General features: G+C 38.2%; 1 protein-coding gene, 1 long non-coding RNA gene, 1 other non-coding gene and 1 pseudogene across 5 annotated transcripts; 2 read left to right on the top strand and 2 right to left on the bottom strand.

The window, feature by feature from the left end:
- Positions 1-261: 261 nt before the first annotated feature.
- Positions 262-104,557, bottom strand: ATP11B (ATPase phospholipid transporting 11B (putative)). 3 transcript variants are annotated; one of them, XM_045850957.1, is made up of 31 exons: positions 104,225-104,557; positions 81,590-81,706; positions 75,989-76,078; positions 74,272-74,352; positions 69,094-69,201; positions 68,777-68,905; positions 68,140-68,243; positions 61,203-61,250; positions 58,855-58,919; positions 56,273-56,354; positions 52,379-52,529; positions 50,991-51,188; positions 50,261-50,503; positions 49,536-49,711; positions 49,025-49,093; positions 47,672-47,745; positions 47,495-47,598; positions 45,120-45,301; positions 43,790-43,993; positions 38,442-38,595; positions 36,870-36,972; positions 35,454-35,599; positions 33,922-33,981; positions 32,222-32,349; positions 30,180-30,318; positions 22,576-22,641; positions 21,955-22,058; positions 21,351-21,516; positions 18,828-18,913; positions 7,760-7,893; positions 262-3,728 (listed from the first exon to the last, which is right to left on the bottom strand). In XM_045850957.1, exons 1-30 carry the CDS (start codon positions 104,249-104,251, stop codon positions 7,791-7,793), a joined length of 3,507 nt encoding a protein of 1,168 aa, XP_045706913.1. In that variant the 5' UTR covers positions 104,252-104,557; the 3' UTR covers positions 262-3,728; positions 7,760-7,790. The 3 variants fall into 3 exon arrangements, with proteins under 3 accessions (XP_045706913.1, XP_045706912.1, XP_045706914.1); XM_045850958.1 differs by lacking the exon at positions 262-3,728 and adding an exon at positions 15,706-15,831 and having other exon boundaries at positions 7,774-7,893; XM_045850956.1 differs by lacking the exon at positions 18,828-18,913 and having other exon boundaries at positions 104,225-104,556.
- On the bottom strand, positions 76,243-76,348 carry LOC123827599. The gene has a single exon (XR_006787260.1). It is a non-coding gene; the product is annotated as a U6 spliceosomal RNA (small nuclear RNA).
- A 160-nt stretch (positions 104,558-104,717) lies between the features above and the next one.
- On the top strand, positions 104,718-126,862 carry LOC123827262. The gene is made up of 3 exons (XR_006787204.1): positions 104,718-105,389; positions 109,663-109,765; positions 126,695-126,862. It is a non-coding gene; the product is annotated as an uncharacterized LOC123827262 (long non-coding RNA).
- Positions 126,863-130,583: 3,721 nt separating this feature from the next.
- LOC123827243 lies at positions 130,584-131,952 on the top strand (annotated as a pseudogene).
- Positions 131,953-243,793: the final 111,841 nt, after the last annotated feature.

The following is a 243,793-nucleotide window of genomic DNA, read 5'->3' as shown; positions in this document are numbered from 1 at the left end:
GTCCTAGCTGAAGCGTGTTGGTCTTTACAGGTGGTGCGTGTCCATCAGGCCCCTTCTCAGGAGTGGTACTGAAGATCTGTAAAACCTGGGTAACCAAAGAACTAGATTTCTGAAAGATGCAGTCAGTCAAAGACATAATGGTGTCCCTGTACTGTAATGGAGGGCAAATGCCGTTAAATCTAACTCAAAACAAATTTGGCCGTGCTGGTTGCAATGAGCAGAGAGGCTTAACATGCTTAAAGGACAGAAAAACACTTTTAATTACATAGGAAAATTTTTATTTGATAAATATAATTTCATAAACTTTAAAAAATTACTGAGAACTGTACAATAAGTATACTACATTTACTAAAAATGCATAAAATTTTTATAGGATTATATTAGACCGCCACAGTGTCTGAGGTCCAAAATTTGAAGCTAAGTGTTGCTATAGTATTTACAACTACTGATTCCTCATAAAAATCTAACAATTGCCATTATTACAAACATATCATTAATTATGATGCACTTTTTGTAGGAGTATCATTCAAGTTTTCTCACATAAACAGCACATTAATAATGTTCCATTTTTATGAAAATAGGTAACTCAATTCAGGACAGGAATAAAAACATCTCTAAAAGGGGATTAAAAATTAATACAACATGCTTTACATATCTCTTTGGTGTGTTAGTTTCATTGATACCTGTTTACATCGTACCCCAAATTGATCTTTACATGAAAGATACAAACATAAAAAATTTTCCCTTTCCTTCCAGACAGACCCCAATAACTTTCAGACTAGTGTATTTCAAAAACTTTTGGTCTTAAAAACTTTTTACTGGCCTTGACTCCTGTCTATCAGATAGGGGTCTCAAGTTTGTGACACACACCCAACAGCCCGATTTCACAATCTTATGCAGAAAAGACCCTGGTCTGAGGAGAGCTATTTCCAAACAGGGTGATGTGCCTGTTCCATCCTCTAACAAGGACAGGGCCAGAATTTGGGTCAGGCCTGGGAAGCCTTTGAACAGCATGGAAATGAAGATCCAAGGAGAAGGGTATTTAAAAGAAATTCAAACTAAATTCTCCCCCACAGCAAACCTGGATACTGTAGTTCTCCTGGCCCACACTCTGCTACCCTCCAGGCTGAGCCTCATGCCGAGCGAGGCAGGGTGCTGAGTCACAGAGTGCAGCTGACGGGCAATTCTGGAAACTGACCTGGTGCTTGCTGCTGTCTTCAGGGCTACAGCCTTAGACGAGGCAATGGCAAGCAAATGAGGAAAACAGATTCGAGACCTTTAATTAATTAGTAATAACACAGGTAGCATCTTACTCTGGTTTTGGCAGACGAGAGTAAGTTAATGATCAACATTGTATTTCCAAAGACTTTAAATATGCAAAGGGAAAATTTTGTTTTACAGTATGAGTATTAGCACTAGAAAACAATTGGAAGCTTACAGACAACACTGGTCCTTTCTTAAGGAAAAGAAAACCCTTTTCTTACAATTGCAAGATAATTTTCCTCTAAATGGAGTAGGTTTTGAACAGAGCAGGATGAGCATTGTCTGTGGAAGCATTTACCTTTTTAAAATAAGTTCTTAAACAATTTCAAACAGGAGTGCAGAAATTACATCCACCACACCCTGAGCACCATGCACGTTAGCTGACCCTGCCTTGCTGCAGGTGGTCGCAGAGTGCGGGGCGGCTGTGCAGTCCTTCCCTGGTGTCAGCAGTCAGTTTAGCTGATGGCAAGTACACACTGTAAGGTAGGCGCGATGCAGGCTTACTGAATGTCATTTTATCATGTGAACACTTCGTAAGATATTCTAAGAAAAGCAAATTCCATAATATCCTCCACTAAACTACTCCATTGAATATTTTTTGCAATATTTCCTCTTCTGGAACATGAATTGGTGAGTGTACCACACATTATACATTTTATTATATCCTTTTAACATATTTCCAGAATGACAGGATCTTTCTAAAGCAATTCTGGAATATCTAAGTTAAAGATGGGCTATTTATGAAAATTAGTATCAGGCTGAAATTCATAACCCAATATCCTTGCATTATAAAAAAAGACAAAGGTTATACTAGCAAGAAAAGAGTTTACCAGTGAAAAAAGGTGAAGTCTTATATTTATGAAATGAGAACGGGATGGAGGGTTGCACAAAAATCTACAAAAAGGAATTATATTCTCAATTGTATGGAAAACTCTGGCAAAACCTTATTTAACTATTTCCCTACAGTTTAAAATGTGTATGTACAGGGCTGGGTAGTAGTTCTTAAAACATATTACTTTTAATCAAAGCAAATGCCAAACAATGGATCTACATGATAAATTCAGGATGAAAATTAAGTATTCAAGTGTAGTGAGTTAATACTGAATATATTCTAATTAATCATTCTTAGCATTTTAATTTAGCACTGCCATTACCCCATACAATTTAGCATTTTAGACTTTGTTTCATTTACATTCTCTATACATATCTGAAATTACACCTTCCAGTGAAACACTGGGCAGATCTCACTTTACTGTGGTGGTCTGCTGTAACTTAGACAATGCACACCGACCTAAGAATGACAGGATTCATGCCTGAGATCCTCTATTCTAGAATCTAGCCAACTGAAAGGCAAAAGCAACTCTAAAGCCACAGAAAGAGGCTCTTCTTTTTTAATTAATTACCCTAATGTTTTGATTTGCAAAATTAAAAGTATTTGCAATATTTAAATACTGTCCAAACTTGTTTTTTTATTGATACAGTTGAACTTCACAACAATGTCATAAAAATACTATAAACAGAGCCTTCAGATAGAGGCAAATTTAAATATATTAACCAGCATGCAAAAGATCCGAAGATAAACACATTAAATAATAATATGCTACTAGTACCTAATTTACCCACTTTATATTCTGTCATAGAAATATTAGTAAACATCAATTTGAAATTTGGTGGACTGGATTTCTGATGTATGAATGAAAAAAGATACACCCTTTGATGTGTACAGTTAATTTTACTGGTTGTGTTCCAGTACATTAAGTTTGGTATTGGTGTATGTTTACTACCCATAGTGCAGTAAAGAACACAAACACATTCTCCTAATTTTCTCTATGAACTTAGAAAGCACTGACGAATTAACAACATGGGTCACTTAGGAAACAAAACTCCTTACTATTCACATTTACTTTTCCCATGAAAAGCTTCAAATATAACTCTAATAAAAAAATAGAGTTTTCAAGGCAAACTTTTCAGCATAATTTACAGAAGCAGATTTAAATAGAAGACTCAATAACTAAGCTAATACTCAAAAATACAATTAACTAGAAATTATTTCTCTTTTCTACCTTGATATTAAAATATGATGGCCTTAGCAAGAGGCTGAAATGCCATTAGGAGTCCCGTAAGCAAAGGGAATCCCAGAGAAAGTCAGAAAATGTCCCTTTATTCACAAATTTTAAACGTGGTCAGATTTAATTTAAAGGGGCTGAGAGTGGTTCATGCTAATGCTTTTTGTTTGTTTGCCGTTATAACTCTGAGCTGGTACGAACTACCGCAGAGATTTCAGAAAGTAATGCTGCAGAGCTAGTGTGGCCATTACCAGGATGAACACACTGCATTTTAGGCAAGGAGTTGAAAGGGCTCCCACAAAGCACTGACTGCTCTTTTAACAAGTAGATGAGTCCATTGTGGAGAGAGTCAAGATGCTCCTGTCGTTGGTATAGAAAGGATCCGATGCACTCCATGATCTAAAGTAACAATAAGAGAAAAGTTTGGCTCACCAAGACCTATGTTTTAATTGAGAAAAAGATATACTCTAAAACTTAGGATCAAAATGCAATTTGAGTATTAAAATAATCAGATTCATTTTTAAATGCTGAAAAGAAGTTCTTCATACTAGCACTGACTGACCAAACATTCCATTTATATTACACAAAAACTTGGGAAAAATAATGCTCTAGTCATCATATAAAAACAATAGCCAAAATTTAGATGTTCATTAGCATTAAAACATTTTCTATAGATAGCAGAGCATACAATGCTCTTAAAATCTTAATTCAATATAAAAATAAGTATGTTATTAAGAGTTATGCATATTCAATTTTCCTGAAAAGCAACTAGGCTGTATTACAGAAGCAAACAAACAAAAACCGCACTTACCAAAAGCTTTGGAATGGAATAGCAATATATTCATAATTTATTTCTTTTTAGCTATAAATTCTATTCTAAAGATTTTAGCATAATTAGCTTGAGTGTAGAGAATGGTTTATTCAGTAGGCATCAAAGACACCTGTAAGTCACTAGGGTTCTCATTTAATTATGAACAAATGATCCCCTACTGGTCTGGAAATATTAACTACTGTCTGAATGATAGAGCCCATAAGCAACTCATTACATACCACTTTATTTGAAGCTGTATTAATTTAAGCTTAAGTGACTCATGATCATAAATGGCCTGCCATGCTTGAAACGGTCTAACCTTCTTTACGGACAATATTAGTATTACCAAGTCAAAGGTGGCTTTTCTTAGAAGACTAAAAGAACTTAACAGTAACTATATTTTATGTAGATTTCTAGGGTTCCCATTTTCCTTAAACAAAGATGTTATTAGACACTAGCACTTAAAATGGTCCAAGTTCACTTCTATCAAACATCTGCGGTTTTCTAAGAGACTCTGTATATAGTTCATATTTAAATTGATTAAGTGAGCAGTCATAATGAGGTTTGGACCTAGACATTTTACAAAGTTGGCAGAGGAAAACTAACAAGCAACAACCATACCAATGGCGAACAGAATTTACTGGCTTCTAGGAAACCTTAAACAATATTCACCTTAGTTTAAGGAAGGGCTTCACTACCATCTCTCTAGTACTTAGAACTACACCTGGTACATAATAGGCACTCAGTATTTGTAAAATATATGAATAAAATGGAACTATGAACATTGCTTAGAGTAAGTATCTGTGCAAAAAAAGTCTAATCAGACATGTATGATAAAATGGAAGTACGAACACCCCAATTATCTGGAGTGAAGTTTCCACTCCCAAGCTGCCCACATGTTACACAAATTGTTCTCTCTCCAACCACTGCTTACACAGAAAAATCTCCTTAGGCAAGTCTCCCTTCATTCTTTATCTTTTCAAAGCACACACGTGCTTTCACATGTTCAGTATCGTATTTGACAGGACATTAAATACCTGAATTACATATCAACTATTAACTCCTTCCTATTTAGAAAATGGCTTTGATTTGGATAAAGTAGCTGTTGATAAACACTGGAAATCATTTATTGCTGAAGTACAGCCCTTTAGGGTACAACCTGGTATGTCCTTGATATAGCACCACAATGCTACCTTTGAAACCAAGCTTGCAATATGGCATATTCCTTTGACAATACCAATTAATAAAATGTAAGTACAATTTTTATGCCTGGACAGTAAAAGTTTAATCAGTAGAGAAATCTATCATATGAAAGCACTAATGATGCTCTCTTACGTTTAACATGTTAATGGAACAGGCCAGGGGCTTCTACATCTGGTAGCAGAGGGGCCAGCCATGCCCTACCTTGTTGGAAGAGAAATGGAGAATACATACAGGCTGCGCCCAAACCCCACAGGAATGCCAAATGTATTTCACGAATATAATTACATACAAAAACCACAAACAAAACTCTACATATCGAAGTAACTTCAGAGTTTAAATATGATGTTAATGGATCTATGGCGATTTTCATATCACCCTTTGAAAAGCACCAAGTGGTTTTGCATACTGGATGATTTTATTCACTAGAAAAAAATGAGCAGATCTCAAAGTACTTTTTAGATTATTCATTTGAAGAAAAAAGATAATGAAAGTAGTAACTGATAATTATAACCTTAGATTTTGGACCTAAACTGGAAAGATATTTATAGTCTGTCAAATAAGATATTAATTGGTTAAAGATTTTATTAGGAAAGTAAAAAATGAAGTCCTACAGAAAATGTGGTATAATTCTAAGTGAACATGAGTACAGATGACAATGGGCACCTGTGAGAAGACAGGCTGAAATAAACCCCATGACGTTCGGGGCAGGGGCACGAGGGATAACGCAGTGAAGGCATGGCTATGTTCCACTAGTGGAGACATACCACCTGACTCACTGACACCAAGAAAACAGGAGTGTACAGAAAGCAGAAAATACTTTCTGGTCATTTAAAATAAATTCTAGTTGTGTGTAACAGAGAAGATGTATACTGTCACTAAAGAGAACTTCCTGTTGAAGTAGAAATTTTAAAAATTCTGTGAATTTCTACAATACTTTTAAAATTCTAACTCCCACCTTAGTTTTGTGCAATGCAGCTATCATGGTTACATCAGGGCCTTCTGGAACTTCTTTTAAAAAACTTGTTGGCCTGGTACATGACAGAGCTGCTTTCTCATAATGCATTTTATAATATAATTGTGTAAGTCATAATATATAAGTCCCAATAAATTTAACTGCCCATAGTAATTCTTTTATGTAGAATAAAATTGCTACAAAATGGTATTACAACATTACAAAGATATTTCTGATTACGTTATGATCAATAAATGGGACTAAAACCACAGACATTAACATAAAAATGCTATTTACAAAGGCAACTATACCATAAAGACATGGCCATAACTCAAGGCAAAGTGGGAACTAACAAGTTCACCAGTAAAAGTTATCTGAATTTTATCATACGTGAGTGATATCACACTCAACATTTTTAAAACACAAAGCTAACCAAACACTAGAGCACTTTTTCCTCCACCCTTTATTTCCTGCTCACAGCACACTTTCCAGCCTGCTCCAAGGCACGGCACACACAGAAAGTGGTAGTGTTCCCACAGTAGCCGCGGACAATGGAAATCACTGTCTACCCTGCATCTGTGACCCTGCATGCCAGGGCCAGTACACTGCTGCTCTGGTTGTTAAGAATATATCATTTACCTAAAGAACATCAAAGTGTGAAGGTATTTCTACTCCTTAATATCTCCTAAATAATAATAACATCCCCTAAATAATGGGGAAATGTATGAAGAAATTAAAGTGGAATATACCCCAAAATTGTATTGTTTGTTAAGAACCACAAAAGCAAGCTCTGGTAAATCTTTCAAGAAATAGATTTGAGAGGGGACAAAAATGCAAAGATTCTAACAAATCATATTTAAAGAGCCTGTTCCAGCTTACCAATTTTTAATAAGACCATAAATACCTAGTAAAAACTTAAAAAACACAACTCATTTTAAAACCTCATTACAGAGATAAAAAGGGTAGGAGAGAAGCCTTTTGTGTTTAGAAATACTTCAAAGTCTCAAATGACTGACTAGAAAATACAGATGAAGAGGAAGAAAAGCAAAATCCTTTGATTTTACTATTATGTGTAGATTATTTTGTAAATACAAAAACCCCAAAATATATAGAAAATAAAACAGTAGTAGTATAGGTATAAAAGTTATATAAAAACCAAGTAAGAGTACCATATACATACTCCTATTCACCACATTTTAGAATGATTTTGAAGAAAATATTTTTGTTCATTAGATGACAAGTCTCTTCAAAAGTGCTTTCTTTCCTTTGTTAGTGAAAGAAACCCTCACCCAAAGCCACAAAGTGAAATCTATCATCAAAGAGTGCTAATACACAGCATACATCCTGCTTCAGTTGGTAAAACCAGCTGCTGATTTATTAGGTATCTAGAGATGCATGTTCGTCTGTTCCAGTTTATAGGACACTCATCATCTGCAGCAAAGGCTACTTAGAGAGATTTCACACCTGCTGACATGGGTCGGACTACATCTTCCTATTACTCGTTCCAGCATTCTTCCAACAGATGCGCACGCTGTCTCTCCTTCTGAGAAACAGCACATGGAGTCCAAGCACTTGATACTTGAATTTGTTTCAGTAAGCTGGAGAAAATGAAGCAGAAAAAATTAGTTATTTATAGATTTGAACTTCCAAAAAAGGATAAAAAAATTACAACAAGCGCTTTAAAACTAAAATATATATATATAAACCTGTTTGCTATAATATGGATATGTATGGTATGGAAGGCTTAATTTAAGAGTAATCTTACAAGAAATATTTAAATAGCACTGTGTCCTAAGTATGATGTTAAGTAAAATAATTATACAATAACAAGTAGCTGGATATTATTTAAATCTGCAAAGACTTTGGATTCTAATGTATTAATAATTTATTACGGTCAAAATGATTTACATCAACTACTCAGAAACCTAATGAACTCTAATTCCTGAGTTTTTGTGTAGGTGAAATGCTACTGCAATTTCAATGAAAAATGTCTACCTATCAAGTGTGAACTATTGGGTTGGCCAAAAAGCACATTTGGTTTTTTCCCCATAAGATGACTCCAGTAGTGCTTAGCTGCCTTTAACATCATTCAAAACAACTTTGTTAGACTATGTGGCAGCTCTCATATCAGCATGCATTTAAAATAAAAATTATCAAAATTAGCGGATATTTGTGAAGCCATTTTAATATTGAAGTTGGAAGAAGATATGTAACATTTTTAGCATATTATGCTTTATTATTTCAAGCGAGATAAAAAAGCAAAAAGAAAAAGATTTGTACAGTGTATATATAGAGAAAATGCTGTGACTGATCAAATGTGTTGAAAGTGGTTTGCAAAGTTTCATGCTACAGATTTCTCCTTGGACAATGCTCCATGGTTGGGTAGAGCCCTGAAGTGGGTAGTGATCGAATCAAGACATTAATTGAGAACAATCATCATACCATGTGGGAGATGGCCAGCCTACTCAAAATATCCAAATCAATAAAGGTATTGGCAAAAATGAAAAATGTGCCTTTTTGTTTTACGAAAACAAACAAACAAACAAACATATGAACTTTTTGGCCAACCCAATATTTTGAAGAGTGGGAAGTAACAACTTCAATCCTCAACAACTATAATAATAACAACAGTAATAGCAGCAAATACTTTATATAGTGTTACTACATATCAGGTTATAAGCACTACATATATTCCCTGCATAATTATCCTTGAAAAAAAGTGCATAATTTACTTTAAATTGTTGAGCAACTATTAAGTGCCAACCGTGCCCACAATCAGTTCATCTTATTTTTTAAAAAGTAACTTATGGTACAAGCATTAAAATCAATTAAATAAGTGACTAAGTAGTTAGTATTAAGATTTAAAAATGCATTAATTTCTCAAAGTATGCAAGATTTATATTGATCCAGGCATAAATAACTCAGCAAGATAACTTTAAGCCATAGTACTAATAATTTTAATCTTGTTCAATGAAGGCAAAAATGGTATGACACATACTTCAATGAATCCCAACCCTGGTTTTGGTAGTCAAGAGTACTCCTAAATTTTTCAAGGTTTGTCATTTAAGCAAACTAATTCTCATTCACCTTCCTTTACATACATAACATATGGCATAATAAATCTTTCAAAAGTATAAAGGAAGAACAACAAAAAATAGACCCATTAGATGGTTGCAATTCACCAAGGTTGGGAATCACCAGGTGTGTAGAGCAGGTGTGGCAACATGGGACATTTGTGGAGACACTCATGAAGGACAGAAGAGACAGACGTGGTGGCATGTAAACAACCTGGCATTCTGAACCTAATTAACTGGGGAGGTCCTGCCAAAGCCCTGCTCACAGTAATTCCACCTCATACCAAGCAGTGCAGGCCAACGGAGTTCCTGTTTGGCAGCTGCCCGACTGCACCAATGTCCTAGGATCTGGTCAGCACTGAGAACTAGCCAAATTTTACTTCTTTCTTTACAATACCTCTGGTTTAGGAATGTTTGTGATATGGTTTCTTAAACTGTATTTTGTGAGATGTTTATAGGCATGTTTCATGAAAAAAGTTCTGTAGCCAATTAAGTCTAGGAAACACTAGTTCAACAGAAGTCTAAACAGATTTTCTCAGTACAGGCCTGTCAGTAAGTCAGTAAGCATGGTCAGTCTCCAAGGGGAGAGCTAGACATAGCGCAATTCTCAAACAGTAACAGACCCCCACGTCCCAAGGGAGCGTTAATCAACATCAGGAGGAAATGTTCAGAGGAACAGTTTAGGAAATACTAGTTTAGGTTAACGGGATCTCATCAGTCTCCCAGTTTCCTCCTTGGGTCCCTGGGTTCCAGTTCCCTCCATCTCAAAATTTTATCACCCTCTGTAGGAAGCAGGACTTTACAGATCCCACCTGATACTCACACCACCTCTGGGAGTACACCACCTCAGGGAGGCCTCTAAGGCCCTATGTAAGCTGACCTGAGGCTGCCTTCTGTGCTCTGTGTCCCAGTGCTCCCCCCCTACAGTCTCTACAGTCAACTGGGCACTGTTGCCCGTGGGCACGTGTCAGGGCCTGTACCAATGAGGGTCAGAATGCTGGCCCTACACCCAGTTCAGTCTGAAAACCATCATCACCTCTACAACTACCAGTACTCTCTTTCTGGATTCTATTCCATGGCTTGTTTGCATCATTTAAATGACACAAACATGTAAAAATTCAACCTATATTTATTAAGCAAGGCACTGTGCTTAATAAAGGATGGGAGATAAACCAGGAACAAATAATAATGGCAGTTACAGTAATGAAAAGCTTCCTATGTATGTGCCAGTTCCTATGTAAGATGCTTCTCATGGATTATCTAATTTAAAAATTTTAACAACCTTTTAGGATAGGCACCATACTCAGATGCATCTTATATGGATGAGCCAACAGAGAAGTTAAAAACTTGTTCAAGGTTACCCAGCTGGAGCTTGAGTCTTGGTTTGTTTGATTCCAGAGCCCAAACACCTTACCCATGCCATTATACTGCCTTCTTATAATTACGGCACGTGGCAGACTACAAATATCAAAAAAGACGAGAGAAAGATCAAACCCAGCTGTTGTTGATAATGGTGGGAGGGCATAAAAGATTTGATCAAAAGATGGCATTTGAAATACATTTTGAAGACTGATGGGACTTCAACAGCTGAAGATGGCGAAGAAAGAACATTCAGGCTAAGTGAAAAGAGTAAGTAATAACTGCGCGTGGGCACAAAAGCATGATGTACATTCAGTACATTTAGCCTGAGATAAGAGAGGGTAGCTGTTACTCCTTCCCCCTTGCAAAGGGACCAGTGCAACAAGCATGACCCATGGGTCAGTGTTCGTCCAAAAACAGTTACTGACTCGAGAGGACATAAGTGTTTCCAGTCTCAGAATGTAAGATTAGAAAATTTTAAGGCAATTTAACAGCATACTTTTGTAACTATTGAATTTAAAAATAATTTTAAAACTGGGGCTTATTTTATAAATCTTTTAAATTTCATTTCCTAGTCATTAATTTTTATTGTGTTTTATAGAAGCACTGGTCTGTGATGGACTAGAAATTAAAAACAACAAAACAAGAAAACGGCTCACTGGTCCTATACCACATTTACCTGGGGGACACTGACCTGGACCAGAAAGTAGAGACAGCAAGGAGCTTGCTGGCTCTTGTTAGTGTAACAACATGTGCTCTGCCTGTACAACTAGTGCTTAGCCAACTGATGGGAATTCCCTGAAGATGCCATCCAAAGGTCAGTAGCTTTTGCGTATCCACCAACGTGCAGAACTCTGCTTAGGTATTGATCTTGCTTTGCATTCATCACTTTCACTTTAAAACCTAAGGACAGGTGTTAATACATGGGCAACCCAACAGGGTAAACATCTCAAAATATCAAAAGTAATAAAAAGAAATTACTTCCGTAGTTCATCTTCTGAACTAAGCAAACGTTTCTTTCTTCCCTAAAGAGCAAATAAATAAATAAATAAATAAATAAATAAATAAATACCCCTGCTGCTGTGAAAATGCTGAATTGTGTTTTTGCATAGCTATCTACAGAAGACACCATACTTTCTCCAGCAAACCAAGCTCTACCACTGTCCCATACACATCTCTGATCTCGTATTTGGGAGCCCAGCCAGAGCACACGTAGCCACAGTTGCCAGTATAACTGCGGATGGGAATGGGGTGGAACATTCACATCTCATTTCACTCAAAGCAAGGCAAAGTAAGGAGAGGGAATCAGCGTTTGTCTTTTTTTTCTTTTTAATTTTTTTCAAGTTGTAAATACTAAAAAAGAAAAAAGTAAACTATGGTAATAGAAGTGAGAGACCAGATCTGATAGCACAAAGAAGTAACTTAATTTATAAAAAAATTCTGACTCGTTTGTAACGACTCACGCTCTACCACACTTGCTTCCTGGGAACCACTGCGTCACTTAGAGCTACAAGGGTTGCCAAGCCCAACAACTGTGGAGAGTCAACATGACTATGTATGACCGAAAAAATGTTCATCTTTACAGAACCTGCCTTTTGCAATCAATTCTAGCGCACTGCTCTTATTTCCATTATCTTTATATCAATGATGATAAACATTTACAATTTTCTCCTATTAGAGACTTCTACAAAATATCTTCCTTAAATCTTCTAAATGTTAAAAAATGGTCACACATTTCTAAATCTTTCAATCACTCCTACTAAATCTTACCTATCAAATAAAAAATGTTTTTAAGTTTAGATAATAATTATTGAACTATTTACCATATTTGTTCTTTTGCCCTTAAAACTGTTTTACATACTTGATATTCAAAGTGAGCACCTGGTATAGCCTTAAAGGAGATGTTTGGAAAGAAGCCTTAAACTATAATCATGAAAAAAGAATGTTTGTTTAAAAAATAGTCATAAAAATACTACCAATTTGCAAAGTTGATTAAGAATAATGAAACCCCTAAAAGAAGTAGCAGCTGCATCTCACTATTCAGAATTGCAACAGGCAGCCACTAAATGACAGCAGTGAGGTAACTGCCCAAACTTCCCCAAGACCTTCTCTCCAAAGCTTGCCTCAAGCTCACATTCACTCCTCTAAATTTACTTCTCTCTCTTTCTCTCCAAGTAAAATAACTTTGAAAGGTAGTTAAAATGTAGATAAAATACACCCTGTCTCTGTGACCTAAATCTAACTATGAAAATAAGTGTGCAGTAATTATATGTTTTAGGTAAACTTATTTTAATAATTCAGCTTAGTCCTAGTTTCAAAATGACAGGCTCCTTTATTTCAATGAAGTGATTGCATAAACAACAATGTATGACAAGGAATTTTTTTTTTAGAGAGAGAGGAAAGGGAGGGAGAAAGAGAGGGAAATACTGATGTGAGAGAGAAACATCGATCAGTCCTCTCTTCTGTGCACCCTGACTGGGGACCAAACCCGCAACCCAGGCATGTGCCCCGACCGGGAACTGAACCAGAGACTCCTTACTTCCAGGGACAATGCCGAACTGAGTCACACCTGTCAGGGCTATATGACAAGGCATTTTAATGATAAAACCCCCTATATTAATGGAGAGGGGCAAAGCAGAATAGCACTAATTAACACACTAAGTCATGGTGCAGCTGATATTAAGAATTTAGTTTTTTAAGTATCAATCTTTTACAGCATGTCATAGGATAAGTATTTGGAATAATGTCAATATTAATTTTCTTTTATTTCAACCTCCTTTTATTTCAACCTCCAGATGAAAAAGCTGCTCAATATGTCAGCCCATATTTGAAAATAACACTAGTTTTATAAAGTGTCAGTCATATTTATATATTTACTCTAGTTCCTGCCATGGGTGGCATTTTTATTAATATTAGTCTTTTAAATGTTTGACTCTATTTGCTTAATACAGGCCATTAAGGTTTTCTGTCACTGCTTTGCTAAATGAAGCAGTATTTGTATCTTTATCACAGAAGAGGAAGGTGATTTGTAGTTGACTAAAACGGTTTAAAATGTATTCTATTTTTGGTAGCACCAGGTTTCAGGTCTGAGGCTTAAGCTCCTTGGTCCACAATGAGAAAAGGCCCTCGCATCCTTAACACCCTATTGCTATCTCTATGGTTGTCAGGTACAGCCTGAAAGAGGGCATTCAGAGACAGAATGCCGAGACAAAAAAGATGACAAAACAATAGAAGCCTAAGAGGTGAGAGCAGAGGGAGATGACTAGAAGATCCTAGCCCATGGCAACATTTAGTGCTTGGCAGAGCCTTCTGCCTGATTTGGCAAGGCTGACCAAGGTTTAAGTGTAGACACAAATGGAATTTCAAGACGGAAAAAAAAGGGGGATACTATATAACACTTATTTTTAAAAAGTCATTTTTATCTCAAAATATATGCCAAAAGCAAAATACAGGAAAAATATTCAAGGTGTATTTCATCCAACCAATTAAAATTCACTGATAAGTAGAAAAAAATCTTACAAATCAGGGTAATATCCCCAAAACAATTTTACTAAGATCATATTCCTAGTTTGAGAATTCTTCTGACTTCTTATTTATAGAAAGGGAAACCAAATGTCAGAGGATGAGAAAATTCACTTTGTAAAAGTAACCATTAACAAGGCCCCTATTATTTAATAGAAGCATTCTAAGAACCCAATTCTCAACTGTATTGCCTGTTTTTAATGGGTACATTAAAGCATAGGAATACTAAATCCATGTCTTGTAAAATATCCACTTGAACTTGCATTCCAAAACAAAATAAAAATTTGGAACTCTTTGGAATTTCTTTTCAACTAATAATAATAACTGAGAGTTGATTAATTATCTTCAACATTTTCCATTTAAAGCAATTCATTAAAGAAATGTAATTAAAAAAATCTTCCAGAATAATTCAGATTTTTTCATATAATTATACCTGTTCCATGGTCTGATTTATAGGAGTTAAGGTTTACAATCTACAAGTAGCTGTGGTTTAAAGTTTCACCATTTGCAGGGGTTTATCCCAGATGAGACAATAACACCTTCTTGACAAGTAATCACAGTTAAGGACTCATTTAAAGTTATTGACAAGTTGGCTATGCGACTTTAAGTGATAAAAAATATAATGAAACCAATTTTACCATAGGGTAATTGATATAAACAACAGTTAAGTTCCTATAGCATCTCAATGTTACAATGAAATGACACTGAGCAAAACGATGTTGTTCAAGGACATGCTGTACAGTATACAAAATGGTAAATAGGCTAAGTAAAAATGCATTAGTGGTTAAGAATTTTTATCCTCCATAATTACTACTAATCAAAATATTTTGCATCTTCCAATTAGATCTAGAAGTGGTTGTCAGGGTTTATTTCTTGAGAAGAGAATGAATCAAGTCCTCATCAAGTCACCCTTATTTATTACAAAGGTGTAACTATGCAAGTTTATGAAAAGAACTGGGAGTACAGTATCTGTCAAAGGAAACTACTCAGTACCAAGCCTAAATACTCATTATTTGATCATTCACCTAAGAGGTAGACTTAGATACGTAACTCACTGTCTAACTACATGAAGATGTGTAAAATGATACACAAACTACAACTTCAAGTGGGAAAACTGACTTCAGAAATAACAGAACCACCATGACATTTTCAAAGGGAGAAGTGACAAGGAGTAACTTCTTGAATATAAGACAACAGGTTGCGGGAGTACCTTACTAAGATTTTGAGATGAAGTATGACTCAACACTGTAACTCCAAAGGAAGATCAATGAAATACACAGGATGGACATATAAAACGTAAAGATCACAAAAAGGGAAACAAGAAAAACAACATGTGAGAAACAATGAAGGAATCAGTACAGTAAAAACTCAGACGTCAGGCCGGTTCTCCCACAGCATGCCCCAAACACGAGAACTTAGCGGATACATCCCCAGGAAGGTCCAGCGCAGTACTACCTAGTGCACGCAAGAACTGTCCTGCTGGCTGCAAGCCTCAGCTAGCAGGTGCCTACTGTCCTCCCCTCTGTGCTTGCTTTCAGCAAATTCATATGCTGAGCTGACTGAACCCTTATCTTCTTCCATCTGGAAGGACAGAAAAGCAACAAGTCTCGTATTACAGACAATACTCTCACTGTATATAGGGTTAGAATCAAAACAGTAAGTTGGGGTCCACAATCCGAGAGGCACAAATGAATGCTCGCACACCACTACATTCATTTACTGTCACAGAAGAGAGCTAACAGCAGCTTCTTAAGGGGCACACAGAAAAGCACACGGAACAAAGCCATGATTTTCCAGTGCACAAAGTCACATTGAAAATGGGTTTCCTTCAATAAAATTAAATTTCTTCTATTAAACAAATTCCTTGCCACCACCATTTAGGGTTCTCATTGCAGAAGTTTACCCCATTTTGGACTTCTCATGCTCCCTTCTCAGAAGACTTCTCTACTCAACTGGACTTCAGCGGAGTAGACAGGTCACATGGCCTTTCAAATGTTAACATGCAGGTGAAGGGGGCTTAACTTGATTTGACAAAATTAGCCAAACCTTTAATTTGTATATATTTTAGTGTTAACTAATTTGAACAAATTTCTATTCTTTACTTTTTCTGTATTTGTATTACAGATCTTGCAGGGGTGTCCAACCTTTTGGCGTCTCTGGCCACAATGGAAGAAGGGTTGTCTTGGGCCACACATTAAATACACACACACTAATGAAAACTGATAAGCAAAAAAAAAGGTTTTAAGTAAATTCATGATTTTGTGTTGGGCCACATTCATAGCCATCCTGGGCCACGTGTGGGCCTGCAGGCTGTGGGCTGGACACCCATGTAAGGAGTATGTGTCCACAGCCAAGCTAATTGTAACTGTTCTTGAATTACTTTTTAAAAAAAGTTCTCATTGAATAAAACAACAGAATTTTCCTTATTTCTCTGTATTTTCTCAGTCTTAGGACTAATAATTATTTCTATAAAAATACTATGGTGAATTTCTTACCTATATAAAAAATAAAGTAGTTGAATTCTTTGATTTTAAGAGTACAATAAGTTTATGTAAAGATAGTTTTTTTTTTTTTTTACAATAGCTTTGCCTATAATACTGGGGAGAGGAAAATATTTTATTCAAAAGAAAATTGCTAATAGTTTTGTGTTAATGGTTCTTAAGAGGTACTATCCTGAGTAAAGATCTGAAAGCTCTTTAAAATACTTGATATCTGCATAATTTTCCTCTCTGGAAATAATTAGGCTACCGTGGATAACACCCAGGAATACTGTTCAGTGCAGTTCAAAACCAAGATGCAGCATTCAGAATTCACAGGATGCTCCAGCAGGCAGATATATGCAGGCTATTGCTCATCATGCCCATCCAGTGGTCGCTCACTGCTCATCTAAGCAACTGTTATTTCTGCCTGGCCTTTGGTTGAGCACAGTATTTCTTCTTTTTGTTTTTCTCTGATGCTGATAGTAAGTAAGTAAATCACAGTACGTAAAATGATCATCTGACAGGTGAATAACCTGGAGGCTCAGAGAGGTGAACTGATTTGATAGAACACATAGGGAGCACTGCCAAGGGTGGCAACAGTATTCAGGCCCGTTGTTTCCCCAGGAGGGCTCTTCTTACTTTTTTAGAACATCTGATTGGAGACTGACTTGCAGCAAAGTCTACTTGACCAATACATTCTGCTATCACTGTGTTCTTTCACAGACGAATGTCAAGCTTACTATTTTTGTTACATCATTATGGGGCTTGAGATCTCTAGTTTATGATCTTACCTCATTCTTTTAGGGGCTTGATTTAAGCCAATATGATTTATAAAAATATGATTTAAAAAGTTATCTTCACTTGACAAAAGAGTTTGCCAGAGTGTTCTTTATATAATGAGCTCTCCTACTGCCTGTGAGTTAAATAATTACATGTTCAACAATGTGATGATTACCCACTCTTTTCAGAAAGGCACATACAGATAAAATATGATATATATATTCGGCTCAACCAAAGTGAAGTTTGTTTTGGTTTTAATTCCTGTTTTAAACATAAGTTTTAGTTGGCTACCACTTAAACACTCATTTGTATGTTCATCTACAATTATTACACCTTTGTAATTCAAAGTAGAATATTTCAAAATCTTGATGGTAATAAAATCAAAAGGTCTGGTAAAACTTTAGAACAGCTCAGAATTATGAACTCACAGAGTTATTTAATAAGAAGTTATTTAAGTGGTGCTTTGTCAAAGCTATTTATTTGGTCAAGTAAATGTAGAGATTAAAAACCTTGCAGATAAAAAAGAATTATGTGTGAATTAAGAATCCACAAAATACTGATAGAATGAGAAATTAAAGAGTGCCAGAACTAAAATATTTTAGTTATATTACTTTTTTTCTTCAAACCAAACTGGAGTCAAAATTAATATTATACAGTTTTGGTATCTTAGTATCAACAGTTTTAGGATTTAAGCTCTCCTTGTCTTCCATCAAAAGACATCTCTACACTACTGGGGGAGTTTTTTTGTGGTAAATGAGAGAATGGATCTGTCTGTGGAGATAAAGGGATATATAAGAGATATAAAATTTATGTTCAATTTATAGATGCACTAAACAGTAGCAAGGATATGAAATGCTTCAGCAGTCATTACAATGTACAAAGACAAATATGCACATGAATTTACAATACAGATTAAGGCAAAATAAAAAATGGGCAATTCTCATTTTCAAGTAACGGAAACTTAAAACTTTAGATTTTATGATGAATTTCAGTAGCTTAAATTAGTCAACATGCAGGAACATTCTTAAATATGAATACGACAAGCAGAAGCATAAGAATTATGCTACAAAAGGTAGTTAAGGTGGAAAATATATAACAAGGTATAGATGTCCTGTTTTTATGCTGAAGTTTCATCTCAATGAAGAAACGGATTTTTTATTTTTAGGTTTAAACATACATATTAATAAAGGTCAAATTAGAGACAGAGCTGTGCTAACCAAAAATGCTCCACTCTTAATTCATGCCTCTGCCCATCTTTTAAATAGTTTAATTGACCTTTAGCATGCAGAAGTTAACAAGGTTCTACTCCTACTCTACCTAAGTTTGCTCAGCTGATTCCTTGCCCTCGACAATGGCTGCAGTGCGATGAACTCGTCACTTAAAGCAACTGTGTTGGAGTACATCTATAAGTGGACAGAAAAGGGATGGGACACACAACAAGTCAGTGAGCTGTATTCATCACCTAAGAGACAGACACAGGACAAGCTTAGTAAAGACACATCTGTTCCTACAAGAGTAGGAAATCTTATACATGGTACATATACATGACCGACATTTGTAGGACTGCTGGCTTTCTTCACTCTTAACACCACATTGTTATTCAGGAGGAAAACAAGGTTCAAAATAAATGCTGATAACTCTTCTTTTGATATCATTTTTCTTGCTACTTTTGGTAAACAATGAAGTACCTAACAACTTTCTAATCATTTTTTCATCATTTGAACTCAGAGGTGAAAGTATAAGGCAGTGAAGGAATGATGTCACACATCGGATCTGAATGACCATATACTATCAAGGTGGGAAAAAAAAAAGAACAGAACAAGATTCCTGAGTGGAAATATAGACTTCCTCTGGATCAGACCACAGCAGAACACCTGTCAAGTCATTTAAAGTAAAATGGGGCAAAAAGGGAGATTATGTCAGCTTTCACACACAGACAAAATGATTGATTTTTAACCAATTTTAACCTATGGAAAAGAACTACAATATATATAAGTACTTTCAACCTTTTCTTGTCTAAGGGTCCCCTTAAGGTGTAAAACATTTCCTATAGATTCTTTAGAAGGAGGCTATCGAAAAGGTTATCAAGAAGTCTCTATGAAAACATATCATAATTTGCAAATGCACTGCTTATTATAGAATTTCTAAGGGTACATGTAAATAAATCCAATTATTTACTTTTATGAAGAGCAAAGCTTTCAAAGTGATGCATTAACATATTTTGGTGGAATGTAACTTTATATCGGCCAAGAAGGGGAGACCAACGTGTGTTCTTTATAAAGGTATAGAAAATGTATTAAAATAGTATTCTGTCATCGAAAATATTTATCTCTTAAGGTTAAAAAAGAGGTACACATTTCTGATATATATTTAAGAATTACATATTGAAGAATAGAAGTTTTCTCACACTGATATATATATATATACATAGACAGAGTAATCAGATTATGCAATTTTTTTAGCCTAACTTGAAGATCAGTATCACAGAGCAACATCCTACCATAATTACATTTTTACTAAGGACTTACTACATACAGGGCCAGGATTGGGTGTTTTATATTCATTATGTCTAAAAATCATGTAAGATAGTAATCATTCTGATTTTACAGAGGAGGAAATTGAGCCTTAGGAAAATTACTTGATTAAAGACATATATTTTATAAATTGTTAAAATAGTATCTGAATTAAGTTTGTCAGACTTCAGAGGCCTATGATGATTCAGTGGGGTTAAAATGTGTATCGGTTAGGACTGAGTTACCAAAGCAAATACAGGCTAAAGGAATGTTGACATGATCAACTGAAATTAAAATCAATGCATCATTTAGGAAGCCTAACTTAAATCACTACTTAGGTACCACAATTCTATTTGTAGAATATGTAACTAATTTTCCAAAATTTAAACAAAATTTGCTTGGCAGGTAAGGTATCAAACATGCGGGAAAAATTCTCAAACTCAGCATAAGTAAATGATAATAAACTCACTGCTTACTAGGGCATAAAAGTTAATTAGAATGTATTCTTGAGAATACATATCCAATGCTAAGACAGTTCAAGACAGATTAAGATAATACTTCTAGCTCATGTACAAGTCAACTATACAGAGAAAGTGCATTCAACTACATAGCTACCACTTCTTGAGCAAATAAGTGTTTGGGCTTATTTTATTCAATCCTCATTTCAAAGATAATGAAATAGGCATTTCCATCACAATTTTACCCAGGGAGGTTTTGAGAGAGACTTCATCAGAGAACTACCAAGTGGCAGGCATAACTTTCAGATTAGGGAACTGTCATATCAGGCCCGAAAGACCATATTCTTAAACACTATGCAACATATTGTTACTATTTTTTGTAGTTTAATACTTATTAATAAATATTTGGTCAGAGAATATATTTTGTAAAAATCCATTCTTTAAAAATTATTTAGGTTAAAGAACTTATTTTATACTTTTTTGTAAAACAATGTAACCTGAAAGAGTATTACTCAAATTCTAATGTTTCTAAAGACATGAATATATATCTTTATTACATATGTCTGATAGAATGCTGTGACAATATTATTTAAAAGTTATTTACTATTATTATCTGGTCATGACAGTTCTACCCTTAAAAATATATAATCTTTATATATTACCCAATGTAATATATAAAAATTATAATTTGTCAGGAGTCATACAATTAATAAAAATAACATAAAAATATCAGATACAACAATATTTAGACTGCAAAATGCTTAATACAGAAATATTGAATTTCCTATTTTCTAATATAAAAAATGATACTGACAGCTATTCACAGTTAAAATCCCTACGTAAAAGATTCTGTATATAAAAGTGGTTACCTGAGCCTTTTCAGTATTTGTAGGATGGAGCTGTCTGTCAAATACTTTCTTCACAATATCAAGAAACAGGCATGTTACAACCATGAGGATTATGGCAAACCAAACAGAACCACTTGATAGGAGCTGAAAAAACACAAAGTACATATTCTGGGAGCCCGAAAATGGCCTGCAAAGAAAGAAAGAAAGTGGGCTTAATAAAAGTAGAAATTGACAAGACAGTTTCTTAAATCAAGACATCATGTAAATCCATGATATCTGAAAGTTACAATTTTAATCTGGAATACAAATTTGGGATAATGCTCAAAATTTGAAATCAGTAGTTAATTGAATAATTAATAAAACAACATAGACTTTAATTGTTAAAAATAAAATTCAATTGCCCTGGCTGGGTAACTCAGCTGGTGGAGTGTCAACACGTTATGCCAAGGTTGCGGGTTCCATCGCTGTCAGGGCACATGCCAGAGTTAACCAAAGAATGTGACAGATCGTAAGGGAACGACAGATCCATGATTCTCTGTTTCTCCCCCTCACCTCACTCACCACACCTCCCTCCCTTCTTCTCTTTCTAAAATCAATTAAAAAAAATTACAGTGTAGTCACTCACCAGAGAATCCCTCCGTAAAACAAAGAAAATACAAAATAGAATATAATAGATCCCCAGGTAACAAAATGGTTGATCCAGGTCCAAAAATGAGTCTCCAAAGCCATCTAAAAAAATTAAAAACAAAAAACAAAAAACAAAAACAAAACCCTTGTAACAGAATGTCTTTAACCTCTAAGATGAAAATCACAAATGAATTAATTATAAGTGACTAATGTTCCTATGGCAAAGTCTCTAAGAAGATGAATATTAATGCAAGGATCATAGTAGAAAACTGAATAATTAAAGTTTATAATACTTTTCTTCTCTGAGGAAACAGCATTGAAATTTCATGACTACTTTATTCTCAACTCTATTGTCCAAAACAACTTGTACTGTCTTGTATTATATAAAGAGAAGCAAAATTTCAGAGATGATTACTGTGGAATTAACCTTTATTTAACCATAAAAATCATGGAGGTTTTTCAAATAATGAACTTAAGAATTTTGACAAAAATGAAAATAAAGAACAATCAGTGAAATTATGACAAAAAAGGAAAAGGGAAGGGATTTATCTATGACTAAAGAAATTTATGAATTATACAGACACAAAATTTATCCACGTGTCTAATTTCTGTATCATACCTTTACTGTAACTGTAATAACCATGACCGTGAAAACCAAGGTGCCAAATGTCCAGTTTCCAAACATCTAGACAGAAAGAACAAGCCATTATTACATTATGTGTCACCATGATGCTACGTAAGATATAAGGCAAAATGTAACTTTACTTTTAACTAAAAACCACTTGTACTACTTAAGCCAGTTGCATTTCAAATCCGTGACTAGATTAGTAAAGTCAGGGGAGTGTAAGAAGAAACAACATAAGCATTATCATGAGTAGTATTGTTATCCGTTGCGTATCATCAGACTGAAAACCCAATGTGGGTTTGGAATTGTGTGGCACAGACTGTTTTCACTTAGAATGATAGAGTAACTATTTTATTCCTGTCACACAGTAAAAATTATAACAAAACCCTGTTCGATCACAATTACTGAAATGGCCAAAAAGTTATTTATTTTTTTCCGTACATGGCTCTCATAGTGCTTAGCTGCCTTTAACGTCATTCAAAACAATTTGTTAGACTGTCTTGTGACAGCTGTTATCAGTGTGCACTTAAAATCATAGAAACTGGTGAATTTCTGTGCAGCCATTTTAATACTGAAGATGGAAGAAAATACACATTTTCAGCATATTATGCTTTATTATTTCAAGAAAGGTAAGAGCACAATTGAAACACACACACAAAAAAGGATTTGTGCAGTGTATGAAGAAAGTGCTATGCCTGATCAAATGTATCTAAAGTGTTTTGCAAAGTTTTTGGTACTAATGATATTTTGGCCAAATAATTCTTTGCTGTGGGGTTATCTTGTGCAACACCCCTGGATGTTAGAAGCATCCCTGGCCTCTACCCACTAGAAGCCAATAGCAGGAGATAGCTGACATACTCAAATATCCAAATCAATAACGTTATTGGTCAAAATGAAAAATGTCTTTTATTTTACAGACTTTTTGGTCAATCCAATATTTTCTGAAACTATTCCAACCAGAAGTTATAGTGGATAACTTGCCATTGTATTTCTGGACACAGCAAAGACAGAGCAGGAAAAACATTAACACACAAAACCAATACCTAAAGGAGAGATAATGGCTGACAGAAATACTCCTTAAAGGATTTCTTGTAAAAATGCTCCGCATGTTAGTCAGAAAACATTTCCCTGGACTTTACAGCAAAAACTTACACAGTTTATTAAAAATACAGAATCCCCAAAGAATGTCTGGATTCAAGTTCCACAAATAAGAGCACAACCAGAAGTTTATGTTAATTTAGTTTTAAAGTAGTCATATTCTTAACACATTGGTTTGAAAATTATTTAAAAGGCTGTTTTATTATCACAAATTTCCAACAGCATTTATGAGGGGGGAACCAAAAAACCCCCAGCATTTATTTATAAAACATTGTATACTGACTTACATTTTTAAACTTCAGTCACCTTGAAAGTACCCTCCATTTGATATAATACATCTATCAAGACTTTTTCCCACTGCTCAAAACAGTTTTGAACTCATTGATTTTGATGCCTTTTAATGCTTCTGCCATTTTTGTTTCACCTCTTCCATATTGGCAAAACACTTCCCTTTGGTGACTTTTTTATCCAGGGAATCATAAAAAAGTCACTCGGGGCGAGACTGGGTGAAAAGAAAGGGTGGAGCACGTGGATCAATTTTTTTTGCCAAAAACTGCTGAACACTCAGCACGGTGTGGGCAGGTGTGCTCATAAACCACCCTTCATGAAATACGCAATTGAGTCTTCAAACAAATTCGCTGAAGCTGAATGCAACCTCACAACACCAGCTAGTAGATAGATACAGATGGGATTCTAGGATATTCACCTAGCGGGAGAAGTCTGTACTATAGGGTGCCTGCCCTCCAGAAGATAATTCTGGTTTTCGGGGTGGCCCTTTGTATTTGACAAATCACTTAATTTCTCTGTATCTCACTTTTTTAATTTGTAAAATAGAGAAAAACCTTATAGGTTTTTATAAGAATTAGGGTATATAAAAAGGACAGTGTGCCTAATAACAATCAATAAACAACAGTTATCAATAACAAAATACCAATTAATATTCTTTTATTTCAGGGTATTTGAGGAGTCTGTCAAAAGAATGAAAAAGTCATATGGAATCCCTCCCTTTTCCTACTTTAGTCATCTCTAGAAATGAACTAGAAATACTGAAAATTGATGGGTCTCACTCGACTGAGCTCTTGGAGGAGTGCCAGTCTCTTCCTTCAGGGCCATGTGGGCAGATCTGAGATGCAGCGGGGAAAGCACCTGGATGTGGTAACACCTGCACACATGTCTATCCCTCAGTATCTGGTTTTACTGGACCGAGACTGGGGTTAGCTACGTGCAATCTTTCTCAGAAGTAGAGGTTAGTTAGGGCTCCCTCTTGCATTCAAAGCCCCACAGGGAGCTGTAGAAAACACATTCACGTGGACTTTTTTTTTTTTTGTAAATTTAGCAAGAGTAATGTATTCAACAGCAATTAATCAGCACCATCGTCTCTTTCCATTCTGACTTCCCTTTGAGTTAGTGGTGGGAGGGGCAGAGGGCATTTTGGAGAACTGGCTAAAGAGAAGTTGAGTTGGGCTTACTACATTGGCTTGGGTTAAGTGGGACCTATTTATGTAACTCATAGTTATTTCCATGTATGTGTAAGCTTGTATTTATAGTTTTGTATTTTTTTTCCTTAACAGAGGGCCTGCCAGAATGTGTAAGGTTTAGACTATACTAAACCCAGTTCTGCCCTTCCTCAAAAGAGACAGATGCTCAAAACAATTTCTAACATTATCTGCCTGTCTTCTCTATAACTTCTTCTAACTTAATTTGTTACTTAATTATTTAATTAAGCCAAACTTGTATTCCAAATTAAAAACCTTCATTGGTATATTCAATAAATAGTAACTGAGTATCTACTGGGTTGGCCAAAAAGTATATTCAGTTTTTTTCCCTAAAATAAAAGATACATTTTTCCTTTTCACCAATAACATACTGATTTGGACTATTTTGAGTATGTTGGCTATCTCCTGCTATTGGCTTCGAGCGGGTAGAGGCCAGGGTGCTGCTAAACATTTTCCAATGTGTAAGACAGCCTGGTCTTGCCTGCAAAGTTTCTTTTGAGAAATCAGCTGAGAGTCTTCTGAGAACTCCTTTGTAGGTAACTCTTTTCTTTTCTCTTGGTGCTTCAAAGATTCTTTAAAATGCCAAAGGTTAAAGATAATGTGTTTTGGTGTGGTCCAGTTTGGGTACAACTTGTTTGTTGTTCCCAATGCTTCCTGGACTTGTATGTCTATTTCCTTCACCAAATTAGGGAAGTTTTCTTTCACTACTTTTTCAAAGAAGTTTTCAATCTATTGGTCTTCCTCTTCTCTTTCTGGCATCCCTATGATTTGGATGTTGGTATGTTTGGTGGAGATTTCCCAGAGGCTCCTTACACTATCCTCACTTTTTTAAATTCCTTTTTCTTCTTGCTCTTCTGGTTGAATGCTTATTTCTTCTCTATGTTCCAAATTGTTGATTTGAATCCCAGCTTCATCTACGCCACTGTTAGTTCCCACTAGATTTTTCTTTATTTTACTTAGTGTAACCTTCATTTCTTCCTGGGTCTTTTTTATGTTGTTGCTGTACTCAATGAGTTCTTTGGATATCCTGATCACCAATGTTTTGAACCCTGCATCTGACAGGTTGGTTATCTGTTTCATTCAGTTCTTTCTCTGGATTTTTGTTCTGTTCTTTCATCTGGGCTGTAATTTCTTTGTCTCCTCAATCTTGCAGCCTCTCTGTGTTTGTTTCTGTGTGTTAGGTAGAGCTGCTTTGGCTACTGTCTTAGTAGAAAAGGAACCTGTAAATTGTGTGGGTCAGAGCTTTAGGTAATCACCAGGATTGGGGAACCTTCTTTACCGCTTTATGGTTCTTTCTTGGGGAAGGGCTTGGAGAGGGTACAATGCAGCAGCCTGGCTTCTGGAGGTGTGCCTGGTACTTGCTCTGTTTCCAGTTACTTCACTTATTCCCCCTGTATGACTGGCGCTCTTCCAGCTGTTGCCCAGAGGGGGTGGTTTTGCATATGTTCTAGGTCCTTGTAAGCCCTTTAAACAGAGTCTCCTGAAAACCCAGCAGTTTCTTCCACCGCCCAACCACCACTGGTTTTTACAGCCAGAAATTATGGGGATTTATCTTCTTGGCACTGGTATCTGCAGCTGTGCAGTATGGCCTGGGGCCGGACTGCTGGTTCTCGAGGTATCCCTCCCGATTTTTATCCATCACACATCAATGTGAGACCATCTGTTCTGCTGCCCCTGCCTTGCCATGCCACACTGCATCTCTGCGTCTCTGCCCCTCCTACCCTTCTGGATGAATGTGGCTTCTTTAAATCCTTGGCTGTCAGACTTCCATACAACTCAATTTTCTGATGGTTCTGGGTGTTATTTGTTTTGAGGTATAGTTATAACTCCCTCTGTGGTTCCATGAGGAGGTCAAGCATGTTTACCTACGCCTCCATCTTGACCAGAAATCTGTACAGATCCTTCTTTGTGTTTCAGTTTTGTTTTTACCTTTTTGGAAATAATAAAGAATACACTGAAAATGTTTCATATTTTCTTCCATATTCAATATTAAAATGGCTGCACAAAAATTTACCAATTTTGATGTGCTTTTATAAATGTACGCTGATAAGACAACTGTCACAATACAATCTAACAAATTGCTTTGAATGATGTTAAAGACAACTAAGCACGACGAGAGCCACTGCATGGAAATAACTAAATGAACTTTTGGACCACCCAATTTATATGCCAATTACTATTCTAGGACTTGAGATAAGTAAGATAAATAAGATAAAGTTGCTACCCTCCCTCATGGAGCTTATACCTAGTGGGGACAGATAACCAAACAGAGCTAGAAATATATACCTTGAGGTAGAGATTAGTGCTATGAAGAAAAATAAACATAGAGTAAACGTCCAGGAAGTGATAAAAGGTGAGAGAGATGGCATTATACAGGAGTGAGTAGAAAGGCCTTCTTAGGCCAGTGATGTTTCAGCAGATCTGAATGGATATGTCACTAATGATTTTGAGGAGATCCTTGTATATGTGATCATATTTTCATTTTTATAAGATCACGTGGGCTGCTGTGTAGAGAACAGACAGCAGGAAGGGGAACAACAGGAGCAGGAGCAACGAGGAGCTAGTTGTCATGATCCAGAAAAGAAATGATGACGATGATTGGAACTGTGTGGAGAAGGACAGAAGTGTAAACACTTAGGATATGTGTAACATCAGAACCAATGTAACTGCACATGGGCTGTGAGAAAAGGGAAATCAAGGATAACCACCAGGACTTCTGCCTGAGCAGTTGGGTAAAAGGTGGTAGCATTTATTAGAATAAGGAGAAATGGAAAGGAACCAGGTTTGCAAAAGACAAAAAAAACAAACCAACCCTGTTTTAGTTATATTAAATTTGAGATTCCTATGGGACTAAGTGGAGAAGGCAGTTACTTTTTTTTTAAGATTTTATTTATTTATTTTTAGAGAGGGAAGGGAGGGAGAAAGAGAGAGAGAGAGAAACATCAATGTGCGGTTGCTGGGGGCCGTGGCCTGCAACCCAGGCATGTGCCCTGACTGGGAATCAAACCTGCGACACTTTAGTTCGCAGCCCTCGCTCAATCCACTGAGCTACGCCAGCCAGGGTGAAGGCAGTTACTTATTTAAATCTGAGGATATAGGCAGCGATGTACATTTGGGAGTTTTCAGCATATAAGCAGTATTTAAACCATAAGAAGAGTGAGTCCACCATGTGTACAGATAAAGAAAAGATGACGTAGCACCGAGCCCTAGGCCACTGCTCCATTTGAAGCAGTGGTTCTCAAAGTGAGTGATTTTGCCTCCTGAGGCAAGTTTCTCAACCTCTTTGAGGTTAATTGTCAAACACACAAAAGTAACAGATGACATTTTCCACATCCATGGTTATTACAATTCAATAAGCTAATACATATAATACACCTGGCACAGAGAAAAAAAATCTATAAAAGGTAGTTATTATTTGGGAAGTGCTTAACCTTAATGCAACACAAACTAGATTCACACATCTTTTTGTCTAAATCAGGCTAAATAAGTCCTCTAAAGTGAAGTGGTAGTAATATATGTTCCTACACTACAGCCCAAAGCACAGGTGGCAAACACAAGGCCCATGGGCTGAATCCGGCCCTCCACCTTGTTTCATCCAGCCCAGCACCTTGTTTCGACCCAGCGGCAGTGCTGAGCTTCTGCTTCACTGTTAAGGAGTAGTTAAGTTATACAGTCCTAAAGTTACATTTGGCCCTTTGACGGCAACCTCGAGGCTGATGTGTCCCCTGGTGAAAATGAGTTTGACACCCCTGTCCTAAAGGGCTTGAATTGTGAGTGATTCAAGCTTCTTCTTTTTTTTTTTTTTAAGATTTTATTTATTTATTTTTAGAGTGGGAAGGGAGGGAGATAGAGAGAGAGAGAAACATCAATGTGCGGTTGCTAGGGGTTATAGCCTGCAACCCAGGCATGTACCCTGGCTGGGAATCGAACCTGCGACACTTTGGTTCGCAGCCCACGCTCAATCCACTGAGCTACGCCAGCCAGGGCTTGATTCAAGCTTCTTTATAATTGAGACCTATTTCCTTCACTGCACTTGCAGATTTCATTATTTTATTTGCTTATTTTCTGTACTCCTCACAAGACTCTAAGCTCGTTACTCTCATATATCCAAAACCTAGTATGGTGTTTCAAGAGAATGGTTGATCCTCAACGAATGTTTGCAGAGCAGATAAAACTTAATATCCACCTCTTTGTAAATCCTGTATGTCTGTGTCTCCAAATATATTTTGTAAAACTTAAGTACTGTCAATGGAGAAGGGACACTAAAGGTGACAAGCATTTCCAGTCCACCACAGGACTACTGCTGTCGCTTCCTGTCCTCCTATCTATATAAGCTTAGAAAAAGAGGCCAGTTCTGCCAAGAGTCTCTCAACAGTAGAACTCCAATTAGGACACGGTAACAATGTACTATGTCACACTCTTTCCCAATTTCATATTTCAGAAAGTGACCATTTTAAATGGTAACTTATAACACCCTCAAAATTGCTAGTGTGCATGTAGCACTTCCTAAGCATACCAAAAAATAATTCATTCAATTAAAGAGCAAAAAATAAAACATTAAATACTTATTTCTCATCTAAAAAAGGTAAATCACAGTATCTCTCCAACAGGATTATTGTGAGGATTAGGATATGGGGCACATACAGCACTCAGCACAAAAGTAAGCAGTAAACAAACAGTAGCTACTATTAAAACACAATCCTGACGTGAGCAGCACACAGAGGAATGAACATTCCCTTGTATTAATTCATTTCTGAAAAGCAAAAATTGCCTAGTACCTTGAGTTTCATTTCAATATTAAACTATATTGCCTTTTTGTTTTAATTTTGATTTGTATAAAATTTTATTAAGTAAAAGGTTTCAAACTTTATTATATTTTTTATTGTATTTTAATATCTCCAGTTTTATCATTTAAATTGAATTCTACTTTTTTTTATAATGGAAAGTTATCAAAAACCAAATTAAACTATTAACAAACAATTTAAAAAAAGGTACATATTTTACCTGGCCATTTCCAAGCAGAGATATATCATTCCCCATTAGAAAATAGGATCCAAAAAAGAAAATAAAGGCATGACTGAAACCCAGGATGGTCCAATAAAGAAAAGTTTTAATGCTTAGTTGACGGTTTTTACTAATGTCTCTGTAAAATCAAAAGAAAAAAAACAGAGGAACATATTATAATTCATAAATATTATTTACCTATTAAGAATTATTACAATTTTGTAATTAAAAACAAGATTTGATTTTTAAAATTTGAAAATATTGGCAGAAAGAGTAAACCCCACTTTACCAACTACTAGTTGGTCAAAAAGTTCATTTGTTTTTTCCATAAGATGGCTCCAGTAGAGCTTAGTTGTCTTTAACTTCATTCAAAACAATTTTGTTGAGTTGTATTGTGACAGCTGTCATACCAGTATATATTACAGAAAAGAAAATCACAATTGGTGAATTTTTGTGTAGCCATTTTAATATCAAAGTTGGAAGAAAATATGCAATGTTTTTGGTATAGTATGCTTTTTTTCATTTCAAAAAAGGTAAAAACGCAACTGAAATGCAAAACAAGATTTGTGCAGTGTGTGAAGGTGTTGTGGTTGACTGAATGTGTCAAAAGTTGTTTGCAAAGTTTCCAGATGGAGGTTTCCTACTGGACAATGATCTGTAGTTGGGTAGGCCCACTGAAGTTGGTAACGATCAAATCATGACATTAATTGAGAACAATCTTAAAATAAAAAAAAAAAAGAACAATATTTATACCACACAGGAGATAGCCAACATGCTCAAAATATCCAAATCAATAAAGTTATTGGTGAAAATGAAAACTGTATCTGTTATTTTATAGAAAAAAACTAAACAGACTTTTTGGCCAACCCATTACTATTTGTAATTAATCATACACCTGTGCAACAGCTTATAGTTCACAAAATACATTCACATTCATTTTCCCATTTGATAAAGAAATTTGATACAACATAATACTACAGTTTAATTGTAAAAACGTTGAATTATCTGTATTGTTATTCTGTTGTAAACATTCAGTTGCCGTCACGACTATTCTTACCATTTCTGGATAACTGAATACCTGTATGAGAATGGAGGTCACACGGATGTGGAAATCATAAGCTGGTCCCGAGGAACAGCTCCACATCCCTGTGATTACTTGGTTCTGTGGAACCAGGACTAACTCAGGGAATATGGATGAGAACTAATGCCCCCAGCCCTACCTTTTACACTGAATACTACTCATAAATTTGGCAATACTAGAAAACGAACTAATTTTTTAGGAACTCGGGAGACAACCAATCACTGAATAACTTACCATATTTTTCGGAATATAAAACGCACCCCCCCCGCCACCACTTGGGAGGAATAATGGTTGTTAATGCTGTTGTTGAGTTCTGTTTACATTTACATTGGTGAAATATTTGGCGAAATATTATGTTATTTATGTTATTAAATATTTTACCACATTTTGTGCTTCAAATTGTTTTTCCCTATTTTCTTCCTCTAAAGCCTAGATGTGTCTTATGGTCCAAAAATACGGTAATTTATGCACGTGAAATGGAATATTACTGGCTTGCAACAATAAATGCAAATTATACAATTGCCCAATACATTACTAGGATGAAAGCATTCATTCCTAAAAAAACTGGAAAAATTGTGTTCAACAATTACCTTATTTTTTGGACTGTAAGACACATTTTCCTCCTCAAATTTGGGAGAAATAATGATTGTTAACGCTGCTATTGAGTTCTGTTTACATTTACATTGGTGAAATATTATGTTATTTATATGTTATTAAATATTTCATTGCATTTTTTGCTTCAAATATTTTTTTCCTATTTTCCTCCTCTAAAACCTAGGATGGTCTTATGGCCCAAAAAATATGGTATAAACCATACAATAACTAAAGTACTTTCCCCAGTAAAGTATTAATCGCCAAGACACTATCTAATGTATTTTTAAGGTACTTTTAAAAACTGGTAACTATATATACTACTTGCATTCAGAAATGTTATGGACATCTACTACTGGAAAATGCTTACCGATAGAGGGTGGGCTTGTTCTGTAATACATGAGGGTCTATATGCTGTTCCAGTAGACTATATATCAGAATAGGTAGGGAAGTAAAACAAATGTTGTATAAAGTCAGGTACACGCTGTCATACAATGTCTAGAAAGAGAAATCAGTAGGAATTTTTAGATTTTAAACCATACAGTATTGTTATTATACTTAGGCATATAAAAACAAAGAAGCATATCAAAAATAAACATAAAAATTATTTAGTTTTTCAATTTATACCAAAATCTTTTTTAGTAATTCCAATCTGGTTCTGACATACATATAAACATATAATGCTTATAGATTAGTATTCTTTGTGGGAATTGGAATATTTTGTTATGTCAAATAATTCTGGAGTTATAGTAAATTGGACCTACATTTCAAGATTCTCCACAAGTTGGTCACTGTGATGTAATTTTACGCGTTTCTAGGGATGTGATGTAATTTTACATGTTTTTATTACTGGTCCTTTGATATGTACACATTCAGTTTTGCTTTCATGGTTTTGTCTTCACATCTAAGTGCTATACTTCCTTTAAAGCGTGATCTATGAAAGCTTAAACATTTATGATCACTTCCTTTAACAGTCACATGTGCTACTGTTAATACTAATTTGCTTAGTACTTTGCCATTGTTTCACATATTGATTTTATTGTTATTAATACTTTATCTTTAATGATACTGTGAACTCCTTGGAAACTTAATAAAAATAGGTAGTTTTCTTTGTTGTATGTTCTTATAGCATTCTTTATTTCATTCAGGTAAGCAAACATTGTTATTGGCAATCAACGCCTAAGCAGATACTTAGAATTTGGAGTTACAGGTTGTAAACTGGAGAAAACAGTAAGGACAAACAAACCAAGAAAAAAACCTAAGATAACTGAGCTCTTGTTATTTCAATAAATGTGAACAAACATCTTGATAAATTAGAAATGCATTGTGTGGTACATCCAGAGGGTGCTCTAGTCAGAAGCAGTAGGTCCAAGTACGGTCTAGTTATTAATTTAGCTATGAGATTTTGGGCAAGTTACCAAATCTCTGTGTCTTTCAATTTCCTTTTCTTATAAAGTAAGTCAGAGTAGATTGGGAATGAGAAGTATGTGACATGTATAGTTGAAGACCCACCAACATGTGCTTATTACAGCTACTGCTAATCAAGAACTGGGCCTAGAGCTAGAGCTTCAAACCCTTTCAATATAGCACTCCTGGTGGTACCTATAAAGCAGAGCTAGTGCCTGAGACTATGCTGTATGTCATCCCTGGACTCAATTGCTCAAGTTCCTTCCAAATCTAAAAATATTTTATGAGTCAAAAACACAAAACCAAAACCCAAAAACCAATCAGGTACTCTCCAAATAGTTTTCTGGCCTGGCTTCTTATGGATTTTATAGAAATATTATACACAAGTTGAAAAAATCACCAAAATTTTCTATTAAGCTATTAAGAGTTAATATCCATTTTTTAAAAAGTATCAAGAATTAAAATATAGTTTGATATTAATACTCACTTCAAACTAAAAATGAGAACAAATAAATATTATGAATGCTGTACTGATTAAATACACTAGACAAGTTTTATCTACTTATCAGCAAGACTATGAAAAATTCCCTCCAAGTATCTATCAAAGACTGAACACACATACTTTGTTCTAAAAGTATAAAACAAAAGCTTCTATTTACTTACTTGTTGAGAAAACAAACAGTAGAACTGATATAAAAATTGGGGTGTGATAAAGCATACATTCTGAAAAACAAGATTAAATGGAAATAAAAATTAAAAATGGCTAATGATCCAGAAACACAATCTCAGTTAATATGGAAGACAGATGATCTGCCCATAAGAACTTGTCCATATAAAATGGTAAAACAGAAATCCCATTTTATTAAAAAGTCTGAAAGTATCCTAAGTAGCATTGCAAATGTCAGAACAAAATACCATTGACTCATATCATTGCCAAGCAATACCATAATTTTGAATTTATGCTTTCTAATTATTATTCAATACTTTTCATATACAGTATAAGAAGTAAGTTTCACTTCAACTTTAGGACTAAAATAGCTTTAAAATGCTAAAAAATTTAAAACAATAAATGAAACCATCAAAACATCTTTTGATTTCAATACACTTATGACACAGCAAAGCTATAATAATAAGCTAGGAAAAAACCCTGCCACCATCATTTATTAGCAATATTCAATCTGCCTGTGTTTTTTCATTGGCTGGCAGCTACTAATTATAGGTGTATATATACAACAGAGGGCACAATGGTGTATTAAATGTCTTGGTACTCAGTGGCTCTTAACGTGAATTCCATAGAATCCCACCTTACCCAAAAGGGTCCAGAGACAGATCAGTAGTACTTCAACATAATTAGTTCCCCTATAACCCTATGTATTTTATTTTATGTATCTAAAAGCCCTATACTGAGTAATTTATACATCTCACTAGACTACCAAACATTCATTCACAGCACAAAAAAATTTAGAACCTCTGCCTGAAAACATCATATTGAAGTTAAATTAGAACGTGTTAGTGATTCACCGCTGGCCAAGGTGGCTCAGTTTATGGGAGCAATGTTCCATATACTGAAAGGCTGTGGGTTCAATTCCTGGTCAGGGCACATGCCTAGATTGTGGGTTTGGTCCCAGGTCAGGAGGCATATGAGAGGCAACAGATCAATGTTTCTCTCTTCTTTCTATACTGATGTTTCTCTCCCTCTCTCTCTCTCTCTCCCTCCCTTCCTTTCTCCCTAAAATCAATGGGCATGTTCTCAGGTGAGGATAGAAAAATTAAAAACAAAACAAAACATGAGTATTACTGGTTCAAAACAAAGTAACATCAAAGAAATAAAATTGATCAAGTTCTAATTTGCACAGAATAAAAATGTGTCCATCTTTTTTTTGTTTTGACAAATTTATGCACCTGTGTAACAACCATCTGAATCAAACTATGTAAGTTTTCTGTTACACAAAGTTCTCAATATATCCTTTCCAGTCAATTCTATAACCTGCACCCTTGACATTAGGCAACCACTGATTAGCTTTTTGTCAGTACAAATTAAATGCATGACTAGTAATCGAAGTATATTCCATAAACTGTTATTTTTACTTATGGAAACAATTTTTCAGAATAGCTTGTATGGTAATAACATTCTTTAAAGCCTCACATTACTGTCAATAATTAATTCTAAAATAGCTCCATGAAACTCAACTCACCTTATAAAAAAAATACTGTACAAGGGTAGCTATTCTAATATAATAAAAATGACCATGAACAAAAAGCAACTTGGAGAGAAATTTAAATCTAGCTATTGCATAGTCACTGTTTCTTGCAGCTTGTCTTCCTTCTTTACCCATGATTCCTGTAATAAAGGGGACAAAAAGGCAAATTCATTGATAACTGATTAGTATAATCTTCATGATATATCTGTGAATATATTAATTATAGCAGTTGAACCTGGACTTAGGATCACCATATCCTAATATACAGCAGATAGCAGGTTCCCAGAAGTTTGTTCTAAATCAAATATGTAATCTAATAGTCTAATACGAAGCTACAATATACTAAGCATGTAACATCAATTTTCAAAGGTTGAGAACATAATATAAAATACAAAAATAATATTGAAAGTCCAGAATGTAATAAGAACATCAATTACACTAAAAAGCTCGAAGTCCGAGCTAACAGATTTCTAATAGAGAGGATGCTACGAAACAGCTTTAACTTCACTGAACATGAAAATATTGAAATTGAGTAATTTGAGTCTAGCACAAATGAGCATGTTTGACTGCTTCAAAATTTTCATGTGTAACTCAAACAAAACGTGCTTTTAAAAGTATAATATCATCTGAAATAAGTACATAATTATATTCGATAAATACGAACATACATGCACATCTAATAAACACAGACAACAGTGATGGCCAGAGGGGGGTGGCTGTGGGGGTAGAGGTGGGTAAAGGGGAGAAAAATTGGGACATTTGTAATAGTGTCAACAATCATAATAAAGGAAAAAAGAAAACCCATACTTTTCTCTTTACTTCTGTATTTATATAATAAAATTATTGAGGAAGACAGATCAGAATATGGTTTAAATAGGAAATGACCAATAACTTAAATGTAAATAAAATACTAGTATTCTGAATCGCATAAAAATTCTGGACTAGAAAATCAGGATAAAGTTTATAAATTAGAAGTCTATTTGAAATTTTATATTTTATTACAGTCTGGTATAATTTTCTGTCTCTAAAATTGTGTTTAAAATGAGCTGCACGATCTTTAGATTGACAAACATCAATAACATTCAAAAACAAAGATTTAAAACCATGAGGGCAACTCTATGTAATTCAACAAATTTAGAGTTAAAATAAAGTTACTTTATTATTTAGAATTAGAAAAAAGTAAATTTACTAATGTGGTATTCATGTCCTTGAAAATCTGGAATTAAAATATTCTAAATAATCAATTAATTGTAACAGGCTCTGATGGGGATACACTGAGATATATTACCATGTTGCATTCAGTTTTTATTCATGTATTTGACATTGCACTTTAGTCTACAAAAGGAAAATTCAAGATCTCCAAATAATTATACCAATATTAAAGCTCAGGGAAAAAAGAAAATCAATCACCTATGCCAACATGAGCTTCTTGTATCATGCTTACATCATTAGCACCATCACCAACAGCCAATGTTATAGGTTTCTCAGGTGAGATTTTTATCAGTCTTATCACCTGAAACACATACAACTAATTAGTTAATGATGATAAAATTTCAGCTTTCTTAGATTTATATAAAGTCATTTATCCACAATGATTCTGCTAAAATAGAAAACAATTAAGTTTATATTAGACAATAATATGTTCTGGGGTTCAATTTTGGAGGGATGTCTCCACTAAGATGCCAGAAATGTCTTTAAGAAATGACGTTGGTGCCCTGGTTGATGTGGCTCAGTGGACTGAGTGCCAGCCTGTGAACCAAAGGGTCACCGGTTTGATTCCCAGTCAGGGCACATGCCTGGGTTGCAGGCCAGGTCCACAGTATAGGGTGCGCAAGAGGCCACCACACATTGATGTTCCTCTCCTCTCTTTCTCCATCTCTTTCCCTCTCTAAAAACGAATGAATAAAATCTTAAAAAAAAAAAAAAAAAGAAATGACGTTGGAAAAAAGTATTATCTTAGATTTTATTATGGGAAGCAAGAATCTTTAAATACAGCTTAAATTTGTAAAAAGCTTCATTATAATAATATAGGCATTGTCACAAAATTCCATGGAGCCAAGAAAAATTGAATGTCTGATTTATTAGACTTATATGTGGAAAAAAATCATGTTTAAATGTGCATTTCAAAGAATACTACTGTAAGGATACTGTTTATGAGGGTACAGCCTAAGACCTCAAATTATAAATTTGGAGTTACAAAAAAATATATGCATAGGCTTTCACTGGAATCATAGTTGAAATTTATGTATTTTTTGTATATAGCTTTATAACACAAATTAATTGGCTTTTCAACTTCCTACTAAAGTTCTATTTATTACTTACCAGCTGCTTTCCCCCTATTTTTTTTATACACATCTATATTTATTGATTCCAGAGAGAGAGAGAGACAGAGAGAGAGGGAAACATCAATGTGTGAGAAACATTGACTGGCTGCCCCCTGCACACACCTCAACTGGGGATCGAACCTGCAACTTAGATATGTGTGCCTTGACCGGGAATTGAACTTGCAAATCTTTCGGTGCACGGGAAGACATTCTAAACAACCAAGCCACAATGACTGGGCAAGTTAATAGCTATTTTTAACAAAGAGAATTAACACTTCACCAGAATGCAAGAATGAGCAGAGATCAATAGAATCACTTGAAGGTGCATGTGAACTGAAGTCTCATAGGCTCCCTCAATAGGTAAGTTACTAACTTGTGAAACTAATTATTATAGTTCAAATCTGTGTCTCAGGAAAATCACAAACTGCTAACCATCATAGTCGTTCTAGGTCATTATGAACAGCTGAAACTTTTATATTCACTCTGACAGTTCAAATGGTCTAATATACATGGTTAAAATTCCTAACATGAGAAATGACTAACTCCTAATAGGATTCACATACTGCATGCCACCAAATGGAACTAGTTAAGGCATTAACCTTAAAGAATACTTTTAGATCTATACATCCTTATGGAACTTTTAATAACATAAACATACCTTGGCTTTCTGCAGTGGTGCCATACGACAACACAATACAGCTGAACAATTTCTGCAAACATCCATAAATAGTTTTTCATGCTCCCTGAGTGCAAGAGATAGACTGGTCCCATCCACCACCAGCCCATGCTGAATCACATGATCCTCTGTAATTCTAAAACAGAAAATAATTATATCCTCTGTAAGACACTTTGAAGTCATATTATTCTTACTCAGTAAACAAAAGATTCTTACTGAAAGATGGACCATTCATCTACAGACTTTATTATTACAAAACTAATATAGGAATATTAGTTTTGTAATAAAAACTGAGTTGTATTATCTTGAAATTAAGATTAAGTAGAACTGAGAGTGACTGATATTATGAATAAAACATGATATTCAATTTTATAATGAACTGATAGTTAAGTAACTGTATTTTCTAAATATGAATTGTAACATATAATCTGAGTATATTCTCCCAAATTGTGAGTATAAAGTCTTATAAAAATAAAAACATTATTAGTTTCATTTAGTAAATCCTGATTTTTAAAAATTAAATAAAAAATATTCAGGAAAATTCATGACCTAAATTATGTGTAAGTAGGAAGCAAACAAACAAATCATAACTGTTCTTGATATTAATTCCTACAATGGACTGGGACTCGAGAGATTCTCTATGGTGAAACATGGATAACACTTCCCTTGTGCGCACATGCTAGTGAGTACTACTCAAAGCATGGGCTGATTACTGGCAGCTGGGAAAAACTATTTGTTGCTAGGAAAAGGTAAGAAGCTTGCATCAGTATGTAAATCAGCTACATTACTGAGCACACTATTTTGTTCCACTGTTTCTCCCCACTCTCCCTTCACAGTAAGATTTTTTTTTGATGAAAGAGCAGTGCACAAATTCACATTCTGCTGCGAGCTCCTTTATGGTGTCGAAGGCCAGCAGTCAAAGTAGCACCACACTAGATCCACCACAAGTGCAATGCACTGCAGTTCACCACTGGGTTTACAGTGCAGCACACACTGCTACTAGGAAATATCCCTACATTTCAATTTTATTTTCCCCCAGCTTTACTGAGATGGGACATATAACACATATAAGTTTAATTCACATTATTATGAAATAATTACCATAAGATTAGTTAACACCTCCGTCCCCTCATGCAATTACCTTTTTCTGTGTGGTGATAACATTTATGATCTCCTTACTTTCTTAACAACTTTCCGAAATATGACCCAGTACTGTTAATTACAGCCACTAGCTGTACATTAGATCCCCAGAACTTATTCATCTCCTGTATAATAAGCTGGAAGTCTGTACCCTTTGACCATCATTTCCCAATTTCCCCACATCCTAGCCCCTGGCATCTACCATTCTACTCTCTTTTTCTGTAAGTTTGGCTTTTTTAGATTCCACATACAAGTATTTATCTTTCTCTGACTTATTTCACTTAAGGTAATGCCCTCAAGATTCAATCATTTTGTCACAAAAGGCAAGATTTCCTTCTTTTTACGGCTGAATGTTTTTTTGTATACAGGGGTGGTCATAAGTAGGTTTACAATTCTGAGTACATAAAAAGTTTATTTTTGTATGTTTATTTATTATTAACCTACTTTTGTCGACCCTTGTATATACACATACCATACCTTCTTTACCTATTCACACATCAATGAACACTTAGGTTGTTTCTATTCTTGCCTATTGTGAATAACGATGCAATAAAACATGGGGGTACAGATGTCTTCAAGATAGTGATTTCATTTCCTATGGATATATGCCCAGAAGTGGGATTGCTGGCCCTGGCTGGTGTGGCTCAGTTGATTAAAGCACCCTTCTAAAAGCTCAGGGGTTTGATTCTTGGTCACAGCACATGCCTAAGTTGTGGGTTCAGACCCCACTTGGGAGGCAAACTATGGCTGCTTCTCACCCTCCCTTCCCCCATCTCTGAAATCAATGGGTATGTCCTCGGGTGAGAAGGAAAGGAAAAGGAAAGAAAAGAAAAGGAATTGCTGGATCATATGGTAGTTCTGTTTTTAATTTTTTGAGAAACCTTCATACTATTTTTCCACAGTGGCTGTATGTATTTCCATTTTTAAATGAGAAGTGAGAAAAGTATTAAATGAGCATTAATCTATAAAAACTAAACAATATATTGCTAGATTAGAGACTTGTAACATTAACAAAACTTTTGTAAGTTAAAATGTGTTTCACAGTATGCCTAATCACCATTGTGTTGCACTGCAACTAGATAGTAAACAATTCACTTTTACGATGTAAACTTCTAAAAAATGTATTTTCCTTTTTTTATTAATTCTCCAGTATATGAAATCAGCACCTGCAGTGACTCCCTACCGGGCAAACTTTACTTAGCAACTGGTTCTTTTTCCAGTATGTTCAGCCTAAGCACTCCCTGAGCAGAAGAGGGAGCAGGCAAGGGTGGGACACAGCAGACCAGTTTTTCTAACACAAAATTGGGGTTTTCTCTGGAAAGGCTTCATAAATTGGCATATTATCTCATAACCTATGGGATAATATTTATGAAATGTGGAAAAGCTCTTCACAGGTCTGGCACATAGTAGGTAGCATCTGCTCATCTCTGTAGTCTTATGTTTCAATACTTCCCATATCCTCTCCCATCTATTCCATTCTCTGGTCATAACCGCCACCAGTTCTTTGAGCCTCTTAGCTCTGGGAATCTGCATACAATTTGCTTCTTGGTGTTACTCTCTGACCAGTTAACAGTGTATTTCTTAGGAGGCAACATAGTCACAGGTGCTTCCACAGAACTGTGTCTAGGTTAACCTTCCCTCTCCTGTCCACCCACAAGTTTGTTCTTGCCTCGGTTACAATTCAGCTGTAATAAGTCTATCACAATATATTTACTTCTGTTTTTCCCATAATGTAAGTATTTTGAGAGTCAGCAATATATGAATAAATACCTTATAAGACTGTGTCTTCCAATGTCTAGATAGGAGATACCACAGCATTTGTGAAAAAATGAATACATAAACTAAAGCTTTCAAAGGTATAGAATTCTTTGTTCTATTCAAGGTTTTTTTTTAATTTTTATTTTTAAAATATATTTTATTGATTATGCTATTACAGTTGTCCCACTTCCCCCCTTCACCCTGCCCTCTACCCTGCCCACCCCCCTCTACCCTGCCCACCCCCTCCCACCCACATTCCCCGCCTTTAGTTCATGTCCATGTGTCATAAGTTCTTTAGCTTCTACATTTCCCATACTATTCTTGCCCTCTCCCTGTCTATTTTCTACCTACCATCTATGCTACTTATTCTCTGTACCTTTTCCCCCTCTCTCCTCCTCCCACTCCCCTGTTGCTAACCTCCTTCAAGATTTTTAGAATATATACTTCCTGAAAGTCTGAAATCAAAATCACATTGACTTATATGATTATCTCAGGAAATACACTCCACCAAAAAGATGGTATCTCTAAAATAAAATAAAAATCTCATATACCAAAACTAGGATTCATTTTAAAGTATAGTCTTCACTTTGTATCATAGCTTCTGTACAAAAAGGGAAATGAATAATATTCATGATCTTAAAAGGCTCACTGCAAGTATGACTTAAAGAATATATTCAAAACTACAAATAACAATTATCTTTAGGTAACTGTAATATATTACTAACCAGCATAATTTTCTTTATCATTTCCAGCATTTTTTAGATGGACATTACTTTTGTAGTCAGGAATATTTCAGTAGGAATACAGGGGTGTACAAACATAGGTTTACAATTGTGAGTACACAAAACAGTTTATTCTTGTATTATTATTTATTAATTATTACATCATTTTCTATGCAAACAACTGTAAACCTACTTTTGCCCACCCTTGTATACCTAGTCAATGATTCTGAAGAATTATTTTAAGTTCTCTTTGACATATGGGACTTAAATGTTTAGACAGTCACAGTGGTGTTCGAAATGCTCCCAACTGTAGTATAATTACCCAGATCAATCACCTTTTTGAACTCAAGCAAATAATCCTCTGAGAATAATACTGTCTATTTAAAACAACCCAGACTTTTTTCTTTAAGAAAACCCGAAGTTATCACCATATCAGTGTGTGTATTAACAAATGTAAATAAAGCACTGAATGTACACTGAAGCTGTGGCATTGCCATTTTGCATTTCTTTTTCTGCGCTAGTATCACAAGACTGAAAATGGCAGGAAACTGAAGAGACCTAAGTATCTGCATATAAGCAACCCTGAGTCTTATATGGTAGCACTCCTAAATTTATTGTGAAAAAATTAGACTGCATTAGATGGGGGCTCTGAAATAAAGTTGATCTGCATATTTAAAAGAAGATTTAGAAAAAAAAGAGAATGAATTTAGGGTACAAATATTTATGAAATTATCATTGAATAGTAAAGTGCAGAGTGATTTCCCAATTTGGTCATGTGAACTGGATGAGGAGCTGCACATATTTTGTATAAAAGGCCTGAAGTAAATATTTCAGTTTTAGGTTTTGTGGGCTGAGAGGCTAAACTGAGGATATTATATAGGTACTTACAACAATAAAGACAAAAAAATTTTTATTAAGTAAAAAAATGTAAAAATAATGAAGTATAATTTAAAAGCAGTACAAGTCTACTAATGAGAAGAATGAAAATCATTTTGAGGGGGGGAGTAACATTTTGCTTAAACTGGGGTTTAATGCTCCCCATCAAAATCAATTGCAAATGTCCATCTTGTAATGCTGATTTTGTAATGAAATTTTACATTTTAATACAACAGAACAATCTGCGATGAGATTTTATATTTCACTTTGAATGTCTTTTTAAACAGGTAGTATATTAAAGTGTAACTGAATAATACAATGCTCTGCATCTAATTTGATAAAAATAACAAATACTCCACTGTGCTTTAAAAGGCCATTTTTCTTGTTTGGAGCTGATAAGTAAATACCGATAACTAAAATATAGTAAATTGTCCTATGTGTGGTGCTCAAGACACTACAGGGTTGTAATTGTGTCACTGTGACTTGAAGTATATCAAACAACAGTGAGAAATGAAAAAAGTGCTTCATAAGGTCTCTGCTGTAACTACTCAACTGCTCTGCTTCAGAGCAAAAGCCTTCATTGATGACACATAAATAAATGAATGTGGCTGTGTTCCAGTAAAAGTTTCTTCACAGGCAAACTTTATTTATAGATAAAGACACTACAAAGAAAGAAAACTATAGGCCAATATCCCTGATGAATAAAATATGATAATTTTCACAACATGAAATAATGTAAAAATTATTTTGAGCTCATAGGCTATAAAAAATAGGCAGTGGACCATAGTTTGCTTATTTCTCAAAACTCAATGATTCACATAATTATATTCTTACCTTCTGGCAAGCTGTCTCAACTGTTCAGCACATTCGCTGTCTGATTTCTGGTTTATAAGTTCAAGGATATTCATGGTTCTGTGGAAATGTCCACACGATAAACTCACACTAACAGCTGTTTCATGTTTATCTCCAGTAAGTACCCAAACTTTGATACCAGCCATTCTCAATGCTTCAATAGTTTCTCGAACTTTATCTTGTAGTCTAAAAATAAAAGAAACAAAATTAGCAGTAAGAAATACTTTTCTGATTGTATTTTAAGTATAAATCAAACAGTATAAGTAAGGTAAATTCTAGACTTTTTGACCTAGGAATTGTTATAGTAACATTTAGTTCAGTACTATAACTGAAATTTTTTCCCATTAAGGAAGAAACAGAAATAACCAAATCAGTGATCATCTATGTAACATAAAAAAATTTCTAACCTCATATTTTAAGAGTATATTTTCAAAGATGACTTTTACAGAACCAAGTATATGATCTACATAAACTATTTTATAAGAAAGTCTTACATTTCAAATTATAAGATTTTTCTTTTTGATAAGGAAATCTCTTAGATCAGCAGTTCAAAAATTAGACTTGTGAATACCCATAGATCTAAGAGGCAGAGAAAATATAACAGAATTCATAGAATTCAATTTAATTCACATAACTTAACTCAAGAAATTAAAACATACATTGAGATTGATACTGGGAAAAAGGACAGGGAATAAATGAACCTCAAGGAATTCACAGGCTAATAGAGAAGAAAATCTTCAAACAAATAGTTTTAATATACCACCACAAGGACAACACAGATCTAGAAAATACAGAGACTTCACAGAAAGAGCCTTTTAAATCCTGTTAGAAGTAAGGAAAGGTCTTACTGGAGTGGAATAATATTTGAAATATACTTTATAACTAGTTATTCAAAAATGGGTAGCCTTGCCAAGGAACAAAGCCGTAAAATAGAATAGTTTTAACTTAGCTGTTGTTCAGAGAACTACAGTCAGTTTGGGACTACTGAAGTATAAAGTGGAAGGATGCAGTGGGGGACGGAGAGGCATGAGAACTAAGCAAGTGCTTAAAGTCTTTGTATGGCACACACTGAGGAGTATTCTAAAATTTCATCTACAGGCAAAATTATACATCTTTCATCTACTTCAGAGACTTGGCTAGAAGAAAAATTATACATACTCAACTGGAAGAAAAGGCTTTAAAACTCTTTTGATTTTTAAATATATTAAGTTATTACAGCATGTTAATAAGTGAAACTTATGTCAGAAATCAGAAACAGCTAAAAAAGCTCTTAGGAGAGAAAAATGATATTGCCCATTTCCCTGATACTTGCCTGTCTTCTACTGCTGTAGCTCCAAGTAATATCAGGTCTTTCTCTATGAACTGGAAGACATTAGCCAACTTCTCTTCCCGTTGCTGCAAGGCAGTCCTGGCTTCAAACAGGCGCCTGTCCATTACCTCATACTCTTTAGATGTCAACTGTCTATAGGCCATGCACAGAGTTCTTAGCCCTTTCTGAAACAGGAAAAGTAAAGACAAAAATTAAATGAAAACAACTAATATGGAATCAAGAAGTCACTGAAATAAAACTGAAGAACCCATTACTAAAAGTCAATTACAAATAATTTAAAAAGTACTATCATCTAATGATAGAAAATAAGTGTCACAAAGTCCTAGTGATAGGAGTTATGGAATATATATTATCATAAGTCTTTCAATTTCTGATGAGTTCTTAAAACGTTCTCAAAACAATTATGGTCATTGAATTGTAGAATATTAGAGAACAGATAGGATCACATGATTATCTTTTCTGTGGTTATTAAACCTGGAAATCCAGGGAGTCCCACAATGGTGCCTTCACAACTGTCAAGACCCAGGTTCTCCTTTCCTGTTTTAACCATTACAAATCCTCTCCACCTACTTCAAAATAACTTTTTAAGCAGAGGGAACCATAATTTCCTGAGGGTTTATGGTATGACATATTTGAAATAAAGAAGTCTGCAAAGTGGGCACTATCAAACAATACTTTCTAGAGCCACTGAATGATTTTAAATTGCACCACTACATCTTCACTGGTGAACTGGAATTACACAAAATTTAAAATTATATATTGGATTTTCTGATCCTACTGGGTTCAAGTTTTTATGGTGTTGATATGTGAAAGTTAGTATTTAAATCCAAAAGTCTATTTTAAAAGTTTCTTTTCTTGCTATATATTTTCCTTAGAAAAACCCAAATTAAATGTTCTAGTAACAGAACTTGGAAAGGGAGATTTTAAAGTATTATGTAATGTTATTTAGCACATTTCTAAAAAGTGGCATTCCTTGACTTACAAATGACCCACACCTATAAATTTTTTAACTGTTCCTCTTAAATAAAAGTTAAGGGACTATGAGGTTTATTAACATATGAACTTAATTAGTTCATTCTACACCAAACATTTACTGGGTGCCAACTGCATGCTGGCACTGTTCTGAATATTGGTATGACAGTCAGGTGGAACATGTCTTTGTTCCATGCATGTCACAGTGTGGCAGGTGAATCATGTCATCGACAATTAGGGGACCGTATTGCAAAATATGGGAAAAAAGAAATATTGGGAGTAATGGGAAAAAAGAAACCATAGGTGAAGGAAGAAGCTGAGCAGAGATGAGTACATGGCATACATACATTTACAGAAATGCAGCAATGAGAGATCGTGAGGTCCTAAGACTGAGAGCTGCTTAGTAATTTTCCTGTTCTACATAACTTGCATACTTTGTTTCTGAAAGATTCTCCTACATTCTTTCATTGAGACACATAATTCATATACCATAAAATTCATTCCTTTAAAAAGAATATTTCAGTAGTTTTCAGTGAATTCAAAGAGTTGTATAATTATCTTTAGTAATTAATTCCAGGACATTTTCATCATAGCCAAAGGAACCCCACATCCACTAGCAGACATTATCCCTTCTCCCCCTCCTCCCAACTCTGGCAACCACTATGAGTTTGCTTATTTCTATATTAATGGACTCTGTGGCCTTCTATGACTAGCTTCTTTCACTCAGTGTAATCTTTTCAAGGTTCATTCATATTGTAGGCTATATCAGTACTTTATTTCTTTCAATGGCCAAATAACAGTCCACTATATGAATATGACACACTGTTTAATCCATTCATCAGATAATGGACATTTGGGTGCTTCCATTCTTTTGCCATGCTGCTGAGGGGTAATGCTGCTGAGAACAGTTGTGTACAAGTTTTTGTATAGCTATATGTTGTCAATTCTCTCAGGTGTATACCTAGGAGTGGAATTGCTAGGTCACGTATTATACTCCATGTTGTGTGAGAAACTGCCAAACCATTTTCTAAAGTAGCTGTATCATTTAAATTCCCACCACCAATGTATGAGGGTTCCAGTGTCTCCACATCCTTGAATTCCTCTGTATTCTTTTAATAACTCTATCCACTTTTTTATATAGTAATGTGAGTGGTCCTTGCAGCTATAAGTGCCCTGAGTTTGTTCAAAGAGAAGACGCATTTTAGCAGGTTAATTTTTAACCAAATAGGGAGCCAAACATAATTCTATAATTTTTGAAAAATTAAAGCAAAAAAACTCCAAATCTCTCAAATACACATATATACACACACATATATACACACACATACATATATATGTATTTATGTACCTTTCAGAGTTTTTAAATCATAGAAATTTGCACTCACCAAAGCAAATTCATCTACATGAATTCTGGTTTTTTCTATTTCTCCACCTATACAGTTAGGGAGAATTGATGATTCAGCTCCTTTAGCAAATAAAAACTTCTCACCTAAAAAGAAAAATGAGTTATCAAGCTCTTAATATTAGATAAATAAAAATTCATAAAAATTTAGGTTGGTTACCTGAAGGTGCCTGTACAATTACACTCATTCTCCTACGATCTGAATCAAATTCCAGAATATGAAGCAGTTTGTACCTAATGAAAAAAAGATAAGATGAAACTTTACTTTTTTGAATAACATTAAGTAAATATTTAGAAAGAATCCCTACAAAAGATAAAAGTGGTTAATTTAGAACACAAAATTAACCTCAACTACATTTTCAAGATGGCTGGTTATAGAAATACAAGAAAGTAGTATTTACTGAGTACTTACCAAATGCCCTGTACTTTACTTTCCTATGCTCTTTAATACCCATGAGAACCAGAGGAGGTAGGTCTTACCTCGTTTTACAAATGAGGACTATTAAACTCAGACAGATCAAGTAATTTGCCTGAAGTCAAATAAACTTGTAAGTGACAGGGCAAGGACTGAAATCCAGATATGCCCAGTTCCACGTCTTTCTCACTAAGAAAGGTGGCTGATTCTCAACTCTTTCTTCTGCTCAGACACACCTGAGAAATACAGCACACTCACATGAGTAACAGAGGCTCACTACAGCAGTGATTCTGAACCTAGGACAGAATATGTCTACATGGGTAGGGAACAAATGCCTTTCTAAGGAGCTGTAAAAGAATCTGTGTGGATGGGTTAGGTGTGGATTGAAAAGTATCCTGGATGAATTTATACAACGATGTACATATACAATGCTGAAAAACACTGACTGGAATGATGGTTTATAAGCTGACAGAATGAGCTAGACAGGCTCCCACATGAAAGTAGCCAAAGAGTAAGCCCTACTTAGTTTGTAAAAGCATACTTTGAAAATGCACAGCTATAGTTGAGATGACTGAAATGGATAAAACCATGAAAGAAAGATCCAAATGTAGTAAGAATGGTCAAATTTATCATACAATGGAAACAAGATAGCTTTCTCTTAATGTTTAAAAGATAAAACAATAGAAAATGTAAGAAAGTTTTTCTTTATTAGCAAGAAACTTAGGAAACTCATTACCCAGGAGTGTGTAAAAATAAACATAAATTCAAGAACCATTAAGCTAAAATACAGATGAAAGATTCAGAACAGATACTGTTACCACTATGATGAGACATAATGTAATAACATCATTTTAGTGCTGGGTCAGTAAACTTTTTCTATAAAAGGCCAGACAATAAGTATTTTAGGTTCTGTATGACAAATGTGGTTGCTGTTGCATATTCTTCTTCTTCTTACAACCCTTGAAAAATGTAGTAATTTGTGGACTGTACAGAAACAGGCTGTAGAGCGGATATGGCCTGTGGGGCTCAATTTACCTGTATCTGTTCTATACTAAATGCTTGGTATATAGAAAATTACAATATAGAAAAAAAAATTACCGTTCCAGTTTTCCAAGTGTTTTAACTTCCATAGTTTCTTCAGAATTGCCAATAAATACAATGCCCATTCTAGGAATTAAAAGGAGAAAATATAAAAATTTAAGGAATTATTATTTTATATTTCACAATACATCATTCTAACTTAGCTTGAATAAAAATATTTAAAACATAAGTTTAAGATGTATTTTGAAATATTTCCTTTCAATATGGCATTATTTTTAAGAACCTGAAGGATCAGAGTAAGTCCAAAACAATACACACGCATATATTCTCACAACTTGTATTATTCATACTTGATAATAACCAGATTTTTTTAGAGATCACTTCAAAACATGACTCTATTGCAAGCTTAACAAAATTAATGACACATTTCAAATTCTCCTTAAAAATTTAAATTACAATTCTACCTTTATGTGTTTATGAATTTTGTCTGACAATTTAATATTCTAGTATTTTCACATTTTTACTTAAAAGGTATTTTTCTGCTGATCTGGAAATCAGACTAACCTACCTTGCAGCAGCTTCCACTAGAGCCTTTTCATCTGGTGAAGATGCATAGTATTCCAGCTGGGAGGGTGCAAGGTTGGACTGCCAGGGACCATCACCGATGCCATCAGTTTGAACATTACTAATTTGTACAGTGTGACAGAGACTGACTGCTTTAAAGAAGAGATCATGTTCTTTAATCTGCAGAAACATAATTAATATTCACACCATAAATACTATTCCCAAATAACATTTAGGAAACCAGAAACAGAAATCTAAAAAGTACGAATAAATAGTTAATAATTTGGTGACCTAAGATCTAAAATAACAATGCTACAATCTTGAATTGCCTAAGTAACCGCTGTCTGCTTCTGACTTTAAAGAGTGAAGTGTCACATTTGCTTATGACTCCCAATTTTTTAGGAGGCATAACCAAGTTGTAAGTTAAAGTGAAACCTCTTTTGTTGAAGAAGTGAGGTCTCAGAAAGTATTAAATAAATTTAAACTCTATTTTCCAGCAAAGTCTTCTTCACTTCAAGGCAGTAAGGACTTTCCTTAACTTACTTCCATTTAAATACCAACAGAACTGATACAAACACATATGAAGTGACAAGTTAAAATGGGTTCTCACTATAAATTCTCAGTATTAGTCAAAGGATATACATTTCAAATACATTATTTCTTGCTCCACTCATACAAAGACTACCATTTCCAATGACATTTCCTATTTATTAACTCAAACTTGCTTACCAGTTCAGTTTCACTTTCAGGACTGGCTCTAAAGGAAGAACTGGATGTAATATGGGGCAAGTTGTTCAGATGGGAAAAACTACTAAGATAACTTAAGCTGCCTTCTGCAGAGTCTGGTGTTGGTCCTTCGGATACAAGTCTGCCATTAATTTCTTGGTATTTTATGCCGTTAATTGAACATTCCCGAAACTGCATCTCATTTTCTGTCAGTGTGCCAGTTTTATCTGTAAACACATACTCCACCTAGAGACAGAAAACAAAAAAAACCCAAACCTTTGTGTTCATAGTCCTATGTTAAACAAAAACAGTAGGTCTCTATTTCCTTAAGTCTATTTCTTAAATTAGTAATACGAAAACAGTTAAGATAATGCCAATAAATGAATATTTATTAAATCCCAAATTGTAATATAACAATATTGGGGGGTCTGTAGGGAGGCAAAATGGGTATGTGTGTGAAAGAAATAGTGTGCGAGTTTTGTCTTTATGTTGCATAGTAAATAATTTCTAAAATGTGAAAATCTAGAAGGGATACTATATAGAAATAGGGTACCAGATAATGGAAGAAACAGCTTGAAAATTTAAAAATGGTAAACAAAATTAGGTATGGAGCAAAGTAGGGCTGTTTTTTGGTATAAGCCTTGTAGTATTTTCTTTTTTACTAGTTTTTTTGTACATGTATTGTTTTGATAAAAATAACAAATCAGACAAATAAATTAAAAGGATCATTTACCTGCCCAAGCTCTTCATTCAGATCTGAAGTATTGACTTGAGCTTTCTGATCCGATTCTTCATGATAGAGATCAAGATCCCAACCAATAAAAAATGATCCAAGAAATTTCTGCATTTCTACTGTCACGTATAATGAAATTGGAATGATGAAATTGTAGAGTACCAAAAAGGCAAGGAAGTCTGAAATAAATCTCAGAATCTAGAGGAAAAACATGATTGTTTGATAAGTGAAAATATGAGAGTATTTCCACCATTATATTGTAGAAAATTATCAGAAAGTTGCATGTCTAAACAAACCATTAACTATATTTTGAAGCAGAATAGCCTCATGAATTAAAATTCATCTTTTGAATTCTTTTTAACATATTACCTTGGTAGTTTTATTGTTCAATAGACTCTTAAACAAAGTAAAAGGGAATAAAAGTTAAACTCAAATCACTTAATTTCTTACTTTTCAGAAGCTAACAAAAAGCCTGGTGTGACCAAAACTGCTTTTGGCAAATTTTTAATTATAATCTCTGGAATATGCTTACCATTCTACTTCTACTCTTCAAAATTACAGATAACTAAAAATTGACTGTAATTTTTAAAAATTAAAAAATAGTTGCCAGGCTAGAACTGCTAGAATTTAAAATTCTTAGAATTCCAGGTCACACAGGAACAGCCTATTTCAATGGCACAACAAAACCAAATGTTAAAACCAAATGTTTCCCATTCTGGGAAAGTAACTGCAAATGTGATTATCTGCTGTGTGGTCTGAGATTCGAACCTGTATTTCAATATTTCTATTTTAATCTGAAGTGAAATTTGGAGAACTAGTTCCCAAAATTCTAGGTTAAATTCTGTTGGTAGCCCACATTTAATTAATTTAAAACTCTGCACAACATGATTTGTGTTATTACTTCATACCATCAATTGACTGACAGTAAGTAACATCCCTTGAATAATTCTGGCAGAATTGAAAATAAATCAACTTACTCTTTATTTCACTTATAGTACACAGGAATAAAAAACTAAATTTGTAATATTCAAGTGGAATGCCAATACAGATGATTTAAATTTTTATAATTTATTGTAACTATTCAAGTCACACCGCAGAAAATATAATTGCTTACATCCTAAAATGCAAAAAGCAAGCTAGTACAAACAAGCTGGTACTCTTCTTTTGCAATGTCCTTTAATTTCACTTACTTTGTTCCGTTTTATTTTCATTTACAGTTTACTTTCAATATTTTGTGTTGATTTCAGGTGTGCAATATTCCTTTGTCACCCTTCCATGGTAATGGTTTTTAGGAAGGTCACAGTGGTCACTCCTATCAGAAGTCACTACCAAAGAACTTGCTAGACAATAGTTTCCTTTACAGCAGAGTGAAGAACACCATAAAATACCTTACTACTATTTCTTTGATGTTCTGTTTTTTGGTTATACCAAGGTTCATCCCATTTTTCTTCAGCTTGCCATGTATATTTCAAGATAGTACTGATGATGGCTTCAGAAATAAGGATTATTAGATAAATTATCAAAAATGTATTCATTGACCTGAAATGAGAACAAGAGAATATAGAACATACCAATTATGTGTTACTATATACGGCTTGGAAAGTAATACTGACATTAAACAAGATATTAAAATATATGGTATTATAGCAGCTATTTAAAGGACAGTCTTTGTTTTTAAGAAATGACCACTCAATAGAATCTAATAACTAGCAATAAAATAACCAATACATAAGATTATAAGACTATGATAGCTATATTACTGTTCAAAATGCTAATAGTAACTGACAGTTTTTTGTGTGTGTGTAGGTAATTATTCTAAGATTTTTTATATTTTTAGGATTTAATAATTTTAAGTATAAAAATAACTAACATTTAGATAGCATTAAGATATATAAAACTTTTATCATGTCTATTAATTTGTTTGATCTTTATAAAAACTCTGTGAGGAAGAGATTACATCCTTCTCAATGAAAACTAAAGCCCAAAAATCATTCTGTAAATTTCCCCAAAATCACACAGGTTAGGAACTGATTACAGAATCCCTCTTCTTTTCACTGGGCTAGCTAAACATAACAATATTTCATTAGACAAGATTAATATTAGGTCTTTGTTTCTTTCACCAGCATTTTATAATTTTCATCATTCAGATCCTGTATTTTGTTAGATGTACATCTAGGTATTTTTTTGGCGAATGACTGCAAATAGTATTGTTTTTAATTTTGGTTTCTGTCATTGGTATTTCTAGGTAGAAATGTGTATATTTCTAATGTATTTCTAATATACACATTTAGTGCTGTGACAATTAAATTTTTTTTTTTAATCCTCACCTGAGGATATACTTATTGACTTTAGAGAGAAGGAAAGGGAGGGAGAAAGAGAGGGGGAGAAACAATCAGAGGTTGCCTTTTGTACTCATATGCGCCCTGACCAGGGACACACAACCCACCCATGTGCCCTGATCAGGAACTGAACCTGAGACCTTTTGTTTAAGGGACGACACTCCAACTGAGCCACACCAGCCAGGGCAATGACAATTAATTTTATGCACCAACTTGACTGAGCTGAGGGAGGCCCATACAGCTAGTGAAACACTATTTATGAGTATGTCTGTGAGGGTGTTTCTAGAACAGATTCATCTTTGATTCAGCAGACTTAACAAAGTAATACGTCCTCACCAAGGCAGGCAGGCATCATCCAATCCACTGAGGGACCAAATGGAACAAAAAAGGGGAGGTAGAGCAAATTCTCTCTCTCTCTTTCAACTGGGCCATCAGAGTTCCTGGTTCTCAGGGCTATGGACGCCAGGTTATACCTGGCCCCATGGTTTTCTGGCCTTTGACTCACACTCAATTATATCATCAGCTTTCCTTGGTTCTCTAGCTTGCATATGGCAGGTTGTTGGGCCTTATGGCCTACATAACCCTTTGAGCCAATTCCTATAATAATCTCCTCCTATATATAACCTATTGGTTCTGTTTAACTTTAGCTGCATCCTAGAAAATTTCATGAACTGTATTTTCACTGATTCTTAGATATTTTTAACAATTTTCTTTGAGATTTCCTCTTTTACCCATAGATTTAGAAGAGATCCAGTTACTCCATATCCTTGCCAATACTTAGAACTATTAGTCTTTTTAATTTTCAGCATTTCCAGTAAGTGTGTACTGGTATCTCTTTGCAGTTTTAGATTATATTTCTCTCATAACTAATGATGCTGAACATTTTTTATGTGCTTATTGGCCATTTGTATACTTTCTTTGTGATGTACCTGCTTCATCTTTTACACATTTTCTTCATTAGGCTGTTTTCTTTTTAGTAGATTTATAGAAGTTTTTACAAATCGTTATACATTTTGGGTACAATTCCTTTATCAGATGTTTTGTGGATATTGTCTCCCAGTTGATAGCTTGCTTGTTCTTTTCCTTAAATGAACAGTCTGATGAGCAAAAGTTTTAATTTCATGGATGTTTATAATTTTCTTTAATGGTTATTGCATTGTGCACCCTAAGAGACACTGACTTATCTCTAGATTATTAATGTATCTTCCTAAGTTTTCTTCTAAACTTCTATAGCATTAGCTTTTATGTTTAGATGATTTATCTTGAAAAAGATGTTTTTCTTTTCATCTAAACATCTAAAATGAAGCATCTAAAATTATGTTTGCATGATTCATTTTGGTATATGGTGTGAGGTAGAATCTGAGGTGTGTTATCCCCCCCCCATGGATATCCAATTGTTGTTATATTATTTGTTGAAAAGACCATCATTTTCCTCATTGAATTTACTTGATGTTTTGGTTGAAAATTAGTTGACCACATATAAATAGGTCTATTTCTCAACTTGTTATTTCATTCCATTGAGCTATCATTTTTGCTAATACTATACTATATGCACAATCAATGGAATAGAATTGAGAACCCAGAAATAAAACCATATGTATATGGGCAAATAATTTTTGATAAAGGAGCCAAAAACATACAATGGAGAAAAGAAAGCCTCTGCAACAGATGGTGCTGGGAAAACTGGAAAGCCACATGCAAAAAAATGAAACAAGACTACAGTGTGTCCCCATGTACAAAAATTAATTCAAAATGGATCCAAGACCAAAATATAAGATCTGAAACAATGAGTTACATGGAAGAATAAATAGTAACTAAACTTATAGGCCTTGACCTTAAAGAAGATTTTATGAATTTGACCCCAAAGGCAAGAGAAGTAAAGGCAAAAAGAAATGAATGGGACTATATCAAACTAAAAAGCTTCTGCGCAGCAAAAGAACTGCTAACAAAACAAAAAGACTATCAACCAAATGGGACAAGATACCTGCTCCAACAAGGGGTTAATATCCAAAATACGTACTTGGCTAAGCTCAGACACCAAACACGGTCTGCACTTCAACAGGCAGCAACAGAATACTCCATTCAGATCTTTCAGCTTGCTGATACATACTGTTGTGTTGCCGAGCCCCCTGGGGCCTCTCCTGCACACGTGCAGGTTTAATGGCCAAGCAAGGTTTTAGACATAATTTATGTGTAGGTTTCAGAGTTCACTTCCTTCTGTGGCCCCCTCCCCACATAATTTTCTCCAAACTGTCTGTAAAGAATCTGGCTCTCAGCCCTGGCTGGTGTAGCTCAGTGGATTGAGCGTGGGCTGCGAACCAAAGCATCGCAGGTTCGATTCCCAGTCAGGGCACATGCCTGGGTTGCAGGCCACGGCTCCCAGCAACTGCACATTGATGTTTCTCTCTCTCTCCCTCCCTTCCCTCTCTAAAAATCAATCAATCAATCAATCAATCAATAAAAAGAATCTGGCTCTCTGATGCCCTATACAGTACAGGAATTGGAGAGTGCCCTCAGGCAAAAAGCTACATTCTTACATTTTCCCCCTTGTTGATACCATCTTTCAAGAGCAGATTCTTTGCCAGTTTCTGTCTTTTTTGTTGCTGTTACTCTCCAGAGCTTTCAAACAGTTATTTTTAATAATATTTTGTCCAGGCTTTGTAATTGTTACCGGCAGGATGATTAACTGATCAAGTGATTCCATTATTGCTGGACAATATTTATTTTAAAGCCATAATTTAGTATCTGCTATATCCTAAACATTGTATAAAATGCTACATATATACAAAGATAGGAGAAACTACCCTTATCCTCAAGGATACCACTTTGTGTTGACGTGACATTATATATGTATCAAATATTTTTATACACAAAATATTTTATAGATAATAGGTACACCCATAGCTATATTTATGTGCAAATAAATGAAAATAGTTTTCTTACTTTTCTACTGCGGATCGTTTCTGTGACTTGCTCTTATAATTTAATGCCATCTTTGTTTCCATTCCAGTGTATACAGCAACACCTGCAAACAAAACAAAATAGTTTTTAAAATAATCTCCTAGCATGCTTCACAAGAGAAATGTACTCACCAGCATGAAAGCATCTAAGAAAATGCATGTTCTGACAGCTGTTACAATTAGGCTTTCCTTTTTTGGAATTTAAAAAGGCTTTCCAATTCCATTTTAAGGAACTCCAACTGCTCAAACTGCTGGATGAGGAAGGCCTCCTGGAGTTTCTGTTCCTGAGTTATAACTGAGATACGTGAATGAAAGGGATACTATCTGAGGTGCAACTGATGGAGCAGAAGGATTTGGAAAAAGAAAAATGGCAGGGAAGGCCATTACAGCTAGAGCAAACAGTGTTAACAAAGACAGACATGGAAAAGCACTTTCTGTTAAGTTGGGACAATAGACTGGGATCAGAGTGTGAAAAACCCTGAATGCCAGAATCTGGAGTCTGGACATAATTTCATTAGCACTGAAAGATACTATGGAAATCTATCAGAGTAAATAAAGTAAACACAAGGAAAGGGTCATCTGAAAAATCTGTGCACATGTGAACGACTCTTGAGATGAATCAGGACAGTAACAGTGGGACTAAAACTGGGGAGTGAATGAAATTAGGTAAGACCAGCCTTGTAAAAAACTTTGCCGGAATCAGATCTTGGTGTGAACATTAGCTCTGCCACTTACTAGTTCAGTGCCCTTGGGCAAGTTATTTAATCTCTCTAGTCTCAATTCCCCCACCTTTAAATGGGGGGGGGGGGACCCAAAAAGGAAACAAAAACCCTCAGAATTGTTGTGAGGTTTGTGTGACAAATTAGCAAAATGCCTAGAAACAGATAATCAATAAATGTTTATGCTCATTCGTAAGTAGTAAGATTTGAGAAACAGTGTAGGATTCATCATGCTCTCTTGATTAAGATTTGTCCTGGAATTTTTACCATTAGAATTATTCCTTAAAGGCAGAATTACAACTCAAATGCAAAGGGAACCAAAGTTATAGAAATCAGCCTGAATGATATAATAGAGAGAGGTGGTACTGAGGAAAAACAAGAGCAGACCCAACTAAAGTCATTCAAATACAAAACTTTTAAGAGCATGAGAAATTCTTACTGCTAGAGAAATGTGTTGAAATATAGCATTACATGACAGGGTTTAAAAGCATTGGCATTAGAGATTATTCTCTAGCTTCTACCATTTATTATGGTTTCCTCTTTTTAGATTGTGGTAAAATATATGTAGCATACAATTTACCATTTTAACCATTTAAAAATGTACAATTCAGTGGCACTGAGTATATTTGTAGTGTTTTGCAACTATCCTCACTACCCGACTTGACAACACTGTCATCAGCCCTAAAGAAAGCCCCACACTTATTGAGAAGCATTCCCCATTCCCTTCCACTACCCAGTCCATGAATCTACTTTCTGTCTCTTATGAGTTTGCCTATTCGGGGTCTTCAAATAAACGGGATCATACAATATGTGGCCTTTTGTGTCAGACTTCTTTCACTCAGCACAATGTTGTCAATGTTATCCGTGTTGTAGCATGAATCAGCAATTCATTTTTTTAAAGTAAATAATGTTCCACTATGTGGATATCCTACATTTTGTTTATATATTCATTAGTTTATGAACATGTGTGTAGTTTCTACCCTCTGACTATTGTAAATAGTGACATTATGAGCATTCCTGTACATGTCTTTGCTTCAACACCTTTTCAGTTCTTTTGGGTATATATCTAGGAGCAGAACCACTTGGTCACATGGTAATTCTACATTTAACTTATCGAGGAAATGCTGAATTGTTTTCTACAGCAGCTGCAACATTTACACTCCCATCAGCAATGTATGAGGATTTCAATTTCTCCACATCCTCAACCAACACTCATTTTCCATTTTTTAAAAAAGTATATGGATTTTTTAAATCAGAAAACCTAATTGTGAGAGATAAGATAGATGAAAGAACAGAATGCGGATGGACCTCAAAAGCTGTAAACATTCAGTAAATAACAAGCTGGTCAGTATAATTGATTTTTAATTAATTAATTAATAGATCTCCAATGCAAGAGCACTATGCATCCTTTTGGTCCACCTGATATACAGTCATATTGATAAGAATTTGTTGAATGAATGAATGAATGAGTCAGCAATTTTATCCATCCAATCTAAGAATAATCACAATGGAATTAATCATGGTTTACTATGCCATGACGCCAGACTACACTGATTCTCATCCACCATGAATGCCAGAATTATCTTCTTAGCACTCAGTTTCACAAGCATCAACAAAGAAAATACAAGAGCAAGGTTCTAGTCTATTACTCAGAAAAACAGGATTATTAACAAAAAATACAACCAAAATTATATTAACATGATTTTTATAAGAAAATTATCACAAGCAACATTTAACTAAGTAATAAGTTATCCAGTCAAAAGACCACAAATGCTGTACTTTTGAATATACTTCATATAAAGCATCAGCATGAATCTTTAATTAAACATTTTCAAAATATACAAACCAAAAATCTCTTTTGTGTTTTTTAATCTGGCTCCACGAAGCAAGAGACTCTCTGGTCCCAGAGGTCTAAGGGGGAAAAAAAGCATTAACTGTATTAAAATTTTAATTGAATTCTAAAATGTCATTTTCCACAGAAAGTACCTGAGTTATGGTTACAACACTACTTTTATACAAAAGCAAAATCTGAGCTATTATCTAGGTTGATCACAATATTAGTCACCAAAACAAAAACACCTGCTTTAGCATTTCAGTCACTTTAAGATCAGTGGCTCAGAAATAAATTATGCTGGTAAATAAACTCACAAAGCCACCAGACCGGTTCCAAAAATTTTAAACATAAAACACAACAAAATAAAAGGTTAAGCAATGATTTAAAAACATTTAACAGTAGAAATTGTGAGCAAAGTTAATAAATAGTTTTTAAAGGAAGTAGAGAATTAAATGCATTATTGACATAAATTGCAGTGTGATTTGTGTATAAATGCACAAGTTCTGCACAATTAAAATTACTCTGGATTATAAAACATGAGGTAGCGAGTGAGTTAGTTCTTGTCTAAGCACGACTGACACTACAGCTTGACTACTTGCATTGCATACTTCTTGGAGCATGGGTCTTCTTGCTGTTCAAATTTCTCTCCATAAAGGAGATATGAAATTAGAAGAAATAACTAGAAAGGAAATTGTACTTTTTTAGTGATAGCAAAATGATAAGATTCTGTAATGGATAACTTAAAAAGCCTTAAATTTTGTTGACGTCCCTCATCCTTTTCTGAAACATACCTATAAAGTCATCCAAATCAAACAGAATTGGGACCAATTCTGAAGATGTCTGCAAACCCAAACACTCTAAAAAAAAAATCCAACGAACCAGGAGGACCAGATATTTGGGACGTGGTTAACAAGTATGGTTTTAATAGCCAGTCATATTTGGAGCACACTACATGGATATTCCAAAATCAATTAACCAGGAGACACAAAATAGCTCTTTTTCACTTGGTGTTGACTCTTAACAATGAATAGAAAAACTCTGAGCTCACAGCAGTGTATACAACTGGGATATCTTGACAGAAAGCTTCAAATTTAAAGGTAATTCATCAGTACACTCTGGTTGCTTCAACAAAGAACATGGGTCATTTTTTTAACCATCCTAAGGGCTGAGGGAACATAATTGGTCTTTCCTTTTATTAGCCACAATATCTAATGCAATCCAGACTATACATCCACACATCTATCTCATTAAGTCATTACAGAAATCAAAATAAAAACCTAGTCACAGTTATTTAAGCAGGGGCCCTACACTTCAAAAGACTTTGTGACAGAGCTCATTAAAACATGCTGCTGTGTTAATGTTTGTAAAAAATGTGAATCAGTGCTGATACATGATATTTTTGGTGGCTTGTCTTGAGGAATTCATTTTTTTGAGGAATTCATTTAAAAAATACTGAACTTTTCATGTCAGTGATTTATTTCAAGCAGCCAATTTCATTAAACATGTCTCATAAAAAGGTAAAATGCTAATTTGATTTAGAAGTTCAAGGGATGATTCCAAGATTTATTTTAAATTTGGCTTCGTGGTCATGAATAACAATGTAATCTCACCCTGTTAGCAAATCTTTGAAATGACCCCAAGGCCTTTCATGTAGTAGCCAGAAATTAACCTGAATATTGAGGGAAAACAAACCAAAACAACCAGCCAAACAAAATAACCAATTAGAAGAGTAACTAAGAGGTTCTGAATTGGCCACTAAATACTCTAGTTTGTACTAAATGATTTTGAAATGAGTTAAGACTGAAACATTTATGGTTATTAAACATTATATAAAATGTTTTTTGTATTTTAGATTTTAAATGTGGTACATGAGGATTTGATTAAGAATATCTGCTTCCTTTTATGTTACTACCTGATATTATTAGAAAAAGAAATACAAATGCCCTGGTTGTGTGTAGCTCAGTGGATTAAGTGTGAGCTGCGAACCAAAGGGTCACTGGTTCCGTTTCCAGTCAGGGCACATGCCTGGGTCTTGGGCCAAGGCCTCCAGTGCGGAGTGTGTGAGAGATAACAACACACTGATAATTCTCTCCCTCTCTTTCTCCTTCCCTTCCCCTTTTTAAAAATAAAAATAAATTCTTTAAAAAATAAAAAAATACAAGTATACAAATAATCTTACTAACTTATTTTGATATTTCATTAAATTTGCTTCATCCTCACTTGCTGATGCTACAAATTACTAGAAGATAAAGTGCTAAGTGCTTTTAAAAGAACCTTTTCCATTATGTGCAGCTTGTTCATCTAATATACCTGCAACTTGATTTTTGTCTCTCCCACAAACAATGTGAATTTATTCTTACCTTACAATTTCTTCCATTTGTTGAGTTATTATCATTCGTCCCATGAATCTATCAAAGAATTCAGCATGTTACAAAACAAACAAACAAAAAACAATGACAAATTACTTATGACATCAACAGGTGGAAAACTTTAGATACTTTTGGCACTATTGTTATATGTGACACCAAATCAACCTTTTATATATATGAATGGTCCAATAATCATGTTAGAACTTATGAAATAGTCATTAAGCTTTAAAAATTGTAATATTCTTGCCACCCCACTACAGCTATGAATAAGGTAATAAATGAAAAAGTGTTTTCAAAATGGTGATTTAAATTATATTATTGCCTCAGCCAGCATGGCTCATTTGGTTGAGCGTGGCTTGTTGTCCTGCAAAGTGAAAGGCTGCTGGTTCAATTCCCAGTCAGGGTGCATGCTTGAGCTGCAGGCTGGTCCCCAGTTGTGGCACATGCGGGAGGCAACTTAATCGGCATTTCTCTCTCACACATGGATGTTTCTTTCTCCCTCTTTCTCCCTCTCTATCCCTTTCTCTAAAAATAAATAAATAAAATCTTAAAATGTTATATTACTATTATTAGTTTCATCATCATGAGAATTTGTAATTGCTACACAAAGATGTATACATTATTTAGCCATTAATGAGTGCTCACATATTTCGTCAGTTTACTAAATAAGATTCCTTCTTGTGATTAGAATCATTCATGTACTTATTCATGCATTCATTTGTCCAACAAATACTCACTGAATAACTACTACATGTGAGTTAAGTGGTGGCGACAGAGTAGTAAGCAAAAGCCTATCAGTGAACTCCACAGCTTCTAGAGTTATCAATGAAGTATCCTTTATCTGGGGTTTCAGTCCCAACTTCCACTACTGTAACAGCTCCATAGCACAAAGTCAATTTAAATGAACAATTACTTTCTACTACAGTGAGAAGTAAATTTTGAGTTGAAGCACATTCTAGCAGAGTATCCTGTTAATCACTTAACTAGGCAAGGCAGTATTAAGCATTCCCTATCAAATGTCCCCTATTTATTCCTTCTATTTCCAGGTCACAGATGCTTTGTCCCTTTGGCTTCATTGTTTCTTGCAAATCTCCTCACAGAAGAGCATTATATTGTTTTGTTTTTTAAAATCTCCACTTAATGGATTTTATGTAATCTTGTTTCTAATTTCAACTTCGGATTTGGATGTAAAGCACCAGTTCATGTAGAGTCTCTCTGGGCATCCTTCAGAGATGATGAAGACCACTCCTTTGATTTTCCTGAGCACGATTCCAACAAGAGAATTCCTGTTTTCCTTCATTTATCTGTCCTGTATCCCTGATTCTAAGGCATTCCTTGTTGGTTCATGCCAGTTCCATGCTGGATTAACTCATCTTGTACTTTCCTTGGCCCTTTCTCCAAAGTCACACTTTTATTTGTTTCTAAGCAAAAATAGTTTTATTATTCTTTTTGATATAAAATGATTCATATAAAGAAGATATTAACAGGGAAATAAATACTACCACAGGTAATCCCACTACTCAAATACAAACACTGCTATTATTTTGGAATACATTTTCCAGGCTTTTCCACGCACATATAGATAAACACGTATCTTTTAAAAAACAAAAGATAAGTCATACCATAAATAGTGTTGATAACATTCCGCCCCCTCCCCTTAACCTGTCCTGTCAAAAACACAGATCTATATCATTATTTTAAAAAAGATTTTATTTATTTATTTTTAGAGAGAGGGGAAGAGAAAAAGAGAGGAAGAGAAACATTGACTGGTTGCCTCTCCCACGCCCCCAACCAGGGACCTGGCCGGCATCCCAGGCATGTGCCCTGACCCACGGGCCCTTTGGTTTGGAGATGACACCCAACCCACTGAGCCACACCATTACTTTTCATAGCTGCACATAATACTGCATTTTGGGGTTACTGTATAATACATTTAAACAATTCACTACTGATGGGAGCTTATGTTTTTTCCAACTTACATATCATCTAAACCAGTGATTTCCAACTTTTTTCACTGCATAAACTACTAAAATTTTGCAGCACACCAAAAAATACATTTTGTGCTGATCTGACAAAAAATAGGTTTAATTTTGATTTACTGACTGTAGCCATTTTTTATTTGACAATCTAAGGGAAAAGAGGTCACTGCCCCTAAGTAAGTAGTCAGGTATTGCATGTTTTAAAAATTCTTGAAGCACACCAGTTGAAAATCTCTGGTCTAAACAATGCAGCCCTGAAAAACCTGTGTACATAACTTTTTACATTTTCATTAAGGTAAGTCCCTAGGAATAGTAGAATTTCATTATTTTGTTATGAAAAAATTCCTAGAAGTGGAAGAGCCTAAGAAATTAAGAGGTGGAAAGAATAAAAAACTAAAGGAGTAAAAGAGCCAAGGAAGAAGAAAATGGAGAGTGCTGTGAACTACCTGTGAGAGGCTGCTCCTAAACAAAAGGCTCTCCTGGTTTTCATTTCTTCCAGTTGTATGGCAAAGGTCATTTCTTATCATATGCTATCCTCTCTCAATAAGCTATTAAAGTTCTTTAAAAAAATATAATGTAACCCCAATTAATCAACAGGTAATTAGGGAGGATTCAACAATGTTCAAGGAAGAAGAATTAATAACCAAAAATGTTTAGGCTTTCTAATAAAAAGTAAATTAAAACCAGAGTTTTAAAATTATGAAACTATTATCTACAAAATTAACAAAAATATAAAAACTATAATATTTAATACTAGTATAATTCTGAAACAATAAAAACTCCCCCATAAACTTACACTTTGCTCATGGCAATAAAAATTAGTCCAAAGCTTTTGGTGAAGTGTCAGTATGTTTATGAAAGGCCAAACTCTATTAGTACTTTAATCTAGTAATTCCTTTTCTTCAGGAACTACTGGATTCTTCCAGTAGAATCCAGGAATTCTACTGGATTACTGGATGTCTGTTCTTTGGGAATCTAGTATTAGATTACAAACTGTAAGAGGCAAGAACTATCACTGTTTCGTTACCATTGTATTCTCAATTTCAGTGTACGTGCTGTCGAGTGAGCACAGTATTCTCAGTGTCCAGTACTATGCCTCAATTATTGGAGGCACTCAATATAGCTGATGGAGGAATGAATGGACAATAAAAATATTCACACACCGTCTGAGTAATATTTTGGAACTCTATCATTCATCCATTCATTCAATATTTATTGAGTGTCTACAATGTGCCTAGTATTGTTCAAATCAATTCAATAGTAAAGGGAACTATATACACAAATTTGCTTGCCTATATCACAAACAATTCAATAAAAGGAAAAATTTAACTGCATTAATATAAGTACATAAAAATATTTGGGTTTTTCCCTTGTCAACAAATACGTAGTAAGGCCTCCTATATGCTAGATCTGTTCTAGGTGCTTGCAACACATCAGTGAATAAAACACACACAGATGCCTGCCCTTCAGTTTATACTGTAGTTGGAGAGATAATAAACAATAAACAAATCAATTACATAATATACAAAGAGGTATTACTATGTGTTATAAAAAGGGAAAGCAGAACAGGGTAAGAATTAGGTTGCAGTATTAAATACTCAAAGTTGGCCTCACTGAGGCGATTTAAGCATAGACTAGAAGGTGGTAAAGGAGTTAAGACAAGGAATAGCCAGTGAAAAGGTGGCAGTGAATCCGTATGTTCAAGGGAAAATAAGGAGGCCAGTGTAGTTGATGTGTGAACAAGAGGGAGAGTGGTCAGAAATTAGGTTAGAGAGGAAAGGCTGGGGATAGGGGCAATCATTCAGTAAGGTCTTACAGGTCATTATAAAGACATGGGTTTTTGACTCAGTAAGATGGAAAAGTCACTGCAGGGTTTTAGCAAAGGAATGACATGACATCACTCACATTTTAAAAGGATCAATCTGGTTGCTTTCGTGAGAACAGACTGCAAGGGAAAGGAGGGTTGAAACAGAAAATCTGGTAAGAATGCCCCTGATAGCAGTAAGCCAGGTAGGAGGTGATGCTGACTCACACCAAATTACTGGCAGTGAAATTAGTGAAAGGTGATCAAATTTTGGGTGTATTTTGCAGGTAAACCAGTAATGTCCTGATGGGTTGGGATGAAATGTGGGAGAGGGGGTTAGGAGGCATGAGCAGAGAGGTGATGTGGGGAGTCATGGCTGAGGCTGACTCCAGGGGTTTTGGCCTGCAGAATTGGAAAGAGGGACTGTCTTCAACTGAGACACGGAAGACTGTTCAGATAAAAAGATTTGTAGGGAAGATCAGAAGCTCTATTCTCAACATGACTAATTTAGAGTTCTAAATGTAAGTAGAGTTGTAGAACATGAAGTTGGATATGAGAGTGTGAAATCTGGGAAAGTGTGGAATCAAGATACGAATCTGGAGTTAGCATGTAGGATGGTCTTTAAAGCCATCACCTTGGATGAAGTCATCAACTGAGTGTAGATAGTGAAAAGTATAGGTAGGGAAGGGAGGAGGACCAAGGACAGTCCTGTCCTAGGGCACTCTAACATTAGAAGTCAGGGAGAAGAGGAGATATCAGCAAAAGAGATTGAAAGGAGAAAAACCAAGAGAGGGCAGCATCCTGGGAGGCAATTGAATTAATTGTATCAGAGAAGAGAAGCAATGAACTAACTATCCAGCTACTGAATTTTGAATTGATGAAGTTATTTGTAATAAGGCACCACACAATATTTGTAATAGCAAAACAATGGAAGAGTTAGATATTTAAAGATTAGTTAATGGCCAGGTTCTAGTATGCTTACACAATCATGCAGCCACTAGAAATTATTATTAAGGCCCCGGCTGGTATGGCTCACTGGATTGGCCTGCCTGGAAACTTAAAGGTCACTGGTTCTATTCCCAGTCAGGGAATCTACCTGGGTTGCCAGCCAGGTCCCTGGTTCAGGGTGTGCAAGAAGCAATTGATTGATGTTTCTCTCACTTATCAATATTTCTTACCCTCTCCTTCTCCCTCCCTTCCCCTCTCTCTGAAAATAAGTAAAATTAAAAAAAAAGATTAAGAATATTGTATAGTAAAATGGAAAATAGTTTTTTAAAATTAGAAAAGCAATCAATATTCTTGGAAGAAATATTAGAAAATATGGAGAAAAAAAGTAAATAAAAAACAGCTGAATGTAATTCCTCCAGGTTTTTCTTTCTCTCTGTACCTACCTATTATTCTATTCTAAACTATCACATACATAAAATACATTCAAAAAATATAATTGGGATCGTATTAAAGCTACAACTCTGTATCTTATTTAACATTATATTTCAGTATATTTCTATGTCATTAAGTTCTCTGGAAACATTTTTTATAATTTATATATTTCCGTTGTATCTGTACCATATTCCCACTTAAATACTCTCCTAGGCAGATACTTAAATGCTTACAATATTGCCATTATAAGCAACATATAGAAAAGTGAAAAATGTAATTTTATATATGTAACATCTTTACAGCTGAGTTTCTTAAGGATAGAATCCATGCTGATTCATCTTATTTCTTACCTACCATAATGAATACATCAGTGCTCAACAATAATTTGTTGAATGAATAAAAATAGCAATACATTTAAGTATGAGTTATCTTTCCATTACATAAGTGTTCTGTAGTAGTTACCTTTATATTTAAAACAAAATATATACTTTCAGAAAGGAAGAGGAAAAGAGAAAATAAAGAGGAACACCTTATATTTAACAGTGAATTATTTACTATTAAAAAAAGTTTAACTTTTTCCACATTTTCTAAGATAATATAAAAACCATCCATCAACACATTAGTCATATTCAGCTCACATAAATCTTATGCCTGTTTAATGCTCCATTTTCTAGCTTTTAACAATTTTTTATAACTCACCACTGTTTGAGACAAGGGAATAATAGGAATATAGAAATGTTAAAGTATTAAATTCTTTACAGTTAAATCTTATAGTTTTAATGCTCTTAAAGAATAGAACCCTAAATTTTTATAGTTAATTGGAAAACTCTATACCTTATTTGACTGTGATGAAACTGTAAATTTTTATAACATCACATAGAGAAAACCCCATTATAAATAGTATCTAGATCCCAAACAAATTATGTTAAGACATTATGGAAGAGCCAATGACTAATGATAAGATGTGAACACTTCAACCAATAGAGGGAGACATATCATTTGATAAGCTGAAGGTGAATTTTACAATGTGGTTGTTAATTTATATTCTATCACCAGTTACTCAGTAAAAATGAGTTTAATATTTCACTTTAACAATAAAAAGTTGTTTGCCCTGGCTGGCGTAGCTCAGTGGATTGAGCACGGGCTGCGAACCGAAGTGTCGCAGGTTCAATTCCCAGCCAAGGTACATTCCTGGGTTGCAGGCCATAACCCCCAGCAACCACACATTGATGTTTCTCTCTCTCTCTCTCTCTAAAAATAAATAAATAAAAACTTAAAAAAAAAGTTGTTTCTATTTCATAGCCCACAATAATTATCATATCACTGAAAGATGACTTACACTGCATTTAGTAAATTACGTTAAAAGGAGTTAGTTCCGAGTGACTACAAAGACATATCTATCATATAGTCCTTGCCTTCATGGAGTATACACACACACACAATTACTTTCTTTTAAAGAAATAATTTTACTTTTCCTATAGCTACTTTTACAGTTACAAAGTTTAGCATTATAGTTATAAAGCCAGTTCATATAGAAGTAAAAGGTAATAAAAAAGAACATTTGAATGCAAGCACTGCTTCTGAATTAATACTTTGGATTAGAATTCCGGCAAATTCTGCTTTTAGCCTTTTCCCCCTGAACTGATCTCTCCACTTCCTCTCAATAATCTCTTCAATTAGCTAAAGATTCCACTGTATGTTTATAATTATAAAAGTGAGATCTGGGACAGGACTTAAGATGACTACACTGAATATCACACCATACCTGTACAAGTCGGCTTCTGGTTGCTGACACTCTACCACAGCTACAAGAGTGTCCAAACTGGCGACCGTCTGTAATACTGCTGTCTCTGGCACTGCCACGTGTGTCTAAAACGAGGATTAAATGGAAGTTTCAAGACCCAAATGGGACCCTATATATCATCTTTTTTTAAAAAATAATTTTTTCTATTCTAGTTGACATACAGTATTATACTGGTTTTGCATGTACAACTGCATGATTAGACATTTATATAACTTATGAAGTGATCGCCCAATAAATCTAGAGCCAATCTAACACCCAATATAATTATTACTATTTCATTGACTATATTCCCTACGCTGTACTTTATATCTCCATCTATTTCAAATCCCCCTCATCTAAAAAAGCACCAAAATATTAATATATTTTATTTTCCCTAAAACACTTCCCATTTTTCTTTAACTTGACTAAACCATGTAAGGCTACACTTGAAATAGATAAATAACATTATTAAAAAAACCTTAAAAATTCTTTAAAATTTTAGTAATTTAAAAGAATTTACCAGGTCCAACTTCACTACCTTAACCAAAGAAAATTCCCTATTACTACAATACAAAGACATTTTGTTCACAAGAACACTGATACGTATACATGTACAAACCTTCAGGTTAGTTTCTCCATCCAAACTAGCAGTTGTAATGTGACAAGAACCATCAAGTCGATCTGAGGACAGAAGCACCAAATCTGCAGGGAAAATTTCATCTTTGGCTATTCGAACAATATCACCCACCTATGAAGAATTTTGGGGAGAGTGAATATACTGATTTTAAAAGGCATGGGCTTATTTTATTGGGTTCTAACCAAGTGGTCTATCCCAATATTTCAATGTAGGAAAGTAGGCTTTTAATTAAAATATAATCAAATTAGATTTTGTGACACCAAAATATACTTGATAGCTATTATTTACTAAGTACATACCCGAATGTTTTTTGATCTAGTCTTTACAAGGCCACCACTTCGAACAACATAAACAGGAGCTCCATTTACTTCATTATCTGAGTTATGTCGTAACCAATCTTCATATCCCTGTCAATATAAAAAATAAATAAGTGCCCTCTTTAGTAGAATTAGAAGATACTTTTAAAAAATTTTTTTTTAAAATTTTATAGTACATTTTGTTGATTATGCTATTACAATTGCCCCACTTTTGTCTCCCCTTTATTCCCCTCTGCCCTGCACCACCCCTCCCACCAGCATTCCTTGCCCCTTAGTTCATGTCCATGGGTTGTACATATTAAGTTCTTTGGCTTCTCCACTTTCTATACTATTCTTAGCATCCCCCTGTCTATTTTCTACCTACCATTTATGCTTCTTATTCCCTGTACCTTTTCCCCTATTCTCTTCCCTCCCACTCGCCGCTGATAATCCTCCACAAGAGCTCCATTTCTGTGATTCTGTTCCTGTTCTAGTTGTTTGCTTAGCTTGTTTAAGCAAACAAGCTTAAGTTTATTTAGGTTTGGTTGTTGATAGTTGTGAGTTTGTCATTTTACTGTTCATATTTTTTATCTTCTTTTCTTAGATAATCTCTTTAACATTTCATGTAATAAGGGCTTGGTGATGATGAACTTTTTTAACTTGGACCTTATCTGGGAAGCACTGCATCTGCCCTTCTATTCTAAATGAGAGCTTTGCTGGATAGAGTAATCTTGGATGTAGGTCCTTGCTTTTCATGACTTTAAATATTTCTTTCCAGCCCCTTCTTGCCTGCAAGGTTTGTTTTGAGAAATCAGCTGACAGTCTTAAGGGAACTCCTTTGTAGGTAACTGTCTCCCTTTCTCTTGCTGCTTTTAAGACTCTCTTCCCTATCTTTAATCTTGGGTAATATAATTATGATGTGCCTTGGTGTGTGCTTCCTTGGGTCCACCTTCTTTGAGCTTCCTGGACTTCCTGGAAGTCTATTTCCTTTGCCAAATTGGGGAAGTTCTCCTTCATTATTTTTTCAAGCAAGTTTTCAATTTCTTGCTCTTCCTCTTCTCCTTCTGGCACCCCTATGATTGGGATGTTGGAACATTTAAAATTGTCCCGGAGGTTCCCAAGCCTCTCCTCATTTTTTTGAATTCTTGTTTCTTCCTTCTGTTCCAAATAGTTTATTAGAGTCCCAGTTTTCCTTCCTGTCACTATTGGTTCCCTGCATATTTTTCTTTATTTTCTTTGTATAGCCTTCCCTTGTTCCTCTATTTTGTGACCATACTCAATCATTTGTGGTTGAGTATGGTCCCCAAATAGAGGGAAAAGTGAAGGCACGATGATTACCAATGTTTTGAGCTCTGCATCTGATAAGGTTGGCTATTTCTTCATCCCTTAATTCTATTTTTGGAGCTCTGATCTCTGCTTTCATTTGGGCCGTATTTCTTCATCCTGACACACCTCTTACATTGTAAGGGGTGGAGTCTTAGGTATTTGCCAGGGTGGGGCAACCCACATCTCTGGGTTGTGGTGCTATATGTGGGGGAGGGGTCAGAGAGGGAACAATGCCACTTGCTCAGCTCTTGGCTGGCTTTCATTCACTTCCCCCGCTTCCCACAAGCAAATTGGGCCCTTCTGGTTCCCGGGTAGATGAGTTTGTGTATGTTCTACGACCCTGTGGGTATCTCCAATGAACTCTCCTGTGAGGCTGGGAGTTTCTCACACTGTCGCAACCCTTACAAGGTTTTTATAGCCAGAGGTTTTTGAGGCTTTATTTCCCTCCACTGGAACCCTGGGTTGCTTGGTCAGTCTCACTCCCAAGTTGACCCACGTGCAAAAGTGGGACTGGCCAGTCCTCCAGCCTGCGCCCAGCTGCGAGTCCTCTACGCTCCAGTTGCCTATCTCCACTCCTCCTACCAGTCTGAATGAATGTTTTAGAAGATACTTTAATTAAACAACAAAAAGAAACATAAAAACATAAAAACACAAAACATTTCACTCACCAGATTTATACTAAGCTATTTTGAAGCATATACTCATAGGAATTTGACACTCAAAAAATACTAGGAACAGTCTCTTCTCTTGGTTTTCATCATACACACACGTTCCTGGTTTTTATACCACCTCTTCGTTACTTCTTCTCAATTTCCTCATGGGAGCTTCCTTCTAGGTCATCTTTATGGGCCCTGTTTTGACCCATCACTTTCTCACTACAAGATTCTTCTATATCTGTGTCTTTAAAAATGTCTAAAATTTATACCTCCAGTTCATATCTTCCTTTTAGACTCTAAACTTGAATATCCAAATACATTCTTAACATCTCCATTTTGATGTCTCATAAAATATATTAAACATTTCAAAACTAAATTGATGATGTTATTCTCTAAATCATGTTCAGTGTTTCCCATCTTGACAAATGACATCTACTGAGTTGCTCATATTAGAAATCTGGGGAGTCATTTTTGACTCCTACCTTTTCCTGACACCTATTCAATCAATAAGTTCTATTGCTTCTATATAATACAAGTGATATTTTAAACATCAAAATATAAATTCATACAGCATTATTACAGACAATAAGTAGAAAAAAATGAACAGATTTTAAAACTGAGGCTGAATTATTCCACTTTCTTAAAGGTCAGTACCATTATTATTTGTACTTCTAAAAAATATGGTAGGTTATGTGGATCATCATTATAAAGGGAAATAGATATACGCATTTCACAAAGAACACTTTGATTAAATGTTAAGAAGAAGCATTTTTTAAATGGAAAAACTTCTTGTGTTTTTTTTAGAGAAAATCCAAGAACTCAGAGGTATAGAACAAGATAACAAAATATCTGATAGCATTAAGTGATAAAAGTAAGGTACAAAATGTGTTGTGTTCTATGCTTTATTTGTGGAAAAAAATACACTTTTCTTTGAAAACACTCTGTATAGGTGTCTGGACTAATGTACAAATAATGGTTCCCTCAGGAGAGAAGAACCAGGAGACTGGGGGTTTAGAAGTATAAGCGACTTTTACTGTATGTTATTTCATACTGTTCCTATTTTTTAAAATATGTGCATCTATTACCTAAAAATATTATAACATTATAAAATACAAAGCAAATATTAAAAATTGCTTGAAGGCCATTTTTTTTTCCAGGGAGAAAACTTTTGGCAAAGCATTCTTAAAATACTTAAATTATGTGGCCCTGGCCAGGCAGTTCATTTGGTTAGAAATGTTATACCAATACACCAAGACTGGGCATTTGATCCCTGGTCAGGACACATACAAAAATCAACCAACAAATGCATAAATAAGTGGTACAACAAATCAATGTTTCTCCGTTTCTCTCTTTCTCAAATCAATAATTTTTTTAAAAAATCATATGACCTTTCATATTTCCTCTTTTGCTTTAGTTGTCAAAAAGGTCTCTATAAATTTAGTATTTAACTTTAATAACCATGCTAATAAAGGTCTGAGGTATAATCTTCCTGTGTCTTACTTTTAGATATTAAGTGTTTTTACTTAACCCATGTTGGAAGGAAACAGGATGTCAATAATAATAATAGTTATTATTATTATTTTAAACTCTCCTATTTTGTAGACATTAAATTCACCAGCATTTTTTTCAACTTGGTTAATGGCATCACATTCCAAATAAACCCAGTCTATACTTGGCTAAATATATATTGGGAAACCAGGGAAAGAAGTGTTGCAACATTTTTAATTGCTTTAAAAAAATACTCAGTAGGCCTGGCCGTTGTGGCTCAGTGGATTGAGTGCTGGCCTGCGAACCAAAGGGTTGCTGGTTCGATTCCCAGTCAGGTTAGTTGCCTGGGTTGCAGGCCAGGTCCCCAGTAGGGTGGTGTGTGAGGGGCAACCACACATTTACATTTCTCTCCATCTCTTTCTCCCTCCCTTCCCCTCTGTCTAAAAAAATAAAATAAAATTGTAAAAAAAATACTCAGTAGATTCACAAATTCATATAGAGCTAAACATTCAAATGATTAACATTCAAATAAACATTCTAACCACAAGGTGGTCAGAAAAAGCCTCAGCTATCCAAGTGGAAACGTTGCACAAACAGTTGTATATTGTGTCAGAGTTCAGGGAATAGTTTCAGGGTACATACATATTTGAGAACCACCAACACGTAAATGGCACTTCAAGCCACTGCACTGGGATGAAATCACGTAAGAGGAAATTATGCATGGAAAATAGGTTTAAGGCAAATATGTGTTACTGTGATGAAATAAACGGCATCTGCAAAGCCAAGTAAGTATGTAACTGTATGAAGTAATTTGGGTGCTTATTGACTTACAAAGTCTCCAAAAGAACAGTAAAGAAAGGGAAATCAAACATTGAGATCAGTAAAGTGCTATTCTGACACATCATACACATAACGTAATTATTAAAATATACTACATCACAGAATTACAAGATGTTTGTCAATTTTACTTCCACTTCAATTTAAACCTTATCCCTAAACCTTATAAAAATGAAAATTTATCATATTTACACAAGAAAATTCAGTGAAATCTCTTTCTGATGGAAGGAACCATCTCTGTATAATTGAGTCTCTGCCAAGACTTTTGAGAAATGGTAGCTATAAAGATATAACATTTCTACAAATTTCTTCATTTCTTACTTGGCATGTTCATCCAATAACACTGTTTTTTCATACTTAGATTTTAATACCAATTCAAGACTTGGTTGAAGCTATTTCCCCTAGGGTACAACTTTACATAAAAATCAACTTCAGAGAAAAGTGGTAAAACGTAGGAAAGCACCATACAATTTTTATTCAAAATGTTCATACTAGAAGTAAGCATACATGCTCTATTCCCCATAAACATTTCCCTTCTGAACTGTATTTCTTTCAACTATTGCCAAATTCTACAAAGATGATTATACTATTAACATTTTATATATAATTTAATTTGTAAATGTAAAATGCTTATTTTAAGATGCTTCCTAGGTGTGTCAAGAGAACAACATATTTTAATGCTAATCATACTAAGGATCACCAGAAATATAATAGTGTGGCTTAATTTAGTTTAATTTTACCATCCATGAAACCAAAAAAATTTGCTGCTTTCTTATGGAAATTTTTTTCACATCAATAAATGTTACTTCTGAATGGACATACTTAGCAACTTACAAATGGCCTGGGGGAAATAAGAATAGAAAGCATTTCATACCTGTTTTATGGCAGTTACTGTTATTACAAAGAATAATGGAAGCCCACTGGTAATTGGACTGGTAGGTGTATCAATCATAAGCTAGATTAAAAAAAATGCAGAGTATTATAATTTTATATTGTACACATCACACTATTAACATCTTAGATCCCAGATGTACTGGGAATTCTGAGAACAAACACTAAAACAAAATGTCACCACAGTTCACAGTAAAAAATAATAGGAGGGACATATCATGTAGTGACTACAGAATAGTTTAGTTCAGTTTTACAAGTTCACTTTGTTGGCCATTACATGCATACCCACAAATACTGTTAGAGTGGACTCAGTCACAACTCTCCCTTCTTCACATAGAGGACTTCAGGTCTTCCGCAATATTTGCCTGGAAGTGGAGCTCCAGCTGCTCAGACTCTTATTTCACATTTCTTTGCCCATCCTGATAAATGCTGAAAAGTCTGTCAGCAATTTTTACTCTGGGATTCAGAATAAACTCACCACTTAGGGAGGCAGAACAAAGAATGGGACTAAGGAAAGGGTTTTTATTCCATTAGAGATTTTATTAAATCTAGCAGAGCCAGAGGGGGTACAGCTTAGAAAACAATGCTGAAGTGATTAGCTAAATCATACAACTGAGGTTTCAATAAACTGCTGGAGAAATAAAAAATTTTTTGCAGTAATTATGTTTGGCTAGTTACAACATGGATCTATGATTTATTAATGCTCCTTTATGCCACAGAGGCCAATTACATTTGTTCTATTACACAGAGAAGCTAAATTCCTGATCTTAGCTGGTAATTTCACAAATGCATGCTATGTGGACATGGTTAGTATGAATTTCTCACTTTTCTGAGAAAACCAAGCTGACAGTCTATTGATTAAAAAAAAATCAGAAGTTTCTTCTCTGTTCATGAAGGAAACAATTTTTTTGAAAAAAGTAAATGTTTCTTTAAGCTTTAAAGTAATAACTTGCCAAGCATTCTTTTTCTTTTGAAATCCCAGATTCTATTGAGAGAAAAGTTCAGAGTTCATACAAAAATTCAATGCCACACTGAAAGAGATTGTTAAAGTATAAGAAAAAAATAATCTTTTGAAAAGAAAATGACAATAACTATTTTTAAATCTTGACTCATACTCATGTTTCATAAGCTCTTTTCTTGATATTTTGATATCAGAAAAAAGCAAATGTGAAATTAAGAAAATGTTAAACAGTCTATAATGAATACAGATTCAAGTTAAGAAAATGATCTCCTGGATAAAAATCTGTTTTCATGGTGATTCTCAAAGATTTGTTTTTTTAAATTTTTAAACATCAAAGTAAAGCCGACATAACATAGAAAAATTTACTCTGTACCAAAATGGTTCCACAGGCAGAAATGTGCCAAAAACATATGCTGTATATTAAAAGACACACTATTTATGTTCTGAAACATCTTAAAGATGATGTCAATTTCTTGGCTTTGATTATGGTTATGAGCATCCCAGCACATCAATAATAAAACAAAACAGAATTAATCTTAAAATTCATTGGCTAGTTTTTAGCAATTGGGATGTGGTTAAATCACTGTAATTCACTGAATACAGTGGGGAAGCTCTACAGGAAAAAAAAATACAGTTCCAAAATCAAATGATTTAGAATACAATGTAACTTTTCCCTGAAGATATATTTTTAGAAATTTTATCTATAAAATTTAACAATGTACTAAGAGACAAAGCTTACCTGAACCAAAAATATAATAAGAAAATAAAAGTTTGCAACTCTTCTGAACTGTTCAAATAAGTTCTTTGGAACAAAATTCCACACAGTATACTAAAAAAAAGAGAGAGAGGAGACAACAAATTAATATTCAAAAATAACATATACTATATGGATATAAGAAAAGTAAAATCAGATTTACTAAGCTCTTAGACAAATTCATATAACTTTTTTTAATGATTAAAATGTATTGGATTTATTTCTTTCTAAAGTTTGTAAAAAATACAGACTGCTTCATGAATATGCATGTCATCCATGCAGAGGGGCCACACTAACCGTGTCTGTGTCATTCCAATTTTAGCATGGGTTTGCTGAAGTGAGTACTCATGAAACTCTCATGTCGAGACTCTCAGTCGATGCTGCTGAAACTATTGGGGTTTTATAGTCAGGACTTTTATTTTACTATTTACTAGCAATTTTGATATAATTTTAAAAAATGAGATAAACTGTAACCTAGAAATTTTGCTACTAAATTCTTGATTTTTTAGAAGCTAGAGACAGCAGATCTAAAACATTTTTGTAAAAAAAAATTTTATGGTATTATTGGTTAATAAGATTATGTAGGTTTCAAGTCTACATTTCCATGATACATAATTGTATTGTGTGCCCACCATCGAAAGTCAAATCACGTTAATATTTTAATAATTTATTTTGCACTTTGGTTACTGCACAAAACTAAACATAATGCTAAAGATAAATACTGATAGAAATGCTTACACTAGGTATAATCTGTTTTATATTTTTACATAACTCACTGTCAGAAATAGAAGAAATGGTATAATTATTCAATTATTTATTGGTAAGTATAGAATATGGAAAAATAATCCAGAATGTGAAAATTTTTTTAAAAATACTTTAGGCACGTGATCAATGGAATACCTACCCACCAAGAAAATCTCATACAGAAAAATCTGTATGACATGAAAATCTGTCACAATGTCAGTTTTTCAAGTAAAACAGTCAAGTATGATGGTTAAGAATATAGACGGTAGTGGGTTAAACTGCTGGGGCCTACATACTAATTCAAGGTCACTAAAGACCCTGGAACTTAATCTCTCTGCGCCCCACTTTTTCCCTCTATGAAAAAGGAGGGCAATAATCATCATGTTGTATTTTATAATCATATTGTTATAAAGATTAAATAAACTAATAAGTTTATAAAGCACTTAAGACAGAACCTGGCTCATATTAATTGCTATGTATCTGGTATATTATTAATTAACTCATAGGGGGAGGGTACAAATACAGTACAAATTTTACTTGTGTCACTCACTACTCACAACACAACTTCATTTATAAACAGGGAAACAGTTTATAGCACTGTTCCTTTACCCTGTATACATTCTCCCAGTTGAGTATAAGATCTAAGGATAGGAATATTCTTTTATTTATCGATCTATCCAGCACTTATACCACTACTTGGCACATAGCTGGAGATCAAAACTTGAATAGGATAGAAGATAAATATGGTAGAAATTATTTTTCTCTTTCAGCTAACTATCCTGATGTCAGGCAATGAAGCCTTAATGATTACTGACTATTTAAGATATTTAAAGAAACATTTTACCTAATTTTCTCTGGTGTGATGTAAGATGGTTCTAATTTCTAAAATTTTGTATGTGAAAAATTCACTTCTTAATCAGTTGGTTTAAGACTTGAAACTTTCTTTTCCATATGAACAACTTTATAAATATGGCTGGGTTCCCAGAAGAGCGAGCCCACAAATGCCTATTTGACTCAAGGGTATATAAAGAGTTGTACAATACCTAACAACCTGTTTTCTTAGGTGAAATTATATTTTTCAGTCCTAATCTCAGATACCTGGAACCTATTTTCCTACAGTCGAACCAGTGGCTTCAGCTTCTGGGATTGGGAATTAAGCACTAGAGAGAAGATAGGTAGATCCTTCCTGGAACCAAAAGAAGTTATTGTTCAATACCTACATATGAAATAGTAACTCTGACTGAAATCACCTTCAGCTGATCATAACTAGAGTTAAAATACAATTGTCTCTACAGGGGTCAGAGTATCCATGTAACTTCCCAATCATCAAATCAAATGCATAAAATTTATAAGAATGAGACTGACAATACGTAAGTTCATTTACACATTAACTACCAGCCACGGCATCAGTCTTTTCGAATCATAACAGTGACAATATATTTTGTCTTCCAGAATCTTGAAAAGAGCAACTACATAAATTGGCAGTAAGGTAATTGGGTTCAGGACATTTTCTTTGGATAGCTCAATAATGCAATGAAAAAACTCGAAATAAATAAAAATTGCTTGTGAAAACTAGCTTATAAATGTTAGGAATAGTTGTCTGCAGGTTTTCTAAAATACATACACATTAATAGATTGAATGAGTCTAAATTCTGTGCTTGCCCTGTCATATACAGAAGGAAACTGGTAAAATAATAGTAAACAATATGAAAATACTCTAAAAAAAACTATTATGGTTTTAAAATTTGAATTATGTAATAATAGTCAAGAAAAATGAATTAGAAGTATAAGTTCTCTGCAATTATGTCTATGACTGTATAATTTACCTTTTTTCCTCGTATGGTCTAACATTAGTAAGAAAACCAAAACACAGATATAAAATTAAATCTTTTGCAAAGAAGTTTAAATGTAAAATAAGGAAGTTACTATGATAAATTAAATTAAACCAACAGATATCATTCACTTACAATGTGTGAAACACACTTTATAGGAGGAACAATGATAAATTCAATATTAAATACAGGAGATTAAAAACAAATAGCAATAGCTGCAATTCAAAGAAAAATAAATGAAGCAATAGCTGAACACAAAGAATTAAGAGGAAAAGCAGTCACTGAGAAAGAAAACTTTAATAAAGAAGGTCATACTTGACATGGGCTTTAAGAGAGGAACATTCACAGGCTGAAAATAGAGGGCAAACACAGGGAGAACACTTCAGGAAGGAAGGACAGTATGAACAAAGGTAAAGAGGAGGAAAGTTCACCATGGCTTTCTGGGCTAAAAAGTAATGCTGTCTGGAGGAGTTTAAGGGAATAATGGTGGAATAAAAGGTAGTATAAAGGAAATAACAGAAGCAAGCCTCATTTATGGTCAGAAAAACAATTTACACTGTATAAATGTCTACATTCTTGAAATTGTGGTAAAAAAACATGAATTTTATTTTTCTACAAAAACATAAAGTATATTTTTAAAAACTGTGGTTATCAACACAAAATCATAGCAAAGATACAGTGGTAGGGAAACTTAACATAAGTTTATGGAATAGCAGGTAATACGGCTTGCAAGTAGTTTAAGAAAGCAGTAGTGGAATAAGAAGGAAGTAATAATAATAAGGGAATAATGAAAGAGTTTTCAAGGAAATGTTTATTTCAATATCTGCATTTTTGAAACAGCAGTCAAAAACATTAAACCTGATACTACTGCATATGAAAACAGTCATACAAATATATTTAATCCCAAAAGTTTTCCAGGACATGCAAGAGGAGGTCTAGCAGATAAGAATTACAAAAACAAGATTTAGAAAAATTATTTGAAAATCTGAAAAGTATCCAAAATATAAACAGAAACTGAAAGAGGGTTTAATTTTTTTAAATTGCAAATGGAAGGAGTATGAATTGTGCACCATGGATTCTTAGCCTGGAGACACTATACAAGCTCCCAGAGCAAAAGCAGCAAACCAAGGGAAAAACTACACCCTGAACAAAATATGACAGAGATCAGAGTTCAGGGCTGGAAAAGTAGATAAAAATGTAATGAGAAAATACTGGTAGTGAAAGAACTACACACACACACACACACACACACACACATTCAGAACATACAATATCCAAAACCCAGACTGACAGCTAAACTATGCACTAGAAAGGAATGAACTACTGATACTGATACTTGCCAATGACAAAGTTGAGTCTCGAGTATTAAGTGAGCCCTGGCAGGCGTAGCTCAGTGGATTGAGCTCAGGCTGCGCGCCAAAGTGTCGCAGGTTCGATTCCCAGTCAGGGCATATGCCTGGGTTGCAGGCCATGGCCCCCAGCAACCGCACATTGATGTTTCTCTCTCTCTCCCTCTTTCTCCCTCCCTTCCCTCTCTAAAAATAAATAAATAAAATCTTTAAAAAAAAAATCAGTGAAGAGCAATGTGTCTTAAAAATGTCATTAAAAAAAGAGTATTAAGTGAAAACAAGTCAGACACAAAAGATTCATACTGTATGACTGCATTTACATGAAATTTAGAAAAGACAAAACTAGTTACAGAAAGCAGACCAGTAGCTGCTACTGCTAGAGGTAAGGAAGAAGGGGACTGGCTCCTAGTTTTCAGAGTGGTGAACGTATTCCACATCTCGATTCTGGTGGTGGTCATATGATGTTACACAGCTGTCAAAATTCATCAAACCATACACTTACAATTGGGGAATTTAATGTACATAAATTATACCAAAAGTTTTTTTAATCTTAAACTTCTCAAGGAGTTTTAGTACTAAAAACTATATCATTAATCTAAAGCTCCTCTATTACTTCCTTTCTGTTCACTGCTTTAGAACCACTAATGAGAGATATCACTAATGGGTGTGCTGTACAAGCAAATAATGTGAAGACTGAAAAAAAAAAGGGGTGGAGCAAAGGAACCACTGGTCAAAGACAACATCCTTGGGAAAGATGAGATCAGGATTAGAAAAAAAATTATTAGTCACTCTAGAAGGGAAGAAAGGAGCAACACAAAAATGCTTCTTAAGGTTATCTATTAAGCAATAGTTACATTCTAAAAGCAGAACTTTACCCTTAATTTCTCTGACTCACAAGCTCTATACCTGCACTATGCAATAGGGTAACCATTAGTTGTATGTTATTGACATTTAATTGACAATAAATAAAAATTAAGTTCTTCAGTTGCATTAGCCACATTTCAAGGCCCAAATAGTCCCATATGGCTAGTGGCTATTATATTAGTGTGGAAAACATTTCCATATGAGAGACAAGTCTACTGGACAGCATCACTCTGTTATCTTCAAGTTTCAAAATAAACTAAGACATCCTAAAAATTAAACAAGGAAGAACATGGAAGAGTAAAGCAGTATTTGGAACTATAAAAAGTTTATAGAAGAGTGATAAAGCTGGAGAAAGGCAGGCTTTAAAGTTGCACAGAACTGAGTTCAAACTCCAATCTCATCAGTTACTAGTGCGCAACCCTCAGTAAATTACTTCCCAGCATCTCCATGGACAAAAATGATATAAAATGAGTATAACACTTTGTCAAGCTATCTCAGAGTTGTTGTAAGGATTAAATGACATGAGAAGTATCTAATACAGTGCCAGGCACATCGCATAAGTATTAGTTCATTATTTTAATTGCAACTAAGCATAAATTCTAGTATGTTGGCTACCTGCTATTAGCAAGTGGCAACTCCTTTCATTTTACAGTTCACACATTTTGGTTAAGATAATTCTAACTGACCATTTCCTTGAATTTTAAAGGCTATAAATGTGTACTAGGATACACAAATAAATGCCTTTTCAAAACAAATTGATACCTATCCATACTTTTAATGAAAGTGTTTATTCTTACCTTGGATGAAATGATCCGGTTATCTATAAATTTCTGAGGTGTATAAAGGCCATTCTGAGGAAACCTGTTGGCTATGTAAATAGTTCTTGTGTCACTTTGATGTGGTGGGTCAAAACCCTAAGATCAATCAAAAAAAAAAAAAAAAAACAATGTGGTCAACGAGGTTAATTGTTACAATTCTTTACATTTGGTTTTATTTAACTACTAAATTATACATTATTGGCCTTGAACTATAGACTCTTTATTCTGAGCAGAGTTAAAGCCACATTTTTTTTTCTTTTACAGGTAAACAGAAACATTATATTCAGATATAAAATTAACTAGGTAATAGCTCTGGTAATGAAAATCAGTCCATACGATCAGAAATGCTACCACAAGAAAAAGAAAAACATTTCATATAGGAGACCTACAGAGGCATTTGAGCATGAGGCTTCTTTCCTTCCCTTTCATTCCTGGAGGTTCCCTGCCTTGCTCCTAGGATGAATTCCTACTTAGCAATGTGGAAGTCCTGAATAAGCAAGACCTACATAACAACCACCACATGTGATGAAGAAGTTTATATTTTACTTCTTCTACACCCAGATCAACTTGGTTTCAAAGAACTTTGCTTTCAGAGGATTTAAAATGTGTTGGGTCTTGCCCCAATTCATTCCATCTCTTTGTGCTAATTACACTATCAACAGACTCCCCGAAATATGGGCATGTTATAATTCTGGCCTCGCATTTAAACAACCATCTCTTAAAGTTCATTTAGTAATGATCTCTACTGGAAAGGTTTTCAGTGATAAGAATACTGATATTTCATTACTATAGTATTGTACTCCTTCCATGTATAGATCCTGGGATCCCCTTGACAGACTAAAAGCAGTCACCAAATGCCAAGACCTTTTCTTAGATCTAACAGGCAATGACTTGTAATTTCTTAGATTTTCTTTTTTTTCCATGGTGGTCAAGGGTTATTTACTAGCACAACTAATTTATTAAAAGGTCAATTAAACTTGGTATTTACAAACTAGAACAATCCATTTTTAAATATTAAGGACTCTAACTTAGTAATTTACTAAGTAACGTGGCTACCATTCAATGCTCAGCATGCCTGTAAAATTTCCATTAAGCACAGACACACAAATAGTGGAAATTTCCACATTACCTAGAGTGATATTTTATTTAGCACATCAGAATATTAACAGTGCAATGTATGGTTTTCAACTGTTGTTATTCTGGTTTTTTAAACATTATTCTGTGATCTTAGAAACAGCTAGTATGGGACTGTGAATTAAATGTATGCTCCATAAAAAACACCTATGAAGTTAAATTTTATTTGTTTATGCTATTTATAGTGATGACCATATTTTGTGGATGTGAATGTGCCATTATGTGTCTGATTTCAAAATCAATTTCTTCAAGGATAAAATGTGGTACATATATTTATTTCCTGTTAAAGATTTTACAGTGTTGCCCTGCAATAACTTATAGGGGGGAAAAAAGGCAGGTCTCAAAATCAGAGTTGAAACTCACTGTTCATTTTAAAGGTACAAGACACTTATTAATTCAACAAATATTTAAACCATACTAATTTAAACCATTACTATGTTAAACCATGAAGGTGTATAGGATTTGTTATACTGTATACTCAAACATATCATAACATGTTCAAATCAATAAAAGAACAAATAGCTTGAATTCTAATGCTGTAGTCTATGGTTTTATTTCTCAAAGGGGGTTCATAAGAAGTTTACTTATAAGGTTCATAAAGTTACAAGAGAAACACACAAGTAATGAGCATTAAATTGCACGAAGTATAACCATTCAGTACCTACTCTAATCATGTTAAATAACACTAAGTTACATACCATGCATGTAAGCTTCTGGGATAAATTAAAGAAAAAACAAACTAAATTTGAAGATCTAAAAGATATATAAATCTTTAACAAGATATCAAGACAACTGATGCTGAGAACCACTGATACAGAATTTTATTTTTTGCAAAATTCCACCAAGAATGGAATTTATTACTATGTTCATCTGAACTTAAGAAACAAAAAAATAAATTAATAAAATGAAAACCCTCCCAAAACATACATACATATACTTATATATACACATATATAATATACATACTACTGCAACATTCAATTCATGACTAGAATGATCAATGATCACATACTCAAGTCTGGGAACTCCTGAGATTTTTCTCAATTATTTTAAGAGGATACACTGAAATGTTCAAAAAATAAAATCAGTCTTCAATTAAATTGAATTTTAAATTCAGCATCACCATATTCCAAGATAACATAATTTAAAATAAGATGACAATTCCAGGAGAGTAAGTTTACCTTAGCCCCAAAGAAGCCATAACATTCACTTATGCATTCTGAGTCTTTTCTGTTGTGATTAATTCACATTATCTCATCCACTCATGCTACAATCAATGACATGTATGTGTGTGTGGATATGTGTATTCTTTTTCACACATAATAAAGTATATATTTGTGACTATAGTATTAAGTACAGCCAAATGCCCCTTACAGAAATTAAACCTATTCAGTTCATTGGCATCATCTTCTCTGCAACAAATTATGTTAGCCATAAACGAAATAAAAATAGAATACAATTGTCCAAAAATAAACAAAGTGACTTATAGCAGGGTCCATAAATGGGCTTTAGGTCTGTGAATCTCTGAACCTGTAGCCAATTTCCATACATGAATTTTTTTCTGATAAAAGCAAGCATAGTTTCCATGATGTAAAGACACTTATAACCATTTACCCAGAAGTCTTGCTTTTGTAATCAGTTCCCAATTTCAATATTCTATATTTTAAAAATGACACAAGAGAATCTTTGTTTCCATAACACCTCTTTTTAACAGGAGTCAAAACAAAATATCTGTTACCAAATTAATTGAATAACTATATTGTTATTGTTAAATTCAAGTATAGTTTCAAACTATTTCTAGCAAGCATTATCAGCAATTCTATGGCACTGAAAAATACAATCTGAACTCCCTAATGACTAGGATACACGCCAGGGTTCAGAAACTTTTGGCACACAGTACATTTTCTGCAGTTATCCCAGACTACCTGTCCACACCCTCAACCTTTTGATGCTTGCCTGCTACTTTCTCCTCAGATCTCATCTTGTCTCAGGCAAAGGAATCAAGACAGGTTAATGCTATTCTAGCCACCTGATGTGGGCTTTGGAAGCACACAATTTTTAATTATTTAAAAATAAAAACTCTCATACCCTAAGAAAGTCTGAAATTCAAAACCTCTTTTGTATTCTGTCTGGATTATGTTATAGCTACAGGTACAAAACAAAGTGGGTATTTAAGTTGGAAAAAAGTCCCATATGGCATTTGGGGGAAGAACTGACAACACACGGGACTCATATGAAAGAGGCTCCTTTTGTAACCACAAACTGATGAGACCTTGGGAAACCAAACAAGTAAATGCTTTATAACTTTTAGAAGTTGGTTTTGGCACAAAACAGTATTTGAAAATGAATCACAACACTTTTACACCAATTATACTAGCTTCTGCGCTATCTTAAAATCCCAAATATTTTATTTAAAAAAAAAGCACAAGCATTACACATAAAAGAGCTAAGCTATTTTAGTTCTATAATTAAATATTGTCACAATTTCTTTAAGAAAAACATCATCTTTAGAGTTCACAGTGATCAAGGCAAATTTGTGCTTCTTATTCTTATATGTAATCTAATTCCTCCATAACAGAAAAAATTTCAAACTTAAAAAACCAAAACCTTCAAAATAACAATAAAAAAAGCTTTAGCCCTGGCTGGCGTGGCTTAGTTGGAGCATCATCCTGTAGACCAAAGGGCCACGGGTTCAGTTCCCAAGGCAACCAAGTCGGGGTTTCTTGCATTGATGTTTCTCTCTCTCTGCAATAAAATAATGTCCTCAGGTGAGGATAAAAAATAAAATAAAATCTAAAAAAAACAAAGAAAAAAGCTTCAGAGTAAAAAAAGCAATAGCATTATCATTAAAACAAATGAACTGAAGCTTTATTTAGGTCACATGCTTTGACCTATCAATTTTTAAAACAGGAAGCCTGCTTTGAAGAATGCCTGAACCAAGAAACTGCTATAAAATAACCACGGCAGCAGCAATAACAAAAACCAACAATCTTGCACCTATCAGGTCTACTTATACAACACAGACAACCTACCTTTCATCTTGACATAATTATAAACATTATAATTAGTCCGTAAGACTCTTGCTTTTATGTAGAATAAAAATGTATACCTTTCCTGTTACGACAGGTACAATGTAATACCAAGCATTTATATTTAGCAAATCAATTTAAATAATACTGTTACTGAAATAATATTTTCAGTATTTTTGAATGATCACATACTTTGCTCTACAGGTTTTCCTACTCACCTACTGTTTCCCGATTGGTTGCTTAAGTGTGATTTCCTATTCTCATTGAGAGAACTATATATAACAGTTCTCTCTTACAGCTTAGAGATTATATGCCTCAAAGTTAAAATTCCTTTTGGGAATAAGCTTAAAGGAAGGAAGGAATGAAGGAAGGAAGGAAGGCAGGAAGGCAGGCAGGCAGGCAGGCAGGCAGGCTGGCTTCCAGGAATCATTTCAGAAATAAAGCTGGTAGGCCCAAATAAAAAAATAGATCAAAGCTCCAAAACAGAACTAAGCAATGAAGAGATAGCCAACCTATCAGATGTAGCATTCAAAACACTGGTATTCAGGACGCTCACAGAAATGGGTGAGTATGGTCACTAAATAGAGGAAAAAGTAAAGGCTATGCAAAGTGAAATAAAGAAAAATGTATAGGGAATCAAAAGTGATGGGAAGGAAACTGGGACTCAAATAACAATTTGGAGAAGGAAGAAATAAACATTCAACCAGAATGGAATAAAGAACAAAATTTCAAGGACTTCTGGCCAAGATGGAGGTGTAGGTAGACACACTGTGCCTCCTCACACAACCAAAATAAGGACAACAACAATTTAAAAACAAAAAACAACCAGAACTGACAGAAAATTGAACTGTATGGAAGTCTAACAACCAAGGAGTTAAAGTTGACACATTCATCCAGACCGGTAGGTGGGGCGGAGTCAGGCAGCCAAGGGGAGGTTAAGAATAGTATAGGGAATGGAGAAGCCAAAGAGCTTATATGTATGATCCATGGACACAAATTAAGGTTGGCGGGGCGGGGGGGGGGGGGATGCTGGTGGGAGGAGGGTTCAGAACAGAGTAGAATAAAGGGGAGAAAAGAAATGGGACAACTATAATAGCATAATCAATAAAATATTTAAAACAAAAGAAATAAGGTTGGTAATAATTTTTACAACCACTGAGAGGGGGGTGTCTACTGGCATTTTGTTAGTGGGGTGGGCAGAGATATGGGACAGTCAGCAATGCATTGTAGAGTCCTGACAATGAAGAAATGTCCTGTGAACCTGACAACTTTCAAATGCCATGCCTGATACTCATCTTGGTAAAAACATCTTTAGAATAATATAAACTCCCTATTTAAATATAAACACAAAATATTTTGTATGAATTTATGAATTTTTCTGGAATGCAACTACCATGCAAATTGAAGACATACTTTGTTTTGTTAGAACTTTATGAAGAGTGGTTCACTCTTTCAGAAAACTGCATTGCCAATGGAAATGTCACTTGGACTTGAGTCACTAAAACATTACATGTTCAGCAGTCTGCATTAATAGCTGCGCATTCACATGATTATAGCAAGTTATTATGTCTAGTGTGAGAATTCACATACTGAAACAGATATTACTTAATATAAATGTATTTATTTTTTCTTTACATGACAACAGAGCTTTAATGTTGACTTTTTAAAAACCTCATACATAATGTTATCTTTACTTTAGAATGAGAAAAGCTTTATTACAGAGAAGAACAAGCACCTAGATCAACAAGAAGCTCTATAAACAAGGAGGCTCAAGAAGTCCCGGGGAGAGTCCCTGCGACAAGAACAAGACCACACACTGGCCAGGGACAATGGAGGCCCATTAAAGGGATACTTTTTGGCTTCTCTCAGGGGATGGGGTAGATGGTGCACTGACTCTTCCCAAGAAATGTACTTCGGGGAGAGAGGGGGGACTATCTGAAAGAAGGTGAAGGGATTAGTCAAGAAACATGTGAAGGACCCATGGACATGAACAATGGGGTGGGACTGACTAAGGAAGTGGGGGAAAAGGGGGAAATGATTGGAACAACTGTAAAACATTAAAAAATAAAAAAGAAGAAGAAATGTACTTCCCCTGAGCCCTATTTGTTTGGGTATAAAGTCCAAATGATTTGATCCTGCCAACATTCATACCTGACCTGTAAAATTTCCAATATTTTAAGTTTCATCTCATAGAGCATAATGGTGACAGTGTCCTTAAACTTAGGGGGGTATAAGAGGACATGTTCCTTACCACTGCCCAAAACTTCTAGTGTCACAGAGAAAACTTCACAAGACTATAAAAAGAACCAACAAGTCAAGCAACTACGCTGTTTTTCTTAGAATAATTTCATTTTTCAAAAACTGAGGCAAAACTGGCATGTATACATATTCTAGAGACTACCAAACAACAAATGGAGTATGACTTGGAATTTATTAAAATTTCACCTTATATACAATATAAAAAGCAGAAATGACTACACGAAGAGAAAGTCATTAGTTGAACCTCTCACAAGTAGTTTTGGGCATTGATAATGTTGACTTTTTTAAAAAACAAGTTATTTATCTACTCATTGGATAAAAAAATTATGGTACACTTACACAATAGAATACTACACAGGAGTAAAAAGGGGACTCCTACCTTTTGTGACAGCATGGATGGACCTATTATGCTAAGTGAAATAAGACAGTCAGTGAAAGACAAATACCATATGATCTCACCTATAGGTGGCATCTAATGAACAAAATAAGCTAGCAAGCAAAATAGAATCACAAGCATAGAAGCATGGAACAGAATGATAGCTTGTAAGAGGAGAGTGAGGAGGTGAGGCTGGTTGAAAGATGGTGAAGGAATTAGCCAAAGAACATATATGCATGACCCATGGACCCATGGACATGGACTACTGTGTGGGGGTTGCCTGAGGGAGTGGAGGGGTGAGTGGAGAAGGGCCAAGTGGGAAAATTGGGACAACTATAATAGCATTAACAATAAAATATAATTTAAATGAAAAATAAAATAAACCAAGTTATTTGTATCAGCAGGTTATATGGTTAAATTTTATTTCAGGATAAAAAGGAAGGGGCATTTATAAAATATTGGCTAAAAACAGAGGATACTGGATCCGACAGGATGAAAAGCAACAAAGTGCTTGTACGGGCAAATATACAAGCAAATGTAAGTTATATTACAAGTATTCACTACCTTGGGTCCGTAAGAGAATTACTCACATTAGAAGCTGCTGCTCATACCAAAAGCAGTATAGCCATTATTCAAACCAGGAAACTATAATAAATATTTCTAAGTACAAATTTAAATAGGCTAATGTATTAGATAAAAGATTCTGAAGTATAAAAAATATGGTGATGTCAAAGAACAGAGAAGTATGAATCCTATTTAGTTATTTAGACAAGAATTGAAACAAAAGGTAGAGAAAACTAGGGTGAAAGGAACACAATTGTCTTAATAATTTTATATGCTAGGAACCTGAGAAACATGTTTCAGAAGAAAATAAAAATGTTTATACAAGGTTAAAAAAAAAGAACTCAGCAAATCCTAAACTGCTATGAAGATCTGAAAATTAAACTTTAAGCAAGGAAGTGATTATTTGGCAACATTGGGTCAAACTGATATTTTTTAAAAACAGAAAAGGATACTTGAACGTATTTTCAGTTTTTTCAGGAAACAGTTCACTTAGCCTGTATAGTGACTATTAAAACTGTACTGCTAATCTGCAATTCCTGTCTTCTGTATATAATGAAAAGAATTTACTTTAGCAACCAACCAGAGTATTCACTGAGTACTTTTGTTACTGGCTTGTTCTTGCAAATGCAGAAAAGAATTACAGGCCAGCAAGCCTATTAGTGTGCAAGCAAAGCTTATTAGTGAATGGGAGAGCAAAAGCAAGAGTGGCCAGAGCAGGGTGGCAAAAGGCCTGGGTGGCCAGGGCCTGACATCCTCCCCACTGCCAGCCTCACCCCCTCCCGCAGTAAGGCACGAGAGAGAGTCATGTGCAGAGAGCAAGTCCTTCTGTTCTGAGGACTTACATCATTGAAGGCATGGGGGTGAGGGAGTTACATTTTGATTTGACAGGTAAAGGTGGTGCCAGTTTTCAATGGAGACATTACTGCCTAAATGTAAGTATGGGTGGGGGTCTGTTAGCCAAAATCCTTATCTTGCTTCAGACTCTATTTGCTCATTTTTTAATGTGACGGGAGGCAGGCAGTTAACCAAACTTGTTTATGAGCTTTTTCTTTTGGGCTCTGTAGTCCCCCTCCCCTTCTCCCTTCTAGGCCTTGGGATGAATACACAGTGTCAAGGTTTTCCTTTTCCCAGCTAGTGGAGATGATACACATAGAGACTTTCAAGGGCTTCCCCCCAACACTTTCATAATTTACTTCTGTTGTTCCCGACGCCTGGCAGCCTTATCAGACCAGGTTCAGGATTACTGGGTCAACATGTGAACTTTTGCTTCTAGCATCCTGTATTAAGTTCTTTGTTAGACTGTCATAGTGAGGGCCCTGCCTTTATTTCCTTTCTGGTCGCTCATTCCTAGTTGCTACCTAAGTGTTAAAAGGTGTTGCCTGGCAACCAGGAGCTAGACACTGGCCAGCAACAGTAGCACAGTCTCAGGATTCTTCCTGTGTTCTCTCCTGCAACACTCTCTATGTTCTTTTGTAGTGTGCTAAGGACCACTGCTAATAAAAATATATGAGAATCCCTGCCACTTGGAGATAATGAAACCTCATTTAGGCCTCATTTACCTTTGATCCCATCTAATTTCCTACTTCTCCTCACATATTTAAAGTCAAACTAGAACCATCTTCTGGTTTCAATGTGGGACAACCAATACAGATATCTAGTAAGCAACTAAATATGTTTGTTTGGAGGTCAGGAAAGAGGGCTGAACTTGAGATGGGAACTAACAATGATAGCTGAAGACAAATATACATGAGACTGCCTATTAGGTAGGGGTGTACAGCGGAAGAAGAGGACAAGAGTAAGAGATGAAATTCTCAGGACTATTATTGAAGATACACTTGGGAGAAAAGAAATAAGGAGAAAGCTCACCAGAAAGGAAGAAAAACAAGAGGGGTGTGGCAGAAATGCAGAAAGAAGTTGCAGAAAGGAATTATTTCAACTAAAAAAAGAGACTTCGGAAATAATTAGAAAATCGTTGGTGGCTTTTGCCAGTAACAGTTTGATTATAAGTAAAAGGGCTACAATGGGTTGATGAATGGGGGTGGAGAGGAAAGTGGGGAAGTGGGAATAGTTTGTCCTGAGGACTTATATACATGACGAGATGGAGGTGAGGGAGTTACTATAAATAGCTGGATCAAGTGCAAGATTTTTAGTGTAAGCAAGTCGTAAGTATATTTTTTAGGTTTGAAATGAAGGATCTGGCAGAGAGGAGAAAAATAAATTTATAGGAAAGAAAAAATTATTGGAGGATCAAGGAAAAAAAGAAAATGATCAAGAGCCAAGGTGTAAGGCAAAACTTTGGAAATAGACAGGATCTATCTCATTTGAAATGGAGAGAATTTTTTTTTTATCTGAACGTGAAAAATGAAAAAATGAAGAAAGCTGAAGTCATACACTATCACCTTTGCTGGTTGGTAGTTCTAAGAAACAACTCTGTAATGAATTGTTCACACATTCATCAACTGAGTAACTGAATTCAGTGAGACTTACTCTGAGAGTGTTTATAGACTTCCTGTCTTCTTCCTCTGGCTTTCTGCATAAAGTCATATCTCTAACGAATGCTCAGGTTTCTGTTACTAATCAGATCATTTAATATTCAATCAATTTTAAGCTTCATAGTCACTTTTTTAATACTAATAGATATTTCTTATATAACAAAAATAAAACATAATTAGGAAACTTAGAAACTCTTTAATTGCTGATGGTCATCACATTGACTTCTGATAACCAAAGGCATTAGTTCTGACTAATGTTTTGAATTTCACAGATCAGTAAAAAACTTTAAATTGGGAAACTGACATAATTACCAACTTTTGATTTTCTTCAAATAAGAATATTAACAAAAAAGAAAGTAAGATAAATAATCTATGATTTAAAGGACAATTCTTCTTACAAGTCTGAGAAATTGTCTGAGCCCAAGAACACACAACTAAATGTTATCCCAAATGGGATTTTAAACCAGAAAAAAGACATTAGTGAAAAACTAACATCTGGATAAACTATGGAGTTTAATTAATAATAATGTATTAATTAAACAAATTAACAAAGAGAGCACAGTAACTTAAGATGTTAATGAGAAACTGTAAGGGGAATGTACAAGAATTCTGTTATCTTTGCAACTTTTCTGTAAATCTAAAACTTATTCTAAGACTAAAAAGTTTATTTTTTAAAAAATTATAGACAGTCCTCGAAAACAAGGACATCATAAATTTAAACAAATACACACACACGAACATGTGTTGTACCTAGTTTTTCTCATTTTGTTGTAGGCCACTAAAAACAATCTCAATCTACGGAAACATCATCATTAGGGAGCCCATGTGTTACAGGGTGCAGCCAAGAGGGGTGACCCCAAATAGGCATTTGAAATGGGGTCCAGAACTCAAGGTGTCCAGGAGATTTTAAGGTGTCTTCACCCCTTCCCCCACAGGTGTGAGCTGGGGGAAGGGGCACACAGAGCAAGAACATGCAGGGCAGCTTTGCAGCTAAATCCATGGCATGGTCATTTAGCATACCTATAGCCTTTGGCTGGTCACTTAGATATGCTAAATAGCTATGGCCATGCTCAAGGCCAGGGGGATGGAAAGGGATCTCCCTCCCCATGATGTGACTGGGGGGGCAGGTCCTCTGAGTTACAGCGCCTACATGGGAGCTGGGAGAAGATTGGCTCCATGACATGGGGTGACACCTGCCCAGACCCACGATGGTGACCAGAAAAGCTGGAGAAGACAGCAGATGGCGGGCAAGTGTGCCCAAGTGTAGGAGGAGTCGGAAATGGGGCTGCAGAATATTGGCGCGGGGGATTTAAACCCAGACACGGCAGCCGTTGAGGGGGAACCACGCGGCTTTGGCAGAGTGGGGACTCTGCCTTCCCGCAGCCCTGAGGAGGAGAACCATGCGGCCTTGACAGTGTGGAGATTCCTGCAGCCCTGAGAGAGAGAACCACGTGGCCTGGCAGAGTGGGGACCCCCACAGCTTTAGAAGGGGGAACCACCACCTGGTTTTAGCAGAGATCCTGGTGACTCAGCCGAGGGTGCCGCAAACCCAGGGAGGTCTCCCAGTCGAGATGGAGGACTAACTGGGAAGAACCAGAGGACTGCCTGAGCCATGGACATCTATTTCCTTTCCTGAGATACGATACTCTGGACTGGGCAAAGGGGGAAGGAAGGAAGGACTGTGTGTTTGTGGGTGTTTTAGGGACTTTAGGATTTTTGATAAAGACATTAGGTCACTACTTTAAGTTAGTATAGCATTAAATAAACATTTCCTTTCCTTTTCATGAATCTCTGGCATTGAGAGACGTCTTTCCTAGGGCGGTGGACATAACGGACCCGGGGCCTTCTTTCAATAATAGTGTATTGTCCCAGGCTCCTCCTTGTCTGTTCTGTAACACATGGTCTAGGATTTTGAACCCCTTCATCTCCTGGCACACACAAACTAATACAATTCTGCAGCACACCAAAACACACATTATAGTTTTTGCTGATCTGACAAAAAAACAGGTATAGTTTTGATTCATTCACACAGAATGGCTATTGTTGTGTTGGCTGTCGTCATTTTCTTATTTAATAATCTAATGGAAAAAGGAGGTTAGTGCCCCTAATAGTCAGGTATTGCATGTTTTAAAAATTCTTGCACATGCTGGTTAAAATTGCTGGTCTAGGGAGACTATGAACTATAAAGATTCTTAAAAGCATCTCTGACTGCTTATTTAAGAATTTGAATTTCCACTACCTCCAAATGAATCCCTAAGTTTCTTTGTTTTCAATTCTGCAAATATATGTTGGACAGAAAACTGATCAACACTGACAGGTAAGCACTGCACCAACGCCCTTTAATGTGGTACACAGAGTTGGATCCACAAATTCTGAGGGTCGCCTGCATATGTAAGTTTAGAGGCAAGTTCCTTCACAACATTTAAATCTCAATAGGAAAACACAAATTTGGAAACTACTTCCTTGTCTTTTAATAGCAAAGAATCAAGAACTCCCTCACATCTCTGTTAGTGTTTTTAGGAACGTTTATATTAAAGAGCATAGTGGAGAACTCAGACAAGCAAGAATATCTATGTTCTCGTCATAGTGTAGAAGATGCAAGAGTGAAAAAGAGACTTCCGGCAAGATGGAGGCATAGGTGTACGCGCCGTACCTCCACGCACAACCAAGATTGGAACAAAAACAATTTAGAGGCAGAATAACACCCAGAACTGACAGAGAATTTATCTGAATGGAAGTTGGACAGCCAAGAAGTTGAAGTAGACCCGTTCATCCAGACCGGTGGGGGGGGGGGGGGGATGAGCACGGGTCGCAGCGCGCAGAGTGCAGGAAGAGCTGGGTGCCAAAGGCAACCAGGAGCAAGTAAGCCATCCAGGGCACGCAGCGGGTGGACCTTGAGTATGCAAGCGGCAACTAGTGGACCCAGTGAGGCTGTGATTGTGGACCAGGGCGGAGCACGCAGCCCAGGATCCCAGGGAAGGGACTGAGATCCCAGGAGAGTGGGGCTACCGCCATTGTTCCCTCCTGCCCCCTCCCCCGCCCCCACATACAACGTCACAATCTAGCAACTGGGGTGCCCAGCCCCAGTGAACACCTAAGGCTCTGCCCCTCACCATAATAACAGCGACCAGACCAGAAAAAAGAGAGCGAGCGATGGCTCAAATAGAAGAACAGATCAGTCCCCCAGGACTCATCCTTTTGAGCGACCAAGAAATAGCTAACCTATCAGATGCACAGTTCAAAACACTGGTGATCAGGAAGCTCACAGAATTGGTTGAGTTTGGGTGCAAATTACATGAAAAAAATGCAAGTTACCATAAAAGAGATGGAGGAAGATGCACGGAGAACCAACAGTGATGGGAAGGAAACTGGGACTCAAAACAATAGAGTGGACCAGAAGGAAGAAAAAAACAACCAAACAGGAAATAATGAAGAAATAAGAATTCAAAAAAACGAGGAGAAACTTAGGAACCTCCAGGACATCTTTAAACTTTCCAACATCTGAATTATAGGGGTACCAGACGGGGAAGAGGAAAAGCAACGGATTGAACACGTATTTGAACAAATAATAAAGGAGAACTTCCCCATTATGGCAAAGGAAATAGACTTCCAGGAAATCCAGGAAGCTCAGAGAGCCCCAAAGAAGTTGGACCCAAGAAGAAACACACCAAGGCACATCATCATTACATTAGCCAAGGTAAAACTGAAGGAGAGAATCCTAGAAGCAGCAAGAGATAAGGGGAACAGTAACCTACAAAGGAGTTCCCATCAGACTGTCAGCTGATTTCTCCAAAGAGACCTTACAGGCAAGAAGGGGCTGGAAAGAAATATTCCAAGTCATGAAAGACAAGGACCTATATCCCAGATTACTCTATCCAGCAAAGCTTTCATTTAGAATGGAAGGGCAGATAAAGTGCTTCTCAGATAAGGTCAAGTTAAAGGAGTTCATGATCACCAAGCCCTTATTTTATGAAATGTTAAAGGGACTTATCTGAGAAAAGAAGATACAGAAAAAACACGTATAGTAAAAGGACAGCAAACTCACAATTATTAACAATCACACCTAAAGCAAAACCAAAAGAAACTAAGCAAACAACTAGAACAGGAACAGAACCACAGAAATGGAGATGACATGGAGGGTTAGCAACAGGGGAGTGGGAGGAAGAGAGAGGGGGGAAAAGGTACAGAGAATAAGTAGCATAGAATGTAGGTTGCAAATAGACAGGGGGAGGGTAAGAATAGTATGGGAAATGTAGAAGCTGAAGAACTTATAAGTATGACACTCGGACATGAACTAAAGGGGGGAATGTGGGTGGGACAGGGTGTACAGGGTGGAGGGGAGTGAAGAGGGAAAATGGGACAACTGTAATAGCATAATCAATAAAATATATTTAAAAAAAGAGCGAAAAATAATTTCCTAGGTAACGTGATTAAGTCCTGAACTCAAGCTTTATCTGCCAGTTGTACTCATTGCAAAGGACTCTTCAAAGTGAAATTTCAGAATACCAACATGCAACACAAGCATTCATTAATAAAAATGGATTCAATACTGTGCACTGTACCAAGTTTAAGTAAAAATATTTAACTACTCTGAAATATCATGGCACTTGGTATGTCATATGTTATATTATCCTGTAATTTAATTTTTTAATTCAGCATATAAATACCAGTAGGCACTGACTATGTGCTAGGTAATAGGCTTGGTACTGTGGAAATACCAAAATGAGAAGTCAGGGGCCTTCTCCAACTAAAACCTCATTTTTAAAAAGTACAGTCTCTTAAGAAGTACAAAATGAAACTATCAAGTAAAATTCTGACTGAAACAAATCATTAGATAACTCACTTGTTTTCCTACAGATAAATTATGTAACACATTCTTCTGAATAAAGAGTTGAGGTATGGCATAATTTCATTACTGTACAGATGTTCTAAAAAAACATATATATATATATAAATGGACAACTATCTTATCTCTTTTAAGCATTTCCAATTTCTATTTCATCACAAACTTCTCAAACTCTAAGGTAATTTGGTGGCTCCTAAGGTTAAAATGAAGAAAAAAATTTAAACTTTCAAAAACTTCCAAAGAATTTGCCATGCAGCTCAAAATGAACTCAAATGTATTGTGTTTTATGTTAGGTAACATTTTTCAGAGGCGATATACATTAAGGTACAAGCAAGGCCTAACTTCATATGGTACCTAAAATATTATGTCAACTTGAAAATGGCCAAAGAACTCTTAATCACCCTTTTCCTTTTCCTCTACATACCTGTCACCCCCAGCTCCAGAGAACTGGTTCTCTGTCTCCAGAGAACCGTGCTGCCTAGAAATTTCTTCCCCTAACCCCTTCTGTAGTCTCCTCTCACTCTTGGGTAGATTTAAAGTGGCAGGACTAGGAAAGAGAGACATACAGGGAAAACTGCTGCAACTGCTAAACTCCCTGAAGAAAACTCTGGATTCAAGTCCTGTCTGGGGCATTAAGTAGTTATTGACCTTAGAAAAGTCCATACTCTGAACTCTTCCTTCCCTTCACAAAAGCAGAAATGGATAAAATCTTTTTTTCCTTCTATTAGAAGACTTAGCTAGCTTAAGATAATAATTTCTGATAATCATTCCAGACCCAGAGTCCCAAAGGCTCTTTCCCTTTGGGACTCTAGGTCTGGAAATAGGCAGCCTGAAGTTCAACTCCCATGGCATAATAAGGATTAATAAATAGCACCCCCTTTGTACCTGGGTCCTAGAGTCAGGTTCAGTTGAAAGGAGGCTGGAAAAAAATTGTGTACCTTTAAATATACATAAAACCTAAGAGATAATAGAATGTTATTTTTAAAAGAACATAGTGAGACAAATCAGGCAGATATATATCAATACCAGATAGAAATGAAAGAGGTCCAATAATAAATTCTGGAAATGAGAACAGTCATTTAAATCAAAAATACAGAAGACAGGATGAGCTCTAGACTGGAGGCCAGGTGAAAGAGTTAGCTGACTGTAAGTTAGGACTAAGAAATTCACACTGGAAGCAGCACATAAGAAAAATAGATGGAAAATGTGGAAAGGAAACTAAGAGCCATCAAGGAGCAGTTAACGTGAGGAAGTGTTCCAGATGAGAAAATTAAAGGCTGAGAAGCAATATTTAAAGAAAAAAAAGGGCTGAAAATTTTCTGAACTGTAGAAATAAGAGCCTTCAGATTGAAAACACAATTGCAGAGCAGAAAAAACAAAAATAATATGAAAAAAATGATACAACACAATAAAGTTGAAAAACATGGATAATCTTAAAAACGGTGTAAAAGGGATTATCAACAAAATAATGGCAATTAGATTAAAAGTGTATTTTTACATCAGCAATACTAAGCTCCAGAAAACAATGTAATAAGTAGTATCTTCAAATGCTGAGTGAAATTGTTAATCTAGAATTCGGTATCTACCTAAATTAGTATCCAATTATAATTGTGAAATAAAGACATTTTAAGTCATAAAACCTAAGAAAGTTTACCACCCATTAACAAGGCCTTGCTTAAAAAAAAAAAAGTAAATCTAAAGGGAAGAGATGGTATGCAGGAAACAATGGTGAGTAAAAGAAATCACTAAGTCCTGGCAGGAAGTCAAACTGAATAAGTGTTAAAAAGTCAGATAATGTTTTGAGTTTAAAAAGAAGCAGAACCACAACACACACTACGGGGGAAAGCATTTGCAAACCATGTCTCTGATAAGGGTTTTGTATCCAGAACATATAAAAAACTCTTACGACTCAAAGTTGTTTTTTTTAATTGGCAACAAGGTCTGGACAGACATTTCTAAAAAATATATATATACAAACTGTTTAAAGGAACATGAAATGATGTTTGAAATCATTAGTCATTAGGGGAATGTAAATCACTATACTCACTATATTGACACTCACTATAATGGCTGTAAATTCACACTCACTATAATAGCTATAATCAAAAGATAGACAAAAGCAAGTGTTAACAAGAATAAGAAGAATCCTCATACATTGCTGGAATGTAAAATGGTGCAGCCATTTTGGAAAACAATTAGGCAATTCCTCACAAAGTTAAAAATAGAATTACTATATAACTCAGTAATTCTACTCCTTACATATGCACCCAACAGAAATGAAAATAAACATCCACACAAAACCTTGCTCATGAATAGTCAAAACAATGTTATTTATAATAGTCAAAAGGTAGAAGCAAATTAAATACCCACTAATGGATAAATGAACAAAATGTGGTATATCCATAAAATGGAATATTATCTGGCAATAAAAACAGAACTACTGATACATGCTATAACATGGATAACCCTTGAAAACATGCCAGGTGAAAAAGATAGTCACGAAATACCACATATTTTATGGTGCCATTTATAGGAAATGTCCAGGGTAAAAAGAAAGATTTGTGGCACAGGGTCAGAGGTCTGGGGGCATGGAGAGTGTGTAGAAAGTCTCTTTCAGTATAAAAATGTTCCACAATTAGAGTGTGGCAATGGCTGCACAACTCTATGTAAAAAACTGAATTGAATACTTTAGAGGGGTAAATTGTATGATATGTGAATTATATTTCAATAAAACTGGTAAAAGAAAAAAAAACTAAAGTATTATATAATAGTAATGTGAAGTTGAGAGAGGACGTATTGGCCTTAAAATCTTCTAAATCCCTTTATTATTTACAGGTGAATAGAAATACTCAATATACAGGCACAGCTGGAAAATAAAGGATGAAAATACAATCCATACCTTCCACATCATCAAAGGGGAAAATGTGAATAGAAGAAACTTAACAAATTCAATGCTAAGTCAGTCAAAATCCTAGACTTGCAACAGAATTAAACAAATTGATTATAAATACCATATGGAAGAGTAAAGATCCAATGCAATTCACGGGGGGTGGGGGCGTGGGTTTAGGGGTTCTACCCAGCCAGTTATAAAGACATCATCACAAACACACTAAAATTAAGACAGTGTATTATTGGTGCACCAACAGATCAAATATGAATGAAACAGTAACAGAGGACCTAGAAAGAAGACAAGATATGTAAAAGAGAATGCTGGTTTATGACAGAGAAGGCAAATGACACAGATCAGTGGTGAAAGATGGCTCATTCAAAAAACATCACTGGGAAAAATAACTTTTCATATTGAAGAAAATAAATTACCTACTTTATCCCATATACAAAAATCCATTTCAAATATGGTAAGGACCTAAATGTTGAAAAACTAAATTTTAAGACAATTCACAGAAAATACGGGAAAAAAAAAAAGCTTTCTGATCCTGGCATAGGAATTTCTAAATAAGTAATAAAAAGCAGAAACATTTGCCTAATAAATTTACTTACAGATAAGTTTTACATTTCTGTACCAAAAAGGACACTATCAACAAAGTTAAATATAAGGGACAGACTAGAAGAAGATATTTACAACAAATACAACAATTAACATCTAGACTACAGAAGAAACTAATAAGGGAAAGACAAATACCCAATAGAAAAATGGGTAATCTATTCACAGGAACAAAATACAGGACACCGGAATCTCACTAGCAATCAGAAAGATGCAAATTAGAAAAAATGAGATATAAATTACACCCATCAGATTGGTAAATTTTTTCAAGTCTGACAGTACAAAGTGTTGACCAAGATGTAGAGAAAGAGGAACTCTCGTGTTTTGGAAAATAATTTGGCAATATCTAGTAACAGTCAGCTGTGTATACACCATGACCCAGCATTTCTACTTCTAAGTATTTCAATTTTAAAAAGCCATAAACATAAACCAAGAACAGTCACTGCAACACTTTTGTAACAGGAAAAAATGACAACAATGCAAATATCTAATTATTAAAGAAAAAGAGACTTCTAGATGACTGGCTAGGACAGTAACTCATTTTGGTAATTCCAGTGCCTAGCAACATGCTATCACAGAGTAAGTGCTTAGCAAATGTTTGAGTAAGTGAATGAATAAATAAATGAGAAAGAAATAGTGTCACCTAAAAGTGGATGCAGAGTTCAGAAACAGCTTTTGTTATATGGAGAACTAAAACAAATGGACCAAAATCACAGTCTTCATGGGATGAGATAAATAAGAAAATTATAGAATATATTAAATAGTTATAAGTGCTAAGATAAATAAAAAGCAGGGAAGGGGGATAGGAAAGTCTTGGGGAGGGTTTGATTTTATACTGAATGTTCAGAAAAGGTCTCACCTGTAACAACTGAATACAGACATGAAGGGGAGTAAAGGAGCCAGCAGGTAACTGGAGGAAGAACACTCTACACAGAAGTAACAGCCAGGGCAAAGATCCTGAGATTTAAGTACTGTAGGCCTGACATTTCCAATGAATTACAAGAGGGCCAGTGTGGCTAAAGCAAGGTGAGTGAAGAGTGATGGGAAATGAGAAGTGGTTTGGGGAAGAAAGTACACAGATCGAACAGAGACTTTGGTTTTCATTCTGAGCAAGAAGGCAGTCCTTAGGCTGTAAATACAGGAACTCCATGATCTCACCTGTGATTTAATAAGATCACTCTGGCCAGGCTGAAGCAGGCTAAAGGGATAGAAGGGACATTTAATGCCAATAATGGCAGTCATAAGGTTCTTTAAAGAACTGGTCAAGCTCCCTACTTCAGTGCTGCTGAGACATTTGGGATTCCTCTACTGCTTGACTCTCCCTAATCAAATGAAAAATTAGGTGTCTAAGAATATATGTCTGAACATAGAAATAAAAGCAGCAAATACCCAAAGATCTAGGTTCTTAAATGTTAACTCCTTTGGGTAAAACTTTTTAGCCACACCAAAATAATATCACCATCACAAGCCTCTGCTTCCTTTTCCTACTCTTCATTCCTTGAGAGGAAGGCAAACAGAAAGGCTAAAAATGCAGGTACTTCCAAACTGATGCTGAAATAAATCTGACACTCATTCATTTATTCAACCAATGTTTGGTACGGAATGACCTACATTTATATCCTCAGTATTTAGCATATTACAATGTCTGCACACAGGAAGTGCTTTAAAAAGAGCATTACACTGGATTATAAATATTATGTATCAACTAAAATATGCATTGGGAAAGACTTTCCTTTAAAAGTCTAAAGTAGTGCTGTCCAGTAGAGATTCTGTGATAATGAAAATGTTCCACTCTCAGCAGTCCAACATGGTATAGCTAATAGTCCCATGAATTTTAATTTAATTAATTAGAATTTTCATTTTAACAGCAAATATGGTAATGACATTTCCACTAATATAATGAAGGTGCTGTCATCTCTGAGTTAACACACCTAATATGGTGCTGGAAATGGGTACACTATGAATAATTTGCTAATTGCACCAAAAAGACATCAAGAAAATTTTCTTAGTGGAATTTCAGCATTGTGAGCCAAAAAAGAAAAAGAAAAACCTAAAGAAAAAAAAGGATATTCTAATCTTTTCTTTCCATTCCACTTCCCCAAGAGGTGAGTGGGGAATCAACCTTCTGACAATCCCCTGATTTTCCTCATTGAGTCTAGCTAGTAAAAACAGTTTGTGGAGATAAGGAGTCAAACATTTTCTGTAATTAGGGAGAAATTACCAGGGCATATGAATTATTTCTGTAATAAAAAGACTATAAATTTGGAGGGTATGACAGCATAAATTGTTGAAAAGCAGGAGTCATATAATGAATAAAGTATGTTTAGAATTCCAAAAACCTATCCCTGTGATCTGCATATTAATCTTCCCAATTCTGTCCCATTTATCGAAAATTTTTAATGAACCTCTTACTAAAAGACATGGATGGCTCAATCCATTGAGCAAATGGAAGTATAATCTAAACTAGACTTTGAGTAATTCCTGGTGGAGTAACTGGAATAGCTGCTTATGACTGGGATAGTAAAATGTACTTTCATTACTCTGTGTATCCATTATCGCTAATGTATAATTTAAGTGACTGTACAAAGTTAATCAGAGGTGCAAAGTCCTACCTTGGCACAGGTCTAATTACATACTTAGAAGATCTGATAACTTAAAAACAAAACCAGTGAGGTGAGCAACTAAATGCCAGTGATAGCATTTTTTATGCACAGCAACTTGTTCAACTTGTTAACCACACAGTAAGGCAGTTGTCTTATAAATTAACCATACAACTCCCCACCCTTCTTTTCAGTTGCATTCATTTGAAGCCATTTTCAAAAAACACTGCCAGATTGCCTATCTTGAAGATGAGTGGGTTACACAAGCAAGATTTAATTCAGGTTAGCAAAACCAGTTAACACTGAGAAGTGGTGTCTTGATCTAGGAAAAGCATTTAAGAGAACCACTTTAAAATGATCTGCCTACCAGACAAAAACACCATTAAGTAAATAAACCTTCTATACATGACGACTGGCAAATCAAAATGAGATCAGACCTGTAATAATTAACTCCAAGTTATTGAGCTATGGCTTCCTGCAACAAAGTCCGTCTTACCACAGTATGGTACTATAATGATATCATTAGCTTGGTTTCCTAACAAAACATATATATGGAACATACGAATTCACAATTAGCTAAAAATAGAAAGGCAACATTTGTTTGAAGGAGTGGCAGGTAGTTCTAGCTTTATTTATAATTTTTTTAAAGAATACCCACTGCAAAATGACTTCACAGAAGGCTAGCTCTGTACCAACACACTTCTCAGTCTAAGCGTTAAAATGCTGTTCTAGAGCAGGGAGAATTATCAATGCTTTGGTCTCACAAAAATCGCTTTCGTTTCACTACCTTTTGAATGAATAAATGAAACCACTTAATTGTAGAAGCATTTAACTACTAGGATTTAGAAATTAAGCAGCAACCAGAAACAGACTCATTACCGAGAGACAAGGTAAGACTTCTTCAGCCAGGAGCAATTTTTGTCCTAATTTGTCACTGTTGCTTTAGTGTTGAAGCAGCCAGGAGGTAGGAAAGATTTTTTTCCTCTCTGAATTCTAAGAAAGGTGGCGTTTTTGATATGCCTTAAATCACCTTCTTCTCAATTTCTCTCCCCGCCCTCCACCCCCCGGCCCAGATGTATCCCATTGGTCCCAAACCTGTCTCACTCAAACTGCCTTCAGGAGAAAGGGGGACGGGGGACGGGGGGCGGGGGACGGGGGGCGGGGGGCGGTAAGGTCTACATTCCAAAAGTTTCACCTGAGGTGGGGTGAGGACAAGGTAGGAACACATAGTTCGACATAACTATCCTACCTATCTTTTCCGAAACCAAACGGGGTGTTGGAATATTTTCTGTCCCTTACCCAGGCCTTGGGTAACACTTCTTCCGTTGAGGAGTTAGACTAGACAAGATAGTCTCCTTCTTGATAAGCAACGCCACTCGGAGCCGTGACATTAACTGCAAACAGGGACGAGAGGGGACCTACACGCTAATCCTCCCCCTCCCCTTCACTCAGACGTGTCCCAAATTGCTAGAGACAGGAAACGCTAGGCTCTTTTCCTTCCCGTTCGCTCGCCCGGTTTGCTCAGGGGGAACGACGCTCTGGCAGCGGCCGCCGAGGACCTGCAAGGAGGCGCGAGGAACCGAGAAGCGCGGGCAGAAAGCGGCCGCCCCTCGCGGCCAGCCTCGGCGCCCGGGCTCGGAGGTGACACGCGCGCCGGGGCCACGCAGGGCTTCGCCGGCTCCGGGCCCCGCGCCCGCCTCCGCTGAGGCCTAGCCTGCCGCCCGCGTCCCGGCCTCGCGGCTCCTTCCCCGCCACCAGGGCTCGAGAGGCCGCGCGGGGGCGACCGGGAGGTGGCAGGGCACAGGTACGTACCAGCTGCTGCCGGACCCAGCGCCACATGCCCCCGCCGTCGCCGTCCTGGTCCCGCGGGACGCGGGGACCGTGGACCTGCAGGTGGAGGCCGACGAGCCAGAGGGGGAAGCGCGAGAGCCCCTCTGGCTGAAGTTCCGCTCGCCGCTACTGCCGCCGCCACTTCACTCCCCGCGCCGGGTCCCCATCTCGCCGCGCCGCCCCGAGGTCTTACAGGCGCGAGCCGGGCGCCGCCCCCGCCCGGCACTGCTGAACCGGCCGCCTCGCCGCAGCTACTTCCATCACTGACCGTTGTCACCCAAATCACTGCCACAAGCCACCCCTCCCTGCCCAGCCCAACCTGGGCCCGCCCCCGGCGCCCCGGCCCGCCCCCGGACGTGACGACAGGAGCAGCGAGGAACAGGGGACTTGGCGTGTTCTGTCGCCGGCTAGTGCTGGGCTCAGCTGTGTGGGCGGTGCGGGGGGGCGGCGGCGGGGTGTGGAGCGGGGGGCCTGGAAAGGCAGGGGATTCTCGCACGCAGTTCCTATCCTGTACCCCATTCCACTCCTTTCAGGGGTAGGATTAAGTCTCGTCTGTGGGTCAAATCTGTGGAGTCCGGAGCTTTGGGCTGACTGCTCTATCTCTACTTCCTATTGCATGCAGGTTTGTTTCTGCCTCTGTGCTTGCTTCCTTTGGTTCCACCACCCCCACCCCAGTCCCTCAGCACTCATCCGCAGCAATCTCGAGAGTAGTGACTGCAGGTTAATCCCCGGAGGTCTCCGCTTCTGTTCAAGCTTTAGGCTCAGCGCTTTACGCCAGCACTCTAGCAAACTACTGAGTTGGACCTGAGGGACTCTTGATCACTTCCTTTAAACAATTTTGAAAGGGACTGCAGCTCCTCGGTGCCTAGTCCACTGTGGTCCAGTGTTTCCGGGAGAATGGACGAGATGCTGTGTTTTACAGTGTTAAATGGAACAGATTGGGGTGAAAAACACTTTATGGGAAAGTAGTTTACTGTTCAACCTCCTGCAATCAGAAACACCCAGAAGTAGCAAGACGTAGATCAGATAAGGGTGGATAAACAGAGGTAAGGGGAATGTAAAAACAATTGGAACACGGCTTTGCTTTGGAAAGCTGAAATGAAGTGCCATCCATGGGACTCAGAAAAATACCACAGAGGAGCTGATGGTGAGTGGAACAACTGTGTGAGATCACAAGGCGGCTACTTTGAAGGGGACTATACATCCTGTGTACAATGTTTCTTGTATCTTCAATAAATGTTTCTTTTTCACATTACATGGCTGGATACTTTCTGAACAGACTATTGGGGTGTCCAACCTTTTGGTGTCTCTGGGCCACATGGGAAGAAGAAGACTTGCCTTGGGCCACACATTAAATACACAAATATTAATGAAAAAAATCTCATAATGTTCTAAGTAAATTTACGATTTTGTGTTAGGCTGCATTCATAGCCGTTCATAGCATTCATGTGGCCCATGGACTGTGGGTTTGATACCCCTGAATAATCATTTCAACAGACATTTCTTGTTATATAATGGTTGTCTAGCACCAAAAGTAGAGCCTTTCCTTTGGGATATTTATGGTCTATAAAACTAGCAGTGGAATTTTATATTATAAATAAGCCAGTCCCAAAGGTTAGCTAGATCAGTGATTTTCAACCAATGTGCCACAGGAATTTCTAAAACATGCAATGCCTATTTAGTCAGGGGCACTGACTTCTTTTCCATTAGATCGTCAAATAGAAAATGACAATAACCAACACAGCAGTAACCATCTGGTGTAAATGAATCAAAATTATTCCTATTCCAGTTTTTTTTGTCAGCTTGGCAAAAAATATCTTCTTCATTGTGCTGCAGAACTTTAGTAATTAGCTTATGTGTACCATGAGATGAAAAAGGTTGAAAATCGCTAAGCTAGATATTTAAAGAGCAAAATAATCTTTCTTTTGTTTTTGTGACTGAACCTTGCTTTATGAAACTGAAAGGAAGTTTGAGATACATTTACTTACTTGTCATCTGATAATCATTCATGGTGTTCCAGGCCCTGAACTAAACTCTGCATGTACTTACATGATCTAATTTAAGCCCCTCAGTCCTTTGAAGTTGATATTATTCCTATCATATAGATGTGGTAATACAGGCTCAGGTTAACCAGCTCATGGCAAAGCTGGGATTCAGATTCTGGATGATCTGGCAACAAGCCTCATGCAAGTTCCTAAGATATGTAAAGAAACAAAGATATGACCATAGCTATTCTTATTCATCTGCAAGTGGTCTGATTAAAATTAGGCCTGAAAATGTTTGTTTATATGCCACCAAATTTTGTCAGGACAACATAAGAAATAGAAACCTGGAGAATACTTTGTGTGTTATTATTTAACTGTGGCCCAAATCTCAAAAAGGAGGAGTGGGGGGATGAATTGATTCTAAATGCTATGGTGGAACATGGTAAGAAGTGATCTCAAAACAGTTGTAAAGACAAAAATTGTAACTCAAACTGTCAGGAACAGAATGAAAATTCAAAGCCCTGTTTTGTTCAAAGTATTTTTCAAGAACAATATTATGTACCTCATTAATTCAAGGAGCATGAACTATTTTTATACTATGTAACCCTTTAGTGATGAGCAAATCAATTTAGTGTGTCATGATGGGTATTTAAAAAAATAGGATAAAAATCAGGATAAATAAATATATTGCACAGTGTAAGTAATATGTATTGTTTTGTACACAACATAAAAAGAATTTCTTTCCATTGGTTGTGGTTGAAAATGTTTGAAAGCATTGATTTGGGAATACACAAGATCTGAGGCAGCCCCCAGCTGTAAAAGAAACGAGAAAAATGTATTTGGAGGCAACAGTCATTCATTCCACAGCTATTCTTAAATGTACTGAGCACCAAATGCATGCATAATGACTGCCTAAAACTAGGAGACACAAACGCAACTTTCAACGTGAGTCCCTTTACCCTGAGTAGGGTTGAATATCTAGTTGGAAAGAGAAGTTGCAGAGAGGAATCAGTTAAATAACAATCCAGGCCAGTATGGAACTAAGTCCTAAAAAAATACTCCGATAACAGTCACTAATTTCAGAAAATTGAGGCAATTGGGGAGAATTTTGAAGAAATGTGCTGAATTAAAACTGAACTTAAAGTTGGAGGAAGGGGAGTGCTTTCCAGCAGAAGAGCTGCAGGAACAAAAACTTAGAGTGAAGAATGTTCAGGGTGTTTGAGGTACAATTACTAATTTGGAACAATAAGAGATGGGGTTGGCTTAAGTAAGGCAAGGCATAGTATGAAGAGAGTTTCTGGCTAGTCACAAGAGTTTACAAAACATGGGCAATCTCTGGAATTTCCTGAGCAGAGAAATGACAGGATGGAATTAGAATGTTATCCCATAGACATTCTATGTGCTGGATTGGATAGAGAAGAAAGGTCAGATAGGAGATTATTGCTAGAGTGAATCAGTGAGTTCACAAGTGCTGGACTGGCAGAGAGCCAGAAATAAAGCATGTTCTAAAAAGTTGTACTCATAATAGACAAGGAAACTGAAATTTAAAGCATTCCAAGTGAGATTGCAGAGCTTTTGAGAGTAAGTTTGCCAGCATCACATAACAGCACTGAATGGTAAATACAGCTCTTTTTACTCAAATTGTGCTAGTTATACTTATGAGATGTGTTCATTCCCAGGGAGTGGGGGGAACATCTCTTGGTTTAGTGTAATATAGATTCTCAGGTATAACAAAGACAAAACAAGGAGGGATGTATTTCTTAATCAGAACAACATCTTGGACCATTAATAGCACAAACTGTGAGCTTGTTAAAAGTCAAGATTCCTGGCTCATTCATTATGGTACCCATAGTGTCTAAAAGGTAATTAATACTTGTTAAATGAATTAATAAGTTAATGTTGATAACTGAATAGTTAGGGGGAAATACCTAGTTCAGGAATACCAGAGTGATATGAAGCAAAGCATACTGAATGGTTTCAGTAGATCCTAAGCTGTGCAATAAGACCACTGGCCACCATTCTTCAGACGCAGGGCACAACTCTTCAGGGCCTAGTCTGACTGGAGGACACTGAGCCTTGGCAATTTGTTGCCTTAATTATTGCTATAGTGATAGGGCCATCAGAGGGGCACTAGAATCTGCTGCAGTTTTTTAAAAGGGCAAATTTCCACTTTCTCAAAACCATAAATCTAGTAGATTACGTTATTCTACTTAAAAAGCGGTTTCCTTCTGAATAATTATCCTTCCAGAATTTCCAGACCAGACTTGAGGCAAAAAAACAACAAACTGCAGGCAAGCTTTTCTAGTACTGACCAGAATTATGTATTTTATCATCTTGTAAAGAAACTCATTAGGAACACTATCACCTTACATTTTTGAAGCTTTTCTTGAAAGTTTCTCAAACAGTTACTGGTTGTGGACTAAGTTACACGAATACAGTTTTAATTTTTGGCTATTTATGCTTATACAGAACTGAAACTGAAAAACACAATGAGGGTTAGGATTCATAAAAAGTCTTTTCCTTAACAAGGAATATATGTAAACCATAAATAAGTTCTGCACCTTCTTATGGCCTTATTTTTAAGTTGCCCTTTAATAACTTGATACTACTTTTTGCACAAGTTAGATACAGCATTCTATCACTTCTCTTGTAAAAAAACAGAAAAATGAACTTGTATACTTTTTTGACTTAAGTTTTACTTGTCATTAGAGAGGAGGAGGTTAAACAGACAAGTAGCCTGTGGTTGAATTACTGACAGAAAGACTTATGGCCTCAGAGCAGCTGCAGCAAAGCCGAAACTGCTTTTAATAGTCTCTAACACAACCAACTTTGGGTTACTTCTGCTACATAATAAGTCAAATTATTTAGCCATCTAGAGGCATTAGTTTTGTAATACTTTATCTGATGGATGTCATGAGGAAGTTTTGTTGCTTGAGGTTAAATACAGGGTCTGGCACAAATAATGCCCCCCTTTTATTACAAAATATTTTATCACAAAATCATAAGCATGTAATTTTGTAACATAACAATATCATACTCAAGCACTCCATATGACTTTTTAGGCGAAATGTTCAAATTAAAACTATAAATTATTATACCCATATTATTACACTCCCAACCACACTCAAGCAGGTGTTACTTCTGCTGACTCTGTATTTTATGACTTTTTTTTTTTACTGGTTAAAACAACTGCATTAGGTCTTAGAGACAGTCCTAGTCTTAGAGATGGAAAATAAAATGATGGGTACCAGGGTCTGAGGAGAGGGGGAGTGGGGAGTCACTGTTTAATCGGTGTAGGGTTTCAGTTTTACAAGATGAATAGAAATGGATGGTGGTGATGGTTGAACATTATGAATATATATATACACATATATATTTTGGAGGGGTTTGTTTTAATCCACACCTGAGGACATTTTTTTTTTCATTGCTTTTTAGAGAGAGGGGAAGGAGGAGAGAGAGAGAAACATTGATATGAGAAAGAAACATCGATGGGCTGCCTCCTGTACAAACCCAGGACGGGAACAAACCTGCAACCTAAGTATGTGCCCTGATTAGGGATCCAACCCTCAGTCTTTGGTTTATGGGACAGTGCTCCAACCAACTGAGCCACATCAGCCAGGGCGAATATATTAGTATATTTAATACTACTGAAATGTACACTTAAAAACAGTTAATATAATAAATTTTATGTGTATTTTAACACAGTAAAAAAATGGGAAAAAGTGCATAGGCAGGTATTTGCTAACAGCTACTTCATAGGTTTTTGAGGCTTAACCGTCACAGTTGTATTCAATGGCAAGTTTTGGCATTTGCCCTTTTATCTGTATTAGAATGGATCCAAAATTGTTCTCTGAGGAAAATCTTGGCTTAGCCCACACATATGTCCCTAGTTTCCCTCTGTTTCCTTAACTTTCATAAGACATTAATTCTATCCTCAGTTCTGCTGAGTACTAAAGGAAACAAATGTGCCAGAAATTGCCAACACGCAATGGAACAGTTGGGAAAATCAATGTAAAAGGAGGACTTCCTGGAGACTGTGTACTCTACCTAAATTTTATCTTTAGATTAGAGAAGACTGATGAGAAGTCTGCCTTTGCATGGTCTTCTTTTGGACTTCCTATTGTTACAGAACAGCAGTGGGGGGCCAAGGGCAATGTACTATTACTGAAAGGAACCCCCCAGGTTCGTTATGTCTGCAGCCAGAGGAAAGATGTCTCTTAATGCCAGAGATTCGTAAAAAGGAAAGGAAATATTTATTTAATGCTGTACAAACTTAAAGTAGTGACCTAATGTCTTCATCACAATCTCAAAGTCCCTTAAAATACCCACAAACACACACACACAGTCCTTCCTTCCCCGCTTTGCCCAGTCCGGGGTACCATATCTCAGGAAAAGAAATAGAAGTCCGTGACTCAGGCAGCCCCCAGTTCTTCCCAGTAATCCATGCTCGGCTGGTAGGCTTCCCTCGGTTCCCGGCACCATGAGCTGTGTCACCAGGATCTCTGCTAAAGCCAGGTGGTGGTTCCCCCTTCTAAAGCTGTGGGGGTCCCCACTCTGGCAAAGCCATGTGGTTCTTCTATTTGGCCACAGCTGCGTGGTCCTCTCAGCACAATGGCTGTGGGAGTCTCCACTCTGCCAAAACTGAGTGGTTCTCTCCCCACTACCCCGGCCACGTGGTTTTCCCTCCACTTCTGCCACAATCGGCCACCCTTGCCAGCACTCTCATATCCTTCCAGCTTTACTGGGCTGCCATCATGGGTCTGGGCAGGTGTGGCCCCATGTCATGGAGCCAATCTTCTCCAAGCTCTTGTGCAGGTGCTGTAACTCGGGAGACCTGCCCCCCCCCCAAGTTACATCTTGGTGGGGAAGTTACTTCCATTCCCTTGGCTCAGAGCCTGTCTGCAGCTATTTAACATATCTATGCAACCAGTTAAAGGTTATGGATATGTTAAATGACCACACCAGAGGTTAGCTGCAAAGCTGTTGCTATGCAAAACAGCTCTCAATGGCCCTGCTCCATTTGTCTCTTCCCCCAACCCACACCTGTGGAGGGCAGGGCGGGGCGGGGGGGGGGCGGCGGTGAGGACATTCTAATATTTCCTGAACAACTTGAGTTCTGGACTCCATTTCAAATCCCTATTTGCCCCCCCTTAGCTGCACCCTGTTACACTATGATTACTTTTACTGAACCATTTAGGATCACATTTAGGATCACATTAACAACATCTGAAGTCGAGGGATGGTAGTGTTACCTCACTCAGGGGAATCACACTTGAGATATTCTATTGAACAAGACCTGGTTGTTGTAAGGTAGTTTTATTTACTTGCAGCAAGTGAAGGAGAAGAGATTCATATTGAAAGCTCTGCCTCCCCAAAGGGAGCCTTCACCATTGCTGACATACACTATTTGGTCAATTACATATTGATTTCTTTTTTTTAGTTGGCCATATTTAGGTTGAGTTTCTGTCAGGCTCATCCTGTTTACAGCTGACCTGCAAAATACTATGCTGGTTTTGACATTTAGCAAGAATAGCATTTAGGAAGTATATAGTCTAGACCTTGAGACTCTTGTCCTATATAACAGTATGACAAGCAGCCTCAGAAACTCCCATGACTGTTTTTACTGTGGAGGTGTAGCTGGGAACACTACTTACTCATTGCACGGTTGTCTGAAGGAGTGCCTGCAGAAATTCATTACCACAAATGACCCTGTGTCTGTTAAGCAACTAGTTTGTTTTAAAATCCTCTGAGCATTTTGAATTGTGTAACTGAATCTGCTTCCTTCCATTGTGTGTTGGTAGTTTAAAAATTCAGAGGTTTACTTACAGTGGGTGCCCACACTCTGGTGTACATTTTGTGAAATACTTTTATCCCGACTTTTTATTTTGTCTACTCTTAGTTTATCTTTGGCTGGTTACTCCACTTCCTTTGTTTGTTTTTATTGTGTGTATTTTGTAAGCCATCTTCAATATTTTTGAACAGAAAGAATAAAGAAAAATATAAGATATAACCATTAATTATTACAAGTCATAAAGATTAGTTTTAAGGTGACATAACAATGAACCCTAAGTAATCTAATCTGAATATTATGTGATTTCCTTTACCTCTTCCACAATTACATATGTATTTTCCCTACCTTACAATAACTACAAATTCATTTGTATGAGGAGGAGATTGACTAGAAGAAAAGAAAACAGTGAGTAAAGGCTGAAGACAGGTAAGGTGGAATATGAAAGGAGGAAAAAACATGAGCAAGAAGAAAATAAGCTGAGTCAAAGAAAGAAATAAAGAACTGTGTTCATTAAGGCTGCAAGAAGTAGAGTGGGTTGGAAGGTGAGTATTGAGAAATATTAGTTCAAAGAGACTTCTGTTGGGAAAACCGGAAAAAAGCGATGACTTGTTCAAGGGGTTATCCTGAACATCTGGTTTTAGTAATAGCTTACAACTAAGGAAGGGCATGGGAGTGTCACAGTAATAGCAGCAAGGGCATACCAGAGAGCAGGTGAGGGTGTAGCGGAGAAAAACTCTGGGCATTCCTGGATAACAGGCAAGAAGCCTGTTGCTTCCACCATGCTTGGGTTGGCTGAGAAGCAGGGCTCTGGGATGCACTGAAGACAGAGGCTGGGTTGGTTTTGGAGTAGGGCAGATAGGATGCTGGGGCAGAAACAGAATGTAACCAGGAGGAGCAGCCATACTTCTCAGGGAGTCGGTGAGAGGAAGATCACAGTTGGAGAGAGCTGAGATCTGGCAGTGGACCTACAGGAACCCCGAGCAGGATAAATTTTGGGGTATCCCCAGCACTTAACCTATAGTTTGGCCCACTGTATGTGTTCCTTTTTTTTTTTTTCATATAAATAAAGCTGGACTATATTGAACTCTGTATCCTTATTGTGATTGCCCACTTGCCTGTGGTTAATGTCCCTCCATGGCTCTCATGGCAAGAAGGCCTTTCCTTGTGCACATGTGACAGGATCTGAATGTGTCTGCCTTTGGGAATGACTCCCTACAGAGGAGAGGAAATAGAATGGGACCGAGGCTGTGATCTTAGCTGCCTTTGAGCCATTTCACCTGCTGCATGTACCCTCTGTCTGGAAATCTCTTCTGATATCATCTTTCTCTTTACTCAGCTAATTCTTTCTCATTTTTTAAGTCTCAGCTTAAATGTTACCATTCAGAGACAGTTACGTCCCCTTGTAGAGCTGGGTTAAAGACATTTATAAACCCTAAGCACCTAAAAGATTCTATTGGCTGTCCCCCAACCCCTGGCCAAAATATGAATTCAAATACAAAATAAAAGTGAAAAACAAATGTTTACTTTTTAAAAAAATGACATACATCAAAATGTATACATATCCTGAATAACTTCTTTCTAGATTTTCCTCTGATTCAAGTTACTTATCTACCTCTGTCTCTCTCTCACATACATATTCTCTCTCTCTCCTTCCCTCCCTCCCTCCTTTAACTTTTTCTGGTATCCCAAGCAAGTGCTGAGTCAGTTGGGCAGGTAATTTGGCACTCTCCCCATCAAGCATTCCCACACTGTCCCATACCTCTCCAAGTACTTTGCACACTGGTAATCAAGCGATTGTTTGCTGCAGACTGTTTAATGTCTATTTTCCCCATGACACTGTATTCTTCTGTAGGGCAGGGACTCAGTTCGTGACATTCAAGAGCTCCAATATTTATTTGCTTTACCAGCTACACTGTGAAATGTAAACAGCTTTTAAGTAACCAGTTAAGAAATCAGGAAATCTTGTAGAGTGGTAAATTGGACTTTATGAGTAAATAGGGGATAAAATAAGATGATGACATACTAGGTAGGGACAAATGAAATAACAGGTATGCTCCTGCACAATATTGATTTAATCAAAGTCTTTATAGACTATTTAATGTTGCTATTTCTGGAGAGGTAAATGGATTTCCTCTACATAATTCTTATCAAATATATCATAAATCTGTCACTATAATCAATTTATTGTTGACAGTTTTATAAGAACCACACATAAAATCATACTAAAAGTTGTCCTATTCCGGTCCAGGTGCTAGATTCTGGCTCGCTCTGTTCACCCTCACCTCTTCTCCCACTGTTTAGTAGTTACTCTTCAGCAGATGCTAGTCATTGTGCTACATGCCTGGGCTAATAGTCCCATAGACCCAGCCCCCAAAGAGTTCATTCATAGTTCAAGGCCTGGACACTGTCTTATAATTATGCTCTTAACAGCAACATGATTTTTTGTCTGTCATCTTGAATATAATAAAAATATTATATGTGAAAGTATTCAGAAATGCACTAACTGTACCTATGTAGGAAATTGTAGGTAGATAGAATAAAGAAGGTCCATAAGAAGATAAAGTACAGAAATTTCTTAGTTTTGTCACCCCAACTTATGACCTGCTTGTTCACTGACCAGGTTCTCAATGATTTGGATGAGACAACTTTTCTAGGTAGGGCAATATTTCTTGCCAGTCAGTGTATAGATCTTCAGTGACCTTGCTTGAAGAAACTTCGTGTGTGCAGAAAGGAGATTGAACTTTGTCTTCACAAAGCAGGGGTGATGGTATTGTCAGTGTGTGTGTGTGTATTTATGTATGCATGTGCATGCATGTGCCTAGAGTGGAAGATATGGGGAGATGACATGTACATGTTTTATTACTTAGCTCACTTGATTTTATCTAGAGGTATTAATGAGTGTAAAATTGCAGGCTCAATCCTTAGAGACAGTTGTTAGCTTTACACAGAAGAAAACTCTGTGCCACGGCCATGGCTTGCACTTCCAGTCCCAGAATAGAGACAAGAGAGCAGGTAACCGGAATCACCAGCATGATGAGAAATTCAATTCAATCATATAGTGGTGGATTGATATTTTCACTGTAAATAAAAGGGAAGAGATTACTGTTACTTTCCACTGTACTAAGTAGTACTATTGATTGTACTACAATCAATAGGAAAGCTAAACAACTCTGTAAATACACACCATGTATATGTTTTCCTCCATATTATTTTCTACATGTTGTTTTTATTTATGTAACTGTATAGAGAGATGTACATAGAATTTAACCTTGAATAATATAATAATGTGTGTGAGGTCTAATAGGCCTTAGTTCAACCTAGTAATTAATGACAACTTCAGTGAATGTGCAAGTTCTACAAGGTTGCATTAGAACGCTAAATGGCATCTTGTTTTTACTTCATTGAATTGTTTTGATATGTCATACAAGAAAATGCATCTTTTCTCCTGAGTTAATTATTGGGAGAGATGCCAGTTTTTAGGTTGTATCTGTCAATTTTAGCTCAATCTGTTATGTTTTATCAAGTTGCTATTTAAACTCTTGATAGTTTAGATATTTGATAGTTTAAATAGATTTCAATATTGTCTCCATTGGCTTCTCTAAAATGAATACTCCATTACTAACCCATCCAGTCAGGCTGGATGTACTGGTCCAGTACCAGAAAGAACATATTCCTATTTGAGACCAGGTCATTTAGAGAGGAGTGATTGTCTTAGAGTCTTAACAGGTCTCATGGGAGCTCTTCGTAGAACAGGTAACTGGAATTTGTCTCCAGTTAAAATCTGGAAGTCTCTTCTTCCTGTATTTCCCTTCCTCTTGCTCCTCTACCCTTTCCCAGAATCCCCATTCCTAGCCTGTCCCTAGCCCTTGGCTCAGAGTCCAAGGAGTTACATCACTGCATCCAATCCGGGAGAATGACAGAAAGTACTATACTTTCATTCTTCAAAGCGGGACAGTTACTGTTATTGATAATCTATTTTAATATAATTGATGCTTTCTTAATTTTAATATTAATTTTTTATCTAATATTATTAATAATATCGGGGGTGAACAAATACAGCCTGCTATTGAATTCCTCTTTATTTACCTGGCTCAAATTTTTATTGATTACATGTTAGACTAAGAGTAAAAGCAGCATGCTTAATTAAATTAAATTTGACTACTTACAGAAAGATGCAGTTTAACTGTGATGCAATAATGATATTATTAAACATTATACATTCTTGCAACTAATCCAGAATTTTTCTTCATAACAAATCTAATTACTAGTAAGAGGGGAGATCTCATCAATATGGTGCTCAGAGGAAATAACTGTGGAGTAAAAGACACCTTTTGTGAGTATACAGTGCTCGGGGGCTCACATTTTGTGGTGTGTCTTTGCATGTCTCCAACAATATCATCTCTGTGGGAAATACATCTTCAACATCTTATTCCTACCTATCTTTCTTCTCCATATCCCCAATTGGTTTCCACTCCCTTCTCTGCAAGCAAGTGTCTTTATTTCATCATTCAGACAGAGTAAGCCTTTTGAAAGCTAGGGAATCAACAGAAGCCAGGAAATTACATATACACACTGTATGTTTAATAATGGTGTGCATCTGATTACTGTGAGCATTATTTAAAAATTTTTCTGTTTAAATAGAGTTCATGTGACAGCAGTTTCTGTTCTCTCAGGATTCCTTGAGTGGAAAAATCCCTTTTAAGGTGGTATAGTATTGATTAACTGGTAATGCAAATTAGCTTTGAGCTTACCCTCAAAATGTGGAAAATTTTTGAATCAAAATTGAAAGCGAGACCCACATTTCTGGCTCTGGGCTTCCTGAGGTGACAGATGCCCTCAGACACACCTCCTTCATAACGATAAGGAAGACTGTTATTTCATGGAGTTAAAAAATAATCTGTTGACCTTTATTATCATATCTGAAATAAAATCACTAAGAAGAAAATAATGTTAATTTTAGTTGTAGGTAAGTTCAATAGAGTTTCACTTGGTCTCACTCACATTTTTCGAACCACTAGACCACTAACTGTACACTGGAGACTTTAAGCTCATTGTAAAATGAGAGAGCAATTTAGTCATTAATTGATTTAATATTGACTGCCACGACACAATTGAGCCTCAAAACCCACAAACCCCAAATCTATTAAATTACCCTGTTTTGAATGTCTACCTTAAGAAAAATAAGCAGGTGATTTAAACTTGCTCTTTCATTTTGAATAACCACAGTCTGAGGAACCGTTAAATTGCGTAGCCTAAGAAAGACTTCAGAAGACTCAGATTCGAGCTGATGTATTTCATTAAGGAAAAGTCATTACCTGTTTGATAATTTAGCCAAAAATATGGTTTATCTCTAACATAAACTCTCAGAAATGAAAAAATAAGCCATTGAAACCTTAAAGGGTTAAAAAAAAATCCTCACCGGAGGACATGTTTATTGATTTTAGGGAGAGAGGAAGGGAGGGCGAGAGGGAGAGAGAGAGAGAAAGAGAGAAACATTGGTTGTCTCCCATATGCACCCCAACAGGAGATCAAATCTGCAACCTAGGAATGTGCCCTGACTGGGAATTGAACCCTCAACTTGTTGGTGTACAGGACAATGCTCCATTCAACTGAGCCACCCTGCCAAGGCAATAACACATTTCTTATTTAATCCTCACTGTAATCCTGAAGCTGGTATTATTTTATTCCTACCATGATACTATTAGTAGTAATAGTAGAATTGCTATTTATTGAGTTTCATATATGCTGAATGCTTTACCTGTATTTTATCATTTCATCATCACGTCAACTCTGCATAACAAGGTACACAGCCATATGGCCAAAATGGTTGGTAAAACACTGAGATACTTCTGTAGTGGGCAGTGAAGAGTTGCTGCCCTAAATTCTCTGAGTGCCCTCCCCTCCCTGTTTCTCTGGTTGCCCAGCTCTTTGTTGGCAGACCCCTCAACCCTGTTCTCAAATCGAGAAACTAAGAGTTAGCACTGGTCACAGGAACAGCCCTCCAGGACCTTGCTCCAGGGCCGAGGCCAGAGCTTTTTAAGAACTGTTGGTGCCCAAGCTGTACCAGTCATTAAAATTTTGACTGTTAACAGGGATGTCGTTTAATCATTTCCATTTTGCAGGTGGGGAAATTCATATAAGACCGTAAACGCTAAGCAACTTGTCCAAGATCACCCACCTTACAAAGTGTCAGAACCAGTATTCAAATCCAGGTTCCTCTCAGGTTAAAATACCTGTTCTTAGCTACTACAGCGTACTAACAACAACAAAAAAAAGAGTCAGCCAAATTTTGGTATGTTGACTTCCCAGACACAACATGAATGGCTTTGGAACTCTGTACCCTATGTCTGACTACTTGTACAGTGAATTTTAAATTTCATAGTGTTTTCAATATTTACCTTAAAACTGTGAGAATATTGTTCTTCTAACTGGTTCCTGGCCATAATAATATGCATTTAAATACTAGGATGATAGATACTACTTTGTATTATTCTGCCAATAAGCCTATATTCACAGATACAGGCTTTAGCCAATGTTGTATTTTGGGATAATCTCTCTATAGATAGTCATTCTTATTTATTTAATCACTGGGTCCCCAAAAATAGCAACGTTGATATTAAGCCTAACCAAGAATTATAAGTTACAAAACTAACATTTAGATATATATAAATGAAAATATAGTTTAAATATATATATGTAAATACCAATGGCTGAAAACCTTTGGCATTATGTTTTGTTTCTCTACTTCTGCATCTCATTATCATGTCTTTCCATTTTTGATAAAAAGAAAAACCAAGCTCCAATTTAGCTACATAAATGTCCAGGTCACTTATACAACTCCATCTTTAGTATTAAAGGAAACTTGAATGCTATTATTACAGTGCTATGTTTCTTTTTATTGTTGGCACTATTATAGATGCCCCATTTCCCACCCCACCTTTGCCTACCACCACTTAGCCCTCAAAAGGCAGTTACTTAGCACTGACACAGGAATGAACAAATCTGCCAACTACAAAGTTCACTTTTATTTAACAAAATGCAGTAGATCTCCCAATATTAAACACACCACACCCATGTACAAAAGCAGGAAAATTTACCAGGGGAGAAGCAAAAATTGGAGGTGGTGAAAGAAGCAGTACATTTTATCCATATGTGGCATTTGGAGAATGAATAAGCAGAAAACCTTTGAAGATGTGTCTGGCATCAGGGGCAGGGCCAAGGAGGATTTTTCTGTTTCTGTTTTTAAAATTTATTGATTTTAGAGAGGGGGAAGGGAGGCAGGGAGAATGAGGAATGGGGAGAGAGAGAGAGAAAGAGAGAGAGAGAGAAACATCAGTTTGCCATCCCACTAATCCAGGCATTCATTGGTTGATTCTTGTATGCGCCATAATGCAGGATTGAACCCACAAACCTTGGCACATTTGTACAATGCCCTAACCAACTGAGTACCCAGCCGGGACCAAGGAGGTTTCTGTTCCTATCTCTTGCTGACCCATTCCATTTCAAGGTGGAGCTTTTGGATCTATCTGAAACCCCTGGGACCAGTGGAGGAGTCAGCCTGCAGCAGCACCAGGCAACCTCACATCAAAGCAGCAGCGGGAATGAGATACCCACCTGTTGTCTCTCCTGGGCCCTGAGCCACACCTGAGGCCCTACAGCTGTGGCCACAGGGCTCACTGGTGATGGTTAATTCTGGGACTTTCAGTAGCATTTAGGAAGGGATGCAGTCTGCCCCATGATCGCCTTTCCACAGGTGCAAGTGGCTGCAGGCAGTCCCTGAGCTCAGAGACTAGGAACACACCTAAGCTGGAGTTATTCTTCATTTCCACCCACAGAGATCATAATTGGTGGAGAGAAGCCACAATCGAAGCTATTATGGTTGCTGAGGACTGGAGCAAGGAGGGTGTGGGACTCCCCTGGGACAGATGGAAGACAGAAGGGACCTGGAAGGGGAGGGCTGAATCTCTAGCAAGTACCCTGGAGAGGGTCTGAACTGGTCATGGTTGTGTCACTCTCATTTTTTTTTGCATTGTTTCTTCCCTTGGGAACCTGAGGAGTGTTTGTTAAAAAAAAAAGTCATCCAAGTTGTGAAAAGTGTTGACTTCAGTGTGTCTAGTCAACATGATCTACTCACATGTAGTCATGAAAATACCCTTAGAATGGTGAGCTACCACCTATCCTTCGTGACTGACAATCAAACATGCACAAGAGCCCCGTCATTTCAACACATTCTTACTGAGGTCCTACAATATGCTAGGAGCTTATTTGCCACTATATAGTTTAAGGGAGATGGGACAAGTGAGGTCTGTTTCATCTGAAAGAGACAGAAAGGTTAAGTTTTGGATGTGATCCCTGTGCTCTGTTATGCTTTACATTCTGGAGCTGAAGTGTAACCTCGAGGCACCGTGCTCTCCAGTAAGGGTGTGAATATTATGGGAAGGAAAAGACTTGCTTGACTCTCATCCATGCAGAGGGGATTACTTAGGGAAAACTTGGAGAGCTCACTGTTCTGTAGAGTCTGCTGCAAACGTTGCAGGTAAGAAAAACATTTCATGAATATTTTGAAGTTGATCACACTAGGGATGTTCAATTTAGCAAACCTCCCCAGAGGACTGACATATGAAACCAGAAAGGCATTTTATTCATTTACCAGGAGAAATAAAATCCTTCAGGGATTGAGGAGCCCATTGTTTAATTTTTCTTCCTGTCATTCTTTGAACAGAAACCCCATAAGAAGCCAAATCATCAGAAGATACCCTGAGTAGCACAGGCTTAGCAAAGGAGGTATTTATGAGAGATTTAATGGCATTATGTTAAAAGAGCCGGACGCCACATTTCTGCTCTAAGGAAATACCTTCCAGGCAGGCCAGATACTTAGTAGGAGCTGGCTGGGGTCCGTTTCCTCAAGACACAAATTAACTGGGCTCTGCCAATGTTTACCCTGTGAGTTTCCTTTTCCTATGTTTTTGTGGCAGACCAGGTCTCTCTACCATGCTTACCTTTACTTTATCAATTAGATGACAGGCTATTTTGTTTCTTTAAGGTGCATCTCAGTGTTGATTTTGGCTTAACACTCAAAGGACGATCATATTTCCCATTCCTTAAGAGTATCTCCTTATCTCACATACTAGTTATAAGAGTGATTACTAAATTTTTAGCTATTAATCATTTTGGCATCATTAACAATTTTATATTAGTTCCAGAATGGAAGAAATAAAGAGCATGGAAATAGACTTTGTCATTAACAAGCTAAGTTTATAATTGGGGTTTCCTAATGCCTAACTCTTTGATAAATGTACTGGTTTTCAAAAGTTATTTATATGTTATTATTGCTATTTTAATTAGCATGCATATTGTTTAATTGGGCACTAAGCTGGCAATGAAAAGAAGAAAAGTCTATGCATACTAGGGAAAACAATTATTAAATTTCCTAGAAGTAAAATTCATGGGAAATATAAAATATTCTGTAAAATCATTGTCAACTTGGCATCCTCTCACTGTGATTGTGTCTGTATGGATCAAAATCATTGCTAAGGCCAAGTAAAATGTTCAAAATGGATATGTGAAAGTCCTTGTCAGTTGTAAATCAGTTTAAGTCAGTTTGGTTGCTTGGTGCTGAGAACCCTGACTAGCACACAAAGTCTAGCCTAGAGCCGGGTCCAGTTAGCTGCTCTGTGCCTGCCTTCTTCGGCCTTCTTCCTTTCTTGCCTGCTTCTCTGGATTAGGCTAGAGCCAAGGTTTGGCTTGGAAAGCCGCCTTCCCAGGGGAGCAGGCAGTACACTAACTTGCATCTGGGTGGCCACAGAATTGGTTGTTAAATCTGCTGGGTTTCCAGTGGGGTGGAGGGAGGCAATGGGAGAGAATGTCATCATACAATCAAACCCTCAGGGAGTTTCCTTTCCTAAACAGTACCCCCTGCTCTCATCCTCAAGAAACCAATGTGTTAATATTTGCTACATGATTTTTTACAGAAAAACTGGTTTCTTAAAAACTTTTAACTTATATCTACTCCATTTTTCCTCAAATAGAAATGTACAGAGGTAAATAGTTTTGTTATTCAGAATAAATTCCTAATCCCAAATTCAGGGTTATAATTGAATGTGAGAAAAATTCAAGGTTGATCTTGAATTAACTTTATTTTGTGTAATGCTAAGGTCATCTTTTAAAGTCATACTTTAAAAATACTTAAAAATATAATTGGATATACTCTTTTTCATAGGAATTTAAGGTATGTAAACTCAATAAATTTTTTGAGTAGCCTTCTATTGTGATTAAAGTCAGCCCAACTTTACAGAAAGGAAATTAAAGCCAGAATTATTCATACTCAATCCTAGTAAGCAAATTAGTGAAAACTGAGAAATCACCAGATCCTGAAATTCCCTGCTCCCATTATATAGTTATGTTGTCCTGAAATGCTTTTTCATACTTCAAGAAAAATGTCTCTTCCTCCCAAGAGTAAAAACAATTAGTAAACAAAAACATGGAAAAAAATGTTCTTTCCTGATAGTAATAAAGGGAATGCAAGTGAAAGCAACTTTAAAATAGCATTTTATATTGACTGAAACAGCATCACGCAACAGTTGTCAGTGTTGAAATAAAACTATGTACTCATTCTTGATGGTACTATAAGTTAATATAACCGTTTTGTAAAGAAATGTGGCAATAAAGAACATAAGTATAATCTAGACATACATATAATCAAGTCTTTTGTTTTCAAGTCTTGAAATTTTTCTTGAACTTTGAGGAATTTGTCCCAAGAAAATAATTCATAAGAAATAAAAAGAATATACACATATATGAATTCATTCATTATCTCTTTATTCACAGTAAGAAGACATTGGTATCAAATAAATAATCAATATTAGGGGTATAGATAAAATTTTGGTTGATCGTCTTTGGAAACTAGGTATTATATTCCTTCATCAACTTTAATTAAAAATGAGCATCTATTTCATGATAGAAATGTGTAGTGCAGAGACTACAGATACAATCTAGCAGCTGATGGTGGTAAGAAATCATTGATTGTATAATATGATGTCAAACATAAAATTTAATTACTAAAATTTTAATATAAGCATAGTTTCAATTGTCAGTGATCCTATTATGACCTACACCTGAGAATAATCTAATAGTGATGAGGGAAAGTTTTTCTTTTATAGCCCATAAATTAGAAATAAATAATAGAATTAGAATATCACTGTAGGCCCTGGCTGAGAAAGTTCATTGGGTTAGAGCATCATCCTCATACGCTGTGGTTGTGGGTTTGATCCCCAGTCAGGGCACATACAAGAAGCAACAGATGAATACATAAATAAGTAGAACAACAAACATCTCTCTCTCTCTCAAACCAATAATAAATAAAAATCACTGTATGGGCATTGCTTAAGAATGGCTGCTTGCATTCCAGGAAGATAACCAGACATTTGCCTTCTGATGGAAGTATGTAAACACCTAGAAATTACTTTTGTTCTCTAGAAAAGAAAAGTCTAAAAAAATCAGGTTTCAGATTTTAGTTTATAGAAAATACATAGGCTAGAAAAGTATGTATAATGAGTCCACAGATATTCGATCAGCAAAATCTATACAGTGGGGCCTTTGCAAGACTAAGACCTTTCGTGTCAACAAGAAAAAGAGAGATCTTTGGTGGGTAACTTACAGATTAAAGAAAAAAGCCCTCAAGATATATGTCAACCAATAATAGTATATAGACCTTATTCATATCTAGATTTGAACAAACTACTTTTAGAAAGGTTTTATAATTAAAATAAGGAAAATATGAGCACTGGGTATTAATAGTATTAAGGAATTTTTCCTGATTTTTTTTGGAAGGGGAAGTGACAGTACTGTGTCTATTAAAAAGGGAAGTCCTGCCCTGGCTGGTGTGGCTCAGTGGATTGAGTGCCAGCCCGTGAACCAAAAGGTCACTGGTTCCATTCTGAGTCAGGGCACATGCCTGGGTTGCGGGCCAGGTCCCCAGTAGGGGGTGCGCAAGAGGCAACCACACATTGATGTTTCTCTCTCTCTCTCTTTCTCCCTCCTTCCCCTCTGTCTAAAAATAAGTAAATAAAATCTTTAAAAGAAAAAGGGAAGCCTTTTTAAATAAAAGTGATGCATGTTGAGATATATATGGAAGAAATGATATGACATCTTGGATTTGCTTCAAAATAACCTGGAGTTTCTTCAAACAGAACTCACATCAATTTTGTTAAGCGACTGAAGTCTGTAGAATGCTGCATATGTGCTCCAGACCTTTCCATTTATAAATTTATTTATTCCTTTGAAGGACCTTATCTTTTTTCACCAGAGCCTATTTAGAGTTTATTTCTGCTTCCGTGGAATTTGTCTAGCTTTTCCTACTACTTCAATAGCACATGAACTGTTCTCCACTTATGTTTCTTTAAAAAACCACGAGCACAGATTCTGCTGTTAAAATGTATTTCTGCCCCTGGCATTCTCATCATAAAAGGAAAGTCATAGAATCTGAGGCCAATGAAACCCATAAATAGTTATCAGATGCACATGATGGATTAAGCATGGGTTGTGACTGAGAGAGGTTAAAAATAAATTCTCTGCCTTGAGGAACTGATCATTCATTTAGGGGAGAAAATCACGTGGAAATATCTGTAACAATAGTTAACATTTATTGACCTCTTACTATGTGCCCAGTACCGAGACTAGTGCTTTTTACATGCATTTAATTTTAATTCTCATAATGCCTTCAAAGTAGGTATTATTATTATTATTATTATTCCTAAAATACAAATGAGGATTCTGAAGTGTGCAAACTTGAGATAATTTGCTTAGTGTCACACAGTTAGGATCAGTGTAGAAGGGCCAGGAGCCCAGGTCTTTGTGAAGCAAAGACCCATGCTATGCACAATTGTACAAAATTAACAGGAGTCTATTTAGTTGAGATTTACCTGAACCTTCACTATGCGGACCAACATACAGTGAATGGGGCTTCTATAAACCCTGCCACATGAATGTTAATTTTACATGTTCTAGAGTAAGTGGAAGCAGTCTGGCTTCCTCACCCAGGTGTCTGGGTAGCTTAGAGAAGCAGTGTTCCCACAGCCTTGGAGGGGCCTGACAACTAGTGTTCTCATGGCCTTGAGACTGGGTCTGATAAACTCTTCCCAAAACATGAAGTGAGCTCGCATGCGCAGAATTATCCCATCCATGAATAAAGGCATGTCAGACATCTCAATGGCTCTATTAATATTTTTCCATCTGCATGAATACCAGAACCTGCCTGGCCTGGCAGGGTGGCAACACACGTGTCAACCTGACCGGGCCACAGGATGACCAACTATTTGGTCAAATGTTACTCTGGGAGTTTCTGTGAGAGTGTTTTTTGGGTGAGATTAACATTTTAATCAGAAAGCAGATTGAGCTCTATAATGTGGGTGGGCCTCACCCAATCAGTTGAAGACTTGAATAGAGCAAAAAGACTGACCCTCTCCCACATAAGAAGGAATTCTCCAGCAGACTGCCTTTGGACTTCATGTGCATAGTCAGGTCTCCTGGGTCTCCACCTGCTGGCCCACATTGCAGATTTAGACTGCCAGTTTCTATAATCACATGAGCCTATTCCTTATATTAAACCCCTCTCTCTAACATACCTCATATGTATACATAATATATACATATATAGAGAACATACGTATGTGTATATATTGTGTGCATGTGTGTGTACATATATATATATATATATACACACACCATATTTTGCCATATATAATGCATTCTTTTTGCCCAAATTTGTTAGGGAAAAATAAGGATGCACATTGTATATGGTTACAATGACTACATACTGTGAATATAATAATGGATATAATAATCCTGTGTATAATGTGCATTTGACTAATACAAACACATTTTAGAAACCCAAATAGAAAGAAGCAGTGTTTAAATTACTACCAAATTTTGCAACAGATGTAGTAATTTCACATGAAAGTAACCTTTTCTTCCAATGAATCATATTCCTGAAAAAATGTTCTAAAAATCATGAAAAGATGTCCTAACTGCTTTATTTAATTCCACCTTAGAGAAAAGACTAAAAGAAACTAATTATAGTTTTAACACCAGTATTTTTTTCCAAATCATTCCATTGGTAGAAATGTTGACCTTATAATGACATTTTATGAAATAAAATTATTAATTAATTCAATATATATTGGCAGGCCCAAGCCTGCTGAAAATCCACAGATAAAATAGCATTTTATTTATATGCTATTATATACCCCAGTATATATAATTTTATAACTTATAATCTTATCTGGGAGCCAGGTCAGCCAAAACCCTTACGAAATAATGATGACACATGCTGTATTGGAGGCATGTCCCCAACTGCCATTGCCCCCAACAGCAATGGGTGCAAAGAAGAGGTATGGAAGTCTACGGAAGAGTCAGGAAGACATCCCAGAATAATCGTTTTAATAAGAAACAAATGTAGTTTGGTAGTTCTTCACATATAGGTCTGATTTTGCTTTCAGGCCTTCACTTTAGGCAGGCCTCACATCATATCGACACAGAAGAAATCCTGATGATACTTTTTTCTTCCTGATTGGCCTTCTCTACTTAGCTCTACAGTTCATAAAATGTCTACCTTAATACTAACAAGGAATTCACGTTTCCCAAGTCAAAGTCCCTGTTTCCTCTTTCTGTCTTTTGGAGTCCTGGAAGGCGGGTTTCCAAGCAGCATGATGCTGAATGAGATCACGCACACCCAAATGGAGTTGATCCTTCCTTCTCTGGTCAGCTCCAGATCAACAGTGGCTGTCTCCGACTCCAGCAGCAGACCTGCAGAAAGAATGATTCATATCCACCTTGGTTTTCCACACTCAAAGGCAAGTAAGGATTTTGAAACTGTTTAAAATAATTAACAATAAGCTCTCCTACTTTTCTCTCTTTTCTGGATTAGTTTTCCTCGTGAGCCAGCCCTGGGAACTCATACTTAAGAGCATGATATTCTCTGACATGAATGAAACTAATGTTGCCTTACAAGCAGCCCCTTTAAGTCTATTTGCTCAATCAAAACCAAGCTTAATCATGCTGTGGTTTGGACAAATCTCTCAGGTCAGACTCTTTGCCAACTTGTGTTTTCTAGTAGTTTTCTTGATCTAATTAGAATCTTTGTATTAGAACACTTTTTCATATCTACTAACAAGGAATTAGGAAATGGTTAAATTTTAGGCATACTTCCATGATTTAAAACTGGTCTAATTATATATATATGTATTTCAAATCAAGAAAGGTTCGGTTAGGTATATAACATTAGAGTAGAAGGGTTACTGTCCCTTGCTTTCTCTCCTTCCCTCAGGGAATGGCGTTTTGAACGGCAACACTAAGAAAGGAGAAAACCTTTTGAGCTGAGAGATACTTGCAACTTACTGGCCAGGGAGACACTAACTGGGATGTACATGTGGCTGGTATTTTGCTCATTGGAAAGGCATAACAACCTTCTTTACAATATCTTGAGGATGGATGCATGGCATGCGGCCAACTTCAGTTTGTTTCATGCAGGTGTCAGTGGCTAAAAGGTATCTGGTTTGAAGGGTTAAAGCAGTCAGCACTAGTTTTGGATGTTCTGGGGTCTGAGATTGTAAAGCAGACAGATATGTTTGTGATGAGGTGAGGCACCCATGGGCCAGCCTGGGCAATGGAGCCAGCAGCAGCCCCAGCCAGCTTGCTGGGGTTCAGAGCTGGGTACCAATTTGCAACCAGGCACCAAAGACCAGCTGTGAACCCTGGTTAGTTTTAGTGAGCCTAGATAGGAATACTAGCTCCCTGGTGACCATGTGGCATCTGAGATTCACTTTCCATCATGGGGAACTCATGGGAAGGGCAGGTAGGAAATAAGCTGGGACAGGGGAAGGGTGAAGATTTCAGCCAATTGTGACGAGTTCACAACTGGAATCCAGTCCTATTGGGAGTGGCCTGAGAATGAAGAACTGGAGACTCAGAAGGGAGAACAAGGAGGCAGGCTGAGGACACAGGACACAGGAGAGATTACTATTAATACTTCCCAAAGTCCCATGTAACATCTCTGTCTCCATCTCATTTCCCAGAATTTAGGCAACATTGCCACAACTCGCTGCAAAAGGCTGGGAAACATAGTCTTTTATTCCAAGTGAAAGTGCTCCAGATAAAATCTGGGATTCTATTAAGGAAGAAGAGAATTGATAAAGGGAGGCAATTACCACTTTCTACCACAATCCTCACACCCTCTATAAAAGAGCATTGGCTTTTTCTTTTTTAATCCTGTCCCTGCCATTTGCCAGTAGAATGACCAAGAGCAAGTTAATGAATTTATCTGAATCTCAGTTCTAGCATCTACAAAATGGTCACATCATTACCTAGTCCACAGGTTTGTGAAAAATGAAATACAGTTGACACATGTAGATGGTACTAAATACACATTGGTTCCCGTTGTCATAAAGCTGGTTCTGCTTTTCTTTTGACCATTTTCCTGGTATTATTTTGATTCCTTGACTAAGATTACCCCGTGCGATTCATCTTTGCCAGATCTTATCCATGAAGATAAGGAAGGGGACTCATCCAATGCAATTCTGCTCAGGTCCTATACCTTTAAGGAAAGAAGTTGGTAGTGTAATAAAACACATATGAATTATTGGCATTTAAGAATTATAGTTTTTATGAAAATGTTTGAAGAAATTTACCAATTTGGGTCATGAGTGGTGCCTTAAAAACAGTTAAGTGTGTCATACTGAAGACAAAACTAAGGTCAGAGTGTATTAAAAATAGTTCTATTTTTTGAGTCTGCCCTAAGTGAAGCCCACAGCTTATGGAACCTTAACACTGCAATACCTGCTGCCTTACAGTAGTAAGACATGGCAGCACATTCTTGTCATATGACTGTCACCTGCTAGATGTCATTATAATCATGGACTCATACCTTTGGCTCCAGCTCTTGTTTGCTAAGGCAGTGTTGAACTTAGATTAGATATGAATGCTGCTAAACTCAGTGGTTGAAAAGGTCCCTTCAAAAGTGCAGTACTTGGTTGTCTGCCTTTTGACTTTCTTTTTGCATTTTCTTTCTTAATTTGGTAGCTGTAGAAATAATTAGGAGAGGTAAAGTTCGCCCAGATCCACTCCTTTATTGCATGGAAGGTGACAGTTGCCCTAGTGCTATGTCAATGACAATTTGACAGAAAAGGTGGAAGGTTGAACCTTGAACAGTAGCTGTTCTAGCTTCTGAAGGAATATTGGAGAAAGAGAGAGGGTGAAGAGGTTACACCTTTGTACTCTTATCTCTGCTCTCCCATTAAATGCACTTCCCAACCCCTGAGCCCCTTCACTTTTCCCTCTACAGGTCATTGATGCCCATCCCTGCTGGATCTTCCCTTCCACTTAGACTCATGCATCCTCACCTCCTTCTGTTGATCTGACTCTGGTCCTCCCTTAAGGTGAACAGCGAATGTGAGCTTTGGAAATACAAAGATTCCTATGAGCTAGTGCACCTGATCCTCAATTTTCTGCTCTGTAAAGTGGTAATAAAACCTGCTTCATAGAGTTATTTTGAGGATTAAAAAAAGATGTATATGAACACATTTCTAGGCATACAGTGGGCATTCTATAAATACTGGTTTATTACTCTTTCTTCTCTGACCATTTCCATATTCCTTTTGCCTTTAAAACTTTGCTATCCAAAATGTGGTCCAAGGACCAGAAACATTGGAAATGTCAAATCTCAGGCTCTCCTCCTGGACTGACGGAATCAGAATCTACATTTAAATGACACCCTCAGATGTTTCATGTATATGCTAAAATTTGAGAAGCACTGCTTTAAAACAAATTTTAGATTCTTTCTCTTTCTATCCTTTTTCCAAAAGGGAAAGAATAATGGACACCACTGATTGCCTACTTTGTACCAGGTGCTTTTTTTTTTTTTACTTTGAATAACTTTTTCCTTTTCAATTACAGTTGGCCTACATAATTACATTCATTTCAGTTGCACAACCCAGTGATTAGACATTATATGGCTTAGTAAGTGATGACCCTGATAAATTGTGCACCCCTCTTGCACCACACACAGTTATTACAACGTGGTGGATTATACTGTGCTTTCTATCGCTGTGACTATTCTGTAACTACCAACGCTGGTCTTTGACTGCCACTCCCTCATCCTCACTCTGTGAGGTTGGCCCTGTCATCTTCCCTCACCTGGGAAGAAACAGAGACAAGGGAATTTAACTGCCCAGCCCGAGAACAAGTAGGAATGACACAGGTGAGACTTACATGGAAGTCTTTTTCCCTGAACACTTTTCACTCCTTCAACACTGCATGGACTGACAGCCTTTTATATCTGGAGAAGAGAACAAAAGCAAAAAAAAATGTATATAGGAAATGAAAACAAAACCAAACAAATGAGAGACATGAAAACATTAAAGGTAACCTTGAGTTTCAAGGAAATCAGTAGAGAACAACCTCCTTGATGACCGATTCCAGCTGTCCTCAATTCTTGTCCAGGTTCCTTGCCCTTTATTTGATATTGACATATACTTTGGCATTTAATAAGCAATGATAAAGTGTTCCACAAACACAAAAGTGGTTATTTAGCTTTCAGCCTGTTTAGTGAAATGATATACCAGCTTATTGCGGCATTGAACCCAATATGTAATTGCATTGCTTTGTTCATGAGTTCTTTTCAGGTATGTTTCTTCTCTCAACTGTTACAGATTCTAAGATTGTTAGGGAAAGGCAGCCCCTCCCATTCAGTCCCTCTCTACTTCTATCCTTCCTAACCTCCTAATGGCAAAGTGAAAAATACCTGTAGTATTTATATTTCTGGAATGGGAAGTGAATTTAACTTTAGGTTATTTAATAATTTTAGTTTGGCGGATCTTCTTTCCGACCAGCTGGGCTTGGTATTTGTGTCTCAGAGCTGCAGATAGCAAGATGTCTTCAGGAAATGCTAAAATTGGGCACCCTGTCCAATTTTAAAAAGCCACGGCCGCTATGCCAGATGGTCAGTTCAAAGATAACAGCCTATCAGACTACAGAGGAAAATGTGTGGTGTTCTTCTTCTATTCTCTTGACTTTACCTTTTTGTGCCCCGTGGAGATCATTGCTTTCAGCGATAGGATGGAAGAATTTAAGAAACCCAACTGCCAAGTGATGGGTGCTTCTGTGGATTCTCACTTCTGTCACGGGGCATGGATCAACACACCCAGGACTGGGACCCATGAACATTCCCTTGGTGTCAGACCCTAAGTGCACCATTGCTCAGGACTATGATGTCTTAAAGGCTGATGAAGGCATCTCATGCAGGGGCCCCTTTATCTTGGATGATAAAGGTATCCTTCGCCAGATCACTGTAAACCACCTTCTTGTTGGCCACTCTGTGGACGAGACTCTGAGACAAGTTCAGGTTTTCCAGTTCACTGACAAACACAGGGAAGTGTGCCCAGCTGGCTGGAAACCTGGCAGTAATGTCATCAAGCCTGATGTCCATAAGAGCAAAGAATATTTCTCTAAGCAGGAGTGAGCACCGGGCCATTATAGGGTCATGGTGGCAGTGTAGAGCCATGAGAACAAAACCTCTCTTTCACTATTGTCACACTTAAAACACAAGATCTCAGACTTAGACCAGATGTGGTCTGGGACAGGGCAGGCCTTTCCTGCCCAGCTTGGGGAGGCCGGCCTTTCTTTTTGTGGAGGAAATGGCCTGAACTTATGAGGCAGGCCAGCTGAGGTGTACAGTACTGGGGCATCACTTTTTATCTTTTGTAGTTTCTATTAAACTTGAACCAAGACAAAAAATAATAATTTTAGTTCATCTGCAATGCACACATTATGTTTTATTAATAATGCTTCTCTTGATTTGAGCAAGGAATCCATTCCATTTCAGATTAAGACTATATCTCATATCTTGTCTTTTGCGCTAACCATGATGGCTTAAATTTCTTGCTATGTTAATAAACTCCCTATCATTTTTGAAATAAAAAGAGGGATGAAAACCTTAACTGAAATATTTGAGTTTCCAATGTAGATATAAATAATTATACCAATGATTCCATGTAAATCAAAATAAATAAAATCTAATAATTAACCAATGTAGAATATACTTTACATTCTTTTATAACATTATTAAGAAATTAGAGGTAAGCTGGATCTAAGAACCTATTTTTAATCTTTTGGTAGGATCTTTCTTAGAAGAAAATATTTTACCTTTTTAAGATTCTTAAGTTAGTCTCTTGAGGAACCCATGATATATACTGTAAATATAGATGCATTCCATATTTGAACTGTCAAAATTAATAAACTACACCAATTTACAGTTTTTCCATATTTTGAAACTTAATTCATCAGGCAACACTCCCCAATAACTGCCTCCAGTGAGTAATATTTAAGAGGCTCTCCACTCCACTTACTTGCTTAAGCTTGTTAAGACATCATTCTGTAGGAGGGGATGAACATGCGAGGGAACCAAAACTGTGCCTTTGAAAGGTCGTGGTATCCGTCTGTTCCAGGTACCGAGCTGTTGTGGGAATGAATTTCTGGTCACAAACAGCTGTGCAGGAAGTAGCACATTTCTTTATTTTCCCTTAATCTACTGAAATCGGACTCCAAGCTCCCATCCTGCAGAGCAGGCGGAGAATCCTCGCACTGTCTTGATGGGCTCTCGCCGCAGGTCTGTGCTCAGATTTTGGGGAGATACTGACTGCTCTGGTCAGTGACCAATGGCCCATTCTGGTTTCTGCTGACATGCCTGTGTCTCATCAGTGTGGTGTGAGGGCTTAGCTGCTTCCAGACCTTTCCTTGGGAAGGAATGTCCCGGAGGAGCCTTCGGCACCTGTGCCTGGGGTCTGTCCTCCTAGAGAGCGCTACAGGCTGACACTACTACCGTCATGCTATGCAACAGGGGCTTCACAGAACTCACTGCCTCCTGCCCACTATCCAGGCTCCCAGAATCTCAGCTCTCCCTCCTTTCTGATATTTAACATGCTTTTCTATCTCTTCTTCTGCTCCAACACACCCAGGGTTATGTCTTCTATAGACCTAGGTTTTTCAAAAGACCAGAAGTGCCTCTGAATTCATATGTTAGCTCTGTAAAAATTCCTAAGGTAAGAAGTTACAAAGGACTTTCCTTTTTGCTTGAGACTGGAGGAGGAGAATTGGGTAAATAAAGTTTTTAAAAAATATCCTGACACAGGTTCCTCAAAGAGGTTTTTATTTTGGGGTTTCACAAAGACAATAAAGGCATTTATGTTTGATTAACTCTACTCTAGAATAGAAGTTCTGTATGTACACTTTACTATGAATTACATTAAAGATAAATATGTATATGATTCTGATGTAAATTTCCAGTACCTCTTGGAACTGGGAAGAACTTGTATCCCAGGTTTAGATCTGATCTGTGTTCACTTGTGGCATTTCCTCTCTTAGCTTCAGCTTATGGAGGCATGTCAAATTTCATGTTAAGAAGAGATAATCTTTTTAAAAAAGATTTTATTTATTTATTTGTAGAGAGGGAAGGGAGGGAGAAAGAGAGAGAGGGAGAAACATCAATATGCGGTTGCTGGGGACCATGGCCTGCAACCCAGGCATATGCCCTGACTGGGAATCGAACCTGCGATGCTTTGGTTCACAGCCCGTACTCAATCCACAGAGCTACACCAGCCAGGGCTAGGAAGAGATATTCTTTACTTGGTGTCCAAGAGAAAACAAATTTCCAAAGCATTTCCTTTGTAATATCATTAAACATTCTTTCTGCTCTATATATGTATCATGTGCGTATATATGACATATATATCATTATATATGTGATACATAGGATATATATTATATATCAATGTTATATCTGGCATATGAGGTATATATTTTGTATTTCAATCATTTTCATTTTATGGATTAAATATTTTATCTTTTTTCTTTGAAGGCACTGATCATAGTTTTTGAAATTGTTTTTGTACCCTGAAGTATTGTTGAGTACAGGAAACTATGTTTTATATATATGCATCTCTATAGAAATAATCATATTTTTGGGTTTGTGTATTTTACATTTATATTTCAGGTGTATTAAACAAATATTGATGTATAGATTGTTTGAAGATACTTAGTTACATAACTCAAAGGTGAAAATAATTTTAAAAGGAGAATATGCCATTTTTCCAGAGTGAACTGATAATAAACACTCTTATGGAAATTATATCCTCCTGAAATGTGTGTGATACAGAATTTTATAAATTATGTCATTTTAAAGGTTTTATGATATGCTGACAAAATTCTTTTTGGAAATGTTTTTTGGAAAGTGAAGAGCTGACTGGCAGTTTACCTCGGCATCATGATGTGACGGTTAATAACAGGGCTCAGAAACAGCACTGCGTGGTCCGGAGTCCTGCTTTCGTGACTTCTGCGTGAGGCTGAGCAAATCACCTACCTCCCAGAGCATCCATACAATGAGGATAATAATAATAAATGAAGATGGCATGAAAAATAGATGTAAAGCACTTAGAACTCTGCCTGACACATATTTAGTACTTAGTAAATATTAGCTATTAGTAATTTTTTATAGAATGAGGCAGTGCTATAAATGATCATAGTATGTAATTCATCCCACCAATTATTTATGAATAACTATTACTTATTCTTTTGTTAAAAAGTAATGTATATGATATATTTGACATATTTGCTTCTTATACTAATGAAGCTTCAAAAAATTCACTGTGTTATCAAATCTGCCTGTCTTGAAGAGCCATTAAGTGTGAGCTGAATCATTGCATTGGAAAAACCTAATCATAAAATCTCACGAACTCTGCCATGAGACCCTCTGATACACACCCACTCCTGAACAATACCTACATCCTCACATACACTCTCACACGTGCATAGCAAAAGGGACTGTTTGCCTCAATGTCTGCATGCATGAACCAACAAGAAATATATGTTTTTGAAATAAAATGCTAACTTTTCATGCCAATATAGGTATTTATTGTTTGGGAGAACATAATTTACTAAACAGGCATTAGAATCTTACAATTGGTTATTTAGGGTATTGTATTTTAACTCAACATCAGTCAACCTTTCTGAAATGTGATGTATTTTCTTCTTTCTTTAATGTTTGTACTAGTAACAATGGTACATAACATTCACTGACTGATTATTACATGCCTATGTGTTCTGCGTATTAACTTGCAACACCTGTATGAGCAAGATACTCATTATTTCAGAGGTGAGGCACAAGAGTTTGAACACTTTGCCTAAGGTTAACAGCTAGTGAGTGCTGGAGCCATGATTTGAACCAGACAGTCTGGCTTTAGTATCAACTCATGCTTAGGTTAAGGGTTTGGGTTAGGGCTAGGGCTAGGGATAGGGCCAGGACAAGAGCTAGGGTTAGGCCTAGGTTAAGCCTAAGGTTAGGGTTAAGGTTATGGTTAGGGTTAGGGTTATGGTTAGGATTAGGGTTAGAGTAAGGGTTAGGTTTAGGTTTAGGAAATGTTTAAGGTTAGGGTTAGGGTTAGGGTTAGGCCTAGGGTTAGGGTTAGGGTTAGGGTTAGGGTAAGGTTTAGGGTTAGTGTTAGGGTTAGGATTTGGGTTAGGGTTAGGGCTAGTGCTAGGGCAATGGTTAAGGATAGGGCTAGGGTTAGGGCAAGGGTTAGGGTTAGGGTTTGGGTTAGGCTTGGGGTTACAGATAAGGTTAGGTTTAGGGTTAGGGATAGGGCTTGGGTAAGGTTAGAGTTAGGATTAGGTTTAGGGTGAGGTCTAGGGATATGGTTAAGGTTAGGTGTAGAAATACCACTAGGACTAGGGTTAGGGTTATGATTAGGACTAGTGCTAGGGCTAGGGTTAGGGCTAGGGTAAAGGTTAGGGTTAGGTCTAGGGCAACAGAAAGGGCTAGGTTAAGGGTTAGGGCTAGAGTTAGGATAAGGGTTAGGGTTAAGACTAGGGCGTGGGTTAGGGTTAAGTTTAGGGTAAGAATTAGGGTTAGGGCTAGGGTTAGGGTTTGGTAAGGATTAGGGTTAACTCTAGGGTTAGGGTAGGGTTATGGTCAGGGTTAGAATTAGGGCTGAAGGTAGGGCTAGAGCTAGTGTTAGGGAAGGCCAGGGTTAGGGTTAGGGTTAAGGCTAGGGAAACAGTTAGTGCTAATGTTTTGGCTAGGGCTTGGATGAGGTTTTGGGTTAGGATATGTTGGGGACCACCCTGCCTGGTCTCAGGAAGCTGTAACCCCCCCATGACTCAGGCTGTGTAAGAGACCTCCAGACCAGGAGCCACTAAGGAGACAAAACTTATTTCCCTGGCATGAATGCTGCCTGTTCTGTGCCTAAACCTCCTATTCTTGACCAGTTAGCCAATGACGAGTAAGATTTCCCATGGAGGGAATTGCCTAAGACAGGCATTATCATGTGGAGGCTTCTGGGAAGAGACTTGGGGCTATGGAAATGAAGGGGTGATGGACATCAACCCCTGCCCCCTTGGCTTTGTCAAAGCCTGAGTTCTTGTTCTTAGATGTGAGAAATCCAAGTCTCCTGGCTGCCTTTGTCTCCTCTGTTGACTCAGGCCTACAGAAACAACAGGGGCGGTGCAGTCCAGACCAGAAACAGTGGACCCCCCGGGGTAATCGGGCCTGGGACATAGAATATGCAAGATCCTGTGAGATCTGTTTGCTGGAGGATAATTAGATTAGAATTTAAAGGCACAGACAGGAAACCAAAACTAGCCCTTTGAGCCCTGTTAGTCTTTTCAAATGTTAAAACTCCAAGCTCTGCCCAGAATCACAGCAGGGGTTCTGTCTGCACCTTTGAAAGTCACTTACTTCTTTTGATCTTTTCTGCCAGACTGTGAATCCACAAACTAAGTTGGTATTCTCAATAAAAATCTGCTTGGGAATGGAAACGGGGTGCTCTCCACTAGAGAGAGTGGCCGTTCTGTCCCTATTTCCCCACAGGACCTGGTTGGCTCTGTATATGTTTTTCTTGTGTTTCAACGAGCATCCAAAGCAGGGATGGATACTACTGGCCGGTAGCTGCCACAAGGATAAGGGTTAGGATAGTGTCAGGATTAGGCTAGGGTTAGGATTAAGGATAGGTTTAGGTTTAGGGTTAGGGTTAGAGCTAGGATAAGGGTGAGGGTTAGGTTTAGAATTAGGGCTAGGGCTTGGGTTAGGTTAATGGTTAGGATAAAAGATTGGTTAGGGCTAATGCTAGGGCTAGTGTTAGCGTTAGGGGAATGGCTTGGGTTAGTCCTAGGATTATGTTTATGGTTAGGGTCAGAATTAGGACTAGGGCTAGGGTTAGGGTTAGTTAGGGTTAGGGATAGGGCTAGAGTTATGGTTAGGTTTAGGGTTAGGGTTGGGGTATGTATGGCTTGGGTTAGTCCTAGGATTATGTTTAGGGTTAGGGTCAGAATTAGGGCTAGGTCTAGGTCTAGGGTTAGGGTTAAGGTTTGTGCTAGGGTTAAGCCTAGGCTTAGGGTTAGGCTAATGTTTAGGTTAGGGTTAGAGCTAGGGCTAAGTCCAGGGTTAGCTTTAGGGATATGTTTGGTGTTAGGGTTAAGGTTAGGGCATGTAGTGCCATACTACATGCTGAGATATATGTTAGTGAGTTAAATATAATGTTTAGAAATGCCTGACCAAAAATTGATTCAAATTAAGTGAAAATGAAAAGTGTGACTCTGGGACTTTGCTACAATGAACTTGAACTTTTACAATATTTTTGAAAGATACTTATATAGAAATATACCTTATCCAGTTAACATAGAGTTTTGTTTTTTGAGGTTTAAGCTGTTTTTTTATAGTGGAAAAAAGAAAGTTTAGCCCCCACCCCCAGATTCTTTAACGAGGCTCAGTTTGTCAAGTAATGTGTTGAATCAGACCATGAAAATAACAAAAGTGGCACTTTATCTTTGTATAGTGTTTTATTTTTTTAATGTTTATAGTGCTGAATTATCTGTTACAGGAGGAGCAATTCTTTATTTTGCAAAGAAAATCCAACATTTTTCTAAGAATTACATTATCACACTGATTTAACTAATGGCTTTCTTAAAGCTACACAAATATTATCCACTGTCCTCTGGTAGCAGAAAGGGAAGAAAACATGTCACCGAGGTACTGGCCTCAGGATTGTTGCACTGATAGGGAAAGTTTACTTTCTTGTCATTTCAAAGGGCTTTTAAAAATTAATGGTATGAACATTTCCTATTGGTTTATACAGGAACCAACCTTATCCTTTTCTTCATTAATGAGAATTTTCCATTTTGTAGAAAACTGTCCTGCAAAGCTTGAGGCCTAATGAAAAATCTCTGTGGTGTTAGCTCTCATATCTCAAGCCATCTGGGTGGATTTGAGATGAGACTTGGTATTATTAAGCTAGTGGTAAAAACAACCCCTATCTGTAAGCTTATATGATGCTTGAATTACCTTTATACTCATCCTTGTCAAAGATTTGTCCTGCCTTTTCTAGAACAGCCCCATAGACACCTGGGAGCTCATTACTTCTAAGGCAGCCCTAACCTCCTTCCTCTGTTCTTCCCTTTTTTCATTCTCCCTCTTTTCACCAACCCCCTCCCCCACCGTTCTCCCTCCCTTTCTTTTTACTGACTCCTTTTAGCATCAACACATTGTTTGTTTTTATTCTTTCTTCAGGGCCACACAGAACAGATCCATTCCCTCCTCAGACTGATAGTCCTACAACTAACTGTAAGCAATCATTATCTTTATTCACATCTCTCCACCTTCACACCTTCTTTAGAAACCAGTGTTAGCTTACATTTACTGAGTGCCTACTCTGTGCCGGGCACCATACCCATACCACTTCCAACCCTTGCAACCTTGCCAAGTGAGTTACTGAGAGCTAATACACACACCTCCTTCACAATCAACTCGTCCAGGGTATAGGAAACACAAGTAAAGCCTTGTGTTTTACTTCTAATAGTTGAAACACTTATAATAGTGCCTAGAACACAGTAACATTAATAAATGTTAACTGTTTTTATCTTCTTGCACTTCTGTAAGCATTTGGAGAATTTTCTACTCAGCTACAGTATTCCACATTTATTATTTTATTTTATTTGCATTTCAAGATCATCAAATTAGCCTGAGGAAGCTTTTTGTCTCCTTTTACTAATTCACTATTTCTCCCAGCTTTGCATTAACCACATATTTGAGCCTCAAAACCATTCAAAGGAATGATCAAGGATTGAGGACGGAGGCCTACTGTTGTCAAAAACTTCAGGTTATTTGGGCCAGGCCCTCCTCGAAGCACCGGGCTTTGAGGTCGTTTCTCCCACAGAAGAAGCACTGTCCTACACAAGGGGAATGGCACCTGAAAGTTGAGCTCTTACAGGCCAATGCTGAGAACACAGTCTAGATTGCTTTTCACATATTAAAAATTCATTTTGAAAAAAATTGCTACTTTTCTCACCTCAGTTAAAGGGAAGGGGACATTGTTGATATACTTGGTTATCATTTCTGGGGCTGTTGGTGGCAGCTGCCACTCTAGCAGGAGAACAGGTCTATGCTGGCATTTATTGTTTGGGAAACATCATTTAGTAAAAAGGCATTAGAATTTTACATTTGGCTATTTAGGATACTATATTATAACTCAGCACTAGTCTTTTGTCCTAACAAGCACCAGCTTGGGTTTTCTAGGCAATTGTCTTGGACTCATAATGCTTCGAAATGGGGAGGGCTGCTAGTACTGGCCTAGGAGGTTAGACAAAGCTTGGCAGTGGGATGTCTGTGCCTGCTGGTTGGGGGTGCTCCCTTTTAGGAATGGAGGCACTTTGGAACAAACAGTGCCTGGTTGGATTTAGGAACTCTGGGAAGAAGGAGGCTGGAAGGAGACCTGGGACTGGACTCCTGGGTGTTACACTGAGTCTCAAATGGTGTCAGGGCCAGAAGCAGAGCTGGAAATATTCTTAGTGAAGATTTTAGTAAGATGTTTTTACATAGTTCACACTCACTTCCATGGGTAAAGCTGTTGCTAGCCGTTTAAGTGTAGGATGTGGAAAGGCTTCAAGAACATTCCTACCAACCTCTGTGCCGACTCCAGCACCATTCTCCACCGACCGGTGCAGGGCCAGGTTGTTGTCACAGGTGTGAGGTGTGTCCCTCAGAGACCAAGACCAGTGGCAGTGTGCTGTGGAGGGGCAACATAGTGTAAAATATTAGGACCCAGAGGCTAGTCTGTGGAAAAATTTCCAAATTGTATAGGTTATAAATAGGAGAGAAAAAAACAAATCCCTTGAAGATAGAGCTTTCCCCCAATTTGACAGCATGCTGAATATTTACATGAGTTACCAAATGTCAGTTGTGAAGCTGAAAAGTAAGTTCTGCAATGTATCAATAATAAAGAGCAAAAAGCCTCCGGTTAGAGAAAACACTGAATTATATTTCTATTTTCTTTATAGGAAATATCACAAAATAATTGTTAAATAATGATCTGATTAAAGAATGTATAGTAAAAAATGTACCAACCAAGTATTATAGAGGGGTGCTAAGCAGTTAACAAAAATACTGTTGCGTTTTAGATCTTGTGCCATCTTTTCAAACTTTGTAACTAGTTGTCATTTATTTTCTTATTCTAAATAAATATTCACTTTTATACCAGCCTTTTCTATTTTTACTAATCTTTTGGTTCAATCATAACAGGCACTACCTCCTACTTCTGATTTTTGAGTGGTATTCTGTCTGGCTCAGCTCATAGCCACTAGATGTTAACTGAGTGAATAAAAGCATTAACCATTGCAATCTGAATGATTAGGTGGACCAAAAAGAGGTGTACTAATCTCGGGTTTGGAAGATGGGTAGAATGTGAAGAGTTGATGAGGTAGTGGTATTAGCAAAGACGTAGAGACAGGAAGACCATGGAGAGATCAGAGGATAAAAAATAGTTAAGATTGGCCCCCCAAAATTGTCACTATGTGAGGTGATGGATATGTTAACTATCCTTATTATGGTAATCGTTTTGGAATATATACTACATTGTGTACCTTAAACTTACATGTTACCATATATCAGTTATATCTCAATAAAGCTGGAAAAAAGTGATGGGCTCAAGAGAAAGGCTTGTGCTGAATAAGGGGTGAGAAAATAGGTAAGGGAGTTTTGGGGCATTTTAAGGTACAAGGATCTAGAATGTCAGACTAAGGGAATTTAACTGTATTATATGGTAAATGAATGTATCTGGACATCTGTTGCCTTTGTCTACCCAGAACCTATCCCCTCATCTTATAATAGCACATTTATTTTCTGTAGGAACCAAGCTTTGTCCCCACTCTTAATCTATGTAGGTTGGGTAGACTGACATCACCCCAGGGTCTAGGGATGGGTCCATGACCCAAGTCTTGCAAATCAGAGTCAATGTTAGGATTTGTGCTAGACAGTTGAGAAGTGAGTACTTTCTTTCCACTAATGATGCTACATTTCTTCAGTATAAGTCTGCAGTTGGTGGTAGCTATTTTGTCACACTTAATATTGTGCCTGATGCTGGGTGGTATGGTCCAGTGATGGGGAGGGGGCACTTCAGTCTCCCCGGTGAGCTCAGACCACTCCATCACTCCCAATGGCAGGCTCATTTGACCTGCCCTTCTGACAACTGGTGGCCCTGTCTTGCTGAGCTCAGTCCCGCAGGGAGACTGAGTGCTGTGCAGAGCTGGGAACTTTAGAGTACTCAGAGCATGTCTTCTTGGGAGGCTTTTGGCTGGGTGATGGGCTTGAGGCACCCGGATGTGGGGGTAGACAATGAAAGACTCTTGATCTGTCCACCTGAGTCCTGGTGGTTCAGACCTGCTGAGCTTGCTCCTGCAAAGGGGCCAGCTTTCTTCACTCAACCTGAACCTACAGCAGCCTGGAACCCCACTCAAGTGGATTTGGAGTCAACATAACCAGTAGAGGTCTTCAGAATACACCAGAGCTCAACCCAACTAACCACACAAGTGGCACACCCTAAGAGAGATCCTGGCAGGCACCATATCCTGCTGGAAACAACTCTACCTAGGGGGGCAACCCCCACAGAACAGCTCTGGGGACGCTAGAGTTAGAGACTCTAGTAGAGACTGAATGATATGGTTCTGGAGTAGGGGCCATGTTCCCCACATTGAGTGCCTGACCAGACCACCCCCAAGCAGGAGACCCACTAGCCCTGTCCTCCCAACCCCAGTCACCTGCCCTATTGAGCTCACACCTTGTGGAAGCGTCTGTGGGTTGCAGTCAGCCTAGGTCCACTCTACAGTCTTTCTATAGAAGTCCCTTGAGGAAGACCAGACAACCTCAGGGGGTGGCAGTGTTGCTGACAGGAGGAGGTAGAACTCAGGGTGCCTTGGAACTTTCACTGATATGCTGCCAGTTCAGAGCTGGAGGAAACGGACCCTTGTACATGGCTTGGCCCCTTCCACACACAGCCAGATCCAGCAGAGGCAGCCACAAACAGCAAATTGTGTGGTAGCTCTAGACAGCCCAAGGGTGGTTATAGGTAGTGTCTGCCATCAACCTGCACTGGAACCCCACCCAAGTGGATTTGGAATCAACATAACCAGTAGAGGTCTTCAGAATACACCAGAGCTCAACCCAACTAACCACACAAGTGGCACACCCTAAGAGAGATCCTGGCAGGCACCATATCCTGCTGGAAACAACTCTACCTAGGGGGCAACCCCCACAGAACAGCTCATACACTGTGATCAAGGTCTGTCCTTATAGCCAGCTAGACTGAGGATTAAACTCGCCCACAAATAGACCAACAGCTTTTAATACTAAACTATAACAGTACAGTGCCCATAACCCACATAAGAAACATTCCTAGAACAAGTGATTTGGGAGATTGTGCCACTGAGACCCATAAGACACCTACAACATAAAACCACCATAATGAGTTTGTGAGTCATAGCAGATCTACCTAATACACAGCGACAAACACAAGAAGGTAGATAAAATAGGGAGACAAAGAAATATGCCCCAAGTGAAAGAACAAGAGAAATCCCCAGAAAAACAAATAAATGAAATGGAAGCAACCAAGACACCAAATGCAGAGTTCAAAACAATGGTTGTAAGGATGATCAAGGACCTTAGTGGGGGACCTCAGTGGGAACTTAAACAAAGAGATAGCATGAAAAAGGACATATAAATAATAAAAAATCCAATCAGAAGTGAAGAACACAATATCTGAAATGAAGGATACACTAGAAGGAATCAACAGCAGGTTAATGGAGCAGAGGATCGAATCAGGGGGTTAGAAGACTACAGAAAACACCCAAGCAGAGCAGCAAAAAGAATTATAAAAAATTACGAAATTTGAGGGATCTCTGGGACAACAATCAGGTATAACAATGTCTGCATCATGGGTACCAGAAGGGGAAGAGAGGGAGCAAGGCATTGAGAACATTTTTGAAGAAATAATGGCTGAAAACTTCCCTAACCTGGTGAAGGAAAAATGCACACATGTCCAGGAAGCACAGAAAGGCCTATACAAGATGAATCTAGAGAGGCTTACACCAGGATACATCATAATTTAAATGGAAAAGGATAAAGAAAAAGACAGACTGTTATGAGCAGCAAAAAAAAAAAAAACCCCACAAAAAAACACCACAAACAAAACAAAACAGAACAAAACCATAGTTACCTACAAAGAAGTTCCCATAAGGCTGTCAACTCATTTCGCAATGGAAACACTTCAGGCTAGAAGGGATTGGCATGAAATATTTAAAGTGATGAAAAGCAAGGACCTGCAGTGGAGATCACTCTACCAGCAAGACTACTATTTAAAATTGAAGGTGAAATAAAGAGCTTCCCAGACCAAAAAAAAAAAAAAAAGGCTGAAAAAGTTCACTACCACCAAACCAGTATTGCAAGAAATGTTAAAGGTCCTTCTTTAAGAAAAAGAAAGAAAAAAGAAATAGAGGAACATAGGCATAAAGAATAAAATGGCGCCCTGGCTGGCGTAGCTCAGTGGATTGAGCGCAGGCTGCGAACCAAAGCATGGCAGGTTTGATTCCCAGTCAGGGCACATGCCTGGGTTGCAGGCCATGGCCCCCAGCAACTGCACATTGATGTTTCTCTTGCTCTCTCTCTATCTTTCTCCCTCCCTTTCCTCTCTAAAAATAAATAAATAAAATCTTTAAAAAAGAGAATAAAATGGCAATAAATAAGAACATATCAATAATAACTTTAAATGTAAATAGATTAAATGCTCTGATCTAAAGATATAAGGTAGCTGAATGGATAAGAAAACACGAGCCATGTATGTGCTGCCTAGAAGAGACCCACCTCAGAGCAAAAGATACACACTGACCGAAAGTAAAGGGATGGAAAAAGATATTCTATGCACATGGAAACAACAACAAAAGCTGGGGTAGCAATACCTATATCAGAAAAAATAGACTTAAAAACAAAGGCCATAACAAGAGGCAAATGAAATTGCATAATACTAAAGGGACCAATCCATAAGATGAGATAAGCCTTGTGAACATATATGCACCCAACACAGGAGCACCTAAATATGTAAGGAAAACCTCGATGGACATAATGGGAGAGAGCAACAGTAATAAAGTCATAGCATGGGATTTTAACACCCCATTGACATTAATGGGTAGATATTCCACAAGGAATATCAATAAAGCTGCAATGATTTTAAACAACAAATTCACTAGATCAAATGAATTTAATTGATATTTATAGAACATTCCATCCGGAAGCAGCAAAATATACATTCTTTTCAAGGGCACATTGAACATTCTCTAGAATAGATCACATGGTAGGACACAAAACAAGTCTTAATAAATTCAAGAAGATTGAAATCATATCAAACATCTCTAACCACAATGGTATGAAACTAGAAATCAATTACAATAAAAAATCCTTGAAAAACACAAAACACATGGAGGCTAAATAACACATTATTAAACAATGAATGGGTTAACAATGAGATCCAGGAAGAAATTAAAAGTTACCTTGAGACAAATGAAAACGAACAAATGAACACACAAAACCCCCAAATTTATGGGACACAGTGAAAGCAATCTTAAGAGAGAAATTAATAGCATTACATGCCTACCTCAAGAAGCAAGAAAAATTTTAAATAAACAATCTAACTCTACACTTAAAAGAACCAGAAAAAGAACAACAAATAAAGCCCAGAGTAAGTAGAAGGATGGAAATAATAAAGACTAGAGTGGAAATAAATGAAATAGACACTAAAAAAGAAATACAAAAGAACAATGAAATCAAGAGTTGGTTCTTTGAAAAGATAAACAAGATTGACAAATCTTTAACCAGACTCAGAGGACCCAAGTAAATAAAATCAGAAATGAAAGAGGAGAAGTAACAACTGATATTAAAGAAATATAAAGGATTTTAAGAAATATTATAAACAACTATATGCCACAAATTGGACAACCTGTGTAAAATAGATACATTTCTAGAAACATACAATATTCCAAAGCTGAGTCGGGAAGAATCAGAAAATCTGAATAGACCAATAGACTAAGAAAACTGAAGTAGTAATGAAGAAACTCACAGCAAATAAAATTCCTGGGCCAGATGGGCTCACAGGTGAATTTTATCAAACATTCAAAGAAGAACTAACACCTATCCTTCTCAAACTATTCCAAAAAATTCAACAGGAGGAAAGACTCCCAAGCTGATTTTATGAGGTCAGCCTTATCCTCATTCCAAAACAAGATGAAGGTACTAAAAAAAAATTATAAGCTAACATAGATGCTAAAATCCTCAAGAAAAATGTTAGCAAATAGGATCCAGCAATACATTAAAAACATCACACACCATGATCAAAATGGGGTTTGTCTTGGGGATGCAAGGTTGGCACAATATTCACAAATTAATAAACATGATATACCACATAAACAAAATTAAGGATAAAAACCACATGATTGTATCAATAGGCACAGAAAAGCATTTGAAAAAATCTAGCACCCATTTATGATAAAAACTCTCAAAAGTGGGAATAGAGGGAACATACCTCAACATAAAGGCCGCATATGACACACCCACAGCTAACATCACAATAAATGGGGAAAACTAAAAGCATTTCTCTTAAGACCAGAAACAAGACAGCGATGTTCGCTTTTACCACTCTTATTCAACACAGTACTAGAAATTCTAGTTACAGCAGTCAGACAAGGAGAAGAAATAAGAGTCATCCAAATTGGAGAGAAGGAAGTAAAACTGTCATTATCTGCAGATGACATGACACTATGGAAAACCCTAAAGACTCTGCCAAAAAACTACTAGAACTGACAAATAAATTTAGTAAAGTAGCATGATACAAAATAAATATCCAGAAACCAGTTGCATTTTTATACACTAATAATGAGCTATCAGAAAGAGAAACTAAAAAAAAATCCCATTTATAATTGTATCAAAGAAAAAAAAGGGTAACTAGGAATAAATTTAACCAAGGAGGTAAAAAGACTTGCACTGGGAAAATTATAGTACAGTAAGGAAAGAAACTGAGGAAGGTACAAATAAGTGGAAGCATATATCATGTTCATGAATAAGAAGAATTAATATAATTAAAAAGTCCATAGTACACAAAGCAATATAGATTCAATGCAATCCCTATCAAAATACCAATGCACTTTTCATAGAACTAGAACAAATAATCCTAAAATTGATATGAAACCACAAAAGGCCCTATATAGCCAAAGTAATCTTGAAAAAGAATAAAGTTGGAAGTACAACAATACCTAATATCAAACTATACTACAAAACCACTGTAATCAAAACAGCTTGGTATTGGCTTAAGAACAGGCATATGCGTTAATTGAACAAAATAGAGAGGCCAGAAATAAACCCATGCCTTTATGGTCAATTAATATTTGATAAAGAAGGCAAGAACATACAGTGGAGTAAAGACATTCTGTTTAATAAATGGTGCTGGGAAAATTGAACAGACACATGTGAAACACAAAATGAAACTAGACCACCTCCTTATACCATACACAAAAATAAACTGAAAATGGATTAAAGACTTAAATTAACTGGTGAAACCATAAAAATCCTAGAAGAAAATATAGGCAATAAAAATCTTAGACATTTTTCATAGCAATATTTTTTCTGATATAGCTCCTCAGGCAAGGGAAACAGTAGAAAAAAATAAATGAATGGAACTACATCAAATGAAAAAGTTTTTGCACAGCAAAGGAAACCATCAACAAAATAAAAAGACAATGCACTGAATGGGAGAACACATTTGTCAATGATAAGAGGTTAATATTAATTTGATTGATAAGAGGTTAATATTAAAAATTTATAAAGAACTCAACTGAGAACACCAAAAAACCCCCCAAACAATCAAATTAAAAAATGGGCAAAGGACCTGAATAGACACTTCTCCAAATGGGACATACAGATGGTCAATAGATACATGAAAAGATGCTCCATGTCACTAATCATCAGAGAAATGCAAATTAAAACCACAATGACATATCACCTCAAAGCTGTCAGAATGGCAATCACCAATAAATCCACAAATGGCAAGTGTTGGCAAGGATGTAGAGCAGGGGTGTCAAACTCATTTTCACTGGGGGCATTTGCCTTCAAAGGGCTGAATGTAATGTTAGGACTGTATAAATGTAACTAACTACTCCTTAACAGTTAAGCCAGAGCTTGGTGCTGCTGCCAGGTAGAAACAAGGTGCTGGGCTGGATAAAACAAGGTGGAGGGCTGGATTTGGCCCTTGGACCTTGTGTTTGACACCTGTGATGTAGAGGAAAGGGAACTCTCATGCACTATTGGTGGGAACGCAGACTGGTGCAGCCACTGTGGAAAACAGTATGGAGTTACCTCAAAAAATTAAAAATAGTACTGCTTATGACTCAGAAATTCGACATCTGGAAATATATCCAAAGAAACCCAAAACACTGATTCAAAAGAATATATGCACCCCTGTGTTCATTGTAGTGTTGGTTACTATAGCCATGATTTAGAAGAAATCCAATATCTATCAGTAGACAGATATCCACTCGAGTGGATAAAAAAGCAGTGGTACATTTACACAGTGGAATATACTTGACTATAAAAAAGAAGGAAGTCTTAATTTTTGCAACAGCATGGTTGGAACTGGAGATTATTATGCTAAGTGAAGCCAATCAGAGAAAGGCGAATAACATATGATTTCATCCCTATGTAGAATCTAATGAACAAAATAAACTAACAAAATAGAAACAGACTCACAGATACTGAGAACAGACTGACAGCTGTCAGAGGGGAGGGATTCATGGGGCTGGGTGTAAAAGGTGATGGGATTAAGAAAAAACCACACAAAACAAAACAAAACAAAACAAAACAAAACCCCTCCAAACCCCACACAGAACAACAACAAAAAAACAGATTAAAGAAAAACCACCAGACATAGAAACTAGTATGGTGATTGCCAGAGGGAAGGGGGGCAGGCAGGGGACGATGGCAGAGGCAAAGAGGGGATGGTAGAGGAAAGAGACTTGACTTTGCAGGTGAGGGCGTGGTGCAGTGTGCAGATGATGTGTTGTAGAGTTGTACACTTGAAACCTATATGGCTTTATTAACTAATGTCACCCCAATCGATTCAATTTTAAAAAGAGAAAAAGAGTGAAAAAAAATGTGTCTGATAGTGAAGCCAACACATAGCCAAGAGATGGAGAGAGATTCCTAGTGAGGTACTTGAGTACCTAAATCTAACCATGCCTAAAGGCAGAAACCCTTGGTCTTTTGGTTAGTGTGGGCCAAAATCATTTGTTTTTTTAATTTGTCACTTTGACCTGGGGTTTTTCATTTGTAACTGAAACACTTCTCATTAATACAGGTGGTAATAAATGTTTGTGAGCAGAGTTTTATGAGGATTAATTTAGTTGCAGGTAGATTACATACATCAAGATGCTCGCAGCAGACATATATAGGGAAGAAAAGAAAAGTACAGAGCAAGAATTAAGAGGACTTGGTAACTAGAACAAGAACAGAAAGCGAAAGTGACTGGAATTTTGAGACTCACTCGGTGAAAGATGGTACCAGTGACAGAAATCGGTGAGTCAGAAAGAATATTGTGCCCATCCCCCCAACAACTTCAGGAGTAAGTGCATTATTCTTAGGTTTTGGGATTAAGGTGATGATAGGAGAATCAAGTGGAAATAGCTAGCAGGTAACTAAAATGTAGAATTAAACCTCAGGAGAAAACTCAGGATCCAAGCTGTAACAAGTAAATGTGTGCCAAGACTGAACAATGTGATGATCCGAGGGAAGAGGCAAGTGTAACAGTAGAGCGAGCAATGGACTGACACACAGGAACGTCAAGGGGAGCAGGGCTGGGCATGAATCAGGCCTTTTTCTCCTGCCAGACATCCAGTCTCCACCTACTGCCGCTCAGGAAGCAAAGTCTGTGAAACCGGGACATGCTCTCAGGTAAGCACAGCTGCTTACCAGTGCCCTGTGGGGCTGGAATCAAGCAGTTGAAGTCCTGAGTGTAGGTGAGATTTTGGGTGGGGGGGGGTGGGGTGCGGTGAATGTTGAGAATAAAGAAAACAGATGGGAGGATTGATTAGAAAAGTCTTGGAATTTAAAGAAAGAATACCTCTCAAAAGGTGGATAGTCAGCTGCAGAGAACTGCAGAGAGACAAGGTGAACATCACCGGAAAATGTAGGTTGGTAGGTTGGTAGGAACTCTGGAGGGAGAGCCATAGATTGAAGTGAATGGCTGCTTCAAAAGTAGAAGCAGTGGGTAGAGAAAGGAAGGAAACGAACAAGCTGGCGAACTTGGAGAAGTTTAGCCGAAGTGTTTCATTTCTAAGACAGAGGAGGCTTGTTTCAGAGGGGAGATAGAAAACGGGCCTGTGAGTTAGAAGGGGGTGAAGAAGCTAGAAAGAGAGGGTTCGGCTGAATGAGGAAGGAGGTAAGACAGACAGTGGTGGAAAGAGCAGATGGGAAAGGAAGCAGGTACAACCCCCACCTGAGACTGGTGGAGAGGAAGGAGAAAAGGGGGCGTAAAGAGAGATGCTTGGAGGCAGAGTTGGGAGGAGATGAGACATCTATCAGGTGTTTCCAGGATCGATAAGACGGTAACATGAGGTGTCTGCTGCATTCAACGGTCTGTGAATCAAGTTACAGTGGGGACGTCCAAATTGCTTTTCTCCCCATGAGACCTCACAGAAGATTATGTTACTGTAAACTGATGTTTGAGCTAGGAAAAGAAATAAAAATAAAAGGATACACAATCTGCTGCACACCTTAGCTTTGTAGCTTTGTAGCTTTGTAGCTTTCAGTGAAAATGGGCCAGTGTCAGTCCTGTCATGATAAGAAGCAGATAATGCAATCTCATCATGACAAGGTACATGCAACTTACCATCACTTGTATGAAGTAAAGGTACAGATGTAATTGGAGGGGACATAAATTTTATAACTATGTGCTCTGGAATATATGCTCTTTTCTCTAGGAGGATCCCAGAAAAGGCAATTATCAAGTTTGGTGGCTGTGGCTTACTTTGGTGAGTAATAAATTCATTGCAAGAAAAAGAAAACCTTGCTATGAGTCAGAAACAAAGCCAGCAGGTATTGTATTCTTGGTTCTTACTATCAGATCGAAGTAGCTGATGCCAGAAAAAACAGAGAGACTAGCTTGGAAGGAGTGACTCATTGTGTCTCTCCTGGTAAATGTTGCTGCATTCTCTCTTTCAGACAAAACTGGACTGCTCTTCAAAACAAGGCCTTTTGCCATACAAAGGGAAGCCTGTGTCATTGGTGTGGTGGTGGTGATGGCCCCTACCAAGGCTCTCCCTTTTGAAACAGTCATTCGACATGCAAGCGCCATGCAAGCCCCGCTATGCTGTCCCTTCCTGGCACCCTCTGTGCTCCTGGACACACCTCTCCTTGGATCATATAAGGAAATAAAAACCACGAGTGGCGGCAGGACTGGGCGAGCAGGTGTGTGAAGTGTGACAGGACTCTCTTATTAAGAAGTTACTCATACTTCAAAGAAGTGTGAGCCCAAAGGAATTGGCCAAAAAAATTCAAGCTGATGCTTGTCGGAGAAAAGAGTGTGGGAAAACATAATTATTTCTTGCATAATAGGTAGCTAGAACCCTATCAGTAGCATGGACTTGTGATGACATAATTGATTTAAGTCATATGATGACTATGACAGACGAGATTGCCCAAAATTGAAGGGTCCTAATAAATGTACAACTTGTGGATCCCTGCCAGGATGGGACAACACTCTCCCAGGGGTTCGGAAATGTGAGGGGGTGTTGCTTGTTGTCACAATGATTGGGGATGCTATAGGCCCTTAGTGGGAGTCAGGAGCAGGGATGCTGATACACTGTGCTGACTGCATAGAGAGCACAGCGCAGGGAAGAACGGTCCCACTGAACATACCAAATTACCCTGTTCAAAAACATTGAGTCATAGATACCAGAGGATGCTGCCTTGTGGCACCAGACTTCATCACTTTTAATTTAATGAGTCTAATTCTTTGAAAGCAAAATTCAGTTAAGTTGGATATTTTGGACATTGATGCATTTCAATGCCATTTTCAAATATGAAGGGCAAATACCAAGGGATGGAGCTTGAGTTTGTGGAGACTGAATGAAGTTGTTTGGATCTATGTTCAAAATGAGACATAAATGGGAGAGGGAGATGGGGAATTAGTGTTTACTGGGTATAGAGTTTCAGTTCTGCAGGATGAAAACGTTGTAGAGGTCTGTTGGCACAAAAATGTAAGTGAACTTAACCCTACTGAACTGCATGCTTCAAAATGATTAAGATAGTAACTTTAATGTTATGTTTTTTACCGTAAATAAAGAACATCAGTGATATAAAGATATAAGATATAAGATTAAAAGATATAATAAGTGGCTTGGGAATTGGTCAGGGTCCTCATTTCAAACCCTTGAAACAGAATGTCTGTATTGCAGTGTCTGACCTAGGGAAACCATGGCGGAGAAGTTTATATTTAGGGTCCCCTGATCATCACCCTTTCCATATGTCTACCTCTTTCCCAGCAGGAATCTTCCCTGCATCCCCTCTGTAAGCCATTATCTAATGATAATTCCTTAGCTTGTTACAGGGTGCTGCAGCTGAGCAGTCCTCCAGCTGGAACAGATGCTGTCTCATTTGTCATCCTTGTTCCCTCCCCTTCCCTTGTGCACCACCACTCCGCCATGATCCAGCTTTACTTGGGCCTGAGCCATTCTTGTCTCTCTGCTGGACTCCAGCAATAGCCTTCAACCAGGGCACCTGGTTTTCCACTGCCTCTTCCCTCCACCCCCAAACCATTCTGTACACACCAGCCATGAAGACCTCTTTTAAAAATTATCCAGATCACATCACCATTTAGCTTCAAACCCATTAATACCATCCTTTGAACTTAAAACAAAAACAAACTGCTTCACATGCCTCTCTTCTTCCTTATTTCCACTTGACCTGTGCTCACTCTGTTCTAGCCACCCTGGCCTTTCTTCGCTTCCTCAGAAACACTTTGATGCTCTTGAAATGGCCAACAGTTTCTCATATTGTAGTTCTTGGATGGAATGTCACCTTTCCCAGATTCCTTCCTGGTCTTCTCCCCGCTCTCACTTCATCTAAAATAGCCTCCCTCCTCCGAGTCACTGTTTATTGCAGATACAATACTTACCCTGGCCTGAAATTATCCTGTTCATTTGTCTATATTCTTTGTTTTTTCCTTTATTAAAATATAAGCTCCATAAGGGCAGGGTCTTACCTATTTTGTTCATTTTTTACTAGCATCCAGAATGGTACTCAGTAAATATTGGGTTGGAGAAAAATTTCATTTTTTTTCTGTATGATGACTCTAGTAGTGCTTAGTTGTCTTTAACTTCATTTTTGAAATAATTTTGTTAGATTGTATTGTGACAGTTGTCATATTAGCATGCATTTAAAAAGAACTTGCCAAAATTGGTGAATTTTTGTATAGCCATTTTAATGTTGAAGATGGAAGAAAAGAAGCAACATTTTTGGCATATTATTCTTTATTATTTCACGAAAGGTAAAAACACAACTGAAATACATAAAAAGATGTGTGCAGTGTATGGAGAAGGTGCTGCGACTGACTGAATGTGTCAAAAGTGGCTTGTGAAGTTTCATGCTAGAGATTTCTCACTAGACGATGCTCCATGGTCCGGTAGACAAGTTGAAATTGATAGTGATCAAATTGAGACATTAATTGAGAGAAATCATTATATCAGGCAGGAGATAGACAGCTGGCATATTCAAAATATCCAAATCAATAAAGTGATTGGTGAAAATGAAAAATATGTCTTTTATTTTATGGAAAAAACTAAATGGACTTCTTAGCCAATCCAATATTTAAGCACTTGACATAGGCACTCAATGTATTTGTTTAATGGGTGAATAAATGAATGACTGGATTTGATTCTGACAGCAGTCCTGTGAGACAGGTGAAAAAAATATTCTCAATCTTATTTTACAGAGTATCTGCATTGGCTAAAACCACGTTAGTGATAGAGCCAGGGCAGAACCAGTTCTTCTAAGCCCTCTGTGCTGATTCTGATAGTTCATAAGCAGTCAATCTTAGCAATCTTAGAGGATGAAAAGGGAGGAAGTGGGGCACTTGGAGAAATTATAACTCATACTATGTACATATTCTTATTCACAAACTTGTAGCCACAGTAGAGAAGAGGAGGCCCCCACCAGTGTGTTCTGTCTCCCCCATCTCTCTATCGGACCCTTGCAGAGCTTGGTTGGAAGAGACAGGAGAGTGTGGCAGTTCATTATCATGGTGAAGGGAGACAAACCTGGGTTTACTCCTAATTTTACTACTTACTGGCTGTGTCTTTAGACAAGCTAGTTATCGTTTCAGAGACTCAATCTCCATTCTTGTAAAATGAGAATAACACTGTTGGCCATTTGAAGGTCTTTGGGAGGGGGGTTAAGTGAGGTAGACTGTCGGATGACTGGAGTTCCAGCAGCTGCAAAACAGGGATGACGATGCAACGTGCCTCTTATGGTTGCCGTAAGGATTAAATAAAATAACCCACGTAAAGCAGCCTGCAACATAGGAAAGAGTAATAAATCTATTTCTAAACTTATATTAAAAGTGACTTTAAAGTGGCTCGTGTAAGGGAAAATATAGTTTTGTTCATATAATGCAATATTTAATATATAATATTCTACTACCCTTGGAAAAACATGAACAACATTGAACATGGATTCTTGAAAGAATCTAAAACATCAAAAACTGGTAAATTAAGTCATCTACCCTATATGTTATATTGTGAAAGCCAATAATGAGGTTGTACTAAAAATGAGTTATGATACAAAATACATTACAATAAATTTCTGTGTAGTCTTTATTGACAGAGTAAATATATCAGTAAAAATGGGCACAAAGCCAGCAGCAACATAAAATAAATTTGAATAAATTTCTATACAGGGAGACACAGTACATGTAGCCAAACAAATATTGCAGTAAAAACTAGCACAAAGTACAGAAGTAAATTATTACATTGGAAGGAACGCCAATATCATAGTCATGTGGACAATGAAATCAAATTGTTCATTGAATAGAAGTACACAGAGAGCAACACATCCCCATAATGATGAGCGAAAACATGACAAAAAGGTACCATAGAGGTTACCCTTTATCCTTAGAACCTAGGACACCTTCTCCTTCAACACCTGCCAAACATCAAACCAAAACCCTTTGTCACTGCCAAATTCCAATGTGTTTCATCATTGCTGAGTATCCCCGTTCAGAAAAAATGAAGCCAACACCCTTTCAAATCAATAAATTCACATTTTCAGACTGATTTCACCACTGTCTTTTGCTTTACAATCCTGTGCTCACTATCAACCCAATGCTTCTTTTCTTGTTTCCAAGTGTTTGTAATTTGCTTGGTTGTTGCACTGAATACCACTAGCCAAGCTTATTATGGTCTTTTCTGATGAAGTCTTAAAACATTAAGCCTACTCTAATGTTAGAGATATGCTTGAATGACTTTTGAGTCATCAGTTATGAAAACTATAATGTGAAATAGAAATTATTATGAGTAATATAAACTCCACACTGATCTATTTGTGACCTGTGACACAGTGTTCATGAGATAACTCCTGCAGGGTGTTGTATGTTGCTGCCCTGCCAGCAGCAGGACATCAGAATTGCTGTTGTGTGGTCACCTACTACATTCCTTGCCTCCTAGTTCTGGACTTTTCATCAGTAGCACTTAATTCAAATGGGATGATTTTTGGACACATCTTTGAGTGGGAACAATACATAACACACATTAACTAATATGATTATTTAAGTCATGTATGCACATACACATCACTTAAACTTCTGGGAACTACTTTTCCAAGGGTAGCCTGGTAACCTGAGTATTACTATAACTTATTTCAGTGCTTCTTAAAATGTGTTCCACAAAACGCCTGCATCAGAATCCCATGGGGTGCTGGGTAAACATGCAGATGCATAGTCGTGGTACCGTGTTTCCCCACCAAAACCTGTGGAATTAGGATCTGATTTTAACAAGGTTTCCAGGTGACCCTGGGCCTAGTAAAGTTGGACAGTCAGGGCATTTCACCTTGGAGTTGGTCTTCTCTCCCCATGTCTGAAGGAACATAAAAAACCAGCCAAAGGGAATAGCCCTCCTCTTAAGGATTTGCCCAGATAGCCCATGCAGTTTCAGCTCTGCTAGAATTCCCAGGTTCTTTAAGCTTTTGGATTTGAAGTCTGACTTGTGATACTTACCTCAGACCCTCCTTGTCTGATTACCTCCTTGAACAGACCTCCCTGGATAGTCACCCTTCTCCTCCTCCATTCTCTCATCTCTAAGATCACGTACATTGTACAGGCTGCTTTGCTCAGTATACTGGGTTCATTGGGACCCACCTGTGGTCCAGGAGGAAGGAATCCCTGTTAGTGGGACCATCCTGCCAAGCCAGCCCCTTCCCTTAACTCAGACAAGCCATGGAGAAGAGGTAACTTACAAAGACATTGCAGAAAGCCTCCTCACGCAGGAAGAAGGGCTTTAGGCATCCCACAGGACAGACAAACCCACGGACACTTGTTCCTGATAGAAATTGTAAACTGGACTCAATGGGGCAGAGGGTAGATGCTCTTCTGAGACCAAGTAATCTTCTACAATATAGAAATAAAGATTTGATCTACTTCCCACCCCACAGGGTAGTTTCTTCATGACTGAAGTTTAAGCAAAAGTCGGAGTTTCTATGGTATAATCCTCAGTTCAAGACCATTTTTGAACACAACTATGGGAATCAGAACATTTAGGTCAGGTGGGCACTAGAGTTAGTGGGAGCATCATCACTTCGTAAGTTATATAGTAAATGTCTAACCACTATGCTGCATACCTGAAACTAAAATGATTTTGAATCTCAACTTAATTACAAAACAAAATAAAAATAAAAAGGACATTTAGGAAGGAGGTAGGCAAAAGTACCCGCAGCCCCCACCGCCACTTGGGCGCGAAGGGATCTGGGAGGGTTCTGTTCAGCCACAAGGAGGATGCCGCAGAGTGCCCTGAGTTTTTCGACTACAGAAGTAGTAGCCCTTTATTATAGGCCTTTCTGACCATTGCTTAGATGCCGATGAATGAGTCTTGGTACACAGCAGTGTGTTTGTATCTTAGCAGTCACTGTACATGACGGTGGTCTTCCACTGCACTGTTCATACAGCAGTGGTGTAAGCCGACCTATTGGAATGTGGAAAAAGAATACTGGAACTTAAAACTACTAAAATCTCACACTATAAAAATGAAGCAGCTGGCATAGTGCCTGGTATATAGGAAGCACCAAACAAATTTTGATTCTTTTACTGATAATCTCCCAGTGGTAGACCACATCACAACCTGAGAGAACTGCCCAATCTATAAGATCGAAAGTTCTTGGGTGAAATACTTGAGAAATGCATGGCTGGGGAACTGCTTGACATAAGCCTTGCATGACATAAATCTTGCCAGTTTTTTGAAAAGACAGACAAAAACCGCCTGCAGTTAACCATGATGGGGAACCACGCCAGATGGTGCTGTCTGAGAAGCAGCTCTCTACCTACATAGAGGGCCTGCCCTCTCCACTCCCCTCCTCCCCTCGAAGGGAGAAGAGAGAGTGGAGTCTGCATCTTCGTTCTGGGCGTGGCCGGCCTGCAGGCTTGTACTCCAGAGGGAAGAAGCCTTCCTGCACTTCTGTTGGAGCCTCACTGCTGCCTTCACACTCTTGGCATTTGCAAACAATGCCAAGCGGAACAGTCAAGGTACAGGTAACAGAGTAATGCCTGCAAAGCTTCTGCCAGGGCCAACAGTGGCCCTTTCCCCCAGCTTTCTGAAGACAGGGTGACAAGCCTATGACCGAGTGGCTTCCAAAACTTTTCCTGGCTTGTTGTAGTCAGGTTCCTATTCAGTTGGTTATAACCCAGGGTGAAGTAGGGGATGGGAGGGTCTGGCTGGCAGGGACATTTTATGTTTAATTTTCTTGATGAATTTAAAAGTAAGTCATTGGATTCTCCTCTCTCAAACAATAATTTGGAGATCAAACCCATGGTAAGCTGAATGATGGCCCCAAAGATTTCCAGGACCTCTTCTTTGGCGTGTGGGAATGTTATTCTGTATGGCAAAAAAGACTTTGCATGTATGATTGTTAAAATCAGTAACAGGTCTCCAACAGGCAGTTTAAGCCACTTAACTTTTAGGTGGATATTATTGTTAGGGAAGAAAAAAGTACTCCAAATATTGGGAATTTAGCCATCCAAAAAATATTGGTACTTCTGACAGAAATAAGGAACTTTGGAGGCTGAAATTTTGGGCACAGGGTTAACGATTATTTCTGGGTTGTGGTATTATGCATTATTATCTTCTAGTATTTAAAATTGAACAGCTTTCCTACACTATGTGTTACTTTTGTTTACCAGAAATGAAACCAAGAAACAGGAAAAATAGTACAACTTCCTGGTAGGTGTCAAATATGTTTTCCCCAGTTTAATAATACCAGGCACACTTAAAAAAAAGATTTTATGTATTTATTTGTAGACAGAGGGGAAGGGAGGTAGAAAGAGAGAGACAGAAACATCAGTGCATGGTTACCTCTCGTGTGCCCCCTACTGGTGACCTGGCCTGCAAACCAGGTATGTGTCCTGACTGGGAATTGAACAGATGACCCTTTGGTTTGCAGGCAGGTGCTCAACCCACTGAACCACACCAACCAGGGCCAGGCACACTTTTACAGCAGAACTTTCCTGTTTTTTTCCAAGATGAAGCAATTTTAGAAGGGTGAACACAGAAGATTCAAGGAAGCTGCTGATAGCTGAGGCTTCTTGAGATTTGCTTACATTAACTTGGAAGCTCTCACTGTATTTCTAGACTTTCTGATGAGGTTGGAACACCTTGGCCAAAGCATAGAACCACAGATTAAAACATCCTTTGGTGCCACCTTATGCTGAACTGAATGAATTGCACTATTTAGATAGGTTTCACGTACTAGATTCAGTACCTGTAATTCACTGTGAATTAGAGAGATAAGGAACCTATTTTTGTAACTGTGCACCCTCAATTGTTTTCCTTTTTCAACGTTTATTATTATGTAATTCGAAACTTGAATTATTTGATGCTAGGATTCCTGATTTAGTTCAACACTTTTTTGACAAATATTTGTGTGGAATTTATAAGCATTTGTGTTAGGTTCTCCTGTTTGTGTCACAAGGATATTCTGACTGGTTTGGGATGATGTCACAAACAGCACTTTGCGTATGACTCGATTACCAGGGGAGGACAGAGCTAGGAAGTCATGGCTAAAGTGAAGGAGGAAAGTGCTCTGTAATCATGGTGTGGTCAGTCTTGACAACAATGACAATTGACACTCCTTACAGGGTGCTTGCCATACACACCAGCCCTGACCAAAGCACTGTCCAAGCCCTCACTAACTTAGTACTCCCAACAACCTTATGAGGTAGGTACACTCTCTACCTCCCTTTCAAAGACCAGGAAATGGAGTCACTGAGAGCTTTAGTAACTTACTCAGGGTCACACGGTTAGTAGCCCAGCCACAGTTTGAACTTTGAAACTCTGCATTTTGGCTGCAGAGTCCACAGTCGTTAGGCAACGTTGCTTCCAGCATGAAGACAATAGAAGTTACAGCTTTCACTTCTTGAGCAATTGCTGTGTGGGCTCAGTGCCTCACACACTTCACTTCCCCTCTTCACAGTAACCCTCCGAGGAGGTACTAATTATCCCATTTTAGAGATCAGGAGCCTAGGCGTAGGGTAGCAAAGTACCTTGTCCAAAGCCAGACAGCTCTGAAGTAGCTGAGTCCACCCAGATGTACCTGATTTCAGAGCCCCGTCTCTTAGTCACATAATCATATGGCTTTGGAGAGTTTTCTAATCAGCACATGAAGAGAAGAAAAAATTACGACAGTGAAATAATAGTTTGGAACAGGTGAGTTACACTCCCACATGCCCTCATTCAAAAACGATTCTTGATTATGGTTTACTGGGACTCTTTTTATAGTGCAATATGCATTTTTTGCTCTTTCAAGAAAAACAGTTTAACCTTTTCTTGATCTTTAAGGGGAATCATTATGTCCTTCAGCTATTGTACGATGCTGTAATGCTGTAATTGTAAAATTGTAGTGCTGCCTGACAGTGGGGCAAAGGCATACTGGATTAATAAGAAGGTATCCTGAGACCGAAAGCTGAAACAGGTCACTCCACTCTAGTAAGACTATCACAGAACTTACAGGGCAATTTACTTATGGGAAAATTGGGTTGGAGCAGAACAGGTGACCCCGCAATTCAGCACAGAGTATTCTCAGCTAACAAACCCCTGTAGCGGCACTTTTTAAACAGTATCACTCAGGCACTAAAGACTGACCGGACAAAGAGACAAAGAAGGCAACAGTACCAGGGGCCATACCTCCTGGTGGTCTTGCGATAGATGATTGTTTATAATTGATACTGTTACCAGTTTGATATTGATCTTGGTTGTCAGGTCATTCTAGCTGTTGCTAACAGAAATATTTATCGCTACATTTTAAGGAAGGCAGAAAATCATTAACTAGAAACTTTTAATATGATCACTAAGGACCGAGAAGTTGGTCAAAGGTCACAACATGTAACTTAAAAATGGAGTGAAATCTGGGACACAGATGTGAAGATGGGTTTTGTTCACATCCATATCTACACAAGTGCCATGCGCCCATAAACAACATTAATCCAAACTGCCATGTTTTTTTTTTTTTTTTTAGAGATTGCATCTCTATTTTTAAATTTTTATTTGGGACTCTTTTTTTTAAGCATCTTTTTTAAAAGACTTTATTTATTTTTAGAGAGGGAAGGGAGGGAGAAAGAGAGAGAGAGAGAAACATCAATGTGTGGTTGCTGGGGGCCATGGCCTGCAACCCAGGCATGTGCCCTGACTGGGAATTGAACCTGTGATGCTTTGGTTCACAGCCTGTACTCAATCCACTGAGCTACGCCAGCCAGGGCTACTTGGGAGTCTTGATATCAGACTATATTTTTTTGCTGGTTGTTTCCTAAGAGGGAGAGGAACGAAGATGAGAGGAGACCGAAGAAATGTGAGCACACTCAGGGAAAGGAAACACTGAAAGAGCGTGTAAGGGCCTCTCCTCTGTGTAAAAGATGTGAGTCTTATTGAACTGACCATCTCTTCTCTAACCTGTTTCAGTCATTTGGATAATGTTTTGTTTGCTGCCTTTCTGATCCGCACTCTGGACTGCTGAAACAGCTAGAACCTGGATTCTGAAGATGAAACGTTACCCTGCATGGGAATACCATGGCTCTTTGGCTTCGTGGCCTACTGTGGGCTGTATCATAGCTAACCTATGCACACACTTCATCTAGGAATGCAAACTGTTTTCATTTGGTTTTACTAATGCCGAATAATGGCTTTACTCCTGCTTCGTTTTTGAAGAGAGGGCAGAAAGCGGCTCTGGGGGTTTTGCTCCAGCCCTTTAGTGCTGCAGGGAGGGAGGTCAAGTGGCTGTCCAGCTACTGTTCGGTGGTTACCTCTTTTGTGCAATCTCTAACCGTTTCACCCTTGCACAATCTTTTCCATTCTGAGAACATCTCAGGTGACAGGGGCGACCTCAACTGAAGCAGTGGGTGGCAGAGGACATCTGGGGATGGAGGAGGAAGAAATAGGGACTGGTAATCTAGGTTGGAAACAGGATCTTGTTTCAGGGGAGTGCCTGGTTCCTGGAACAGCCTGGGGCTGAGGCTGTAGTCCTTTCCTTAGGTCTCTTGTTGTAGGTGTGGCTGTGTCAGCTTGAGGGAGCTACTCCTTATCTATTAAGCCCAGCTATTTCAAGGTTAATGAAATACCTTTTAGTTTAAGAAGGAAAAAGAATTGTTGGAGTGTATTAAATCAGAATCAGAGAAAAGATCCTGTCTATTTTCCATAAAGCTGTTAGAGAAATTTAATACAAATACAAATCATTTCATGGGTCTCTCTTGCTCAAAACACACCAAGAGCCCAGTGTTTACTACACGTAGAGTAGAATCCTCCCAGGCCTTCTACTGCCCGGCTGAGGCTGCTCTGACCTCGTCTCTGCCCCCCTCCTCTTCCTGGTCTCACTGGGACTGCTTCAGGTGCCCTGCCCTCCCTGCTCTCACACGGAGCACCCTCCTGCCGTCACTGCACTGAAGGGCCCCGGGGCCTGTGCGCACCCAAGTCCAACCAAACCCCAACAGGAGTCTGCAGCCAGGAAAGCAAGGTTTATTTTTAAGAAAACGGCCCCACCCCTGGAATCACAGGTGAGCTCAAAGATCTGGCCCCCCAGTGGCTTCCAGGAGATGGGTTATATAGTGGAAAATCACTAATCATGTGGCTAAAGAAGTGGGGTTGTGGGCTCCACTGATTGTGGGGCCAGGTAGGGAGCTGCTGATCACTGTGTCAGGTCCCGAGGTCAGCCGTGGCCGCCTCTGGTCTGGGTTCATGAGGGTGTGGTCCGCAGGGTGGCTCTGTTCTCCCGGGCCTGGGGCTGAAACGCAACTGAGGTCAAGATACTATATTTAGCTTTGTAACCTCACAGAAATTTCATTTCTTTGATATAACTTTTTTCCTTTCTTTTTTTGATTCAAACTAGCCTCATCTAACACCCTGACTTATTTGCTTTCTTCTCCCTTGAGTGTCCACTCCCTTAATCATTAAGCCCTCAGGACAGTGAGGTTCTGGCCATCGAGCAATCTCAGGAAGCCTTGGTTCTGTTGACCCCAGAGACAGAGGTCCAGTCAAACCAGAGATCACATCGAGGCCTCAGTTTTGTTTCAGCTTCAGGCCCAGAAAGACAGCGAAGCCAGACAAAGCTACCCCATGGCTGAACTCAGGACCAGATGCTATGACAAATGGCCCCCTACCCTAGTGCTGACCAAGCAGCAGAGACCATGACCATGGCCACAACTCTAACTCCCTTTGTCACCATGATCAATGGTTTTCCCCCTGTACAACCCGTTCCCTGAAAGGTACTGGAGAGCCAGGTCTGTGAGCGTTAGCTTCTGGGCCCCTCGATGTGGGTCATTAAACCCTTACTTTCTTTGCTGAGAAAGTTCCTGTTTTGTGTCTTAAGGGGCTTTGCTGAGCACAGGCAGATGGACCCCTTTAGTCAGGTAACATCTTGACTGAAATTCTTTCTGAGGTCAACAGACCTGAAGCTTTGTTTTTGAGACAGTGAGGCTCTGATGTTCTAAGGCAGGAGTGTGAAACTCATTTTCACTGGGGGCCACATCAACCTCGTGTTGGCCTTCAAAGGCTGGAATGTAATTTTAAGGCTGTATAAATGTATCTATTCCTTAAAAGTTAAGTGAGGGCTCAGTGCTGCCACCGGGTAGAAACAAGGTGCCAAGCAGATAAAACAAGGTAGAAGCCCGCGGGCCTTGTGTTTGCCATCTGTGTCCTAAGGGCTTAATGATTAAGGAAGGGAGTGGACGGACAGAAAGGAGAAAGGGTCACTTAAAGAAACAGAGTTTCTGTGAGGTGGCACTGCCTCAAGGCCTTTGAATTTGTTTCACCTGCCAAAAGTTCTCTTAGGATTTTGTACAGTTCACTCCTTCACTCTATTCAGATGTTTACCTGTTTATTATCTCTTTCTCCAACTAACAGTTCAACTCTAAAGGGCAAGGCATTACTGCTGAATTTCTAGAGCCTAGAACAGGGCCAGGCACACAGTAGGCTCTCAGTAAATACTGATTAAATTCATAACCAGGTTATAAGTAGCTCTGGGAACCTCAGTGGCAGGAACCAGCAGTAATTTCTAAGGTACTGAAATGAAGAGCTGAACAGATTAAATTTTTTTCTAAAAAGCATCTAAGGGTTCTGGATAGCAACTTTGTGTGTGGAGAGATTCCCATACCACCAAGAATTCTCCAACAGCAGCTGGGTATCCTGTGATTCAACCCGGTTCTGACTCTGTCTACCTGAAGACAGAGTCAGAGCTCACACGGTAAGGGCTCAGTCCTGCAAGAATGACTTCCCCCCTCCCAAATTCAGACACAAACCACAAGTTCAGGTTGTCACCTGTGCTTTTGACTGGACAGGCCTTGGGTCTGATTAATTTACTAGAACAGTTCACAGAACCCAGAGAAACATTTTACCTACTAGGTAAATTACAAAAGAAATAATTCTGAAACAGATAGAAGAGATGCACAGGGCAAGGTATGAGAAAGGGCGGGAAGCATCCATGCCCCTTTCCCAAACATGCCACTCTCCCAGAACCTCCACAAGTTCACCCTCCCAGAAGCTCTCTGAACGCTGTCCTTCTGGGTTTTTAAGGAGGCTCTTTCTACAGGCATGACTGATGAAATCACTGCCCATTAGCAATTGACTCAGCCTTCAGCCACACTCCTCTTCAACTTTCTAATCACTGGTTGGTTCCCCTGGCAACCAGCTCCCTTCCTTTGGAGCAAACCAAAAGCTGCCTCATTAACATAACAAAAGACACTTTGTTGCTCTCATCACTTAGGAAATTCCAAGAGTTTTAGGAGCTCTGTGCTGGAAATGGGAACAAACATATGTATGTATTATAAATCACAATGTGAGAGTGTCAGGGAGCAAACAGCTAGTGAACAACTGCTAGACTGTGACCTGGCGGAAGGTGGGAGCTCAGAATGTGAATGTATCACTTGGTCACTTTTGATACCGATTTAGAGGAGGCAGCCGGGAGGCTGAGCTAAGGTCTTGCTGAAATGTGTGCTCATATTCACCAGGATAGATATACAAGAATATTTATAGCAGGATTGATTGAAATAGTCCCAGATTGGAAACCTCCAAAACACCATTAACAAAAGATGTGATCAATAAATTACAGTATGTTCATAAGATGAAATACTATACAGCAAGGCACAACGTGATGGAGCAACAACTACACGCAAACTCACAGATGAATTTTACGTGCGTAATTTTGAGTGAAAGAGGTTAGATGCTAAAAAATACCCCCTACTCTATAAATGTTCTTATAAAATTAAATAAGGTTTAAAGGTAGCTTTCAAAACTAAATTATGTTGATTAGGAATTCATAACTGGGCAGGTAAAAAACGTAAGGGAGAAAAAATGCAGGGAGAAACTCGAAGAGCTGTTAGGGGCAGGACAGGTGATGAGATCAGTGGGCATTTCCAGGGTTTGTCCAGGGTCAGGAAGGCAGTGAACTGTGAGCTTTATTTGCATCCACACCTGCCTGGATGTTGCAACATTGCAACACCACCAAGAAGGTAGGGTGGGATTCTCTTTTATAAAATAGTCATAAAGTAAAACTCTGAGGCAATGAGATTCAGGGCAGGTAGGGAAAGAAGGGTGTGTGGAAATAATTCCGAACAGACAAGGATCCCTCTCGAGAGGGCAGTGGGCAGCTGATGGTGAGGCTCTGCCCAGTCAAAGGATTGCAGGAAGGTCTTGAATGGCTTCAAATAAAAGGGAATCAAATGTTATTATTTCACAAGTTCTCTTTAGACTTATTTTGCACTGGAGTTAATCATACAACCTAGATATTTTAGGATACTCGAGACGTCAAGTGTTCATAGGTTACCTGAAATGGGTATATCACTCACTAAATTGTGTATTTATTTTGTTTTGTATTTCTCATCAAATAATTTACAGAAAAAGGGTTTGTCAAATGTGCATGAGATTTATTTGTATTCCTTGAATAATTTCCAAATGAATACATCTGCACTGGAAAGAAAAACCTTTGATGGATCAGGGCATTCTGATGCCTGGTTCAGGAACTCTGGTCAACCATCACCACAGCCTCAGGGGTCCCCGCTCTGTGCTCCCCACACAGAACAATTTCCGCAGCTTGAGTGGTGAAGCTGGGGCCCAGGGTGAGGTCGCCCCAGCCACAGGAAGGCGGAAGTCATGCACATGAAATTTTGTAACTTGCACCTGTGGTGCCCATGACCTAAGACTAAGTGAAACGGGTCAAATCAAAGCCGATGGCCACGTGTATGGCCAACGACCATTTAAAATAACTTCCTGGTTATCTGTTTTTAAGAAGACATCTCATCAGTATTGCTAACATACCTGGCATTTCTTTAATTTTTCTTTTCCGTTGATTTTTTTCTCCTGTTTCCTACAGGCCTATAATTTCCTGTGGGCCTCAGATCAAATACCATAGTAAGAAGCAACGTGATGTTATACGGGTGGTGGCAGTGTGATGGCATGGCTGTGGGAGGCAAGGAAGAAATGCTCACTTGGATATGGCTGTTGTTGCAGCTCCACTCAGAAGCGATGACAGAAGTAACGAGGAAAATAATGGCTTCGAAAATGATTTGGCAGCAATTTTATTTGTTGTTCAATAAAATGGCTGGCCTGTGGCAGTATATGTAGATTTAGGGGTAGAGTTTCAAAGCGCGCTCAGGAGGCACGCGTGGTAATCCTATTATGTGATAACAGGATTTGTGCACTTACCTCCCACGTGCAGCATCAGAACCCACCCTTTTAGTAACGCTGTGAAATGCAATTTGTGTGCAGATGAAAAGTTTACCGCGCGTGGGCCTGTGCAGCGGAGCTCAACAAAGCCAGCGCACTGTGCGGGGCGGTTTCTGAACCCAAACCCCACCGTTCCTGCTGTCTCCCTCTTGACTGATTTCTGTTCCGGGGCCCAGCGGGATTTGTGACGGTCTTCAGAGACCCAGAAACTTGAGAAATGAGCTAATCAAATGGGTGCAGAAACCAACCCTGAATTTCTAAGAGGCTTTGGAGACATGCCGCACACAGAACGAGCCACATACAAGAGGAGATGATTGGGTCAAAGAGCCCGTGGCAGGTTGTTACGGGTGAGGAGGCCAAGTGACATGAATTTTGGTCAATTACTTTACAGAAACATCCACAGAAATAGGTAAAGCAAAAACTAGTGGCAAATGCTTGCTGGACTACATCTTAGTTGGCTAGGGTTGTCATAATACAACACTACAGTCTAAGTAGCTTAAACAAAGAAATTTATTTTGTCCCCGCTCTGGAGGCTAGAAGCCCAAGATCAAGGCGCTGGCAGGCTTGGTTCCTCCTGAGGCCTCTCTCCTTGGCTTGCAGGTGGCACCTTTTTGCTGGGTTCTAACTTGCCTTCCCAGACTCCCTGGTGTCTCATCCTCTTCTTGTGAGGACACCAGTCCTGTTGGATTTGGGTCTGGCCCGTATGACCTCAGTTAACTTTAATGACCTCTTTGATGGCCCTGTCCTCAAGAACAGTCAGTCACATTGGAAATTAAAGCTTCAGATATGAATTTTGAGGGAACCCAGTTCAGTCCATAACAGAGAATGACATAGATCGTGCTTCAAAAATAAGATCTTACAGTTATATTTTAAGGTTTTTGTTCACAGTGTATGCCTTTTTGATAGAGTTTATAATAACTGGTATATACCTTCATATAAACATCACATCAAGAGCAGCAGATGTTAGTAAAGAAAGCTGCTGTGGAAAATATGGGAAATAATACATCCATTACTTCTACTGCTTATAAGTGAGAAAATACAGATTCAGTTATATTTTCTAGAAAAAGATTATATGGTAAATTCACATATTGGTATGTGAAGTTCTTGATTCTCCCCAACAAGCCAATGAAAATGGGGAAATACTATTATTTTATTTTTTGTTAAATGAAAAAAATTTTCAGTTATAGTTGACATACAATATCCCATTAGTTTCAGGTGTACAACATAGTGATTAGACATTTATATAACTCACAAAGTGATGGAAAGTTATTGTAATTGAATGTATTTGTCAATTCTTGCTCTTAATAAAATATGGTTGTATATGGTTTAAATAATGTACAACCATTCAGTGTACACTAGATTAAGCAATGAGTAAGGACAAACAGATAAAGTTCAGGAAAAACGTAAACTATAAAGACAGTGTGAAACTAGGATATAGCGACTCTACTGGAACCTGGAGGGAAAATAGGTTGTTCTAGATCTTTTTCTTTTTCATGTACATTTTGGAATCAGCTTGTCTATTTCTACAAAAAGAAAAAAAGCCTCCTGGGATATAGATTGAGAATGTGTTGAATCTGTGGATCAGTTTGGCAAGAACTGAAAACTTAACAATATTGAATATTCTGATCTGTGAACTCAGTACATTTAGATCTTTAATGTTTCGTAGCACTGCTTTATACTTTTCAGTATACAGCTTTTGCATAACTTGGTTGGATTTTTCCCTAAGCATTTCATGTCTTTGGATGCTGTTGTAAATAACTCTGCTTTTAAATTTTACTTTCCAATTGTTCACTCCTGCTACATAAAAGTGCAATTAATATTTTTATAATAATCTTGTATCCTGCAATATTGCCAAAATCATAGTGTAACTGTGTTGTAGATTCGTTACTATTTTTTATGTAGACAATTGTCTCCTGCAAATAAAGGCAGGCTTATTTCTTTATTTCCAATGAGCATGCCTTCTATTTCCTTTTCTTGGTTTATTCCATTGCATCTCCAGTATGAAGTGGAATAGCAGCACAGTGAGAGGGCATCCTTGTCTTGTTTCTGATCTTAGGGGGAAAGCATTCAGTCTTTATCATTAAGTTTGATATTAAATGTAAAGTTATTTTTTAAATGTCCTTTATCAGCTTCTACCTCAAGAAACTAGAGAAGGAAGAGAAAACTTAGTCCAGAGCAAGGAGAAATCAGTGAAATAGAAAACAACAACAACAAAAAAACAATAGAGAAAATCAATGCAATCAAAGTCTGATTATCTGAGGAGATCAAGAAAATGGGTAAACTTTTCATCAGTATGAGAAGACAAGGTTATCAATGTCAGGTGTGAAACAGGAGCCATAACCACCAACCTTGCAGACTTTGAAAGGATAATAAATGGAGCATCACATGCAACTTTATGCTCATAGATTTGAAAACTCAGGTAAGCAGACAAATTTCTTGAAGGCACAAATGCTCGAAGCTCATGAAAGAAGAATCAAATCACTCAAATAATCCTATTCAATTAAAGAAATTGAACAGGCAGGTTTAAACCTTCCCATAAAGAAAACTTTTCTGTTTTTAATGCATCACTTTCAGTGAGTTACGTTTTCCAAAGAATTTGTTCACATCACTTAAATTGTCAGGTTACTGGCATACATTATTTATTGCATCTTTTAAATTAATTTTTAAGTATTTGCATTATCTATAGGGACATTTCCCCTTTCATTCCTGATGTTGATAGTTTGTGTTATTTTTTTTCTGTGTGTAATTGTATATCTTTTCTACTATGTTAATTTCTGCTTTTATCACTATTATTTCCTTCTCTCAGTTTTCTTTGGGATTGTCTTGCTGTTCTTTTCCTAACTTCTTGAGAATACATTCTTAGATCATTGATTTCTTTAATCTCTTTTTTAATGTTAAGTACTTAAGCCTAAAAATTTCCCTTGTAAGCCTGGCTTTATGTGCAACTCACATGTTTTAAAATGCAGTTCATTTATTGTTCTGTTGAAAATATTTGTTTATACATAGCCCTTACTGAAACAGAGGGGAGTTACATTCCCCCTTCTTAAGAGTAAAGTGTCTGCACAATATATTTGGAATTTTTTTGCAATGAATATTTTTCTGCATTTATTAATTTATTCAATCATTTATTTATATCATTGTGGGCTCATGGATATTTATTTTGTACTTTGGGCTATAAACCAGTGCTATTTCGTTGCTCAAATTACTCTAGCTCTGGCCATTGGGAGATCTTTTAGTTGGCTCCTGTACCCTTCTGAGATACCACTCATCATTTTTTTTAGCACTTTCTTACATTCTGGCACTACAACAGACTACAGGCTGGTCTTGTATATTTCCTGTCTTAGTTCTTGTCAGCATATCTCCAAGGGGCCCTTGCTCTTTTTAATTGGAGCATAGTGTCAGAAACCATGATCCGGGTGCTAGATATGTTTGTTCATTGCTATTCAAGTGTTCTTTTTTAAAGTCCTCTTAGTTGACAAAGGAATATATGTGTATACATTAACTCATGTGCATATACATATATATGTGTTTCTCTATGTAACAATATGTAATCATATATATCTCCCTATGAGGCAATAGTCTTGTTTTATACAGTAAATATTCATTTATATTTGTCCATAGATTATCTTCTCTGTTCTCCATTTTTTCTTGTACCTTTGAACTTTCTGGGGTTATTTGTCTTTCTGCCTGAAGAACACCCTATATCGTTTTCTTTAAGGTAGGTCTGCCAGGGATGAATTCACCCAATTTTTGTGCGCCTGAAACTGTTTTTAGTTTGCTTTTATCTGTGAAGGATATTTTTGGTGAATTTGAAATGTTTGCTTACTGTTATTTTTTTAATAGATTTTATTTATTTATTTTTAGAGAGGGAAGGGAAGGCGATAGAGAGAGAGAGAAACATCAATGTGCAGTTGCTGGGGGTCATGGCCTGCAACCCAGGCATGTACCCTGGCTGGGAATCGAACCTGCGACACTTTGGTTCGCAGCCCACGCTCAATCCACTGAGCTACGCCAGCCAGGGCTCAATAATAAGGAGACTGTTATTTTCTTTCCTTTTTTTTTATATTTATTTATTTATTTATTTTTAGAGAGGGAAGGGAGGGAGAAAGAGAGAGAGAAACATCAATGTGTGGTTGCTGGGGGTCATGGCCTGCAACCCAGGCATGTACCCTGACTGGGAATCGAACCTGCGACACTTTGGTTCACAGCCCACGCTCAATCCACTGAGCTACGCCAGCCAGGGCGAGACTGTTATTTTCTTTTAGCGCATTCTCTTCTGACTTCTGTAGTTCCTGTAGAGAAGACGGATACTCCTCTTTCTGTTGCCCCTGAGAAGGAATGCTTTTTCCTTCTGGCTGCTCCTAAATTTTGCTGCTTGTCTTTGGTTTTTGGATCCTTCATTCTGATGTGCTGATTATACTTTTCCTTTGCAGTTATCCTGATTAGGATTCACGGGATTTGTCAAATGTGTGGCTTGATCGAGTTTGTATTATTGTCCCTTAGCTTTTCAACTGTATTGTTGCCAGAGAATAATCTTTATGATACTGATTCTTTGAGATGTGTGGAGACTTGCTTTATGACTAAGCAAGTTGTTGATTTTTGGAAACATTGAGTGTGAGCTTGAGAAGAATGTGTATTTAGCTGTTATATACGTAATTTTTAATGTAATGAGAGCAATCTTGTTATATATATTTGTTACATATCCTTTACCTGTATTAATTTAATAACTTTTAAACCATTAGTAATTACTAGAGGTATGCTAAAATAGCCTACCATAATTTTGAGGCAATTTTATTATGTGCATCCAAGTTAAAATCTGTTGTAATCACATAGCAAATTGAAAACTTTTATTACTACACAGCAACCTTCTCTGCTCTCTGTCATCCATTCCATTTTATCCAACATGAACATGTCGTGATCTCTGCATTATTCTGATGTTTGCCTTTGTATTTTTAATCTATCTACATGTTTGTATTTCAGATGTGACAGTTATAGCCTGTAAAGCTAGATTTTTAAAAAACTGATGTTTTTCTTTTAACTGGTGTTTAATTTATTTACAATTACTGTGATTATTGATATATTTGAACTTGTTTCTATCAGTGTAATATTTTCCTTATCTGTTTCACTCTTGCTTCGTTCCTCTCCTCACCTTTTAAAAATTCAGTTTTTCAGTAAAATTTTTCCTTAATCAAAATTCCCCTCTATTATTTAAAAATAATATATTCTTTTAGTAATTAACATTAAAATTATATCATGCATAGTAAATTTAAGGTGAAAGTAAGTCAATAGGTTCAATGTTTTCTTGAAAAATACAAGGATCTTAGATCACTTTCTACTCCTGATTCAAATGCTATTGGAAGCTAGGACTTCAGTTTTATATTTTATTTTTAAACACAATAAATTTGATCTCCTCTCCTCTTCTCCTTTCTTTATCCTCTTCCACCTCCTAGTCCTTTTCTTTTTTTGTGCATATGATGTCATTTTAGGATTACCCACATTTTTATCAATCTATTAACTTTTTTTCATTTCGGACTTTCTTTTAGCAATGATTTTCTTTCTTACTGAAGCACATTCTTTAACATTCCCATGGTGAAGATTTGTTGGTGGCAAACTCTAGGTTGTTGTTCTACTGAAAATGTCTTAATTTTCTTATTATTTCTGAAACTACAGTTTTGCTGAATACATAATTTTAAGTTAACCATTAATAACTATCTCAATAATTTTGAAGTTATTATTTTTCTTTTCTTTTTTCTTGTTTTCTATTGTTACTGTCGAGAGTCTAATCATCATTCCTTTTCTTTCAGGTTGCTTTTAAAATATTCTTTTTGCCTTTTGTGGTCTGCAATTTTGCTGCAATGTCTATATTGTGAATTTCTTTTTATTTATCTTGCTTGTTATGTATTGACTTCCTTTACCTGTGAGTTTATGCATTTCATCAATTCTGGAAAATTCTTAGACATTTTCTCCTCAAATATTGTAGTACCTCCATTCTGTCTGTTCTCGTCTCTAAGACTCTGACTGGATGTGTATTAAAGTTTTTTATTCTACACTTCCACATACTCTGCCTTACTTTCTGTCTCCTGTTTTCTCTGTACAGGCTCCTGGATATTTTGTTCAGATATATATTCCCGTTCACTAATTCTCTCTTCACTGACATCTAGTCTGAAATCTAAGCCATCTGTTACATATTCTTTTTCAACAATATATTTTATTTCCAAAAGTTCCTTTTGTTTTTAGTTTTCAAATCTTCAGGATACTGTTGACAGTCTCTTAATGATCACTCATTTTTATAAACACACATTTAATTATTTAAACAGTTTATATGCAGAAATTTTATATTCTGTACCTGACAACTTCAAATAAATTCCCTGGGGACTTCAATCTGTAGTTACTGATGATTTGCAATAATAGTGACTTTTTTCCATGAATATTTTCTGATTTTGGTTTTGATCTAATATTTGTGTGTTCTTAATTTGTTGGCATCTTGTGGGAATACAATGGGAATGGTTAGAGACTACTGACCTGGAGTATTTCAGTTCTCTCTTAGAATATCAGCTTAATGTGAGAACCTCAGGTCCAACCCTTATACTTGTTTTGAGCCCAAGATGTAGTCTATCTATTAGAGCTCTAATATTGACTTTTGTCTTTAGGTCAGGGTGTTTCCCCCTTTTTATTATTGCTCATTGTCCTGTACTTTAAATATTTATTTTTGGAGAGAATATCCTGAAAATTCCACTCCCCTTTCTTTCTTTTCTTTTCTTTCTTTTTCTTTTTCTTTTTTTTTTTTTACAGAGTCATAAATACAATAAAGGATGCCTTATCCAGGGTCTATTTATTTAGCGGTTGGCGGACCTTTCAGAATATTTAGTCTCTCTTACTGCCAGAAACAGAAATCAGAGGCTTTTTTGCAAGTGTCTCTTTAGTAAGGTTTGAAATATTTATGACTGGCTCTTCAGCAGAGTTTAAACAAGGTAAATAGGACAATCGAACTTCACCACAATCAAGCAGCACTCCTCAGAGCTTCAGTTTTGTGATCTTTCCCATTCACTCTGTCTTACCTGTAGAAGGAGAACTTGCCATGGACGGCTGGACTTAAAATCTCAAGTGAACAATTATCTTTCAACACCAGCACAAGTCATGTGTACAGTTTGTCAGATTAAAGATTACATACAGAAGAGACTTGAAGTTTTTTTGCAAAACAAATAGAGGGGTGTGAATATTACTGAATAAAAGCCAATGAGCTCCATTTCCTTAAAAAGTTAAATAAAGGAAACAGCAAAGAAATCAATGGTTTGGCATTAATGAGATTGACAGTTTTTAAAGCTTCATAAAATTTTCCTCTAAAATCTTCATACGTATCCAGAATGTTCAAAGCTTTTCAGTGAATACAGCAGTGTGTAAAATTCGCTTTCAAGTGTGAGATTGACTGTGTAGAAGCTCATGGGTATTTTTGCATCTTAGATTTAAAAAAGGATTATATAGGTGGAATGCCAGCGATATATCAATTCTAGTCTCATCCTAAACAATAATCTTGGTGAAATTATGAGCTTGATATACCAATTATATTTTCCTACAATATACAATGTATCATTTGCCACATATGTATCTCAATTCAGAAAACACCATATTAAGCCAAGAAGCAGCTCTGGGCATCAGAAGCAGCTTGCTTTGAAATTGTACTGTGGAGTCTTCATTGGGAGTCCTGGTTTGGTCTAGAGTGTGTGAAGTTCCGGGTGAGACTGACTTGCAGATGCTACTCCTTACAAACAAGTCTGGGCATGCAGAAGCTTGATCGCCATTCATGTTTTAGAGTGTCTGTTCAGTTCTCCTAAAGTGAAATTTACAGTGACTCCTTGTCTCTGGATGTTAGTTATTTTCCCAGTCCACTACAGAGACAGTGCCCGGTGTTCTCCTAGCAGCACGGGTTTGCTGTAATCTGTGGAGCCTGGAGCAGTGTGTTGCTCACCACTGCCTCCCCTTCCCATCCACTAAACACACTACAATAACAAAAGGGAGGTTCCCCCACCACAGACCTCTGTCTGCTCACAATAAAGAAAGTTTCTTTTCCTCTTAAATACTGTTCAAACTGTGTATTACTTCACAAAAAATCTCTAATCAAATGACTCAGCCATTTTCGTGTGTTATTCCTTCTTAGAGAACATTGAGTTACTTCCTTTCTGCAGCTGTGATAATGTTGGGATGAAGCGAACACCCAATGTTGGAAGATAAAGCAGAAAACTGGAAAGAGAATAGATCTTGTGAGCCTCTAAAACAACTCTTACTTCAAGTTGCAGCTGGATTTCTCAGTTATGTGAGCCAATACATTGTCATCACTCTAAAGGACAGATGTGGTATTTGGTCACTTGTAGCTAAAAGCATCTTAATGAAAATATTTCCATTAGTAAAACTTGAACTTGTGACTCAGAGGTTTATCATTTCTGAGGGAAACCAAAGTTCTAGGCCACATTTTCTGCTTTAAGAAAACCAATTATACCACAATCTAGATTTATAAAACAGTAAATTATTTTCATTTTAAAAGCTTAAAAATTTTTTTATGGGAGGTTGACTCCAAGGTTTCATTATTGAGTCAGTTTCACCAGTGAATTAAAAATGTGATTAATCGAAGGTACACTTTTTCAGGGACACATCAGTTATGTAAAATGGAAGCTTGACTGTTCTGGGCTTCTTGGTGCGTGAAATGTCATCTCTGTACTCAACTTCTGAGGGTCTAGTAGGAGGCAACCTTCTGTGGTAGAAACCTGAGTTTCCCCTAGCAGTGAGCTGGAAGTTTGCAAGGAGTCTGCGGTTTATAGTCAGACATACCTGCTGTCGGGCAAACAAGGTAAATGAGTAGGCAGCATAGACAATGCTTCTGAAGAACATTTATTCAGGGGAATTTATTGAGATGTGAGCTTATTACATGTGTGGTTACTGAGTTGCTCATCACATTCTGGAGTGCAGAGTGGCCTGGGCCCTTGAACATTAGAGTTTACAAGCAGGTGACCATATGTCCTAAGTTGCCTAGGACAACCCCAGTTTAGGCCACCATAGTTATGAACACCCCCCAACCAGTTCCTACTTACACACTGCATGATTGGGGAGCACCAGCACACATAGGCACCAAGATAAAAGTAAGTTTGAGAGAAAGAAGGGCACATGAAGGATGGAATGGGTCATCATCTGGGAAACCAAGACAGAGGTATAGAGTAATGTGGAGAGTTTTACATTTATTGTGCAGCAGGATTAAAGGGATATAAGGAATACACTGTTTTCTTTTTTTTTTTTTTAAAGATTGTATTTATTTTTAGAGAAGAAGGAAGGGAATGGGAAAGAGAGGGAGAGAAACATGGATCCATTGCCTCTCACTGGGGACTTGGCCTGCAACCCAGGCAAGTGCCTTAACTGGGAATCAAACTGGTGACCTCTCCGTTTGCAGGACGACACTCAACCCACTGAACTACATTGCTGTTTTAGCTTTTGAGGTGAAAACAAAAACTGCAATGAAACAAATTCAGTTCCACAACTATTAGCCAATGGCCAGCACTGTTATAGGTCGACAACAGAGGTTGCAGCTCCAGGGCACAGAGTGATCACCTTTCTGCACCTGCTCACTTATCTCATCGCTCTTTCCCCTTTGAGCTTAAACTTGGCCTCAGTATCCTTTTCTGGCAGCCACTGCCAATAGCTGAGAGCTGGCACATGAGATAACACCTATATGTGCTCATCGTCCTCCATTCTGTCTGCTCCTAAATGTCAGAATGGGGACTAACACAGCTATAGATTTTGTGAGAAAATAAATGTTCTTACATTTTATCAGCTGGAAAACTTGGTGAAGAGAGGAGACAAAAGGGTTCATACATTCATTATTTTCCACAAATATTTATGTTTCCATGGAAGGGAAGGAGTGAGATTCCACTCACAGATGTTAACGGAAAAGTAAGACCCGACCTAATGGTGACCAAAGGTAAAGAAACACAAGGTTCCCAAACCAGCAGCCGCAATGGACTCACCTGAAAGGAAGAAACTGTAGTGCTCACTCTCTTCCACAGGGGGGCACTCCAGGCTCATCACTGACATGCCCGGATTTTTCAGCGAGAGGTCGGAGAACAAGTGCTCCCAATCTTTTCTCCATCCCTGCGGATGATTAAGTGGGTAAAATTAAAAGTACATTGGCAGGGCTCTGTGTGAACCAGGCAAAGCTATTTCAATATCAGCCCCTATGTTGCTAACAAGCTATTCTAAATTAATTCACGTTTTAAAAAGTAACAGAAATGTGTTAAATGTGAAAACAAATATCACTTAAGATCTGTTTGGGTCTCCAGGACACAAAGGATGAAATAATTATACAGATGATGGAATAGTTTGGGAATGATATAGTTCTCTTTTAAAACTGTAGTGTGGCCTATTAGGAAACTACAGTCAGCTCCACTTCAAAAGCTCGTTCCTTCATCACAACGGGCGACACAGAGTTCAAATTACATCTTGGATAAACAGAATTTTATGATGAATATGACTTATGTTCCAACACATATTCAATATCTTTATCCCTGCGTCTGGGACAGAAATCTTTCAAGATTTCCAAAGGCCGGGTAGCATATCCAGATCAGCAGCGGATGAAGGTGGCACCGCGCTGCTTTGATGAGAATACAAGTGTGTGGGGTGGCCCTTATACTTTACATCACACAAAGAAACCATCAAAGGGGCGACCCGTACTTTTCCTCGTAAATAAAAAAAGACCTTGAAGACCAAAGCCTGGAATGCGGGCGTAAATGCCCCCCGGCGCGCTGACCCGCCTTTAGCCGAGCGTAGGCCTGGAGGCTCTGGAGCCCACTGCGCCGAGCCCACGCGTTGCCGCTGGCGAGGGGGCGCTCGGGGCGCTCTCCCCTCTCAGCCGCTCGCCCGGGCGAATGGAAAGGGCTAATTGGTTTGCAACTGAACAGAGAATTTAAAAGGAAGCATTAAAAGCCCTAGGGAGCCGCAGCCCAGATTGTGGAGCAGGCAGAGCGGCGGGCTTTGAGGGTCCCCGGGGCGAAAGGGGAAGGGGGCGGACCGCCGGGCCGTGGCCAGATGGATGCCGGGCTCCCGCGGCCAGTGCGCTGGGCGGGGTGGGGGGGGGGGGGGCGGGTGCCGCAAGCACATCTCCCACTTGGTGTAAGTTTATTCTGGGCCTCGAGCAGGAACAGGAAATGTTTAGCCTTTCATGTCCACTGGCGGGTTGCAGTTTTGCACCTCCCGGCGGGTACTGATTAGTTGGTTGAGTTCTGTCGCAATTGAAGTTCACCATTTATTATTAAAGAGAAGTGGCAGTGATTAGTTCTGCGTCCCCTGAGAGCGAAATATATATTTAGTAAATAAGAACGATCCGCCATAAAGGAGTGGCTGGAACAGATTTCTGAAATGCGGACGAGGGCCCAGGTGCCTCCCCCAGGCAGGAAGCGGAGTGGCGGCGCTGTCCTCCGGGGGCTGCCTCCTGCGGACGGAGGTCGGCTGGGGACCTTTGTGAGTCATGGCACAACTCAGACAGTCTTCGTCCTGAGTCCCAAACTCGGTGGTCTGGGGCTTTAAATGATTTCATAGGCTGTGTTTCTTTTGTAAAGGCAGAAGTGAATGCCAGCTAAACTTTGAAGCTTTCTTAAAAACAACTGAAACAATCAAGTAGCATTTTATTGCTCAAGCAATTAAGAGGATTGGTTTGTATTGTTTCCAACATAAGGAGTATTTTCTTAGCCCCTATATGCTCCAAAATATACCCAAACTGTGAACCTTTAAAAACATGTTTAGACGGTTTATTTGGCAATTAACTTACAAGATAGCATCACTGTCTAAAGCACTCGTCGATTATCTAAAAAGCATTTTTCTTCATTGTTAGGCCAACACTTTAACTGTAGAAAATGTAGAACATACATACATTCACACATCAATATCATATTATCACTATATCCAGTTATGCATCACGAATTTTTTAGCCACAGTTTTTTGGTGGGAATTTTCTATGACATTAAATATTTTTAGAAAAAGTTACCAGTTGTTGAATACTAAGGTGGTTTCCAGCGTCTACTGTTCTCAGATAGCATAGTTAACATCCTTGTGCATAAATTTGTTTGTATCTTTCTGATTATTCCATTAGGAAAAATTCCCAGGTATGAAACTACCAAGACAAGGCATACAAAAAATGTTACGCTTCTTAGTGTATCTTGCCAAATTTATAAAATGCAAATTGAGAGCGTTTAATTAGAATTTCTTTGGTTGCAAGTCAGGTTTAATATTACCCTGTGAGCTCGTGCAGAGCTGGGCCATTTTTTGCTCATCACCATATACCTGGAATCTTGTGTAATGCCAGGCACATACTTAATACTCAGTAAATAGTTGTTGAATGAATGAATAAAAAATAAAATATGAATAAATGTTAGTAGGGCATTTGAATTTCTTGTTTTTTTAATCGATTGCTTTCTTTCATATTGTTCATTTACTATTGTGACATCAGTCTTTTTTTTATTAATTTGCAAACTGTGTTTTACATGATAAGCATTTAATCTCATCACATATGCAGCAAGCCTCCTCCACAAAGTATATGTTTATGATGTGTGTGTCTGAGCACTTTCTGATTTCCAGAAGTTTAAAAAAATAATTTTGTAAGTATGCATCTGTGACACCATCACACTTACAAATTTGCTATGAGGTGTGCAATCTAAGATTTGAGGCAGTTTTACTTATTTTAAACATTTTCCTTCTCTTATTTACCAAGTTTTTCCTGACCTTGAAGGGTTTTTGAAGGCATAATACAATCTTAGTCTGACAAACACTAGGCTGGAGACCTGTTGCAGACCAGGGAAAGGCTTGTCAACTCCTATGTGCCCAAACAATTGTCCAGTAAATACTTCTTTTTAAAAAATTTATTTATTTATTTTTAGAGAGGGAAGGGAGGGAGAAAGAGAGAGAGAGAGAGAAACATCAATGTGCAGTTGCTGGGGGCCGTGGCCTGAAACCCAGGCAAGTGCCCTGACTGGGAATCGAACCTGCGATGCTCCAGTAAATACTTCTTGATGCTCTCTCCATTTGCCTTATTCTTTTCTTGTCCATCATTATTAAACACAAAAGGGACCTTTCCTTCTTATGGGGTGTTCTGAACATGTTTCATTCTCACAGAACGTGTAATCCCCTTTGGTATCCTGCTTGATTGTGGTTGAAATGACATAGCATTAGGGACCATGGGGTGGAAATGGGGTGTGACTATTCCAAGTAGTAATGATTTAAAACTTTGGGAGGATGTCCTGGCTGGGTGGCTCATTTGGTTGGAGCATCACTCCATACACCAAAAAAGTTGCAGGTTCAATTCCCTGTTGGGGCCTGTATGGGAGGCAACTGATCAATGTTTCTCATGTCAGTGTTTCTCTCTCTCTCTTAAAAAAATACAAGCAAAATTTTGGGAGTATAGATATCTAATAGAGAGAGAGATTAAGCCTTAATTTCTCATCCTTTGTGTAAGTATTCCTAGAAATAAAAGCACGGCAGAGAAACCAAATACTTGTCCAAGTTAAACACTATAGCATTTTAATTACAATAGATGACAAGACTCCACATTCCATGTACTCCTGTCAGATTAGGCTTGAGGCTTAGAGATGGAACAAGAGTTAACCTGCAGTATGTCCCCCCCGCCCCCCCCGCCCCCCCCCCCCTTTTGCACTGACACTGGTTAGAGTTACCTGCAGCTCTGCTTCCTTTTGTTCTCACTGGACATGTGGGGCAGTCTGTCCGGGGCACTGCTGGTCCGAACTAGAAGAACCTCCGTTGAACCCCACCCTGGCACTTAGCTTCTATTCAGAAGTGATACATATCTTGTGGAATTGTTTAAAAGTAAAGTTATTAAATTCAGTAAGCATTTAGCAGTTGCTTTCTGGGTTACATGTTGGACTTGGCGGGATGTTGAGGTAGGTGACCTTTCCCAGTGAAAGAAACAGTGAAAGAGGCCGAGCTAAATCCGATTCTGAGTGGTTTACCGTTCTTTGTCTTTCAAGGCCCACTGAGTTCCTGGAGTCCTTCTGCACTACCTGTCAACACTTTCATGCTTCTTTATGCCTATCTTTCATTCATCTGCTTGTTCCATAAATATTTATTGAAGCCAAGTATATGTTTTGGACAATACAGGCATGGTTGGTGCTTTCATGGAGTTGATTTTTTTATTTTTCAGGGCATATATTTACCTTTTTTTAAAAAAATCTTATTTAAATTGTTGTTGCAGTACAATTTTCTATCTTTTACTCCCATCCCAACTCACCCACCCAATCCTCTCCTCCTCCCTCCCATTTCCACCCACCCCTAATTTTTATCCATGTGTCCTTATACTCATTCCTGTAAACCCTTCCCCTTTTCCCCTGAAATTCCCCTGAAATTCCCTCTCCTCTCTCCTCTGAACTCTGTCAGTCTGTTCTTTATTTCAGTGTCTTTGGTTATATTTTGCTTGTTTCTTTGTTTTATTGTTTAGGTTCCTGTCAAAGGTGAGATCATATGGTATTTGCCTTTCACTGCCTGGCTTATTTCGCTTAGCATAATATTTTCCAGTTGCATCCATCATGGAGTTGATTTTTTAGCAGGAGGAAACAGAAAATACGTAAGGACTCAAGTAAAATCACAATTTTACGTGGTGAAAAGTGCTTTGAAAAGAATGCGCGCAGGAACGTTGCATATGAGATGAGGCTCTGGCTGATGCTGGGTAGTTCGGGAAGGCCTTCCTCAGAGGTAATGTAGAACATGGGATCTCACTGAAAATAAGTAGCCAGATGTATCAGGGGAGGGAATCATTTTTGTATATTGATTTTGTATCCCACGACTTTGCTGAATTTGTTTCTTAGTTCTAACAGTTTTTTGGTGGGGTCTTTAGGGTTTTCTCTATATAATATTTCATTTGTGAAGAGAGACAATTTTAGTTCCTCCTTTCTGATTTGGATGCCTTTTATTTCTTTTCATGCAGAATTGCTCTTTCTACGATTTCTAGTATGAGGTTGAATAAAAGTGGTGAGAATGGACTCCCTTGTCTTGTTCCTTAGAGAAAAGCTTTCAGTTTTTAACCACTGAGTTTGATGTTAGTTGTGGGCTTATCATATATGGCCTTTATTATGTTGAGGTGTGTTCCTTCTAAACTCAGTTAGTTGACAGTTTTTACCATAAGATATTGAACAATGGCAACTGCTTTTTCTCCGTGTACTGAGATGAACTATGTTATTTTGTTCTTCAGCTTGGTAATGAAGTATATCATATTTATTGATTTATGGAAGTCAAATCATCCTTACATTTCTGGAATAAATCCAACTTGATCATGGCATATGATCCCTTTAATGTACTGTTGAATTTGGTTTGCTAGTAGTATTTTGTTGATATTTAAAGTATTGTTGAATTTGGTTTGCTAATATTTTGCATCTATGTTCATCAGGGATATTGGCCTGTAATTTCCTTTTTGTAGAGAGTCTTTGTCTGGCTTTGTTACCAGGGTAAGTCTGGCTTTGTAAAATGAATTTGGAAGTGTTCCCTTCTTTTTTACTTTTTTGGAAGAGTTTGAGGAAGATTGGCATTAATTCTTCTTTGAATGTTTGGTAGAATTTACCAGTGAAGCCATCTGGTCCTAGACTTTTATTTGCTGGGAGGTTTTTGATTACTGATTCAATCTCTTTACTGTTTCTTCATGATTCAGTTTTGTTAGGTCATATGTTTTTAGGAGATTTCTAATAATTTCTTATAATCCTTAATATTTCTGTTATCAGTTATAATGTCTCCTCTCTCATTTCTTATTTTATTTGAGTCTTCTTTCTACTTTTCTTAGCTAGTCTAGCTATAGGTTATCTTTAAGAAAAATAACTCTTAGTTTTATTGATCTTTCTTTGGTCTTTTAAGTGTCTATTTCATTTATTTCCACTCTGATCTTTATATTATTCCTTCCATTAACTTTAGGTGTAGTTTGTTTTTTCTAGTTCTTTTGTTTGGAACACATTCTGTGTTTTTTAATTTTCCGTGACTGTCTGTGTTGTTTTTTGTGCATTAGGTAAAATAACCACCTGTCCCAGCCTTGACAGGCTGGTCTCATGTAGGAGACAAATTCTGTCAATCAGATCGTCCCAAGCTCCTGGATGTCTCTCAAACTATTACGAATGCCCAAGCCGCCATCTTTGTTCTTTGTGGCAGCCAATAGTTGTGAGCGTGCCAAGACCTGTCAGTGTCCCAAAGGGGAGGATCACTCGCAGCACCTAGACTGAAGTTGATTAGAAGCTGGATACAGGCAGCATCTGGGAAAATATGTTGTTAAACCACTCCCAGAGAAAAACTGGGAGATGGGCTTTACTGCTTACTCCCTCTGCGCAGAGTCCTGAGGGAATAAAGTGGTGAGTGCTTCTGTTCCTGTTGAGAACTGTTTCTTTGTTTACTACGATCTAGTGGGTCTCATGGACTCAAGTCCCACTGGCTCCCAGAAGTAGGTGTTTTGGGGGCCCATCCCTCAAATGGAATTCTTAGAAGATGGGGTGCTACAAATGCAGTACAGACCCTTTGCTCTTCAGGGAAAAGTTGGGAGTTGGGGTTTCCCTCCTTATTGTACTGTTGCAGGAGAGAGCACAGCAACAACTCTGAGACTGTGTTGCTGTTGCTGGCCAGCAGCTAGCTTCCTGATTGCCAGGCAACACCTTTTGACACTTATGTAGCAGCTAGGAATGAGCGGCCAGAAGGGAAATAAAGGAAGGCCCTCACCACTACAGACTAACAAAGAACTTAATACAGGAGGCTAAAAGCAAAGGAACACATGTCTCACTCATTGACCCAGTAATCCTGAGCCTGGTTTGATAAGCCTGCCAGGCATTCCGAACAATAAGATAGTGTAGGAAGGGGGCAACCCATGAAAATCTGTGTGTATCATCTCCATTAGCTGGCAAAAGGAAAACCTTGAGACTGTGTATGCATCCCAAGAGCTGGAAAAGGAGAAGGGTGGTAGTGGTGGGGTTCATAGTGCCCAGAGAAAAGCCCCTAAAACAACTATGGTTAATTGCCTGCTCCTTGTCACATATGCAAAATGAACAAATAGAGTCTGGAGCAAGATAAGCGTTTGGGCCAACAAACTCCCTACCTATACCTACATTTGGGTGGTCAGGTCTCCCAGGGGAAAGCTGGAACCACCTTTATCCATCAATCAATATGTACCTTCTTCACCCCCACCCTGTCAACTATATAAGTCCTCAGAACAAAGGACTCTCTTTCTTCTCTTGGCCTTTTCTTGCCACACAGAGGGGTGGGGTAGCCACCCAGCCTCCGGCCACTTGGGCTATGGCCACCCAGGTGCTGGCTGCTTCGCCTCTGGTCACCTTGCTTTTGCTACCCTTGCTCTAGCCACCTTTGCTTTTGCTCTTCCATTAGAACTTGGCACTAATAAACTTTACAGGCATGCTAACAGGCTCGCTGATCTGTAATTCTTTACTATGTCAGTGAGAAGAACCAGGGTTTCTCCAGCAGCACTATGATTCTGTGCTGGGTGGAGATTATGGCAAGAGGATGTCTCAGCCTTTCCTACATGTTTCAATGAATAGGAGTCCTTCAGTTTCTGGAATTCTCTGAGAAGGAATTGCTTTGTGTATAGCTGTATATTTAATGTGTCCATGGGAGGAGGGAGGTTTAGAAACCTCCTACGTTGCCATCTTGATCTCTCCTTTGAAGTGGTGTTTTCTTAACATTCATTTACCACAATGAATATTTTCTCCTTGAAACTAGTCATTGTTGCACACTTAATGTAGTAATTGAAAGGTTGGAGGCCTTTTGTAGTTATATGGAAACAGAATTATCAGTTCATATTGTGAATTTTCCTTCGGTCTTTAGTAGGAATGATTAATCCTTGGCCTTAAACTGATTACCTATTTCTGTTAAGTTCCTGCTAGGTGATGTCAGCAATCTCAATAAAGAAAGCATATCTTTAGTCGATACACTATAAATATCCTTCATTTTTTGTTTTCTACTATATGGCTGTAATTGCGGAGTCTCCTAATACATTAGCCCTGCCCACAGAGGTACCTGGGTGGGTTCTGAGTTGTTTACAGTAATCACTCTGATATTTTGCCCCAGCTTATACAAGGTGAAGGCCAGGGTGTGGTGGGAGAACCTGCTGCTGTGGGAGGGGAAGCAACAGAGAGGCTAGGGGTTTGTGGCATCCTCTGGAAATTCAGAATCAGAAATTGGTGGTCCCTGTTCTGGTTGTCTTTTGAGTGTATGTCTTCTTTGAATCTTAAAAGAAAAGAGAATACTTTACCTCCTATCTATCTTACTCCTTTGATAACTAAGAGAACAGGCTTTACATGTCCGAGATAACTGGGTTCCAGCCAGGGCTTTACCATTTACTGTGGGACCTTGGACAAAGTTTTAAACTCATTAAGCCTCAATTTGCAAAGCAGCGACACGGGGATAATAATAGTATGTACCTACTGTACACTATTTGTGTTCCCCTAACATTCATTACATAAGAACCTAACCCCCAACCCTGATGGCATTTGGAGGTGGGACCTTTGGGAGGGAATTAGGTCAAAGGGTGGAGCCTGGGTGAGTGGCACTTGTCACCTTCTGGAAGGGTCCCAGACAGTTCCTCTGCTCTTCCACTGTGAGGACACGGCGAGAGGACGGGGTCTGTGAGTCAGGAAGCAGGCCCTTGCCTGACTCCAGGTCTGTGTCACCATCTTGAGCTTTCCCAGAGTTCAGAACTGAGAGAAATAAACTTCTGTTATACGTCACCCTGTGTACAATGTTTTTGGTATAGTAGCCAAAAAGACTAAGGCAATACCTCATAGTACCCCTTTGAGAATTAAATGAGATAGTATATAAAAAGTTTTTAGCATATTGTAAGTGCTCAGTAAATGTTAACTGTTATTAGCCATACATTGTTATTATAATAGTGATACCTAGTCATTATAGCCAATTAAAAAACAGAAAAACAAAATATAGTAAATTATATATAATTCTATCATCCAGAGATAAACAGATAACTACTCCCACTCATTTTCTCTGCATATATTATCTCACAAAATTTGATTTAATATATCATATCTATTATTAACAACTTTTGTAAGTCATTATATGATCTTCTAAAATACTATTATGACTAGATGAATAAAATTCCATCATATAGGTGTACTGTACTGGGTAATTTAGTCTACCAAACCGCTTTTGTTAGACTTTTATGATCGCTCACACTTTTTTTTTTACTATTGCAGAGTGCTACAATAAACATTCTTATACCAACATTCCCCCCACATATCCACAATAATTTCTTTGGCTCAATTATAAAACTGTAGTTGCTGGGTTGAATAATACCTATGTTTTTAGGGTTTCAGATCCTAACTGTCCAATTAGCCACCAGAAAATTGTTGAAATTTTTATTTTTATCAGCAGAATATGAGAGTTAGTGTTGCCCAGTACTCTGGCCAACACCAAGCTTTAGCTTTTGAAACACAATTTTACTCATTCCCCAAATACTTTTTTAAAAAATCTTCATTTGGAGGCATGCTTACTGATTTTAGAGAGCAGGGAAGGGAGGGAGGAAAACGTCAATCTCCTGCCCCTCGTACGCGTCTGAACCCGCCGTTTTCGCATGCGCTCCGACACAGGACTGAACCGCAACTTCGGTCCACGGGTTGACACTCCAACCAGTTGAGCCACACTGGCCAGGACCCCCTCGTACTCCGTTAGTGCCTACCGCAGACCAGGCACTATTCCAGGCATGAGGGCACAGCAGAGAACAAAACAGACAAAAGTCTCCCTGCTTCCGTGAGACTGACGGAGCACATCAGGAGGTGTAGTCGCTATAGAGGAAAAGGAAGCAGGGCGGGAATACACAGAGTACCTTGTCGGTGGGGTGGGGGGACATGCCGTTTCCGATGGGCGTTAGGGAAGGCCTCACCGAGACGGTGAATTTGGGCAAAGACCCGAAGGAGGTGAGGTAGTGGGCCTGAGGATCTCGAGGGAGTGGCGCTGCAGGCAGAGCGAAGAGCAGGTGCCCAGATCCTGAGGCAGAAGCGTTCTTGGCGTGTTTCAGAAATAGCCAGGAGACCAGTACAGCTGGAGTGAGATGCATGAGGGGGAAGGAAGGTAATGCGGTCAGAGATCACTGGGGCTCAAGTCTTGTATAAGATATTACACCATTTCAACCGATTCTGCTGTTGCTCTGCGTGAGATGCGAAGTCGTTGCAGGGTTTGGGGCAGTGAAGAGGCATCATCTAACTGCTGGGTAAATGGGTTGCTTTGGCTGCCGAGTTGAGAACAGATCGAAAGGAAACAAGGGTGGAAACAGTAGAGAGGCTGATTACGTGGCTATTGCAAGTTAAGAGAGGGCAGCCGGGGAGGTGTGGGGGGAGGGGGGAGGGGGAGAGTGGGGGTGGGTAGGCAGAGGGGAAAGGAAGGAGGGGCAGGGGAGGAAGGAAGGCCAGGCGGATCCGCCCGCTGTGTTGGCCGTTGTCTGGCACCAACGAGGCAGCCCCAGGGCAGTGCCGACCCGGTGACCCTCAGTGACTGTGGACCCGACCGAGGCGGTGCTGAGGAAAAAGAGCTCAAATGTGTGCGCTCCACGCCCAGGGCTCTGCGGCTGGGCTGCTCCAGCCTGGCGGACAGCCTGCCTTCCCTGCGATGCCTGCGTAACCCAGGGACTGGCGCACTCACGGTTTTCTAGAATTCCTCGGAGAAGACTGTAATAACGACGGACCCCCGGGAGGATAATACCAGGGGAGAATCCACTTAGAGAAGAGGCTGCCGTTGGAAGCAAAGCAAAGGGTGACAGCGGCTGAGGCCGAAACCAACTCCTACTTCAAGTCCTTACATGACACGGAGGATGAGCTCAGGACCCTCTGTTTTCACAGGTGTCTGTCTGTCCTTGCACCAAACACAGTCAGCCCCCCACCCTGGCAGGTTCCAAGGCCGCAGATGTAACCAACTGCAGATCAAAAACATTTGGAAAAAAGAAGTTAGGTTGTGGCTGACGTGTACTGTGTAGCGAGGCCTGCGATGGTGGCGTCCATACTGAACATGCACAGACTTGTTTCCCTTGTCATTATCCCCTAAACAATACAGCGCAACAGTTACTTACATAGCACTTACATTGTATTGGGTATTGTAGGTAATCTAGAGATAAAGTATGTGGGAGGGTATGCACAGGCTGTACGCAAGTACAATGCCATTTTATATAGGGGACTTGAGCATCCAAGGATTTGGGCATCTTTGGGGTCGGAATTTCTTAAAACAAGTCCCGTGAGAGTACCCAGGGACGATTGCATTACACGGGGCTGACTATTGTGGCTTTAATGTGTCCTAAAATTGGGCACTGTGAGTCCTCCATATTTTTATTTTTAATATTTTGTCTATTTGAGGTACTTTGCATTTATGTTGAAATTTTAGAATCAATTTAGCAAAAGTGTTTCAATGCCATTGTAATTTTTTTTTCATTCTCTGTTGCTTATTATAGATACAATTGCTTTCCGATGTTGACCTTGTCACCTGGCATTTGTAAATAAAGACAATTTTATTTCTTTTCCAACTTAAAAGGAAGAAGTCTATGGTATAATTCAGAAGATGGGAGATTGTGGTTTCGACCAGGGTGATAGCCGGGCAGGTGGGGGAAAGCCCAAAAGTGAGGGGCCGCGACAAGGCGGGGTTTGCGGACAAGGGAGGAGCCAAGGCCTTGGTGGGCGCGGCTGGGAGGATGGGGTAACGGTCTACCGCGATGAGGAAGACTCCCAACCGTTTCTTAAACACACCAAGTTTGGGGGAATATTAGGAGCTCAGGTGGGACATGTCTCCGCTGAGATGGCTTTTAGACACCCACGTGGAGTGTTACACGGCAGTTAAATGAATGCATGAAGCTGAAGTTCAGGAGAGGAGTCGAGTGCGGAGGCGGCGTGGGTGGGTGAGGTTTGGGGGAGTTCTTGTGTGGCGTGAACTACAGTTGACCCTCGAGCATCACGCGTTTGCACTCTACCAGTGCAGTTACGGGCAGATTTTTTTTTTTCTTCAGTAAATACAGATGGCCCTTTAAATCCGTGAGTTTCACAACCACAGATTTAACCAACTGTGGACTGAGAACAGTATTTTCTCATTCGCAACTGTGGTTTTCCAACCCGGGATCGAAAATACTGGTTTTGGTCTGCGGTTGGTTGAATCCGCGGATGCGAAGGGCCGACTGGGGAGCCGAGTTATTCCCAGCCGGTCCGCTGTGCGACGGCGTGGAGGTGGGTGCCCCTCACCCCAGCGTCAGGACCGTCTGTTACCGCGTAGTGTAGTAAACCTCTTCACGGGATTGTCCAGAAGGAAAGGAGAAACTCGTGATGCCGCAGAGGAGAGAATCGCTGGGGCAATGTCATCAAGCAGGTAAGAAGGAATGGGATCTAGAGGACAAGGGGAAGGGTTGCTTTTAGACAGAAACAAAAGCAATTCGTCTGGAGCAACAGAAGAAAGGCAGGATGGGTGAGTGTGGTCACAGGCGTGTGGCTAGATGTGGTGGCAGAGTTTTGTGGAAGTTCTCTTTGTGGAGTTTGCTTCTATTTTCTCCATAACGTAAGAAGTAAGAATATTAATTGAGAATAAAGGAACTTGGACAGACTTGCTGGCGTGTGTTGATAGCGTATCATGCCTGCAGCTGTGGGGGGGGGGTGATGGACTGAGTGGGAGATGGACTGAGTGGGGAACACCGACCTGAAGGGACCAGTGCAGTCATTTTCAGCCAGAGATGCTGAGGACCTGCACCTAGGGAGGTGGTACTAGGTGTGGAGAGTGTGCATAAAGTCCAGGACTGTTTGGGGGATAAGATGTGCAGTCTTGGTGATGGGTTGGGAAAAATGTGAGGGAATGGGGAGCATCAATCACAACACTATTTTGAAAAGCATCCTAAAAAGGCAATACATTATAATAGTTTCAGTTATATTGAAATGTAGGCCTGGAGCTCCTACCATTTTGGCTCACATAAGTAGAGCTCTTACCATTTTGGCTCACTATAATTCTTTTCTTGTCTGAAAACCACTCCTGACATACTGGTTATCTTTTATTTTTCATAGAATGCTTAAAAACAGCACACATGATTTAGAGAAGTTGTTGACAATCACTGGACTCTGTGAGTGGGTAGTACAGCCTCATTTTGCAGATGAAGAGACGGAGGCCCAGAAAGGTCAGTGTGGCAGATACCCACCAGCAGTATCCATCTCTGCTGCGGATGTTTGTCAAAACACAAGAAAAACATACGCAGAGACAACCAGGTCCTGTGGGGAAATAGGGACAGAATGGCCACTCTCTCTAGTGGAGAGCACCCTGTTTCCATTCCCAAGCAGATTTTTATTGAGAATACCGACTTAGTTTGTGGATTCACAGTCTGGCAGAAAAGATCAAAAGAAGTAGGTGACTTTCAAAGGTGCAGACAGAACCCCTACTGTGATTCTGGGCAGAGCTTGGAGTTTTAACATTTGAAAAGACTAATAGGGCTCAAAGGGCTAGTTTTGGTTTCCTGTCTGTGCCTTTAAATTCTAATCTAATTATCCTCCAGCAAACAGATCTCACAGGATCTTGCATATTCTATGTCCCAGGCCTGATTACCCTGGGAGTCTGCTGTCTCTGGTCTAGGCTGTATTGCCCCTGTTACTTCCACAGGCCTGAGTCAACAGAGGAGACAAAGGCAGCCAGGAGACTTGGATTTCTCACATCTAAGAACAAGGACTCAGGCTTTGACAAAGTCGAGGGGGCAGGGGTTGATGTCTATCACCCCTTCATTTCCACAGCCCTAAGTGTCTCTTCCCAGAGGCCTCTTAATGATCACGCCTATCTTAGATGATTCCCTCCATGGGAAATCTTACTCATCATTGGCTAACTGGTCAAGCATAGGAGGTTTGGGCACAGAATAGGCAGTGTTCATGCCAGGGAAATAAGTTTTGTCTGCTTAGTGGCTCCTGGTCTGGAGGTTTCTCACTCAGCCTAAGTCACGGGGGGTTACAGCCTCCTGAAACCAGGCAGGGCGGTCCCCAACAGGTCAGTGGAGTTCATTACAAATGTTGGGAAGGGAAAGGCATCAAACAAAAACCTCTTCATTAATTTAGAGTAATGACAAGTACTTTACATCTTGAATTGCAGATCATTAACTTTTTGTTGTTTATAATGCCTAGGACAGAATCTTAGAAAAACAAATGCCTAAGAAATGTATTTGTCAGTGATTCTGTATGAAGCATTGTCACTGATTGTTTAAAAAGACTTTCTAAGTATGTATAAAGGCACGTAAAATATCAACAGTCTCTTACATTAGGGTTCTGCATCTCCAGCTCTTCCTGGAAGCAGGAGACATGGGAACTTAGGTGTCCCATCATTAGATAAAAACATGAAACTGAGTATTTGTCATGGCCTAAGTCTCTGCTTTCAGCTGAAAAATAAAAAGTAGACAATAACTGTAAATACCAGTTCTTTTAAAGTTTTACATAGGATCTTATTTTTTTAAAGGTTCATACCTAACTCATAGTGTGTCTGATATTGAGGTTTCACTACTGTGTTTTTTTTTAAAAGCCCTTACTATGCCAGTTGCCCTTATTCCTGGTATATGGAGGCTTCCCCTAAAAAGCAAGTGGTGGCCAAGTACTGTGGTATATGTAGTATAGTTCATTATTTTTTAAAAAAATTTTATTTATTTATTTTTAGAGAGGGGAGGGAGATAGAGAGAGAGAAACATCAATGTGTGGTTGCTGGGGGTTATTGCCTGCAACCCAGGCATGCACCTTGGCTGGGAATCGAACCTGGGACACTTTGGTTCCCAGCCCATGCTCAATCCACTGAGCTACGCCAGCCAGGGCTGGTTCATTATTTTTTACTCATTGCCTTAGATGTTGCTCCTTTGTTGTTAACTAAAAAAAAATTTATTATGCATTATCTGAATGTCCAGATTGTTTCCAGAAATGCATTGTGTTTCCAACTAAAATATCAGCCTTTTGAGAGCAGGAAAGAATCTCTACTTCCCAGTATGTTTCACAGAGCAACTGGCATAATATGTAGTAGCTAGTCATCAATGTTACTTGAGTAAGAAATAATTCAAATCCGTAAGCTTTAGTATCTTTTCATTTAGTCAGCACATTTCAAAAAGTCACGTTTCTCTCTGTGTATAAACATGCATGTGCAGAACTACATTGGCTTTGGATTCATCTACCTCTGACAATTAACTATCTAATTAATTAATCATCTGATAATTAAAATGACCTCCTTTTGGCTGATATTGGATCCCAAGGAAGGTTCAAAAGAAACTTGACACATCACGTTATGTCATGTTCTATTGTTAGACACCCTGCTGCTTCTCATGTGTGTCGTATCTGATCACGTGGTGCTAATGTTAAGTTGAACAAAACAGGGTGACACATAAAAAATCCAGTGCATTAGATTTGTGTAAAGTCATCCACTTTTTACTCTTTGAAATGGCATAATCACTAGGTGAAATTGGCAAATTGAGCATCTTTTAACCAGCAACAAATCTAAGACTGCGATTCAGCAAGTGAGTGCAGAGCCCTTCTCTCAATTTCCAGTTTGATGTTTTGAGTAAGGCCCTTTGGACAATACATGGGCTTATGTGGCGTCCACTTCTAGTATGGTTCTGCACTTTTGCCCATTGGATTCTTAAGAGCATTAGTTCTCACAGAGGAAGAAATTTAGAACACAGAGCTTTTCATTGGATTTGAGACACAACATTTTTCTCCCTTGGTCTCCAAAAAAGTGATTAACAAGAATCAGAATTGCAAGGGAAACTCTGTAGGAAAATCCAAATTTCATCCTCTTCATCTGGCATTTTTATTCATGGCAGCCTCAGTTATGGCAGTATTATTGCTTATGTTTGTGGAAGCAGTTTTGGCTCCAGGTGGTGTGCTGATTTCCAAAACAAAACTAGGATTTTGTGGCCTTGTGGAATACAATGAGTCCAAAGAAATAGAATACACTTTTAACACTGTGTGTTAAACATTTTGAAATACAGTCTGCATGAGCCTTAACTGAAAATTCTAATTTCACTTACTGTGATTAGTGTATTATGTTATTATAGAGTAATATGGAATTTAGGGAGGGTTTAGTAGAAGTGACCTATGGCTGACACACTGTATCTTTAATAAGCCATGGATGACATGGGTCTCTTCTCAAAGGGGATATTGGCTTTCTGTATATAATTAATAACAAGAAAACTGTATCCTGACTTTAAGGTCTGCAGTAGCATCCTGGAACAAAAAGGGCCATAAATTAACATCAATTATGTATTAAAGTTCCAATTAACCTGGCTGACACTGGTATACTTTAACAAGGCACATTTAGATAAAAGAAGGAACTCTAATTACTTGGAACAGGACCTTAGGACCCATTCTGCTCTTTTATCCCAATTCCGGCCTAATGAAGAATGAAGTGGGGGAGAAAGTTCCTCACAAGGTGACAAGGCAGCACCAGAAGATATCCCCTGGGATACCCTTTTACCATTGAAAACTCTCCACCATGAATATTTTAATATACCTGTATTCTTATAAACAAATGCACCCATTGAAGAAGAAGGGTATTTTAAGGTTGAAAATGGTGGCATCCTTTGTGATTCCACACCGGAACTGGTTGAACAAATTATAAACATTTAGTGGACACTCCCATTGTGTCTGGACCTGCTTTAGCTCATTGGTCATGATTCCTTCTGCATTGCTTACTCTCCCTGCCCCGTGAGTCTTTGGACAGCCTTCCCATTTTCCGTCTGATTTGGGAAGAGCCTTCTGGTCCCTGGTGCCCATCTGTTCTCCAGGTGGCTCTTTGGATTTTGTTCATCTTTGTCTTCTGTCCCCTGACTAGGCATCTTGCCCACTTAGTTCTCTAGGTCTTTGTGTCCTTCCTGGTGTCCCTTGGCCAGTTAGCTTCATCCACAATTGCATCTGTATCTTCTAGGCTGTACATTACCTGTGCTGAAGTGTTTCTTCATCTGAGAACACAGACCTAGCCGATGAAGATATTCATAGAATGGATGAGAGAGAAAATGGTGGTTGTGGGTGACACGGAAAGAGTGAAAGCAAGACAGACACCGGTAGCTGAGGAGGCAGAGGAGGGAAGGACACATAATAAACTAAGAAGTTATTTGTCTTTATTATACTTCTCTCTTTCTGTGGATCACCATCAAACGTCATCATTTGATTTCCTGCGGTGATCTCCTGTTAGGTACCTGCTCGGTTTTGGGCATCGCTCCTGGGCCTGTGTTCTCACTCACCTGCCACAGTAGACTGAGGAGCCTGGGCTCACTCACCCTGTGTTCAATCAGGCTTCCCTGTGTGTCCCCTCGTCAGTCCCCACGGAACAGCACCAGGCACACACACTTCTTCAAGGCTCTTCCCTGACTACATTGAAAAGGAGACTGACTTTTTATAGACATGAACTCAGCTTTTAGCCAAATATGGAATTTTTAAAAAATCAAGAAATGCATCTAAATAAAGCAGAATTTCTATTTATACATTTGAATAAATATATCCAAATTCTTTCAGGGCCATAGATATGTGTGACTAGATACTTAGATCTATCTAAGCACTAAGTAAGTATCTAGAACAGATGCTTATGAATAGGGATGAAAGTAGATGTATTGGAATTAAATATTGGCAACATATGTGGCCAATGAAATTACCTCCGAATCTAATTCTGACCATGTACTTTTTTCTGGCAAAGGAAAGTGATAGTAGAAGCAGAGGATGGGGGCTGTCAGTACAGCTTGGGGGCTGTGATCTAAGGTTAATTGGTTTGAGCTGAGGCTGCGGGGGGGGGGGGTGGCGGGAAGGGCAGCCCCCTGCAGCCAGGTAAGGAATGCCCTGGGAAAGACTATCTTTGAACATTCTGCCCCTATCCATTTGTCTATGTGCTCAGGCTCAGGGCTTCCAGTAGTTCTTGTCCCCAACTTTGTGTTTTCCTGGCCTCTGATAACCCAACTCTTTCCTTTGGTACCCTACGTAATGTCTTTTGTCTGCTTCATTAGAAATCTTACTTCAAGGATAAATGGGAGAGTCTTACAATCTTCCAAATGGAAATTACAGTTATGCAAAAAAGTAAAAAGAGTCAGACTGGCCATATTCTTTTCCTTTGAAACATGAAAGCCAGAGACAGTGGAATATAGCATCTGTGGAAGACTGAGATAAAATTATTATCATCTAATTCATATGAGAGGACACAAACAAACCTGTGAGCCTTTGTCCCACATACTGGCCCAGGCCCCCCAGATCTCTCACCTGGATTACTGCCAAGAACCTACTCATGAGTCTATTCTCCACACAACAGCCAGAATGATCTTTCTAAAAGATTGGTCAGATCACGTCATTTCAGTGCTCAGACTCCTTTGTGGTTCCCATTTCAGCTGCTCTCCCCTTTCTTCTCTCACTTCATCTACAACCCTTCTCCCCATGTTCACACCTCGCCAGTCACAATGGTTTCCTTGCCTTAGGCCTGGGATTCACTTCACCTGACTCCCTCATGGCTCCCTCCCTACCTGTAGGTCTTTGTTTAATTATTGTCTTATCAAGGAAGCCCTTTCTAACTCCCTGTTTCTAACTCCCTGTTATTTCATTTTAATAAAATAACAATCCTCCTCCCTGGTCACTCTCTATCTTCCTTTCACTGCTTTATTTCCTGCATAGCACTTATCATTATCTGCTTTGCTCTATATATGTGTATTGTACCCATTCCCCCACTGGAATATGAACACCATGAGGATAGAGGGTTAGTGTGGTCACTGTTACCACCTAGAACAGGCCTTTATGAGCTCTCACCATTTGTCCGATGAAGGAAGAAGGTCCTATATCTAGCCAAGATAGCCTCCTTCACTGACGAAAAAGAAAAGACGTTGATATACAGGGACTAAGAGACTGCACTGCCCACAAGGAATTAGATGCATGTGTCTCAACTGGTAGTACTTAATGTAAGATGCAGTAGGATTCTATGGCTAATGTTTGGTATAAGGACAGATTCTATTTCCCAATATTCTCTGAGAGTGTCACTATGTTACAGTATTGTATCATAAGCAATGTTTATATTGATAATACAATATTAGAGAAAAAGTTATTTATAGTCAGAATACTCAATTTAAGAAGGCAGGGGACTGTTAAAATGACTAAACATGGTTAGGACAAAATGCCGTTTGATAATGAAAGCAAACAATTATTTGGAAAATACAATTATGGCAAAAACTAATTCCTGGATACCAGATAAGTCAGGTACTGTTGCATAAAATAAGATCCTTGAACACATAGTGCTTGTAATCTTGGTGGAGAGACAAAGCATGTAAAGACATGAAATAATTAAAGAGTAATGAAACAGTGCTCTGGTACAAGTTACCTAATCACTTTGTATCACACAGTATCCTCATCAACGAAATGGATATAATCATGTAAGTCTCCCAGGGAACTTTGGGGATTAAAGGAGATAATCTGTGCCCTTGATAAGTGCCATATAATGCCACCAGCTGAGGAATGACAGAGGTCCAGAGAAAGAAGTGATGGCTAAAGAACACTGTGTCCAGGGTAACCTTTATAGGAATGGAGAGACTGAAACTTGCTCTTGGAGAAAAGGGAGATGGGAATCCAGGTAGGAGGGTGAGCAAAGGTGTGGAAGGACAGGAGGAGACCATCTGATTGAAGGTTTGGGTCATAAAAGGCAAGGTGGACCAAATAGATCTATTTCTTCCAATTGGAAAATAGACACAAACAAAGGAGAGAAAGAATAATATCCCATGAATGTACCATCCAGAGATAACTACTTTGATCTATATCTTTATAGCTTTTTTCCTATGCAAATATTTACTTTTCTAATGAAAACATAGAGACACTTTTGTAACTTTTAACATTACATTATCAGCATTTTTGCACACCACTACTTGTTTTTTGGAACTATAATTTCTGATAGCCACATCATACCACATTTTGGGATCTTGTAAGTTAGTAAGTCTACTATTGTTGGACTTTTTGGTTGCCATATTTTTTCTCTTCTGATATATAACACTACCCTGAGAATTTTAAAAAAATAATGTGATATTTTTCTCCATAGGAGAAATGAGAAAGAACACATCTTGGTCTAAAATACATGAATATTTTTAAAAGCTATTGGTATATCTTGTTAAATTACTTTACTGAAAGTTTGTGCCAGTATGTATTTCTACTACCGGAACCTGAAGGCATGAATTTCATTCCACTCTTGGCAGAGAAGTTTGGACTCAGTGGAGTTTTTGATCAGAGGAAGAGTGATCTGGAAGCAGTAGGTGAGGGATGGGAGAAGAGATGCTGGAGCCATATAGCAATCCGGAGGTGCTGTGCATGGGCACTGAACTTCAGTGGTTCCAGTGAGGATAGGGAGGAAGGAATAAATCTAAGAAGTTCTCCCTGCTTTCTCTCCTTCTTTCCCCCTTCTTTTTCTTATTGCCTTCCATCCTAATATCTTCCTTTCTCCTTTATTAAAAAATGCATTTACTTAGTAGAAATCTATAAATATAGAAATGTAAAAAGTTAATAATTTATTATATATATTTTCAGTCTTTTTCAATATATCAATTAATATATTTAATAAGTATTTTAAATTAAATGTTCTTTGCAAAAATGAAAGCATTTCCTTTTATGATTATCACAATCTATCATTTGTCACTGATGGATATATGTGCCAGAGATTGTCTATACATTTTTACTATTATATACAATGCTGCTATAAATGTCTTTGTTCAAATTGTTATTTTTTTATTTCTGATTTTTCTCTAATAGAAAGGAATTACTGAGTAAATGTACAGATAGATTTTATAAGATTCATCATACGTACACACAAACACACATTTGACACACAAGTAGGACAAATAAAAAATGGTCCCTATGTTTTTAAACTTGAAGAATGAACCACAACACAGAAATTCAAAGTAAGAAGTGGTTCAAAGGGAAGTTCACAAGTTCAGTTTTGAATATAAACTGAACAAATAAACATATATAAATGCAAGTGAAAATGAGGGTAGAAATTGTTTCAACAAGTAAAGAGTTCAGCCCTGACTGGTGTTCCTCAGCTGACTGGGCATCATCCTGCAAAGTGAAAGGTCACAGGTTCGATTCCTGGTCAGGGCTTCCTGGGTTGCAGGTTTGGCCCCTTGTTGGGCTGCGTGCAAGAGGTGATCGATTGATGTTTCTCTTCCTTTCTTTCTCCCTCTCCCTAAAAATAAATAAGTAAATTCTTTAAGAAAAAATAGTTTATGTAGTCAATACATAGAATGTGCATTATTGATATTTTGTGTCTCATTATTATAGTATGTTAACCAAAATTATAAGAGTGATATAGAGATACCCATGGCACTATTTTACATTTTACGTATTGAAATTTTATTTCTGTAAATAGCTCCCAGCAGCAAAATTAAAGAAAAGTACTTGTGATTTCATCCCCCTTATAATTTTATGCTCATCCTATCTTTTAGCTCTTCTTATATGTAATCATTACTTAAGGAACATTAGCATGGATCAATGTGATTCCTTTCTGTTTGTGAATGGAAGAGTAACTATCTATCTTTTTCTTTATAAAATATCCAGTTAGGAAGACTTTTCCCAACCAAGACCAGTGTATGAAAGCAATCCACCTGTTCCAAAGCTTTCCAAGTGAGCTGGTATATAGTTCATTTATTCTTTTTTATTCATTTATTTTTAGAGAGAGGGGAAGGAAGGGAGAGAGAGAGAGAGAAACATCAATGTGTAAGTGAAACATAGATTGGTTGCTTGTCCCCACCTGGGGACTTGGCCCACAGCCCAGGCACTTGCTGGGCTGTGCTCTGACTGGGAATTGAACCAGTGACCTTTTGATTCACAGGCCAATGCTCAATCCACTGAGCCACACCAGCCAGGGCCATTTCACTCCAGGGCTGTTTTATTGTCTTTACGTAACTTAGTTGACCCCAACTTGATCAAGATGTCTTGATTTTTCTTTTCATTCATATTTTTCCATATATATATATATATATATATATATATATATATATATATATATATATTTAAAAATATACATGTTCCTCCAGAAGAAAGAAAGAATACAAATTTTAAATTTCTCAGTAGTATCTTGTCACTGATTCTTTGGTTGCTGTGACAAAGCTTGTACATTAACTTGCCTACTCACTAAGACCTATTCCTTTTTGAAGGACTAAGTTTGAGTCAAAGAGTGGATCATAGCTTTGCTAAAATGCAATATCTCTCTCTTCTCCAGGGCTCTCTCCTGCTGTGGCAGTTGAAGGCGTCTCAGTGTTTTCATTCTAATGTGCTTCAAAGGTGTATTTTAATCTGGCAGAGAATAAAAAATGATACATGTGTTTTTCCTTTGTCTATTATTAAATTGATGGTACAGTTATTTTGCTTCATGGTTTTGAAACAAAACTTGATTGAGTTGATGATTGTTTTCTGGTGCAATGTGAACTTTTACTTAGCTTTGGGCTGAGCTTCTTAGTCTTTCACTTGCTGCTAACCCTAACCCTAACCCTAACCCTAACAAACATTTATTAGATGCCTTTTGTCAGACACTCTGTGAAGTGCTAAGTGTGTGCTATTGAAAAAAATAGACTTGGTCCTTGTTCTCATGGAGCTTATATTTTATTATATATACATGTATATATCTATACATATAGATATAAATTTTATATATAAATATAGATTTTTAACTATCTATAGAGAGAGAAAGAGAAATGAGCATAGAAATTAACATACAGTTATAAATAGTGTTATGAATACCATTATAAGTTATAAGCAAAATGATAAAAAGTGTTATGGAAGAAAACAGGGTGCTGTCTGAAGCCCTGAATGGTGCCAGACCAAGAATAAGATCTGTGGGGAGTGCTGTCAGCATGCTACGGCTTCATTCCAGGTTAGTAATCCACACTGCTGCTGCGAATCACCTTTCATTCAAGATATTTATATAAAAGATGGAGTATATTATTCATATTTTAAATTTTCATCCAAATTTTGGATATGTTTGGCACTCTGTATCCATACTGAAAAAAATGTACGCTACTCCTCTGAAATATTATACCACTGTATGGTAGTAGAGAGCCAGTGTAGGATTGTCCTCTCCAGGGCAGCTAATTATATTGACCATTTGCATGGGACAGTGCTTTTAAAAATAGAATCTCTTGCACTGGCAATTCCTTGTGAATATAGCATGGCTTTGTTAATTTCTCCATGTAGTTCTATCAAATAATTGTATACAGATTTGAGGCTATTTTATTGGGTACTTGTAAGCTTAAACTTGTTATATCACCCTGAACGATTGAGCATTTTATAGTTATATGATAACCCCGATCTCTAATTACCCTTGTTAAATTCTGTCTTGGTTGATAATATAGCAACTCCAGATTTCTGTTTTCCAGGAATAATTGATTTCCACTTTGCTTTTAGTGTTTCTCTTGTAAACAGCATATATTTGGATCTTTGTATTTTTGTCCACTATGTCAATATCTTTTTTGTTTTTTAAATTATTAAGTTTAGTTTACTGAAGTTTTTATTTTTCATTTATTGATATATTTAGGCTTGTTTCCGCCTCACTTTTGTTTCAGTTTTCCTGCACTGGTTCCTTGTACTAACTTCAACATGCAATATTGTTATTCTATCCTAGGGATTTTTCAATCCTCTATTAACCAGAATCACCTGGGAGATTTAAGAAACATGAATAGTCAGGCCTCATCACTAGGGATTCTGTCTGAGGTCTGCAGTAGGGCCTGGACATTGGTTTTTTTGAAAAGTTTTCCAGGTGATATGGGTACTTTTGGATATTTGGAATTTTCCATCTTTTTCCAATATTACATCATAACCACCTACAATACCTGGAGAAACTCCCTTTCTTTATGCATTGTAATGAAATTCTTGGAATGATTCGGTCTTGGTTTGGCGTTCACACCCCTTCCACCCTGTTCTCCAGGAGTGGACCCGATTCCCATTCCTCACTGCCTCATAGCTCCTGACTCCCACACTCAACCTGGATCTTGACACAGTCAGGTATTTCAGGTATTCAAAGGAAGGTATTGTTCAGATTTGGTCGTTAGCTATCCAATTTTCTAATGGAGTTCAGAGTTGGGGCAGCTTAAGTTATAGCGTTGACTCGATCCTGTCAGTTTCTCTTAGATTCCTTTCTCTACTCCATTGGACTTACCAACACTCCCTCCTCCCTAACCCCTCAGCAAGTTCACTGGTTGCTTGGCTCTGGCCTACCAGCCTGTTACTGAAGATGCCAATAACAACACTATTGAAATATTTATTGAAAAACCATATATCCCGGTAATTTTGGGAGGTGAAGTTTCTTCTGTCCATTAGAGGGGATAGTCGGCAATAATATCCTCTAAGCGGGTGGTTCTCAGAGAGCCATCCCTGGACCAGCAGCATCAGCATCAATAGAGAACTTGTTAGAAATGCAAATTCAGACCCACTGAATCAGAAACACCGGGAGGTTGGGCCAGCAATGTGTGTTAACCAACCTAACAGCTGATTCTGTTGCTTAGTCAAATTTGCAAGTCACCTGATGTAATCCAACAGACTTTCAACATTTGATTTAATTAAGAAGACAGGAAAATTCTCTTTGTAGTGGCAACTGGTTAATTAGCTGGAAAATCAAGAATGGTAAAATTAAGACTTTAAAAGGGAATAAACTTGTCAGTGGGTATTACTGTATTTTGTAATTTGGTATTTTAATTTACTTTGAACATTACCCTAGTACTTAGGCTAATCTTTCCATTAATCTGCTGTTCTTGAAATTGAAAGTTGGCATATGTATTATGTTAAGTGGAAGGGTCAAGGCGAGGATTGTTGCATGTATTACATTAAGTGGGAGGGTCAAGGTGAGGACTGTGAACAAATTATCTAAGCAAAGCATAGACTTGTATTTATTAACTTCGAGTTTTTTCACTATAACAAGACAATTGTTGTTACCATTGTGATGAATATGAACAGTATATATTCAACACTGAATTGCTATAATTCTCACCCAAACCAAATTATTCACATCCAGACCTCCTACACAGAAACAATGGTCATGATCTTTTAAACTTTAATGTAGAGCCAAGTTTTTGCTTCTACTGACTGTGGCTTCTAAAACTCTGTTGTTTCTCCTTATATTATGCTCATTAAGCACTTGCTAAGTATGTACCAGTTCCCAGCATGCTATGATATAACTAGGCCCCAATGAAGTAAAGATGTACAGCAAAGCCTTCTCTTTCTAAAATGTGGTTCTAGAGAAAACTAAATTTAGAGCTAGAAAAAATATAAAGTTTGACATCTAGAACCTTAACTATCATATACTTGTTTTGGCTCTGAATTCATTTTAAAAATCCACATTTGTCCTGTTTTCTAGTTTCTGAACTCACTTTCCTTTGCTTAAAATAGGGTACCTTTCAGCTATCCAGATAGCTTTTAATGGAAACATATTTTTCCACTAGCAGTAAACTAAGGGGAAAGAAGATAATCCAGCCATTAAAATTTTTCATCAATGTCTAGTTTTTATAATGCAGAAAAAGAGCTAAGATTATGTATTTATAGGCCAGTGAGCTTTAATGCAGCCATTGAATTTGTTGGTGGTGGGACTGGCGGCCGTGTGGAGAAAGTGCTGTGGAATCTACAGCCACAGTGTTGTGGGAGGTGGGGAGGGCGACACATCTGATAGCTTCCAGTGTAATAACGCGTCAGCATGCACATGGGGAAGATCACAGAGAGCGCTCCTTTGAGCCAGAACAAGCATTTATGGAGCCATTTCTCAAACAGTGTCCTTTGAAGGGTGTTTTGCAAACATTATTGGGGAAAGAAAAATTTCTTTAGAGATATATTTGATTACAACTCTGTGACTATTAAACACCAGATTAAGAGACCAGGGACTCCTGAGTGTGACAATGACCTGACTGCTATAGTCTCCTTGGATCTGGAGAGGCCATCCAGTTTAGATCTTGTGACTCCCTGAGCCTGGCTGTTCGATTTTCCTAGGTTTGCAGGTCGAGCCATGTGTCTGACTTTCCTATTTTGCTTCCCTTCCCCCCAAATATGTATAAATGAAAATGAAACAGGAAATTATTGTTCTTACCAATAAAGTGCTCTTAGCCTGGGTAGGGACCAAGCTTATCGAAGTGAAAATTACTCCTGAATTCTCAAATGCATCAGCAGGTAAACTGGAAGTTCAGTAGATGTTCTCTGCAGAGTTGGGACACAACCCTTCCCACGGGAGACAGTTGTCCTTTCTGTGTATGACAGGCTGTACTTTCTCCCATGTCCTCTTGCTTCTCTGTAGCCTCACACCCTCAGGCCTCTCAAACATATTTATCCAGTTACTTGTCAAATCATCTCAATCTCACCACTGAGAGGTCTCCTAAGCTCTTGTTTCCTGTTTATACTACCTTCACCTCATGTGCACATCCAATTATCCTGCAGTTAGGGTCTCCTGGAATGCACAGTACTGTCACGATGTCATCCTGAATACTTTTGCAATGGGTCACAAGTTCTTTCAGGCTTCAAGCTGTCTGCATAAATAAATCCCATGACTTTTCTCTCCTTCCTCCTACTTCCCTGTGAAACATGCTTACACTGTGTGTAAATGGAATTAATGGTGACATACGTGGTAATTTCTTTGGTTTATGTGTATCTAATTATTCCTGTGCCACTTGGTTCCACTGTGTTAGAGTTATCTTTGAGTGTATGGTCCTGAAGCACAGGATGTGTGTTCTACTTGGTCTGAATAGGGTTCATCTAGGGCCACATGCAGCTGGATGCTTCATAACGGTGGGAGGATGAACATTCTGCCTTTAGGTCTGACTTGCATTGTCCTAAAAGGCTGAAGCCCAGCTCCATAGGTTTGTGGACATACGATTTTGACTTTAATACAATAGCTGATTGTTAAATCCCTTCTTATAGTCTATAGAATTTATACATTGGTTTATGTCTCTAACATTCAATTTTGGGTTTATAAAGTCGTATCCTTCCACTACAAAACCCTGTACAAATGGTAATATTCTTCTTTTTTGTCTGATGACAAAATCTTCTGCCATTGCCACTCAACATATTCAAAATGAGAAAAGAAATGCCTCCTTTTATATAATAAGGATTTTAGTTTACATTTCAGCACCATGGAAACAAGGCGTTGGGATAGGATCTTTTCTGTCTAAATATACCTTTGGTTTTCAATTATACTTTCTATTTCATCAGAATTACTTTAAAAAATCCTCCATCTTCACATTTTCTTTTTATTTTGTATTGGCAGGATCACCTTGAGCCCATCTTTTAGCTTTCATTAGCAAATATTATTCTTTTTCAAGAGGATCATAAATTAGGGCAATCTGAGTGGAGTCTCCCTGAGAAACTCATCTAGTGCCATAGGGATGTGGAGTAATATTAAAGCACATCTCAGATTGGGGATGGCCACTCTTAAGTCTAACGTCCATAGGAAATAGAATCCTGGAGTAAAAGAATAAATATGTTCCTTTGAGGGCGGAGGATGAGGTCCTCCTCCAAGAAACACTAACAGGATGTGGAAGCACCAGGCTTAGATTGCCGGATACTGTGACTTTGGAAAATTATTTTACTTCTCTGGTTTCATTTTCTACCTTTGTGAAATGAAATGTTTGTCTGGAGATTTTCTAAGATTCTTTCAAGCTCCACTTATTGTCTACAAATATTTATAGGTACCTACTAAGTTCCAGGCACTCAGGATGAAGTGATAAATGGGGAGATGGGATTTCTAGTCTCCCAGAACTTAGGGATGTCTCGTGCTTAATAGCCTGTCTGTGGAAGGAAGATTGCCAATTACATTAATAAGAATTTTAGGTTAATATTAGCCTTTGGATTGATTGTCTCATTTTATTCCAAGTCATGCATCTTTTGTCCTTTTTCTGCTTTCTGGTCTTCCCTAATCATTCCTGGAGTAATTTAATGCCATGGTACTAAATCAAACACTTGTATTATAAGATGCTAAATGCAAGTTGAGAAAATGCTAAATATGTTTTATTGGTCATAATTTGTTTTGATGAATTGTGGTTGATATCATGTGTTTGCATGGGTGTGATTTAGGTAAGTAGAACAGATATTTTGACCACATGTGGGTCTACTACTGTGTCATAATTATATGGCTGTATAGATGAAACACTATTAAAAATAAAATGTAGTTGAAATCTCTCAGTCTTATAAAAACCTTTCTTGAAGATCAGTCTATGTCATTCCTACACAGATCTATTGCATTTAAGCAGTGGGTTTATATTTTTGAATGCCAGTGTGTGTTCTTTTCCTGCACAAACAGCTATGCTCAAAGCTTAATGAAGTAGGAAAGGCATTCAGGAAGAGCAGTGCCAACATCTTGTGTATTTGAACCTGTCTGTTCTGCCAGTGACCCACAGAGTGAAGAGCTGTGTCAGCTAATCCTTTAGCTGACCATTGCTGACAGACACATACCTTGTGCTGAGCTTGGAGAGAATGTCACAAAAACATCAGAAGTCAACAAGGTGGCATGATTCCTGTGGGGTCCTATGCTTATTTTTACCATTGCTTGGAACTGAGCAATTACACGTAAAAATGCATCTTATCTGCAAATAACCTACACATTTTAAGGGTTTTAATTACTTTGTTTTCAGAAGGTGTTTTTGAAACTTCTTGGACACATATTTTTTTCCAGTGATGATAATTAGCTGATTAATAATATAATAGTCATCAAAACAGATAGCATGTTTTCAAAATCATGCAACAATAGATGTATCCTTAGATGGCTTTAATTGGAACACCTAATAATTACAACCTTGTAGATGCAAGGGAAGAAATGTTTATAACTGTAAACACAAACACAGAAAACAAAACAAAAATTTGTCAGCAGAAGACCGCCTGCTTTTATGACTACTAAGCCAGGAAGCAGCTGTTTTATCTCATGCATTGTTTCATGTGACAGAGGACTCCAGTGAAACCACAGATGTAGTGTTTTCCAACATTGTTAGCAGCAAAAGTCCTATCACCCACCTGCCCCATGATTTACAAATTTTGAAAGATTTTCTCCTTTAAATTGTTTTTATTGAACAATTATGACTTTTTTCATTTTAATAAGCAATGACAATTATAGCTACCAGTTGGCCATTGTGGTGAATGTGAATATTATATATGAAACACCAAATTGCTATAATTCTTACCTAAACCAAAGAAACTTATAGATATAATAGACTCTGTTATGGTGACCAAGTATATAATTTTTTTAGATGTCTAAAAATCGTGAAAATGGCACATAGAGCCTATTCCTACCTATTAGGGAGTTCTAAGTATCAGAGATCTCTTATGAGAAAACTGAATGATGCATAAAAATTACATGTGAATTTAGTTGTGTTCAAGGCATTTATGAATTGAAGCAGTTTTTATTGCAACTCTTGTTTTCTAAATGTTTTTCTAAGAATGTGAAGAACCAAACTATGTTTTGCCAGCAGAGTCAAACAAACTCTTCTGAGGCAAGAAAAATTTGATGGGGCTCCTTATAAGCTGAGTCTTTTGGTAATTATGAAAAGATATATAGCTCAACAATGGAACTGTTTGTTGCTTTTGGCAGACCTGAGGGAGCACAATTCAGACAGGCTGTGTTGAAAAGAACAAAAGAAACTAACTAAGAAGAAGTGTTCTTTATAAAAATGTAAACTAAAAATTCCATTGTGAGATGGTTGGTAATGCAAGATGTGGAAGAAGTTGGGAAAATACTTTTTCATCCTTACTAGTTATATCACCTCTGAGAATTAATGTTGGTCTTTGGGAAATGTGTGTGTGTGTTTCAATAGCTATCTACTGGATAGTTGTATGATGGATATGTAATACCAAAAGAGACCTACTTAGACAATGGTTAGACCCACTCTGGATTGCTTTGTGATCTTTGAGTCTTAAAGATATATCTGCACACCTCCACCCCGACCCCACACTGGTTTTTAGGGCCTGTTGTGTCAAGTGCTACTGTTCTGTTTCCTGGAGTCCTGGGAATGTTATTCTCTAGATTGAAAACTTTGGGTTCAGGGAAAGGCATTGCTGGGGTAAAGAGGAAAGATGCTTGAGGTGAGATCCCCCTAGAAGGTAAGAAGTTAACTTTGCTGAGGATAGAAGGAGGTTCTTATTGCAGAGATGCCCCATTAGAGAGGCAGAGTTGTAAGTGTGGAGGAGCAAGGGTAAGAGCTAGGATGCTGTGACTGTGAGGACTCCCTTCCCACCATAATGTATTTTATTGGATGCTCTACCTTTGAATGTGAGAAAAGTTACATGAGATTTTATGACCCTCAATCCACCCTCTATCTACTCCACCCCCTATGTTTTATTAATTTTAGTTACTTAAACTACTTAGTCAAGTCTGATGTATCTGAATAAGCTTATTTGCTGGTGTTATGGAGGACAAAGTTAGAGCAAAAGGACAAATGACCTTGACTTCAAATCTATTAGTTGTAGAGGAGGATGGTGCTTACTTCAAGGAGGGTGGGCTGATAACCGAGCTTCGCCTCCACACTGCCTCCTACAGTGTCTTAAACCACATTAGTAAGTGTTCCAACCTAAGAAAGGGTTGTATACCATACCAGGAATATGTTGTATACCATAGGAGATTCACAATATATATTAACAGGCTAAAAAAAATCTGAGGATTCCTGCAGTAAAGAAAATTATTTAACTTTCCTTAATCCAGTAATTCCACATTTGATTTGATTATATATTCTTTGCCACTCCCCCACCCATGGGACATTTTTCTATGGAATAAGACTGACATATAGAGAATACCACCTACCACCTCTTTCATGAAACAATTTCTTCCTTTACCTCTATGACATCACACTCTTGTTTTCCCTTTTACCTGGCTGGGCACACCTTCTGTTTCCTTTGCTGGCTCATTGCCTTCTGTTTGGTTACTGATATTAGATTTCCCCTAAGCCTCCTCCTCTTTTCATTCCTTCTTCTCCTCATCTCTGACCCATGCCTGAAGCTTTAATGACTACCTGATGGAGATGTCCACAGATGTTGAGCTCCAGGGTACATCTGTTCCCTAGGCCTCTGCTCTGTACATCCACCAGCTTACTCGACATCTCTGCTTGGATGTCCGAATGGACTCGTGACTCATGGTTCAGTTGAGATCATTGTCTTCTTGCCTTTGCCCAGTCCTCTTGCAGTGTTCCTTTTCTTGGTAAATGGTATTATAATTAATCCTGTCCTGCAGATCAGAAACCTGAAGTCACCCCCCATCACACTCATGAAATCATACAGATGTTACTTAGTAAGAATCTTAAATCCACCTACTTCGCTCCATCCCCAGTTCCCCTAATTTGGTCCATGTTACCAACCTTTCACACCTGGAATCCTACAAAGGCTTCTCTGGCCTTCTAGTATCCACTCTTGCCCTATCCAATCCATTATCCACAACATACCTCGAGGGATGGTTCTTATCAGAAATCGAATAGTATCTTCCTTTTTCTTAAAGGACTCCATTACTCTTAGAACAAAGACCAAATCCTTAAGTCACAAAGGCCCTGCGAGATCAGGGTCCTATCTCTTGTTTCAGCCTCATTTTTCATTATACTACCCACAACACTCTTTACTTTTCACGTCCCGACTTACTTAAAAAAATTAAGATATAATTTACTCTTTTTGGTATTCACTTTTTATGGTATAACATACTATCAAATTCCATCTTTTGAAGGAACAGTTTAGGTTTTTTAGTATATTTTCCATGTTCTGCACCTACCACCACTATCTAGTCCCAGACTGTTTTCGTCACCCCTGTGAAGAATCCTTTAGCGGTCACTCTCCCTTTCCCTCTGCCCCCCGCCCCACCTCTGCAATCACTGATCTATATTCTACCTCTAAGGATTTGCCTTCTTTTGACATTTCATATAAATGTCAAAAAGAGGCAAATCATATGAACAGAATGTGGACTTTGTGTTTGATTTTCTTTCATTTGCATACTGTCTTCAAGATCATCCATGCATTAGTACTTCATCCCTTTTTATGACAAATTTTATGGATATAGCACATTTTATTTATCCATTCATCAGTTGGTGAATGTTTTTTTTTTCTACTTTTTGGCCATTATCAGTGCTGCTTCTATAAACATTCATGTACACATTTTTGCATGAACATATTCTTTTGGGTATATACCTACTGATTGAATAGCTTGGTCATATGGTAATTCTATGTGTAAATTTCTGAGGGTCTGCCAAATTGTTTTCCGAAGTTGCCACACCAGTTTATATTTTCACCCGCAACATATGAAGGTTCTAATTTTTCTACGTCTTTGCCAACTTGTTATTATCCATCTTTTTACTATAGCCATATTAATAGTTTTGAAGTGGTATCTCATTATGGTTTTGATTTGCATTTCCCTAGTGACTAGTACAGTTCCTGGTTTACTTTCAATTTCTTAAATGCATTGTATTCCCTATTGCCACAGGGTCTTTCCTTGTATAGTTCCCTTTCCCCCAGTCTCTTTACCTATAACTCAATGCTTTCTTCTGTTCTCTGTATACAGATTGCAACTGTCTTTTGCTTAAGGAAGTATTCCCTGATATCTCTAGGTCAATCCATTGACAATAAATTTTTAGGATCATGTAATTCTTACTCATAGCACTTACCAGAATTAAAACCCTAATTTTTAATTAAAGTGTGATTTTAAAAAATTTTCATTTATTTTAGAGAGAGGAAAGGGGGAGAGAGAGAGAGAGAAAGAGAGAGAGAGAGATGGAAATATGTTGTTCCACTTAGTTATGCATTCACAGGCTGGTTCTTGTATGTGCCCTGATTGGGGATTGAACTGGCAACCTTGGCATATGGAGACAACTCTTTAACCTACTGGCCAGAGCATATTTATGGGATTTTTCATTAGTGCCTCCTCTCCCAGCAAACTATAAGTTTCATGAAGACAGGAAACCTGTTTAAATTATTCCTTAATGCATTCTTAGCATGGACAATGCTAGGCATAATAGTTAGTTAATAAATATTTTCTGAATGAATGAAAGAATAGATTGATTCTGGGTTACAAAAATAATTTTAATAAGTAAAGGCATTCCATGCCACTATGTATTCCTACGGGATTTCTCAGAAGACAGTTGGGGTCACAAATCCTTTCTCTATATGAATAATTATATACTTTGGTGAGTTAGAAAGATAAATGGGAGGAGAAAATGAGGGCAGAGAGAAACGTCTGTAGGGAGGAAGGATAGGCAGTTTTCATCAGATTACTTTTGCATACCCTTATGAATTCAAATGTGACGGATTATTATGATTTTGGACAGCTTGTGGAAATCAACTCATTTGTCTTTTAAACTAGTTTTCTCATGAATTAATTTCCTTAAAATTATTAAAATGAAAATTAAGTTTCCTTGCAGTGCTTTGACCCTTTTCCACTAATCATTTTTACATTGGCATACAGGCACTCTTTACCAAGTCTTAGGCTTCTTTAAAAAATGGAAGAGTTCTGGCAATCTTTATCCACTGACACAAATTATTGCAATGGCCATTTCTGCCTGAAACCCAAGATTCTTGTTCATTTCAGTTGAATGCTTTTGCTAAGCATCAGATGACATTTACTTGTACAAATGAAAGCTAGGATTTCAGGAAAATCTAATCTAACATCCTCCAACATCTATCATTTTAAGTGACCCACACTAAAGAGCAGCATGTGCACCCCAGCACTCGGACACTGAGTGGGGGTATCAGCTAGCAGTCAGGGCCCTTTACCCAAACACCTTGTATCTGGCAAAGGAAGACAGTGACCAGTACTGCCTATACATCAACAGACAGTGACATCCTGAAGCACAGTGATTATAATCACGGGAGCCCTTACCTCACCTGTAGTCAAGTGTAGCCTTGGGTAATAAAGACGGAAAACAGGAGTACTGAAGAAAATATACCTGCAGAGGGGCTTTACTGAGTTGCCAAGGGTGTCAAGCTTCTTTTCCTTCTCTCCGTTCATCACCTCTTCATGGTTGAAGGCCTGAAAGCCTAATGACAGGAGATGGACATGCCACAGATAGAAGTGGCCCTTGGACCCTGGAGGTCACTGTGTGTTGGTGTGTGTGAAGGAATGTGCATCCTTTTTACGTCTTTGTTCCAGTGGACATGGTCCACTGGCAAATCCTGTTGCACTAAGATCGGAGGGTGCAGATAACCCAAACACAATCCAGACATGTGGACATTGTTTTCTTGACATGGCATTCTGAGTTCGAAGTGTAGCACCCCTCTCAAAAAACAAACAAGACTTTGGTTTCTTCCTGCAGGTAGAACTCTAGATCTGTAAGTCTGTCTCATTTTTTTAGCCTCTAACTCTTTTTCTCTCTCTGTTGCTTTCAGTCTCTCTCTGTCTCTGTGTCTCTCTTCTTATGTCTTTATCAACTAAATATTTATCCTTACCAATGTATTTTATATATATATATTTATTTCCTAGATAGTGTGTGCACACTATCCATAGATACCATTGGCTTTATTTATATATAAATATCAATATATATTCAATATAAATCATGTATATATGATATATACATGATATACATTGATATGATATATATATATATATCATGTAGGATGTGTGTGCACAAGATATACATATATATCCTAAATATTCATAACCCCCAAGTAAAAGAAACTCTCGACTCCATCTGTCATTGTGTCATTAGGTGAGCAAATCTACATTTTATGGGGGAAGAAAATACTAGTTTTGTCAGAAATAGTGGGAGGATGAACTGGAGTTTATGAATGCTTGTTAGGGTGGACTGGCCAGACCGCTCCTATTGGTATCCAGCCTAGTTTGGGGGCAGGGGATTCAGACTACTTGCATTCAAGTCCCACCTCCAGTGTTTGCTCAATGTGTGGAGTTGTGCATATCAGTTTGCCTCTGAGCTTCAGTTTCTACACCTATAAAGTGGCAATAATAACAGTACGTCCTTTATGGGACAGAACAGTGCCTGGCACATGGGAAGCCTACAAAATATTAGCTGTTGTTATTATCACTGCCATCACGACCTATCTGTCCTCATAGATCACCCACAGGTCCTAATATGTGACCTGACTGTCACTGGTCTGTATTTTTAATCTATTTTGTATAATCTACACTGACCGTCCAGTAAAACTGCCACCAGTTACCCTAAGAGGACCTGCCTTGATATGCCACATGGGAGATTCTCACGTAATAGAGCTGAATTTGGATCAGAACATCTGAATCTGGAGCAGTTATGGCATTTATCTCTGCCACCTCTGGGCACCTCTGCACATTCCTGCAGTGTCATCAGGGCCCTGGCAGTTGACCAGTATCTGCTATATCTTATGGACCTCCAGGATGCTTTCTGGCCTGCCACAGCTGAGACTTGAAGCATGCTCTCTAGCATGGGTGTTTCAGAGCACCATCCCAGAACAAAACAATGTCTGACTCCTCCCCTAGGGTTTATACACCAAGGAGCTGGAGGACTTCTGGGGGCCTTTCCGGTTGATAGTGAACACTAGAAGTTGTCCTCATCTTTCATTACCTTCCAACAGAGTGCCATTTGATGCAGCAAGCCCAGATGTCCACCTGTGCCCTGGTGACCTGTGCCAGCAGCCTTGTGTGGCGTATGAGGAGTGTTGTATAGACAGTGTTGGACTATAAAACAGTGCCAGAGTCAGTGCCTGTATCTAGTCCACTGGATGATGGTATCCCAAAGGAACCATCACAGAAGCCTACCTTCAAAGAATTTAAACTTACCACCAATCAACTCTGATTAGCTCTTTGGTCCGTGGTTAATGGCTGAAGGGAATCTGAATGCATAATTCACCTGATACTGTGTCAGTGTGATTTTTGCTGGCTTGAACCCAAATGTTTCTCACTCCAAAGCTTAGAATTTTTTTGTTGCACCTCATTTCTTTTTTCTGAGGATACAGCTAGTATTCACCTTCAAAGAGACCCACTTCTTAAAAGAACATCAATAATTTAATTTATACCAGTACAACATTGGAGCTGGCCTTTGGTGAGGAGGTGGAATTTAGTCACAAGGAAATGGGAAAAAGAAAGGGTATTTCAGGCAGAAGGAAGAGAGTGAGGACAGGCATGAGGCAGGACACTGGAGAGCATGTGGGGAATGTGTTGTGGGCAGTGCACTGGCTCAGGGAAAGCGGTGATACTACTCCCTGAGATGTAGTGTCCGTGTAGCATGTGGACTAGCAAAAAGGACTGGGGATGAAATGCCCACTTGGTAGTGGTGATTGTGCATTGCAGATGGATTATGTTGTTTTTTCTTCCTTTTTCCATTTTTTTCCTTTGTTACTTACATGTCCTCCTGCCTTGCCTGTGAATCATTCTACTGTTCTCTCTCTTTTAAAAAGGTTTTGTTTATTTACTTTTAGAGAGAAAGAGAGGGAGAGAAACACTGATGTGCATCAATCGGTTGCTTCTCACACAACCCAAATGGGACTTGGTCTGCAACCCAGGCATGTGCCCTGATGGGGAATCAAACTGGTGACCTTTTGGTCCAAAGGCCAGAGCTCAATCCACTGAGCCACACCAGCCAGGGGAACCTACTGTTTCTCATACTGCCTTTTGTGTCATTGTCACTGCTCTACTTTAGGCCCTGCCTCATGACCCCTCTGTGCTGCTGCCATCCTTTGCCTACAAGCCATGTTTTTGTGTGCTTTGCCCAGGACCCTACTTCAGGGCTGGTGTACATCATGTTCCTGAGGCCTCAGCCAATACAGGCACCCTTCTCACAGCTTGTGGCTTGGCCAACACCCTGCACCCCCAGCCTTACACCTCTCCTCCTCTTGCCACTAGACTGCCTGCTGTGGTTCACCACTCATCTCGCCATTATACCAGCCCTTGTAAGTCCCTTTGGAGTAGCCCCTTGAAGAGTTGCTTTGGGCCCCAAGGGAATTCAGCTCTTTTACTGTTTCCCACAGCTGCCTTTTCCCAGGGCATACACACACCATTAGGGTGATAGAGTTGGGTTGTTGCTATGTATTTGGACATTATTCCAGGTGCTGGGACACACAAAGACAGGATAATCTAAGTCTTGCCCTCATGGAACTCACATGGCAATAGAGTGGGGGAGCTGCCCATAAACAAATCAGCTAACTAATGTGAATCATGAGATTTCAGATGATGAGATGTGCTGTGAAGCACATCAGTAAGGTTAGGAAAGTTGATGGCCAAAGCAAATAGTTATGAGGGAAAAGATGTCAGCTTCACACACCCAATCTCTACCTGAAGAGGCCTTCTTTAATAAAAATATAATGAACAAATGTTTTATATTTCAATTGGTAGTGTATTAGGGCATCTTTGTGAGATTGAAAGTAGCAGTGCTGCAAACATTTATTCTATTTTTATATAAGAACCCCTCTTGGGAAAATCTGATGTTAGTTACTTATAGGTTATGATCCGGCAACTTAGACACAGAAATATATGTTATAAAGTTACTGCACTGGAACAATTTTAAGAGCTAATTTACCGTTGGAATTCTAGATTCGCATGTTGCTCCCAGAGCTGAGCGCTTGCAGTCTTGGCTCATTACCTTGTGTTTCCCTTTGTGTTAATGATAGTACTAATTAGCTGCAGGTGTCTTTATTTCCCCCTTTAAGGAATAGAGGTTTCACCTGGCTTAATTCCAATTAAGGTATTTACCTTTTCTCTATGCAAATTCTCCCAGCAACTGCAAGTATTCAAGTACCTTTTGCCTCCGCTAAGATTGTGCTGTAAAATAATCAGTGCTGTTAATGGTAGCATCCAGTGCTCATGTGAGAAGGCATTCATAAATACTATGGAGAAAAATAAAGTTTGGTACATTTCCCCAAAGGTTTAGCAACTAGGGAGCTGGGAGAAAACAGGCTGATTTGGAGTGTTTTGCTGATTTCTGCCGTACAAATGCTCTTAATCACGGCCGATTTCAAGGTGCCGACATGATGTCACTGAACGCAGAGTTGGGGAGACGGATGAGCGCACGTGTGAGCCAGCTCTTCTGGAGGGCAATTTAAATGGGTGACAAGACCCACTAGAGTCATGTCTAGGAGTTTATTCCTAAGGATATATTCAGCTGCACAAAGATTTGTGTATCTTGATATTCATTACAGTTTTATTTTTAGTTTTTGAAAAACTGACAGTAGTCTAAATGTCTGCTAAGAGGTCAGTACTTAAAGATATTGTTGGGTATCTTATTCGATAGAATATTATGTGGCCATCTAAAATCCTGTCCCTAAGGAAGATTTAATTACCTGAGGAAATGGCTATCTATGTTAGTGAAAAATCAGAAAATAATATATTTTCTGTTCCCCAATATATTTTAAGTGTACTAGAAAAAAATATAGCAAATGTTCATAATAGTTATGTGTGAGTGGGGAGATTATGGATGGTGTTTTTTTTATATTTCTATATATTTTCCAAAGGAAAAAATATAATTGTAAAAAACAATTATGTTATTAAGATTATATTTAGATTTCAGGGGATAGTTTTTACTACTCATTGTTTTACATTTTACTTCACAAGGGTAACAAACATAGTTTCAAGATGATTTGTATTTAAATAAAAAATACATTGATGATTATAATGACAAATATTAGTATAGTGCTTTTTAGTTAGAAACTTCCAAGCAGAAACTACAGTACAAAGGTTAGTCCTTGTAATATATATTCCCTTCATAACTGATGGAGTTATAAATATACACATTTCTCCTACAAAGAGTTTTGTTTTAAAAGAAAACATTAGTTGTGTACAATGGGATTTTAACTACTTTAGGGCCATACTTTGAAAAATCAAGGTAAAATTCTCATATAGTTAACTACACATCATAAGTATAATACCCAATTAATTTTAATAAATGCATTCACATATGTGACCATCACCCCAATCAAGATAGAGAACATTTCCATCATTCCAGAAAATTCCCTAATATAGGGGCATAGTTTGAAGTATAGGGACTACATTTGATTATAAAAATAATTGCAGTCAGAAATCTGGCTTAGTCATGCTAGTAAATTATAAAGCTAGGTCTCAATGCATTTTACCAGCATCTTAACCAAACAAGTAATTTTATTTAACATTCCTGGCTGCCAAATATGGTCCAATGCCCATGGCTTATCAGCAGTGCCAAAATCAGAGAAAAACTTTGCTCCTTAGGCAGCAAAAGCTTGCCGATTAATTTAACAGTGAGCTAATTATAATAGCTTCTCATAATTAGTCCAAGGCAGGAGGTTTCATTTCATTTACATCAAACATGTTCATCACTGGTATCTTTTGGGCCCAGAAAGCAATCTTTGTTTTCCTGTTGAAATGGACTAATACCACCTGAAGAGACCTGGACTGAAGCAAGAACAGCACAGATTTAATTTTCATTCATTCAACAGATTAAATTTATACTGTGTGTCAGGAACTGCTAAGAACTGGAGTTACAGCAGAGATCAAAACAGACAAAATCCTTTTCCTTACAGACAAAAGTGACCAAAAAACCCCTCAAACAAAACCAAACCACAACCCCTTCCCCCAATCAGTTCATGATTTGATGTTAGGTAATGAGAAGTCTGGAGAAAAATAAAGCAAGGTAAGGGACTCGGGAGTGATGGGGGTGGGGGCCAGAGTGTTGTTTTGGTGTGATCATGGAAAGACTCTCTGAAGAAGTGATAGTTGTGCAGAGGTCAAGAAAAAGGAAGGAATGGCCCTATGCAGGTTTCTGGAAACAGCAAATTCTTAAACCCTGAGGTGAGAATGTGCTTGAAGCTTTGGAGAATGGCAAGGATGCTAGGGAAGGAAGAGGGGCCACATCATCAGATCATATAGGACATTCTAGGCCATGGTGACGACTTTGGAACTGGGAATATGAGAATTATGTGGAGTCTTTTTTTTTAACCAAAAACGAGTATATTTTATTCTGGAGGTATCTTGGTTACCTCAAAAACAATAAAACTAAAAAGGTTTTCATCATTTACAGAAATGGGTATCAAAACTGAAGTTGATTACAAAAATATAAAGAATGTTACATTCCTGTATGAAATTTTTTAAAAAATATTTTATTTATTTATTTTTAGGGAGGAAGAAAGAGAGAGAGAGAGAGAGAGAAAAAAACATCAATGCGCGGTTTCTGGGGGTTATGGCCTGCAACCCAGGCATGTGCCCTGACTGGGAATCGAACCTGTGACACTTTGGTTCGCAGCCCATGCTCCATCCACTGAGCTACACCAGCCAGGGCTCCTGTATGAAATTTTATAACAAACTTTTGTTCAGGAATAATTTTAGATTTACAGAGAGTTACTGTATATCCCTTATCCAGTTTTCCCTATTGCTAACCTCTCAAATTACCATGGTTCATTTGGCAGGACTAGAGAATCGACACTAGTAAATTACAATACTATTAATTAAACTCCATATTTTATTAGGATTTTGTTAGTTTTTCCATTAATGTCCTCTGTATCCCAGGATTCAATCCCTGGTACCATATCACATATAGTTGTCACATCTCTCTGATTTACCTCGATCTGTGACAGTTTCTCCGTTGTTCCTTGTGTTTTATGACCTTGACTCTCTTGAGGGGAACTGGTTAGGTCTTGTAGAGTGTCCTCCAATCTGGATTAGTCTGTTGCTTTTCTCATGATTAGACTAGGGCTCTGGGTGTTTGGAAAGTATACCACAGCGGTGAAGTTCCCTTCTCATCATATCATGTCAAGGGGTACCTGATATCCATATGACCTCACTGGGGATGTTACTAGGTTAAGGGTTAGGGTTAGGGTTAGGGTTAGGGTTAGGGTTTTCCAGATGTCTCTCCTGTAGAGTTGCTGTAGTCCCCTTTTCCTACTCTATTCTTTGGTATCCAGCTCACCCTCAGGAAAAGAGGGATAGTAGGAATTAAGCTTCTTTGGAGTGTTTTAAGCAGAGGAGCAATGCAATTCTATTTATGTTTCAGGGTCACCCTGTGTAGAGAGCAGACTGTAGGAGCAAGAGAGGAATCAGGGAGACTAGACAGCATCCAGGAGAGAGATGGCAGCTTGGACTAGAGTGAGAGTTGTTGAAACAATGAGAGTGGTTGAAATCTGTGTATACTGAGGAGATAGAGCATACACATCTTACACGACCTTTTCCACATCACTGCCACTTGGGTAATGATAGACATTATCTTGTTTTACTTATTACAGCATCACTGCCTGGAAGGTCAGTGCTCTGCTTTTATAGTTGTTGGTATTATAATTATTGTTGATTGACTCATTTGCATTCTCAAAGTAAGCCTAACTGGTTTCTTAAGCCAAGAAAGAAATGTCACAGATTTTAAAGAGACAGAATAAGTAGCACAAAAATTAAGGTAATCTAGGCCAGGGAAGTTAATTTCTTCAGAAGCTTCTATATACTACACCCCATTTCAAGTGCTTCATATTTTTTGTGAGTATGAGTTTCACCACCCACAAAAAAGCAAGAATATAGCTTTATTTTCCTATAAGTGAACATAAATTTTATCCTAAATATTTTTTTTTCTGATGTAAAAAACTTAGTCTACCTGGCTGGTGTGGCTCAGTGGATTGAATGCTGGCCTGTGAACCAAAAGGTCACTGGTTTGATTCCCAGTCAGGTCCCATGACTGGGTTGCAGGCCAGGTCACCAGTGGGGGGCATGTGAGAGGCAACCACACACTGATGTTTCTCTCCCTCTCTTTTTCCCTTTCCCTCTCTCTAAAAATAAATAAACAAAATCTTAAAAAAAAACTTAGTCCAGCTATATCTATGTCAATTCAGTTCCTTAGGTGATTACATTAGTCATTTTGTATATAAACTCATGTAAATCTGGGCTTTCCTTCTTATTTCTCCCCTTCTTCCTGATATTGATCCTCAAAACTGCAGAGATTTGTGAATATGCTGGTGTAGGTGTGGAGGAGAGGATGGAAATCTTTCTGGATCTTGATGTTGAGATCTTGTTCCATCTCCCACGACACAAAGGTCTTTGGGCATGTCCTTCTCCACACTGGCCATCTCCTAAGAAATAACTGCATTCTCATCAGCTCCCTTGAGGGAGCGTACATGCTGTCTGCAGTGTCTCCTCATTCAGCCTTGAGACCCCTCATAGGTCTACCTGTAGACCCTTTGAGAGCAAGTGGTATTCAAGCCTCCTCTCTTCAGGGCTCTTCCAACCTGCAAATGTCCTGTCATCTCCCACATCAAGCACTGCCTCTGCTTACTGGGATTTGGTGTAAGGCTGTGGGATTGTGGCCTCTAAATCAACATCTAAACTTTTTCTCTTCACTTGTCCCAGTTTGCACATGGGTCTTGTAGATGGTATGGAGGCAAAAGGAAAGAAAATGGAAGATGGACCCACTCAGGTTGTATTCTCCCAATCTTGTTTTTTCAGGAGCTGGGTCTTTGGAAAAGTAAAGTCAAAATTTTACTTATCTTGTATGTATTACACATTGAGAAATGGGAGGCTGCTGTAGAGGGTAGGGTGTAGTAGAATGTAGTAGAAGCCAGGGTCTCGTTCGAAGAGTCGGGGAGAAGAGTGCAGGAGTAAAAACCGACTGGCCCGGCAATGTATGGGCTGACACTGCATGCATCACCCGTCACATAGTGATCTCCTGTGCTCTTTACATCATTTCTGTGAGTTTTATCATCTTATCAGAAAGTTTGTCAAGAGAAGTTTCAAAAAATTATCCAAGTTTGTACAGGTGGTACGTGTTGGTAGAACCTGGAATCCAAAAACAGATCTGTTCTGACACCAAATCCCATGCTTCACCTGTCACAGCTCGTAGTCACACTCGCACACTAATATTTTCCTCTATGTGAACCGTCTGAAGCATTCCAGGGGAAGCAATGAGTGGGTGTGTGCTGTGGGTAGGAATTATTGAGGACACTTGGTCAGTAGGTGCCTAACATCTCTCTTTGCAAATTTCAACCTTCAACCAGTAATTATTGAATGCCCATAATGTGGTGCAGAGATACAATAGTGAACTTGCCCCTAAGGAAGTTAAAGATAGGAAGAGGAGAGAGACAAGTCAAAAGAGAACTAAAATACAGCCTAGTGAAGTGCCATGAATAAAGGGAAACAGCTTGCTATGTGAGACTCAGAAGGAGCCCAACTCTGCCCCGGGTGGGGGGTAGGGGGTGGTCTGCAAAACCTTCCTGGAAAGTTTGGGATTTAAAGCACAGGGCTAGCTAACTGTACAAGAGGGTACTGTGGGATGTGGGGTGGTGCAGGATGGAATGCTATAGCTCATTACAAACCTCCCAGATCTTTTTGTAAGTGATGTTCTCCTTCTACCTCCCAAAGCAAGGGGAACTGAGCTGCAGTGAGGCAGGGCCAGGGGAAGCCATCTATGCTCTGGCCCACCCTCTAAGATAATGGAGTCCTGTCTGTAACCAAGGTTGGCTGTCCCTTGTGCCTACTGTAACCATCCCCCAATGAATACTGCACCCTCTGCAGCCAAAGCTACCACTACTTCTCATTGATTGCCTCTGAAAAGGCTTCTACTGTTTGGCTTCCAGCCTGCTCACCTTCTAGCCCGCAGAGTTCTTTTCACTGGCTTGCCTCCCCTCTGGCCTGAACTAGGCTGCATTTGTGAGGTAAACACCACCAGGGCAATCAAATGCCACAGAAATACAGCAGAAAGATGCAAAGCAAACTACACCATTTCTTCCTCCCTGGGTTTAGAGGCCCTGGGAAGAGCCAAGGGGAGGATGCTGCTGGAGACTGCTTATTCTTACTTGAACAGGCAGTGTATAAAAGAAAGAAAAGAAATGTAGTTATTTTCAAAATTCGGCTTTTCCCTCCATTCTCTCCCTGCTGCAGACTCCTATTCAAAGACTCATTTTCTCCCTCAGACATTTCAGTGTCTGAATTTATTTCACATAAAAAGCATGACATATGTTTTCTTTTTAATACACTTTTTAAGGTGACAGTGAATTTCCTCAATTTCCAGCATTTTCTGCTGGTTGCTTTGGCAGGGGAACACAGAGCAAACTCGAGCAGATGCAGCTGCCAGAAGGAAGTCCAAGGGCCAGTGGCAGGACGGTGGTGCTTGTCTCTGGGGGTTTGAAGGCGCCGGTGGAGCATCTCCCTCCAATGTGCAGGCTTTTATGCTTCTGGGGACAGCGAGTCCCTGAGGCCTGGGAAGAACAGAGTATGATTCAATGGCCTGCGTGCTGGGCTGGGCTTCAGGGAGGCAAGCATCTCGTGCTGTCTCTGGGGAGGGATCTGGAGCAAGTCCCTCCATCCCTGTTGTTTGTAGACATGGGCTTTTGAATCTGAGCCCGCTACAAGCACTGTGTCACCTTCGGAAATGCAGTGGGGGATGGAGTCTATGCTCCAAGGGACTGACTTTAAGAAAACCCCAAACAGATGATACAGATTAGTGAAAATGCTGGTGGGGAGAAAGGGGGTGTTGTTCCTTTATGTAACAGCATCTAAACTATGATTTCATTAAAAAATGAATATGCTGTATGCCTTCTCTATGGAAGATACATGAAGTTGTCAGGGAAAAGGAAATACGGAATATTTTGAGTGACCTTTGTCCCCTGTTACCTCATTGAGTCTTCATCACAACTGTATATTCAGGGGTCCCCAACCCCTGGGCCACAGACCTGTATGGGCCAGTGGCCTGTTAGGAGAGGGGCTGCACAGCAGGAGGTGAGCCGGGGGCAAGTGAAAGGCCGGGACTGCTGTTTGTAGATAGTGTGATTTCTATTTTGGAGGTGAGGACATTGAGGCAGAAAGGTCACATAATTAGCAAGTGGAGTAGCTTCTAGTCGTCCAAGGTCAGGGCAGGTGCTGGGAGCCTCCTTAGTGCCGCTGGCAGTGCTTCAGGACCCTGAGGTTGGAGACCGGGCTTTCCTGCTTGTGCCCTGGGCAGCCACTTCCCTCTCCAGGAGCCGATTCTCAGGCTCATCTAGTCTTTCTGGCTTCACAGGGTTGTTGCCACAACCATGGCCATGAGATGACATGGGGAAGTGCTTCGCAAATGACAGCGCGTTATACAAATACCAGAGGGAGTCATTAGCACTTTGTTGCCACTGAACAAGGCACACCTGTTGATGAAGTGCTGCGATGTTTAGCTAAGGGACTTGCCATACAGTTTGTCTTCTGTAGCAGAACACTGACTGTGGCCTCTTGTCACCGGGGCACATTCCACCCTCTGGTTTGTTTGTTTTACACGGATGCAAAGCACTGCCCATATGGTAGGCACTTAATGCCCATGGAGAGGGTGTGTGGGGTAATCCTTAAGAGCACAGCTGCTGGAGCCAGATTTCCTTCCTCTGTTCCTCTGCCACTTGCCAGCTTTGTGACTTTGGGCAAGTTACTTAATTTCTCTGTGTTTTCTAATCCGTAAAATGGGGCTGATAATACTACCTATCCCGCATGATTATTGTGAAGATTCAATGAGTCAGTTCATCCGAGGCTCTTAGAACAATGTGTGGATCACAGTGAGTGCTGTGGAAGTGCTGTCTGGCTGTTACATTTGCCAGCTGGTTTTGACCAACCTTGGTAGAATTTTCAGGAGCCACACATCGGTGGCAATGGTAAGCTTTGTGGTAGAGTGCTATAACATGGTACAGAAGGCTCCAGATCAACAGCTTTCCCTGCAGATAGCATTCCTCATGGCTCACTGAGAAGAGACTTCTGTGACTAATTTTCCATGTGGAACAAGTGCTGTGCCAAGCCTGGTGAAGAGCTGGGGGAGACGCTGCCCTGTTTGGCTCACGTCACCAGCCTCCTCTCAAGCTGTATTATTCTGAAACTCCACATCCACCCATGATGAAGCCTTTTATGTCTTGCAATGGGACACGCTCTCCTCCCTTTCAAACACACTATTCCTTCTACTTGGAACCCTCCTTCTTGGCTGCCATGGTCTCGGTCCCACCTGTCAGCTTGCTCATATCTGTCTACAAATCCCTCAGGTCTCAGCTTAGATGTAATTTCTTGGGTCAGTTTGTCCTGATGCCCCTAGACTGGTTTGGAAGAAAGTGTTGGGATGCAGTACAGTCTAGTAATGATTGAAATGAGAAGTGTTAGCCTGAAAACTGTAGAGTAATGACATTTGCTTAACCAGTTTTACACTGGTTTCAAGTAAATGATACACTACTTTTTATGTCATCTGAAAGTAACTTATACAGATATTCTTTGCTTATTCAGAGTAGTTTACTTAGTTTCTTACTTAAACAAATTTTCATTTCTTTTTCTGTTTGGCTACTTATTCTCTTGTTTCAGTCCTTGTCAAAATCAAGACTGACTTCTTTCTTTTTTTTAAGATGCAGTAAGTTGAAACTTTTATACCATTGAAAAAATCTAGAAAATGATGTCAAATGGCTTCTACTCTTCCTTTTAAAAATTTATCTGAAAATTTAAAAAGTATGATACACCAGATATTGCTCATTGATTTTGGCCCATGTTTTGTAAACAAAAACAATGAAAAAAAGACAGGAAAATTTATACCTAAGCCTACTAGTGAGGAGTAAACACTCAGATGGATCAGAGGGCCTCCTTCCCACTGAAGCAAATGCCCATGTATATAAAATTTACTGTTTCTTCTACAGAAAAATGAGTATCCATTTCTTTTCTATTACCATGATTGTCTCCATATTGATTAATATGAACTCTTTGTATATTAAGACACTATTCTTTTGTCCTATATATTTCAAACATTATCATCTTCCAGGCTTTTAGTTTTGTTTCGTAAATGAGAAGGTAAAAATGTATATAATTGAACACTTCAATCTTTACCTTTTAAAAATATGTTTAAAAATTATTTCTTACTTTCCTTATTTCCAATGTATTAGAATAAGTGATAGAAAGGTAATCCAGTGTTTTCAGCAGTTACTAATCAGCCTCTAAATGTAATGGAGTCTGATGGTTAGGAAACAATTATGTCCCATTTACCTATTTAGAAAAAAAAATCAAGTGGTGGGAAGAGGGAAGGAAACATAAGTTGGTATGAATTATGAAGAAAATAGCTCTGGGTGTGCCCACTGACTCTCCCCATTTGCCTTCCCAGAATGGAAAGGGACTTCAGGTGTCAGAGGTTATGTCTTTCATCCCTGCCCCTGTCCCCAGTGCAGGGATCCTGCCTGTACCATTTCACCCATCCTCTTGACAACTGCCAGAATACCCCCAGCTTTCCCACCACAACTGTGGATGTCAGCTGGAGATACCTTTCTTATACGGTGCTGAAATTTGCCTGCCTGTAAGTTCTGCACACCAAGCCCAGCTCTGCCCATGGGAGTCTCAGAGACAAAGCTGAGAAAAAATCTAGTTGGGAAAACTTCAACAATGCATAAAAGTGGATCTGTTTCATCGGAGATGTCCTTTTTCCAAGACAAATACCTAAAATCTTTTCTCTATTACTCCTGCCACACAGTGTTGAGACTCTCCCCTAGCCTGTTGGTCATTTCCTGGACATCCCAGTGTCTGTCCGTCTCTTGTAGGGACCAGAACTGAGCCCAGAAATCTGCGTGAGACCGATAGCTGCAGACGTGACATTCTCAAGTCCATGACATTCTCTGCCCAGACCTATGCCTGCTTGGTCTCGCTTTGCTCTTTTTCACTTTTTCACCCACTGTCCCTGTGTTTCAGGAACTCTAGAAGTAGCATTCTGGACACCTTGCCTTTCCTTTACTCCATTCCACCTTTATGGAGAAGTTTTTTTTTTTTTTTAATTTGTTTGTTGGGCTTCTTATTGTTGACATAACCTTGACAAATCTCTTACTCAGTAGCTTGGCAGGAGCGGGTTTAGGACCACTTATTTGCTTCTGCTCCCCTTTCTCCTACTTTGAAAATCTCTGCCTGTTGCTGGCAATGGCAGTAGTTTCGACCTGGGTTTGTGGGTCAAGGTTTTGGTTTTGGACCTTGGCCTCACTATCTAGTCAGACGGGTGCTCAGACCTGGCTCCCCTAGAGCCTCCCACTGAGACTTCCCCAGGGTGGCTGGGAAGGCAGGGCAGGGCAGGGCAGGGCCAGGTTGGGGTGAAGTCAAGGTGGGGCATGTAGAGCCGGGTGTGACTGAGTTGCATGGGAAACTGACTTGTTTCTCTAAATCAGTTGAACCTGGTGGTGGCAGAGCTGGTAGGTGGCAGAGGTGGCAATGGAGGAAGTAGATTTAACTGAGTCGTAGTCCTGGCTAATTAACTGGGATGCTCATGTGTGCTCTCCCAGCAGATGACACTGACCAGCAATGCTCACTGCCACCGTCTATCAAGCACCAACTCTGGCACTGTGCAGCCAACAGCTTCACAGACATCATCTCATTCGATTATAGCAGCAAAGTCATGAGGAAGTCCTATTCCTGTGCTCGTTTTACAGAAGAGATGGTACCTTAGAAAGGTTAAATAAATTGCCCGGGGTCAAGAAGAAGAGATGGTAACTTAGAGAGGTTAAATAATTTGCTCCAGGTCACAGTGTTTGTACATAGCTCAGCTGGGATTTGAACCCAGGTGGTCCTAGTGCCTGTGATCTGAACCACAATGCCACATCCCTGCCCCTGCGTTGTGTTCAGGCCTGTGGCCTGTCATAATTCATCAGCAGCTCTAAGGTCTTGGGAGGGCCATGTTTAGATCATTTGTCATTTGTGTGACAGCAATATCCTGGAGTTTGTGTGTTCATGCTCCTCAATTTTCTGCCTCTGAGCTAAGGATGCCCACGTTCTCCTCACCTGTGTGAGGCAGCCAGCAAATGTTCAGGTAGCAAGAGTAACTTTCTACCAGAAATGGTCTTACGGCAGTTTTGCTATCAGCATCTCCAGACTCAGGGGTAAAAACCCAGAAGCAACACCATGTAGGAGTTTCCCTTGGGTGGGAAGCCTCTCCAAAACGTTGGTAATTATTCATGTTGGCTGAGGTTGTTTACTTAAAATATTTTTTCTTCTTGTAGACATAAGAAAAATTAATTGCTCTGGCCTTTTCTCTGTGATTTTTCTGATGTCTCGGCATGCCAATGCCTGAGAAAACTTAACACACAGAATGAGTAATACTCTGTAGCTAAGGACCGGTATTTCAGTTGCCCAAGGTTGTAGAGATGTTATTGCGACATGGAAGTCAGCCCTTGAGAGAGGAGGGGAATGGAGGGTGGGGGAGGGAGGAAGGAGGGAGAGAGAGAGAAAGAAGGGGAAGGGAAACAGAGAGAGAGAGAGAGAGAAGGAGGGATGGAGGAAGGAGTCTGCTGTCCTCTACTGAAAGAAATCTTCTTTAAGGATTTTAATTTGCTTTCCTTCAACACAGCATAATATTGTAGTTATTATCTCCTTGGATTTACACATTATATCTACAAGGCTCAGAGATCCTTGGGTTTGTGTAGTGCCTTCCTAAGAATGCAGCATTTTCATATTTATTATCACAACATGTATGCATGTATGAGAGAGGATTAGAGAAATGTCTTCACGTTGGAAGGTGGGCAGATCGAGGCATCAGGAATGGTCAGCAAGCTGGTGAGGGGTTAGGAGGAGAAACCAGCGAGTCTTATTTTTTTACATATTCATGCGCTTTCAATTACAAAGACAAAGTTCAAAGTTCCAGGAAAAACTCCTAATGTCTCGGCATACATACTATATAGCACACCCAGGAGGTATATTCAATACATGTCAATTTTATTCTTCTTCCCCACCAATCATATAATCCTATTTACTATAGACTTGCCATTTTCATAACAGCTAAACTAAAATTAATTGGTGCTGTCACATAAAAGTCAGATTTCTCTGTCTCTGTAGTTGTTAATGTTAAAACCCATTTGGATCCCTGTTACGTCACTAGGCACGACCCAGTACCAGGTACCTAAATGCGGTTCTAGCGTCCCCAGCTCCCGCGTGCTCTCTCATCTGTCCGTGCCTGGGTATAACTTAATCTTCTGCCTCTTTGTTTTCTTTCTGCCTAAGTGAAAAACAAGAATGCCGAGATTGTTCAGGACTCACTTGTGCACTGTTGCAGAGCGGCTGATCTTGAGGGAAGGCTGGTTTTGCCACACAGGTGGTGCCTGGGCGGCCTCAACAAGCCTCCGAGTAAAGAGGGAAAAAACAAAGCCAGTGGATGTGGAGGTGGGGGGTTGGGATGAGGGAAGGAAACACCTTCAACAAGGTATTTAGCAGAGGTCGCTTAATTACTCTGAGTGCCAAAAGGTAATTGGAAAGGCAACTGTCACAGGGACGTAGAATTTTTACACGTGCGCTTGTGCTCACACCCCCTGCCCTCCTCTTTCCCCTTTTCTGTCCGAGGTGTGTTCTCTTCTCCATTTCCTTTCTCAAGTAGTTCCCTTTCCTTGACTTTCTGGTAGAAAACTAAAGATTGATAGACTCTATCTGGTTCACCCCATTCACCGTCAGAGCCATGGAGCAGAGGTGGGTTGCTGTGCAGTGTGGCTCATTTTTCAGTGGGGCTGCATCAGCACTGAGCATAACCTGAGCACTGAAGAACTGAAGACTGCACAGCTTCTATTAGGATTTTAGGAGCCAGTGCAGCAGGCGCCACAAGGGGTCTAGATTTTGGAGTTTGGGAACACAAACTCAATGCTTTGTCAGTTAGTTTTTTCAGTTATATATGCACTTGGACTCTCTGTGGCTCGGACTCGAATGGGGATAAATATGACTCAATATTTTTTTCCCTCCAGAAATAGTGTTTGCATTGGGAGGCTTGTCAACTGTTTCCTCTCTTTTAGTCATCCACTTAACTTTTTTGGACTCAGCTTCATCTATACAATGGGAATGACTCTTTAAAGCTGTGATAAATGGTTAGTAGCCAATAAAAGCATGGGGTAGTTTCTATATGTAAAATAGCATGGGAAGAATTTTAACCTTAAAAATTAGATTTTATTATGATATCAATGAAATAGTCATCTGAAAATACTGTTTCACTAACAAACACATGAATTCAAAAGAATGATGACATTCTATTTGATCATTATCTAACAGACTGGCAAAGATAAAAAAATATTGATCATGTGTAGTGCTTGTGAGAATATAAGTATGTTGGATCAACTTTGCTGCAAAGTATATTGTGAATATATTTTAAATTTAAAATGGTCATGGTTTTTGATGAAGTGATCCCTTTTCTAGAAATTTATTCTAGGAGAAAATCAGAAACATACTAAAAGATATGTTTATAAGTTTGTTCATCTTAGCTCCATTAATAAGAGTAAAAATGGGGTACAAGATATATGCCCACTAATAAGAAATTATTTAAATGAATTATGATATACCCCCAAACTGAATACTCAGTGGCTGTTTGAAAGAAAGATATAACTCTATATTTATTGGCATGGAAAGATATTTAGAATATATTGTTAACTGGAAAATGAATTTTAGAACTATTTGTTTAATATTATTCTACTTGGATGATATATTTACATGTATATGTATAATTATATTAATATACATAAAGGACACTACATTTGTGTATACTGGCTTTGGATGAAAGGGTTTTTGGGGAGTAACTTTTACTTTGTACTTTATACACCTTTGACCTACTCAAACATTTTTTATAGTGAATGGTGTTATGTTTTATAATCAGCCAAAACCATAATAATAAAGAAGAAAAAAAAAACCCCAAGGGACACTCAAATGAAAGAAACTCTGAATTCTACAGCTTCTACCAATGTCTCTCATTTGTAATATGACCATTGAATTGGATACACTCAACTTCTGATCAGCTAGTCAGGACACGGGCCTAGGCTATTTACAATGGACTAAAGAAACAGTAAAAGATAAACAAGTCTGAGATAAACTGCCATAAATAACACACTAATCTATTTAATGAAATAATATATGACAGGCACCTGATGAGCTTGTGAATTGAATATCATGTGAAAATAAGGTTGTTGAATGTTGGGGTAAGTGATAGGGGCCACCGCCGGGGGGTGATAGGCCCCGCATTCAGGGCTGTGAGAAGCACGGTTCCCTCTCCAACCTCTTTTCTTTCTGAGAGACCCAGTGGTGGGCACTAGAGACTTTCAGTCTACTTTGCCTTTATTTTGGACGGAGACCTAGATACTATCATGTAAAAATATCCCCACTAATGCATATTAAGATGTGACATGCTTCCTTTTTTTATTTTGTATGCCTTTGTGTCATTAACCTGAGAGGGAGAGGAAAAAAAAAAGAACCCATATCCCAACGTGTAACTGAAAACCTCCCGGTGGGATTTGTTTAGTGCGAGAGAGTGATTAGTAATTTTTAGTGATTAGTAATTTTCTCCCTCAGGTGGTTTTTCTGCATTCCTGTAGAGATCGTGTGTACACAACAGGGCTGCCAAGTGAGAAGAAAAGACTCAGGCAGAAAATATCACGCTTCAGAAAAACAGTATGTGTGTGTGTGTGTGCACGCGTGCGTGTCTTAAACTATTTTAGTTACTTTGACAAATAAAGTGCTTTGATTTGGAATCTTTGCTTTTATGTCTTACATAATCTCTGGTTTTGCAAAAAGTTCCATTATGCAATAATTTTGTGCAGGGGAATTATATGTGTTCCCATCCACTCACAACCCCATCTCCCTCGCTCCCTTTCTGTTCCCCCATTGGTTTTGGAAAGCAAGCCAAATTCTAAAAATCTTGGCTTAAGGAGGCCTCAGGGCTTTATTTGTAGCTTTTTCGGACCGACTGTGGAAATCACAGGATTGAAGCAGGAGGAGTTTAGCTTTTTCAATTAGTAAAAAGGAAAAAAGACTGCCCAGGTCTGCAACGAGAGCTGCATGGAGGAGGACCATTCATCAGTGTCCCTGCAGGTCAGCCCAGTCCACTTCCCAATGAGGTGGGCATTCCCATGAACTCATGCGCACCCAGACAGTTGGGGCACTAGCAAGAGTATGCGGTTGTTTTCTTCCTGCCACTCCCTGGGGATTGGTTATTTAGCACAAAGTGTAAGCAACTTGTGTGGCCTCAGGATTTTCCCACTTGAGGCTTTCATAATATTACTTTCGCATATCCATGGCACATAGGCTGGGCCCAGTGACCTAGTTTGTAACTGCTAGCTCCTCAGAATGTTGATCTCTGAACTCAAGAAAGTGATACACTGTATTTGGATTATTCTTTGGTTTCTGAGGTTAAAGTGGGCACTTAGAACTATAAATGAAATAAGCTTTAAAGTTGAGAGTTAATTCACTTACACTGACAAAATTGAATAATTTGTTGACCAGTCTTATCCATTTGTGGACTTTAGCCATGCCCCCCACTCCTCTTCCTCTATCATCATCATCATCATCATCATCATCATCATCATCACCATCATCTCCTATAGAGCTATTGTACTTTGTGGCTACAAGTACTTCCTAATGCATTCTCTTATTTTGTCATTATGGCAGTTCTTTGAGGCCCAGGAGGGTGTTGATTATGTCACCATTTTAGACATAAAGATGCTGAATCTCTAAAACACACACCTAGTATCTGAGCAAAGAGGAGAATCTATATTTTCTAATTGAAAGCTCTTTACTCTTTCAGAAGCACCTCAGAGTAGGTCTGGGAGGGGTACGCCAAGAACTTTAATCTTGGGCTGAGATCCTAGCCTGCCTTGACTCTGATCGCGAGCACAGACCGAGGTTACCTTTAGAATACAAGCCATGGCTTTGAACGGATGGATTAGTCATTCTGACAGTTCAGTGCAATTATCTAAGAAAATATGAGTTCCCCACTCTTTTGTAAATTGGCAATGTGATGGTGCAGGGAAGTGTCCTGACAAGCCTGAGGTGTCACCTTGTGAGGTCCTCCCCAGAGACCGCTTTAGGTTACCTGTTACATGCAATGGGTGAACCACCCCCAGCCTTGTCTCCATGGATACAAACACAGAACTTGCTCTTTTAAATTCTCTGAATCTGAGTGTGAATGGCAATCCCAAATTGGCTGTCCTATGCCACCCAGGACAGCAGGAAGCATTTAAATGTTCAACATGTTAAACGGAGCAAAAATGTAAAGTGAGACTGACTCATGGCTGGGGAAGAGGCAAAGGTGGCTGACTTCCCATTGCCCTGGCTGGAGACCTTGAATGGGCTAAAATGTATCCTATGATTTACCCCATCTCTCCTTCCATCCTGACCATCACCCTGTCATTGGACCAGGATTGTGAGCTATTGTAGAGGGGGGAGAGAAGAAAGGGAGCTAAGGGTGGGGTGCAATGGTGGGGGGCATTGCTCAGACCAAAATCTGGAGCCAGTTAGCATTTAGAAGTTCCAGAAGAGAAGACAGTTTCCTATTAGATTAGGAGAAACTCTAATATTAGGGAGAAGTGTTCTATATATTTTTATATTTTTCAAGCCTAGTGCAGTACTAGGCAAATAGCACTAGTTAGTTGCTCAATAAATATTTGAGGGAATGATGATAAACTGGTGTAGGCCTACTAACCTCATCTGGTATTTCTCATGAGTCAAGCTCCTGGTTCAAACTGCTATTTCTGCCAGATGGCTGCCACTAGAATTGCCACTCTGATCTTACTACCATTTGTGGGCCCCCAGGCCTTGCCTGGCTCAGGGGGCCTACCTGAGCCCCAGCCCAACCTTCTATTTCTGCTGCCTGTGCTGAGATTCTGATGGAATCCTTGTCAAGTAGCCTGTTTCAAAATTTCTCAGCTTTTCATTTACTTAGTTGGAATAAAACCTAAACTGTTCTGGAAAAAAATGAAGGCCCTTTTAGAAAACTATTTGTGAAACAAATGAGTTTTGTAATAACACAAAACTCTGCATGTATGATGGTGGTTTTACCAAAAGTTTAGTTCTCATAAATCCTGGCAAAAGAAGTAAAAATTTTAGTTTTGGGGGGTGAGTTGGCAGTATCTATTTAAAAAAGGCATAAACATTTTGATCCAGTTATTTCAGCTCCAGAAAGTTAACTTACAGAAATAAACGAGTGCCCATCAGTATAATTGCAAACATGTTTAATGCAGCATTATCTATGTTTATAAAAACAGAAGTCATTGTAAGTCCATTAACAAGGAAATTGGTAAAGAAATGATGGTGTATCTATGCAACAGAGTATTCCTCATCAAGTAAAAGGAATCAGGGAAGTCCAGGATGTATTTTTATATTTGAGATGCAAGAGGCTGAATGATTTGTGTAGTATGATTATGTTGTTAAGCCCTAAATTTAAGTGGGTATATATGTGTGTATATATTTGTATATTATCAAATATATCTACTATATGACTTTTCTATTTGTGTGGACATATTATAATAACACATTCACATTTGTATATATGTTAATAGGGAAAGGTCTGGAAGGACAAACACCAAATAGTGAAAAATGGATATCCATGGAAAGAGAAAGGGAGGTGGATGACTCCATAATTGGCAGATCATCTACAGCTCTTGTATCTTCTCTTTCCTTCGGCCAGTTTGGACTATGTATCTTGTAGGAAGATGAAAGGAAATGATGGTGAACTTAATTCTTCATTTCTAGGCATTTGTGCCTACACCTGTTTTCCCTTACCACCCGTGTGTGTATTTGTGGCTGTGTGTAAACTGAAATCACTGGGAAACAATGAGTGAGTCTGAGGTTGTGGATTAGTGTCAGAGTTCATGTATGTTTTTTTCTTTTTTCTTCATGATTTTATTGTTATGGATGATATGTACAGCCAGGAGTATATTAAACATATTTTTAAAACATTAATAATGTATAATTTCCAAGAGGTTTATGTTAAAATGCAGATGACTCCTTTCTCAGGTTCAAAGACAGGCTTGAGCAAAATGATAAGGAATATGTGTGTTGCTCAGTACATGCCCTTTCGTTGCACGTGATTTCTTGTTGTCTTGAATGGCAGAGATTTTCACGTAGACCTGGGTCTGAATGTCAGCTTCATCAGTCACCGACCGTGTAAACTTGGGCCACTCATCCATCCTTCCACAGCCTTAGTTGTAGGGCTTTGGTGAGGATTAAGTGAGATCCCATGTGTGAAGATGCCTCGTACGTACACACTGCAGGTGCTCAGTGGCTGTTTCCTTTCTTCTGATCCTTTTCAAAAGGATTCTTTCAAAAATGCGTTTGGGTTTTGCTGTTCTCAGAGCATTTGAATCTTCACCCGCACCCTATGAGTTTGAAATACCTGCAGCTGTGTCCCCTCTTCCTTTGTCTGCCCCCCACTCTGTTTCCCTTTTGTCCTCTCCATTTTTCCTCCTCAGTCATTTCCTCTTGCCTTTTTCTCTTTCTTCTTCCCTCTATTTCCACTTAGTGTTTGTCTTTTTCTAATTCTATACTTTGCACTTCTCCATTTATTTCCTAACGCTATTGGGGAAGAGACAAGTGAGTCACAGAGAAATAGAAAGAAACACAGTGTAGAAAGGCAGTAAGACCAACTCTTCTTTCTTCATGAGTGAAGATTTCTCTCATTGCTCTAAGCTGTGCTTTCTCATCTTTCTGTGTCTTTGCACATGCTGTTCCTTCTTTACTTGTCCCACTTTTACTTGGTTAAATTACACTTGTGCTTCAGGTCTCACAGGCGTTTCCTTGGGGTGGAGGGCTCCAATATGCGAAGTCATATGCCCTGCTCACTGTGCCCACGCTGCTCCATGGTTCCCAGACCAAAAACTGTTATCACTGAACTATAATTGCTCTTAATAGTCTCTCTTTTCTGCTAACCTATACACTTTCATGCACAAGGAACGTGGTTCACTTGTTTATTCCACATTTCTAGCACTTGGCTCAGGGCTTGGCTCTTAGCGGGTGCTTGTTGAATGGAGCTGTAACTTGAGGTGTTTGTCATCGTGGTCTCTGGGAGAGCCAGCTGGGTTTTTCTCAAGCCGAGTTCTACTCTGGGACCTCTGTCCCATTCTTACACTGAAGCTTTAGTTCCCAATCTCAAGTAGCCCAAATAGAAGCAGGAAGAAGGATCAGATACTATCTGTGCTATTTTATTAGAATCAAATCTCAAACCCCCTTTTCCTGGGGGGTCAGGCTCCAAACGGACTTTTCAGGCTTTCGTCCCTCCAAGAACCTGACGATACAGTCACACAAACTTGCCAGCTTATCCTTACGGTCTTGTCTTTGCTAATGCTGTTTCCTCTACCTGCAGGCTGATTTTCCTCCTCTTTGCATATGCAAAGTCTTCTTATCCCTCAGGATCCAGTTCAAATAATGATTCTTACTTTTTAGAATTATGGTGAGAATTAAGTGAGATAAATTGCATAAATGCATAGCGCAGTGGTGACCACAGAATAAGCACCCCATAAAGATGAGCTATTAGCACCTCTTCTCAGTCAGACTTTAAGCTCACAGAGGGTGGAAGTCATGTTTATGCCATTTATACCTGTACCCTAAGCACTCAGCAGAAGTGTAGAAAGTACAGTAGTTGCTTAATAAATAGTTGAATAAAGAACGATATAATGGTCTAAATCAGTGATTTTCAGCTGGTGTGCCACAAGAATTTTTAAAACATGCAATATCTGACTAGCCTGGGGTACCGACCTTTTTTCCCTTAGATTGTCAAATAAAAAAATGACAATAACCAACATGACAATAGCCATCTGGTGTTAATGAATCAGAATTATACCTATATTTTGTCAGATCAGCAAAAAAAATGTATAACATTTTTTCGTGTACCACAGAATTTTAGTAATTAGTTTATATGTGCCATGAGATGAAAAAAGTTGAAAATCGCTGGCCTAAATGGCCATCCAATAGGGCAGACCACATAGTGACGTAGGGTGCTACCTCCAGTACCAATGGTGTCAGGATAATTATGGTATGTTTATTTTTATAGTTTTTATTTAATTTTTTGAATTGATAGGACATTCACATGTTTTAAATATAAAACTTACAAAAATCATTAAAAGACTCTTCTCCTTCCCTGCCAACCATCCCTATCCCCCTGATAGGTAACCACTATTATTAATTTCTTTTTTTTAATTTTTATTTTTTAAAAAGATTTTATTTATTTATTCTTAGGAGTAGGGAGGGAGAAAGAGAGGGAGAGAAACATCAATGTGTGGTTGCTTCTCACATGCCCCCTACTGGGGACCTGGCCTGCAACCCAGGCATGTGCCCTAGACTGGGAATCGAACCAGTGACCCTTTGATTCAATCCACTAAGCCAGCACTCAATCCACTGAGCCACACCAGCTAGGGCTATTATTAATTTCTTATTATTCTCTCAGGGATATTTGTAATGCAAATAGAATCCAATACAAATATATATAGCATTTCATGTGTGGATGTACCCATAATTTAATTAGTTTCTTGTTGATGAGCATTTAGGTTACTGTCAATTTTTTTTCATTATAACAATGCTAATTCGTTTTGCATTTGTATATTGGCAGCAACAATTCCTAGAAGTGGAATTGCTGGGCCAATGGGATGTGTATCTGAAACTTTTGTAGACACTGTCAGATAGGCCTCCAGAATTATTCCACAAATTCATAGCTCACCGGCAGCATATAAAAGTGCTATTTTTATGCAGAATTGCCAACATAGTTTATTATCAAACTTTTGGAATTTTTGTAAGTCTATTAGGTGAAAGGCAATGCCTTCAACTTCATGTAGTTTTAATTTGCAGTTTTATTACCATGAGTGAAATCACACAGCTATTCTCGTTCCCCTTCTTTAAAAACCACATCTGTTTCTCTTCTGTAAGTGCTCGGTTCCTATCTTTGTGAAGTTTTTAATTGAATAAATTATTTTTCTCTTACTCTTATGGATTTGTAGGTACTCTTTATAAATGTGGGACATTAACCCTTCATCTGTGTTTCAAGTGGCAGATATTTTTGCCTAGATGCCATGTGTGTTTTAATTGACTTATTCCCCCCACCCCCGCCCCAGAAAAATTGTTTTGATTCCTACAAAGTGGCTCTTATTAAGCTTTTCTCCATGACTTCCGGAGTTTGTGTCAGAAAGGCTTTCGACACCAAGATTATTAAAGAATTCTCTCAAAATGTTCTGTATTTATTTTACTTTTAAAAATTGAATCTATTTGAAATTTCAGGATCCTCTTCAGGCCATTTTAAGCAAATATGTTTTTGGGGTAGGGTTGCTAGATTTAGCAAATAAAAATACAGATGCCCTGATAAATTTGAATTCCCAATAAACAATGAATTATTCTTGTAGTACAAGTATGTCTCATTCAATATTGGGAGCTTCACTTATACTAAGTAATGACTGTTTATCTGAAATCAGATTTAACTGGGAATCCTGTATTTTATCTGGCAACTCTACATTGGGAGCCACGAACCTATCTGCTTGGACGCTTTGAATTGTTCTAATTCTCAGTTTAAGCTATGTCAGGGCCCTACTACATGTCCTCCTTTGCTTTGTAGAAGTGTAATGGTATTATACAATGTTTGTGTCCGTTCCTCACAGGTTCTGAAGTTGGTGCCGCAGTTGATATTAGACAAATTGAATTAAATTTATTTATCAATATAATGAATGAATTATATTAACTTATTCAATATAATGAAGTATATTTATTCAGTAGAATGAATGTTTATTTCCCTTCTGAGATTCTGTCCAATGAATGCTACGAGAAAGTCATCTCAGAAGCAGAAGGAAACTACCTGGTAGCATTGGAGCGCTAGCCAGTCCCCTGTCTGTTTTGTTCTAATGAAACAATTGTGTTCCTAATAATATCTGGTTGTCACAATAACTTTTTCAATTATTATTTCAAGAGATTAGAGGCTGGAGTTTCAGATTATATAAGAAACCTATTTTCTTCCTAATAGGAGTGTAAATAACATTTAAAGTTTATGAGTACCTGGCTGGGTGGCTCAGTTGGCGTGAGCATCATCCCGATAATGCCAAGGCTGCAGTTTGGCGCCGGTCATGGCCTGCACAGGAGTCAGCCAATGGATGCATGACGAAGTGGAGTGACAAATCAATGTTTCTCTTTTTGTTTCTCCTTTCCTGTCTCTCTAAAATCAATCAATAAAAAATATTCAAAATTATAAGTATATTCTCTTTGATTAAACTGGGCAAAAAGAAATTTAGTGTCTCTCTTTTTTTTTAATGTTTTTGAAAACATCTACTCAGGAGTCTCATATCCCTTAACATTCCCATTATAATTGACAAAGCACGGTGTTGAGATAATACTCCCCTTCTCACCACAAAATTGTAGCACAAATCATAACTGCCATGATAAATAGAGACTGTGATGTCATTGAAGTAGCAAGGTCCCAGTATGTTACAACCAATGGAGGACAGTATACTTACCACTTGCTAATTTATTTGAATGCATCTCATTAAATGCACTCATTCATTCAACAAATATTCCTTGAGTGCCTCCTAACTATTAGGCACTGTGCTGGGTGTGAGGTGAAATAAAACAGTCATGCTCCCTGTCTTCATGGGGCTTTGCAGTGGTGTGCTATAGCCAGCTCCCACAAGCTGGTTACATTTTTAGGAACTTTGTGAACCTTATAATCACCAATGGCGAGAGTATTTATACACAGAAATTGGCTAGCACTACATACAAGTCAGGGTTTTCTTCGTTAGTCACTATATCCCCCATTGCCCCTTTCATTTAAATGGGGAGCTAGTTGTTAAACACTGGCCAGCAGTTTACCAAATTTGCAGAAATTGCCCTCAACTGAGTCTCCTTCCTGCCTTTTTACCACCATTCGAGGGCCCCAGAGTACCAATATACCTTGCTTTTCACAAACAAAAGTTTCTTGAGACATTGTGAAGTATTCAAATTATTATAAGATATTATAGCTGACATGGCATAGGTTGTGAAACCCAAATTAAAGCTTAAAAACAAACTTTGCAATGTTAAAAAATTCATTATATTTTAGCTATGTAAGATGGGGATAATAATAGTACCTCCTTTGTGGGGTTGTATGGGAATTAAATGAACTAGTATGTGTGAAGTATGGAAGTGCCTGGCACAGAGTCACATACGGTGAGCATCATGTAAGTCAGGGTCCTTCCTGTTCTTACGATGCGTGATGTTTGCAGATAAAATTTTTTCTGGTGTTGATAGTGCAGAAGGTAAGTGGGAAACTTTAGCTGCATCTCTCAGATCTGTTCAACAAGCTAAAATGATCTCTTTAATCTGAAGAGCTACTTGGAAAATTTTAGATCTGGAATCTCAACTGTGGGAAGAAAGGCAGAAGGTCATGTCCTTGGAGCCAGGAGAAATGCTGCACTTGCTTCTTTGTGCCATCTCATTCCATTAGGGCTTTTTGTGAAAAAACAAAAAACAAAACTTTCTGAGCATTCCCAAGTGACCTAGGGACTCGGAGCATGCCACACCTGGTTATGGTCCCCTTATTCTACTGGAAGGGCACAGTAGGGAGAGAGGAACCAGACAACCTCGGATGGGATGGACCATCAGTCCTGGGATGTTGGAATTTAGAGTCTTACTCCCAGTAGACTTCCCCAGTGTTTGCACGATCAAGAATGCTTTATTCCTGATTCTATTGACTTCTTTTTATATACCGCAAGGTTTCTCTTTCCCCGTTGAAGGCAATGTTTTTCACATGCAGATCCTGCATGTATTTTGTTAGGTTTATGACTCACTTGTTTTTCCTCTTCTTGGTAGTTTTGTAAATGGTATCTTTTCACAATATTCAAGTTGTTTATTGCTGGTATGTGGAAAAATAATGTTATATATTTTTTGCCTTGCTACAGTAATCACTTATTAGTTCCAAGAAGTGGATTTTTTGTTTTTGTAGATTATTTGGACTTCTCTACATTAATATCATGTCATCTGCAAATAAAAACAGTTTTATTTCTTTCTATCTAATCAGTATACCTTTTATTTATTTTCTTGTCTTATTGTACTAGCTAGGACTTTGAATAGGAATGATGAGAGAAGGTATCTTTGTCTTTTTACTTATCTTAGGGGGAAAGGCTCCTGCCTCTCACCATTCAGTATGATGTTAGCTGTAGGTTTTTTGTGTATACTCATTTTTAGATTATTGAAGTTCTCTCAAGTTCTCATTTGTTGAGACCCACAAAATGTAGATGGTTTGTTTTGATCAGATCTGCTGAGAGATTTGATTTATAGTCATTTCTGTCCAGTCAGGGGTGGTTTGGAAATGGTGGGAGGAAAGAAAGACATTCCACCCTTGGTTTCTATGATGACTACTCCCCAGATGAGCTTTCTGCTGCTTTTGCCCTCCCCTCCTTGCCATAAACCCAGGGATTTCCAACAGCTGCATTTGGGAAAGAGGCAGCATGAGGCAGAGTGATGAACTTGCTTTTAAATCTGGGGAGCTGCCACATCTTATCTATATGACCTTGAATGAATCATAAAACCTTATTTCCAAAGTCAGGGGCATAACTACCTTATAGGGCCATGAGAACAGGTTGAAATGATATCAACTTTAAAGTACTCTACAAATTTAGGTTTTAATACTATAAATTCTTAGAGGGCAGGATCCATGTCAGTTCATTTTTGTATCCCCTAAATAGTCACAAGAGCACAGTAAATGTTTAGCATGCATCTAATTGTTGTGTTATTGCATATATTTTCCAAGGTCTGTTTGCCCTGGGGCTGTGTGGTGGTGGGGGAGGGGCACTAAACAGTGGGTGTTTAGCACGGTCCATCACAGTTAGGCTTCACGACCTTGGAAAAATCACCCAAATTGCCTACCAAATAATTGGACTGTTTGGATGACTATGTGAGATGACCCAGATAAAACACTGCGCAAAATATTGGCTCATGAAAAGTGCACAATAGAATGTTATTTTTATAGGACCCTCATTAGGGAACTAGAGAACTGGAGAGGAAAAGCTATGCTAGTTTTGGGTTATTGTTTGTAGTTGTGTTTGGTGTCTGCCTGAAGGAACTTTATTTGCTTGGGGGTGATCACAGAGATGTGGAGTGAGGGGAGACTGGGGCCCAAGCTGCAGATGGCCCAAATTCCCATTTGTGCAGATGCACCAGATTTCTTCTTTTCCTGTCCACTAGGTGGCACTGTTGACTCATCTATGCTACTCCTTCTAGACCTTTCCACAAGTCTTAAGGTAAAAGTTGCACTTTTGGGGGGGTGGGGGTGTGGGGAATGGTGCGTGTATTGGGAAAGAAAGTATGAGTGAACTTCCAGTGACCAACTTTTGAGGTACAATTAGGGAAAAACTGCCACCTATGGTTATATGACTTTATGGGCTAGTTTCAAACTATTTTTTAAACTGATTTTAAGAGCAACATGAGTTAGTTTCCAGTTCTATTCCAAGAAATGAAAGAAGACATGGACTGCTGCCCCGCTCCCCCGCCCCACCAAGCCTTCACTACACCAAAGGAAAAAATAAAATGTGGTTTTGAATGTAGGGTTGAATATTTGCTCTTAAATGTGTGTTTCCCTGTCGTTAGTGAGTGTTAAAGAGGGCACAGACCACTAAGACGCAGTTGAAGCAGTTTCTAGGCTAAGCTTCAGTTGGGCCTTCCAATGCAATAAAAGTTAGTCACTGCTGAAAAGAAACCCAATGCAGTGTGTTCCTTTGGATGTGGACTTTGCAGAGCACCGCTCCCCCACCCCCAACCACGCACCAAGTCAGTTAGGGTCCCGTTTCCGCGTTGCTGTATTGCCACAGACTCACAGGAAGTGGCCATTCACCTGAGGACCTCTAGTTCAAACTTATGATAGTTCCAAAATGGCACCTGTCACTTTTGGATAGCAAAAAATTCAAAATGGTTCTCTGCCCTGCATTTCCAGGCTTCGAGGCAGGAGGCATGCATCAGCCTTATCAAACCAAAGGATCAAGCTATCAAAGATTCCCTCCAATTGCCTTGGAGGTTGGAGTGTATTTTTTCTATTTATCATCGCTTTTTCATTGTTCACTATAACTTTAAAATCAACTTTGTTTATGTTGCTTATTTATAGCTTAGATTCTATTTTTTTTGTCCACAGAAATAATGCAACCGAAATTTTCTAACAAATATTTTCTAGTTCAGAATTTTCCTAAAGCCTCCCTGGCCTCTCCTGCTAATGAGCTCCAATTTTCTTTGCTTTCCTGTGTGTCTACCAGCACGCACCACCTTGAGTCGGTGTGTAATAAACAACTAAATATAGTCTCAGTTTTGGCAGCTCTCTTTTGGAAGGCTGCCACAAGGCCCCCCAAAACAGGAATTAAACCGATTTAAAATGAACAGGCAAACTCTTTTGCGCTTGGAAACAGAGGACATTTTTGTATGCTGTGAGCAGTAGTCACCACGTTTTCTATGTATATGTGCTCTGCTTTATTTATATGCAGTAATAACGTTAGTAATTGTTAGCAAAGCACTTTTAAATACTCAGCACCCCTCTCTGAAATGGGGCTTCTTCCAGAAAATTCTGTATGTGAAACCAATGCTGTGTAATGGGTACTGGTGTGAAGGGGTTGGGCAGCAGTGCAGATGACGGCAGCCTCTGCTAGTGAACAGAGCAGTTGTGGATGGAGCGTGCACTCTGTTCCTTGATTTGTTGTGGAGCACCTGTGACATCTGGATTTGCTCAGTCACATCTTCAGCTTGCATGGTCCTCCAAGGACATGGGAGAGAGCAGGAAAAAGAGAGGAGGGAAAAGAGAGCAAGAAGGGGCAGAGAGAAATGCAGGGCTGGTTTCAGTACATTTGAATTCTCACTGCTGGGGCATTCTAAGGAGTGAATACTAATCACACTGAGTATGTCACATCATGTGCTGTAATTGTAAATCAAACACATGTCCCCAGGCAAGAGGCGGAGGCCACCAAGCCTATTTCATTTTTGATGCAACCTGAATTTAAAAGCCAGGACTCCAGAGGAGATAGGCTTCGTGAATTTATTTAATTTCATGACATGTGCCTTGCTCCTTCAATGCTACCTTGACATAAAGGCTGCAGGCTTTAACAGAACACTTTCATCTGAACAGTTAATGTGCGATTAGTGATGGCTGTAGCACTTCCTAGGGACACGAGGATACACAAATTGTTTTGAGAAGCATGGGTTGTAGTGCTTTTCTCAGGGAAAACGAGAAATAGATTATGGTGCCTGGATAGTGTTGCTCTCATTAAAAATGCCTACAGTGATTTGTGTGCTATCTATCTATCGCTGCAAATATAGCAGCACCGCTTCCCAGAGGAAGCTTTGACAATGCCTTGAGCACTGGAGGCCCTCAAAGATCTCTCAGTAGCTTTTAGGAGAAAGAAAGTTTTTCTTTCGGGGGCCAGATTGATCTTGCCGGAGCACCTTGCTCTTTGAACCTTGGGGATTTGTTTACTAAATAATGCTGAAATGTAGTGGAGACAAAAGCCTTCCTGGATCTAGCTGTGTCTTTTCCAGTCTTTGCACTCCTGCTCCCCCAGAACTCACACACTGACCAGAAGGGACTTGGGACATGGCTCCTAGCCTTTGAGGAGGCCTGCCACTCTCTTCAGAGGCTCTGCGGGATCTGCCCCCTACAGCACGTCTCCTACCACTGGAATCCTGCTCACCTTTAAAGGACCAGTTTAAATATACCTTCTTTCGAAAGTTCTTCCTAATTCTCTTCTGCCTTGAGGCAGAGGTAATTTTTCATTTTTTGGAATGTTGTACCTCTTAGTGACACTTGGATCCCACTCTGGTTGGTGGGCACTTGTGTCTGTGGCACCAGGTGCCGGGGATTAGATAACCTGTGTCTGCATCCGTGGGTTGCACAGCATCATGTATACAGTGTGTGGTCATAAAGGTTTTCTGAGTGAATAACACGACGCATGCCACTGTCTTGCTGGACTAATTTTAATAGCTGTGTCTAAGTGATGATAATAGAAAATAACCGTCAAAAATAATCAGGAGTATATATTTTATATAGGTTTTGCTTCATTGATCTTATCAAAGAGCTACCTTCTTTGAGATGTGTTTGGCACATAGTGGGTGCTCAGTCAATCAGCTCATCACTACTTGAATGCGGTCTCACAGCAAATGAGGTTCCACAATGAGGCAGAGAGAGTTTTTAATCAGACTTTTTTGAATTTATGACCCATAGAACAATTTTTTCAGTTTTGCATGGAAACTGGAATGCTTAAAAGGGAAAATGAATCATTTCAATTCTTGATGCACGTGAATCCAGGGACTGTTAGCAATAAAGGATGAGAAGCATGGCTAAAAGTAATATGAACTAACACTAACACTTATTGAGCACTTATTGTGTTCCAGGCACTTTGCTCATCATCTTACATGCATTACTTCATTTGGCCTCCTGATAATTATTATTTCCATTTTATAGATGACAAAACTGAGTCTTAGAAAAGTTAAATGAGTTGCTCAATGACACACAACTAGTTAAGTGACAGAACTGGGATTTGAACTCAGATTGACTAACTCCAATGCATATACCATTAAATCTCTTTCAGCAAAGTTGTTTCCTTCCCAAAGAGAACATAGTACAGAGACTCTTGGGCAGTGTTAGAAATAGAAATTTTCCTTCAGTCTAAACCTTCTTGTCTTCGTTAGTGCTCCTGTTTTACAGACGAATGAACTGAGGCCCAGTGAGGCTGTGTGACTTCTTCAGGATCACGGAACTGGTGAGATCTGGGATTAGACCACAGATACCGGACTCCCAGCCCAGAGAGCACCTGGTAGAAGATGGTGTGTTGTCACACAGATTTGGAGGTGCATGTGTCTGGCTAGGTTCCCTTAAACATAAGCCTTGTTGTGCAATGAAAACCAGGGGCAGCTTAGAGGACCCTAGATGGTGTTAGTGCTATTGGCTTTATAAGTGGCTGGTTACCTCTCTTTTCATTCATTATTGACCCAGTAGTACTCATCTCAACATGGCATCTACATGACTTACTTACTTTAATCTTTCTGAATCTCTGATCAAGGCAACCAAGGGTGCCAAAGTTGTCCGTTCATGCACCAGCGACCAGTGCATTCGCTCTTCTGGAGCTGACTTTGCCCTCTTCTATGACCACCAGGCTGTGAAGAACCGGCTGGGTTTTGCTTGCACGTGTGGCTGCCTGTGTGGTGCCCTTTGGAAGCCTCTTCATTACGCAGAGGGCACAGGGGTCTCAAATATCCACAATGAAGGGTCTGTTAGGGTTAGGCATTTCTTTAGATAAATATGCTGAGGATATGTAAACAAAACAAAATAAACAAATAGTGATGATGACAACAACAACAATACAACAACACAACAGAGCCTTTGAAATTAGAAGGCTAGAGGTCCAGCAGCAAAGGGTTGGATGAGTGCAGCTTCGTTCCCAGGGAAGCAGGGGATGAGCCTGTGAATGCTCTACCACAGAGGTAAGTGCTCAGGTTTCCAGATGTTGAGATGAGATTGAAATCAGAAATAACTCTGCCTCTAACTGTTGGGTGACTTTGGAAGAGCTAGCTAATCTGTTTGGGCCTCAATTTCTTTATTTGTAAAATAATACAAATCTTACAGGGCTACTATGGCATTTAGGTTACATTGGACAATGCATCTGAAAGCCCTTTGTAAATGCAGCCCCAGTCACTGACTAACTGAGGCATTTAGGAGGTCCTCAGTTAAATGGAAATATACATTCTTGGAGAGCAAACAAGTTGGTTATTTTTATAAATTGGTTTATGATAAAGGATGATTCTGAGTGAATAGGACATAGGGAGGAGCATTTCTTTTTTAAAAAAAGATTTTATTTATTTATTTTTAGAGAGAGGGAAGAAACATTGATGGGCGAGAGAAACATCTATCAGCTGCCTCTTGTAGACCTTTTGCTTTGTGGGATGATGTCCAACCAACTGAGCTGCACTGGTCAGGGCAGAAGCATAATTTCTTTGGTTGGGGTGAGTGGGAAGTAGGAAAAGACTGGAAAGTCAGGAGCCAGAGCCTCATCTAATAGAGGGTCTCAACAACCAACCAGTGTGAAGGCTAAGGTTGAAGGTACAGGTGAAGAATAAGGAAGGTCAATCAGGGCAAACATGTTCATATTACCCCTCGGCACAGGATTGTCCTTGTGCAGGTGTCTGGGTTCCTTCACGTGGTCTTTCTCAGTCTTTGGGCTTTCAAGCTGCTGACACCGAAATTACTGTGGTGACCTAGTGACTTATGGATTTTGTAGTTATCAGATCATAGAGCCTGATGTCCCAGTAGCAGGAACACTGTGGGGGAAGGAAGATTGAAATGAGTTTTAATCAACCTATGTATCTTGCAGTTGTGTTTCGCACAGCTAAGGCTTCTCTCTGGAG

This window comes from Phyllostomus hastatus, unplaced genomic scaffold, assembly GCF_019186645.2.
Source record: "Phyllostomus hastatus isolate PE091 unplaced genomic scaffold, TTU_PhHast_1.1 phas_contig_86, whole genome shotgun sequence".
Taxonomy (NCBI): domain Eukaryota; kingdom Metazoa; phylum Chordata; class Mammalia; order Chiroptera; family Phyllostomidae; genus Phyllostomus; species Phyllostomus hastatus.
This window is presented reverse-complemented; position numbering and strand designations above follow the sequence as displayed.

Bases quoted from the DNA above. Each gene is read 5' to 3' on its own strand.
- ATP11B (XM_045850956.1), bottom strand. From the start codon at position 104,251: ATGTGGCGCTGGGTCCGGCAGCAGCTG. The intron at 68,244-68,776 runs GTTTGTACATGT...TCCTCGTTTTAG, and splicing joins ATGGAGAAACTAACCTGAAG to ACACACGTGGCAGTGCCAGA. The intron at 36,973-38,441 runs GTATGTTTATGT...TATGTGTTTCAG, and splicing joins CACCACTGCAGAAAGCCAAG to GTGATAAGACTGATAAAAAT.